General features: G+C 38.8%; 5 protein-coding genes across 10 annotated transcripts; 2 read left to right on the forward strand and 3 right to left on the reverse strand.

The window, feature by feature from the left end:
• Positions 1 to 292: 292 nt before the first annotated feature.
• On the reverse strand, positions 293 to 69,595 carry ACTN2 (actinin alpha 2). Its single transcript, XM_032681958.1, has 21 exons — positions 69,184 to 69,595; positions 45,085 to 45,199; positions 43,709 to 43,828; positions 38,258 to 38,344; positions 37,481 to 37,568; positions 35,358 to 35,436; positions 32,405 to 32,486; positions 29,006 to 29,091; positions 27,481 to 27,573; positions 26,304 to 26,534; positions 25,071 to 25,218; positions 23,352 to 23,502; positions 15,497 to 15,605; positions 14,541 to 14,681; positions 13,994 to 14,176; positions 12,725 to 12,859; positions 12,059 to 12,238; positions 11,545 to 11,691; positions 4,007 to 4,072; positions 2,962 to 3,120; positions 293 to 1,612 (listed from the first exon to the last, which is right to left on the reverse strand). The coding sequence occupies exons 1-21, from the start codon at positions 69,316 to 69,318 to the stop codon at positions 1,454 to 1,456; spliced, it is 2,694 nt and encodes an 897-aa protein (XP_032537849.1). The 5' UTR covers positions 69,319 to 69,595; the 3' UTR covers positions 293 to 1,453.
• Positions 69,596 to 85,892: 16,297 nt separating this feature from the next.
• HEATR1 (HEAT repeat containing 1) lies at positions 85,893 to 122,286 on the forward strand. The gene is given in 53 exon segments (XM_032683241.1): positions 85,893 to 85,935; positions 86,152 to 86,330; positions 88,325 to 88,541; positions 89,110 to 89,251; positions 89,784 to 89,885; positions 90,799 to 90,939; positions 91,505 to 91,716; positions 92,946 to 93,079; positions 93,904 to 94,012; positions 94,363 to 94,473; positions 94,909 to 95,026; positions 96,272 to 96,379; positions 96,801 to 96,896; positions 97,934 to 98,022; positions 98,320 to 98,531; positions 98,804 to 98,925; positions 99,424 to 99,621; positions 100,277 to 100,460; positions 100,721 to 100,869; positions 102,388 to 102,580; positions 103,094 to 103,266; positions 103,590 to 103,757; positions 104,615 to 104,857; positions 105,582 to 105,713; positions 106,126 to 106,232; positions 107,343 to 107,486; positions 108,180 to 108,298; positions 108,531 to 108,652; positions 110,070 to 110,099; positions 110,101 to 110,199; positions 111,821 to 111,835; positions 111,837 to 111,887; positions 111,889 to 112,030; positions 112,033 to 112,052; positions 112,722 to 112,848; positions 113,149 to 113,289; positions 113,912 to 114,002; positions 114,815 to 114,938; positions 115,756 to 115,896; positions 116,109 to 116,398; positions 117,136 to 117,251; positions 117,254 to 117,289; positions 117,815 to 117,969; positions 118,658 to 118,792; positions 119,052 to 119,156; positions 119,250 to 119,328; positions 119,331 to 119,417; positions 120,142 to 120,158; positions 120,160 to 120,297; positions 120,640 to 120,664; positions 120,667 to 120,797; positions 121,492 to 121,600; positions 121,998 to 122,286. Coding segments are annotated over 52 exon segments (6,480 nt in total). The 5' UTR covers positions 85,893 to 85,935; positions 86,152 to 86,188; the 3' UTR covers positions 122,087 to 122,286.
• A 943-nt stretch (positions 122,287 to 123,229) lies between these two features.
• On the reverse strand, positions 123,230 to 138,698 carry LGALS8 (galectin 8). The gene is given in 11 exon segments (XM_032683536.1): positions 123,230 to 124,388; positions 124,391 to 124,508; positions 124,914 to 125,079; positions 127,420 to 127,508; positions 128,904 to 128,930; positions 129,009 to 129,065; positions 130,800 to 130,916; positions 131,572 to 131,782; positions 132,509 to 132,597; positions 136,362 to 136,535; positions 138,608 to 138,698. Coding segments are annotated over 10 exon segments (981 nt in total). The 5' UTR covers positions 136,440 to 136,535; positions 138,608 to 138,698; the 3' UTR covers positions 123,230 to 124,359.
• Positions 138,699 to 147,184: 8,486 nt separating this feature from the next.
• Positions 147,185 to 170,294, reverse strand: EDARADD (EDAR associated death domain). 5 transcript variants are annotated; one of them, XM_032683338.1, is made up of 6 exons: positions 170,276 to 170,294; positions 160,188 to 160,246; positions 158,390 to 158,429; positions 155,384 to 155,472; positions 152,621 to 152,666; positions 147,185 to 150,096 (listed from the first exon to the last, which is right to left on the reverse strand). In XM_032683338.1, exons 2-6 carry the CDS (start codon positions 160,188 to 160,190, stop codon positions 149,720 to 149,722), a joined length of 555 nt encoding a protein of 184 aa, XP_032539229.1. In that variant the 5' UTR covers positions 160,191 to 160,246; positions 170,276 to 170,294; the 3' UTR covers positions 147,185 to 149,719. The 5 variants fall into 5 exon arrangements, with proteins under 5 accessions (XP_032539229.1, XP_032539227.1, XP_032539228.1 ...); XM_032683336.1 differs by lacking the exon at positions 170,276 to 170,294 and adding an exon at positions 164,416 to 164,503; XM_032683337.1 differs by lacking the exon at positions 170,276 to 170,294 and adding an exon at positions 164,416 to 164,486 and having other exon boundaries at positions 155,384 to 155,454; positions 160,188 to 160,249.
• Positions 170,295 to 172,242: 1,948 nt separating this feature from the next.
• On the forward strand, positions 172,243 to 201,397 carry ERO1B (endoplasmic reticulum oxidoreductase 1 beta). Of its 2 annotated transcripts, XM_032681932.1 has the most exons (16): positions 172,243 to 172,353; positions 176,679 to 176,798; positions 179,701 to 179,784; positions 180,168 to 180,209; positions 184,354 to 184,436; positions 186,300 to 186,373; positions 188,975 to 189,095; positions 189,185 to 189,231; positions 190,314 to 190,325; positions 191,127 to 191,153; positions 192,541 to 192,633; positions 192,805 to 193,051; positions 193,885 to 193,954; positions 194,576 to 194,662; positions 196,036 to 196,169; positions 196,885 to 201,397. In XM_032681932.1, exons 1-16 carry the CDS (start codon positions 172,258 to 172,260, stop codon positions 196,943 to 196,945), a joined length of 1,398 nt encoding a protein of 465 aa, XP_032537823.1. In that variant the 5' UTR covers positions 172,243 to 172,257; the 3' UTR covers positions 196,946 to 201,397. The 2 variants fall into 2 exon arrangements, with proteins under 2 accessions (XP_032537823.1, XP_032537824.1); XM_032681933.1 differs by lacking the exon at positions 190,314 to 190,325.
• Positions 201,398 to 202,105: the final 708 nt, after the last annotated feature.

Raw genomic sequence — 202,105 nt, forward strand, 5'->3', positions numbered from 1 at the left:
TAGTGCCTAAGTCTCATGGAAATCAATCTAAGCTTGGAGTCTAACAAGCTATGGACATTTGTGCTCAGGTGACCTAAATGGAAACTCTCCCACTCATTCTGAGATCCACCTTTCTTCGTGAAACCATACCTGTCCCTGCAGCACATAGCGATTGTTGTTCGTGGAAACACAATGTATTGAAATGCACAACATACTTTTTTGAACTTTCAGCATGTGAAAACTCCTTTGATGTTCAGAAATGTTTCCAGTTCTTAGAGGGAACCACTAGATAATTGACAATGACAGAGTCTCATAAGGTTTTGAAAAGCAGACTTTATTTAATAGGCACATCATTGCTTTAATAGCACTGGGCTGCACAGCTCGCTTCACCATTTGTAAATGGTTTTTTTTGATTACATTGCATTTCCTCAGTGTCAGTAGGATTCAAGTAAAAAAGTTACTGCTTTTACTTCTCTATGACTTCTCAAGATGGAAAAAGAACAGTAAACAACTAGCACACAGGAGCAGAATGCAGACAGAACAGCCTGTGACTCAGTAGAAGACAAACTGAATTTTTTGCACTGAACAGTTAAAGCTGCAAGACAACCACACTACATTTGCTCAGATGGGAGTTTGCAATATGCAGGATAGAGATGAATGTTGCCCACTAATACATATAATAATGCATTCTTATACTGAGAAACAAATACTGTCCAACACAGACAAGAATGAGGGTTTCAAAACAGAACAGATCACATGAAATTAGCTTCCTTCTTATTTCTGATTATAAAAGTTGTACTCCCTCAGCTGTAAAAGTTAAAGGCCTAAAAGAAAAGTACTGCTTACAGAACTCTAAATCTGCAATTTAATCAGCTTTTCCCCCCTATATTACAATCCGTTGTGACAAAAGCATAGCATTCTGGATTATTTTTGTAATTAAGTAGTTTACTTGGTTGTTATATTTCTTCCCTGAAATACTGCATTTTAATATTTTATTAAATTCCACCGGTAGAAGCATACAAAATCAGAAATCATGAGAGGAAAATAGTATTGCTCTACAAAAGAAAAAAGCGTGACTTCTAACATACTTGTAGGAACATTGTAAAAGAAGCGCATATGGCATTGAAACATTTTGAAAATGGATAAATATTTTGTGAGTTTCAATGTTCTTATGTTTTACATTCTATTTTCTGAATGGATATTTTCAAAGTTATTATCTTGAGATTTTTTTAAATATATTTTAATATATTTTCTAGCATCATATAGGACAGACAACCTAAAACGAACAAGGCAGATATCTAGCGTGCTGCACACTTCAGTATACACCAGTTAGTTACTAGCACTTTACACTGATGGTACCCTACTGTGTTTGTAAAACTTGTTTTTAAATCAGCTTGTCAAAGCTTTTGAGAAGCAATCTGGGCAATAAGGTGGGTATTTTTAATGTCTACCATGAATGAGGCCAATTACAGAATCAGAGGTCGCTCTCTCCATACAGTGCTGATGAAAAAGAGGTGTAATCCAGAGCCCCAGGAACAGAGCCTGGGCCGGTGTACGGAGGCATTCTCTTGATGCAGTACTGAGCCTGCTCAGGAGGCAGTTCTCGGCGCAGCTCATCTGCCAGGATATAAGGCTGGGAAGGGGAAAAGCATTGACAAATTCAGTATGTATTCTTCAAAGACACAATATATTTTTTTTTCTGTAGCTGTGACTAATAAATTTGGACATCCTGCCTATTTTTCTGAGACCAGATATTTTCCCTGGTAAATTCCATCCCTAATTATGAGTTGAAGTGGACAAGTCTACCAACAAACTGATTAGGTCAAAATGCAGTCTCGGGGTATGTGACTGTGCACATTAGCTACCAAGCACTGTGCAGCCACGGGTAGGCTGCTATTGATACAGCTCATCCCGACATAGTCAGGATCTCAGAAGTGCACTACTGCCCCTTCTGCAGTGACAGGACAGACACAGATGGTTCCTGTTAGTTTCAAGATTCTAATATATGGTAGTGAAAGATGCATTATTGTTCTTAATGGTTTGCATTTATGATATGAGGGATACCCTCTGTTAACAGACTTGATGTTGCTTAAAATAGCAATGTAATGAAAACCATTTTTTCCTGAGACCTTTCCTGAGACCATCTTCCACATGAATTGCTGCTGAGTACATGTCTGGAATTCAAAATGTGGTCCACATTAACTGAGATCACAAAATCAATACAAACAGGCAGAATGAGAAAATCAATAGAGCGAGCTTGGGCAAATAGACCTGTGCTGCTGTGATCTCTCCTTTCTGCACAGCACAGGATTGGTTTCCTGGCAGCACTGTTTATGGCCCTGACTCCTCCAGAAGCTCTTGTGTTGCCATTATACACCCTCTCATCTTCATACACCACTCACCAGTGGATCTGGCAGTGGGCAGGAAAGTATACCAAATTCAGGAGCTTCCCCCACAAACCCTGTAACTAGGGCCTCCTCCTTCTGGCTCCTCCTGGGATAGGGGTACACCACATTGCATCGCCCTATTGAATGAGCTGTTTGGTCACAACATCGCATTAAAAAGTCACATTAGGTAAAGTCTTGTGCAACTGACTCAGGCTATGTTCCAGACGCCCAAACTTCACATTGAAACATCCAGACAACAGCATGAAAGGCAGAATGGGTTCCCCTCTAATCAAGGATGTTGTGTGGAAATAGCCTGATGTACAGTATATCCATTATACAGACCAACTGTCCAAGTCTTGTCTAAGATGTCTGATTTCGTGTTTGCTCTCTGGGATATGAGAATATATGGACCAAGCCTTGTATTCTGCACTCGTTTCAGGTAAGAATCTTGGTTCCAAGCAAGACAAAAAGGCAAGTGCTTTCTCTGAAGTTTTACAAACTGCAAACAAAGCTTCACTATTACTAAAAGGCTTGTATAAGAAGGGCTAGAGAGGAAAGCTGTTGAATCCTTACAGCCAGCAGCATGGTGACTGACCTTATCTGAAGCCAGGATTCTGAAGGAAGCTATCACTTGCTCAGCTGTGTCTGTGTCTGCCGTTTCTCTGGTCATGAAGTCAATGAAGGACTGGAAAGTGACGGTTCCTTGCCCATTAGGGTCAACCAGAGACATGATTCGGGCAAACTCAGCTTCACCCTTTCACAGAATTCAAAACAAAAAATGGTCACCGTAATATCAATCTCCAGCAGCCCAAACTTCTCACGAACCAGTCGGAACCACTGGTTCCTGACCCTTTAAAGCATTTTCCTGACTTAGGAACATAAACGTCAGAGTTGATGAAATTTGGGATCTTAAATGCCCACCCCTCTTTTGTAAAAAGGACTGTGCTTTTGAAAAATGTATCCTTTGTCCTAACTACCAAGTATGTACCTTTCAATTAACTGTCTCCAGTTTCTCTCCCTCCTACCCTCCCTCAATGCCTGTTTAATTTGTTTTAACTTAACACCTCATTTTCCACCTCTTCCTAAAACCATTGTAAATTTAGGTACCACATAGGAAGGTGAAACAATAGCCCAAGAAGCAGTGTACTTGCAGACCCACTGAACTAAGAGAGGGAACAATTCTGAAAATTTCGTGCCAAATACATGTCAATTTAACTAAGGATGATCATTTTGTTTGGGTGAATTTGGGAGGAAATTTTTAGAATAAGTAATTGAAGCAAAGAAAATGCAACTCCCAAAGCAAGTTTATGAAAATTAAACAGTAACAAACTCATTCTTCATCATGCAGATAGAAAAGTATAAGTTTTAAAAAAAATAATTTAGTAACTCCTAATTTCAACTTTTAAAGTTTCCTTAATTCAAAGAGCAATGCATTGGACCACAGAATATGGTTTTCAAGTGTCTAGTTTTAACTTCCCTTTTAACCACTTGAAGTTAGAGAAAAAACAAAGAAACAAGAAAATAATATCTCTTGTGTAATTATATTAGTATTCTGTCTATTTAAACAAGCTTTAGTGTTGCTGTGGTTAACATTATAGCTATAAGCAGAATCAGTTGACATTGTTTCTTAAAACTCATACCAAATCATAACCCATTGAAATTAAGCAAGCTCTGAAATCATCATGGTCCATCAATCCATTCTTCCTCTATTGACCAAAACAATGTAAGGAATATAGAAGGGAAGGTTTGAAGAATCCCAGGCAATTTCCAGAGAGATGACGAGTTTAGACCATTGGCATATTGGATCCAGTGCATGAACAGTATTCATTGATGTTGCCCAATCAGGTCACCAGAATCATCATCAGTTTTAGAGGAGGAAGAAGTAACTAACATATTACACACAGGAAACAGACATTTTCACCACAAAAAGTAACATCAGGAAAGGTCAGGGGAGAGACAAGGGAGAAGAGGAGATGAATGGGACAAGAATACAGAGAACACAACCATGGAAGACAAAGAGAAGAGCAAGGAGAAAAGTTTGTTACTAAACTAGTCAAACTCAGGAGATGCTCAAGCTGCCTCCCTGATATGAAATGTCTTTGAAAGGTTCTGCATGGAATCTGTAGTGGCTATAAGTATAGTAAAAAACAGTCATGTAATTCACTCCAAGGCCAGGGTAGGTGCATTATGAGAGCTGTTTGCTGACATATGGGAAATAAGTACAGGGATTTTCTTTCCGACTGCTGGCTGTCAAGACCTGGACTACAGCAGAGATGTGCATACTGGCTTAAAGGATGAGATTTACAAGACTTAGAAGGAGGTCAGTTGAAGTCCTTGTATAAAATGAGGTTGCTTATTTTCCAGGCAATAACATATCTTTGACATTCTGGACTGAAAGCTGAGTAAACATTAAATGGCATGATAGTAAGAAGGTAGCTGTTTCCTCTGTGCTGTGATATAATGCAGTGGTTTGGAGAGAATTGTATCATCCTCAATCTGGATAAAGCATAAGAGAACTTGTACTGAGTCCTAGGAAAGAAAAATTGGGAGAAGTCTGAGTGCAAGAAGCATAGGAGCTCCCCTGGGTATCTATCCAAATAAAACATCTCAAGCCAAGTAAAAGAAACAAACTGCATATAAACCACATAGAAAAATACAGCTCCAAGGGATGCTGACAGTCCATCTAATCCAGTTGTCTTCCCAGATATAGGATCTTTTCAAAGCATTATGACCAATAGACTGGAGTTTAAACACACAATCTCTCTGGCTATTATATTGGTCTGTTTGAAAACAGAATTAAATCAGTTTCCTCTACCTGCAGGTCATTTCCAACCTGTCCTAGACTGATGAGGCAGGCTTTAAATTCATCAGACTGTAGATTGTGAGATTCGTCCTAGCATCCCATCACAGGTCATGCATTTGGGAAGGTGAAAGGAAAGAAAGAAAAGTCACAGATCAGGTTAGTTGGTTAGTAGAGAACATTCTACTTTTCTATTAATAATCACATTTTTACAGAATTTCATGGAAATGTATGTCAGCATATTGCAATGAATTACCTGAAAAGTGTACATGTTTTGCAGTTGCATGCTTTAGTGTTTTTCTTAGTGAAAGAGGGTCCTCACTTCAACTAAAGAGTCAAAACTCTGCTTCCTCTACAGGGTTTGTTTTGGGTTTTATAAACATTTTTGCTGACAAGGCAGTTTTAGTTCTATTGAACTGCCATTTGCTTCCTTCATTTTCTATTGTCATGCAGGGTATGTGAGATGCAATAAAAATATCACTGAACCTGGGCAAAACATATTTTCCCACTCAATTACTATTCCTTCACTCTTGATTTGATAATATTACTTAACATAATATACATATCTCAAAAGAGAGAAGTACAAAATAAATTTTTAATTGGCAACTTATTTTCAGATATCTGTCTTCTTTAATAATCTATACATTCAGGTTTTGCTTTGAAAACTGATTTTAAAAAAGCCACATTGAATTCCAGGTTAAGTGGCTTCTAGTAACACCACATCAAACTGAACCAATTTTTTTTTTTTTGAACCAATACTTTTTTCTATTTTGCAGGTTAAAAAACTGCCACTAAATTCTTAAAAACAGACTGGCTTGTCTTTTTGTTCCTGTTCATACACAGTGCGTACTATCAGAGAGGTACTTTAGACTGAGTTAGCATAAATACAATTAAAAAGATGTTCTAAGATGAAAAATTATTACCCCTATTGATTTTACAGTCATTTTGGAAAAGATCCAAGTTTTTCTGTCTGCTACATATTTGCCTGCTAGATGAATAATTTATTTTTTAAAAATTTCTATATAGCTATGCATAAGTAAAATTATAGAAGTTTTAACAAATGCACTGGGCTTATTTAATATACTAATAGGATGAAGTGGTACTTTATTAAGTTAATAACACCATGCATTTTTTGAAATATCATGCTGTTATTGACTCCCTCTGTGTCAACATCCACCAGATCCATAAAGGGAAGATGAAAAATAACAGTGGGAAGTCAATGAAGAGAAAAAAAGCAAAGTTACAAATCTGGAGCAGCATTTAGTTAAAAGCCATAATCACCGTAAACTTTTTGTCCTTTAATATTTCCATTTTATAGGATAATTCCTGCTATAAAGCATTCAAAATGGCTTATTTTATCACTCTGAAAATGTTAATCTAGACTGGCTTAAAACTTTCAAAAACCATCCTGGAGACAGGCTATGGAAGGTCACAGCAGGGGTGAAGTTATTTCTAATTTACCTTATTTCTAAAGCTGAAGATACTATTTTGTGATTGCAAATAAAATGATCTAAAAATGGGAGCTAAGAGCCAAACACTGTCATCCATCTCTAGCAGCTGTTGGTAGAGGACTATGAGCTACTTGACTCCTCTGGGGAGTTGGTGGTCAGTGTGTGCATGAGCTCCCCATCCAGGCACACAGGGCAGTGAGAGTCATGCAAGAAGCAGCGAAGGGCAGATGGGAGTGAGAGGACAGCACATCTACCAAGAAACCATTTTCTTTAGGAGAGAAGTGCAGTGGTTGTGCTGGAGCTCAGAGCTGTCATCTGGTTAAGTGGGACTCCCTAGTGAGTGTCCAAGTAGTTGTGCCAAGTGCTATAGCAGATTCTCACATTCTTGTAGTGAAATTTTCTTTTCTAATCTCCATTGTATGTGACCTAAAAAGGCATATTTGCCTTAGCAGTATATCAGAGTTTCAAGGGATTCAGTAGCATTTTGTAATTAAGGCATAGAACAAGTCCATACAAAGGCTTTCTCATTTGGAAATAGCTCATGCTATTTATTTTTATTGTTTGTAGACCAACATTAGGCACTGAAATTCATTTTTTAAAGCATATAAATAACTTTGACTTGTTCATCTTTTCCTGCCAATACAAAGTAAAACAGTGAAAACTTACTTCATGTTTCATTATTAGTCCCCAGAAATCTTTTCCCTCCTCCTTGTGATTTATATTTGGCTTTATAAAACAAGTGAGCTTCTGAGTCAAACTAATCCATTCTTAAATACATCCTTCATTTTCCTGAATGCTAATTGACCTGCATAAGCCTGAATATATGGTTCCTTTAGTAGGGAGCTGTTGTTTTTCTTTTAGTAAAATATAGGGTGGTATGATGCTATTGTTCATCATGCAGACCTCCTACTTGAAATCTGTAGTTTGCACAAAAATCAATAGTAGAATATGTTAGCAGCCATTAGGATATTGCAGGCAGAGCAGCTGCAGATATTTTCTCACATACTTCACAATCTTATTTAGAATTTACTAAATATACTGAATATGAAAAAGGAATCCCTCCATAAAAAGACTTCAAAACCAGTGACTGACAATGTGTCTCTGTGGTGTCCCAATTTGGCTGCATACCATTATTCAGCATCATTTTGAACACTTCTAAGCTGCTTCTGTGATTCAGACATTGTGTCCCACTTTCTCTTTTTCAGTCTGTGCAGTCACATTAAGGAAGGAAATAGCAGCACTGCTAAAGATTTATATTTATACCTACAACTAGACTGTGCCCTCAGGCACAGCCTCCAGCAAGGAGTAATGGGAAAGCAGCGGCATCCTCAGGAATAACCTCTGGGGTACCAGCGTGTGTACCTGCCTGTTGGAAACACAAGAGGGCTGCCCCCTTGACCCAAGGGAGAGAGCATATTTACCACTTGCCTTTACAAAGGTGACAGAAACAGGACTCTTCCTGCCCTTGTAATTCTTAGAAGCATGGTGCCCACTTAAGCCATTTTGAGAATCTGGGACATACAGCCCCGCCCCAAAAAAAAGTTTTAAAATGCTGAAGAGCTTTCTTTCAAATATTTGAGATGTAGAAGACATTTAAAACTATTCACCCAATTTTTTAGCTCTCTGTCAAAGGATTAAAAAGTCCAGAATTAAGCTACATAATGGATTATGAACTGTAAGATTTTTATTTTTTTAATACAGTCTTCCTGGGGAGGAAGACAGAGGTTCCTTCCACAGATTTATAAGCAAAGGATGTTGTTCCTAGAAGCAATCTATAAAACGTTAGATTTATGTATACCCAAAAAACGTTCTTTAAAATGAGGAAGGGAGTACTCTGCCTATTAGTACTTTGCTGACATCCTCAACACAGACTGAGAGTCAGACATTAAGAAATGTTTTAAATTGGAGAAATGCCACAGAAGTCAGAGCTATAGCATGCATAAATGATTCTATTGTGCTTAGATATTTAAAGCCTCCTTGTCAGAGATAGTATTAATTTTCAGGATCCTCTCTGTCTATTCATCCTTGTGAACGGCAGTCCAATTCTTTCAGAGTATTTTTTAAACTGCATCAGGCATTCAGATATGCTGCTAAGTGCAACAAAATTTTTACATATAGTGTTAAGTCCATCTGACATGGAAAAGACAGTATTTTTCATGTTAGTGCTTACTTTCAGATAATCCAGTTTAATCTTCATTTCTATTTAAGGAAATCAAGACCATAAAAGAATCCATTACTGCCTTCTCTGTCTAAATTCCAAGTTTAAAGTCTTCATTATTTTGTGTAAGCTGACATAACTCTGAAGCACCCTAAGTTTCCTTTATTCACCAAGACCAAAGATTCATGCGTGCAAGGACATAGGAAAGACAGAAAAATGAAAATTGAGCCTGCCTTTCTCAAACATGTTTGTTCAATATCTCCTTCTAGCCTGTGTAGATTGAGTTGCATCTGTCCATTAAGTAACACTGTAATTTAATCCGTATAAGCTTCTCTTTTATCAGTGTTTCTACTATCTGTCCCCTGCAGAAAGCCTGGCTTGATGGCTGAGTGGTTTTAGAGCTTACCTTCTTCCTTTCTTTAACTTGCATTATGCTACAGAGAATATAATTGTTACACTGTCAGAAGTCCTCCTAGACTAGTTTCCCATGTCTGATGCTGACAGAAGGGGTCCACTAAAGAGGGCATTTGCAAAAGGGTCTTTCCCTTTACGTAATCCTTCCAGACCTCTCTTGTAAGGCCGTTGGATTATATCTGAAATGAGGGAAGGCAAGGTCTACAGCTAAACTTGCAGTCCAGGCCCAGGTTATTGAGGCCATAGAAACAAATGAGTATGAATCATGAATGATAGATGAATTATCTGTCTCCTTACACCTCTGACCCAGCCACTCAGGCTTCCTGCAACAGAAGCCAGGGCAGAAGGAGCACAGCCTGAAGCCATGAATCATTATAGCCTGAGGAAAGGAGACAGTCGGGAATAGGTAAGAATCTAGGAGATGGGAAGCAATTTTTGTGTTACACATTATTGTTGTAGCCCATCTCCAGTGTGCTGCCAGCTGTGTGACATGACCACCCTCTTCTGGGTCACGCAGACTTTCTTAAGGCCTTGTTCTATTGTATCCTTTGATATCTCAGTCTTATTGTATCTGCAAAGCCTAAAAATCCATAACAATAGGGACGGTTGGTGTATGATTTAGCTTTGCCCTTCAAGACATTGTGAGGCACCAAGAGATGGCCATAGTATCTCCTCAGCCACTAAACCAGCCTTGCTGCAAGTGTGCCAGAGAACTCATCTGTGAACTACAGAGGTACAGGGATCCTACAAATAGCCATCCAGTGTAAGATATACCAGGATTCAGTCACCCTGCTTCCTTGTTTTTAGGGAGCTGTCAAGTGTTTGTGCAAAGTCCCTGTTTTCCTTTAATGAGGTCTCTCAAATACTGGCGTGTAATTTATCCAGGCCTGGTACTCTGTCTGCTTTTAATAGCTCTAATTGCTCAGTTATCTGCTCCAGTGCATTGGGAAAGCCATTTAGTATGCTACATCCTTCCACCCCAGAAAACTTATCTCTGTTTCTGTGATGTTATCTTCTGCTTCCTTAGAAAATACAAAAAAAAAAAAAGAATTAGGCTGCACTAGGATCACATTAAGATTTTTCCATAAAATCCATTCCTGGTTCCTGTGTAGCTAAACTTCCTTATGCTTGCATGTTTCTTCAGAAAGCAGAGGTTTGGCAATTCTGTTCTTCTTTCTAAACAGTTAAGGGTATTCTAAACAATTTTTAGCAAACTAAGACTGTCAGTACCCAATGGATATCAAATGCAAGTGCAGGTATGGGTAACCAGTTGGAGTAGAGCTGGACAAACAGGATGTAAGGGAAAAGAAAGTGGCATTTTGCTATAGCCTGAAATGATTTGAAGAAGCTGACTCACATGATAACAGAATATAAGTCAAAAGTTATGCACAGACTGCTAAGTACAGCAATCCGTACCGGTAAAAAGATAACAGCTCGATGCTGCATTATGGTAACTTTTTTCAGTACGTGAACTGCGAACTTGGTTTTGAAGGTGGGTTCAAGCGAGCACAGAGCCATCAAAGCTCTATGTACAGATAGTTCTCCAGGTGGGAATGTCAGATCCCTATCTGCATTGTGCCTGCTATTGTGTCTATTAGTGGTTTATCTTTTTAACCCTCTGACCATGAATACCACATAACTTACAGAGGTAAGTTTCTTCACAGTAGTGTTTTCCTTCCTACTTTTTTATTCATCAATATTTAGATAAGTGAAAAAAATAACAGCCTGTTATTTCCCATACGCAGCCAGAAAAATAAAGGATATTCCTGGACAGCTATCAGTGCCCCAGTTATATTTCCTACAAATATATTTCTAGGGACGTAACTTGTGATTCAAAAAAACCAAACCTGTAATCCAGATTACAGCTTAATTTAATGAGATGTAAGCAAACAGCAAGTACATAGAACATGCTGTACTATCTTAAAATAAAGGGCATGTTACTAGCCAAAACACACAGATTTATTCAGCTCTAGTTGTTATTTGAACAAATACTAAACCATATTAGCAGAACTATAATTCTGCATTACATTTAAAGAGTAAAAATTAATCTTTAATTTATCTGTACAATGCTATTAGGTCGTGTGGGTCCCTGAGCAACCTGACCTAGCGAGTGTCATCCCTGCCCAAGGTGGGGGGTGGAAATAGATGATCCTTAAGGTCCCTTCCAACCCAAGCCATTCTATGACTTTATAAGGCTATAAATTCTTTCTTAACTGATCTTTTTGTTCTCCTTTAAAAAGAGCCCATTGCTACTGCATTTGCAGTTTTTTAAAAAGGCTTACATTTGGAATGAAAAGAAACTCACTTTAAGGAAGAATAAAGATTGCAAGTTGAGAAAAAGCAGGAGTACTGTACCCTGTCAAAATGATTGAATGATGCTCTGAAGTCATTCATTTGTTCCTGGGTGATACCCTTGGCATCTCTTGTGAGGATCTGAGTCTCAACCTCGTTGATAGTTCGAGCAATGGTGGTAAGTAGAAGCTCCCATCCAACACGGATGTGCTATGAGAGAGAAAATACTTATTTATTACAGAATCAAATATATTCTTCTAAGGGTATAAAAAGTACAATAAGAAAAAAATCAACTCCAAGTATTTATGTGATACATTTTCCATACCACTAACTCTGTATTATGACCAAGGATCCTTAAAAATAAAAATGGCCTTCAGAAAAATACAGAACTCATTTCTAAAATGGGTACTTCTTCACTAAAAGTGAAAATAAATGAAAATAAAACAAGTCTTATGAGATTATCATAAAACCTGCCAAATTTCATCATTTGTGGCAGTACCTTCGTATCAGGGACGGTAGTTACACAGCAGAAGAGGGCAGAATAAACTAACAAGTACAAAAGGGAGTAAATGTCTACCTCCATAGTATAGTTGGTGTGCTTGTTGTCAAACACCAAGGCTTCTTGTATAAGCTGATGATCTCCTTCCAGTTTGTCAATGTTGTGTTTATAATTAATGATATTGTGCTCATATTGCTTCAGCTGATTCATCTGGTCCTCCAAAGGCCCTGTCATTTCAATAGAACTGCGGGCGATTTCCTGTCAGAAGAAACAAAGACACCCCCAGGTCCCACAAAATTTGAGCTTCATATTTGCTAATTTGACCAACTTTAACATAAATGCATTGTATTTTCATACTAAGAAGCAATAGTAATAAAACATTCATATAGTGGAGATGAGAAATTTTGCCATAGAAAACACATTTCAAAAGAAATGTGGCACATTTATATCTGGAGTCAACACTGAGACCCCAGTGATCTTAGTATCTTTTCTACAAAAAGCAGAAGCTAAACAGTAATTGTTTAGTGATTGATTTTTCAGAGCTGAATCTCCTGCTCACCATTAAGGTACCACTTGTACAAGCTTCCACAGTTTTAAAAATCAGCTTAACAGGTGCTAAATATTTCAGGATCAAACACCTGGTAAACTATCATGGACTTTGCTGTTGCCCTGTATATAAAGTAGAGATAAAAAAATTATAAACCGCTTTGTTCATCAGCTTCTGCATGAGAGTCTGACACGCACTTCCATCTTGGTCTGGATCCATGGCCCGATGACATTGGCCTGAGCGGCAAACTGGCGACGCAAGCGCTCGTTGGCGTGTTGGCGGGCTAATTCCTCCTGCAAGGATTGATCCCTCTGGGGCACCAGCTGCTTCACCTGTTACAGTGGGAAAGTACTAAATGTGAGTAGGCACAATCGAACAGTTTAAAAATAAATGGAACAAATAAGTCTGCAGTGACTTCAGACTATTGGTCTGAAGGTCGATATCAGAAGAACAAGCCAGAATCATGATTACTCTTTTATTAACAAATTCTTTGCTAACATACGAAATTGATAACATGGTCTTGGGCAGCCTGACGAGACAGACTGAAACGGAGAGGGAAGAAATTCTCACCTCTGGCTGGATTCAAGTTCAAGACAATTATTTCACTTGAACTGCTGTTGAGCAGTTACTTTGTTTTTCTTTTGAAATATGGGTGATTTTACAATCTCTAAGTAATTGTTCTAAGAACAGCTGGTGCAAATCATTTTATTTGAGCACAGCCATTATGATAGTATGAGACATGTTCTGTCCATCATGTGTATCTGAAGGTCTCTAATTCATTGCAAATGCTTTTGTTTGGCTTACCCTTCTGAATTGCCCAGGGAGATTCTGGCCTTAGTCCTTACTGCTTGGTTTTTATAACCCATTGAGGGTGTGTTCTTGTCCATGTAAGTTTATGTAATTCTACACTCTACACAATAATGTACCTTCAGCACATTATCTGTCTTGGTTCCTAATTAAATAAAGTTTGTGGGAATGCTCTAGGTGCCTCTCTTTAATCCCTCTCCAGGAATTTTCAATTGCCAATACCAATTTCAGTCTAATTGGATGGAACATTAATGGTCCCAAAAATGCTAATTTTATATAACATTTGTGAAAAGCAGCATCTGGGTAGAAGAGACACACATGCTACTGTTTATACTAAGAGAAAAAATATAATAATTTTATGTCCTTTTAACAGCACACCTTGGCCAGCCACCAGCTCTGCATTAGCCTGAACACATGTTTCTCTTGCCCCACTAAAAGCCAAGGAGGACATAGGTAATACTGAGTGACGGGAGCAAGGGATATTGTGAAGCGAGCCTGGCAAACATAAAGGATTGCATAAGGTACCGTAGAAAGTTCATTCTGGCATCTGATGATCTAGAATAATTTAGAGACTTATTTTAAAGTTCTCTGAATATTCTCAGTATTCCTAAACTAGAACACTGTGTTACAATGTCCTTTATGTATTTAGCATACATTACCTTTTCCCACTTGCTGCGAATCTCATCAACAGTAACAGTGCTGTAAGGATTGGTTGCACTTATTCTCATGCTATAACTCTGGATAACTTTTTCAACTTCATTCTGGATCGACAGTATGGCCTGTCTTTCACCATCTGCCTCTGGCAAAGTTGCTTTAAATTGATCGTGTGCAGAGATCAAACTCTAAAATCAGAAACAGAGGGGGAAACCATGAAAACTTTAACATTTCTTCCAACATCTGAAACATCTGCTGTAAATAAGCACAGCTCCTCTCTCAGCCTCTCAAACATCCTGTCTACATGTATCTGTAGATACAGGAAATAACACATTTAGGTACATTCACAAAACAGCCCTCAAGGACTTTATCAGGACCATTGTTTCATACCAGCAAAGACCTCTATTTATAATAGAGCGGACATGGCCCATCACAAAGAAAATGTCAAGACAGATATGGGTATTTTTCTTACAAGTGTTCTACTCTCCCAGAAGGAAAATCTTCCTTTCTTGTTTTCCCTATGACTCTAAGCAAAAAAAAAACACCATTTACCTGAATTTCCTCTATACTATGAACAATAAACATGTCCTGTAGGTCTTCCATAGCACCTTCCATCCAGTTGTTGAAAGGAGCAGCTCTTTTGGCAAACTCCAGGTGAAGCTGATCGATTGTTTCGAGCAATTTCTCCGTCCTCTGTACAGGTTGGGCAAAGTACATTCCTTTGTTACTAGGGCAAGATCTAGCTCCACATAACACATACCCACCCATGCACAAAGTCATGCCTTGTCTTTTCAAAAGCATTTGATTGCATTGACTGATTTCACCACCTGCTTTGAGGATTCCCACTCAAGGCAATAGGACTAATTGCAGTAAAGATACTCTCATATCTAACACATTAAAAGGGGTGAATGTATGCCTTTGAAGTATAACTACTGATATTTTAAGTATTTTTGTTGGGATCTATCTGCAAATGAATTAAAATCTGCTAATCTTGATTTAGTAAATTTAGTAATTTCTTGTAAGTACAAAAAGGAAGAGTTAGACATATGTTTTCCACTTTGGCATACGTGTATGTGACTTCCTCTTTTCCTAAGAAACAAGGTTTTGGAAAGTAACTCAGTGCTTTGGAATACTTACTACGAAAAAATTAACCCACTGCTGGCCAGATAAGTATGCAAGACTGCAAATTCAGACAAGGATGAAAAGGTATGTAACCAATGGCTTTTGTTAGCCGTGCTGGACATCAAATTCCCACAGAGTGGTGCTACAAACTACATGCCACTTATTGCTGCTTTAGAAGTATCCCTGGCAGCTGAGTACTCTCAAGTCTGCTCTGAGCAATCCTATCTGTTTGCAAATGAAATCACACAAAGATGAAATGGAGATCTGAGGAAAGGGTTTGGATTCCAAAGTGGATGCTCAATGGCACCATTTCCAGATCTGAAATAAATGGTTCATTTCCCCCTCCCTGCCTCAGCTGAGCTGCTGATTGTTGTTATACGGTTTACCTCCAGTGCCTCTCTCCTTTTCTGAGTGAGTGTTCCCAGGCTGTCCCATTGGTCGCATATCTTTTGGCATCTATCATTGACACTTGCAGCATCGTGGTAGTCTAGTTCACTAAGAAAGAGTGAAGACAAAAATCTGTGTGACTTTCTGAAAGACAGGAGCAGTTGCCTGTTCACATTTCCACTGGCCCTCAGTAATTCTTCCCCTCTTTTTTTGCAATATTTCTCCTCAAGGCAAGCAAGTGTTGCAGTATAGGAATGTGTGATCTAGACATTCAGCATTTCAAGAAGCACAGCACAGGATCAAGATCAATCTCCTCTGTTGTGAGAAAAATCAAGTATCCATCTGTGACATCCAGGTATTAAAGACAATTAAGGTGTCTAAGCATCTTTATCTTACCTATTCCTGTGGCACAAGCAATTTGATCTCCCAAAGACCATCATGCTCTAGTCTGAGTGTTTATCAAGTTTCTGAAGATTGGTACAGTTTTAAATGAATTGGCCTGAAATATATATTTTGTTCTAAATAATCCAATGATCCTTTCAATCCTTTTATGCTCTGAAAATATTTAATTGAGAAATATACCTCAGGTTCATTCAAAGCATAATCTATCTCACAGGCCTGGCAATACTAATAGGGGCTGCCCAGATCTGGGACACAGAGAGCAATTTTCATCTTCCTTTTCAGGAACTCCCCACAGAGCTACACCACAGAACTGGCTAGTTCAGAGACCAGGGATCTTCAGACCCACATATGCCACCAGCATGAATCAGCAGTTACCATTCCTTTTTCACCTACTTAATAGGCTTATATTATCCTGATAGAAAGAACTTACTATTGTGCCTGAGACTGGAATAAATTTTTAAGGTTCTGTACTGAGATTCTGCACTGAGTCTGCCTCAAACTGAATTTTTGATTTTGGTGGCAGATAATACCTATCCATAACACAATACATGTGTTTGACACTTTGAAAAGTCATTTTTATCAGTGTATCACCATCCACTGAATTCAGCTCTTGGCTGATCCTTGAGGACACTTTGCCCAGTACTAAGCATTGCAGAGATTGTGATTATGTGACACATGGCAATATGAATCTAAGATTTACTTTGAGGCTTGAGTAAGTCAGTAAATGTAGATAGAATTTTTTCCCTTTTTTTGAGTATTCTTCCCTACGCAATTTGCAAGAAGATTGTACAGATCACACTGCCAGTAACATAGAGAATCACAGAGGACAAAAGAGAATAGAGGCAGTTTTCCTCTGTGAAGCCACAGGCCAGAAGCCAGAAGCTCTGTAGGTCAGAGGCAGTGCTCATGCTTCCTCCACAGAACAAATTGATTTGGGATAAAGCTGAGAAGTATGTGAAACATTCTGTTTAAAAGAGGCTTCAGATGTTCTGCAATCAATTTACTGTTGAAAGTGAAGAATGGTAAAACAGGTAAAAATAAAATGCCATAACAGAATCACAGAAATACAGAATGGGTGAGGTTAGAAGGGACCACAGGGGGTCATCTGGTCCAACCTCCCTGCTGAAGCAGGGTAATCCAAGAGCACATTGCACAGAATTGCATCCTGCTGGTTCTTGAATATCTGCAGTAAAGAAGACTCAACCTCTCTGGACAATATATTCCAGTGCTCAGTTACCCTCACAGTAAAGAAATTCTTCCTCATACTCAGACGGAATTTCCTGTGACTCGGTTTCTGCCCTTTGCCTCTTGTCCTGTTGCTTGGCACCACTCAGGAGAACCTGGCTCCATCCTCTTGACACCCTCCCTTGCGATACTTAGAGACATTGATGAGGTCCCATCTCAGTTGTTTCTTCTCGAGGCTGAACTGGCTCAGCTCCCTCAGCCTTTCCTCACAAGAGAGATGCTCCAGTCCCCTAATCATCTTTGTAGCTGTCCGCTGGACCTGCTCCAGGAGCTCCACATCTCCCTTGTACTAAGGAGCCCAGAAAACTGGACACGGCACTCCAGATGTGGCCTTGCCAGGGCTGAGTAGAGGGGCAGGATCACCTTTCTCAACCTGCTGGGAATGCTCTTCCTAATGCACCCCCAGATACCATTGGCCTTCTTGGCCACCAGGGCACACTGCTGGCTCATGGACAGCTTATTGTCCACCAAGACTTCCAGATCCTTCTCTGCAGAGCTAGTTCCCAGCAGGTCAGCCCCCAGACTGTGCTGGTGCAGGGGATTATTCCTTCCCAGTTGCAGGACCCTGCATTTACCCTTGTTGAACTTCAGACAGTTCTGCTCTGCCTAATTCTCCAACCTGTCGAGGTCCTGCTGAAGGGCTGCACAGCCCTCTGGGATATTTACCCACTCCTCCCAACTTTGTGCCATCAGTGAACTTGCTAAGGAGGCATCTGCCCCTCTATCCAAGTCACTGATGAACAAGGTAAACAACTCTGGACCCAGTATTGACCCATGTGGGACACCACTAGTGACAGGAATCCAACTAGACGCTCTGCCACTGATTACAACCCCCTGGGATCTGCCATTCAGGCAGTTCTCAATCTACCTCACTGTCCACTCATCCAGTCCACACTTCCTGAGTTTGCCCATGAGGATGTTGTGAGAGAGTCTTGAAAGCCTTGCTGAAGTCAAGGCAGACAATATCCACTGCTCTCTCCTCATCCATCCAGGTAGTTGCCTCTTCATAGAAGGCAATCGGATTGGTCAAGCATGATTTACCTTACTTCTCTTGATCACCTTCTTATCTTCCATGTGGGTGGGCATGGTCTTCAGAATAAGACGCTCCATCACCTTTCCAAGGACTGAGGCAAGGCTGAGTGAGTGGTAGTTCCCCGAGTCCTCCTTCTTGCTCTTTTTGAAGACTGGGGTGACATTTGCTTTCTTCCAGTCCTCAGGCACCTCTCCTGATTACCATGGACTTTCAAAGACTATTGTGAGCGGCCTTGCTATGGTGTCCATCAGCTCCTTCAGCACTGATAAACTTGTAGGTGTCAAGTTTGCCTAGGTGTTCTATAACCCAATCCTCCTAACAATTTAGAAAAATAACAAAACCAACCCAAAATTGTGAAACTAAACTGTTATATGTACAGAGAAAGCTGCCAGCAAGTCATACTATAAAAAGGCTCCTCAATACAAAAATTTGCTTCCTCCTTTGGAGCAAGCCTTTTCATTAGCCTTCAAGGGATGCAACAAAAGCCATCTATCTGCTAAGAAATTTTAAGTCAGGAGCATGGAGTTTTGGATGAAAGAGGCTAAGATTTATTTTCCTGCTCTGAATTTTTGGCTGGAAGTTGGGTTTTTTTCATTATAGCATATTGAGATTATTAGATGATGTTCCTGAGAGAGCAAGTTTTATTTTTGCTTCAATGGATCGCTTATTTCCTTTTGTCGATTAGGGTAAGGGCAGGTCCTTCCATGAAAGTGAGGGACTGCTTTCCCTCACTAATTGGAGTTTAGCCAGCTCCAATCAAAGTCCTGGAAGGTAATGTGCCACATTCCTCCACCAGCTCTGCCAGGGAGGTTCAGTCATTGCCCATAAGATCTCTGCTATCCTATTTCTTCCAGGGATATGTTATGTGGACATCACAATAGGTAAGAGAATAACATCAAAACAACTTTTAAAAAGGGCACCAGTGGATCAAAAATTGTAAGTTAGATTACCAAGTGGCATTAGTGTAGCTCCACTACCCCTCTGGGCCTGCTGTTGTTTACTTCAAATAAGTGTATTATATGTGTCACAGAACATTTTTCTGTTCAAAGAACAGAAAGTTCAAAGTTCTGTTCAAAGAAAGAAATAACTCATAAGAGACTAATTGCTTGGAAATAAAACACGGGCTTACATTCCTTGCCCTACTAATTTTTATATCTCTCTCAACATTAAAGAGACTAGATTTCAGATTTTGTAAAAAGTTTTGCTTTGCAGTACATGAAGTACTGCTGCATATGTGTTTCAGACCTTCTAAGAGAACATTAATTTCTATTTGTTTGGTCATTTGAAATCTACAGCCTTGGGAATTATTAAGTTATTCCTATTGTTCTTACTAGTAATTCAAACTTACCAGTCAAAAATTAAAAATTTAGTCAAATTTTGACCTGATCCAGAGAAGCATTTAAGTATGAGTTTGCTTTAGGAACAGTGATAGTGTCACAAAAATTCACCACTGAGCAATATGCTTTAGCACTGCTTCAGAACAAGGCTGTTAACCATGCATGTAAGCACAATTTGAGCCCAGGTCTCCAGAATTAAAAAGACTCTCCAAATCAGTGTTACAGACAGTGGTCTGCTTAGCTGAAATTAAGTTGCTATACTAGAAATTATGGGTATACAAGAAAATGCATACAATACAAGAAAATTTTTACCTTGATGATTGAAAATATTAAAATAAGCACAAAAGATCATAAATTAACATGGCTCTTCATAGTACAGCTCATTCAAGTGAGCATTTGCTATGTCATAAATGGTAAATCTCATTTTAGAAATGCCTGGCTTCTTTCAGCTTTATGTATAGCCCTATCCAAGCCCTGTCATGCCTCTTTGCCAAGGAATATCTAAGTCTGTACAGGCTGGGAATCTTATAGCAGCATCCTGGCTGGAATCACCTGTTTGCATACACGCATAAATCCTTTATCTAAACAGCACCAAACAACAAGCTTGTGGCAACTTCACCTTTAAGCACACAGTGGACTGAGCTGCTGCAGCAGAAAATACCAGAACAGACAGGAAACTGTAACAAGTAGAGTACAAGGCCATACAGCCATTGTTCTCCTTTGAAATAGGAATAGTAGGCATCCAAAAGATTGACTAATCAAAACATGGAGGTGTACTGACTTGGAATTTAGACACAGATGCTGATGATTTCTGTAAGAGCCTGATTCAGTGATGAGGAAAAAAAATATACACACAGTTTGTGTGCGTAGTGCAAATGCACATTTCTCAGCATTCAGATATTAATCCTTCTTTAAAAATATGAATGAAGAAAGAAATCATCATTTTCCTCCATAATCTTACTGTGAGAGGAATGATGTATAAATAATTAAAATCAATATTTAAATAGAAGCTGCCTATCTGCTTGAAGCCAATGATAAAACCTGACCTTTATGACCTTTCATTCAGTGTTCTCCAAGGGCATTAAGCCTAACTGGGCTACTGAGTCACGGTGAAAATCAGGCACTGATAGCCCCATTGTATGGAGAAGCAGAGAAGTCAAATTAGAGCATCTCTAAATGCAATCAGCTTTCAGCACCTTTGCTGCCCAGGCCACAAATAACTTGTTTAACTTCACACAGCAAATTACTGAAACAACTGAGAAGAGACAATCCCAAAATAGATAGGATACAGTGTTCACTGGCGTCACCAGAGGTAAAGGACACAGGGTTCTAAACACTGGTAAGCAGATGCTCCACTACGTATACTACATTCCCCAAGTTTCTCATAACTCATGAAGTTGAATTAACAATGATTAGGTGTTACAGAAACTTTCTTTAGTATAAAGAGAAACAAATCTTGGGGCAATCCCATGCACAAATACAGGCTGGGCAGAGGATGGCTTGAGAGCAGCCCTGGGGAGAAGGACTTGGGGATGTTGGTTGACAAGAAGCTCAGTGTGACCCAGCAATATGCATGTGCAGCCCAGAAAGCCAACCGTGTCCTGGGCTGCATCAAAAGCAGTGTGGCCAGCAGGTCAACGGAGAGGATTCTGTCGTTCTACTCTGGTCTTGTGAGACCCACCTGGAGTGCTGCATCCAGCTCTGGGGACCCAAACATAAAAAACATGGAGCTGTTGGAGCTGGTCTACAGGAAGACCACGAAGACGATCAGAGAGGTGGAGCATCTCTCCTAAGAAAACATGCTGATAGAGTTGGGGCTGTCCAGCCTGTAGAAAAGAATGTTCTGAGGAGACTTTATTGCAGCCTCTCAGTACCTAAAAGGGGCCCACAAGAGAGCTGGAAAGGGACTTTTAAAAGGACAAAGGGGAATGGCTTTAAATGGAAAGAAGATAGGTTTAGACTGTATATTAGGCATAGATTCCTTACTGTGAGGGTGATGAGGTACTGGAACAGGTTGCCTGGAGAAGCTGCGGCTGCCCCATCCCTGGACATGTTTAAGGCCAATTTGGATGGAGCTCTGAGTAACCAGGTCTAGTGGAATGTGTCCCTGCCCATTGCAGGGGAATTGGAACTAGGTGATCTTTAAGACCCTTCCAATCCAAGCCATTCTATGATTCTATGAAATAACTCCACAACAGAGATCAAGGCATGCCAGAAGGTGTTTCATAAGCTCACATACTCGGTGCAATCTCCATTCTCTGCATTATTCAGATTTCTTTCACATATTAACTAAAAACAAGTACTTACTCTGCACACTGTGCTTTCTTTTCATCCTTTAAATAATCTTGAAGGTAGGATTTTTCTTCTAAATCCCATTGAATTACACAATTACTGTAAGTGCTGTTGCTATCAGGTATGAACTACATTTTTAGACAAGTCTCTGATTTTTAAATTGTTAATGAATATGGCGCTGTTTATGAGTCATGATCCTTGGCAAAGTGAAAAGAGAGCATGTTTTTAACACTTGGTTTCTAAGCAGTAACTGTTTTGCCTGTTCAAGGTGAGAAACTGGAACCTGGAGAGCTGAAGCCAAGGGCAGGAATCTGAGAATTTTGATCTTGGCTCCTGTTTCGACCACTACTGCACATTTGTTCCTGCTGGCTTTACAGATTTATACTGCGGGTGAGGAAGGAATTTAAGTAAGTGCCAAATTGCTAAGACCAGTAGTGGCACCACTGATTTACAGTACAAAACTAGTGCAATTAACTGCATAAGGGGATAAAATTGAATGTGCTTATCTTGATGTATACACCAAGATGACTTGACCAGAAAAGGAACATCAGTATGTAATACTACTACAGTCCTGTCAGTGTGGGCAGAGCTTTGCTGACAAAGCTGTGCTTCATGCAGGTGAATTAACAACCTTCCCACAAACAAAAGCAAGCTCCACCAGCAAGCAGAGTTTAGCCAGACCAACCTGAACAGCACTCAGGACTTTGTTGCCATAAGGAGTCAGTCAGGAGCCTTGACTTTTCACATCCCCGACCTATATAGCTGATGTCAACAATACAGATGTAGCCTAAATGTGTTGCAGAGTTGTTCTCAGCTCTGGTTGTGTTTTCTCTGGGCATAGTATGCTGGATGAGCAAGAGTTGGTCCTCTGGCTAAGTTGACAGAACTGTGGGTGAAAACTCTAGCTCTGCTATGAAGAGCCTTGTGTGTACTTGATTTTTTGTGTGACAATGAGCAATTTATTTAGTTTCCATATGCCCCACTGTCCTTTCTGTAAAATGGAGACAATGGCACTTGCAATATAATATGAAGTGTTTGTGAAAATAAACATACTAGAGTCAAATCTTCAAGAAAGTCAGTGCATTACCCACTGCTATAGCGATAATTTACGGATGTGAAACCCTTTGAAAAGACCAATATACTTGTGAAGATACTCGATCTGTAATTTGTGTAAGTGGAATTATTCTCTAAGTTAAATAACTCAAAGCCAGTACCTCTCAGCAGACCATATGAACTGTGAAATAAACACCTCCAGGATTCCCATCAACACACAATGGACTCATCAGCAGAACTAATGCTAGAAGATTACTGTTAAGCCAAGTTGAAAATGTTTGTTTCCAAATAATTTTGGTCAGTTGAATATCTATATTTGGTTGGGGGCAAGGGGGAGATGAGGGAAAGGTCTTAGTGACCAGCTCAGATAATATACTTATGAAGCTATCTCTGGAATTCTTAGGTTGGTACCTATGACACTATCAAATTCATTGGAAAGAGTTTATCGCAAAGTTAAATGTCAGCAGCTGCAAGCCTTTAAATGGAACATACTTCAGCTCCTGGGCAATGGCAGCGATCTGTTCCACCCTATCCTGGTGAGCAGCCAAATCGCTCTCAAAAGCTTCATGTTTCCTTAACATGGCACGGACTTCTGTCAGAGAAGCAGATTCATAATCCTTCTGAAGTAAGGTCTGCTCTTTGCCTGAAAGAGGAAATTAAAATATTACTCATTTTTCACTAATTTATTTGTTAGAAAAATTGCAAATTTAATCAACTTTTTAAACTCAGGCATGGTGAAAAATCGTATGTATGAGATGAAATCCCAACCCCACTGAAATTCAGCAGCAAATTATCAGCCCAACAGTGTTAATTAGAAACATATAGTTTTAAAGATCTCAGAGTATTTTCTGGATTTTTTTATAGGCTGTTTATACTGGTTTAAAATAGTGAGTATTACTGGAGAAATTGCTGGAGAATCTGGCATAAAAATGGTATATTAGCAAAAACTGGATCTCTAAACCATTGTGCTAAGTCTTTTGTAGAATAGACTTACGAATAGACTTATGAAACCAGAAATCTCACTGCTACGCTCAGCTTCACTCTTACTAACGATGTTATTCTTTTTTATGTTCTGCCTTCAATTCATTATTCATTTCAGCATGTAAAAAAAAACAAAACCAAAAAAATGTGAGATGTGCGACTGCCTTTTGTATCCAATTTGAATTTGAAGTGGAAAATGCCAACCTATTTACAAAAGGCTAGAGAAGCAAAGAGTAAGTAGAAACTGAAATACTACTCCTGAGTAGCTCCTGTGTTGGACAACTGAATCCACACAGACAGGCCCTACGGCTGCAGCTCACCACATAGCATTACACAGCTCCATGAATTCTAGAGCCAGACACAACTATTGTTTCACTTACTATGTACCAGCTTAAGTGAAGTTTTCCCTGCACAGCGGCTATAATTTGTCACCATGAGTAGTTTATGCTCAGAAAATAGGCTCTCAGGGCTAACAAACACTGTAGTTTCCCTTCTAGTATCGGCTTGGCAGCCATTTCTAGCCTTGTGCGCTTCCAGCAACTGCATTACAGGATGGACTCTGGTTTATTCTCACAGTGTGAAAAGGATCTAGCTGGAAAAAGTACGGCAGAAGCAGGAAGACAGTTGTCAGGGCAAACAATAGGATGATTGAGCAGATCCATGTTTACTAGTCCCCAACAAAACTAAATGCCACTGTATGGTCTTATAGCTGTTACAACCACACGTAAGGTTAGGTTACCATTAAAAACCAGAACTATAAATGGGGTGTAATCCGGGGTTTGGAGCAAAGCAGAAATGAGTCCATTGTCATATAGTTTATGTGGACTATTCAAAACATCATGATGGCCGAATAAGAATCAACTCAGAATACCTCTGTTAATAATTTCACACTTAACAAGTGCTGTCACTGCATTTCTGGTTGGATTGCTGTGTACAAATTCATAGGAATACATGAGCAGTAGTGGTAATATTCAAATGCCAAATATTCCATTTAAGTTTGAATCACTACCTCAAGTATGATTTTTACAGTTACATTTCATTAGCAACAGGCCAACAACATAGGATCACGACTACAGCCAACAAAACTGGACATTTTATCTGTTATTATTTTAGGTTTCTAAAATCGTCCAAACTACTTATGAGTGAGTTCCTGGCTGTCAAATACTCAGCATTGGCTGTTCGACTTTGAACATTAAAACACTAAAAATGTTAAAAGCCATCTCTGCTCACCATATGCCCACTGTTCATGAGTGGAAGCCTTCTGCCTAAATTTCTCAGCCAAGTGTTCAAGTCTTTCCAGTCGTCGTATTTCATTCAGCAGCCACTCTTCATAGCCTTTCTCAGCTTGTTCAAGTCTCTGCCAAGCACCGGCAATATCCTGTGAAGAGAATACATGGAAGAGAGGGGATGAAACTATAATCTCTATCTAAATTTACAGATTTCTGATTCATTCATGATTTGGCTTCAAAAAGAGAAGGTTTTATGTCCAGATTTTGTAAACTCATGGAATCATAGAAAATGTTGTTGGGCAGCTCAGGAAGTCTTTCAGTCCAGACACCTGCTTCAAAAAGTGGCTTGTATTCAGTTGGGTTCATGAAAGGAGCCCCTGCACAAATTCCAAGCACATTTTGGAATGTCTTCATGATATATTGTTTTTATCTCCCATTTTACAATGTGTGTGTTCTTTTATTACATACCTATCTGTTATCAAAATAAAAGTGCTTTGCTTTCACAAGTTGACAATAGCAAAACAATTAGTATCAAGAAGATTTGGTGCTTATCTTACCAGTTTCTGTGGTGCACAAAGTTTTGTGAGCTTTCTCAGAAACTCAAAGGTGTAAGTGGGAAGCTGAAGTAACAGGGCCCTTATTTTCTGCATTTGGGGGTTGGACAATGGCTCTTTTCAGATAGTGCAATCATTTGTTTATGAACAACCAAAACACAATGATAGAACAGAGTACAGAAACAGGTTTGCTATATTCCACTGGAAATGTTTTGACCCACAATCAAATTACAGCACTTATCAGCAGATGAAGATTCTTGGTACTGACTATACTTATCTTCACAGACATAAGAAAAGAAGACAATAGAATTTTTAAAAGGAGAAAAAAGCAGAAACATACATTGAGCAATCTCAGTTTCTGTAGGTCTGGTGACTAAAATGTCAGTGAAACCACTGTGAGTTTTGCTTACATAAACAATATTTGTCCTCACTGACAGAGAAGTATTGATAACATTCCCATCTTGCATCTCAAGACAATTTGTTCTTGGGAAAGCCTTCAAAGAGGCAGGAGCATGCTTAATAGAAAGGAAGATTCTAGAATGAAAGGAAGTATGTAAAAAGGGTGGTTTGGTGTTGCAAAAGTGCAACAGACTGATGTTTCTGAACATCAAACCTTCACGTTGACATTTTGGGGGGATCATTGATAAAGTGAACAGAATATTGAGGCCTCCTTTACTTACTGAAACCATCTTCCCCTCCGATGGCATGAAAGCTGGACGATTGCTGATTCTCAGTTTTGTCTGCAGGGTGTTGAAATTGATCTCCAGTTGACATTTCTCTTGGACTTTGGGAGGTTTGTGTTTGCGGCGGTAGTCCCGGAAATCCTCTAATTTCTTCTGCATAGCCTGCATTGTTTTTTCTGGAGTCCTGTTTTCCAGCCAAGGAATTGTCCGGCGAATCCATTCTAAAAGCTTTCAAACCAACACAAACAACTCATACAAAGGCAATGGAAAAGCAACCAAAAAAAGATTATATCGAACACACAAATCTTAATTACTTTGTTCCATTTTAACATTATTGGCTTCTGTTGGAATTGATGCCTTAATGGTGAGTAACCACAAGATTTTCAAAGCTGAACAATACTTTTCTAACTAACTTGCCCAGATATTCTATGTATTTCTAGAAATAGCCCAATTTTCAGAAAGATGAACACACTCAAAATCTGAATTACCCAAAATCACTTGCCACTTTCAAAAGTGATGGGATCAGGACAGAAACCAGCCAAGTAACTCAGGTCAAATAAAAATCTTGACTCTCATGTCCTTTAGTGCCAATGTAGACACAGAGAGTAGTGCTGTGATCTCAGTATGTTTTTGCAGGTTATGCATAAAAGACAAGAGAGCTCTCACTTGTTCACTATAAATCTGTAATTCTGACTCAGATTTGCCATTTCCCAAGAAAGGACAGGAGGAGCACACTGTGCCTCCCTCTTCATTCATCTGCTGTCTGTGCTCACAGGTGAATTGTGAACACCCTGACAGACCCCCCCAGGTGTGCTTTGCAGTACACAAAGCCAATGGGCTTGCTTGGAGTGACAGGATATGATATGTTCCACATGTGGCCAAGGATGGCTATCTTTGAAGATTACAGAGACAAGAAGCTTGGTCTTGGGGCAGACAGATGACAGTCCTCAAAACACCTTTTGGGTATGTTAACAAAACTGACTGACTTGCTGGAGGTCACACAGGAAGTCTGTGGCAAAGGAGTCACCTAAACCTTAACATCTTGGGCAGCTGGGCTTTGTACCCTGCCACTGTGAGATTTACACTCATAGGGTCTCCACTCTTCCAGAGCGTGCATGTATCTTTCAGCTTTCAGTAGTTCATTGTCATCACATCACAGATACAGCATCTTTACCTCACTTGCTAGTCTCTCATACTCTTCCATCAACCTCTCATTTTCCTGATTCACAGCAAGCACCTTACAGATCCGGTTAGCTGCAGTCTCAGCCTGTAAAACACAGCGAATAAACAGGACATAGTCATAAACACATTCTGAGAAAGGTCTAGCCTTGGAGAAAGAGAGAGGACATGGCTGCTGCAAATGAAAAAATCACATTCTTTTATGTTGATTCATGCTCCTAGGTTACTTAGATATTCATTTCCCCTTCTTCTGCAGTCACAGATTTCAATGGCCTGAATAAGGCACAGGTCAGCACAGAAGTCCATCCCCTTGTTGTACAACAAAGTCTTATTGCACAAGGGGAAATTTTGCACTGTCATTACAGTTGTCTAATAAATCTTTTCTTTTCAAAGACAACTTAGGCCATTCTTAGAGATATATTATTAGGTTATTTTTTTAAAATCACACCAAAAAAGTATTAGATTTGTTAGCCACACTAGGAAGATACCACATGGAATTCAGGAGTCTCAAACCACTTTATATCTGCACATCATATGTAGATATATCCTTGAGAATAAATGCAGCTCAACCACTGACAGCAAATCTTTTCATGCCTCATGACAAACTTATATGTGAAGGCACGGTGCAGTTCTGCCATATTTAAAATTTACATTAGTAGTTTGAGTTCACAGAGCTATACTTTCATACAAATGTGACCCTGGAGTACATTTAAGCAAACAAATATCTGTGTAGACTCCTGTATTACAGAGTCTTTGGAATTCCCCTTTTGCTTGAATAGCAAAACCTTCATAATGAGAAGCGAGAGGGTGCAACAGTAGAGCTGTGCTGTGGTAAGGTGTAGGTGACCTACCAGACAGGACAGGAAATTAAATCCTGAGGATCTAGGAAAAATATCAACTACTTTTTTAAGGGTTTGTTGGGTTTTTTTCACAGTTGGGTTATGTCCATTTGTAGGCTAGAAAAGTAAGAAGCTGAACAGTGGGAAATGCCACATTTATAAGTGAGAATCCCATCCTGTATGACAGGTCTGCTGCTGATGTTCATGCCTTTTATGCAGTACTTTGATCCACCAATAATTCTGTTGGCTTCTGTGGGAACCAGAAACAAATACTGTGTTGGATGTCTTCTGTGCCTTTCTGCACCTTTAGGCATCTTTGAAAATCTAGCCCTAAATTACTACTCAGCACGAGTAAGTCTAGAATCGTCTCAATCTCCAAATATCAAACATTCCTCTATGCAGCAAATGCATAAGATGTTGTTGTAGCAACAAGCAACAACTCCATTTTACAGTATCTTCAAATACAGTTTTTCTGAAGTAGTCTTTATAAGTTAACTTGCTACACGACATATAACTAAGGTTAGAGAGCTGGTTAAAATCAAGTATTAGTGCTCAAGTAGTACTTGCAATTGTTAATTAAAACCATATAGTACTAAATTAGGATTTTTTTTAATAAACAAGTGGAAATGTGAAACAAACCAATCAAAAACACAGCAACCTGAAGGGACAATTGATTAATACCTGCTCTGCTCCAGCAAAAGCATGGTAGAAGCAGGACACATATGTCATGATAGCTCTCTCATCAGGTTTGGGAGTGTTCACAATATCTACAAGATGGGGGAGAAATTGAAACAAAGCAAAAAAAGAATCGAGGAGCAGAAAACAGGATGAATAAATAAATGTACAACTCTATGTCATTCTGACTGTTTTCTTGTCCATAGCTCTGAATTCTAGAAACTCCAAGAAGCTGTAATAAATTTAGTGTTAGATTGACAGGTGCTGACAGAATAAAATGTATACTAAAAATTCAATGTAAGCTCTTATGAAGAGGAGGATTTTTTTTTTTAATAAGCTTGATCCTGCAGTATTGTCAGAGGGAGAGCGACCACAATTTTACCAGGACTGTCTGCTTATGGCTGATATGCATATGTCTAATGACTTAGAATGTGGGGGGGGGGGGTTGACTTAGACACAGGAACAACAGACTACATTTTGATCTGAGGAGACGTTCTCTGGAAGTTGCATGTGGATTAGTAATAACTTCAGCATTATATATCAGTATTCTTTACACTGCCAATACCTGATGTATGCCCGACTCCGAAGTGCCTTGCTTTTTAAAATTTTCCTTCTTTTCTTTAGGACACAATTCCAGAGCTCATCTGAGATGTCTGTGTATGTTTCTGTGTCTGTTTTGCATAGTAGCATCATTTTATATTGCTGTTTGTACTTACCATTAAGCATTTAACATTTTAAAAACAATCCTGAAAGCATAAGAGAAGGATTTATTTTCTGAGCATCTATTATGATGATTTGGACATCTATAGCAGAAATAATATCCAGCAGAGAGAAGGATAGCATTCTGCTATTGAAATTGTTCTTTCACTATGAGCTTATTTTCATTTTGCATTTTTAATGGTGCTTCAAATGAATGCACACAATATTTAAAGAGGGTATCGTCCTCTATCCCATTCAGTAACCAGCTGTCAAAAACCTACTGGATATTATTAGTAAATATACAGAAAGATGAGACAAGAAGGTTTGTTTCTATGGAACAAATGGATAGACTACTACTGGTTCTACTAAGACAGTGGCTCACAGTGAAAATCAGGCAACAGGATACAAGCTCAGCTCTAAGATGCTGTTCTAGTAACTAGCGAGGAAAAGACCAGAAAAGGAAAAATTGCTGAAAGAAACAAGACAGAAGGTGAAGGATGAGATCTGATCCATCTACAATCTCACCTTCTGAGCACCAGCAAATGCATGGTAGTAACAGGAAACATAAGTCATAATGGTTCTTTCATCAGGTCTGGCAGTGTTTACTACATCTGTGTAGAGAGAAGAGGGTTAACTGCTCAGAAATTCTCACAAGGTACTTTCATCTGATTATGCTAATGGTGCCACCTCAGTGCTGTAAGGATTCCAAATAAATACACCATTATTCAGGTTACATCTGTTTGCTGTTATCAGTGCAAAGCCACTTGAGCTTTAGGAGTCAGTAAATGCAAAAGATACAACTCTCTCTGAAATGGCAAAACATCTGAAGGCTGAGACTGTACAGAAGGGTATTGCTACCTTCTGGTTTGTGGAAACTTCCAAGCAGATGGCATGGCTGGCAGATCTACTGGGTTCAGCTTCACTGCCACTTCAAAGCAACTTCATCTAAATCACTAGAATTATTCCAGAGTTAAACACAGCCACTGACAGTCACAAAACAGAAATGCATACAGTGTGTATCAGCACAGGGACCCTGTAGCTGATGAGGTACTGAAATATATTGGAAACCCATAGAAGTCCTGCAGTCCAGAAATACATTTTGTGCTAAGAAAAGCTTGGATAGTAACAGTTTTGTAATCCCTGTGCCAGCCCATCTTTTTAGTTAATAGCATAAATCACAGGAGAGTTTGGCTTGGCTGGCTGATATCTTTGCTCCCATCATGGCAGGAAAGAATGAAAATATACAGTGGGTGCAATCAAGGTAAGGGTACATGGGTAAAAATTGACCTTTTCAATGAGTAACAGAGAAAGGCAGAAAAAGGTAGGTTTACACCAATTATGGCTGAGTAATGAATGATTCTAGTGCAAGCTGCAAGGATTCCTGTCAATGTAAGGAGTGGGAAGATATGGACATGAAAAGATCCAGGAATGAGGTGACAATTTCTAATATTAACAGTGAGATTTCTAAGTTCAGGACCAATATATTTACTGATTTTACATCTACTTTACATAGCTGTGAACAAAACTTTGCAAAGCTTCCACTGATAACAAACTGGAAGTAAAGAGAATAAAAAGTGACCATTAATACTTAGAGGGTATTAGAAGAAATATAATTTCATTTCCTCTGCCCCTTCCAAAAGGAAAATAGTAAGATAAGGGCTAGAATGTGCAGAAAATCTGGTGAGGAAAATAAAGGGTTTCTTATATAGACTATGAAGAGGGGAAAAAAATGAGGAAAGTAGGAACTGCTCAATGGTGAGAAGGCAGCACTTCTCTGTTTATTCCTTGCACAGTGCTTCAGAGAAAAATAATTGATGGTGCTTGAAAGGGGAATTGCAATTCAAAATATGGAAACAATTTGTTTTGAAGCATGAAGTGAAACCACTCTTCAACAAAGAGGTTACAATCTCGATTTTCCAAATCATCCTACCTAACTTTCCTACCGAAGACTTCAAGAGGAACAGACATAGCCAGTTTGAGTGCTCTGGATAATTCCTGTGTTATCATTGCTCTACTGACAAGCCGGCAGAACAGAGTCTCCATTCTTGGAGATGAATGCTTTGAACTACTGTAGGCAAATTCCAGTATTTTAGCAGCATTTTTTGCCCAGAGTACAAAAGTTCGGTTATCTTGAAAAAATTCAGGAAACTAAAAATTATTGGAGATACACAAACTATTTGTTAAAACTATCACTGCAAAAAGTTTACAACAAAAGTAAACCAAAAAAATGCTTCCCTCAACCTACCTCTCTTTCAGACACAGTATGTGTTTCAGGTATTCTGAAAGTTTTGTACTTCTATTTGTATTTCTGGTCCTCTCAGTTAAACATTTTACGAAGTGAATATGCTTTGAGCTGCTAACAGTTATATTTGCCTTTATTAAACTTAGATTTTAATTACTTAAAGGGAAGGATTAACTTGATCCTGCATTTTACCTCAATTATCACAGTGGGGCCATGTGCTGAGGTTAGGGTTCAAAGTAGTATAATAAATGCAAACGATAACAAACAACCAGTAACAAAGAAAAAAGTGAGGGAAATTATCCAATGCATGGGGAAAAAGAAGGAAAATATTGCTTGAAAACAAAGCAGATTGCTACATTATGATTTATGTAGAAGAAATGTTGAAAATTTGGTAGATTAAAAAAAAAAAATTCACTGTGTCCTGCTTATAAGCAACATAAACTTAAGTAAGATATAACCCTCACCTTCTGCATCCAGCATCTTTGGAATATCCAAATGCTTTTCAGCAATTTCCATGGCAAGGTTGATATTTCCTATGGGGTCATCCTGCATTAAAGAAAAAAGTTTGAGTCAAAGATAGAAGTTTTTCTTTGAAGCAAAACTACAGTAGATGCACTAAAACATATTCTGGTTTTCCAAACTGTAAACTGCATTCACAACTACTGTTCTTCAAAAAGCAGAGTCTAGGTATATGAACTTTTGGTCTATCTGCTGCTATACTTTTCAAAGAAAACTTTAGTAGGCTATTATCTACCACTAGGACTCTGCTGCAAACATATTCTGGAGAGGAACGTAGATATTGTGTGCAGTGTACACTCATAATTCTCAGCTAATTTTGAATTAAGTACGGCAGCAATACATACAGTAAAGGCCACTGGTCCAGCAGGCTAAACTAGATCATTCAAAACAAAGTTAGTCCTGCCTATTTTTTACCCAACTCTACAGTATATTACAGGGATATGACTTCTGAGTTCTCTATTGGTCAGGTGAATGCATGAGAAGCAGCAAGCACAGACAGAACAGTTCTCCAGGAGGAACAAAACTTGCTAGTTTGGGCTTGGACATAAAAATCTGCAATGCCTCTATAAACTGAATTTTAGAGCCATGGAAATTCAAGCACTTCCTCTGATTTTGAGACTTTGGTTTTCGAAGGAAAGAAAAAAGGAAACAGTGAGCACAGTTCAGACAGACAGCAGACATTTCATGTCTTACACTACAGACAGGTGTTGCTGACAATGCAAGAGTGTGTCAGATTGGGCCTACCACTAAGGGAGCCTTCCCATATCAGCTTGGAGGGAAAACACCCTATGAGAAATGGCAGTTCATGCCATAAATGCTATTATTATTTTCACATATTTGCAAACTGGTGAAGTATTGACCAGTCTGAACAATGCCCATGTCTACAGAGAGAGGCTGGGAAAATAGGACACAGAAAAGCAAAGTAAAAAATACAGTAAATCTAAGTGAGACCTATTGACCAGGTTAAAATACTTTGCTTATGAATGAGTGATGAGCACCTCATATTTGTGTACTTGGTACTAAGTCCATCAGTAAATAGCACTCCACTGCTAAAGCACTCCTTTAAAATCACAGCAGCTTCTGAATAATTGGAGATCTCCATCACCCATCCTTTTTTAAAAAACTACAAGCCACAGTAACTAAAAATCTCTGCTACAGCTAAAGAAATACCTCATCTAACTTGTCATAGTCAAGAAGATCAGGCCTGTGTCTATGGATAAGGGCGTTGAAAGCAAGGCCATCTTTCCAGCTACAAGTTCACACAAAAAGCATTGGTGTGAAAAGGAAAGGACAGCATGCAGGAGATAAGAAATCAAGAAACAAGACACCAAGACAGCTGTTAATGTAACCAAAATGAGCAGTCAATCAAACACAGCCAGGTCAGGAAAGCAAGATCTATTTTAGGATTTTTTCTGCATGTGCTTTACGTGCCACAGCTCAGCCTCAATTTGAAACCTGACCTGTTCTTATTTTAGAAATCTCTAAGAGGGAAATAGTAATGTTGAGGCAGACCTGCTTGTGTTCTGTTCCCTCTTCTCAGCACTTGTCTACAGGATTATTATACTGTGAAGGTCTTTAGGACTGTGTACCACTTTTCAAAGCACAAATTCAATCAAAGTAACTTCTCTTTGTGCCATGCATAATAAGCACAGAGACAGGTAGCTTAGTCATTCCATTAATCTGTTTGTAGGAAAGGTTGTATATGGAATTAGAGAACAAGCTGGTATTGATGGCTAATATTTTGCCGTTTGGTTCAGATCTGCAGTTATCCTAACAGCTACCTAAGTTAAAATCTAATGTGTTCAGTACTAAGTTAATTTAATTTTCATCACTGCACACCTTGGGGACTCTGGCATAAATTGAACATATATACAAAGCAAACTAAGTTTTAAAATAATTTCACTTTATTCATTCATCTTTTGTTTCATCAAAGACTTTCTAATAACAGTTGATTCCTGTCATGGTTTGAGTAAAATCAATTTGTAATGACATGGAATGGAAAATACAGTTGATGTTTTACCAGTCTCATCAATGTGAAGTTGCACTCAACAGATTAAAATCAATGATTAAGTTTTCTGTTGTACTGGTGTTTACGTGAGACCTGAAGATGCATTCATTCCAGAGAGCAGAAAATGGTATGTATATATTGAAACCTAATGTAAAACAACAACATTTCACTTTCTTTTTATGTTTTATTCTTCATTAATGATGATTCTGAAGAAGAAGAAATTCTGACATTATTGTTTGTTCCTCATTCCTCCCTCTCAAACGAAAGTGGCTGGTATCTTTTAGAAAATACGCACTTTGCCATGAGTAGCACACTGTAATAAAATAGTTTTGCAATCCCCATGAGGTACTACCTAAGGAAGTTAGGATATCAGTTTTGTTTCCACTTGTCTGGAACTATAGGTAGAAGTTAATCTGAGAATTGGTGAATATTTTCTATGTAAGACTAATAACTCGGCGTGTACTCCTAATTATCGAGGGTAGTGTTTGTTCTAAGGAATTTAATCATCATGTCACTGTTTACTGATCTGTAATCTACAGTAATTTACACTAGATACTAAAGAGGATGGACTGTACAATACTATCAGTAGTAAATGGATAATTCCATATGTTTTACTTAACATCGGTATTGGGTAGTGTAAAGGACTTCATCAACTGCCCAACAGCTCAGGACAAGATTATTTGCAATTAGATGCTGAAGTTGTTGTAATGGGAAGGAAAGAAGGACAAGGTCCTTTCCCCCATGTCAGTGGGGTTTTTTTGGAAGGACCTTGGAAAGTCAGTTAGAATTAGTATGCATTCATCAGCCTGTCTTCTAGAAAACATGCTAAGCAAACCAGAAGCAAGCCAAATCACTGCAGGACAGCATGCTGTACCACCCAGACTGATGACCTTATTTAGCTTGGAGTAGTCAATAAGATCAGGTCGGTGTCTGTGGATAAGTGCACATAATCCAAGGCCATCTTTCCAGCTTTACAACAAAAAAATAAAATGGAAAAAAATAAAAAATTAGTTAATAAAGTCATGGCATTTTACAGTTTGATCCTTGCTCAAGACTTAAAATCAAGCAGGAATTCTCCTGTCTAATCCTGACACTTATGTTCTGTCAAGTCTCATCCCTCTGAGCTGTTCTGTTACTGTGCTCCTTTTGTTGTAATACATACCTTAATCTACAGTCCATATACTCTTAAGAACTCCATATACTTTCTAAGGCAGTGTACATTTTGTGCAACTGTACCTGCTTTCAATTGCTTAATTCATGCAGTGTTCTAGGATAGCTCAAGTACATGTTCATCAATGATAGAACATAATCTCCCATTACACTTAGAGCATATTTGTGAAAAAATAAAAAGAAGAGCAAACCTGCAATTACTTGAATTTGCTGAAGCAATTGGCTTTTTTTGTGTCAGTTATTTCAGAGAATTTTAGTGGCACAACCATGTGCTTTGAGAAGTAAGAAATCATAAATCAGCTCAGTTTATTTAAAACACTTCTCACTTATCACAGCTTTGATCTGAGTTCTTACACTTCATCATTACTTCAGACTCGCTATCTTTTGAGGCAAGAACAGACAATGAATGGAGATACAAGTAATATTTATTTGGAAAGATTATGAGAGGTTTCTTTCAGCCATAAGCAATTATTCTGAAAGATACTTTATATAAACACTTTAAGCAATCACAGGGTCTGTAATTTGAGGTCTTGTCCTTGTGTGAGCCTAAGCATGTTAAGGCTGTCAAAATCCCTGTCACTGAGATGTCTGGGTAGGTCCTTCAAATAACATGTAATACAATAAGCAGAATATACCTATATTGTATAATATGACATAATCCAGAAGGTAAAACTTAATCAAACTGAGAACCAAACTAACAAATTTTTCTTTCTCCAAAAGGTGTAAACTAAAACGATCTGGACAGCCTGCCGTAAGGTAGTCCTGTAAGAGCTGATCCACCCAAGCGTTAATCAAGGTACTTCTATTCAATGTGTTTTCCCCATATCATGTATCAGACCAGACTAGGTACATATACAGAACAAGATTCTGGTACTGTAACGTACAGTATACCCTGGATCCATATAAAGCTCTATGAAATATACCTTTGTATATTCTGGGAAAGTAACACATAACAAATTTCAGATCTTTGAAAGGCCATGCAGGAACTGTAAATGAAATATTTTTTATCTTGGAATGCATATATGAACTGTATCTTCTCTGTCACTACGTGTGTTTTAGGTACTGCACGTTAAGAAATAATTAAAAACATCAGAACACTATTACAGAGTTTTTTTAAGTACCAGAAGGGTTTCAGGGAAGGGAAGATCACATGGTTAAACAGTGCAAATGGCAAGCCATGTAGTTTAGTGAAGTAGGTCACTGGTAGAGCTTCAGGAACTAGCCCAAGGAAATCCCCAAACCAGGCAGCCTATATATGGCCTGGAACTCCCATTCTAACTCTTAATGAGAACCACAAGTCTGGAGCGTTACTAAGTTTTCCAACTTAGGTCATGATCCTGATTCTGAAAATAAACATGTTTAAAGTATTGCTGCTGCTGTGTATGATCTAAGTGCATTTTTTGCTCTTTGCTTATAGTTACATTACAAAATGATAAAGACTGATTCTCCATGAGATATTTGCATGCTCAATACACTGGTATTTTTGCCAGAACAGTCTCTCTGTGGCTCTCTGCAGTGGCTCTCATTTGAAAGCAGTCATTTGCCACTATGCTGTAGTACTCAAAAATTCCCATATACCAAGGATTTCTTATAATGTAGTATGGTAATTCAGTATGTAGGAGGAGTTTTTTCTTTTAAATAGTAACTATGGAAGTCATAGCAGATAATGCCAAAGGCTAACCAAAATAAGGCTCTGAAGATAGAGCACCAGAATCTGAAAAACAGTCTAGCTGACAGTGAAGAGCCAAATTCTCCTATCAAATATATACCTACACAACTGTGGGAAAAATTTGATGTAAAATTTTTTAGATCATGTCAATGTCTTGAAATAATGAAAGATTACCTAAGATGGAAGTTTTGAATGTTCACATTTCTGTAAGGAGCAGTTTTCCTTTGACACCACAGCAGCAGCCCTTCTTTGGCAGAGGTCTCTGTAAAAGACACAAGGGAGTAAAAAAGAGGAAAGATGTGAAAAGTGCCCAAGTAATTAATTTCTAGTGGTCAGCCACCATAAACTGGCATAAACCAACATTTAATCCTAAAAGGTACTCATATAAATGGACAACTGGGGCTCCATTAGAACACAGAGTTCAGTTAAGAGTAGAGTCAGCCTGCACAAAAATTCTGGGATGTTAGAAATTTATGGAATTATATTGGTTGGACAGCAGACTGTATATTTGGAGAAAAATACCCAATACAAATATAATACAACTAGACATAAAAGATTGTTGGTGCCTACATTAAACATGCTTGTAGTTTCAGTTCAGGACTAAAAAAAGTATGTTGGAAATAGGACCAAACACAAAGGATACAGCAATTAGTTTCAGGACACTGAAGCTCAGAAACATAGTCATGTTTCTGTCTCTTCAACTGAGAGACATGACCAGAACTTCTGCATTTAGAAAGCTGGCTCAAAGTCTCTGTCAGGATAAGGAGAGTAATTACTTTTTCCCTCCCGAAGTTAATTTTGTCACCAGGTAGCAAATGATGATACCAGATGCGGTATCATCTTCTGTGAAAAAATTTATTTTTAAAACACTCCTCTCCCTTACGCACAATTCATATAAAAATGCTTTTAAACAGATTTCCTAATTATTTAACATAACTGTATTACTATTACCTTCCACTGAAATATCTTGAATAGCAAAGCGAAGGATGATAGTCCAGATCATACCCAGCGTCATCTTCACATTGCCATCCACAATTTCTAAGGTAAAAAAAACATATTGCAGTAGTATTTAGAGTGGTTTTTTTCCAGTTTTATCTTATTTTAATCATAGATTTCTACCAGTAATACATTGCATCTAATAAATTATTTATATTTCTACGATAATTTTTTATTCACATAGAGTTCACCTGGATTCATTTTTCAACAAACTACTGGTTGTGCTACTCTGGACTGAAGACTACTGAGGTTAAGACCACTTCAGCCCTTCCATGTTAAAAGCCTTCTCCCCAGGTAGTTGTAACTGTTTCAAATCTTTAGGTTTTAGGGTGACTTTTTAGAGAGAGCATGAGGGGAAATGCTGAAAGTTTGAACAATATCAGCCTTATTGTTTTCAAATACAAAGGAACTGAAAAAATATGATCTTAACCCAAATTTTAAGAAACTACTGGACACTAACAGCACTCAGAAACTCCCCTATACTATTTAGATATGTTTGAGAATTTACCTATAATGCCAGCACAGACTAGATATGAAGAACAGCTCTTGAGACACAGCACCTCCTGAGACAAAGCTACATAGCTTCCTGCCTGTTCATTAACGTGGCCATGAGGTTGTAATGTCTTACAGCTCTAATGCATATGCACATTTACATGTCTTTAATATAAATGAGATTTTTTTACCTCTGCGGTTTCAATTTGTTTCAAGACTGCTTGAGACTACCTGTAAAGCCAGGTCAAAATCCAGTGCTCCTACATTGTAATTAAGTGATACCACTTAAATTTCTCAACACCAAAAAATGTACTGCCAGACCATTTAAATGTGTTGGTAATGTTAAATCAATCTGAAAAGCACGTCAAGAGACTCAGAAAAACATAGTGAGACTATAATGAAGGTCCACCACTGGAAAGGGAGGAGGTGGGACAATGAGAGATGGGAACTGCAGACTGACTTTCCAGTCACCTCATACCAAAGGAGCAGTGGAGGGGGGAAGGCACCAGCTGCTCCCCTACTTGAAAGTCACCTCCAGCCTTTCTCAAAAAGTGGAGCAGCTGTGGCTGCCTGGGGGCCCACTGGTGTTCTGGGGAAGGAGCAGGAGGAGCTTGCATCAGGAGGAATTTCCTCAATTTAACATCAAATGCCAATAGAGATGCCAGCAGAAAATGCAGTCACTCTGCTACTTAGAAGTTGCCTGAATCCGGGAGCAACTTTTACAGAACAAAGCAGCTGCTGTCTCCGAGACTTGAGATTCATGTTGAATTGCAGTAGGACGTGACACAAGCTGTCATTTGAACCTATGGAATTAACAAATGTGATAGGAAATATGTCACCCATCGCTAGTCTATACTTAGTAAGTGTGATAATTCAAGTTTATATATGAACGGCTATTTTTCTGCTTTCCCCTTTGGATCGTGCACTAATTTTCCAGAATTCTCACCTCACTCTGCCTGCCTTCCATGTATCCTATCTTATTGGCCCTAAAAGATCTCAAGTCATTTCACATCTCAAAACTAAACCCTTTCAGCCAAAAAAAGACCAAATGGCAATTAGAGCATGTAGCTCTTTCTTCTCTCCTCCTTGGTCAAGTACTTCATTGTATTTTAATGTCCGATAAGTATTTATAGAAAAGACAAATTTCTTCAAATTTAAAATAAATTAATTTAAATACTCAGGAGGCATTGCTGATTGTCAGGCAATCAACTCATGAATTTACATAATCACTACATCTTTTTTTTTATTTACATATCCATATGTACACACAGACTGAATGAAAGAGCAAGAGAGGGAATTTTCTATGTTGTGCCTCGGGAGAATTTTCAAGTGATTTGTCAGCTTTGGCTTCTCATTATCTGCTGCAGGCATAAAACACAAAAAAGACTCATATGAAAGACAGTGAAGAAAAACAAATTGCTAAAATGTTGAAAAGTATCAATGACAAAAAAAATACTGATTCATTCCTATCATTTTCCTCTACAGTTCAGTAGAAGACTTCATTAGTTTCTTAATACTGCCTGTTTCCTCTCGAAGGAATATAGTTCCTACACCTCACATACGCAAAGATACAGCTTTCTGGGTTTGAGGGCAGGAAAGGAGAGAAAGGAAAGTGAAGGGAAAACAATAAAAACTGTCTAGGGAAAAAGCTAAGCAAAACAGAGTGGTAAGTTCTCAAAGGTTTTAGTTCCATTTTTTTATTCTACTTTTTGGTTTTTTTATTCCAACCTTCTTGCAGCAGACTCATTCAGTCTTTAACATTTTTTCTGCTCCCCAGAAAAACAATACAGAAATGTTTCCAATTAACAGGACACAGATCTTTTGTGGTTCTCCATATTTACTTGATTTCATTCAGGATGCGATCACCTTACAAATAATGTTTCTGCATTTTTATTAAACCTTAAGGGAAAACTTCTTATTCCCAGACTGTGAATGGCTCATAAGGACTACTTTCCACCGTTTTACTTTAGCTTCTTGACTCTCTAGTCTCATATCATGACCAATGGAGAGAAAGACCCATACACAAGACAGATCAGAGTAGCTAAATTTGGCTTCATCTCAGCATCATAGTTAAAGGTGATCAGCTCTCTCCACTCCACAGATAGCCCAAAGAAGTCAGGCTCAGAACAATAATGATGACTTTAAAGAATGTCCCTGGCCCCTTAAAAATACTAAATTGGTCTTTGTATTGATGTCGCACAGGAATCACAGTTTAATCATTGTTTTGAGGCCACATTTTAAATGACAGTCATTCCCGTTGGGCCTACAAGCTCCTCACCATTCAGCATATCAGATAGTAGAAAATGATCCTTAGCAGATTTAGATACAAAACTTTTATGCTTTGGAAATTAAAAAGTATTCCAAGCATCCATGTAACTCAGAGAATGCCAGAACAGATGGGTGTGGGCCAGCCCACATGCCCTGTGCTCACACACAGAGGCAGTGAGTTAAGTGGTTATGGACTTTGATAAAAACACAATCTTAAGGACACTGTGTTCTGCCTCCTTGCTGGCATTCACTCCAACCTACTACAATGACAACCCAGTTAACAATGCTGAAAAATGCAACAAAAGAAAAAAAGGATGTGAAGTGTGTTATAAAACCTGATCAGATTGCTGATCCAGTCTCCAGCAGAGCTACAGCAACAGTTGTCAGCCCAAGTGATAGGGTAGGGCTGTGAAGTGTGGGAGCAAGTATGCAGGACCAGGGAGCACAGGGGCTCTTTAAACACATACTGGTGCCAGAGGTCCCACACTGTGAAACCATACCCAGTCAGACATGACACTGTATTGCTGCATCAGCACCACACTGTGCCTTAGATAACAAATTTAGTAGAGGGGATGTAGTAAACTTAACAGGACACTATGCACGCCTGTGCCAGATCTGGCTTTGTATTCAGCCTCTTTAGAGTAGGAGTAGGAGGCACACAAATCTATCTGCTCCTGCCCACATGGATATAATCTAATGTGGGCATCAAGCCATACTTGACATAGTGTAATGTCTTACAATGACAGGTTCCCCTCTTCATCTAAGCTATTAAAGTAGCAGTGGATTTTTCTCCCATGCTTCCATCCAAGAATTTAACTATTTTAATTTTTCTTAATGCTAATGAATTAATTTTGCATCTAATCCCTCCATTTTACAGATTGAGAATTCCAGAAATAAAGAAAACCTAAAAACATCACTGTAATCTCTTGGGTTACTAGCTATAGCCTGCTGTTACATTCAGGAATAAATACTGAGCGCATGGATGGTAACCTTGCAGCAACTGGCTGAAAAGCTGCAGAGGTTACTGCCCCTTCCACCTTTCCAAAGGGAATCATAACAGAACACCTAAATCACAGAACATCTGAATTCATGCCAGTTGCTGCCAAGGAGAACAGCAGGGTTATTTTAAATGTTTTCAGTGTCTGATGTGAGCTATCCCAGATGCTGTGCCTTCAGGCGATACAGGAAGTGCTCAAGCACTGTTCCCTAACCTTGAGCACCTTGAGCAGCAATGAGCACCTTGGGCAGCAATAAGCAGCAATAAGCAGAGCAAAATAAGGGAGATGGGAGTGCAGAGGGCTGGACTGCTCCTTTCAGAAGCAGATATGAACTGATGTATCTTGGTTTAAATATTCCAGCCTTGTGCAAACTGTGATCAGAGACAATGACCACTCTGTCCCACAAGATACTCCCTTTGCTACACTCTTTGGTCAGGAAGCCTCAGAGCCACCTGCATGTCAAGACAGAAACTACTGTTCATTTGCTCCATGCTCTGTACTCTCAGCATTTCTTCACCAGATATCAAACAGGCTTCTGTATTCTTAATTTTCATTTCCACCCACAAATTGTCTCTTCAGTACCCTCTGCTGTCCGTTCAATGCCTTGTCACTCTCAGAAGAACCTTAACTGCAGAGGTTTAAGGTAACAGCATATTTTTTCATCCCACTTTAATTGAACAAAGGGCCCAAGTGCCCCTGACTGCCGGTACAACTGATGGAGGGAGCCAGGCTCCTCTGAAATGCAGTAGAGCTCTTCTGAGATCTGAAGTGCCTTTGGAAATTGCCCGTTTCTCCCTACTGGTGACATATTCCCCAAAAATGGTCTCTGTTACATGCCTATGGATAGATGGCATGGATGTGGACTCAGATGGCCCACCCAGTTCGGTCTCAAATAAATAAAGAGTGAGTTCAAAAAAACACTTTGTCCAGAAAATCCAATTCTTGAGATTTTGAGTTCTAGATCTAGAAAGTGAACACATTCGGTGAACAATACTCATGGAATGAAGTGGGCTAGGTCTGTATTTAGCTACAACAGAACAATAAAAAAGTAATTACTTTAGTAAATAGCATCTCACTCCACTTTCTTCATAAGTTCAGTCTCTCCCTAGATACCATAGTTTCTTTCAATCACTCCCTTAGCCCTGCATTTGAATTTTAGAAACACAGCTGCAGTCAGCCTCACAAAAAAATGGGAGTGGGTCCCAGCCACTTGGTAGTGATGTCAGCCTCTGTCTTGTCTTAATAATATCTCCTTAAGATAAAAAAGATCCCATATTGGATAAAGCACACCCTTAAATCCAACCTGGTTTCTAAAGGAGTTCCTTATTTTCAATAATGTAGGAAAAACAATGTTCTGAAAGAAAAAAATCATTATCTCAATACCCACTCAAACACAGACAATTCAACTTAATCTTGGAGATAAAGTAATCTTAGAGCTCATTTGTACCCCTATCCCTCTCCAGGTGTCCACAAATTTCCATGTCTTGTCCTTTCACAGTTATAGGTCAGCAATCAGTATTGAGGGATTTTTGAGTCACCCATATATAGAAAACAGTCCACATAATGTGACCAAGGGTCTCATCAGACTTCTTTGCCATGGGAATGCTCAGGACCTAAGTAAAGTGCACTGTCAAGCTCTGTCACATACCTTCTGCACCAATTGACACAAGTTTTACTCCTTTGCTGGCGATATAATCCAGAGCTTTGTTGACATTAGCAATTTTATGGAAGCGCATCTTCCCTCTGTCTGGTTTTGGTAGCCTTTCCCCTGCAGAAGAACAAATTTAATTTGTTTATTGTTACATACACCTTGCTACAGACGCACAAGTGATTAGAAATCAAGAGTGGATGTGGTCTGAACACTGCCTAAATTTAGCAGTAATTTTAACAGGTATTTTTTTGAAAGAATGCCAAAGGGGTTTGAACAAAACCCTAAAGAGAAAATTCAAATGTTGAAGCATCTCACTTAGGTCTTTCTGATATAGCAGTAAAACCAGAGTAAAATTTTTGTTTGCCCTAAACATCTGGAAGATATATGCATGCTTCCTGCTACTCAACATATGGTTCATTGCTATTGTCTGTTAGAGTAGCTGAATACTGAGAAGGCAGGATGTTCTCAGAGCTCATCATTCATACCTGCCCAGCTGCAAAGAGAGGCTGGATTCTATCCAGCAGATCAGCTGTAGCATCCTTCCATATCTGACCAAAAACAAAGGCTGTTAACAACTTCATCCAGCACAGCAGAGCAGCTCATTTCAGAGCATTGGCTGATGTGTTTGAACAAACTTTTCTTTTCAAATGATCCCAAAACAGAATAATTTCTAAAAAGACCAATGAGCCTTTGAAGATCTTCTTTCCCCACTGAAATTTCCAGCAAAAATGTAAACTGTATTTTCCATAAAGATGTGTTAAAAATCTTTTTGCCCCTTTTCACCTTTATTGTCTGTCTGTGACTTGAGCTGTTCCCTTCCCATTCAGGGGCATTCTGAGTGCACCTTGGGGACTGCCTCTCTGAATAACACGTAACAAAGGTGACATAGTGAATTTCCATCAGTTAGTCAAAAGTTCTTGGATATTCCACTCTTTTGAAAAATGAGACCTTTTACTTATGACTAAATATTGATCTAGTTCTGCTTTAGCTACTCACTTTTGAAAGCATTGGTCCATCCAATGAAGTCATTAAAAGCAAAGCAAAACTTTTATAATAAAAGCAGAATAAAATGAATTTGTAACCTAAGTGTAATGGCTTTTTAATTGTTAGGGGCTAAGGCAAGGTCCTCATTGTTTTTGGTTTGTCCAACAACATCAATGATACCTTGATACACAAGCACCAAGCAGTAAATTTTGGAGACAAGGAGAAAGCAGAGCTTTTTTTCCCCCCCCCTTTTGCTTTACAGTGTGTTTCATCTCTCACTTTTCAGTTTACTTTGTGTTTACTGTTTTATATTGTTAACAATTTTTGTTCTTCTAAGAGTGTTCCAGTTAGTGTGCTGTAAATACATAGAAAACTTTATTTTAGCTAACCTGAGATAACTTCCAAGAGGAGCATCAGTTTGAGGCCATTTCTGAAGTCCTCTTCAATGTTCTCAATCTGTGTGCCTGCTTTCCTGAGATGGGAATTGCACCAGGCTGTAAATGTCTGTAATAGTAATTAAAAATTAGTAATTAAAAAAAATACTAATCAACACGGCATTTTCCAAAACAACTGCTAAGCCATCTGAGTAAACTCTGCATCTGAGATTTGGATGTCCACCTCCCATTCATTCTATACATGTTGACAAGTTCAAAATTCTTATCCCAGATGTTGATGAAGATGCAAAGGATTTCTTGAATAGAAGCAATTTTGTGCTAGATTCTGCTTGTCAATGCATCTCCTGACAAAAGATCTACACATAAAAACAAAACTCACACACAAATGCAGATACTTAGGTTTGCAGGGAAAAAACAATCACAAAAGCAACCATGAGCAGTTTTCTCTATTCCATGAAAAATAACTAAGTCTGCTTTTAGTTGCAGAGATGAAAAGCAGAACTAATTCCATTGATCTGCAGAGGTCATATACACGTTACTTTTTGTATGAATGAAATCAAAACACAGGCTACTATGAAATTTCTGACAAATTCTCTTTGCTTTTCAGTGTCTGTTAAGATATATAAAGCAAGTTTGTATTTACTAGGTGTTTTACCTGGGTATTTAGGTTAGACTTCAGCTACTTGAAATTGTCAGATATGTGGAATTCCTCTTCTTTTGCTATTTCAAATTGCCATAGTTTTAAAAATATTTAATTCAAATAGTTTAAAACAATAAAATATATCCCAATTTTCAATAAGAAATTCCCTTTGGCCTTCTTTACTCTTACGTAGCTTTTTAGACTATTTAATTTCTGATCTTTCAGAAACAGAATAATGAAGGACAGTAGATGATGACAAAAATTTTCCCTGGAACTGAATTTTGTAAGTTCTAGACATACCTTAAGAAGACATGGACTGAATTTTCCCAAATGTTTTTTTTTCTTAAAAATGCAACCTTTTGTTAAAAATAACATTTTTACTATTGTTGGGTTTGACCCAATTTATGTGAACAATTGATCTGCAGCTTGCTGGGCTCTTTTCTCAGTGCTTGTAGAGTGACAAGGAACAGCTTGCTAAACTTTAGTTTTATCAAATTCTCCTACTGAATTGAAAGCAAGTAAGAAGTGCTACAGATATGGCAAAGCTGTGGAGTGAAATCCTTAATTCTAGGCACGAGGAAAAGGAGGAGAGAGAAGAAAGTATTGGAAGTGGTTCTGGGCAGGGATCCTGTTGACCTGCAGAGGATGGATTGCAGGTAAAGGCATAAGTTGCTCTGTGTGCAGATGGGGATAAGTATGGGTACAGCTGAAGCATCTCTGCAAATTCATCTATTTTAATAAAGGGATGTTAGCTTGAAAAGCAGTCATTCAGGAAGGTAAAACGCTCCTCATGTTAAGGTAACTAGCTTTACTGAGTTCATGAGAGACCTGAAACCAGAGTGTACCAATCATCACAACAGAGATACTAGGCACCCCTACCCTCAGGGCATGATATGATGGAATGTTAGGATGGCATTTGGTTTGGATCATTATAGAGTTAGGATCTAGTTTATAAGACTAATTTGTCTGCCTCAAGCAGTATCTTACTCTAGTGATATGTATCTGAAAAGGCTTAGCACCACATTAAGTCATTGGCAAACACTAAAAATTATTACAAGCATCTTGGAAGGAATAATATTATGGTAATACAGAAAAAACAGCTGAAAGCACTAAAGGGTAAATGCACATGAACCTTGCATGGCAATTTGGCAATAAATATTAGAAACTTGAACCAGTAAATAAATGAGCCTTTCATGAATTCAGTGATGGACATGTGCTTATCTGCAGATGCTACTGCAGTTTGTAGAACTGTTCCAAGCACACCACACTAAAGTCAAAGAGGAACGTGGAGAATAACTTCAGCCAATTCCATCTCTTCTTTTAGACATTTATTGTAAGTGTTCTGACCTTGTACCACTCAAGTAAATGAGTTTTCCTCGTTTTTCATTTAATTAAGGGTTTAATGGCAACAACCCCACCGGTTGAGCAGCCTAAAAATACAAATCTGATTCCTACTGTGAAAAAAGCTACTTCTCAGTTTGTTAAGAAGAAATGGAACCTGGTACTTCTTAGTACTCATGTGTATATATACATATATAGGGGTACACTGGGAAACAGCCCTTGAAAACAAAGGGGTCCAGGAGGGATGGACATGCTTCAAGAAGGAAGTCTTGAACACACAGGAGCAGGCTGTCCCAGTGCGCCGAAAGGTGAGCCAGTGGGGAAGACAACCAGTCTGGCTGGAGTTGTTTAGCCTGGAGAAGAGGAGGCTCAGGGGAGACCTCATCACTCTCTACAACTCCCTGAAAGGAGGTTGTAGCCAGGTGGGCGTCGGTCTCTTCTCCCAGGCAAACAGCAGTAGGACAAGAGGGCACAGTCTTAAACTCTGCCAGGGGAGGTTTAGGTTGGATATTAGGAAGGAATTTTTTACAGACAGAGTAATCAGACACTGGAATGGGCTGCCCAGGGAGGTAGATTCACTGTCCCTGGAGGTTTTTAAGATGAGACTGGATGTGGCACTTAGTGCCATGGTCTAGTAACCACTGCAGTGTTGGATCAAGGGTTGGACTTGATGATCTCAGAGGTCTTTTCCAACCCGGTTGATTCTATGATTCTATGATTATATATATATATAAAACAAATTAGAATTTTATCCACCTCTAATCTCACTGTGGTCATCTACTTTGCCTCTACAACAGCTGATTCAACTTACTGAATGCTGCAATGATAGACACAAAACATAAGTTTTATACAAAGATCATGAAGTTTTCAAGTAATTTAAATAGTTTCTCTTGAAAATGGACATTTTTATGGCGCTGAATTTACTGAGATACAAATAGTTTTCTCAATATTGTTCATTTTATGGAAACACTAAGCAGCCAATGTCACTATGATATAAACAAGGAAAAGGTGCTGCTACTGCTGAGTCAAGCTGTTTTCAATAAACAGTTTGATGACAGACACTGGTTTTATGATCTGCTTTTTTATATCTGTAGGTTGTTTAAGATTCTTTCCAGCAGTAAGGGCATTTGTAGCATTCTGGAGGATAAACTTGGAATTACCTACAAGGCCTCCATTCATGGGATAATAAGTTCTACTGAAGCACTCTGCTGTGCACGGATTCTTTATTTAGACTATCTGTATATACATAGTTTAGATTGTCTCCCATATCTAGAATAAGAGAATTAGATCTTTTATTTAAAGTACAGTTTCTCAGAGCTTTCTGGTCTATCAGTGCACCAGCTCATGGAATGGTACCATCTATCCCCTTATGAGAATTGTCCTGTGCCTCATGGAAGTGCTGCAGCAGTACATCACAGCAGACTCTCAGCGTGTGGCTTCATCGTGTGGTGCCTTCCAAACTAGCTTATTTTTCCTAGGACTAAACATGGTTATAGGAATGATATTTGGGGAAGTGCTTACTGTGTTTCAGTGATGCAAGCCATTAGTGACTGCATCAAGGCTACTGCAAAACTTAACTTGCAAATTTTAAGAGTTTCCACAATCCACATTTTATTTAACCCTCATCCCTCTATTCCTATTGCAATACCACTTGTTCATATGGCTTTGGCTTTAACTAACAATTCTATTCATAGTTATTGAGTAACAATTCAAAGCACATTTAAGCCCTGGAGATCAAGATACAGCCAGCATATAGCACGCTGCAAATTTGTAATCCATTGGGATTTAAAAGCTATTAAATGACTTAGACAAAGCAAATTCCTTTTTCTACTGAGCTGTACAGAACATTTTAGAGTATCAGATTGCCCAGAGAAAGAAGGCAGGACTGAAGGCACTGAGCTGAATACCAGGAAGAATACAAATAAGTGTCTAAAAAGCTAGATATTTCTTTCAGAATTTATTTACCATACATGGCTCTACAAAGTTAAAATATAAATAAATAAAAATTCCTCCTTTTCAAAGTTACTACAAAAGAAATTTTGCTGACATTCTTAGATGAGAGACCCCAGAAGAGGGGATACAGGGCAGGAACCCAAACAATTTGCAGTCCCACAGGTAAATGTTCTCTTGTTCTCTTAATGCTCTTATTAATTGTCTACTTCTGTCACAGGTCTTCTATTTTGGAAACACTAAATCCAGAAAAGGGAATGTGGTTTATGTTCTATGCCCACTTAGCCTCCTTGTGAAGACTGCCAATAGCATATTCTCCATAATTCAGATTCATAATCTGTGATGGCAAAGTGTACACCTAAGGAAAAAAAACCCTTACCTGGTAATTTAATCGGGACACCACTTAATTTTGCAAGCCCCTGACAAGTAGAATTGCAATCGAGCGACAGAAAAGGGAAATATCTCTAATTAATTATCAGTCAACTGCAGCTAATGCCAAAAAGGAATAGGGTATGCCCACTTTGTGCAAATACTTTTACACATGCACACTGAAGGATGTGCTTTGCTTGAAAAAGTGGTACCTCTGAGGTCTGAATTGTCCTACACTTCTGGGAAAGCCCACATGTCTTTTTATGTGAGTTTAATGATAACTTACTTTCAATAGTGGTTCAAAGCCAGAAAACAAGATGCTTTAATAAAAAGTTTCACATGTGCATGTGATAATATGAATAGAGATGAGAAAGTACCAGCTACCACACTCTCCAATATTGTTACCCACTGTGAGTCACAAGACAACTTGTTCTGCCTCCTGAAGATGCAGAGTAAATTTCTAGTTTGGCACTGACAGTGAGTCCATAACGAACATCACTAAAACAGCAGCATAACTTGGATGCAGATGGGATACACTCCACAAGTTCAGAAAGATTTATTTGCTTGTACTCAGAATTGAAATTTAGAAGTGGATCCAGCCTAATGATGGACTGGGGACCCGTATGCTATTAGTGCATATATTTCATATCAGAGGTTAACTCTAGCTTCACTCTCTCCATCTCAAATCAATTTCTGTCTGCTATAGTTTTTGTAAGTGTTCAAAACTAATATTTATTTTTAAAAAGCATGTGTCTGCTTGAGTGTACCTCCACCAGTAGCCCAAGAAAGGCTACTTGCTCACAGGAGTCATTTGGTTTTTGAATTTCTAGCCTTTCTATAGCATTTAGAAATGAAAATATAGACAAAATCCAATTTTAACCTATGTGTTATGAAAAATGTGCCTGTTAAGCAAAACAGAAGCACAACTGATTTTCAGTGGACCTTAAATTCTAATAACCAGAGCAGAAGAACACACCTGACTAAAATTAACTTCAAATACAAACATTCAAAAAACCACATTTGTTTATATACATATGTATTATCCTGAATTATCTCAGTCTGATAAAGTTGTTTCTTAAAACTGCTTTACAGCCCTTCTTCTAAGGAGTTTTCCCCCTCTCTTTATGTTAGCTGAGGGTCTTCATTACCTCTAAGCTAAATGGGATGCAGTGATTCACTCTGTAATTATACAGAACATTACTGGGCTCTGAGTGCACAGCAAGGGTGTTACAGAAGGAGCTCTGCCAGAACATTCCCACTAGGCCAGCCTGAGGTTTCCCCTTGAAGAATTTCCCATCTGTCTGTTATCCATGTTTTAAAATATAAGTTGTGAACCTGCAACATGATCTCCTAGCTCCTGTGTCCACACAGTGTTCTGATGACTGCAGAATCAGGGGTTTTCTCTGGGATTAGGATATCCCAGTCCATGTTGGCCCTCATTCTCTTAACTGTTTAATTCTGCTCCCAAAACAAGAGGCATGAAGGTGAAACACAGCAGAAAATTGCATGGCCTTTATAAGCTAGCTTGATGTGAACCAATGACTACACATGGCACCTTTCAGCTGTTCCTAGAATATCTAGATAAGCTATACTTGCAGTATAATTAGGTGCATGAGGATATTTTTATGAATTGAAAATAAATAACATCTTACATCTTAGTTGTTGGTTTGAACTATTATTACCTGTCCCCTTGCTCTTCTTTCCCCTTGCAGTGGAAGCCTAAATGCATTGGCACATACTAGAATAACTGTAACAGGGGAGGTGGTTCACCAGTACAACTCAATCATGTCAAAACACCAGTGGGCAAAGTGGGATTTTAACACAAAACACACCTGAGCACAGCAACAATGCAAGTGAAGCTGAGTGAGGGATACCATGAAGGCTAAGGGAGGGAAAATGTTTAGCGTGTTGCAAAAGGTCACTAAATGGAAACCGTCAAATCACAGGCACTATGTCAAAACCAAATTCCTGGGAACAACAGAAATGATAAGCATAGAACCATCTCACAATGTAAGTTAGTAGAAGCTCCATCGCAAGGGCCCCAAATCCAATGTTGGGGAAAGCCCTTCCTGCTCCAGCACATCCATCCATACAGCTGAACAGATGGTGTCAGATGATATGCCAGCATACTCCGCACTGTCAGCAGATCTGCTCTACTAACTAAGGGAACTTCCCCTCAGTCCCTTAGTTTTATCATTCATAGGAGAAGTCACCAAAGGGATGCATTCATCACACAGGACATTGCACGTCTTACTGGCACTCTGCATTTTGCTTGCCTGGAAGAGCCTGGGGAAACCTCAGTCCTTGCGAAGCAGGTGGCCTAATCCTGTGTGAGTCTAGAGTTTCTTGTAAAACATGCAACTCTGTCCAGTACTGAATGACTGAACGTCTGTTTTACAGCGCTCGCTATTACCAAAAAAAACAGATCATGTAAATATCCCTTCAAGAATCATTTGGCAAAAATGAAACCCAAGAAATGCCAAGTGTGTGACATTAGCTCTTTCTTTCAGAGGAGATCGATGTTGTTCTATTGATCTAAACTGGAAGAAAACTCAGGAGGTAGCAAGATGCATGGGAAATTCAGTATGGGTCACTGCCTGCACTATCCTCACTTTTTTTCTTAAGAAAAGAATAAGAAGGAAACAAAGGAAGCTAAGAGGCTTTACAAAGTCTTTGAAGGGACTAAACCAGTTAAAATATTGCTAGGTTGATTAGGAGCAGGTGGATATCTTTATTGGATCACCTGAGATAGCTGGGAAAGAGAGAGAAGTTTTCAGGCACATAAGCCCATCCTTACAAGTGAGGGAGAAGCATCAGTCTTGAGCAGGAAAATTTAGGTAAAACTTGAGGTAATGCAGGGTTCTGATGAATCATCAATATAATGCTCTAACAGCTCTACTCCCTGTTGGAAGCTCCTTCCTTTTTCAGTACTATTGATGACACTCATTTATGAAAGTTTTACAGATGCAAACATCTGTAAGATCCAAACATGTGACTTCTCAGAATACATGCAGTATCATAGGGTAGTCTGCTTGAGTATTTTCTTAGTTTAAAATAATTCTGCCTACTTAAATGTATTTTTGAACAAAAACATTGATATTTTAGAAGTAGGAGAACATGCAATGTTTAAAACCCCATTTGAAACTAAAAGGTATTCAGGATCTGTAGGACAGTTCTGGTCTAGATCTACTTTTCATTTTTTGAATTTCAGGAATCATGCAAATAAGAGAACCTTGCTCAGAAAAATAACACAGAAATAAATAAGGAGGGATCCAACGAAAATCTTCCGCAAAAGTATGGGGGTGGTTTTATCTTGCATTATAAAAACTGTTGGCGAATCAGAGCTCACCATTGGTGAATCAGAGCTCAAATCAGTCCAGCAGTTTAATTACCTAGGTAGCCTCATCTCCTCGGACAGTAAGATTGACGGAGAGATAGACAACAGGTTAGCAAAGGCATACAGTGCCTTCAAAAAGCTTCATAAGAGAGTTTGGCGAAATAAACACTTGAAGAAAAGTACAAAGATCAGTGTTTACAGAGCCATTGTACTGTCTACTCTTTTATATGGATCCAAATCATGGGTCGTCTACCGCCACCACTTGCAACTCTTAGAACGCTTCCAGTAATGCTGTCTTTGTACAATCCTAAACATCCACTGGTCAGATTATGTGACTAACATGTCTGTTCTAGAACAGCAGTCACAAGTATTGAGGCCATGTTGCTGAGAACACAGCTGCACTGGGCAGGGCACGTCTCCAGGATGAAGGACCACCACCTCCCTAAGATCTTGCTTTATGGTGAACTTGCCACCAGCTGCCGCAAGAGAGGAGCCCCAAAGAGAAGATACAAGGACTCCCTGAAACAACATCTCAGCCTTGGCCATATCGATCACCATAACTGGTCTACTCTGGCCTCCAGTCGGGAGAAGCCTGGAGACACAGCATCTATAACACTACTGCTTCCTTTGAGAACGCACCCAGGATCACTCTTGAGGAGAAAAGACAAGGCAGAAAGAATCGTGTCTTGCAGAATATACCTCCTAAGGAGTCTTTCTGCTGTGCCTTTTGCAACCGGACTTGTCTGTCTCGTATTGGCCTTTTCAGCCACCAGCGCGCTTGTAACAAGTGTGGGGTAGAGCCCTCCCCAAATGTTTGTTCGAGAAGCCCAGCCATGATGACGATGATGATGATGACAATGACGATGATGATGATGATGATGATGATGATGATGATAAAAACTGTAGGATACCTTTACCCATTCTTATCTTTACAACATAACTGCAATGTACCCAATTTGTAGGCAGGAATTAGAAAGACAAAGGAGCTGACAGGAAAAAAAAAAAGACTGCTGTCTACTTCTGATGTGTTCTCTGAATTCTGAGTATTCTGAGTATTTTTTTACAGATTCTTATCACTAAGCAGACCAGAGTAGTCCCTGGCATATTCACACATGTCAATTTTAATAAAAAACGGAGAAACAGAGTCTTGTAGGTGACAAAAGGTCTGGCATACTTTGTTTACACAAAAGTGGGAAACTTTGCTAGGCAAGTGAGCATCAATTTTTGCTAAATCCAATCTTATATTTCAAAATTAAACTTCCAAGGACAAGCAAGCAAAAACTTACATTGTACTACATTTCTAAACCTGCAGTTAGGTACATGCATGTCCTCTGATCATGATTTTGTCTACCTAAACTCTAGCCATTTGTCCTAGTTCCACTGGCTAAGGTAGAGTATTTTAAAGGTCCCCACACTGGGACTCTACAGAAGCAGATTTCTTGTGTTATCTACCTATGGCAACCATCTCTTTATCAAAGAGGAAAATTAAACACAAAAATAAATGAGAAGTTTGAAAAGAGAGCAATACTTATCTCAAACATTAAAGAAGTCAGAAGAGAGAAGATAATAAATCAGATCTCTGTGTTCGCTGAAGACAGAATTTTAGACAGACGGTCAAGAGGAAGCTTTAAATTAATCTTTAATTCTAGAAGCAGTGAAGCACTGGAAGAGACTGGCTGGGTAAATGTGGAACCTCTCTTCTTGGACATGATTAAGAACAAGTTGGATAAATAATGTCAAAAAGAGCATGAGCATACTTGCTTCTGCCTAAAAGTATGGAAATGGACTAAATGCTTTCCTTGATTCTCCCAGTAATACTTTCCATGCTGTTCATGGAAGATTCTCATCCTAACTGACATCTCCACCGCAGCCTTGAAAAGGGAGAATAGCAAGAAGACTGTTTTTCCTTCCAGATTCTGTGTCTGAGAAGCCCTAAAACTTAGGTACATAAGTTATCCAAAGACTACAAAATAAGAAGTCACTCAGCAGAAAACAACTCCCTTATAGAAATCCAAATGCTTGGCATGCAACAGATAGCTGTAAATTTTGTTTCTGTCAGGGTGTTCTTTCCGTGGTGATCCCCATTTCCCTCTTCTACTTTCATATGACCCTTTAATTTCCCTTAGCAAAAAGAAATCTAATACTGGAGATTTGTCAGGGATATTGGAGAAAAAGAAAGTAGAGAGTGATGACAGAGAATAATAATGAAACAAAGCTGAAGAAATGTAACAGGATAGAGGGAAAGGAGATTCAAAGTCAATAGGCAGAAGAGTGTTCACAGAAAATTAAACATAAACCAAATTAAAATGAAAGCGGATTCCATGATCTGTTCTATTGGTATGTACACTTCTTGAGGTCTGTATTATGATCCCTGAGAAGAGACCCTGACGTGTGTTTTCTCCCCAACTTTTCAACAGCCTTTTAGGCTCTTAAGACAGGAATTTAAAAAATGTTTTTACTGTCCTAAATGCTGAGCAAATTATGACCCATGATTCCTCATATGGGACTATAATCCTTTTAACAACGATGGGAGCAGATGTTAGGCATAGCTGAGTACTTTTAAGCGTTCCACTTCTGTATTCAAGGATAATGAGAAAAATAAAGCCTCCATATTCCACCACACTATTGCAGTAGAAAATTAACTGTTGCTTATGAAATGCTCAAACACTACCCTGAAAAAAACCCCAATAAAGAAATAGTAGCAAGAAAGATTAGAAAGTTAACGAAACTGTAAATACCTTGTAAATAAAGAACTGTAAAAAAATGAATCAAAACCTGAACCTACTGTGAACAGATGGAAAACAACAAAAACTATCAACATCTTCACCATCTGTTCTATATCACCCAAAGTCTTGAAAACCAAATCTAGCTATTTAGTATAAACCAGTTACCTACTACTGTAAATATAGTTACATGATAGTTACCCTTCCCTCTTTAAGTACTTAGCAAATTTTGAAATGTGCCAACCTCTCCAGTATGGAGAAAGAAGTGGCTCAGGGAACTGTTAAGAATAGAAATGACTGTGAGTAACCCCACAGATGCAATCTGAGAAAGCATTTTCACATACAGGAATTTTTTTAGCTTTCACCCCTACGATGAAAAGTCACTGTCCCTACCTCTCACTAATAAGGTCAGTTTTGGGCACCACCAATGAAGCTTCCATTTCTGGTGGTTTAAGTGATGGGGACACCTGTCCTCCCGAGAGCTAAACTGAGTGTACAACTCACCTCATAGATATTACCAAACAGTCTGCATGTGTTAGCAACCTTGTCACTTATTCACCTGGCCTGGGTTCAAAATACTGACCTAAAAGTGAAAGGTTCCCATCAGCCACACATTCCCAATCAATAAATTAAAAGTCCATCTTCAGTACAAGGTTATCTTTCATCATGAGCTGGGGTGTAGGGACTATTAGAATATTCCACTCAGAAGGCTTTGCAACACTGAGACTTTTAATTAATAATGTCACCACCTTGCTAAGCAGTGACAAAGGTCAGGGGTTTGCAAGTCAGCTTTCTCTTGGGTGTGAATGACTATTTTTGCAGTTTGTTCATTCACATCATATGCATGAATCCTTGAAAAAAGATGGTCACAAACAGCATTCAGGCAATACACTATGAGAATCCTTTGCCTAAATGTGCATGTCCAGCTGTATTACGGCAGCCCTGGATAATTCATTCTAGCTAGATCAAGTAATGAGGAGCAGGGTCTTGCTCTTTGCAATGATCTTACCTCTTTGTTTTCCCTCCTACTTCAGTAACAGTATGCATGACATCACTTACAGTTATACCTTTTGATGACACTACTCTCTTTGCCTTTTCTGTAAAACAACAGGTATGTTAATACCTTGTCATAACCGAATTAATACCTCTGGATTTTCTGGCTTACACACCTTTACTCGATGCACATTCTCAATGTACAAAATTAACACTAGAGAATGGTAAATAATGGTATAATCTGTGAAGTAAACAAAGTTCTCAAATTACTTACAAATTTCTGAGTTACAATAGCCTCCATATTAAATTGCATTCTCTAATGAAAGTGAAAAGACAGACAGTGAGTAATGGCTCAGTATCTGAGTTTTTGCTCTTCCACAGCTTTTTGTATTCCTTCTTTCAAATTATTAAACTGCTTTGTATTTTCCAAATCATTATCCCACAGTAGAGGTGAAATATAAATATGTCCCATGGACTGAGAGCTCTAAATGCAATATTAGAAGGGCTCTGTTAATCTTTACAATGGAGTGTATTTTACAGTCTCATACATTTTGCCAAGTTAATATACTGTAGCAAGCAAAAGAACTTTTATTTCATAATCCTCAAAAAACAAATATTGGTGAAAAAATTATCTATGAATTAAGCATATTCAGAACACAGTGCTTAAATGGGAGTAAAGCTTTGAAAACAAAACAAAATCCAAACAAAAAAGGAATTAAAGGAACAACACAAATGTAAAGTTTTGAATAATCTGGTTTTGGTCAATGGCTTTTGCTTTCTTTTTTTCTCAGATGTTCATTTTGTATTTCCCTCAAAGGAAAAGTTTATGAACATATTGATCTCTTTCAATAGGCCATATGGTTTCTAGCATTTAATAGTTCAACAATTAACAGATCATGGTTTGTTGGTTTTTTTTATACATGCAACACTGCCAATTTTGCTCTTCAAAATGCCTCCTACTGAAATCTGCAGAAACAGAGAAGCATCACCCACAAGGACCTGTGCCTGTCTGACAGAACCACAGTACTCCTACGCAGCATGACTGGGAGCATTACAGCATCCAGCCTGGACCTCTGAGGACTGCCAGCTATTTGCATGGCACAACAGTATTTTCCTCTAATAGGGTAAGCTAACTTTAGAGCATACTAACCAAATATTCTCTGCTCCAATACACTGCACTTTGCAGAGCTTGCATGTACCCTATAAAAACAAGTAAGCCTGACATTACAACCTGAGGTAGCGTGGCTACAGCAACTAATATCTTACACAGCATTCCCGGTCACTTTACACCACAGAACCTTACAGTGCATATCTGCAAATAAATTAGTTCACACCCAGTTGTCAGGGCATTAAAATAGATTTGCCACTTAATAGATCTGCACTGAAATAGGTTTGCACGAAGTTGAGTGCAGCAAAGAAATGTTGTACACATTCTTATAAAAGTTTTAATGGACTCTGTCACCCATGTAATAAAGACTGCATCTTTGCATTTATACAGAGGTATATATTCATATCTCAAAGTGCTGTCCAAATACCTCTCCTCAACCTATCAAGTATGACACTAGGAACCTGAGCAGAGAGCTTGAAGAGCATAAAGTGTGTAGGTTCTGCTAGAAAGTCCAATGTACTGAAGCATGCTCCCAAATATCTCTTTTTCATGCACCCTCTGTCTTGCTCTCCAGAAGATTTTTAGACACAGATCTTCGGTGGACAAAATTAGACATCTCCCAATACTTTTGCAGTAGTGGAACTGAGACCTATTTGCATTCTGGTGCTTTCTGGATCACTTTTGAGCAAAGTGATATTTGGGAGGTCTCACTGTAAGCGCTATTTAGACAAAGAGCAATATTTAAGGAGCTCTTTTTGGATCTAAGTTCTGAAAAACCAAGAAGCACAAGGATAGAAAAAGGTATTTCATATGTCATGGGACTAAAATATCCAACCAAAAGTTGAAATGTGATAGGGTCAAAAGAAATTCACCCATTTCTACATGGCTCAGAATGAGTTAATTATGGAGCACCACCTTTCATGCTCAGCATTTCTACTTCACAAGAGTATCAGCAAACTAGAAAGCCTCTTCAGAAAAAGATTTGCAGTAAATACACCAACAGGTTTGGAGGGAATCGTTTCAGCAGTGATAAAATATTTGAGACCAGTCATTCTATTGTTTTCTCTCTCCACCCGTATTATTTTCCAACTGGCCACTCCTTCACCATTAGAGAAGAAAAGAATAATCTCTTCTACATTTGCCTCTCCGTGTGGAAAGTTAAAAATGAAGTACAGGTAATCCAAAAAGGTGGTAATCTGCAAGGGACAAATCTGCAGGTGTGCTTTAAAGGTGAAGTCAATGCCCCTTATACTGCCTGGGGCTTTTTCTCCAGTATATTAAACAAAGAACATGCATTGCCACTACCCTATCAGTGTCAAATAAGCTTTCTTAATAAAGAGACGGGATCTTCTATTATTTCCAATCTCAGGTCCTTCTTCTACCAACTGTACCCTACGGTGCTCCTCCTGGTTTCCCAAAAGCTTATAAACTATCACAGATAGTGTTGGCTAACAGTTTTGTTTCAGAGATACATATTTTAATAACCAAATACTATTGGGGTGAAATGGAAGAGACATTTACACATTACAGTATGGAAGGAACTAAAGGTATGCCCTCTGGAAATAGAAGGATTAATTAAAGTAGGCTAATCCAGGATTTAGTTGACTGGATTTCCAAATGTCTTTCCCTTGCTTTCTCTGTTGATTTTCTTCACCATGCTATCTTTATCCAGTAATGATATACTACATTGTCAGGTGAGTAAGTAAATCCATTATAAATTGGTCAATATAGTGAATCAGAGTGGGATAAAACTATGTTCCTATCCAACTTGGCAACATTCTCTGAAGCACTTCTATAATCAGAAAATTAGGTCTTCTGACAGATACTGAAAGTTTTTTTCAATTCTACACTCACCAACACACATATCTTTAAGTCTCTGACACCAATAAATGATGGGAAAATTATGTCAATAGTCAGACTCCAAGATATTTACACAGTCAATGCTATCTTTGCACTCTGTTATGTAGTACCTTTGAAGATAACCAAATCTGGTTTCACTTGTTATCTGAACTGCAGTTTCAGATTAGACTCTTATAGGGAAAGGAAAACCTCATACATTAATTCCCTATTGTGCAACAAAAGCTCCTCTGTGGCATATATGCCGGTTTACTCAATGCAATATTTCTCAATACACAAAGCACATAATCTGCCCCTGTGAATTTCTTTACTATTGTAACTGACGACTAAAAAAAATTTCAATTTTTATTTCATGCTTGTTTTAAGAATCTGTTTTTTAAAGAATTTGCTAATTTCTGCAATAAAAGATATTACTGAAACATATTAGATTGATTTTTTTATGAGGCATTAGCTATAGATTTAGCTATAGGATTTAGAAGCAGTAAGAAGAGGGAGAGTTGCTTCAAATTCCTTCAGTGATCTGGTATATAGCAGAAGATCATTGTACCAGCATATGAAGGGGACTGGAAGTCTACGGATAGCAGTAGAATCAAAGGCGGTCAATTAGTCTGCCAAAGAAAATGTGTGGTGGAACTACTCTCCAGAGTACAGCTGGAGATGAGCTTAGACTATAGAGGGTTATTATAGCCCAAAGAAACTCCTCTAGGTTAAATAATACCCCAGAGCTACACAATTATTTATGGCTGGGTGTTTGGGGTTTTTTGCTTTTTTTTAAAATTTGTATTTAATGCAGCTGGGTACTAGTTCTCTTCACATTCAAAAGTGCAATGTCTTAAGTCTTGCAGCAGTGAAAAGCTACACCAGTGTCAAGATTAAATATGAAACGGAGTTAAAAAATCATTTAATGCTAGATGGTTAAGCCTTTCTGGGAGCGCCAAAAGAGCAGGCAGGTTTTCAAAGGTGCAAAATAGACAGAAGTTCCTCCTGACGTCAGTGGAAATGCCTGAGTGTTCAACACCTATAAAAAATATGAGTGTTTCCTTAGATGCTTAAGGAATAACCACAGGTGCTAATTTTAGACGAAGGCAGTCACTTTCCACGGACTCCTGGTATGGTAGTGGGGGTGAGCAAAGCTCTTCTGGGGGGGCAGTTAAGATTAGAAGCCATCTGCTCTAAATTAGGTTCTGCAAGTTATCAAAGTAATGGATGGTTGGACTTCTTTAACTTACAAGTTTTTGAAGAGAAATAAGAACAAACAGATTTCAAGTTGAAGGAATTCTGGCAGTTAAGAGCAGCTGGGAGGAAGCATTTGAAATAAACGGAACATCTTATTCATATCAAGTGCAATAAACATTTTGCACTTCCATCTGTAAAGCCATCAACATAGGTATTACAATCACTGTTTTGGAGATAGACAGTGATATAGATAGACAGATATAAAGCGATGTGCCATTATAACTCAAAGCAGGGAAAACCGGGACCAGACATAGGAGCAATAGTGTCCCTTCTTTCACCTGGGACAAATTTAGGATTGATTTTCTCACCTGTGTGCACACACAGAAATTTTAGGTCCAAATATACAAACTAACTAAAAATCAGCCAAACAACTGTCACCTGCTTCCCTCTGGACAAGCCTTCAAAAGCATGAAACATATTTCTACAAGCTACCATTTCAAGCAGGATACTTTCATAAACTTTCATTGCACTTCGAAGTCTTTTGCCTCTGTCTCTGTCTCTGCAGATGCTCTGCTCCTGCAAAGCAGCAACACCCACTCTGTAAGCCTTTCATACCAGTAGTTTGAGGATTACTAGGACCATGCTGTCTTGATCTGTACTGAAGTGTTCCTTGTACTGCCAGCAGGAAGAGCTGCTACAGACTTTGTACAGAAACAGACACAGAGGGTGATCATAACATTGTGTTTGCTGGTTAAATGATGTGGAAAGAGGTAACTTCTATCTTTAAATACATGCCCAGTTTCATGTAGAAATAGAGCATTGTATAGGACCTGTTTAGTTATGATAATGTTTATGCATCAAGTCTCTCAACCTGAGGCATATTTAAAATCAACAAATCCAGTGATATAAGAACAAATGCCACACATCTTTATCACAGAATTTCATGAAATGATGTTCTTCAAACACTGAAGATGTGAAAATCACCCCAAACTAGGAATGAAATTTAATTTAGGAAAAAATGGAGTGCTTGATGTGAATACATTCTCCTTGTGGTATCAGCTGATAGTAAAGAACGCATAGCCATAAAAGTCATATTGACTCAAGAGTCAGCAACTTTTCACTGCTCACAGTAAAGGAATACCACATCAGTTACAAATTTTTTATTCCAACAATTACAGCTCAGAAGAAATTATGCTTGGCAGTAAAGCCATCCAAACTAACTCAACTTTGCCAACTGTGTAAGAATTTTTATATTTGTTTGCTTGCAAGGATATAAAATAACACACAGGAGGGACTTTTTTTTACTTGGGACAAAGCTAAGCAGTACAAATTCCCATCTAATTCTATTTCATTGACATGTTTCTTCCTGCATCATGTCCACCTGCATTCCAGCTACAAATCCAATGCATTTTTCTGTAAGCAGGGCCTGCAGTACAACTTCTAAAATACTACCAATATCTATACAGATAGCTATTCACAACTAAAGAAAACCCTGATGTTCAGTCTCACTGAAGTTAATTCAGTAGAACTGTATAGTGCAATACAGAAATTACTACCTAAACTAAAAATCATTAAATAGATCAGAAGTTATGCAACAGTGATAAATTTATGTTAGGCTTTTGATATCCAATTCTTCCATCATAGTGATGAAACTCCTTTTGTCTTACTTGTAAGAGGACAGAAGAGCTTTGATGAAACATTTTGAATTGTGTTACCCCATTGGCAAAAAGCACTCGAAATTCATCTTGCAGAGATGTTTTCTTTTGATTTGGATATTGATGGTGTGACCATGATATTTTCTAATTGAGATTCATTAGTTTATAGAATATACCCCAGTCCTGCTTTTGCTTGCACAGGACAACCAATTGTATGAGCATGGATTCCCTATTTACTGCAGCCTCAGCGCTGGAAACCCTCAGAGGTCTTCCAAGCACACACCTTCCATGCCTCTCTCTTCAGCACTCCAGTGACCCAGAGATTCAAGCAAGATGCAGACATCCCACCCACAAGAGATTATAGCAAAGTCCACTGCTTAACACACAGCTTTTCTTTAGCTCTTAATCACCTTGGTTGCAGCTTATGGAAACCCACTCAGATCCATACTTTCTTCCAATCCTTATTGTCTTACTAATTGGATCAGCATATCTGCAGACAAACATTTTACTATACAAATTTATGGGGAGGCTGTGGTGTGTATCTATGCATGAAGGTAGGAGGTAGCCTTTGCTTCCCATTACAAAATAGTCCTTATAATTTATTTCCATGATCATACAGTTCTGTTCCTGGCAGATATCTGAGGGTTAATTAACAGCTGAATTGAGACTGTAGGAGTTATCAATTTGACAACACGTAATAAAAACATACAGAGCCTGGAACAGGTCAGCACTGAGAGGTTCATTTGTGTTTAAATAGAAAACATAATATTGAGTAATATATTTATTTCTCGCACTTAGTATTGGTAAAGAAAACCTTCCCGTTCAAACAAACTACGTACTTAATAATTTCAAGTAAAGTCAATTTCGTAATACTTTTCTTTGAATTTTTTCATATACCAGCATCACAGTATTCAGGCCTGCACACAAAATCGACAGGCTTCAAGACAAAATATGAAGCACACTGACAAAATATGATTGTTTCACTATCCTTTCAGCATGCTTCTCTCAAACACCCTTCCATGCAAGTAACATCAGCAAGAGGAATTTAACATGTTACTATTTTAACAAGCACTAATCTCAAAGAGGCCAATTGTACAGAACAAGCCATAAACACATCCCATATTTCTACAGAGACTCCTTCTGCCCTCATGGCAACTCTTCATAGGATAAGAGAAACTGCAACTCTATGGCCTTCTGTTGTATCAGTGTCTAATACTCGGGACAGTTACAGTAGATCCTGAAAAATCAAGACATGCTGTTGCAGAAAAAAAAATTAAGTTCATCCATTGACTACCAAGTTCTGAGCTGGATCTCATATGGGGCCATTTACCACTGAGATCATCACTTGAAGAGCACTCAGGATTTAAAAGAAAACAAGAGATGTTCTATGTCTGTTCTTAATACTAGAGTTTTTGGCATCCACTGTTTGAAAAGAAAATTCTTTATGCCCCTGGAGGAGCATTTGGTTTTGGAGTGCTGAAACTTCATGTTTCATAAAGGTGCATCTATAGGCCATCTATAGTGGCCTTTATCATTTGGCAAGACATTGTTATTCTATAGAAGACAGCCAAGTACTTGCTGAATACTAGAAAAAAAAAAGTCTAAAAAAGCTGAAATTGTTTGCTCTTTTAATTATTAGTACTAATAGAAACTCCTGCATTTCAACTAACAGAACTTCCAAGACACCTACACTATCCTGATTATCTGCATAAAAGGTAAGAGAGGGAGAGAATTGCAGTGTAGGACTCATCATATGGCATATGTTATCATAACACATGGTTTTCCCATTATCATTCCATTTTTGAGTCTGGATGATTTTCCTCCTGGCATAATAAATCCCCTCCTGAAACTAGTCCTAAAGCTGCTCAACTTAGTACCCTCATCTTTATAAGAAATATCCATAGTTAACAGGTAAGTACTAGGAATAAGTAATTTGAAGGTTCATACTCTCTTAGAAAGGAGTGTACCTTTTCCTTCCCCCACACCTTCTGCATTCACATCCAGACCCTGTTCACGCTGCTCACTCGCACAGGAGAATCCGTGTGCCTTCTCAACAATCCCACTGGTATTCCAAGTGGGTAAAAAGTGTCACCTCATTAAAAACCCTCTAGCAGTGGATGGTTTCTGTGTGTGCAATGGAGCCTAATGTCAAGGCTCATTATTAAAGGATAGAATTTTGCATGGTTTAAAAAAAAAAATCAAGCTAATTTTATTTCCAGATAATCTCAGTAAAAGAGGAAGACCTAGGCTGGAATTCCCTCTACACATTGCAGATATTGTTATAGTATGTACAACAATTATTTCAATCTGGAGAAGTGAGAAGTGGTTTACAGGACTGAATTCTGCTGGTGGCATCCAGCCTCTCCTGCCAACCTCTTTCTGCCTTACATTTCTTTTTCATTCATTGAGGTTCTGTTATTTCTCTCCTCCATTGAAGAATGAAGCTGTTTCCTTCCACTATATCTGCCTTCTCACACACCAGTAGAATTCTTACAGGAAGAGGTTTCTGATAAGAAATCAATTTAGATTCCATCCACAAGAAGACCAGGCAAACTTCAGAGTAAATCCAGGACACTGAGTCTAACTCTATTTATAGACACTGAAGTCAGACTGAACACAAGGTCAATTTCTCTTTCAGGCTGCAACGAACCTCTCAAATCTGCTGAACTTAATGAAGTTGCAGCAGGACTACAACAATAAGGATGTTGCCCATCATTCACAGTCCTGATAGCTTCTTCCAAATAATTTGCCATACATGTGTCTTCCAGAAGCATTTTTTTTTAACTTGCAAGGACAACAGGAGTTGTATTACCAGCCAAAGGAGGTAATGCAGATAAATCCTTATAGGTCACACTGAAAATGTAATCTGATATGTACTTCTGAAGGCTGGAAAGATACAGCTTCTTTCCTTGAGAATCTTTTCCTCACTCATGCACAAGGTTCAGCGTTATCAAGATTTGCTTTCACGAAGAGGGAAATATCAAGGTAAATAAATATTCTAAATCTTCTTCTTTATTCTATACCAGTGTAAAAAACCATCAAAATTGTCAGAAATTACATTGACACCTACATTAAAACCCTTCTGCGTTAACAAAACGGTGGTACCAGGGCCATACAGCAAGCTAGAATAAGATCATCCACATATAATAATATCAGTAAGGCAAGGAACATGTTCCCAGTTCTTTCTTTACATGTGTTGATTCAATAGTGTCAGACACATTTGAATGACTGCAGAAGGCACCTATTACATAGGTGAAGCCAATTTAGTGTGTTACAATATAACTATCCTGAAGAAGGGATCACACTAGTTTCACAGTCTTCCCTAGAAAGCTAACAAAACACATTTCATGTCAAAGTTTAAAAAAGCACACTTACTCCTATAATTATTTATAGCAAAAGTTACAAACAAGAAAGTGCTGTCAAACACCTGGCTGACTAAGCAGTGTTGGCAGATCAAACATTGCAAAAATACAGTATGTGCACATTTTGAGTAACACTGCTGTGCTTGGTTTCCTAAGCTAAGGGACACTGCATTTCCCTATGTCCCCTTTAGTTATACTGAGATATAGGTAGTGAAAACCAAAAGCTCTGTGGAATTTGTTGAGCCTTTTTTTGGAAGCTTAAGAAATATAAGAAATACATTTATTACGGAGAAATATATTTATTATGCAGAAATATATTTATTATGGAGAAAAGAGAAATCATGTTTTAAGTCTTCCACTATAAGCTAGTATGACTTTTGTTCGCACTCCAGTCCAGCAGGGTAGGGGCTGAAAGACAAGTGATCTCTAGTCTGACAGACCATAGAACAAACCACTTGTACCAGTTCTTACAATTATCACTGCTGGCCTCTTTCTACCAGTGGGAAAAACGAGGTGACTTGACCTTGTCTAGGGTTATGGGGCAGAATGAAGAAGAGAATCCCACCCTCTCTGGACAGACTTTTCCAAAAGTGCTTCCAATATTTTTTTATTTCTGTGTAGTACTGAAGAAACAAGGGGCCACTCCCATAGATCTTTCAGCCACTGCTTAGGCGCACGTGGGCAGTGGAAGTGTACTGGGTTAAGGAGCAGACTGTAGAAGTTTCCAATCTCATGGTACCCATCTACAGGTTCAAAAGACACCAAGGCCATAATTCTTTAATTAGTTTCTACTATTGGATATTTACTGTGTCTGTTCTACTATTGGACATCTACTGTCCATCTCTACTAATGGACACCTACAGGATGTCCATTCAAAATACAATTTTTTTATTTTTTTTTTTTTGTTATTTAGTCTTTCTTTAAAGTTGTTGCTGGAAATGCCCAATCATATGATCCCGTTTAAGTTTTTGCCAATAGCATCTATTGCAGCAAATGGTTGAATTGTATTCTCTTGATTTCCTGAGTTGACACAAGCTAAATGTTACCTCAATTAAAGCATTTGAATTGTTGCTCACATTCAGACAGAGCTAAACCACAACTCATCTTTCTTTCCTATAGTGTACTTCATATTTTTTGGGCATCTGTGACCACCAAGGAGCCTGGATTACAGCAGACCATAATACTCCACGAACCATGGTTATAATTAGGCGTCACATCCATTGTAATCCTATGGACGTCATCATGTGTTACCAGCATCTGTTGACAGATTTCATACCAGGCATATCACTGAAATGGCAAGTCTGGAGAGGGCAGCCCACAATAGAAACAATGGCATTTATTTTTGGTTTGATCCAAGACTGTCTAATAGAAAATATATGCTGCCAACTGCCAGGGCTCCACTGAGATCATTTTTCAATATTATATTACCAGTTAGAACAAAGATCTGTGCCCATGTACCTGCAACCTTCTCCTAATAAATAAGGAATTAAGAAAGTGCTTTCTGCCACTGTCTTAGCATGAATTAGGAAAGATAGAAGCCTTAAAATTTTACAAGGTTTAACCAACCCTTTATCATGCAAGTACTTTTCATGTAATAATAATTCAGACTCCTTTCCAAGAAAAGGAGTAAGGATCCCCACTCCTAAATTTCATTTACATATGTAATCATGTTAATATTAAAACTAAACCCAGGGAACTGGCAACATAAAGTTGGAAGTAAAGCAGAGTCTGCTTTAATTTATCAATGTTGAAATCTGACTTTCTGCTGAAGTGCTGTCTGTTCAGAGAATGGAAACATAAAATTTTCAATGTAGTATAGCTACTCCCTGATTTTCTGTAAAAGTCAAGAGACTTACTGTAAACACAAAAACGTCTTCCTAATCCAAGTCCTCTTTACTTTTGATCGTTTGTCTGCATTGAAGGAAAACTTCATTAGAGTGCTGACTATCTAGTAATCTGTCCAATTTTTTTTGAAAACAGCATTCTCTGAAATACTGGACAATTGAATCCTAATAAGATGTAGCCACAACCTCTTACAGCTGCACAGTTTCAAATCACTAAAGCACTTAAGCACTAAGATAATTTCCATTCTCTTTATAAAACAGAAAAACATAGTTGACCATCTGAAGAGTGTCAAATTAAAACTAATGTCAGTGTTGATGAGTACAATTTATTGGTTAGGAGTTGCAGCAGCTGGTAGATCAAGAAAAGTGAACTTCAACTTAGAGAACTTCTCCCACTATATTCATACAGCAGGATCCAAACAGGTGTGAATGTAGGAAAATTAATAAAACCAGCTAAAACTCACAGAAGGAGGGAGACTCCAAGATGAATTTGAGCAGAAAATACCAGCTCTACAAACTTTAATGGAAAAGCAACCCCCCTGGCCCCAACAATTCTAGCAGCCCTTACTTTTATAGCTATACATTTATAGCATAGCTTTTACAGAAGCTGTGACTGCAACAGTGGGCCAGACTCTCTCATAAGATCTTAACTGGCACCTTCTACTTAGATTTTGAAGTGAGCTGCTCAGCTATGCAGAATATATATTCAACCTTATTGTCCAGAGCACTGTCTTTCTCTCCCTCCCTTTTTTTTCCATTCTTGTAACCAGCAGATAACCTTTTAATCCCAGATCTGTCAGCTGTGACTTCAGCATCACCTTTCAAATTAGAAAGTAACAAATCCTCTACAATATTTCATCTCTCTTTTCCATGTGCTGTTTAAAACTTAGTGTTCTGAAATTAGAAGTGCAAATATTACTAAAGTATCAAACCATTGACAAGACTGATGTGGGATCATAATTTCTGCCTATGTTCAGAAAAAGAGCATGGGCAGTACTCGGTGGCTCAATAGTTTTCTTACACCTAAAAGGCAAGAAGCATTTCCTACACAACAGTATATTCCAATATATTTACAGATCTGTTTTTTTTTCCCAGACAGTGAACTGGCATGTGGGAACATAATTGTGAAATACAGTTTTCCAAATATAGCCTGGATGTATTTCTAGGCAATACTTTCCTTGTCAGATCATTCAATTGGAATGAAGAGTATATTCTACTAAGAGCTGACTTGCAAGATCGCAACTTCAAAAGTGATTTCTCAGTCTGCTCTCAGAAATATTGCAAAGTTCTGTTGCACACCAATTTTGAACCATCTCATTCATCTCCCTGTTTATATTTGCAATTTACTCTTTTTCAAAATCCACCAGATGTACACATCAATTCAGAGTCTGCTTTCTGAAAGGAGGACCTAGGAAGTGAAGTTAAAAATTACTGAAACATTAATACATAAATCTAGTGATACTGACAGGATATTTCCAGTGCAATATAAAAAAACCCTCCTGACTCTCATAAATCATTTTCATCTGACATAGGTTTCACTTAAGAATCAAAACAGCAAATGCTTTATCCTCAAAATATGGCATAGCAACTATACATTATATACATGTTTTATACAATGTAAAATATGTTTTATTAGAACCCCTTGCTGTACGGCCCTGACAATTCCAGATACAGCATGGAAATAAGAGAGGACATCATTCCGTACAGAACCACACAGACAAACACAATATTTTCAGACCTTCCTTTGCTGTTTCTCCCATGCTGGGTCCAGGAGCAGGTCCCTGTCCCATTCTTCTTCTTGGGTCATGTACTCATCTTCTTCATAGTTATAGGTGTACTGCATGTTTGTTTCTATCTGGTTCATGCTGTTCATGCTACCGGGGGATCAGCTTCAGCTGCTGAGGCTTCTACTACAGTTTGAGTTTACTTGCTGATGGGTTGTAGGTAGCAGTGTCTGTTTTCTTTTCTTTCTTTCTTTTTTTTTTTTTTTCCTTTTTTCCAAGGTGACAGGGAGTGAATATGGACGAATTTTGCTGAGAGCAGAGGCTGAAACTGTCAGGTAGGTGCTGACGTGTGGTGACCTTGCTTCCCTCTCTCCCTTGCCCTCCTTCACTCTCTCTCCCTCTCTCTCCCTCTGTGGCTGCTGCTGTCGGTCCCTGCGGCTGACCCCTCGGAGAAGCCCAGGGCGGCTCATTGCTGCGGCTTATTATCCCCGCCGGGCTGTCACGTGGCGCTCCGGGCGGCGGCCCCGGTCCCAGCCCCGCTGCGGGCGGCGGGAGGCGGTGGGCGCTGATCCCGCACGGGGCAGCCTGGGATGGGCTGCGGGAGAGCAAGGATGGGCAGGGGGCTCGTCTCCCGCCAGCGCTGCGGGAGCTCGTCTGCCTGTCTGTCGTGCCTTACGATTTGACACAGACTTGTCCTTTTTTTTCCCCTCCTACTGACATGTATTTCTACTTCTCAAGACCCGTCTATGATTTGCTAATGTAGTTTGGCATAGTTTATCATTAGTCTGAAGTCGGTATCTGTCCTTGAGCCACTTCACACTTTCGGATTAAGGATCACACGAGCCAGCACACACAAGGACACTCAAGAGATGAAACAATTTCCATTGGAGATCAGGTCTGGAGTTAACCAGAAAGCATGGAAGCACAACTTTAAAAAGCAATGCATATATTTTTGTCTAGGAAACAGTCTCAGTAAATCCAAAAGCAGGCACCAAGAAGCACATACAAAGGCCGGTAGAACCAGTAACTTCACATACGTGTGACAGGAAGCATTTACCCGTGCTTTCCATAGAGCAAAATCCAAAAGGATAGCACTGAGACCAAGCACCCTGGCAAGCTTGTCTCGTATCTCCTGTGCCGTATCATTTCAGTTGTCCCAGCAACAGGGTTTCTTCTGGGAATTGGCAAGTTTACTATGTTCTTCATGTAGCTTGTCATTAATACCTGCACCTATCATCAGCCAAGGTCATCCTCGCTAGCAGTGGCCACACAAGATACAATTCCATCCTCACTTAGGAAAAGAAAATGCTCACCAAAGCTGAGCTTTTAAAAGCCATAAATACTCATATACAAGGGGAAAATGTTCAGTAAAGACAACAGTAGGTCTCTAAGCCAATAACCAGAATAATTTACAGCTTATGTCCTCCATTTCATATTGCTAACTGAAGCTCTGCTTTCTGCCATCTTCTAGCCCATAAGAATATAGAAGAACAATGCAATATAGAAGAACATGCATACATGCACAGAAAATATCTACTCACTAGCTCAAAAAAACTTCATAAATATAGCACTAAGGTTGCAAATTGGAATTGCAGTACTAAGGTTGCAAATCGGAATTCAGAAAAGGATTGAAACACTTCATGCAATAAAAGCAAGCTGAACTTCTGAAGACTGATGCACATACTGTAAGACAAACAGTCCAGAAATGAAATTCCAAATCTAAGTAGCAAAGTCAGAACCACATGCTTTTTGCCTGCTCAGTGCAAACACTCTCAAAGTTGCTACACTTCCATCTATATAATGAACTAATGTTGGCGAATGCTGCCTAGACTTTTTTGTTCAAGTGCAGATGAGCATTCTCTTAGGATACTCTCAGACAATATCAAATTGCAATTACAAAACAAATTAGTTCACATAGATATGCATTAAGTGTATGCTGGTGTAATTTGTGTGGGTTTTATAGCTCGGTAGTCACCTGTGGTTTGAAATAGTCCAATTGCAATCACCTAAATGATAATTTAAGCCTTTGAAGTCAGTAAAACCATTTCTTCTTTTTCACCATACAAAGCACAGAAGAATTTCTAAAGGAAATGCAGAAGTCAGAGAAGCTCTAGAAGTATACACATAAATCTGTAATGCTCTGACTCAGAGCTGTCCCCCATGCAAAGAGCTCTACTGCACTAATGAAACCTGTGACCTTTCATGTACTCCCTCATTAGAGGTGAGCCACTGCAACCAGCTTTGTGCCTTTCCTCAGCACTGCCTTGTCTGGGGATCTATACGGATGAAGTCACACGGTACCGCACCCTTCCCCACTGTGCAGTACAGGTGAGCCTTACAGGTACTGACGGCTTCATGCAGGGAGGTATTAGCTAAAATCCATGTTTTATATGTTGGCCTTTACCCTCTAACACAGGCCAGGGTGCCTGTGTCATGAAATAAAAACTGAGGTGGGATGGTGACAAAGAATATCCAATCACACTGTGGATTAGGACTAGAGTCAGACTCATGCCTAGATTTCTAGGAATCAAAAGTAAATCTAGCCAAATTTTCCAGAATTCTAAAAGAAGTTTGCCAAGTTTTTTCATAAAATAACTGGATTTACTCAAAGCATTACCTAGCCACTGCTGCAAAGGTACTGTTCATTTTTTCATGTTTACTTGGTACATATGCAAACAGTACTTTGATAACAAAGAAAATGAAACAAAAATGTTTAATTGTTCCAAGCAAACTAGAACCAAATTGTTCCAAGCTAGAACCATAGTCCCACTCAGCTAGTCTGAGAGATTTAAAAAAGTAAGTATTTCAAGATCCACTTTGGCTAGGTAATATTAGTCCATTTTGGATCAAAAAATATAGGGGACTTCAACTTTTTCAGTGTGCATTTTCAGAAAGTTGGGCTTTTTGTCTATAAAACAGAAAACTAAATGGAATAGCCCCATTAAAAAAAAAATCAAACCAAAACCACCTGCCTATCTTGATGGAATCTGACATGTTTTAGGTTCTCTGAATAACTGCTTACTGCCTCTTAATCAGAGAGCATGAGTAGGCAGAAGAGATATTTATAGATGGAGCTTTAGGAGGAGTATCTGGTATTTTGTTTACTACTTTAATTTAATTTTATAAACTAACTGTGCAGATGGTAATGAGAAGCATATGAATGGAGGTCCGTAGTGGAAGAAGAGCCAAAATGGAACTCTGACGCCAAACTTGAAGTGGAAAGGGAGATGCCTCTTTCAGCTCAACAAGAGAAAAGCAAAGCTGTGCCTAGCACAGTAGTATGAATAAAGCACTTTGCTTCAACCAGCTTATTTCCACATCAGGAGTAGGTTAGAACTATCTCCACTAAAGCTGTCAGAGTTGCACTGCTACAAACTATGTGTGCCTAAGAAGAAAGGAAATAAAATCAAAACAGAGATTAGCAGCCTGAGCAGGAAAGAAAGAACAAAAGTCAGAAACAGAGAAAAAGAAAGAAACACATTGAACTACACGGATAGGTAGTTTTAAGTTAACATGGCAAGATACTGGAGAGTCAGCAAGTACAGTTGAGGTAGAAATGGCAGAGTTTGTTTACAATGTGGCAAGACAAAAAGAATATTCATGATTGCCAAATGAATTAGAAGAAATAAGGTTGCACAGGGAGACAAGAAATGGAGATAGCAGAGCTGAATTGTCAACCATTTTTATCTTTTATTTGGCAAAAGGTGTGCAGTTGTAGTTCATGCTAATATAAATGTTAGCAAGGGCCTAACCAGAAGAATGATGCCTTTAACTCAGGAGAACACTGTGGCAACCAGATATCACTTCCCATGTATGAGGAGTACCAAACAGGCTTTCCTAACAGGAGCAGCAGGTCTGTGAGGTCACACAAGTGCCTCCCGGGTGCTTTGCATTAAGCTACTTGAGAATCAACGGCCTTTTCTAACTAAAGAAAATCTATCATTTGTTTTAATGAAATGGAAAGTGTTTCACACATTTTTTATTTAACATTCATTTACTTGTCAAAAGCCATCATACCATTCTCTCAAGAACTCACTCTGCATTTTTTACTGTTCCTCAGACTTTCAATCCTTCAACACGCTTCTTATTCTTCCCTCTCACAAAATCTTAGAATGAGAATAAAACCACAACTTGTTAATAAAACAAAATTACTGACCACCACATTTCACCAGATCATTCCTCTATTCGAACTTAGTTAGATATAGACTAAGAAATAAGCCAGATTTCTCTACTTAAATAATTGCCCGTGAAACAGTCAACTGATGTAGAAATAATCACCATTAGTTTTCAGTTTTAACACTTCTGTATAGGAATGCAATAGTTCATATCCGCCAAAACTGTCTCAGAAAGGCCACAGAAAGATAAAGAACCTCATGAGAGCTCAGTCAGTCATTGAGTCTTTAAGTAATCATAGTCTTTTTGTTTGTCTGTTTCTTTGTGAAAAAGAACAATAGAATGGTTTCTCAATAAAGAAGTCAATGAAAGGTAATAGAAAAGAAATTCAAACTAATTATTCTCTTGTGTAAACTGTTAACAGGATCTTAAAAAAGAGATCAAAAAGCCCTTTAACTTTCACAGCATGTCATAACTGTCACTTGTACATAAAATGTATTTCTGCTTGTAGCAAATATCCACTAGTTTAAAGCTTAACCAACAAGAATATGAATTATTTAAATAAGATTATGATAATTTAAATTGGTTCAAAATGTTGGATTCTGTTAAAAATTATGCATATATTTCCTGAACAAAACTAAGGAGAAAGATGAGATGTGTTAAAAAATGTATTTATCATTTATCATTTATTGGATTTCAAGAGACATCGCCTTTTTTTTAATGCAATAAATATAACCTGCCTTCTTCAATTTAAGAAACACACTATATTGTAAGTTCATAAAAATAAAAAAGGCAATTAAATTCATTAGGTAAGGGCAGTATGAATAAACTTTAAACTTGCTTCATAATCCTGAAATGAACACATACAGAGAAAACAGAAAGAGAGCAGAGAAGAGAAGCATAGATCTAGGAACCAAATTTCTTTGTCTGAGCTAAGGAAAAGCACTGTGGGCATTAAGCATATTAGCCCTCCCATATTTATGCACCAAGAGGCACAAACTTTGACTCTGAAAATTCTTCACGCTACTCATACATGGTTATATTAACTATACAGTAGCTAATTACTTTTTTAAAGTATATTATTTCAAATTACAGGTTTGGAAATAAAAATTAAGAAAGAGCTGAAAAAATGTAGTGCTGGCTTCATAGTAGCAACTGTCATTGTCAGGAGATCCCGAAGTGTTTCATCAGCTATATATAGACACGACTTACTCTGTCCCTGAAATTCAGCCATGGATGAAGTGTAGCAAGAAACATTTATGAGACAGACAAATACTACCAAAGCGTAGCTTGGGCTTCAGGGGTATGGAGAAAACGCTGACTGCACTGACATCATTGGCTTTTGCCAACCCTTCGTGCGGAAGGAACATCACGGGGCTGAGATATGGGGTGATCATGCCAGCTTAAGATGCCCTTGTGTGACCTTGAGCAAGTCAATCTAGCTAAAATTTTCCCCAAAAGCTAAGTGTTGGCTTGTTAGACTACTCTCATGGAGAGAAACAAGCTTGGCGTGCTGCACTGTCCCATCTCTAAAACAGTGTGAGCAATGCTTCCTTTGGTTCTTAATGTCCACCTAGAACATAAATTCTCTGGAGCAGATGCTTCGTCTGACTAAAAGCCCTGAGGAGCCTACACAACAACTATGATTATAGTGTGCTTTACCTACCAAACAGCCTTCACCTCCATCTTTGTCTCTCCAGTCTGTGTGAAGCCTGCACCCAAAAATATCTAGCATTATTCTAGTATGTCAGGCTTGCTCAGGCATTCAGGGTCCCTTATACCCTTGAAGGGGTGTTCCTACTCTTTGTAGGCCACGCTTGGAGCTTTGCATCCTGCACTGCAGATGGTCCCTGCTCTCAGAGAGGGTTCAAGGCAGAGAGCCGCAGGAAACATTCAACATCTGGTCTCTGCCACAGTATCACCAGGCAGTACTGTGATACATAATAACAATCAGACTGCAATGTGAGTGCTGAAAGATGTAATGTAGCAGGGCAAACCCTCAAGCCATGGTGACCGCCAGGCAGCACCACGCAAGGTCATACCTTCCATGGATAAGAAAAGCCCTCAAACCTCACATTCTGACATCTTTCTATTCATTTTTTTTAGAAGGAACCACTACCCTGAACTGCCTTATCCCTTGAGCTAGCCTCTCGAGGGTGCCTTTTTGGTTTAATGGTTCTTGTCTGGGTAAGTGCAACTCACAAAGACAGATCATGGACTAAATAATATTAGAAGTTTTGATAGATGCTTTGCACAGATTAGAAATGTGCGAATGAAAAACTGGGAAATGTATATTGTAATTTATATACAGAACTTTAGTCAGTCTGTTGGCACACTGAAGTTGTAGAGCAATATGCAGTGAGCTACAACGCAATACATCCAGTAACAGGTGGGGAAACTACAAATAGTGCTGGCATAAGGTCGGAAAAAATGGTGAGACAGATCCAGGATTTTAAAAATGGTTCAGTGACGAGAATGCAAGGGGCAGGACTAGGGGTATAGCACGGCCTATTACAAATCTTCTGAAGAAACATTCACAAATCATGTGTTCTCAGAATCTTGGCTGTGTTCCTATTTTATGCTGGCTTAGATTTATCCCACAGAGATACTAAGCAAGGAAGAAACTGTGTGAGTAGGGCAATGTGAAAGCTGTAACTGATTATACAACTTATACTTCATGAGTGCAACTAGTTAAGAAAATCCCCTAGTAGGCCAGCCTGTGATTTTTTTGTCTAAAAAAACACCACAGTGTTCAGTAACAGTTTTGGTCACAATGAGAAAAGGGGGGGTGGGGGAAGGGGTGAGATAAGGAATGCAAAGACAACATGCCTTTATTTATCTAGAAACAAATATCGTCAACTAAGTCAGAGTTTCCAGACAACAATTATCCAAAGAGGCACAGATGAGACATGGCAGGTTTGAAATCACTGAGGTATCAGGTTGAGATTATGGGCACAGGATATGGGCACTGGATATCCAACACTGCTGTGTTCTAAACTCAGCATTTGTATAGGTTGACTGAACGACCTTTGACAGTTGCAGTCTCGATGCCCTCATTTCTCTTTCCAGATACACCAATGTAATACCACTAATATCTATAAGATTAAAGTTACTCAGGAAGGCAACCTGGTTGAACAAATTACCAGTGTGTAAAAATGAACACCAGCTACTTAATATTAATTTCACAGGAGTGATACAAAGATTAGTAAAAGCAGCAAATTCATCCCTGTATACGGCAGCATTAGGCACAACCTGAATTACTGCCAAACAGGGATAACATGTTCTTTATATATGTATTGCACAAGTTTTTCTTCTCCAGAACTCTTGTCTTTACATCCTGCCCAACAAAGCTTTACTCTGACACTTGGCTGTATTAAGAACCAGCACTGAGAAAATGAGCAATGTTCCTGCCATGCCTAACATGAAAGCAGCAAGGCCTGTATTTTCCTGTTCTGAAGACAATGTTCCCTTCAACTGTGATCCTTCTCACTAACATCAAGCATATTCTTATATCAGGAGAAATGAGTATCAGTTTTACACAACACACTTTCCAGTATGAGACTAGTTGCTCTTGAGATCTACCATCAATAACCTACTCATGGAGAAGGCTCTTGTTTATTTTCAGTCCCTCTGAATGTGGACAAGTCCTTTGTTTCTTAACTGGCTCACCTCTCTTCCTGCCTAAGTTCAGCTTAGCATAAGCAAAGTAGGACAGAAGGGCATTTAAACATTTCTTCACTTTGAAACTAGTTATTCCATAGGATAAATGCAGTAGACCTATGCTAATGGGCCATCCAGACCTCTGTTGTGTTCCACAGTTAAATCTGGAATAGCGGTAATCTTCCAGATTTTCATAACTGAACCAAAATCAAGAGGTTACAAGTTTTTTTTAAGCCAGAAGCTGATCTAGGTAATTTTCCAGTTCATATGGACAACAGTTGCTGGAGGTGGAGACAGCAACAAAGGTGAACCTACCTCTATAGTCTGTAAGGCTCCACATGTATTTATATAAACTCCTAAATTCATTTTTCAGTAGATACAATCTGAACACATCTTCCCCTGATAAAAGCGTTCAGCAGAAAGCTTATTTGGCAGTTCCCATGGATGGATTCAAATATATCTTCGACTTCTCTATGGCAGATCAGATTGTTATGAGTGTGCTTCTAGAATACCACGGCACTTTTTCATTTGCTCCCCATAGCTCAGCAATTCCCCTTATACCACTTCCATAGGTAAACCTGGCACACAGATGATATATGGAAATCAGGCCCTAAATTTGTAGGGCTTGATTTTTTTACTGTTAAAGTAACAGTGGTGGGGGTCAGGAGGGTCATAGAATGCACTTTCAATTGCAGGAGAGAGTGTTTAAAACAATGCATGATGGAAATACCAGACAAAAATAGGATTCTGCTGGGTCTAAAGGTTCAAAACATCAGCTTTACACAGTGGGGAAAAACGCAGTATGTAATTGTACTCTGTAAAGCACTTAAGGGAAAAGATACTTCCTTAGTACCAGCATTTATTATCCTAAAACTATCCACTGGATGGGGAAACAGAACTATGTACAGTTTGGAGAATGTGCCTCAGTTTTCTTTCTATAGATCAGAAATAATACTAATACTGTGAAGTATAAGGAAGAGTGTGAAAATCAAATACCAGATAGATTTGGAATACTTGAAGACAAGTACAAACACTGTGATGACCAGAGCTGAAAATCTTAAATTATGTAGCTGGGAACATGCTTAAACTTAGTGCAGCAGATCTTCATTGAATAAAGAAGAGAAAGCATAATGCTGTTGAGCACTGTTTGTGCAGTACACTGAACAAAGCACAATTTCTGGAAAAAAAGTAGTTTGTGACTATACAATTAAATTCTGCATTGTGATACATGCAAAACAGCTGGGAAAACTTAACTCTACCATAGTCCACCATTAATTAACTTGTGATTGTGATGTTCTTTTAAGATAACTGCACTACAACTAATCATAAATAAAGTATAAATTAAGTAATTATAAATGGGGTCTGAATTGGGAGACAGTTCATATGCAATGTTAAGGAAAGCACTAAAGGTTTCCAGAGCAGCCTAGCAGTTCCCAAACCACTACAGCTTCTGCTCAAGAAAGAATATCGTGTTTTGCATCTCAGATCTGTCTGTTGCAGTTCACACACACGATTCCTTAAACGTGTTACAGTGATACAGACAGACTAGACACATTTTTTAGATTAGTCATAAATTGTTTAAAATGTTTTGTTGCCCCTCTACAAATAAAACCAGGCACATATGTCACCATACTGGTGAGAACTGGCAGGAAATACAAACCCAAGGGATCCTACCATAAGTAAAGTGAGAAAGATTTTGAAGTGTAACCTCTCCCGTGCAGTACTTAAGAGCACTGCAGCAGCAAGTGTTTTGTCTCTGGCCACCAGGATTATTGAAAAGAAGTGTATCAGCATCAGTGGCAGAAGCACCTGATTCTTAGTGCTACACACTCCCCTCTACTACATGCTCAAGTCCAGGCTGCCTTCCTACCCACTATACCAAGTGCCTGTTGAGCATTCTGTGGAAATATAGAAATAGCACCCTCCTTTCTGTGTGTCCGAGGAATTGCCTCTGGTGTCACTGGATCTCTAAGTCTCGCTCAAGTTCTTTCTCTACAGAGAACTCCCTTAAGTCACTAACATGCACAATGTAAGAGTTATTACCTGTTATCTAGAAACATTGCCAATTGTCAAGACTATTTTATGCAAGGGTGCAAGGCACAGAGACAGCAGGGCCACTATTTGAAGTCTAAAAACATGACGCCTCCAGTAAATCAGAAAATCTGGAGATCTAGGCTTATTAGTAAAACTCAGAGGCATGCCCTCACCATCGAAATCAAACATGCTATTTCTTCTAATACCAGGGGGTTTCCCCCCAAGAATTCCCACAATACATAACTGCACAAAGAGTTTCCAATCCACAGTGAAAGCAAATACAAAAGCAAAACACTTTTTAAAATACCACTGAAATGCAGGGAAAAAATTAGGGGATTTTTGTGACTGCAGATACTCTGTATGATTCAGTATCACTGAAAAGCGCTCTCTGACTCTTTAATACTTTTAAAATATTATAATATTAATATCTCATATATATTCATATATATTTATACACATGCATTAAAAAAATGTTCTGTTGTTCACAGTGTTCACAGCGGCACTGCGCTAGGCATTACATGAATGTTTAACTCATTACTACACAAAAAAATATGGAAAATAAATAAACTTTATAAAGTGAATAAATAAAAATACATAACTGAATATAATTGCACAGCAAAACTGGGAGATAAATATTTCCTCTCTGCTACTGTCTGTGATCATACTGTTTTCAGGCATTATCATATAAAGTTGTGAGCCTATTCCAGTTCAAACCACATATTCACCAGCTGCAGAAAAGGCCCATGGATGGGCAGTGACAGGGGCAAATGAAGAAATGACAGCAGCACTGGCTTCAAGGGCCAGCCTGGGGAAAGACTGAAATTTGTATTCAGTGCATCTGGACAGGAATGACACTATTTCTTCTTCAGGGAAAGAGCTGTGATTCATCTTAGCATTTCAAAAAAGACCCAGCAAATGGCTGGCTGACAAGCAAATAGAGGTTTGAACAGTTGCAGGTCAGGAATGGGTAGTTGTACCATGTGAGATCTGCTGCTTCTCCAATGCCTGTCAGTGGTTTGAGTAACAGGCAATTGAGGGAAGTGACAGCAAGACAGAGTACGCTGCAGTAAGGAAAGTATGCTGTGTTAAGCATGTTCCCCATTGATCACTTCTTCCTTCTTCCCACCCTTCAGTTTATCATCTCTTTTACTGTTTACAGCCCTGTTAAGAACGATGAGACATGTCTGGTACACAACACTCTCCTTACTGCACATTACATCCCAGCTCCCAATGGCCTCGTTGCTACACTCTGATTACAAAGTTCTCCCAATGCATTAAACAATGTGACTCACAACTACCACACAGTAGATCTATGACACCTACTCTCTCAGTAGATTGCCTGGCACAGGTACTCTTTCGTAATAACAAACAGCTAACTTATACACACAGTATCGTGTTCCCCAGCCTAAGAAATACTAAAGCTTGACAAAAGACTATCACACTCACATCACATTCACATGAGAGAAATTTTCCTATTTTTCATTGCAACTATTGTGCAGTTGTTAAAATCCAACTTCCTAGCTAAGTTTTTACACAATAAATTAAAAAAACACAGTTCATCAAGTAGCTCAGCACTGAAAGGATTGCTTTTTTTCTTCTGTTTTTCACCATCTCCTTCCTCTTTCTGATGCTTCTGGGATAAACTAGACCTGCCTCAAGTGGATACAAATGGATTTACAAGGATGACTATTGTATACCCTTTTCAGGATGATGCTTTCTTTGCATGTATGTAGCTGAAGCTAGTTTGTTTATTTGGGGTTTATCTCTCCTTACCTAGAACATATATTTAAAAGCTTCCTTTACAACAATTTTGATTCAAAAGCCCCTAGTCTATGTTACCATATCAGAAAGCCTTTAATATAGTAAATTTCCCAAAATAGCTTTCCATTAGCCCATCCAGAGGGTTTCTGTTTATTATTAGATCTGGAATGCAGCTACACACCAGAACTTATGTCTGGGGGAAGCTGCAAAATATTTTCCAAGACAAGCCAGGAAAACACGGCACTGCCTGCCATAGTGGTCAGTAAGTGAATGATGTGCTGGATACACTGCCTAGCAAGGAAGGTTCTTCCAGCCCTTCAGTTCAACTGAAGAGTGATTCTCTCTTCAGTCCTGTTCCAGCAGCAAATACTGCAATTCTCTGTAGCCTCAACCACCACTGAATGGTGATTGTTGACAAAAAATTCAACATGAGCTGGCTATGTGCACTGGCAGCCCAGAAAGCCAAATGTGTCCTGGGCCGCATCAAAAGGAGTGTGTCCAGCAGATTGAAGGAGGTGATTCTCCCTCTCTACACTGCTCTCATGAGACACCGCCTGGAGTACTGCATACAGTTCTGGTGTCCCCAACATAAGAAGGACATGGAACTGTTGAAGCAAGTCCAGAGGAGGGCCACGAAGTTGATAAGGGGACTGGAGCACCATCCCAATGAAAACAGGTTGAGAAGGTTGGGGCGGTTCAGCCTGGAGAAGAGAAGGTTGCGTGGAGACCTCATAGCAACCTTCCAGTATCTGATGGGGGTCTACAAGAAAGTTAGAGAGGGACTTTCCATCAGGAACTGTAATGATAGGACAAGGGGGAATGGCTTCAAACTGAAAAAAGATTAGGTTTAGATTAGATTTGAGGAAGAAATTCTTTACTGTGAGGGTGGTGAGGCACCAGAACAGGTTCCCCAGAGAAGTGGTGGATGTCCCAACCTTGGCAGTATTCAAGGCCATGCTGGATGGGGTTGTGGGCAGCCTGGTCTAGTGGGAGGTGTCCCAGCCCAGTGGGATATTAGAATGGGGGATTGGAACTGGATGATCTTTAAGGTCCCTTTCAAGCCAAATACTTTTGTGATTCTATGGATTATGCTTGATTGTGTCTGCCTCCAGTTACATCCCTCCAGTTACATCAGCTGTGCACTCTTACAGCTTCACAGACCTCATCAGAATTACTCCTGAGTTTCACTGATGCAAGCATAAAGAGACTGAGCCCTTAGGGGAGAAAGGGCATACAGGGACAAAAAACCCTTAACTTTCTCATTTTACATATTTGCACTGCTATATGACAAAGTGGCTCCTATCTCTTTGCTTCTAACAAAAGCTTAGCCAAGGGAATAGTGGTCTCAAGGCCTTATCAATGTTTACTCCACAGAAGGGTACTGCCTCATCATTTCACAATGTCCAGGGGTGAAGGGTGACTGCTGCATTGTCACAGAGTGCAGAAAGAACTGAAAACGGAGAAAAATACATTAATGCAGCCTTAAAGTACAGAATAAAGCACCGTTCTTCATTATTATTACAGTAATTCTATAAATTCAGAGATCACAGATGTGTTCTGAATTAAGAACAAAGGACACAGATTAGCTCAGAGTAGCAGGTTTAACTACACAGCCCCCACAACTACAGAATTTTGGAATGCCTCCTACAACCAACAGCAAAACACAATATATTCCTTGACAATACGATTACCTTGGGTGAACAAAATGTTCAAGCCACCGCTCTGGAACACAGACTGGCTTACAGTTCAGTTCACATACATAGACCCACATTAAAAACACATATCTGCTAACACCTACTTTTGCTTAAAAAGTTAGAGAACTTGATACACTCTAAGAAAATGATGATCTCCCTTGCATACCCTAGAAAGGTTGTAATATTACTTCGGTATGCTGCAATCAGATCATATTTTGGATGCCAAGCACTGTCACATTTCCAGTTAGAAATGGCATGGAGAAATGTCAGGGTACTTACCAAGATTATTAACAAGTGGTGGTGAAGCACAGGGAAGGCGACTCTCTTCTGTCGCCTTCAGAACTGTTAATCATAACTAGATTACAGAAGGTGGTGCAAGAAGGAAAGAGAAGTATCATATTAGTAAATTAATTAATAATCATTTAAGAGTACTTAATAAAGCACTCTCTAACTTTGTATGAAAACAGTAAATTGCACAGATAGTACTCAACCCCTTACCTTCATTCTGATATATTACAATTGAATGCTACTGAACATTATATTTTTGGTATCAGAAGTGATTTCCTTTTCCTCTTTAAATAAAATTCCTCCCCACCTGTTGCCTACAAATGAAACCAAACCAGAAAGATTCACTCTGGGAGCACAGCTAATGGGAACTTGGCCTACATGGCAGAACAAGATCTGGTCTGCATAAAATCTCTGAAATGCTCATTGTGATGGGGGCTCCTCATCACCACTTCATTCTACAAATCTTCTCCTACTGGGTTGCATTACTTACCAAGGTAGATGTAGCTCTATATATACACACCTGGTGAGTTGACTTGGAAGAAAAGGAGTATAAAGACTAGACCTTTAACTATTTAAAGACATGAATTTGCACCAGCAGTATCACAAATTTACTCAGATGTAAAGAAGATTAAAAGTTTAATAGTGTTTGCCTTTCTCAATTAAATCTTTTCAAGCACACCAATGCTTACAAGTGAATAGACTTACAGAAAGTGCTTGAAACTGAACACTTTTTCCCAAATAAAAGTTAGCATATGACAATTTATATTCTAAGACTGTAAGATTTTTGAACAGACAATATATGTCAAACACAGTTTAGTAGCAGCCATCAGCACAGGTGATCTCAGCTGTAGTGTGGCTACAAGAATTCCACCTATACAGATCACCTATGTGATGACAAGCTAAAGGAACTGGTTGAAACAGGTTTGAATTTCAGTTCAGAGAAGCATTTCTTTGTAGTCCAGCATGGAGCAAATCTCCCTGATATTCAGCTTCAACACTGGATAATACAGTATCAACTAAGCATATTTCCTAATAGAATCTCTGGTTTTACATTTTTCCCAGGAAACACTTTTTTATAATTAAATCCAGAACAAATATTTTTCCATATGAAGAAGGTATCTCTGTTCCTCCAGTTAACCTCCAAAGGGAATCCTGGCTTTACTCTGAAACCAAACAAGCATGAAACAGAAAGCACAAAGGTATAAAACCTCTTTTTTGCAATGCTCCACTGGAGAGAATAGAGTGGGATAGGAGTACCGGAAAACCTGAACACATTTACAACTTCTAGTTTATCATTCTGGCTAGAGTACTTAAATAATGAATCACATTGCTAAAAAACAGTTGCTAGTTTTCCTTTTTTTAGAAACAGATTTCTGCACTTTGCATATTTTCTACATATTTTAATGTTTGGTATTTTTAGGCATGGAAACTTGCATATTTAGGCAGGTTTAAACTATGCTAAAAATAAGGTCACACGAAGGCTTCATGAAGGAAAAAGATGCACAGAAACCATAGTGAATGTGGAAAAGAGCTGGGGTTTTTTGCTACCTTGTTTGTTTGTTTGTTTGTTTTTTCACTATTTTTTTACTATCTTACTGGAATTTTGATTTGTACCATCCCTAGTAATCTCATTTGATAGATGGTCTGTATCTCAAGTATTAGAACAATCAAAAAAATAACAGGTTTTTAATATTAGAAATTTCTTTTTAATCTGAGGGTAATCAATCCTTGGATGAGAGGCGCAGTGAAGCTGTAGAATTTCCATCCTTGGAGATACTCCAAACACAATGAGAACTAAGGTCTAAGCAACCTGCTGTAAGCTGGCCCTGCTCTGGGGCTAGATCAGATGACTTTCAGAGGCTTCTTCCAACCTACACCATTCTGTGGTTCTGCAGTTGGGATCTAGCCCATACACACTACTATAGCTTTCAAGACCTTTGGCTCATAGGAGTCCTGCACTTCCTGTAGCATCACTCACTCCAGACATGGAAAAATCCCAGAACTCTAGTTGTTCTAGTTGTTGCATCTCTTCTCTATGAATAGATGCTGATCCTGTTTAGTGGCTCCCCATGCACAGCCCGGGCTGTTGCCTTGCAGAGCTCAGCACAAAGTCAGCTACAAGCCTTGCAACAGAGACATCACTGAGGCGCCTCCATCGATCCATAGTTGCTGCGTATCCTCACACCTTGACTCGTGCCTGGACTGGTTGCTTCCTCAATGCAGGCAGTCTGGCCCCTGCCCCACACCTGCATGATGATTCCACAGGGACGCTGCACTCCGAGGCATCTGCCTGGATGCGTGAAACCATCCACAATTGCCACAACAGCCACTCCCCTCATGAAGACCAGCCACATGCCAACATGGCCATCCATGGAGGTGGCACATGCTCAGTGGAACTATAGAATCCTTTAGGTTGGAAAAGACCTCTAAGATCATCGAGTCCAACCACTTGCACTGCCAAGTCTACCATTAAACAGTGTCCCTAAGTTCCACATCTGTATGTCTTTTAAATACCTCCAGGGATGGTGACTCCACCACTTCCCTGGGCAGCCCATTCCAATGCCTGATCGCCCTTCCAGTAAAACAATTTTTCCTAATATCCAATCTAAACCGCTCCTGGCATAACTTGAGGCCATTACCTTTCACCCTGTCGGTTGTTGCATGGGAGAAGAGGCCGACACCCACCTGAGTACAATCTCCTTTCAGGTAAGGTCTCCTCTGAGCCTCCTTTTCTCCAGCCTAAACACCCCGAGCTCCCTCAGCTGCTCCTCTTACACTTGTGCTCCAGACCCTTCCCCATATCCACTGTCCTTCTCTGGACAAGCTTCAGCACCTCAATGTCTTTCTTGAACTGAGGGGTCCAGAACTGGACACAGGTCTGCAGGTGTGTACTCACACCAGTGCAGAATAGAGGGGAAGAATCCCTTCCCTTGTGCTGCTGGCCACAATATTCCTGCTAAGGCCAGGATGCCATTGGCCTTCTGGCCCCCCCGGGCACACTGCTGGCTCATGTCCAGTTGCTCTCCACCAGCACCAACTGAGCCTTTCCCTCCGAGTCGCTTTCAGCCGCTCCCGGAGAGCTGCGCGGCCGGGGCTGGGGGCGGATCCCGCTCTCCGCCGGCGGGGCGGGAACTTCCCGATGCTCGGGAGGAGCCGCTTCCGGGTGAGCGGCGCGCGCAGCCCACGTGTGGCCGGCCGGGAGCGGCGCGCGGCCAGGTGAGTGTGGCGGGGACCGGGACCGGGACACGTGTCCCCGCGGGACGTGTCCCTCTGGACAGCCGAGCCCCGGCTTCCCTGGGTCCGGCCCGGCCCCACATGTGCGCGCCCCGAGGGGCGGCGGGGCCTGCGCCGAGAGCGGGAATGGGCGGCAGAGGCAGCATGTCTGCGTGCGGCTGCCTCATCGGCCGGCCTGCTGTGGTTTCCTTTCCCCAGTTTTCTGTGGAGGCTCCTTTCCCCAAAGCGCGAAGCCATGACGTCCCTCGCGGAGCAGCTGAAGCGGCTGGCGCTTCCCGAGACCGATCCCAGTCTCCTGGACCGCAGCGAGGTGGCATCGCTGCTCTTCACCGGCAAGGAAGCCGCTACCATTGACAGGGACACGTTTTTTGCAATCGGTGAGTTTGGCTGCTTAGATGCCAATGGTTTTAAAAATAATCTATCCGAAAAAACAACTAGAGAAACATAAATAGGAAACATAAATAGGAAAGGCAGACCCGTAGTCAAAAGGGCCCAAAAGGACAATTCAAGAAACTGCAGGCTAGCCAGCATCACTCCAGTCCATTGAAGAATCGCAGAGCATGCCCTCTTAGAGCACATTTCTAGGCATGTGAAGGGTAAGGTGATGGGGAAGAGTCAGGGACCCCCAAGGTGCTCAGGGGCTGGAGAATTTGCCTGATAAGGGAAGGTTGCTGGGAGGAATGTCTCTGATCTCATTCAGTCTGGAAAAGAGAAGGCTTTGGTGGGTCTCATAGCAGCCTGACAATACCTATGAGGAGGGTCCAAGAAGATGGGCCAGACTGTCCAGGGAATGTATGGCTGGAGGACAGGAGACAATAGGCACAAGTTGAAAGAATAGGAAAGTTCCAACTGGATAGAAGGAAAAGCCTTTCACTGTTAGGGCAGTCAGGCAGTTTACCAGATTGTCCAGGGAGATTGTGCTCTCCGTCCTTTTGAAAACTGTAACTGGATAATGCCCAGAGCAGCCTGGTCTGCTTTCCAGGCTAACCCTGTTTTGAGCACTGCCTTGGTCTAGCGATCTTCCCAAGGTCCCTTCCAACCCACATTCTGTGATCTCATGAAAACGTGCTGATGCGCTGCTCTTGGATAACATCATGGCCACAAATAATGTAAAGTGGCAAAAGCCATTGCTGTATTGGCACACCTCAAATCCTTTGTGCTTGTCTCTTTCCATTTTTGTATAAAATTTTGCCCAAGAATGTGATGCTTCTTAAATAAGCAAGCTGTTTTCTGAAACCTGGCAGATTGATACCATGTATCGCTTTTAAGTAACAAGGTGTAGAGAGAGAGATATAGCCCTTTGATGCAACACAGAGTGGGTTTTTTAGTTTCTTAAGAAACTATAGAACTATTGCATATAATGATTTATTTCTTCCATGTTTCAACCAGCTGCCTGGGTTTTTTTATTTCAGCTCAAGTTGCCTGCTTTATGAAAGGCATTAATATTTACAAGCTTGTGTAAAATAGAGAAATAGTTCCACTGGTTCTTCAGTGGTGTACATGGAATATTGTATTTCAGTTTATTCACAGGCGTACCTTTGCTTTCTTCACCCATATAAAATCATAGAATAATCTTGTCTGGAAAGGACCTTTGAAGGTCACTCAGTAGCCCAACTGAGCACAGAGCTAGTTAGCACAGTTTACTCAACTCTGTGCTTGGCTGAGTTGGAAGATGGTGGTTTTATGGTCTCTGATCCAGTGTTGGACCTCCAATCCAGTGTTTGATCACTCCAGTGTTAAAAGAAAAAAAAATCTCTACATTGGCTTTGAACTTCTTATGTTCCAGCTTGCAGCTGCTGCCTCCCATCCTTCCATTGTGTACCTGTGAAAAGTCTGTCTCCATCTTGATAACCTGTACTATATCCCATTAAGTAGTTGCAGAGAGCAGGAAGATTTCCTTTGGATTGTCTTCTCCAGGCTGAAAAAACCCAGTTCATCATTTTCCTTGTATGTTGTTTTCCAGTCCCCTGACCACTCAGTGTTCCTCTGCTGAACTTGCATCCATAGGGGAATGTTTTACTTCTACTGATAAGCTCAAAATTGAACACAATACTCCAGATGCAATCCCACAAATGGAAGGGACAGTTCCCCCCACCTTCAGCCTGCTGGCTGTGCTCTTTCCAGCACAGCCCAGGATGCTGCTGGCCTTCACTACTGCAAGAGCACTTTTCTTTGTCAGTTAAGGAATACTTTCAAGTACCTAAAAAGTTTTGGTCTTAGACCTGTTTACTGTTTGTTTTGGTTTGCTTAGTGAGAATGACATATATCCATATAGCAAAAAAGCTGGATATGCCAGTGAGGAGATAGGTGGGTAGGACTGGTGCATAAAACTGTTGCATTTAAGGCATTCCTCCATATTTTTTTTCTACAGGATGCACTGGCTTAGAAGAGCTGATGGGGATTGATCCTTCTTTTGAAGAGTTCCAGTCAAGTTTGTTTAGTTCCACATCCAAAGGCCTTGAACGCAGTGTTCAGACTAAAGCAGTAAATCAGCAGCTGAATAAGAATATTTCATTGTTCCTGATTCACCTGTCCCCTTACTTTATGCTTAAGCCAGCCCAGAAGTGCCTTGAATGGCTGATTCACAGGTAATCCACTGAATATCCTGCATGTCAATATTAACTGTGAACCATGAACCCTGTTATCATTTCAAGGTTATGTAGGAAGGTGTGAAGAAGAAACAAACTACGTATTTTGTGATGTTGTATAAATTAACCTCTCCAGATACAGAAAGTATAATACTTCTTGTCATGAAAGGGTGGGTGATTTTGTTGATACAGCCTTTGGATCAGAGTTTTTTTGTACATGTATTATACTGAAATTCATACTTGATTATGGTAACATCTGGTTTGATATTGAAATCTATGCAGAAGAAACTAGAGTAATCTTAAGTCCTATAAGGACCTAAAATTGGTGAGAGTGAGGAAAAAAAAAAAAAGGTAGCATTGTTTCTTTTCTCTAGCACATACAGGCCACTGGCCACCTTAGGATTCTGGACTGTAGGTGGACCATAGGTCTGAGTCAGTGTAACAATCCTGTCAGGTCTTGCTTAAAAGCTAGTAAACAAGGTGTTCTAAGAAGAATGTGGATGGGTCTTTTTTTTTTTTTTTGACTTCCAGATACTCTTTAACTGTATATGTATGTTTTTTTCCTTAGATTTCATATTCATCTCTACAATGAAGACAGTTTGATTGGTTGTGTTCTGCCATATCATGAGACTAATCTATTTGTGAGAGTTATTCAGCTTTTAAATATAAAAAGCCCAACTCATAAGTGGCATTGGATGGATCCAATAAGGGTAAAGTATTTAACAGATGCAAGTTGGGAGAAGCCTGAGGGACTTTATTAATAATGTCTTGACTTTTTTGCTAGGCTTGTGAATATGGTCCACCTGTTTATGTGGTTAGTTGTAAAACTGTACTAAAAGATTTAATTATAGGGATGGAGCCTGGATGCCCATGTGTTTTTTCTGCTATCTTTCTTTAAAGCTAAAGTTCATATTAAAAAGTTTTAATTGTAATTATTCTTTGTTTTGGCTAAGTTAAAGTATACTTTTAAGGTGCAGGTATTTACTACTGCTAGGAAGATATGTCAATTACTAAAATTGATGTTTATTTGGATATAGGTTATATGTAATGCTCTTCATGGTCTGTCTTAATGTAGATACAAAGAATTCCAGAGCAGTGTGTGGATTTCCCTTACTTATTTCAATTTAAATGATGTTAACCAATCAATAGGATTAATGTAATAGTAATTTTTACTTCGTGTGCTTCGCTTTATGTTTCACTTCACTCTGAGTGTTCTAATTTTACTTTTTTTGACATGTAAAGAAACCTGGAGTCCCACTGGCAAGGGGTACACTCATTACACACTGCTACAAAGACTTGAATTTCATGGATTTCATCTGCAGGCTGGTGGCAAAATCTGTTAAGGTTGTTCATTTATTCTAGAATGTTGTTTGTTTGTTGTCACTTGTTTTTCCCCATATTTTTATAGTAATATGTTGTTTATTAATATTTGGAATTACATATCAAATAGTAAAAGGAATCAGTTATTAGTAAACAATATGAAGATTTCTTATTATTTGTGTAGATGACGATCTATCAAAAGTTCTTGTAAGGAAGTGGCTGAGAACCAATGAGCCACGACAAAACAATTTGGCAATACTTTATGACTTAAAGATACTGTATTGCCTCAAAGTACTTCATTGTCTTAATGTCTTTTATAAACTCGTTCCTGCTGTTAGTTTGTAACTGTGCTTTAAATTTCCATATCTCTTATGGAGGTTGTCATGGGTGTTTTAAACATAAGTCTTCAAATATTTAATGAGAACTTAAAATTGAGAATGTTAGAAGGTGAGCAAATTTATTTGTTTTTTTCAGTAAATGTCAAATGGAGGACTAGTTCTATAGTTTCAGAAGGGTAAGATGTACAATAGTTCCAATTATTTAGAGAATGCGTGTGCCATCAAACTAAGCAAAGCACACACAATAAGAGGGTTTGTTCACAGATGTAGTAGGAGGTGTTAAACATATGCAATTTAGCTTCTTGACTGTCCAGTTCTGAGCCTTGAGTGTTACACCAAAATCGCAAGTGATTTAGGTTACTTATTCTGATTAAGTGCATTAGGAATTGCACCCATTTCCTTCTGCCTTGTCTGCGAGGAGGAGCAGTAACCTCAGGTGGGGGCTGCTTCTGGCAGGAGGTGATGACTTAAGTTGTGCCAGTGTGCCAGTGTAGAGCTTACAGGCTGGAGTTCTGAGGTTTTGGTGGTTTTGGGGGAAGCCATATGTGCATTTGCACTTTCCATGATGTCTGAATGACCAGTTTTTTTCTGTGATCCAGGTCTTTTCAGAGTGTCCTGGCAGCTCAGCTCAATTGAGAGTTCTTCTTGTGTTTTATGCTTCCACCATTGTATCAGCTCTTGGAGCTGCAGAGAAGATAACAGACACTATAGTCTCTATGCTGCTCCCTTACATCCAAAAGGTACGTGAAGCTTTGTTTTCCTTCCTGTGTGATGAAGTGTACTGTGAGCTGCAGACATGCATCTGCAGATGACATTGAAGAGGGACATTCTGTGTGGTATGCATTGTACTACTCTTAGACTGCTTTGAAACATCAGGCAGGTGAGGGTCTATGAGAAATAATGGTGTTTTACACCTCAAATGAGCACTTTAAGAACTCTGTTTCCCACTCTGCATGAGGAATGGAGCTGTGAGAAGTGGATACACAGTTTGGATGAACATCTTTTTCTTTGAAATTTATTTTGCTAAACCATGAGGAAGTGGAGTAAGGGTGGACAGCTGGCTTTAATATCCTCTTTCCTCCAGGAACTTTGTTAATGAATAGAGCAGCAGTTAATAAATGTGTCTTCTTTATCTGTACACCCTGCATGATAACTTGAAAGTCGAGTTTATAAATCCTTTAGATGTTAATGCATGGAGATGAAGACAGTGCAATTCCATGCATGTCGGAATAAAAATTATTTTTATGTTAATGTACTCTTTTGTGTTATTCTGTGTTAAAAATTCACCTTTATCTCTTTGTATAGGGATTGAAATCCTCCATACAGGATTACAGAGCTGCAACATACATGATAATCTGCCAGATGACAGTAAAAGTGACAGTGGAGACTTCATTGGTGCATTCCCTGATGTTACAGATAAGCAAGACATTATCTAAAGTACCCTCATTAGTCAGGGATGGGCTGGCTTGCTTGAACCTACTTCTACAAACTCAGAAAGGAGATAAACTTGGGAAAAAGTAAGTCTACATGAATTCAGTTTTCTCACTTCTTAAATTCCCAGACTGCGCTTTGATGATTTGAATTTTATATATGCTCATCATTAAAGGAATACTTCCCTGTGAGAAATTCTGGTAGTTTACATTTCAAAGGGTTTGAAAGTTCCTTTGGCTTACTTTAAAAATTTGTATGCCCTCTACAGCTAAGGAGTCTCAGTGGTGTGAGTCTGTCATCTTTTGGTCTTTCTGCTGCCACTTCCCATAGTAAAATATTGCTGTCAACATACAAAACTAAACCCTGTCAAGTAAGAGGTTTTCTGGAAAGTGAGAATCCCAGAAGAGAAGCCAGCATAATAATGGTAGTGCAAATTGGAGCTTATTTGAATAGCTTGGAAAAAAGTTCTGTCCCTTCAATGGAAGGGCTTTGAGTTTGTGTAGTTGAACACCTTGAAGCATAAGTGCTTCTACACCACCACTTCTTTGGTCTCACAGGTCAGGTACATGTGTAGTAGGTACATTCCCATCAATCTGTCTGCACTGCCCTGACACAGCTAGCTAGTGCTGTTAACATGCAGTTGCACACAGTCCTGGAAGTCCTACATGTTACAGGGAGTTTGCTTGCTTGAGCAGAGAGGTTAGCCTGGATATTCCAGTAGAAAAAATCTTGTTAGGGATATGTGAAGTGATTACCTTCAAGATACTTAAACATTGTCATAGTAGAGGAAAACAGGTTAAAAGCTAAGGTGTGGGGAACTAAGGAGAGGCATGTTAGATAGATTATGCAGCATTCAGTCAGGTGGGTGCAAAAGGAGACAAGGTGACTTTGTATTAGCAGGAGGGGAAATTGCTTCTACTCTGAGGATTTGTCATTGAGCTAGTACTTCTCATCCCTTTCTTTTGCTGCTGCTGGGTGATAGATATGCTCCTTGCAGTGTGAGGGTCTCTCTTCCTGCAGTCCATACAAGTATTTTTTTCTCATACCAGCAACTTTCCAGAAAACATAGGTACCATCGTAGCAGCTTCGCTCAAGATGACTGGCAGTACCCTGTTTTCTTCTTGGATATTAAATATGCCAATAAACCTTTGGCAGTAAGTAAGTGGAACCCTTTGAATCTTTTCAGCACTTTTTTATGATGAGGCTGTTACCTGATGCTGAAAATCGAATCCTCAGGAAGTCTGTATGGTTTTGAAAGTGTTTGTAACCCAGATGAGGATACGTACTTTTTTCCCCCCTTTGTTCCATTGTGCAGGCCATTTAATTATCTGTGCAAGATCCCAGAACTGGTAGTGCTTTTGCAAGGCCTGTCAGCAGGATATGATATATCTCCTCTTCTGTGTTACCTGTTGCCTCACCTTGTTCATGCTGTCGTGAAAAGTGATACAGGTAAGTTAGCACATGTTCTTTTTAAAACTTTGTTTAGTCTTAAGGACAGAAAGCTGTGGTAAATGTCACAGCTGTGTAATTTTAGTTGCTTCTTCCACTGTGCCAATACATGTGAAGACCTGATTGAGCTTTTGTGTGTTTTTTGCTTTTTGTTTATCTAGGCCCTAGAGAGGAGGCTGTTTTAGGCATTATTTTACCTATATCTCTTTGACCTAGATGTTGATTTGCAGTATTTCAGCAGTAACTTCATTTTGATGTATGAAGTTTCTGACTCTTAGAGAGATGTATTGTAGTACTGCCGAATCTTTCTTAGGTAGATTACATGTACTCCATATGTAGTTTAATTAGTCAAGATCTATTTTTATCTGATGAATTCAATGTGCCTGGGAACAGTCTGGGACAGCAAGGCAGACTGGCATGCAGTAGTAGCCTGTGTCTGCACTAGTGAGTCTGCACTGTTTGCACTGTGGCCTTGTAACTGCTGAATCAATTGGGAAAGCTATTTTGTTAAAAAGATCCAGATTGACACAAGAGAATGTTGTAGAGAGTTGCTGGCACAGATTGTAGTAGGAGATCTGGAATCTTCCAAAGCATACTTGAATTTATTGGTAGCAATCCAACCTCTGGCATTTTAATGGCATTGATATAAAGCATTTCTAGCAGCTCATGGAGAGTTACTGCTAGTAATCAGTGAACTTTGTGGTCTTCGGGTTGTGTGCTTGGTTCACCAGATGTGATGCCTGTACAAGCTGTTAGCTTTAAGCAGTACGAAGGGGTTATTCTCAAACTGTTGTTCATCTTTTATGGTTGTGCTTTGTCCTTAGAGGAGCAAGAAGAATCTGAAGAGACAGAAAATGACATTTACATCGGGCACCTCCAAGCTATTCTTGAGAGTGTACCACTGGAAAAGGATTTAGATTGCCTGCTAGCTTCGTGAGTTAACTTCAGTTATTTTTTTACGCAGTACTGCAGTCATTTCTGGTTTAATAACAACTAATTCCTGACAATGGCGTTAGCATTATATGAGCATGTTTTTCTGAGTTCATAAGTTAGCTCCAAACCTGAATTTTGCAATCTTAACATTTGGTAACCCAGAAGAACTATGCTTTTAGCACTTGTGGGAGTACTTGTGGGACAGAGTGAAACTTCAGGCCAGGAGCAAATCTGCACTTGCAATAAGTATTGCATATTAATCCTAACCTGTTCAGCACTGTGCTTTATAACAGTAATGAAAACTGTACTATGCAAAATGTGGTGACTTTTCCTTTTGTCTGTAATTTTAGAAAGTTTCTTGAAGAGTTTATCTCCTGTGGTACAGAGGTTGGATCTAATCCCACCAAAATGGCTGCACTCAATCAAAAGATTCTTCCTCTTATCAGACTTCTTGAGAGAAAGTAAGTTCCATTTGTCTATTACAGACCCACAATCTGTAGAGTGGTTATGTCAGCTTACTGGGGATCATAAGCCCAGTATTCTTGACAAAATAGATATAGAATTAATAAATTACTCCTAATCTTTGTCCAAATTTTATTTTACTTATCTGTCCCCACATATTTTGTTATCACTGTAATACATGGACACAGACCTACTGGCTTTGTAAAGCTGTTCGCTGTGTAGCATGACCTGTTCTGCTCGTTATTTGTCCTAGTGATGTGCAATTCATCTGTGTTACAACATAATGGTTGATTTTCTTTGCAAAGCTACTTAAAATATCTGGTTTAGATGAGAGTGGGTGCATTGTTTCCTTGTATTCCCCTATATTTCTGCTGTAAATATATGTTCTTCTGTCATCCTCCATGGCAAATGTTGGTGGTTTTGTCTGTTTGCAGGTATCCTAAAGCCTTAGACTCTGTATTGGAGAAGCACCTGGAAGATTGCACAGATGAGGCTGAACAAAATCTTTTTCACCAATTTATTTCTCTTTCATTAAGCTGTGGAAAATATAAGGTAGGTAGAAGCTCAGATCCCAGCTTTTATCTGGTTATACAGTCAGAAGGCAGAAGGCTGATTTTTGGCAATGTTCTGCTCTCTATTCTTCTATATGAACAAAACCTCTACCATTCCCACAAGAAAAAAAAATGGAAAAAAACCAAAACAACCCCAAAAAACCAAAACCGAAAACAAAACAGAAACAACTAACTTGCTTAAAGGTGATTTTGGGAATGAGGGAATCAGTCAAAACTGTGGTAAAATCAAAAGCTAAGTTTGTGTTTATCGTGAGCAGTCATGAGCATGAGCTTTTTTTCAGTGGTTAAAATTTATATATTTCCACCTGCTCTAATTGCTATCAATAATTTTTTTTCCTTAGGAACATGACCACTACATCTATTGAAATGGTCATTAGTGTCAACACAGTAGTGCCCAGCGAGGCCTCATCTTAAAGATGTTGTCAGTGTTAGAGGTGTCTGTTTTGGGAAAGCTGATGACTTTGTCACTGTTGAGAGAAGGTGGCTTGGTCTTTTCCTTGCGTTGATTTTATGAATGTTTAGAGTCAGTAACATGGAAGAATAGAGTGACTACATAGTTCTTCCATTTCTGAAGAGCAACTGAAACTCAGCCTAACACAGAATAGCCATGACTGCAACAGATCTGTCCAAGAAATTCATTAAGAGATGATTAGTATTATGGCTGTTGTTTGCAGTGATTGAAAGACTGAAAGCACTTAGGAAAATATGAGAAACTACCTAAAGAAGTGCTTCATGTATTTTTATACTGATTTAACAAAGGCACAGATTCTGTGGCTGAATAACAAGTGGATTAACAGAAAACCAAGGCATGCAGAACATAGGCATATGACTCTCTTCCAGCTTTTAAGGTTCCTGAGATAAGTGCACACAATTGTATTGGCAGGGATGCCTTTTTAACAGTTTCTGTCTGTGCTCTGTCACACTGACATTGTCACTAGAGCTTTCTCAGAATCCTTAGATAAGGGTAATGCTTTTCTGGGACATAACAGCATCTGTGGCTTACTGTACTTCTCAAGTATCTTCCAAAAACTGTCTGCAAACATGAAGACGACCAAATTTGAAATAGTTATACAACATTATTGTTCTGTAATTTAACTATTTAGGTCTTGATTATACAGGTTTTCTTCTGGTACAAAAAATTGCTTTAAGAATGTCTCCCATTATCCTTGTGTATATGTAAAGTATTTTTAACATGCAATGAGTCACTGTGAAATCTGTATTTCAGTTTCTGGAAGACTCTGATACCTCCCTTCTACTTAGTTTGAATCATCCTCAGCCTGCTGTGCGGGTCCTCGCTCTTCAGCATTTGAAAGATGTTATTGAAACATCAAAGGTTTGTGTCCTGAATCTCTCACAGAACTGACTTAACATAGAATGTCTTCAAAAAGCTGTTTGCCAGACTTAACAGTTGAAGATGAGTGGTGTGTTAAACTTGCATATGTCATCTGTACGGTTTTTTCATGGTGTTTTTAGTAAGTTTCTGTCACCATTTTCCCATATTCTGGAGTCTGGATGTAGTTCTTGTTTATTAAACTGCTTGCGTTCTAAGATAAAATCTAAGTAAATGAATATTTATAGTTTTCTTTTTTTTGTTATTGAAAGTTAGTCTGCCTGTAAGGTTTAATGTAGATGATATTACCACTTCTCTTACACTAGAATTCAGATATTTCATTAAAAACCAGTAACTTTTGCTACCGACAAATGCTTTTTTTTTTTTTTTTTTCCTTTGACTCTGTTTTTCCTTATTTTTTCAGGAGGGCTTTGATCAGGCTTTCATAGAAGAAGCAATTTTTGGTCGGCTCAAGGATGACAACAGAGATGTTGTAATGTCTGCTCTCAGTTCTTTGGAGGTAAGTGAGTATCTTTCAATATGCAAGATTTTAGTTGATCTTGCATATGTGTGTCTGGGCTGTATTCTTTGTAGTTGTCCATCTTGTACTTGTGTCCTTAGTGTGTGACTTCTATCCTTTAGCAGGATGAAGCAGCATAAATTTAGGAGGCTTGTCCTGTTTACCATCTCACAATTCCCCTGCAGGTCTGCTACCTGATCCTTCCACAAGTGTTTGCAGTTAACATGAATTTATTGGGGTTTTTGTTGGGTTTTTTTGTTTGTTTTTTTTAGTGTAGTTACTAGAGCATGTTTAAATCTTTGATTATTATTTGAGGTGTGCTTCTTGCTTATTCTGCTCATTTTTCTATAAAAAACACAAGGCATACTGTTTGCCTTTTGGATGGCAAATGGTGCAGTCACAAGTCATTACGCGATTGAGAAGTGCTCAGTTGAATTTTTCCATATGGAAGTCATTTGGTCAGTTGATAGTGGCAAAGTCCTGAACTCCAGCTCAGGTTTACTGGATAGGCCTCTGGTATGCATTGTACTGATTGTTTCCAGCTAGAGTAACAGTCTGTCTTTATTGCTTCTGCTAGTAGTAGTGGACAATATTATTAGCAGTAGTATAATTGGTCTTGTGTTTTCATTCATTCTCAATCACTAAAAAATAAGAATAGAAGCACGTGAGTGCTCCTTTAACCTTTAGTATCCTTTGTTTTAAGGTGCCTTATGTTTTAGTCATCCATGTGCAATGTAAAATAAAAGCAATTCTTATTTAATTAAGTGTTTTGCATATTGTTTATTATCAATTTTACCAAACATTTCTGCATTTGATAAATTCTCCATACTTCAGCCTATCTAGAGGGCATACTGGTCAGCCTTATAACTTCTGCTTACCCTGGTAATATTTTAATTGCATGAACATCAGTAGGAATACAGTTAGTGATGTTTGATCTCTGTTTCCACTTGGTATAGCAGATGCATTTTCCATTATGATGTTGTAAATTATTTTGAATATTATTGTACTTTCATTCATTTTTCTTGATTACTTTTCAGATTTTCAGGGAACAAGTCAATCCAGAAGTCGTGGTATCAAGTCTTTTGAACATCTTCCAGAGAGCAGATCTTTCAAAGGAGGGAAAGTGGTATGTTTGTACCTTTTTTCAGACTACATTCTTTCTGTATAAATAATTTTTTTAAAATGTAACTCTAAAGAATACTTTAAAAATGTTTTTCTCTGCAAATGCTTTTTGTTATGCTATCTCTATGCTGAATTACAGGAGAAATGTTCAATTATTTGCATACCATTTCCCATTAACTCCTTATTTGTTCTCCGTGCTATTTTGATTCAGAAAATCACCATGGAAAATAGAGAACAAATCAAAGAAGTGTTGCTGGTATGATTTAACAGTGTATTTTCAACATGATTTGTTCTCTTTTAGGTGCAAGGTTTTGGAGCGAGCAGTAAAAATTTTAGTCAAAGAGGAGATTTTGAAAGAGAAGAAGGAACTACTGGATGAAGCAGTAATGCAGTTGTTACCTTTTATGGTAATCACTAATGCAAATTCAAAATCTTCAGATTGGAAAATGACTGTTTGTCTGTCAGAGTCTGGGCTCTGCTCCTTACACCCTTTACTGAAAGGCTGGCCAGAAGGTAAAGCATTAATTGTAACTAATTTTGTAAGAGAAAAATTTTGACGAGTTAGGACAGCATCCTTAATGAACCTAAACACGTATTGAAGGAGGCTGGCTGTCATTAGCAGGCTGTCATATTGTGACTGTGAATAGACTTCTCCAAAAATCTTTTTGAAAAGATGTAGAAATTGTCTAGTATGTTTCTGACTGATTCTAAATATTGAACCACCAGTGTGTTAATATGCGATTTGTGTACCTAGATTATCTGATTTTTTTTATCCCCTGGAGTAGCTCTTGAAGAGGCAATTAAATCTGCCAAGTCTGCAGAGTTGATTGGAGTGGCCAACGAGAAAATGATTCTACTGCTTTCTAAAAATTTGACCTCAGGGGACCCTTCCTTACTATTGCAAATGGTATGTGTGCCATGTTACCCTGACCTTAAGAAATTTTACTTTTCAGGTGGTCACTGTAGTAGAACAAGTGTGATATGGAAGAACTTTGTGTGGTCTTCTTAGCACTAGTGTACTATCATCAAGCTGCTAAGCAAATATAAATAGATATATTAACAAACCACAATACGATCTAGATAAAACAGATTTCTTCCTTAACACGAAGAAAAGAAGTGGTGAAGCTGTTACCTGTTTGGAAAAATGACTGATGTAACTAAATTCAAGGAATTTTTAGTTTCCTGAAAAAAAATGAGAATAAACAAGTATACCATAGAAACAGATGTTTGTGCATTCCCAGGTTCCAAAGAGTACCATGACAGCAGATAGTAACTTGTTACCTCTGATAGAAGATAAAAAGGATTTAACTGAACATGCAAAAGAAAAATGGTGTAAAGTCATACTGAAGTCCCACTTGTCTTACAGACTTTTTGTTGTTTTTTTTTCTCCACTCCTTTTTCTAAGGTTGATGACCTGATACTCGTTGCTGAAACAGAATCTGACAGTGTGAGACAGAAAGTAATTACTCATATAATTGGTTCATTGCTTGTTCAGTGCTGCTGCAATACACAGATGAAGGAAAATTATTTTTCAGTGGCTATCAGAGTCTTCTGCTTCCTGGATAAAAAAATAAAAAATCTCAGAGCCTGTGATCCTGCAGAGGTAAGATGCAAACAGTGTAGAGAGGGCATTTTCTTTATATTGGAGAAATCTGTAGGAACAATGTTCAGAAAGAGTATTTCTGTATCTTGCTGCCCTCCTTTTTTACTTAATTTTTATGCATTTTTCCTCTTGGGGTTTTCTTGATTTATTTTGTTGTGAAACAGTTTTGGGGTTTACTTTTGTGTGTAAGAAACCCATGTGAGCAGAGCTGTGTTTCTATGTGTGCATCCCCTCTCACACGTAGCGGTAAATGGCAATTAGTTAATCTGACCTCAGATTATTCCATTAATGAGTTTTTGTATATGCAAGTATTTGAAAGATATAGATTATGTCACTGGAACAGCTAAATGAAAGTATTAAGCTGAATGTCCACAAAATGCTGTAACTCCTATTCCCTTTGAAGAGACATTCTAGAGGGATTGATATTTTACTCTTCTGTTACCTCACGTACGCTGTTAACTATGGTAGAAAAAGCTGGTGTAGGTTTCAAAACTACAGATGCATGTTTCAATGTAAAATCAGAAACATAAATCACTTCATAAGGATACCTCTTTGGAGGTTGGAAATTAAATGTTGCTGAATTTTAATGCTAAATTTCTGTTTTCTGTTGCATGAAATTGTGACAGAATACATTAAAATCAATTTTCATTCACAGGAAACTCCCCTAAATTGGTCTGTTGAAACAGTAGAGGAAACTGTGGTGCCTAAGGACTTATTAAGTGCATATATAGAAAAGCTCAATAGTGATGAGACTGCTTATGCAGAAGAGTCAGCTATGTTCCTGTTCTTATTGAAAAACTTCATAAATGGCCTAAAACCTCCTCTGTCCTTTCCAAAAGGTAAGTCTTAAGATTTTGACTGTCGCTTACATCAGTGAAGAAGGAAAGTTAGGTTTTTTTTTTTGGAAGTTGTTGGAAACAAGGAAATTTTGCTTCCCTAGCCTTCTCCCTTTGTTGTGATTGAGATCTGAAAAGATTACTTACTTGTAAACATGAAATCAACTAAAGGTATTGTCTCCTTTTAACTAGAGATGTCTGTTTTCTCTTGGTTCCTGAAGGTGTTTGTATGCGTCCAATTATTTATAACCTGTATTTTTTAGAGGAAACTTGGTGGAATCCCGAATCTCTGAATCAAGATAGCCAAGACTTCCTGCACCTCCTTTTGGGGCTGTTTGACCTGCTTGTCAGTGGAGCTAGTGAAGGCAGCAATGTTATTCAGTACAGAGCACTGATGAATCTCTTACTCAAGGTACTATTTTTGTATTTGTTGCTCTGAATTATTAGTCATCAACTATTATGCAATTACATTAATTTTAAGAAAACTGAGAAAAATGGTAAACAGATCATGCAACACTGCTGGTGGCATACAAGTATTGTGAGAAGATGAAAGTCGAAGGTTCAGCTGGTTACTTTAATTAAATGTAATAATGGAAAACAAAAGTTAAAAAAACCCAAACAAACCACAAATGGATCAGTTGAAGCAAAGGTAAAAACATAACGCTGATTTCTAGGATAAGATCAAGAGCTTAAAGTTTGAGCTGAAAGTTTTGGTTCTATCTGGTAGCAAAAGGAGGGGTTGCTCTATAAAATTTGTTAGTATTTAAATACGGAAATTGAAAGGAAAACTTTTAGAAGAAATTGTATGTTTCCTTATTGCATCATCTCGTGGTTTTCACATGCATCAAGTGATACATTTTTTGGAAGAGAATAAGGAATTTTGTCAGTCTTGATTTTAGATGGCAGGGAGTAATATCTGTTCATTCTGAGGAAAATGAAATCAAGTAATTGACACAAAGCTGCTGTTATTGGAATTCGATGCTGTTTCAGCAAGAACAGCACATAACAAACACAAACCGAAGAAGGAAAGAATAGCAATGATTTCATAACAAAACTTGCTTCTGATGTTAATTCATGTATATAACTGTCTCATTTTCATTCACTCCAAGATCTAGTGAAATTATACTGACACTGGGCTGATGAAGAGATTTGATTCAGTGCCAGGCTAGTAAAGGCTGTCAGCAGGAAAGGAAGGAGGTTATTTTGGTGGGAGGTTTTGACTGAGGAAGCTGGATCGTATTGCACAGAAGAAGAGAAGAAATTTGGAGGAGAGACTACAGAAAGTTTGTGGAATGGGGTTAATAATGTCCTAGGACCTTGTGAAGACAACAGCTGCAATAATAATTTGCTTCTTTCACTTCTGCAGTACTGTTGGCCTCCAGTTTTGAGGGTTTTTAATTTGAAAGGGACAAGACAGTTATTTTTGCCAGCTCTAGAACAGTTAATGTAGCTGGAACTTTGATCTTAGTGGACTTGTGGAAAAGAGAATAGGCAAGAGTATGTCAGGAGTGTATCAGTGATTCTGTCAAGCTGTGTTCAGTTTGTGGGATGTTGAGTGGGTACTCTGCTTGATGAATGAAGAGCTGTTAGGATTCCAGAGAGCAATTTACAGACAGAAAGCATGCTAGCTGTTGCCAGACTATGTACTAAGTGAGAACTTTAAATTGATTTGGGATACTGTTAGGCAATGATGTAACTGCTTCAGTTAAACTCATTAAATTTGACAGAGAGGTTCTAAAGCGAGACTTGAATATACACACAAACATCTACTCAATAATTTTTTGTCCCTAAAGACACTATTTCTAACTCTTTAGTTCCCTTTTAGTGTACTCCTTTGATGTGAGTGGTTTATCAGATGTTTTGAATAGTAGTTTACCAAATAAATTTTAAAAGTTTCTTTCCTCTTTTTTAAAATTTTGTTAAATTTAAGGTACATCTAAAAGATTCAGAGGTTCTCTTCAAGTTCCTTTCCATTTTATGGACTTACAGTTATAACCTTTCAAATCACCTGAACTATGAGGTCAGTGCAATGCTGCAGACTCAGGCTCTATATATCGGCTATGCACTGCTTGAATCACAAACAAACCAGAAAAAAAAACAGCTGCTATTGCCATCATCTCCAGGTAAAGTAAAACAGTATTTATCTCTCATGTTAAGACTTAATCACAATATTTTTTAATTTTTTCCAGTTTTACTATGTTTTATACCATGAAGGGTATCCATAGTTATGTTTAGCTGCACTAGGCTGAGACAGCTCTTTCTGCTGCAGTTACCAGTCCAAGCTTGGAAGTGAAGCCACTTTTTTTTTGAATTATAAAAGTGTTAAAGGAATACAGAGCTGTCCTGAAGAAGTCAATTACAGCACCTTGCTTTCTGTGCAGTACAAGGATGTGACTGACAGTCAGTAGCAATATATGAACTCTGAGCTTAAACACGAATATAAGGACTGTGATGAAGTTCAGAGACATGGATCTTTTAAGATTCAGGTTGGTTTTGTGCACTCTAGAGGTTTACAGTGAAAAGACAGGACTTTTTAATTCCAAAGTGATGTCGATGCCTCTTCAGGGACAGCTACAGTAAAATTCTGACTGCTCACTTTATTCTCTTCCTCCTTCCTTCCCTGATTCTTTTGGCAGTGGTGATATCTTTGCTAATTAACTTGGGTAGTCCTGTGAGTGAAGTTCGAAGGGCTGCTCTGAACTGCCTTCATTCTTTGAGAGGGATAAAGGAGTCTCTATTTTATCCTGTTCTTCAGCATTTGGAGCAAAAGACAGAAGAGATTGTATCTGACCCTACATACATAACACAGGTATTTTTCTTATTAAGGTGTACATTAATACAAGTTTTATCTGCTGCTGTGAGCTCCCGTCTTTTAGAAAAGAAATGAAGTTAACCAGGAAAGTTAATAGCAGACTGATTTGTAATTTTTTTTGTAAGTTCTATAAAAATATTCAAGTGATTTATTACATAAAGAGAGCTGAGAATCTAAGAGGCATTAACTGTGGTTTATTTACAAATTAAGAACTCTGTTTGTATCTAGATTGCATTATTGTGAAAGTATTGAATAAATGTTGTTTTAAGGCATTTTTATTGCAGGGAAAGAACTTAATTTTCACTTTGTTAATGAATTAGACTATGGGAACTCTATTTGAGGAACTTGAGACACAACCAAAACAGAAATCCCAGAAGAAAAAATTCTTGGAAGCTTTGGAAAACATACTTGATTGTGTACAGAGCCCTATTTTCCCATCATATATTGCAAGAAACTTAATGAAAATTCTTCATGAAGTCCATGGTGAGGTAAGTGCCACCCTTTTGTTTTATGGGTTCTGCACTTGACTGGAAAGCTGAAATCAAATTTCTTTTAGTAATAATGTTGTTAAATAACTTAATAATGTGTTAGATAATTAGGCATTCAGTTGACACCTCTAATAATATGTGGTTATGCTGCAAAGTATGGTTTAATGAAACACAGAATATTTGTATGGTCCATCCAGGAATGCAATGGCTGCAGCATTTTGCTCTGGAATTTTTAAGGAAACTCCCTTGACATTATTAAAGAAGACTGTTTCAGAAGGAGATTCTTCCAGAAGAAATTTTTTACCTTGGTTAGATATCAGTGAATATATAGAGTTTTCTGTACAGAATTGCAAGGTATTAAGTAGTACTGTCAATTTTATTTATACATATTAACCTACTCTTACCTAGCGTATTCAGAATTCTCTTAAGTGCTGGTAAATACATGAGTTCAAAGTTAAAAAAATTAATTAAATCAGAATGTTTATGCTCTGTTCAGTTGTATGTATCTTGAAAGGATTGCAAACTGCATAGAGGGTGAGTGTTCTTGCCTCACATTTGGACTTTGTTGAAGACAGCAGTCATAAATCCATGAAAATATTGCCTTATTTCTGTACTTTAAAAATATGAAATACTACTCTGCAAAGCAGAATAGCAAAGTAACAGATGAGTATGTACTCCTGGTAATCTCACATTAAGTCTTGTATTTTTCCTCTTGAACAGCTGTTGATTAAAATACTGTATGCAGTGTGTTACTAAAGAGGGGATGGAGATGTTGCAGTAAAATGAAACTGTGCTACTGAAGTTTGTTAAATCGAGAATGTATAAAAACTTACATTAGAAATTTCCCCTGTTCGCAGATGATTCTTTCTCACCTCTTGCCTGTACTAGACCAGTTGCTAGAAAAGGTCTTTAAGAAACCTGAGGCAGTTTTGAAAGATGAAGTTATTCTCCTGCATCTAATCCTTGGAAAGTTTAATGAATATTCAGCACCCCTCTTGTGCAAGAATCAGCAGAGTCTGGATTTATTTATCAGAAGTCTGCATGCTGCCAAGAAAATATATGAAGAAATTCCACCATTTCAGATCACAGCACTTGGGCAGGTATGGATTTATGAAAGGTCTATAATTTATTTTTATCCTTGAAGAAACTAGCAGTGTTCTTTCTGTGTGAAGGAGTCCATAGCTTTTGACCTGTCTTTCTTTTAGTACAAGTTTTTGAGGTCTCTGTAGTGTCTTTGGAACATCTAAACAGCTGCAAAACTTTCTCCCTTAAAATTACCAGAAAAATTTCTGCTTGCTCTATTTTTTGCATTATGACAAGCACAAAATAAAAATACTGTATTTGCATGCAGATGAATATGTGTATCATTACAGATACTACTGTTCCACAGTTCTTAGTTTTTTGTCAGTCAGGCAAGAGCTTTACTTAATATTTTCCTTCTGAGGAAAAATTGTTAACAAAATACAGTGGGTGATAAATAGTCTCATTTGAAGGAGGATACAAATTCAGGCCTTCTACTAGCCAGGTGTTGGCTTATACTTCCCAAAGGCTGGCAATAGCAAGTTTGTTCCCCCCATTAGGCAAGTTGTGTGAAAAATTTCAGGAATCAGTATATGTCAGTTGGATATTTCACAGGTATATGATTGGTATCTAAGAATTCCTGGATATGTACCAAATACATAGTAAATATGCAAATGATTGCTATACTAACCTGTGTGATTGTGCGTGTCATATATAATCGGGCATATCTAATTCTATACCTTGTGATTTTGTTATCTTCTTACAGTAAACCTCTCTGCATCCTTTCTTTTGTCCCTTTTGTAGATTACTAAACCATTCTTTGCAGCTGTGTCAGATGGGATGGTGCAACAGAAGCTACTCAAAGTATTGTTTGACTTACTCTTAAACTGTAAGAACCCTCTTTGTGCCCAGGCAATTAGCAGTGTGTTTAAAGGGGTAAGTGGCAAACTCCAGAACACAGAAATATGTTCAAACCTGTTGCAGTGAGATTTGGTGCTGCTACATTCAGTAACACTTGTTATTTATATCATTTGTAGCACAAAAGGAATCAGAAACTATTTGTCAAATAATAGAATAGTGTTAATGGCATGGAAAGTTTGTTAAATGACTGCTTTTAGAAGCTATTTCTTTAAAAACCATGTATCAGTCATTTACTACACTAAGTGAAAGAATTCTGCAGAGTTCACTTCTTTCTGCTGCACTGATTTTCATTTTCTGGGATATGACTTGAATATGTGGATTATATATCTGTATGTGCATGAAAGGCATGTGTTTTTAGAAAAAGGATGGAACAGATATATGATGTGACACATAGTTCATTGGTGCTTGCATTATTGTTTTGTTTCAGATTACAGTGTGTGCTGAGCAGATTGTCAGAGAACTGGAGCCTCCTGAGAAAACAAAAAGTCTGGCCACTGTTCAACAAACTAGAAGGCAGAAAATGCAGCAACAGAGGTAAAATAACTAGAAACCCACAAATATTATCTGTACAGTTTGAAAATGCCACTTGTCTTAATACATTGCATAGTCTGTATCGAAAGCATAAACATCTATTTCTTCTTTTCCCCTGCACAGTAAAATCACTGAGCTACTTTTGGCAGGAGAAAACCAACTCATGTTGCTGTTTGAGAACAGATGGAAGAACAGTTAAAATTAAAAAAAAAAAATAGCATTTTTAATCTTGACATTTGCTTTTATAGAATCTGGCTTGACACAGTTGAACAAGATTCGTTTTTGTTGATAGTAAAGTTGGTTTGTAATATCGATGCATGGACAGATTACATACACATGGCTGAAACCTACAGATGCTCATCAAAATGTTCCTGTTAGTTGACTGAAAAACAGTATTTTGTTTCTGTTAAAACAGTAATATAGCCAGTAATTTTTAGATCTTTGTCTTGTTTCTTCTCTCCATTCTCATAAGAAAAGAGCTGCTTTGTCCGCTGTATTTATTCTCTTCTTTAAACATTGTCTTTCAGCCATTGTTGAAGCAGGATATTGACCTACTTTGACCTAGAATAGCTGGCCTAGAATAATTGGTTTGACTTAGAATAGCCGTTCTTATTTTCCTTTCCTTGACCTTTTTTAACAATCATCACCTGTTAGATCGATCCATCTGTAAATTGTATCTGTCAGTTTATAAACACACAAGCTCGCACACACCCCGATTGCCTACTTAGTCAGTGTGTTAACCACTAGTAGTTCCAAAGATGCAAGTTTCCTGGATGGCAAGCAGATCACCTATTGGATATTTATTTGGTAATAGATTTTATTTTTTTCCCCACAGAAGTCTTCATTTTGTACAACCTTTGTATACACAGAAGGCATGCTGTACTTATTTGTTTTTTCAAGTTTGGTCTGAATTGTTTGTTGATGATTTAAAATGTTACTGCTTCAATCCAAAGCCCACACATTGCCACTTCTCCCAGGAGCAGCAGTTAAAGACATTACTATGTGAAAGAAAACTTGCCTTTTTTTAGTTAATTACTTGTGTGTGTGTTCTCTGAAACACTGTACTATTTCTTTTGCAAATGTATATCCTCATTGTTTGTCTTATCTTTTTAGAAAGCCTCAAGATGCAGAATTGGCACCAGAAACAAACCACTTCAGCTGGCAGAGGGTTATGCTTATTCTGGAATTACTGCAGCATAAGAAGAAGCTTCGACGTCCGCAGGCATTGGTACCTGCTCTTTTTAACCTGCTGAGCAGGTAATGGTTCTCCCATTACCCAGGAGTCCTTGAGTCCTCTCTTCTGCATCAAACACTCTAAAGCATTAAAATATGGGCTACTTTGTCTCTGAATCAGAGAAGGGGAATGGGAAGTTATTATGATTTTTTTCCCTTTAAACAGTGCGATGGACTTTCTTAAGATTTTTACCTGATGCATATCTTTTTATTTGAAAACTTTGTCTGTCTGGCAAAGGGGTTGGGATTGCCAAGAAGGATTAAAACTGGCACAATTGACAAGAGTCGTGTCTTTGACAGAACTAGTATAATACTCTAAGCTTTAAAATTCCTCCTAACACATGGTGGAACAATCTTTGTCCAGTGCAACCTAGGAAAACTATTGCTTTTCCTGCCAGCCCTATCTCCAGGCACTTAGGAAAGTTTACATATAGATTGGGTATTTGTCTTTCTTTCCTTATGACTTGCCTTTACACAGACTGGCAATCACAGTTCAGGTTAGACTTATACTTTTGACAGTGCTTTGATAAATGTGTTTTGTAAGACCAGTTGATGCAACTGAAAACAAAAAAAAGAAGAGACACTTTTTGGTGAAGGCTTTTTAGAAGCTTCTATTTAGAACTTAAGTAGAATTAAGATTGCAGTTTCTTATTTTTGTCTTAATATGAAGTTTGGTCGCTTATTTTTCTATCTCTATGTTTTTTCCTAAATGTATAGGTGTCTGGAACCTATGGCATCAGAAGAAGAAAATATGGAATATACAAAGCAGCTTATCCTCAGCTGCCTGCTAAGTATCTGTCAGAAATTGTCATCCAATGGTAGCAAGGTCCCAGCAGGTAAAAGCCATCACTCATTTCTTAGTACTTCTTTTACCAGTACAGCATTAAAACAATGGCCTCTACCTTTTTTTTTTTTTAGTTTACACTGTATTGTTGAGGAGAGAGAGATTCCTCCATAAGAGTATACAAGTTTGCCTTCCTAATCATTTTTTGTAGATGTTGAGTGTACAGTTCATTCCTATGTGGTTGACCTTTAAAGTGTTAATCAATTGATGTTTTTTACTTGCAGATATCCTTGACAAAGAAAAATTCAACGTGGAACTGATAGTTCAGTGCATCAGGATATCTAAAATGCCCCAGACACACCACCATGCACTGCTGCTCCTTGGTGCTGTCGCTGGAATGTTTCCTGTAAGTAGCACCTGAAATTTATGCGTCAGCTCTTCTCTTTGGGTTCCAAGTGTTGGGTAGAGTGATGAACATACAGAGCTGTTCTATGGGGAGAAACTTTCTGAAAAGAGCAAAAGGCAATGTACATGTTGCCTGTGCTTTTATGGCTTTTCATTCCATATACTTGAAAAGAAACTTCTGACTTGATGCTTTGGTCACCATTTGTGGCTTGCAGTGGAGCACATTAGAAATGGAAGAAGCTTTCTGTCAACAGCCCTGCCTCACCTTCCCACTGTGGTCACCATTCTCATGCCTTGTTTCTTCCTCCTTCTGCTTTTTTATATAAAGAGAGAAAACACCTGGCGTGATAGCACGTGCATTCTTACAGTTTCTGTCTTGTACAACACTGGAAAATGTAGTTGTAGTTGATGATAAAACCAGGTTGGTCTGATTTTAATTGACTGGGAAACAGGCCTTTTCTTTTATAGATTGAAATTTGACTGTACACTCTTCTAAGTAAGTTTTTTTGCTTTGAAACAATAGAAGCAGCAAAATGAATCCAGTGTATCAAACTCAGTTTGCATCTTTATATTTACCTCAGTATTTCACACACTTCAAAAGAACATATTTCCCAAAAGGCAAAACTGTTATGTTTTTGACAAATTTTTGGAGGATTTTGTGGTTTTATTGTTTGTTTTTTGTCTTCATCTTACTACCATAACCTGCTATAAAATTGAGCATTTGTTTACAAGATTTTCATGGTCAGAATACAAGGAAACATATTGTATCAGTCTCATCTCTCTCTTAATATATAAAACACTTCTTCCATTCACTGAATGAAAATGTTCCCATACTTTCTTGCTCTAAGTTTCATAATTTCTGGCAAAATCTAGGAACTAACTTTGAGCTAGTGACACTTCTAATCCTGCCCTCTTAAAATTAATTACTTTGATTACATTTAGGCCCCTGAAAAGACAAAATTTAAATGAGTATGGTTGGTTTTCATTGTATGATTGTAGATGTTTTATAGATATAAAAAGGGTGGGTGGGAAAGGTATGAAAATTACTGGAATCTGTGCCACAATCACATTTGTGCTTCTACAAATCTCGTCATAGCTGGTTTTGCTTGTTATATTACGATATCTCTGAGTGGAAGGATACAAGGTTTTTCATCAGACTAAACTCTCAATTTCCACTCTTTAAGTACTTGCTTAGAAGTGTCTTGGTTTCTAAATAATATTTAGAACTCTACCAATCACATAGGAAATAGTATTAAGGGACAACATACATTTAAAATTAGTTTAGGGAGATTTTTGGAACATACTCATGATTCTCCTTTTTTTTATTATAGGAATCTAGTGGCATTGTGAGAATGAGAAATGCCTTAAGGCATAATATGCATAGCAGGATAAACTAATTTCATCTGTTCTTTTTCCAGGATAAAGTTCTTCATAACATTATGCCCATTTTTTACATTCATGGGAGCAAATGTCTTGCGTCTGGATGATACTTACACTTTCCAAGTGATTAACAAGACAGTGCAGATGGTTATTCCTGCTCTTATTCAGGTAAATTTGTCTACTTAATGGAAATATTATTAATTAAGTAGAGTAAATGATTTAGAATATAGATAGTAGAATAAGTTTTTACCTATTCTAGATTTATTTTTAGATAGATACTAAATTATATGTAGTAACTATATTAACAGACTTCTCTGTGTCTTACCAACTGAGTTCATCAGACTAGTGCTTCTTTTCTGGCTTTTGGATTCCTGGCACTTTATAAATGGTTTAGCCAAAATTATTAGAACGTACATGAAGAGGACTTGAAACATACTTTAAATTCGAGTTTTTCATCATAAAAATAACGGCAAGTTCAGTAGAGGAACCATTGGAAGTAAAACTGGTTATTAGTCCTATAATAATATAGTCATATGAATAATAGACATGGTCTGAAAGAAGTGGAAGGGTATAATATTTGACAAATGCTTTTATTCTTCCTGCTGGTGTTTGTGGGGCTTTTCTTGGTTTTGTCTGGACCACTTACGTAAATACATCATTGTTTTCAAAGGGCTTTTTTCATTCAGATTTCACTTGCACCTAATAAATCTTAATTCTAGATCATTAATAGGTCAAACAAAAAATGCTATATAAATTTCTTATGTAAAATGAAATTGGGGGAAAAAAGGTCGTCTTCTAACAATGGGCTGGGAATTTCCCAGTGTTTTAATATGTATACTGTTTTTCATCCTCTTGCAGTTCTCTATTTAAGAATCAAGTTGTTGTCTCTCTTTTTATGTATTTTTTATCTAGAAACCTTTCATAGCAGCTACAACAAGTTTATGTGACAAATTATTCACGACACACACAATTATTACATGTGGCAAGACCGTATGTTACTTGCCTGAGAACATGTAGACTGGGTATGTTATTTTACTAGGCCCTTGAATCCAGACCCTAAATACCAGGCTTACAGGCAAAATTTTCAGAAGGATGTGGCATCACTTTTCTCTTGGAAAATTCCTGTTTGTTTCAGCTGATGCCAAGTTGCAGATTTCTCTTTTTTCCTTTTTAATCTTTTTTTTCCTTTTTTAATCTTTCTTTTTTCTGATTTTTTCCTTTTTTTCCTTTTTTCCTTTTTTCTTCTCCTTCCTTTTCTTCCTTTTCTTCTTTTCTTTTCTTCCTTTTCGTCCTTTTCTTCCTCATTTTCTTCCTCCTTTTCTTCCTCCTTTTTTCCTCCTTTTCTTCCTCTTCTTCCTCATTTTCTTCCTCCTTTTCTTCCTCCTTTTTTCCTCTTCTTCCTCATTTTCTTCCTCCTTTTCTTCCTCCTTTTTTCCTCCTTTTCTTCCTTTTCTTCCTTTTCTTCCTTTTCTTCCTTTTCTTCCTTTTTTTATTTTTATTCCTTTTCTTCATTTTTTTTTCCTTTTTATTCCTTTTTTGCCTTGTTGTCTTTTTTTCTATTTTTCTTTTTTTTTCCTTTTATTTGAAGCATCTTCCTTAACACTGAAAAGGAACTGTGTGGATTGAAAGCTTTATTGTGGAGCACTTACATTTCCCTTGAGATTATGCATTTAGCAGTGCTGTTACCTGGCGCGTGATGCTTTCTTCTCCCATGTTATGAAATTAGTAAGGAAGAACTTACACCCATCTGCAATAACCTGTTTGAGCTGCTGTACCTGTTTGTACCCAGGCTGAAGACAGTGAGTTTGTCAGAGTCCTCGGGAAGTGTGGAAGAGGTGGTGATAAAGATCATCCGTGGTGTTTGTGGATGCCCCTGCCCATGTGCCGGAGCACCGGCGCCTGCCGATCCTGTCCCAGCTGATCACTACGGTGGGGGGAGACAAGTTCCTCTGGGTTCTCCTGGTGCTGCTGTTCGAGCAGTACGTGACCAAAACTGTGACGCAACATCCAGCACAGACAAGGTTAGCAGAATGATGGAGTCAACTTTTCCCTGAGAGACTTATCTCCGTCTTTCTGTTCATGGTTTTGCCTTTAAGAAGGTTCACAATAAGCCCCTGGGTATGCTGAAAAAAGTAATGAGCTCTGAGCTTGTGCTCTTGCAGAACCTGATGGTGGTGTTGGCTGTGATTTGTAGTGCCAAACAATATTATTTTGTCCTGGAGCCTGAACAATAAATCAGGTCATATGTACAGCAGGACCTTGGCCTGAAGAGCTGATAGGTAATTAGGAAGTGCTTCAATATTATTGAAGTTGAGGTTTTTTCTTTAATTGCTTGTGAAACATGATACTGGTCTCCTGTACAGACCAAGAATAAAAAACCTGTTATGTTTTGTGTAGGCAGGCCCTCAGATTAGATGAAATCACAGTTTATGGGCAAAACTAGAAGAAACTATTATAGGAACGATGTATCTGAGAAGATACAGTCTTGGCTGCAGCAGTTTAATCTCTCTCTACACCCTCTGAAACTATGTTCTCTCCGAGAGCTTGCTGCTGTATCCTTGGTGTTAATCCTGGCAGTGTCCAGCTCAGCATGGCATTTCAGAACTCACTGAGGAGTTTTTGAGTCTTTTTATCATTATTATGTTTTTTAAATCTTCAAATGTTTCTTTTTATTTCTAAACCATTAACAGGATGCTGTTCTGGAAGCAGACACTGAATTTTGGATTTCATCTGTTGTGAATTTAATGTACATTCGCAGGTTCCAGAGCATGATGAAAATAATCCAGTACTTGACAGAGCTGCCAGAGAACAAAGAAGGTAACCACAAAGCAAAGCCAACAAATGCATGTAACCTTCCATTACGAGGGACAAAAAGTAATGATTTTAAACTAAAGTGGGTTGATTCAGACTAGATATAAGGAAGAAATTTACTATGAGAGTGGAGAAACACTGGAACAAGGTTGCCCAGAGGAGGTGGTGGAATGCCCCATCTCTGGAAATGTTCAAGGCTAGGCTGGATGGTGCTTTGAGCAACTGTAATTTTACTTCATTTCTGTGATCAGAAATTAAGTATCTTTTCTCTTGGATGCAAATTTATTTGTGAATGTTTTTCATCAGATGATCCTGGGCCAAAAAAGTCAAGAACATGCAAGACAAAACCAAAAAATCAGGATGGGCAGCTCTTTAATGTGGAGTCTCACTCCGACAAACAACTTCGGCATTTCAAATTCTTGTCAGTCTCCTTCATGTCACAACTTTGTCCTCTCAGAGCTTTGTAAAAAGGTAAAAATAGCAGATTACTTTTAAACTGACCACATTAAGTAATTGTGCTGTACTGTTAATAGATGAGGTTTAATTTACTTTTTAGTATGACTTTATGTTCAAAGGGGTGAAAGAATACACTGTCCAGTGTATCTTGCTGGCACCTTTATTGATACAATTTTAAACTTCTCAGTAATGTTAATTATTTTTTAATAAGGCTTTTCTAGATAGACTCCATTTGTGTGATCAATGAAGAGGTAATCAAGTGAAATTCTGGTCCCAGTGGATTCCCACTGGCTCTATGGAGTCTGGGATTTCACTCACAGCCTGTATAATTCCAATTGCTTTAGGATTCGTGATTCGTGCTACTACCTGAAAAGACAAAATGTTACAAATTTTAGGCTCTGACTCTAGCTGGCTGTCATCCCAGTTTTTCAGCTGCATGTAATCCACCAGCATGAAATGTATTTGTTACTGTGACTGCCCAAGGTTCTCAGATTTTCTTATAGAATGATGGCTCAAGTACCAATGTGGGGACTCAGAATTACCATTTTAGAGGACATTTAATTCAAAACAAACAAATTTGTGTATTCTGGAATATTAGCTTAACGAGGGGAAGTAAGTTTCACATTAACATTTTCATTCCTGCTTTTTAACTAGATAGTTGAATGCGAAGAAACAGAAGAGCTGCAGAAGTTGAACAGAGGTATGTTTAAATCTGCTCCATTCCTCATATTTCTAGCTTTTATTGCAACCTGGGAATATTTTTAAGTGTAGTCCTATTAGACTATCTTTTCCCCAAGGCTACTTTTTTAATGTCCTCTGCAACAAGCAGTATTTATTATGTGCAAGTTTACTTGGGTTTTGTTTTGGTTTGTGTTCTTCTCTAATAGAATGTGGGGGATTTTGTTTCTGAAAGATTACTGTACCCAATATCTACTCTTTCTGTATTTTTGATAGTGCTTATTTACGTACTTGGTGATAAGTATCATGCTATTTATGTTGAGGTCGCTAAGAGAATTCCAGATTTTTAGCAAAATGTATTGCTTCATTAGTAGGAAAAAAAATCATTGTTCACAGGTGCCCCTATACTGGTGTAAAGAAAATACCAGTGATCACAGATCACAGTTGTAGCCATTGTGCTGTAAAATCCAATGATACAAATCTGAGGGGTTTTTTTGCAGAGGCCTAACTTTTATATTTGTTCTAGGAGAAAAAGGGTGTAGGATTTAGTTTAAATGCTGTGTTTCTAGAATGCTCATCTTTAAACGGCTGTATCTTCCCAGACTGTTTTTGTTTTAAAACTGAGTTCTTAAGCAGAACTACTGTTGTGTGTAGTTGTTCATTTTAGGGGTACCAGGTAGATGACTTTGAGGACATAGTAGACATGATCTGCTAGTCTCCTCCATTAGCTGTTCCATTTCCTTTTATTTTTTGTCTTGTGAAATTTTATGCTTTCTAGTAATAGAAGTGATCTTTAGTCTCCTTGTTACTTATTAAAATACTCTTCTTTTCTATCTAGGCTATTAGAAGAAGTTCTTCACTATATAAACACTGTGGCATCTTCAGTGGAAGGAAATGTGGACAAGCCAACAGCCAAATTTTGGAGGGTTCTGCTTAGCAAGTGCTATGATATGCTGGATAAAGTATGTCTCATTAGCTCTCATGTTAGCAGTGGCACATTTCTGCTTTTGCTTATTAATATGATTATAAACTTTGTAGGATTTCGTGTTGGATAGTACTAACCTGACTGGATGATCTGCAATCTGGTGCATCATGAGTTTAACCTCATCTAACAACTTTAATAACTACAGCTAACAGCCTCTTAGAAAAAACAGGGGGAAAAATCAGGAATGCTTATTTCCTTCATTAGTATTCTACTGGCTGTAAGCAGTGATTTCACTATCTATCTGGTGGAGAAGAATGGCTTTTGGCAGCATCTCTCACTGTAACTCATAAATTAATAAACTACTGCTATGGACTGTTTCAAATTCCATTAAGAAATACGCATCCCTATGCTTTTCTTTCTAGTATTTCTTTGATTAGAGTATATTTGTAGAATTGGACTGGCTGTTTGTTGCCAGGCTTTGGAGCATACATGTTTTTACAGCTTGAATTTTTTTTTTTACCTGTGAAGCATATTCCAGTCTTCATGACGTACATGCAGAGGGCATTAGCAGAACTATTTTATGGTAAGGAGGGGTAGCTCAGCAGTGTAGACAAAAGGAATTGCTGAGGAAATCTCGGAGCTAGTAGATCATAACTGATTAGCAGCCAGTGAGCACAGACTGACTGGAACCTGCTTTGTTGCTTTTCTTGCCTCAGATACAGCCTGTCTCTCCTCTTTGATCCTCAAACCCATGAAGGAAGTTGAAGAGAGTCTGCCTGTCGTACTTGGAGGCTACTATGTCTCAGTGCATGGAAAAGCTTTTATTATATTGTTTTGTTTGTGTTTTCTTGTAGGTCAATGCCTTATTGCCAACAGAAACCTTCATCCCTGTGATTGGGGGACTAATGATGAATCAGCTGCCATCTGTGAGACGCAAGGCAATGGACCTTCTGAACAATAAGGTGCAGCAGCGCACGAAGTGGCAGAAGAGCCAGGTGAGACAAAGTCATTAAACCTAGTTCCTATAGCAAAAGTACCCAGAGATTGATTTAGAAATGCTTGGCTCTGTGTAAAGCTGTCAAGTACCAGTGCCAAGCCTGGTAGGCAGCTCTTGAGTAGTAAGAAGTAGGATACCTGCCAACAGTTACCTTGCAGGTCCTGAGTTCCTAATTGTATGCCTAATGCGTGTGTGCTCTTGTCCCCTCAGATCCTGCAGCTCTTAGAGCTAGTTCCTGAGCTCATTGCTATTGTGAAGTGTAAAAGAAAGGAGGAAGAGGAGGAGCAAGCCATCAACAGGCAGACTGCTTTGTTCAGTCTCAAACTACTCTGCAAAGGTTTTGGCACAGAAAATCCAGCACCATTTGTGCCTGTTCTGAAAACTGCCATTGATCTTATTTCTTCAGAGAAGGAGGAGAAAAATGTGATGGGAAGTGCTTTGCTCTGTATAGCTGAGGTCACCTGTACACTGAAAGCCCAAGCAATACCTGAGCTTCCAAGGTACTTTTGGGTTCTTTTTAACAGAACCAATTGCAGTGGGAATTAGTTACACTAAAATGCATGACTAAGGAATGCTGATGAAGGCCAGGTGCAGTCTGCTCACATGCGTGTTTTGGTAGATAAGAATAAAAGTATCACAGTGCTTCAAGGTGCTACAGTAGAGTTCCTTATGGAGTCTGCTCCTGTGACCAGAGAGGTAATTTTTTATGGCTTTAGAAAAGTCAGAACCATATTCTGTGTTTTTACTGGAGAACAGATTGCATTTAAAAAACATGAAAATTAGTACAGTTGGAAACCCTGCACAGTACATTTTTTATTCTCCTATTCAAGAAGAATTCAAAGCATCTAACTTGTTCCTTGTAAGACTGTTTTATCTCTTTACAAATATACGTTTATTATTGTCATTAAATCTTTAAACTAAAGACAGAACTTTGAGCAACCTGATCTTGTGAAAGGTGTCCCTGTCTATGTCAGGGAAGTTGGACTAGATGATCCTTAAGATTCCTTCTGACCCAAACAATTCTATGATTCCGTGTTTCTAAACCTAATATCCTTCATTAGCTCAAAAAAAAGAAATATGGTAGAAAAGCCCAGCATATACTGAGTTTTCTGAATATACATGTAAAAATTATGTGAAAATTGTCCCTACACGCCTAACAGATGGATTTATGTGATTGAACATACCTCCAAATGGTCAGTTATTTCACTTTTCTCTGTTTATGCTTGGATATTCACAGGCTGATGCCAGCAGTGTTAAAGACTTTAAAAAGTAAGAAGGAGCTTGTCTCCAATGAGATTTACTTGCTGAGTGCTGTCACTGCTCTGCTTAAGGTTGCGGAAACACTGCCACATTTCCTAGTCCTTACCTTCTGGATTGCTTGTTGCAGGTAAGCTATGTATCTCCTACAGATATGTAAAGGGGGGACAGGATCTGCCCAGATCCCAGAAGAAGCTATAGAGATTACTTTTTATCTCTCTGAAACTGTAGTAGGAGTGTGTTTCAGTTATGTGAAAGGTCATAACATACTAGTCTTCTACTCATTTTCTTATGCAGATAACTCAGATACAGAATATAAGAGCATCTTCTACTCTTCCCTCTGATAGGTTGTAGTTGCCTCTTAGAAAAGGGACATGAATCCCAAAAGGTCATTCTGTAATAACCACAATCTTCTCAAATGTGTATCTAACCAGCTCTTGTTAGAGTAATTCTGACCCTCTGACGCTGACAAACACATTTTTTTCAGTCTTTGTCTTCTGAAGACAGCAAAGCTCTGTACACAGACAAACTTAACGTAAGGTGCTCCAAGTGGTGCAAACAGCAAAATTCCCATCTGACATTTGCAGAAGACAACTACTGTAAATAAGTTCTTTAGTTGCTTTGAGTGGGCCTAACTTTTGTTGAATTCCTGATAGGTTTCCGCTTGGAAAAGATTGTGGCCGAGTTTGGTCCCTTCTTCCAGATAAGCTTACGTGTAGCATCACTGAAAACTATCCTAGCTACAAGGCTTGCTCCCCGAATATTCTTGCCTGCAGTTACCAAGTGTTACAGTGAAGTGGCACATACCCGCAAGGTAAGGATGTTTTTTTCATCCTTTTGCACTGTGATAAAGAAGAAAGAAAAAAAAAATGGAAACAAGCAGTGCAAAATCTGGTTCAGCTGTCTTGGCTGTGTCCCCTCCCAGCATCTTGCCCACATCAGACTGCTCACTGGGGCAGCAGAGTGAGAAACAAAGGAAGTCTTAATACTGTGCAAGCACTGTTTCAGCAATAGCTAAAACAACCGCTGTGTAATCCGCGTTGTTTTGGTCACAGATCTGAAAAGCAGCACCGTTCTTCATAGCACAGCTGCTGTGAAGAAAATTAACTCCATCCCAGCCAAACCTAGCACAGTCTTTATATTGTCTCTCTTTTGTTTTGTACTGCAATGCTGATTTGGGAAAGGTAGACCTGGGAGAAATCCACCAGTTTAATGTCCTTCGCATGTTAGATGAGATCATCCCACTCATAAAGGCCTTGATTTATATTCTGAGAACATGAATTGACTCAGAATTATTTCCATTATTGGAGAGGGGAGATCAAACTCTTTTCAGGAATCCTACTAACTTAAGCCCCCCCAAAATACAGGAAAAGGTTATCTATTTACTGACAGTATTTAATGAGTAAATGCGCTAAGTGCAAAAATCCAGTTCCCTAGTTATGGTTCTCAGTTACTGTCAATATCACAGTTGCCTTTGCATTGCTTTGCTTTTGTTTTGGCAGAACTGCCTGGGTCCCCTTATGAACATTTTGAGGGAGCACATTGTTGGTATGGAGAAGGAGCACCTGATCTCCCATCAGCCTGAACTTACAGCATTTTTCATGAAAGTCCTGGACTTCCGTGCAGACCATGCCCAGGTAGCTTGGTTGTGGGGATAAGCAGCAGCAGCAGCTACACCTCTACATGCTAATTCTATCTGTTGTTTAAAAAATATTAGTAGATTCCATTGCAAATGTGCTCTGAAATTCTAGGTGTCAAATATTCTGTTCCAGAATTGTTCTTGCGGTAGCAAACATGTTAGTTAGGTATTCAGTCTGAAACAGACAAAATTAAAACGTGCTTTGAAAGCTGAAATTCTTGCATTTCAAACTTAGAATTGTTTTCTGATTTTTCTAGGATGATTTAGAGGAAGTTGGTAAGACAGAGGCTTACATTATTGATTGTCTAATAAGTATGGTTATGAAACTTTCCGAGGCTTCTTTCAGGCCCCTCTTTTTCAAGGTAAGAAATCTAAATGTAATTCACCTGCATGAGCATATTTGTATTTTCCAGTGCACAGACACAGGAAAGAGCTAATCTGCCTTTCCCTTGCAGCTCTTTGATTGGTCCAAAACAGAATCTACCCGAAAAGACAGGCTGCTGACATTCCACAGAATAGCAGATTGCATTGCAGACAGCTCAAGGGTCTCTTCACCCTGTTTGCTGGTCATTTAGTGAAGCCATTTGCTGAGACACTGAACCAGGTCAACATTTCTAAAACTGGTAAGTTGTCCATTACTGGCTACAGAGAGACATTGACAGGCTCAGTCTGAATTGCTGAGAAATTAATTATAATTGCTGAAAGTTTAGTCTTACAGGATTTACTTCACAGCACATACCTCTCATTTCTCTCTTCTGTCTTTCTCTGGTAAATGAGAACATCTTTCTCTGGTGGAACCAAAGGACATTTTTCAGCCATGGGTTCTGGGCTGCCATTACAAAGCTGAGACCACATGAAAATTTTCAGTGTCAGTCCCAGTGAGTTCCCTGTGTGAATTGTGTGGAAAGAGGGAGATTGTTTCTGTTTGGGTTTTTATTTTTCATTCATTGACTTCTCTTATATGCTACCTGGTGTACTCAGAGAGCTCTGCTTTCTAGGCAAAAATAAGTCTTACTATTCTGTATGGGAAACTATTTGCCCATTCCAGTTGTAGTGATCTCAAGTTCTTCGTATCACAGGTATGGTCAGCGCTTTTTCTGTAGCCTGTGGTTAATCTCTTTTATCCCCATCAGTCTGTGAAGGGCAGTGGCAGACCTGCTGGGGCAGTAGCTAAAAGACAGATAACATATTGCATCCACTTTATTGTTCTGAGTGATGAGTACACAACTGCTATGTAGTACATCTTTTAGCTACATTCACAAGCTAGCAATGTTTCTATATTGTGGGCAGGTTTTGTGTTTTCATTTTGTTGATGTTTTTCTTCTCTTCTCCTTGATTGGTGTGTAGATGAAGCTTTCTTTGACCTCTGACAATAACATAGAAAAGAGCTGTCTACTGTTGCAGTTCACCTTGGACTGTCTGCACAAGCTCTTCCTGTTTGACACCCAGAAGTTCCTGAGTAAGGAAAGAGCAGAAACTTTGATGCAGCCTCTGGTTGATCAGGTATTGACAAACTCTTAAAACAATTCACAGGTGGGGGTTTTTTTCCTTCCACCTGATAGTTAAAAATATCAGCTGTCCTCTTAACAAAAAGAGGGGAATTAGTTCATTGTCTTTGGGCTGCAGACAGTATTAACTGCTTTGCCTAAGGCTCTAAATTACTGATTATTTTTTTACCCTCTTTCTAAATGTCTTCAGTTTGTAAGGTTCATGCATGTCGTTGAGCTCTTGCAGACCAGTGCGCTCACATTGATGCTCTTTGACCTTACTCTTGAGTACCTGAAAGCCAAAGCTAGAAGTGCCTTGGCTGGGTTTATCTGAGCCTGGATCTGTTTACTTCCACAGCTAGAAAATGTGCTTGGAGGAGATGAGAGTTCCAGGAAAGAGTGACAGAACACCTGATACCCTGCATAGCTCAGTTTTCAGTGGCAATGGCAGATGATTCTCTTTGGAAACCACTGAACTACCACATCCTACTGAAAACGAGGCACAATTCTCCTAAGGTTGGGACCTATCAGAATTTGAACTGGTTTTCTTTGTTGTGTTAGAAAATGGGAACAGGGCCCCCAAAACCAGAAGTGCATTAAGTCATTACTAAAATACCAACCTAAATGCAAATACTGGTGCTGTAATATGGTACTCCCAAGTTGTAGAGATGTATACAACATGCTCTTCTGCTCTTATTGTAAGCCATCAATATTCCACATCTTTCATACTGTGTGGTTTGAGTTTTTTAAAGATTGGTAGCTGCTGGAATAAGCACTAATCTATTTGTGTATAAAGACAGGGGCACTTTAGAGGGAGAACTGGAAGACAGTTATTTATCAGCTTTCAGACCTTTTTATTATATAAGAGGGTTTTGTCTCCTATTTGATAGGTTATACATATTCAGGGAGAGTTACTTGGTTTTTCTTAGTGCTGAGCTAAGCCCTGATGCCAGTGGAAGTGGCATTGTACCAGAAGGTTAAAGACCATCACATCAAATAACTTGCAGCAACATATCTGCTTCTGCAACCTGTTTTTCGTTTGACATTATCTTAACCCAGATGTTAATATTTAAATTAGCTTAAAACTAGTTTCCTTTGGTAATGAAAGTGAGATTACAACCTTATAATGGAAAGAAGGCAGGGGTGGGGGGGAAACAGGGAACTGTAGTGTAATGTCTGTTTCCTTACTTAGATTATTGTTTTGGTTTAGGTCCGATTTGCTTCCCTGCTTGCTTTGATAGAAGTTGCACAAAAACTGAAGGAGAACTACCTCGTCCTGCTACCAGAATCTATTCCATTCTTAGCTGAGCTTATGGAAGGTAATGTTCTAAACTGGCATTAGTGAAGGGTGACCTATTTCAAAGATTCAGACAGGCTGATTGCTATAACTGCTATAAATCTTTCTAATTGGTCTACAGTGGCTTAAAATCAGCAAGATGCAAACTTAAATGGATTATATCCAATACACTCATAAAGTTCAGTTAAATTACAGCAGTTTCTTCAGTGTTGTTGCCTGTGCACATCTCCCCAGTTGTATGTTTTAGATCAGTGTTACAGTAGAAATAATTTGCTTAACTCAGTCACAAAATATTTCTGAAAAATTATTTCATACCTGATGTTTGAAGATGGTTCTAGCTTTGATGAGTGATGAAGCCTTCCTAGGGTAGCTGTGTAATCACTGTTCTACTTAATTCCTGCTCTTTTTTTTTTTTCTAGATGAATGTGAAGAAGTTGAACAGCAATGTCAGAAGACAATTCAACAACTGGAAGTAATTTTGGGAGAACCACTCCAAAGCTACTTCTGAGTTTATGCCCTTTGTTTTCAAATTTTGTCTGAATTGTGTTAGCTTCACACATTCAAGTGTTACAGGCAAACTCTCATAATAATTTTTATCAGAGCCAAGATTTTAACTTTTTAATAAAATATTTTAAGAATGTGGTTTTGTCATTTCTGGATGGACTGGGGACTTATGACTTCCTCAACTGCTCTTTTATTAAAAGTGGAAAACTGGAGCAGGCTCTAAGCAAATTCTGATAGCTGGGCACGGAGTGAAAACGTGAGACTCGCTGAACTCCACTGTGCTGGGGGCATACATTTACTGTCCCAGTGGAGGAGCTGTTGTTTTCCAAGCATGGTACTCACTGGACCCATGCACTATAACCCTGAAAATCTGCTCTTTCTGTCATTTATAGCAAAGTAAAAACTAGATACTGAAGATACTGAAAAGGAAGTTTCCAAGAAACTGATTCATACAGAAACTAAATCTGTTTTTCTGTCTTTGAAGACTGCTACTGCTTAGTTGAAGTTCAAGAATAAATTGCTTGCTATGATAATGAATTTACCAAAAAACTCACCACCTGTTTTGCACCAGGAGGTACTGGTTCATTACACTGGTGGTAAGAAAGGCACTCAGACTCTGTAAAGTATGGTTGAAAATGCAACTGGTTAGAACCTGCTCTATGAAGAGATGATCTTACACCCCATTGGGTGCTGGGAACAGGTCTCTGTCCAGGGTGCAGCTCCCATACACAGAAAGGTTACCCCATTCAAGCTTTTACAGGATTTTCTTAAAACAACTGTTAATTGTGTCTGCTGTCAGACAAAAAGGACAGTCACACAAGAACTTCCCGATGAACTCTTATAGGAAGGCAAGGTGTGTTATTGTCATTAGGAGCTGCCTACCAGCTCCTCTGTTAAAATCAGCCAGCTAAGTTTATCCTGCAGCCCAGGGGGACATACAGCACACCACTGTCCTGAAGGCCACACCAGCACAGCCAAGGCCCAGCACTACGCCTGCTCAGGTTAACTGGTCTGTGGATCACTAATTCCACTAAGTGGAAATGGTGTTCCAGTCAGGGTCACTACGCCAACCTGGAGATACTGGTAGTACAATAAGCAAAACAAGACAAGATATAACCAAAAAGGGATCATAGCTACTTAGCCACACTTGGAGAAAAGCAGAGTTCACAGATGTTTTTATTTATGCTTTTTATACATTAAATCTGGTAATTAACAGTCTTTTAGTGTACATCTTATTCTTGAAATTGCTTCACTTCTGGCAGCTTTTAAGATAAATAGGGACATCCTTCAGGCATGTATTGACAGTCAATAGCAACTTATTTTTAAAAATAATTTAAAAATTAAGACTGACATTTGTACAGAATAGGAACATTGTTTCACACCGATAGTATTTTAATACAAGACTGAAAAAGGATTCATTCTCTAGTGACTACTTGAGTAGTCACTCAAGTGCCCTCTCAGCTGAAACCCTACCTGGAGTACCTGGGTTCACACATTTTTCAAAAACGAAACCCACGAACATCATCTTCAGGCTCTAAGCAATCTTAACTCAGTTAGGAGCCACTTCAGATCAAATAAGCTTTCCAAAGTTCATGAAATTAGAACCAGCTAAATCATTTTCCTTTGTTTCACTTTAGAAAACTGAAAGGTAGAAATGTTAGGCCCCTTAGAAGCAGGAAGTGATATAACCATGAGTGTCAGAGAAGGTACTGCTGCAGCAGCAGGCTAAGAATTAACATCAAACTCCTCCTTGCCTTTTGCTAGAACTAATGGGTCAACTGTTTGCTTAATCTATCCTCAGTAAAAATGTTATAATTGCTAATATAAACTAAGAAGTAGGAAAGTATATTTCATAGTTCTATTTTAAATAAATTACAAACATCCCTTTTGAGGTGGATAACTGTATCTTTGGATCCTATTCCAGTCTCATTTCTACATCACAATATGAATGTATGCTATGGAGAAATGATGAACAGTAGTTTAACTTAAACATAACAAGTGCAATTGTTAGACACAGTAGGTTGCAGCATTTTGATATTGCTAGGTTCAGTAATACAGGAGATTTATCTGAGCAAACACTTAGCTTGCCAGGAAACTGTAAACTGGAGGAGGATTTAATCTTGCAGTTAGCAATTCTGGTACTTGCCTAACTCAGGCAGATGCAGAAGCCTAGACAGATTAAAGGCAGGCTCAGCATGAGTCAGCACCTGTTTGTACTTGACAAGGAGGCACTGTCATTAGAAGAGGCTTAATTCTTTTAGTACTGATTGAAAAGAACTACCAGCTCCTCACATCTAACAAGTGACATCTCCTGTGACTTCCACTACGTTGATCTTTTCAAGTTGTTTAAAACGATGCTTGTACTCCAGAGTGTGAACACCATTAATAGCAACTTTGAACTGGTAGGCATCACAGAAAATAATCAGCTGAAAAGCAAGAAGAGAAACAGTAAAGTTTTAAACTCAGGTAAGACATGAAAAACAACCTGATGACCTAGCCCAGACTTAGGCAAGACCTGCTTCTGTTACAGAGAATGTTTCATGCATAAGCAACTTTTAAAAATAAAAGTGGAACATCGATAAAATTCACAGAATCATCGAATAACTTAAATTGCAAGGGACTCATAAGGATTACCAAGTCCAACTCAATTAGATTAAAATTCATCCTAAGCACAGGCCAATTCTTGCTTCTGTTTAAAACCAAGTCAAAGCTCTGCTTATCCTAAATCTTCTCAAGACACTGACGTGCAGGAATAGCAGTTTTATTTAAATCTGTATGTTAATCCTTTTGGCAGAATTTCTTGTTTGATGCTTTGTTTCAGTTAATCTTACCTCAAAGTACATCCCTGGACTGAAAGGGAAGTTAGCAACTTCCTTTTCCTCTTCTCCCCAGCTGTCATGAAGGTAGGAGTTTCTTACAAAAATTTTATTTTTCACTCGAGGATTCAGATGTAATGCAATGTCCTTTGAGTCACTTGGTCTCAGGTTTATAGCAAAGCTGGAAGATATTTTTTAAAAGGGTTTATAAACATGTTGCAGTAGTCCCTGCCATTTACCAAGTCCTTAGCCAATACTCAGGACTGTTTGGGAGCCAGTGCCATGATTCACCTGAAGAATCAAGCAGGCAGCTAACATGCATTTGTCTCCCTTGCACAGAAACCTTTGCTGGAGGCAGCAAATGTAGGACGTGACCTGTCTAGATCAGCTTCACACTCACAGCTCTGCTCATGTCTCAGCAGGAAGGTACTGAGCCAAGAGGGCCAAGAGCTGCCCCCCCCCACTGCACTAGGAAGCAGCATTCTCACAGGAACACACCGTGCTGCCTGCTCCCCCTTCTCTTTCTCTCTCACTCAGACAATGGAAAGGAGGAGGCTTTGTTTTACCTAAAGACACTATTCTTTCTGCCAACAAACTGGTTAGACTCTGAGGAAAAGTTTTGAGGGTTCTCTCCATACACTCAAGACTAGTGGGACACCATGCATACAAAATATTATTCTGTAGGCAGCATAGGTCTGCCCAGGCTAAATGAACACTCCACAGTCACAGACATGTCCACAAAACAAGGTTCCTAAAGCAGAGCTCTGGAGAACAGTGATCAGAGGGAAGAGTCATCCAAAATTCAAACAAATGCTCAATCCGTGGCAAAGACCTTACTGCATTTGAAGAACAAATATTACCCCCTCCCCCCAAATTAGCTCCAGCTGTCAGATTATTACCCTCTTTTGGGAATTGCTCAGTCCAGAAAGGAAATACTGCAGTACTTCCAAGCTGTGAAGTTTTCTTTTTCACCACGAAAAAGGAACATCAAGAACTGTGTGAAATGAGTGGAAGTCATGAAATAACTAATAAACTCCACATAAATAGACATATTTAAAAGCTCAAACCCAAAGAGCAGACAACCTGCAATGCTTTGACTAACAGCCAAAAGCCTCTAAGGAGCACATTCAGCACTTGAAATGTGCTAATAAACTTTTCAAGCCAAAAGAAGGAATACAAATGCTACTCTCCAATTACTATTTATCCTGTTCAATCTGAAGTCCATCCAAACTTTGTTGATGAGATTTCTAGACTTAGGTTCCAGTATGAATGTGAACTTTGAATGCTGTTCAGCTGCAGGGAAGAAACATGCCCTGAGAAAGCAGGAGTGCAATGCACACACACACACTATGAAAAGGATGCTTTTCATCATTTGCCCTAATTGCTTCATTTTTAGGCATGTTTCTGCAGAGCCAAACCACTCTTTAAATAAAAAGCATGCTGAAGCACAGACATTTCCTCAGCTACATTTTGACTATGTTGTGCTCCCCTCCTCTCCCACCTTTTTTTCATGTTGGGAAAATGTCTTCTTTGCAACCTGTTGTTCCTAATTGGCTATCAAGCTTATAGCTCATACTTCTCTAACAGCTTTCATAAAATCACAGAATAGCCTGGACTGGAAGGGATCTTAAAGATCATCTAGTTTCAATGACCCTGCTGTGGGGAGGGACACCTTCCACTAGACCAGGTTGCTCCAAGCCCCATCCAACATGGCCTTGAACACTGCCAGGGATGGGACATTCACAACTTCCCTGGGCAACCTGTTCCAGTGCCTCACCACGCTCACAGTAACAAATTTCTTCCCAGTATCTAATATAAACCTACTCCCTTTCAGTTGGAAGCCCTTTTCCCTTGTCCTGTCACTACATGCCCTTGTAAATTGTCTCCATCTTTCTTCTAGGCTCCCTTCAGGTACCAGAAAGGTGCAATTAGGTCTCCCTCAAGCATTCTTTTTTTTCCAGGCTGAACAATCCCAATTCTCTTAGCCTTTTCTTACAGGAGAGGAGTTCCATCCCTCTAATCACTCAGTTCATCACTCAGCTCTTGTCAGTTAGTACCTTCATGCATATACCGAGGAGGTTGTCAGAGAGGTATTCAGAGAAATGTTGTAACATGCAGCATTTGAGCACACCAGCAACTCGTCTAACTCACTCATTTTCCACCTATTTCTGCCTATTTCCCTACTCTTGAATCTCTTTAGAATAGAAGCTGTCACTGTACAGTACATTTGCTCACACACCTTGCACAATGGAAAGCCCTAAACAGATACACAAACATGTGAATGATGCAGATTTAGTAGGTAAGTCATTCAGGTTTTACCTTCACTTTTCACAATGGAGCTGCTCTTTAAGTCCTCTTTAAAGTAGTATCCTGCAAGTTCCTCAGAAAACTGCACTGTAGTTTCAGATGATTCCAGATGCAAAGTTGCAAGTCAATACGGATATACAGAGGCAACAGAAAAGCCTACTCATTCTCAAGAGTACTTTAGTTAAATATCAGAAAAACAATCCATAACACATACCTCTTTGGGTTTTTATGCACTTCTCCTTTAATGGCAATTGTGCATCCTGGATGAAGTGCAGTGTCAAGTTTCCCAACGTAAGGAACACCCTGGAAGAATACCACCAGTAAAAGTTTTGACTGTGACTTACTTTTTCCAATATACAAGCTGAGCTTTACTATGGCAGGAAGAAATTTGGCCTACAATTGCAAATATGCACCTACAGCTAAAGTTATTCCCATCAACATGTTCTGGAATGCTAATACTATAAGTGGAAAACTTAACACTGAGATAAGCACAACTCAGTGTTGGCTTTTTTCTTTAGACAACCACCTTGGGTTCAAAATTAGCATTATTTACAACTATTTCTGCGAACACTAATGGTGGAAGGAGAGGAAAATGGCAAAAACAAAACAAGAAAAATGTAAGCATGAAACTCCCTGCGATAATTTAATTTCAAAACATTTAATTTAATTATATAGATACAGACATCCTGACCTTTCCTGTCTGAAAGCATCAGGTTTGCTTTGAAGGGTAAGACTCATGCTAGGTGTGGTGGTGTTCCACAGTTGCATAAGTACCAGAAGTAGGGTCAATGAGTATTCTGTCCTCCTGCATCAGTTCATAATGACAGACAGAGCAAATATTTTATTCATCTTATTTTTTCATTGTGTTAGAAGTTATTTTTATCAGGGAAAAGGAGCAAATGGAGAAGTATTTCCTCTTTATGTTTTTTTGCTGGAGTCCACCACTTGCAAATTACAATACTGCATGTTATCTGGTTTTGAAATAAGACTGAAGAAGGCAGGCTGTTAAGTGGCAAAACATCTAAAATCATGTCACTCACTGCAACTTCACCTTCTCCACAAATTCTATTTGTATATATTCCTGGCTTTCAACCCCTTTTCAGTTTGAGCATGGTCCTTACTGCAGACTGGATACAGTCCACCTGTACAGCTTCTTGCAAAAAGATGAGGACTCACTCTGTGTACGCTCCACGTTAGCTGGGTGCAAGTTCCAACCCTAAGGTGCAATGCCTGCATCCAGCTACCTGAAGTGTACACAGGGATGGCATGGATCTGTCAGCAAGAGGAAGATGTACCAGACAGGTTTCCAGGACACACACGTTAACATGGTGTGACTGCAGAATACTTTTGCTTTGCAGGTATTCCCTAAGGTAGAGAAAACAAAGTATGCTTATTTGGAAAAAAAACCGTTTTGAATGTGATTTGGTCCTTTAAAACTTCAGGTACCTAACTTTTTATTTCTCTGTTTATGGTTGTGGAAACTGTGTTTATCTTTTGGGTTTTCTAAACAATTTGACAAATAGCCTCCCTTTTACTAGTAGCAGAGGATTACTCTCTACAAAACATCACTGATAATCATCTTGCAGTAGACTCTCAATTCCCTTGTTCTGTGCATGTTTTTTCCCCAAATAACTGAGATATTTTTATTTTGATTTTTTTACTCTTCACATTTGCCACAAATCTACACAAGACACTTACCAGTTGTGAACCACTCGGCATTACCCCCTACAAGAGAAAAAAAGAACATTATCTAGCTTATCAGACAACAGGGAGATGCATTCGACCTTCTACAAACATACGTACATTTTCTGTGCTTATCTTTGTTACTCCTAGAGACGATGGCTGAGAGCCTTGTAAAGACTGCAGAAAGAGAGATATTTAGGTGTCATTGCTAACATCACAGAACTTTTAACATAAAGTTGGTTTAGAAGCATATAAGGATCTGTGCTGCTTTGAAGGGTGAACTGTTAACATGGAAATCTAGGGCTCTGGTAATGAAAAAGATAGCCAAACCTCTACAAACCACAGAAAAGTCCTGAAGTGCAATAGTTGAAACCAAATTGAGATTTCTGAAGACCACCTCATTACATTTTGAATCTTTATTTAACAGTAAGAGCACTATTAAGCCCTCAGCATTGGAGGGTACCCACAGTTTTCCTCACTGGGGTAGAAACGCCAGCACAGCAGGTCCATTCAGGGGGGTCCTTGGGATTCTAAGGAATGCCCTGCATCCCTGTCCCTTCCCATGGGAAAGACAGATGAGCAACGTGGCCATGCAGAGACACAGCTCCTGCTCAGTCCTAGCAGATTGTCTTCAGCTTGTTCATTTCAACACAAGCCTCCACCTTCCTCCTCGGGAAAGAGTCTTAGAAGCAAAGACTAAAATGAAACAATCACCCTTTCTCCATTCTTTTCTTCTGCAAAGGTTACAGCAACCATGGACTAAACCAAGTGTACACTTTTGTGCTTGGGACACCAACCTACAGCACCTGCTTGACCCCAAGCACTTCTCAGAGTCAGTCCTCCAAGACCAAGATTCACACAGCTCTGCAGGAACACATTTCTGGCAACATGCCCAAGGCCAAGTGATGGGGCCCATGGAAGTCTGTTTACAGGCTTTGCAAATTATCAGTGGGTAAGACCTACGTTTAAAGCATAGACCTCATTATGTTCAGGTCCTTCACCTTTTACCAACACAATTATTAGTCTGATGACCTGAGTTAGACCTGATATTTGGCAGCAAGAGACCCAAGCTTTGCCCACAATGTAATGAGGATGGAGCAGAAAAGACACAGAACATTATACACAGGAGTAGGTAGGCTGCCTCAGTGAGTGACAGAAAAGGGAGAAGGCATTCACCTTCTGTATCTCCCTGGAATTTATCACCTTCAGTTTCTGCTCTAAAAGACTCATCCTCCCAGAACAGAAGGATCTCTCCTTCTGCACAGGGGAAAACATTGTCCAACTCCTCCCTGTTGGTGTACTTTCTCCAGCAGAGCTGGCAGTTGAGAGGAAGAACAGCACTGTCTTCACTTCAAATTCACTGCAGTTTGGTCCAAGTATAACTCAAGCTACAAAGTCTTTCAGAAAGGATATCTCTTCTCATCCCCCACAAATAAGTGTACACTCCTACTTATGGTTTCATTCGACAATTTGGTTGTTTTAGCAGGAAAAATAGGGTTATGTGCACAAGGAGTTCCAGATGTGGCTGACCCCGGTGTTCAAAGCCAAGCGACAAGTGACAGTCATGACTAAACTTGTCACTCAGAAGCACTGAATACTCAAGAGTTCCTTCTGGAGCCCCTGCAACACTTGAAAAGTCTAATCCACTTCTAGATTCAGTATCCAATCAATTCTTATACCATCTGTCCTACTAGCTTTGTCACCCTTCTGCCCCTAACTGCAAGACTAAAATGGCAGGACAGAAATCCTCACAAGACTCACATGTCGAAATCTGGGGAAACTAAAAATCTTGTTACTAACATTAGATTGTGTAGCTGCTTTTCTTCACTTCCTTTTTACCATAAATCCTACTATGCAGTTTAGCAAGAGAAAGAAAAGGAATCAAACAAATCAGGTATCTATATAACTTACATTAGAAACAAAATCTATAGTTTTGATCTGCACTTTGCCATATATTCCAAGAGTATCTATTTTTTCAAGGCTAATTCTGTGGTTGTAGAGCAGCAAGTGTTTCTTGTTTACAGTCACCTAAAGAGACAGGAAACAAAATCAGAAAAACTGTATTAAACATACATTACACCAGCCATGTATCAAATTGTATGCATGTATCTCTGTTTTACACTGGTTTGGTACAGAAGCAGGGAGTGTCCTAGAAAACATCAGATCAACTAGTTCAGCTCATCCACGATTCAGTCTGTCTTTCCATCACTATGAAGAAGATTTATTTGCCTACACTAAAATTTGCATTTCACACCTTTGTTTCTAGCACCTAATCATTCACCAATGTGGTATTACCAATCTAATAGAATCTATTATTGCAGTCTAACATAGCAAGATAAATACACCTCACATGTTCCCTCCAAGAGGACTGTCCCTACATAAGTCACAGAACAGGTTTATCCCAAGGTTAGCCTTTTGCACATAAGAAGGGAAGGATGGAGTAGTCATTAGCCACGGTAGGAAGTTACTTGCCTACTCATCCAACTTAGATGGAAGCCATACAAAATTAAAAGTCTGTTTTAATTAGCACCTCTTTAAAGAAAAACTCTAAACTTTTCTGTATTTAGACTATACCTAGGTAATACAGACACCAAGACTTCCAAAACTTATTTTAATTATACAAAATACCTTTCTTCTATTGGGCTGACAACCAGCTGCAGATGAAGAATCAGCCCAGACTCACCTGAAATTTATCCTTCAAAATCATGACGACAATCTCAAATGACTTCCCTTTCTCAAAGGGCATCTCATAAGTGATTTCCTCCCGGCCCCATTTTTCCCTCTCCAGTGTGTTGCAAACAATGCAGCCAGACCTTTTGAAGCGGGGGTTGAAATGAAACGCCACATCAGCCCGAGGCTTTATGCTGCTGCCACACTGTAAATCCACCTGGAATCTAATCATAAAAATAAGACAAACCACATTCAGCTCAGTCTGTCAAGAAATCACCTAAAAGTTAGCTACATTTGAGTTTTACTGTGGAGCCTCAGAACAGGCAGACAAAATGAACGTTGCTGGATAAGGAAAAAGACCCAAACATATATTTGTCCGACTCCTACATATTTGTGAAAGGTTCTCCCAAGATTTATTGCAAGGAATTGAAGTATTTAAGTATCTATCTAATGCTTATCATTCATATCATGTAAACCCCTCACCCCTCACTTATAGTGTTCACCACCTTCCCTCCCATGATCTTCAGCAGAATATATCAAATGAACTTTGGGTCAAGTCAGGGAACATAACACCCATACTGGGCCCATGCACTACACCATACCTCCTTATCCCAGTTTAAGGTAATCCATACACACAACACATTCAGTTATCATTTTGGTTAGTCTCAGGTAATCCCTTTAGAGAAGCAGACATCTGCTATGACTGGGAAAAAAACCTGCCAAAGCAGGCAAGGCAAAAAGAGAGAAGAGAGGATCAGCAAAAAATCAGTACTCCACTTCTCATCCCAAAGCTTTCATTATCCACTGAAGTTTGCATTTAATCCAACACTATCACAAGGATTTAGATTGAGCCTTTGTGTGCCATCATAAGTAAGACCCCTGGAAACATTTTTTCCATTCCATTCTTGTTCACATGGTGACACTGCAAAATGTGACACCATAGCCACTACCTGTCTGCATCATCAGGAACAGTCCCATGTATCACGATCAGCTCTCCAGGAGCAAGGCCACCAAGTATTGTCCCAACATATGGAATGACCTAGAAGAGGGAAGGAAAAAAAATACGAAAAAGAGAAAATATTCCAATAACATTTTGTGATGGAGGCAAAAGAATCCACAAGAGTTTAAAAATTAGTATTCTAATACTTAATTATGTGGTGCTCTAGCATGTTAAAAGAAACACAACTAGCTTTTAATTTAAAAGAAACCACAACAGGAAGGAAAAACCTGGCATATTTTCTCCTATGAAATGCAAGCATCCCAGATAAAACTAAAACTAAAATTTCCATCCTCCATTCCTAGCTCTTAAACGAAGAGTGGTAATATTTTATTGCTTCACTTTTCGTAGAGGATAAAGAGGATTCATTTAAAATTAGGTCATTCCCAAGGGCTGACTATGATCAGCTCTTTGCTGGTACCAGGAGGCAACTTCCACAACACTTCTGACCCCAGACACTAGAGCAGGTGCCTTTTTGCTTATTCTTGCTCCATTTCGGAAAACAGTGAATGGAAAAGAAGACAGTATGTCACAGAGCGTCTTCTTAGTAAAAACTATACAAACAAACACAACAAAATACCTCACCCTAATGAGCTAAGAACTGCAAAGTGCACTGAAATAGCCCTGCTCAGGAGTCTTGGACTGTATAGTATCTACAGTACGCTGTTAAGCCATATGAAGGGACACGTCAGTTAAGACGAAAGCCCCAGTTCATCCCAGCACAGCTCACTGGCAAGGTTCAGACATGCTGACAGAAGCCCCACTGTGATCATCAGCTGGTGCACCCAGCATTTCAGGAAGGGAAGTTAATAATATTAAACTGTGGAAGTTCCTGGGAGACTGATCTGAAAGCAAAGCTGTAACTCTGCATTCACCACATGTGCTTTAGATTGAAAAAGGAAGTAAATGGTAGCAAATGTTGCATTTGCTTTAGTTAAACAGACAAAAAATTTTGCCAAGGTTGCTTTTGGGTTTTTTTTCACACAAAATCCATGATCTATGGAATAGTGTGTAAGATTTTAGGATATCTTTGGAATGAAACATAATTGCAAACGAGTTCCAGTAATTTAACAACAAAAATAATGAATGCGCTGGAAATACTACTCTTGAATGGAGTATTGGACCATAAAAGGACAAGCTGAGATTTTATATATATATATATATATATAAAATCATGTGGAAGAGGAAGATATGAAAAGGATATGTGTTTGCTGACACATACTCTTGTTAATCTGTGAGGAAGAAAGGGGGAATGACAGTAAAAAATTGTCTAAAGCCACTGCTGATTATTTCTGCCAGTAGATACACATCCTTTTCTGCCCATTCTCCACTTCCCTCCTCATTCCCACACATTGCATAACACCTAGTTTGCAATCATCTTCTACATGAAGAAAAAAACCAAACCAAAACTTGCTTCTCAAGCATAAACTCACAAATGATCAGGTTGTTTTAAGTCTCATCATTTTTATAGGCTTAAGCAGGTGCAGTAGAGGAGGACCAAAATGTGAAATTAAGTGTTAAATTGAAAGAATAAATAGGCTGAAATCCCTTTGCTTACTGGCATTGGCTTGGTTCCTTAATACACAAGCTGCACACAAGAAGCTCATTTTTATTCAAAAAATAACAACAATAATAATAGAAAAGAAAAAAAACTTATCTTGACTGTTTTAGCTTTAGCACACTGCTCCTGAGGGAGCAGCAGAGTGGTAAGTTACTGGTTCAGTCTACAAAGACAAACCAGAGAAGCACACAGACAAAGGCCAGGGATACTGGGACTTAACTGCTCTAGTGAAGCAAAGTCATTTACTCCTGAAAGAGGAATTGTGGCATAACCACTTCTTTACTTAAAAGGATGCATTTAATTAGGAGAAAATAAGATGGCCCATCAACTCTTCAGAAGCTCAGACATGGAATCTGCAAGACCATAATATAGCATTTTCTGGGTGCAACAGTGCAATTTTAATGAGACTTTGTCATCACAGAATGTGCCTGTAATTTCCTTATGTCCCAAGACACTCTTCTACTAATTTTTCCTCGTTTATTAAGAATAATGCTTATGACATGACACGACCCACCATTATCCCATCTCTCAGACCTCCGAAAATTACCTCTAAAGCCAACTGCTCATGTCAACTGAGTTTGAGAGGTCTTGAAGATGAGGTTCTTTCTAAAATGTGCCAGTTTTCATAAAACAGAGGAAAGGACTGTGATAACACAGCTTTCATCCAGGTTGCTGAGTACTGCCCTATCAGATTGGACATGTAAACAATTCTTACCAGATGGGTGGGGTAAAGGGGATAAAGAGGAAAGCAGAATTTTCTAGATGCCTGAGAATAGTACAGTGATGAAGAAATACATCTCAGACTCAAACTTGTAATAAAGCTCTTAAGTTTTGCTGCTAATGGAACGATTCACTGAAATAATGGCATTTTCATGGCCTGCCTTACTACAGAAGGGCTGAGATTGGAAGACACCTCTGGTGCCCAGTGCCTTCATCAAAGCAAGGTCAGATAGAGCAGGTTGTTCATGGCCTTGTCTGGAGGCTGTCCTGAGGTCATCAGCTCTGCCTCCATATTTCAATCCCAAATACTCATTCTTTTTCTCACCTTAGGCTCTTGACCCCTAAGCTCTAATTTACCCCTTTGATTCTCCAGCTAAGTCTTCTCACCCATCATACTCATCAGTCCCCTTGCAATCACTGAATTTTCTGAAGTCTTACTCTCTCTCTTAGATTGCTCATTTGTCCTAAACACCTCCTAATCCTCCTCTTCACGCCTCCTCTCCTACCAAAACCTCCATTTACCAACTTTCATGCTCCCTTTCCCTTTGCAGTTCAGTCCTTCCATCTTCTAGGTAATCCTAGAGCTTTCATTTCTCTTCCAGCTGGGTTCTTGTGAGGGAGGTTGAACCCATTCCCCCATCATCCCTAACTCTATCCATTTCCCAAATACAGTGAGCATGTAGAGGGAATGAACAATCACTGAGGGCACAAGAGTGTGACAGTGCAAAGCTGTAATAGATAAGGAAGTCCTGTGTAGATCTATGTTAGTGTACACTCCACATAGATACTCTATAGACTTTAATATTTTAAACTGTTCTAGCACAGAATGTTAAAAATACTATTTCCCGTGGACTCAAAGAAACTACCTTTTTTAAGACACAACAAAAAACCCACAATTTCAGCTCAGCCCTTAGGGTGAGCCAGTGTCAGGTTGCTGTCACAGATTATAAGAATGCTAGAGTTTTTCAGAGAAAGTCTCCAGACTCTAAGCTAGGCAAACAACATTCAGTCAAATCTACTCTCTGCAATTCCTGAACAGTGTTAGCTCAAATCTTCCCTACAAAACAGGAATTTTGTAAATTAAGATGCGAACTATGAAAAATGATTCCAAGTTTAATTGTTCAGACTGAAGTTACAGGCACCACAAAACAAACATTTCATGACAGATGCCAGGCACTACCTATATTTACAGAGAATTAGGAGTGAAAACATTGCTTATCATATTTTCACTCTCCAGCACACTCTGCAAAAATGGTCAAACACCTACATAAGCTGTGCATGAAAAAGGACTACCCTCCAAGGCTGAATGTCTGCCCTGTTTTGGAAGTCCGGTGCATTAAGTGTCCATTTGTTCACAGCACAATTTGTAAACACCACCAGCTAGTGTCACCTGTGACATTCTCCCTAAAATACCCGAGCGGTGCAGAGTTCTCAGTAACACTCCTCACTACGCAAAACAGCACAACACAAAACAGCAAAGTCTCATTTCCCAAGGCAAACACTGTTGACATGACAGAGGAGTTACCGGGTTACTGATTGTCTTCTCTGGTGTATCCAAGGTCAGGTTTCTCATTGCCTTCTGTGCTACATCCAAGGAAGTCATCTTCCCTCCTCCAGTTTAAGTTTGTCAGCTTTGTGTGACCACAGCTGGAGCGTATTTCAAGGACTTACTGGTCAGGCAGTATCAAAGGAGAGATCCCTTAGAAAATAACCCAAAACTTTTAATTAGAAAGAAACAAAGTGACAAAATATGAAGTGAAATCCTCCAAGGTATAACTTTAAATAGCACAAGAAATGTGCAAACATCTATCCAGCAAATTTGCTGGAGTTCTGAAATACAAAAATAAGAGGCTTGCTTAAAGAAAGAAGGTGCCGCTCTAATGAGGGACAGTGCACACAAGTACACACTGTCATCGGCAGCTTCCTAAGATTCAGTATAGGGAGACAGAATCACATGTAAAAATCATCCTTATCTACTGACAACTCAATGCTCCTCAACAGGGCCCCAATAGCTCTCCATTTGCAGCTGACCCCTGCCTGCAGACCGGGAAAAGATACACAGGACAAAAGCAGTTTCTCCAAAACAAACAAACATATATGTTTCTTTTACTCTTTCTGTACTAACTCCTGATTTCCCAGAGCAGACAAGTCTTAGGGGGTGACCTTGTCTTTTCCATCTTTATCTTACATAAAATTAAGAGATTCTAGGCAAAGACACAGCAGGGAAGCAAAGGGTGTTTTATATTTCTTCTTCCAACACACACAATCCCTCAACTCCACAATTAATTACAGGAGTTTGTAAAACTTGAATTAAATGCACAACATTAATAAGAAATAAAACAACAGCTTGTGAGTATATTCAGCTACACTGCAACTTCTTTAGCAAATCTTCTAACAAAGTGACCAAAATTCAGGGCCCAACCGAGACTCTTAAGTAATTATTACTTGCATATTCTGGAGAAACAACTTAAGGTAGCATGCAAACTATGTGGTGATGACAGGTAAACAGAGAAAAAGTCAAAGGTGAGGGCTCTAGCATCCTTACTGTTTGAAAAGCAACATTAGAAATAAAAATTAAAAAAAACACAACCAAACAAAAAACCCCAAGGTCTGTGACCTGTTCCACAGGACACAGGGGTTAATCTCTGCAATGATTAAACAATACTGTCTCCATTTTGCAGTATCTGACTTACCTTGTTAGAGATTTGGGCCAGAAGGGTTTTAATTCACCTGCTTAAGACCAGCGTATAGAACACAATTCAGAGAACATAAGGTGCCAACACTGCATAACATTCTGCCTTTTGATCTTCCCATGGGATACTACCATCAATTCACTTTTGCCTGTGCAGGCAAATTTCATTGTTTTCATTTTTAAAAGGAGAAAATCAAGACCAAAGCAAACAATAATTTTGCCTTTACCGTTGTAAAGTCCAATAGCAGACCACACAAAAATGAAACCTGCAACCCAACAAGCTGTTATCTGAACTTCCCGGGGTGTGCAACAGCAATCTAGATCCTGCTGGGAGAGGATCCTGGCACAGAACTAGCTTATCAGTCGTAACAGACCTGGCAGCACTATGACAAAGTGTTGAGGGGCTTTTTTGTTTGTTTATCAGTATTTTATTGACAAGGCCACAGTAATCAGGGAAAGCTGCAATTAAGGCTCTGTTTGTGAAAACCAGGAGACGGGTATGCAACTGCAAGGCTCTCCTGTACCCTCCTGTCAGAGGAACCGCTGTCAGTACATGGAACACCATATCTGCAACACTGCAAGTTGAGGTTCCCTGAACGGACTTTCAGAACTTGAAAACATATATATGCTTTCCTTTTCTCACACATTGCAAAATCTCTTCAACAGAAAAACAGGAACCCATAGAGGCCAATAACCAGTTATTATGCTGTCCCACTGTGACACGCAGAAAATGTCCTTCATGAAGGTAACTCCAGTCAGACCTTATAATCAAAACTGGATTTTACACCAGTGCCAACAAGGCTTCTGCAAAGAGAATAACCGAGATACTTTATGGATATTTGCAGGCAATCGAAGTACAAAAGACCGTCGGTATCCCCGCCCCCAGCTACAAACCCAACACTCCAGCACACTGGAAGGACACAGGACCAGTTTCACCAGGCAACCTCGGCCACTTCAACCTCTCGGTGACCCGAGGCAGCCCCGGCCCCGCCCAGAGCCCGCCGAGAGCAGCCCCTCTCCCCGACCCGCACACGCGCGGGAAGGGGGAACGTTACTGCTCTCTCCGTTCCCTCTCTTACCTGCACGACGACCCTCCGCGCCTACCAGTGCCGGCACACCCGCGGGCTGACACCGCCCCGCGCCGCCATCACCGCCACCCCGCTCCGCCCCCGCGCTGCCGCTTCCGGCCGCTGCTACGTCACCGCGGGGCCGGCCCTCGGCAACTTGCCCGCCTCCTGTGGAACTGGCCCGGGTGCCGCCCGGTCCCGGCCGAGGGCAGACGGACTTTTCCTGGAAGTGCAGTGCCTGACTGGCACTGAGAGTGTGTTGGAAGTGACTGGGAGGGTCCGAGAGCCACATGCCCTGCGGGGCTGGATTTACACCTTGTGAAGTTAATTCAGCTCCTTCCCCTGCAAACCCTTTGCTTCCTCTATGTATTGTTTCCTGGCAAGACACATCTCACACAGAATCACAGAATTGTTAGGGTTGGAAGGGACCTCTGGAGATCATCCAGTCCAACCCACCTGCCCAGGCAGGATCACCTGGAGCAGGTTACACAGGAACACATCCAGGTGGGGTTTGAATGTGTCTAGAGAGGGAGACTCTGTGACCTCCCTGGGCAGCCTGTTCAGTGCTCTGCCACTCTCAGTATAAAGAAGGTCTTCCTCATACTGAAGTGGAACTTCTTGTCGTTTAGTTTATGGACATCCTGTTGCTGGACACCACTAAAAAGAGTCTGGCACCACTCTCTTGGCACCCAGCTTTGAGATATTTATATGTGTTAATGAGATCCCCTCTCAGGCTTCTCTTCTGTAGAGTAAATGGGCCCAGCTCCTGCAGTTTCTCCTCATGAGAGAGATGCTCCAGCCCCTAATCACCTTTGTGGCCCTCCACCGGGCCCTCTTCAGCAGCTCCTCATCTTTCTTGTACTGAGGAGCCCAGAACTGGACACAGTACTCCGGATGGGGCCTCACTATGGCCAAGTAGAAGGGAAGGATTACCTCCCTCAGCCTACTGTCCACACTATTCTCGATGCACCCCAGGGTACCTTTGGCCCTCCTGGTCATGAGGGCATACTGCTGGTTCATGGTCATCTTGTCCACCACCAATACTCCCACGTCCTTCTCAGCAGAGCTGCTCTCTAGTAGGTCAGCCCCCAACCTGAACTGGTACTTGGGGTTTTTCCTCCTCAGACGCAGGACCCTACACTTGCCCTTATAGAACCTCATTACATTTCTCTCTGCCCAACTCTCCAGCCTCTCTAGTGACCCGTGATGACTGTGGTCATCTCTTGTGACCAGATCCAAATGCAGTTTCAAAGCTCATAGTGGGTCATTTGCTGCCCCAGGACCTTTGTGTTTCTGAAACCTGGAAATCTTACACCCACACTCGATCTTATACCCACTGCCCCAAGGCTGTGCTTACATCCTCCTCTTCCCTCACAGGCATCACTATGAGCAGTTTTGGTCTAGTAAGCAGAAAGGTCAGTGAAACCCCATATAGTTTTACAGCTCATGATGCGTAGCAACAAGCTGCTCAGAGAAGCACAACTTAAAGTTCCCCCTCTTCACATGCTGGATGGAAGAAAGATGAGCACAAAAATAAAGGTTGCAATACAAAAGGCCCACAAAATTAAATTATCTTATCCTATTCAATTACAGGCATTCGGTATTTCTTTGCCTTGCAAAAATTTGGCTCTAGCAAAGTTAGAATACTATTAAACTTTTTTGTCTCAAAGACCATTACCCTATCTTAGCTAGATAATATCCAGTCTTCTATTCTACAATTAACCAGCACAAACCCCCTCCATCCCAAACCATATCTACTTGCTAGAATTCTGCTGATAGTTGTAGGATTACTGCTTTAAAGGGTATATCAGCTCAGTTATATCAGATTTGAAGGATTTGTTCACAGAAGGGTGTGATAAGACGTCTTTTGAGAAGAACTGCAGAAATGAGCTATTCAGATTAAAAAGTAGCAAAGCAGATCACTTGGGAAAAGAGAGCTTAGAATCATGCGTGGCTTTGAGAGAGGACTGAGAACCAGTCAGGTGATAACAAAAAGTTCACTATTCAACTGTTCTACATAATTCCAAGGCACTATTTAAAAAGAGAATAAATAAAAGGTCTTAGAGCCTAAACTATCACTTAGTTTCTCTTTGAAGCTATTTTTTCCAGGTATTCTAGTTTGAAGAGTAAAAAACTTTGATAAAACCAGACAGACAGAAGTACATGAAATACATTCAATTCTCAGTATTAGAAAGTAACCTCAAAGCAGGTTTGAAAGTTCAGGTCAAACAACAGGGACGGAAAAGATGCTGAAAGGCTGGAATAAAAAGATACGATAATGAAAGGAGGAGCAATAAGCGGAAGTGTTTCTAGAACCATAGAAAATAAAGTTTTACTGCTTTACTACTTCTTACTCAGGGCTCTTCTACATTTGGGAAGAAACAATCCAAAGGAAATACAGTGATTTAAACTATGTACCAGTTCTTTACTGAAGCAGAACAGCTGTTTGATTAACATGCTGAATTTAGGCTGAGTCATAGGCAGCTTATGAAATTTGCAGGAAAATCCCTATTTCAGCTCCCAAACCTGATGCACCATTGGCAATGAGTCAGTTGGATTACAGCTTCACCAGCCTTGTGCTACACTCCTGTTGCTTCGTTCACAGACTGCCATTTTCCTGCTGATTTCTTGCAACAAATAACAAAGTCTTTCCCTATTTCCACTGCCCGAGTCCAAATTTGGGCTTTAGCTTTTAAAGTTACAATTTGACATTACTGGGACTGTGTATTATCCTGTCAGCATAGTCTGACTTCGCATGTTCCAGCAGAATTTTGCTTGCTGGAGAAATAGAAATGCTCTGTCAGGACAGATGCAGACAATTTCAGCTGAAGCAAATTTAGCAGCTGTTCTTGGCCAAAAGGTAGCATTTGAAGGAGGACACTGTTACCCTTCGGAAATTTTACCTGCCTTTCCTGCCCCAACTACAAGTACTGGCAGAGGAATATAATCACAAAACACTGGCAGTGCAGGAGTTGCTACTGCCTATCAGCTGCTGCCATACACACAGCCTTTATGAACTCCCTGATAATTTTCAGTGATAATAAGTGACCTCCAAATCTTGCATATTCCCTTTTGGATGCCAAAAACTGTTTTGATTCATCTCATTGAAAACTGAAATGTGATCTTTTACAGATTCAGCTTTTCATTCTGTTTTCCCTCACAGGCATCACTATGAGCAGTTTTGGTCTAGTAAGCAGAAAGGTCAGTGAAACCCCATATAGTTTTACAGCTCATGATGCGTAGCAACAAGCTGCTCAGAGAAGCACAACTTAAAGTTCCCCCTCTTCACATGCTGGATGGAAGAAAGATGAGCACAAAAATAAAGGTTGCAATACAAAAGGCCCACAAAATTAAATTATCTTATCCTTAAATTATCTTGTCTTTCCATTTTGGAGAAAAGATAGACTTATCATTTGAGCATCAGTATCAGACCACAATCCACTAATTAGAACAGACTGAAGGTGTCTAGCACAATTTTACACAGAGCTGCTGGATCTATGTTACTGAGTCTAATAGTGACAATCAATTTAGTTTAGATAAATATAGTGCTCACTGAATCTGTTGTCAGCAAACTGGATTTGATACAGTTTGTTATATCACCTGTATAATTGTACCATGCTTCAGCGTAAGCTTCTAACAGCAACATAGGCCATGCTAATAACATGCTTACTCAGAAAGCTGGGAAAATTAAGCTAAGCTGATGCCTGGGCTCTTTTTTTAACTACTTTTCACATAGTCAGCTGGCTTAACAAACATCACTTTGTTGGATAGAAAAGAGTACAATCACAGACTCTTTTGAGCCCTCCTGTAATTTAGCAGTAAAGGAGCCGCTATATTTGCTCCTTTCTTCCTGCCATAAACACCTCATCTTACATCTGCACTTCTCACCAAAGCAGAGGCTGGTGCCTTCCCTGCTGGGCAGCTAGGCTGCATCCAACCTGCACCAGACTCAGCAGCATTACAAGCTGCCCTGTCCTTCATGAGTCACTCACCCCAGCAGTGCTCTTGGCTCTGCTAGCTGCCTTAGCTATTTGCTGCCAATCAGCTACCTGCTCCTGCTCTCCAGTCCCTCTCACTTTTCAGCACAGTGTCATAAAGTACATCATTACATGCTATCCTACTTCCTCAAAGGAGACTTCTCAAGCAGACCTCCTGTCCTTGCTGCCAAGCCTGTATCTCTCAGGGCAGCAAGCCATTGTCCAAAGTCAGGGGAACAGCATATGTAGTAGCTCTTACTTGGCCCAATATTTTATGAACAGTTCCAATTATAAAATTTCCACCAGTAATGGAATTCCCTAGACTTGACACAAGATGCATACAGTACCATTACAGCTTCTTACGTTCAGCTGTTGAGGTTAGTATAAGACATCTGTGGTCCAGTAGAGATGAAACTGGTTGTACCACATCAAGTCAAAGGGTCACAAACCCAGACCATTACAGAGAGGGGCCATCATGAGCTGCCTGGAGGAGCAGAGAGAAAGCCAAAGGAAGCACAAAGCACACACACAGCTTCTGACCACCAGCCATTTAGGACTTTCTGATCCAGAGGTTACAATTGCACCATCTTACTGAATAAGCAGACCATGCATTTGCCCACTTCATTTTTAAGTCAAGGACACCACTTTTGGGCCTCCACAACACTCTCCACAGCAGCATATAATATGTTTTAATGACTCATTGTCTGAATAACCTGCAAGATAAATACTGTCCTGAACCAGAACTCTACGAATATCACTTACATGGTAATCTGCGACTATGACTATTTAATACTAATAACTTCAATGGCTCTCTGCAGGTCCCATCAAGAGTTCTTAACAGGCTAGTAACAGATCTAAAATATGCATTATGACAAGTTTGTTTATCCTTGGCCCAAGGCTGATGGATACACACATTATCTAGCTTTGCAGTGGGGCAACCGAAGTAGGCTACTAGTCTCCATTAAGGAACCTCCCCACCAAAAGTTACTCTCGGCTAATCTCTTTTATATTGTTGTGTGGTACCAGAATAACTGTAATTTCTTCCCCTAGTTAATACAGTACTACAGGCCACAGGGATAAAGCATCCAACACAATGTATTGTTCAGTAGAAACTTTATGTGTAAGGACTTCATACGATCTCAGAAGATTGACGCTGTTGTGTCTTTCACAGTTTTAGTGGAGCTGTTTGTACGTTACAGCATTTTCTGAAGGAAATTATTCCTCTAGCTTCTTTGAAAGGCTTTAGATGCCAACAGGACATGAATCACCACTTCTTGGTACACCAACATTAAAATTTCAGTTGACAGTCCAGCTGGCTCAGCTTTTATTTAGCTATAAGTTAATTGGTGGCCTTCTATAACTCTTCCTTGATATGTCAATACTTAGCTCCAATGTTCATTCAGAGCTTCTAGTTTTCAGCTTAAAGCTTACAAATCACAGGGAACAAAATAAAAAGTTGTGGGTTTTTTAATGGGCTTACACATTCAAAAGCTTAAAATGCTACTGCCACTTCAGAAACTAATAAGTAATCTATTTTTTTGTTGCAATGCCTGCTTTTTAAGGCAAAATGTTGAAGAGAATCGTAAGAGCAAACAAGATATAGAAGAGATACAAGGCCCAAAGGACAAACAAGTTACAGAGAAGTAAACAGTCCTTTTTAAAACCCATTCTAAGCCATATAACCCTTAAAACATTCACTCCTTCCTTTTTAAATCAGTCACACAACATTAGGATTCTTCCAGTAGTCAGGATTACTCCTTCCTTTGCATTGCAATAGATACTAGAGCAAAGCTGTCCCTGTCTGCATCTCAACCACCTATATCCCCCTTCAGGTAGTTGTGCCACGATCTGCACATAGTGCTTCAGTCCCTACCTACCTAGGGAGATAAGAAAGAAGTAACATCACGTATTTGTGCAAAAGGGAAAACTGTCTGATGAGACTTTGACCAAACGCAAGATCCCTAGGACATGACCTTCACACCTTCATCATCAGCATTGCAATTGCCCTTAGATCTCCCTGGTGGGTCTCTGCAGTTACAGATGAGCTCCCCTGCACTTCACACTCCTGCATTTTCAAAGAAAAAGTGAGAAGGCTGTAGTAGCACTTCTCACCACAAGATGGTAGGTGTTTTCTGATCGTTAGAGAAGAACAGGCTTTCAATAGACCTTTGAGTTGGTGAACTCCTCCGCTTCAGAGAAAGCAGAGGCAAAAGTAAATTAGGACCAAAAAAAAAATGTGTTTATTGTGAATGAACTGAAGTAGGGGAAGCTGACATATATTGGATGCAAAGACAAAAATAAATCCTCAGCTTAGATTCAAGATATTATTACTACTGTAAGGATTTGGGTGCCCCTTTCTCATCCTGGCTCTTTCTGTTAAGGAATTTTATAGTTGGGTAAATGTCTTTTACCAACAACATGAAACTCTGGTTATTTTTGAAGACAAAAAACCATTCCCAAACTAAACACTGGGTAATTTTGAAGCAAACTCATAATGAAAAAAAAAAAAAGCCCATTAATGTGGCTATGTAAAATTGTGTATCTATCTCATGCTGTACACAGATACACAGACACACATTTATTATCCAAGTTACTAAAACATTTGGCCTTGTTTCCGGAATTCCTCAATAAAAGTTGAAAGAGATAATTAACTAAGATTTTCAGTCAAGGGACCTATTTCTGTATATACATCAGAAGAAAGAGTAAACTAACACCATAGACATTATTTCTCACCAATCATTTATAATAGAAGCTACTTCTTTCTCATCTCTTCTACAGTTTCAATCCTCATCTTCATAGCACTGTGAAGGCCAGTAAACAAAGCCTGAAAAAAGTTCAACACAGCAATACTTTCATGTTGAAGTTCCAAAAGGCTAAAGCCAACCTTGCTGATTCCATCCTAAAAAGACTTGCACAGCTCTCTCTGACATTTAAGAATCCCACATGACTCTCATTACCACAATAGCAAATACATATTTATCCAAAAGACTTGCCTTTGAAATCAAAATTCACCATTTTACAAACATAAAATGCAGAGATCGAACAAGCTAGTAAGTCTGTCCAGTAGTTTAGCTGCCCCTCTGCCCCTAATAAAAAGTACAGCAAGCCTTTCCCAAAGCTGCAAACTTCTCTTTGTGATCAGTTTCTTCTAAGACGGAATCAGTCCCAGTCCTTGACAAAAATAGAGACAACCAAATACTACTGACTCCACCTTTCCAAATAAGTTCTTCTTAATGCTGCTTATATTCAGCCTGCCTGACCAGTAGATCCATACATTCCCTATCTACTTAAGGCCAACTGACCATAGCCATGCAATCAAGACTAGCTGAACTCAGGGACCAGACAAAGCACTTTGCTGTCAAAACAGGCAACAAGCCCAAGTCCTCATTTAATGGTGCTCTGCCCCTCTGCCCAAAACTGACCCAAAACTTAAAGTTTACAAAATATATTGAAATTAGTTATGAATAACAAATTGCTTTGCCTTCATGGACAGAAGAACATGATATGCTGCAAAAATTACACAAGCAGACTGCTCTGTAAGTTATTATAAATGTCGTGCACTTTCTTTGACCTTGTTTAAACAATTCTGCTGTCTGACAAATAATTTCCAACCATGGCTGGCCATAAGTCAGCCTAACTTAAACAACCATATATCAGAATTAACATTTTTTTTTTCTCTTGCTAACAGCTTCACTTGGAATTGTGGGAGGCAGTTTGAGACAGTGAAAAACACGCAGTCTCTTGCACAAAGCGCTGCCCAGGCAGAGCTGCAGATCTCCATCATTCAGTAGTGGTTTGAGAAGAAGTCTGGTTTACAGTTGCTGTACAACTTATTTTGAAGCAAGCATCTTGGGCCATGCTGACTACCCTATCCTTTACAGTAGGCTTCCAAAGGACAGTCCCAAATTCATCCTGCATTCCTCCTCACAGATCAAAAGGAAGCACATGCAGTGAATGAGGCAACTGAACACTGTCACCGTTTTACTGGGAATGCCCCACAGCAAAACTTGGTGCTCCTGGAGCACAACACTGGAAGTTTGCCCTGGAAGAACAGTTATTAAGCTCATTAGGTCTTAGACAAAGCTGCAGGAATGAGAGAATACAGGGGCTTGGGCAGTTTCATAGAAGCTAAAGTGGGTGGGAGAGGCCATTGGTAATCCTGCAGGCACAGAGATAGCAGCTAAAAAGCTGGAAATCCCTGAAGGGAGAGCAGGTCTCATGTGGGAATACGAGAAAGATATAAAAGAATAAAACTGATAGCCTATTAGAGCCTTTGTAGTGCCCATTACTGGTTATTAATTTAGGGAAAGTTCATCCACTATAGGTTTCATACCTCTCTATAGTTAGTAACTCCACTGCAAATGTCTAGATAAACCTCTCTTTTTATCATCTTACCAAAATTAACTTATTTTTCATATGGAATAGATTAAAAAATGCATCTTCCTTTCTTGAACAGCAGTACCTGTTGCAAACATAAGTGCTTTAAGGAGTCATGAATTTCATATATAAGATGCTTTTTACACCCCACAACTAGTTGATAGTTCAGTGGTTCCAAGGTGACTGGTGAGAAAGAAAACAGCTGTGTTCCTAGCTGTAATAAAAACAAAAACAATAAAGTAAAACATTGACAATCTATATTTCTTTAAAAATAGTATACATTATAACAGAAGATATAAGAATAAACTGAACACTCAGACCCAATATCTTGTAAAAAGATATAAAACTAAAAAAAAAAGTGTGTACATCTCCATTTACGACATACAAAGAGGAAGAAAAGTATTTCAAGTATACTAACAAATAATCCAGTGTGTGGTGAAGTTTAAAGCTAATATTTTCAACCTTCAGAGCTGAATTTACGCAGAATCCACAAATGTACTCTCAGAAGCAGCTTTATTTCTATTAGACATGAATCCTTGCAGCTGACATTGAGTTTTCAAGAGCTTTGAGGGGTCAGAACTCATCTCCAGAAGACATCACCGTTTCTTAAAAATTTTACAAGTTTTAGCCAGGAAATGGGAAGAGGGGTAGATTTCAGTTGAACACATTGATTCAGGAATGCTGCTGCATCATTTTGTATTCCCATTCTGAGTCTTAGGTGAGGGTTCCAGCTCCTTGCTGGACTGGATCTACCAAAGCAAAGCATATTATAATACCACGCACATATAGCTGTGGTAAGTTATGGGAGGGAAGAACCTTTGGCATACATGCCAGCACTCATCACTAAGAAGAAAAACTTAACACACAGACATACAATCCTAAATCATGCATGCAGTTGGCCCAGGGTATGGGGATTTTGTTGGACAAGCTGCATTATGAGCTGTTTGCACGTAGGCAGTAGATACCTCTGTAGGAACTAAAAATAGCAAAGAGCCCACCCACAACAATAGTCCTCAAAGCTGAATCTGGAGCATTAACTTAGGATAGAAGATTATTTGCAAAAGTTAGAGTTGACAGACATCTATCAGGAAACCCCAGTACCTGGAAGAGGAATGCAAAATATCTGAACTGCAGCCCCAACAAGATACAGCAGTACAACTTCCTCCTTAAAATACAGATAGAAAACTAAAGAGTTCTAAACAGTTGCAGCTTTTTTGAGGAATCATTAAAAAAAGTTATTAAAAATTGCAGTCTTTTCTAAAAAAATAAAAAATTCAGACCTCAAATTTAGGTCACTCTTTTCACCTTGAAACAAGATTTTCAGCTTCTTGAAGTCACTAAAATAAACTTAATTTATGCCACCCCAGAACTAGTGCCTGACACTGAAAATGTTCATCTTTACTTCCAGCCCCTCTGTAACCATATCACTCAGCATCTATAGTAAAGTATTACTAGAGGTTCTTTTTCATTCTCTTACAATAAGAAAGTCAGTATACAGCATTAGACTTCCCTCAGCTTTGCTACTAATTCTTATTATTTCTACTAGAGAAAAGTAAACAGCGTATCAACCTGCAACCCATTCTAGTTTTACCCCATGTCTTGACATACTATTCACCAGTGCTTTGGTATATACACCTATGTACATACTAGTATTGTCTGAGATGTCAGAAGAATGGTAGGAAAAAGACCAATTTCTGAAATACTTACATTGTAAACAGTGTAATTCAGAGTATCAAAATCCTTTGAAAAACATCAGTCTAAACCACTTGTGCTTCAATAACCATCCACCTGGACTGTAGGTGAATTCACCTGGTAATTTTCCATTAGAGCGGCTCTAATCAATACACAGTGCTAGTTTCACACAGGTGTGCAACTACCTTGGTGTGGGGCAGAAAGCAGGTCAACCCACAGGACTGTGAAGAAAACCACAGCCTGTGAAAAGGGAAGTTATAGTCAATACTAACGATACCCTGTGAGTGATAAGGCTTACACAGCCTCTCACACTGGAAAGTGAGAGGCATTTGATACCTGCACTCAGAGTATACACTGTCTTCAAAACTTTGGAAAATAATTTTAAGTACAGAGCATTTTAATTAGTTTTTTTTGACCCCCTAGAGATTATGGGTTGGAAAGTCTCTCTGAATTGCATGATTTCTTCATAAGGCAAATATATTCTTGTTTATAAAAGAGACTTAAAGCTTAACTTGCTCGAATGTGATGTTGAAACATTGAATTAATTGTAACATGCAAATCCAAATTGCTGCTTGGAACGCTGAGGTGTTCCTGTGCCAAAAACAGCGTCACAAAGCTTAAAAAAACAAAAAATGAAAAAAAATACACCTCATCTTCTACTAGGTAGAAGAGACAAAACTGTGGAAGGGTTGCCAGTAAGGCCAAGAGACTTGCCTTCTAATTGTGGCTTTCCCAATAGCAACAGAACACAGCTGACATGGTTCACAACTGCTGTAGTAAAACCAGCAGTCTGGCTTTTTCATTCCTCTTCTGCTTAGGAAGCCTACCAACAGCAGCAAAGAAGCTGAAGGAATCTGTAGGCTCAAGAACATAACCTGGATGATTCCACCCCCTTTTGGAAGATTATCTTTGCAACCCTGAGGGTACAGATCATTCATATGTGTATACAGCAGAAAAGGCTTACACAGTATACAAACTGTCAGTACAGGCTTTCTCTCTCTTGCAAGGGAAACTTCCAATGTATTAGTGGCAGCTAGTCCCAGCATTTAACATGTACAGACTAACAACTTTCTTTGACCTAGAAGTCATTCTGGTAAGTTCTGTTCCCTCTCTTGGGCCATTCCTCCTCCACCCATTTCAGCAGCACTTTCACAACATCAATTCTCTTATAAAATTTACAGAGATCAATCAGCTGCTCCACAGTCCGGTCACTATTCCGTAGCAAGAACTCCAAGGTGGGACTCTGGGGCTTTTGTTCAAGGAAACACAATTCATCATAAGTCATTCCCCATTTGCTTGCTAAATTTCTCCAGTTTTTCACTGTTGGGTGGCAAGGATCCAGCTTTAGCCTCACTGTGTACAACAAGTCCTCATCATTGAGCATGTCACTGATGGTTGGTGCACGGAATAAGCACAAGGAGCAGGTGACATTTTCCTTGCAGGTTTTCTTGAGATCTGCAGTGAAAACCATTACATGGGGAGAAGTTAGGATCTATTGCTGTGGTTTCACCGGGAGCTAAAAGTTAAAAGCATAAACGGTTGAAGAGTTTTATGTTCCTGTGAATCACTTCTGAAGAAGTCAGAACAGTGACATGCAATGCCTTTCCTTTAGAAGAACTCATGACATTAACTTTCTAAAACTTCTCTCTTCGCTATGCTCAGTGGCTTTAATCAAAAGGACAGTAATTTTGAAAGCACCATATTTATACTTTCATAGAAAAGACATGGGATTCAATGCAGTGTGTGGGCTAGGATATTCCACTTTTGTGTTTTTGGAACTATGTTGCTTCCTTGAATTTGCCATAACCCCTGCCTACATCACCAACAGCATTATGCATGCATTTCATGCATCATGCATTTCATGCATCATGCATTTCATGCATCATGCATACATGTGTTGTAGGATAAAGGAAAAGGTTTTGCATTTCTGATCTGCTGCCTTCACAGCAACATGAAATACGTGCCCCACAAGAATCTCTGCTGACAGTTTCAAACACCTAGTACTTTAGCACAATGAAAAAGTGCTAAACATTCCTTTGCTTTGTAAGGGCTCTTACAATAAAAGCTGTCCCTATTCTACCAAGGAAGCCCATTTGAAATGTGCATTATGGAGAGGAATAAAGTGCATACTCTTCAATGTGTGATAAAAATAAAAATATCAAGTTGCTGGAAGGAGGTGGTGATATGTTCTAAAATCTGCATCAAATACCAAAAATCATCATTTAGAGGTCTCCTACGCACAACATTCAGTATCTCTGCAGCGCTGTGAACAATGTGGTGTTGTCAGACCAAATATGTATATATTTATAGCCCATAAAAGCATGTGGAAACCAGTGCTAGTCATACTTCTAGTTAAACACTAATACCAAAACCTTTAACACTGCAGTGATGTAGGAGATGGAATCAGCATTTTGGCTGTAGATATGACATTAATTCTCCCTGCTCCTTTTTGAAAGCAGGGAGAATTTGATCTCTCCAAATGGACACATTCTAGAAGCATTTTCTAAAGCTTCTGTACTCCAGCCTCACTGTACAGCTTTAAACAGGGAAGTAACTAGTCCTACTTGGGATGAGACTTTTTCAAAAAGGGGCTGCAATTAATCAAAACATTGATTAAGAACAACAGAAAACAGTGACACACAATTTACAAGTACTGGATCAGAAGCCTGAACTGTATCTCTGGCAAAGGACAAATCTGGTACTTAGTGTCACCTACTCATACAGACAACAGCATCTGCTAAGGTGGTTTGTTTGTGGGGTTTTGTGGCTTTTTTTTTAAAAATTATTATTAATTTATTTGCAGTAATTTTTGTCAGATGGCGTGAAAAGCCCAGAAAGACCATCAAATAGTGAGCTGAATGCAGTGTCTGCATGCACTTTGTATTTTGTTTTTAAGGAAAGAACAGGCTATTGTTATTTTTGTAAGACTGCTCATCAGGTTGCTTTTTTAGCAGGCCAAAGACAACTTCTGAAGTTTTCAACAAGTTAGGACACGCAGCAACAACAGTGCTGCAGACACATAACTTCATACAAATGCTCAGATTCCCTGTTAAGGGTAAACATGTTCTGGTGACACGTTTGCTCACAGGTATTCCACAGGCCTTACAGCTGTTCTCTAGAGAAATATGTATGTTAATTCTTCTGTTCTTCTTGTGCACCCTAAGCTCTTGCTGAAGTGAGACAAAATTTTCTTGCCTCATACCAACATTTACTTATGCAAACAAGGCAAAATGAGTATAATCCAATCAAAGTTCTAGCTGAGCAAAAAGGGCAGGAGAGCACCCTATCTGAACGTCATCTTATTTACTCTGGCAGGGATTCCAGACTAAATTTTATCCTCCAATAAAAGCAGGGAAGAAGAGGTAAAGAAAACACCCCTGTAAAAGGGCACAGTTATAAGTAAACAAAACTAAACCAACCTGCTTCTTGTGCTATACCATCTGCAAGACTAACAAAAGCATCATAAAGAATCCTGCTTTTCTGAGATGCCCCATGTTAGACACTGACAAGCAAATGACTGACCTACCCAACTAATTGCATGATCCTGATGCTACATGATAGGACAAGCTTCTTTTACTAATAGAAAACTCTCAGTTTCTCACTGTTAGACTGAGAGAACTGTATGTCATACACATACACACCCCTCCCACAGCACAGCTCATACAGTAATGGGATAAGCTCCCACAGCCTACTGCCAGCTCTTGCTCTCTCCCAACAGCTATTTACAGATCACTTCTAAAAGCATATGTACTACATACATTTGAAAAGCCCAAGTTACACATTTTGTATGGTCTGCATTGTTGATCACCAACCTCTCAGAACACAGGGGAAGCCGTAAATGACACAGGTCATGAAATGAGGTCCACTAATACTGGTTACCCAGGCAGTTCTTGGTTATGACAAAGGGCAGTTTTTAATAAAGTACTTTCAAAGAAAATCTATGAATAAAATACGTAGAGCAAGAAAGCTGACACGTTACCTGAAAGTGATTCGTCGGTATGGTTTTGCTTGTCTTTGTCTTCTGGCTACAAAGCAGAAAACAAATATAAATCAAAATAAAACAATGTACTTGATACCAGAATAGCTATTTGGCTAATTTGCAACTGGCAAGAGATTACTTACAAGTAGCTCGGGATTCTTTTAAAGTCAGACAGGGAATATATAATGTTTTGAGGAATTCCTGACAATCTGCAGTCTTCTCAGACAGGATTTCCATGCTTTGGCTCACAGAACTACCCTGTTGGTTGTATTCACTGAACAGTGTCATCTTAATTAATGATATGCTATAGCATTATATCTTTTGAATAATTTGTTCTTAATCCTCAACAGCTGTTCAACAATTTATATGGTCTGACTAAATTTTTAAATGTTTTGTAATGAGAAAAAAACAAGGATTTTGCCTGTTGAATGCAGTAGTGAGGGATTGTTTCATTGATCCAGGAAAAGCGGGGGAGCTTTTTTTACAAACTTTTTTACATACATAGGAAGCTTTTTTAGGCAACATGTTGATTTGAACATTTCTGCTGGCTCAGATCTAACCCTCCCCCTGTTAGAAGTAAACATTCCCCCAGTGGTTTTTCACTTGCTAATTAAACATAATGAAATTTCTTAGCAACTTAAGACTGTAACACACGTTGTAACGTTAAAATTCAACTACTTAGCAACATCTAAAAACTGGAAGACAGCCCTTGATCGTAGAACTGCGGGAAACTGCAGCTCCCCTTATTTTAACTATGCGGGTGTGGAGCCAGGTGAAATAGCTTTCCTCTGGTGAGGATTTAAAGATGAAAGCAGAAGGGGATTTCCCCCTTAGATAGCTGCAGCAAAGTATTGTTGATTTTTTTGTATTGCGTCATTCTTCCACAACTATCACAGCAGGCTTCTTAACATTTTGCAAGTTGTGCATGCAAACACAAGTCATTGTATGGGTAAAAATACAGTGTAATAAGATACTCTATTCCTACCTGCTACACCCTCTTTACTAAGAAATCCATTAAAAATAGAATATAGGCACTTCCATTTGTTTTGGTGAACTTGCATATGTTCACAAAGGAAAAATTTGCATACTATTTTCAGCATTTCTTTATTCCTTGAAAACGGCAAGATCACACATGCAACATCAAAATGTCTGCTCTCTGCCGAAGAGAGATCTAACACTGCACTTGCCAATTGCAACAGGATAAGCATTGCCATTATCTTCTACTAGTTTACTTTTCCACTGGCTCCATGACAGCTTTACCTGGACAATGCTTTTTAACTTAAAGTTGGCCTTCATGGCAACAAGTGAGCACTCAAAGTTTAAGAAAAACTAAATATAAAGATCCTGATTATAGTCATTGTCTCCACCCCCACAAATTCCTTTAAAAAGCAGAATATTATTACTGAGTCCTGAGGAGCAAACTCCCAGAAGGATAGCCCACTGGGAGAAAGATGAACTTCCCAGAACAGCTCAGCCTCCCCAGAGATCTACTTCAAAAGACACAAATAAGCAAATTATAAAAAAAAAAAAAAAGCAGATGCTGTTCACTTTGTTGCTATCCTGACCTTCAGTAACATTTCCTGGACTTTATGAACTCATGAAAGTTCAAACTGTATTGTGAAAGCTGATGCCTAAATGCCTTTATGTCATTCTACACGTCTTGTGATAAAAAAATTAACAAGAGTGGGCAGTATGGCAAAATGTACAATGTAAAGCAGGGATACTTACCTGTGCCATACATCTGTTTTCAAAATTCATATTTTTACCAATCAGTCATTATCCACTTTTATCAAGTCAGATGCACTCGGGTTTATTCAAGATAATTTTCTTGTAATGTAATTGCAATAAGACAATGTAGTGTTACTGCCCATGTGGGCATTTTTAAGCCCACAGTGAAGATCCTCAATCTCTATGGACCTAATCAAAGCCATAAACTTAAGCACAGTCTGAAGGTAAGCAGAAAGTTTTCCAGCTCTGTGGAATCATTAACACCCTGATACACTGAATTATCTTTATAGTGATTCTAAGCTGTCAATAAATGCTGTCTTCTTGATGATGGGAATGAACCGTTACCTCCATCATCTGTGAAATGCATACCAAACCAATGTTTGTTTCTGATGAAATTCAGCTGGGACTCTGGCATAAGGAACTCCTTTTAATTCTTCGTCTCGCTGGAAAATGCTCATTCATTTCTCTTCTCCAAGTTTTCTGCTCAACCCAAAGAGAATCAATTTGAAATTCAGCAAATAACATTCACTTGAAATATGATAACCATGGAGCATGGGAGTCACTCAGTATTGTCCATTCTATGGCAATGTAAGATGTCACAAATAATGGAGAGTGTTTCAACTATGGGAAGAGCAGTGTCCCAAAATCAAAGCAAAATGGTCAAATGCCTCCCTAAGGGCAAAACCTAGGATTCCTTACTTCTTCACTTATTCTCTGCCCTGGCTCTATTTTCAACAGGAAAGAGGGACAGCATGCATGACAAAGCCTTAACTATTTGCTGTCTCTTCTTCAGAGCATCTACACACTAATCAAAACCTATTTAAACTAAAAAGGATATGTTAATGATAAAATAACCTTTCTGCTTTTCTCCACAAAAACTCACTTCATTGAACTCTTGGAAAGAGAGCCTATTTCTGGTCTCTTTTACTGAGTAATTCTGTGCTCTCCAGATATAATCTGAAAATATATTTATTTGTCAAAATACTTAATCTAAGAGCAATAACTTATTTCACAGTCAAGTATCATTTTTCTTACCTGTTGGATTAGGCCAGAATCTGGTGTAAGGGTCTTGATGTTCACAGATGCAATTTCCAACGTAACTTGATCTGTAAGGTATTCTTCATCTAAAACAAAGAGTGTGAAACACTGGTCTTCCGCTCAAATACAAATTTAAATAGTAAGACTATCAAACATAAATTATAGGTGTCTAACACACAAAATTTAACTCCATATCATGATCAAGCACTGGAAATTGCTAGATTAAAAGACGAAAATATTAAATCAGCAGAGATTGTAACAATAATGCAGAGCATGACTGTGCAAAGAAATATAATCCTTGCAGAGACTAGCTATTAGAGTAGCAGTTGTTTTCTAAACAAACACCACACTACTTTTAAAGCAAGAGTCACGTTCTTCTTTCAGAAAGCTGACTACAGGATCAATACATCAACGTAGGCTGAGGATGATTATCACAAGACACTGTAGTTTTTGTTTTGCTTTTCTCATCACACAATGATAGTTGTTGAAATATATACCGTATAAATAATTACTTTTTATTCTGCCCCTTTGTGAACTGGGCTCGTCCTACTTATTTCTGAAGCACTGAAATAATCCATTTCAAAGCGTGTTTATCAACTGCCCTGGGACTCCACTGAAAAGCACGGCATTCCCCATTACAGCACAATCTCTATTAACCTTTCACGCATCACTTCAGCCCTCAAAATGGGATAGAAGGGATACATAAACCCTTTGTGAATCTTGTGCAAACAGACAAATTCCACTCAGCATGATTAATAAGGTCCTCCTTATCAAACCATTTCCATCATTCCCCTGGGTCAGATGCTGACCAACCATTAACACAAGTTTAAAAGAAGTTATATTCCACATGTTTTTACACAAAGGAATGCTCCATGGTGCTGACTACCTTTGTAGTGCTGGTACATTTCCATTTGCTGTTTGCCTAGTGGTAAGATCTCATTAAAGAACATCTATTAGCTTTATGAATCATCAGATAACAGAAAGAAGACATATTTCCTTATCTCGATAAATTTATCTGAATCAAAGAACTCATCCTTACACTTGCAAGAAAAAACCCCAAAATCATTATTTTCCTCTTTTTCTGGATTTATAAGACTGTTGAAATTTAAAGCCAAATAGTATTTCACCCCTAGCAGGGTCAATGTTTAGTAAGGATTATTGTTATTCTTTATTACTGTAGGCCCAGAAACAATGACAAAAAACCAAAATGAAAAAAAAAAAGTCTGAATATGAAGAGCATGGGCATCAAATTTGTGGAAACAGTACATGTGAAATTTGCTCTATATTTGAGTGAAGGTAGAATTATAATCAAATCATGATAAGCATTAAGACTATCCCTGCAAGATAAAAAGTTCTCATATCTCCCCTTTATTTCATAATCAGTAGAGGGTGCCAAGAACTTTAATAAATTATGGACTCAAAATGGCCCATTAATTAATTGAGCTCTAAAAGCAACAGACAGCCACTCTCCCAATGTACTGTCTGATCAAACATTACATCTGAAGAAAACATAATGTGTGTTACTCAGAATCAGACCTACACATCTGTTATACCTTTTATCTCACAGGTTCATATTTCTAAGTCTGTATTTTTATAGAAATAGTTATGAAAAGTCATTCTCAGAAAAAAAAAATTGAAATCATGGAAATGAATGGAATATTAAGAGGAATTTGTAGCACTTTCAACTACAAAGGGGGAATGTCAAGCTATATTTTTATATTAGTATTTCCATCTTCTTACACGTAGCAAGAGGAAGCCGAAACTAAAACTAAACATAAACTGTGTTCACTTCCTTTCATGATGACATTTCTACTTATGTCTTAACTTTCTTTTTTAAATTAAATGCATTTAAAACATGCAATTTCAGATTTCAAACAGCTTTGACAAATTTAAAATTTAGGAATTATCTAATTAATTTTGAGGAGAACCTAATGTCCTGGGTGAAATAAAAAACAGGACATGGAAAAGAATGCTACAGTGTAATTGCTTTAGTGCTAAAAACAATTTTGAATGACCAAACCACCTGTTGCAAATAAGGAGAAAGTAGTTTATGATTTCAAAGTCTTCATCCTGTGTTATATTTCCCTACTGAGCAGCACTTCTGAAAAGATGCTCATTTCCTCTAGCTGGCTTCCTTAAGTCCCCAAAATAACCTCCGACCTTTCTCTAAACCCAGTCGTATGCTGCTCACACTCCTCAACAAAAGTTTCCATTGTGACTAGCTCCTGTCTAGTTTTCTGTGTCTGTCCCGTTGCAGACCTGCTGTGCAACACAGGACAGAGACACACTGTCTGCAGAGGGCTTCTCAACTGAGCCCCTGCCCGTGCATTCCCTGGACAAAGCCCAGTGGTGAAGCCTGGAATGACAAAAAAAACACCCCACATGTCAAGGAAACCATAAAGGGGATATTCACACTGTGTAATCCATGTTATTTACTTCAGTGCAATACAGAACCTGCACTCCCTCTCTGCATTTTCAGTGAGGAGAGGCAACAACCTGTGAAGAGCTGACCTAATAGTAGGGTCCCAAGTAGATGGTATTAACATCTGCTGAAGGTAAAGGACAGCACAAAGAGTTGATTGGTTATAAAGCTGAGAATGCAATCAGAAGCAAAAGACCTGAAGGGTATTTCTTGATTTATTATTTCTGCCAACCTGAAAGCACTGGTAACCTCTTCAAAGCCACCTTCTAACATAATGATGTCTCTACCATCTGTTGTCTGAACACTGTTCTTCGATGTATTTTCCTTCCAGACTGAGAACCCAGATCTTCTGACGGTAGTTTTAGACTGACTTTTAGATCAAAACTAAACTTTGGAAGGATATTTCAGAAGTTAAGATATACACACCAAACTGACCTTAAAAATACAGAAGAGAACATTACATTTAAAACACACATCTAGGAAAAAGTATGTGTTTCGTTTTTTGGATAGCACCACCGGTTTTATTGCATGTAACAACACATATCTATGACACCTGAATAGACAGAATTCACAATACTTACCTTTAGGTACTCCTGTGTCTTGGACAGGATATTTTTCAGTCTGTCCCAAAAAGGCAAGAAACACAGACACTTGTTATTTCGAATGTAATTGTGCTGGAGAAAGACTATATAAAATTGTGTAATTATAGTTGCATCACTTAAGTTGCTACTAGTTGATCTGTTCACCATCAGATACAGTAACACTTCTTAGGTGGTAACTGAGATGCTACTAGCAATTTTGATTAGCACATGCAAAAGTAATAGAGATTGCTGTCTTGCTACAGTATTTTTAAATGTATTACTTTCTAGTGAAATAGCAGAGATTGTAAAAGAAATTTTGCACTTAAGTAGCAAGGTAATCTTGAAAAGGTAATGCATGCCAGGAGGAACAGAGATGATTTAAAACGCTTTTTTAGGAGATAGGAGCTTTTGATAAATTATTGTATTGGGAAAAAAAAAGAAAGAAATATTTGCCCCTTCTTTTCTAAACTTAAATAGTCAATTAAGATGCAATAGAAAATTATTATTACTGAGTCTAAGGAGATAGCTACTGATTTCTGGGCATGTTATAACTTACTATTATGCCTGAAATCTACCTCCTTCCCTATGATCCTCACCCTTATGCAAAAGTAGGTGAGGCTTTTAAAGAAGCTCATAACCAAGCAAACGGATTAAAAGATCTTTTATGGTGGGGTTGTGTGTTAAAGAAATTTCATGTCTCAGACATAGCAACTTTCCCTCACCTTTAAAAAAAAAAAATCCCCTTAGCAAAATACAGTATCTAATTTAATCAGTCCACAAAAACAAAGAGAAGTCTATAGTTTTTATTAAAACCTGCAAGCAAAAATGCAAATAAACATACTGCAATAATGGATAGCAGTGCAGCCTCAGCATTAAAGTACTAGTGAAATTTTCAGAGTTTCCTGCAGAGTCCCTGTTGCAAAGCTTCAAAATGGGAAGAAAACACCAAGACAAAGCAATAATTTGCTCACTTGCCATTCATAAAATAAATTAACGCATTTCAATCTGTTTACATAACTGCATTTGACAATAGTCTTCCCTGGGGTACATGGCACTGTAAATTTTCCCCCAGAATAAATAATCCATAGCAACACTAAAAAAAACCACCAAACAAACAAAGAAAAAAATCCCCAAAAAACCCAAACAAAAAACCCCCAACCAAAACCAAAATAAATTCCCACATTTAAAAGACTTCATAGGATTTCATATTACTTCTACCCCAGCAGATATACTCCTACCTCAGCATAAGACTGGCATGCTCGATATCCTAAGACACTTGTCCTAAGCGATGTTCCTCTGCCAGTAAGCACTAGAGGGCTCTGTTTGGTCCCTCCCTAGGTTCACCCGTGCCTGCCAAAGGCACTGCTCTTTGGTACTACCTTTCCACGACTTCAACTCATCTGGCACAGGAAGGAATAACAGCTTAGTACAATTGACATTATAGGTCCTAGACGGGTTTTCTTATCCCTCCAAACTATATAGACAGAAGAACGTCAGCACCAGTTTTTCTCTGTTCTTGGGGTTTTTTTAAATTATAAAGATGGCACTATCGTAGCCTCGAGGCTATCCCATGGACAGCTCTGCTGACACCATCCAATTCAGCTGATGCACTGATTGGTATTTTTATTTACACTTTAACTGCACAAAGTTAGTAAATTAAAATTTGTTTATGCAATCATACAGATAAGCAAAATCCTTATTTAGAGTTAGCATCCTTGAACGTTTTTACCTCACTTCTGCATTACATAACCATAGAGAGCTATAATGATTTGAACGGTATTAGACCAGGAACACATACCATTGTTAAGGAAAGAGTGCTTGGATCTGTATCCTCCACTGGTTCTTTTGCTGCATGATCTGCTGGAATAAGAAAGCTTTATCACTATATAATCATCAAAGTATTTCTCTCTGCCAATTCATATTTTGCTTCTTTGTCTGACCAAGATAAAGCACAACTATGCAGCCATTACATGCATTATGTCATTACATTTCCACGAGAAAACATGACAAACTGGAAAATGTCAGAGCACATAGATGAGAAACTACAGGCAACAACAAAACCCAACTCTAAGCTAACAAAAAAAAGACTTACATGAAAACTATTTTTAGTTTAAAAAAAAAATCACAAAACAATTCAGTAATGAAGAATAAAATCTAGTAAATTTTCTAAAAGCTGAGTTCTGTTCTTCCAGTGACAGCACTCCATTTTTTCCTCAAAGAAATAATTCAAACAGGAAACACACCCACTACAACAAAAATTAATACTATTACAAACAGCGGAATGTAGTAACCTAATTAAAAAACATATTTGAGGAAAATATTATTTGTATACAATAGAATAATAAACTTCAACTATATGAACATCAAAAGAATACAAAAAATAAATCTTCAAAGTACCTGCATGTGAATCATGAAATGTCAACCCCTCTGCATCAGTGGCTAAACTGACAAATAATAGGGAGGTACTGGCCACAAGTGCACAGAGAATCTAAAACAAATCTCATACAGAAGTCAGGATTCAGAAAACCACTCCTGTAATTTAACATTATCCTGCCATATTTTCGAGAAATGTCTTCTGATTATAAGTATCAATGTTCTCAAAAACTGAAAAGCATTTTAAATTATGTAGTAAGATCTTCATTCCATTTTTGTCACTCTCACTCGAAGTCCTCATACTTACTACAAGTACACATTAAAAGTTTTCAGCTGCAACCAGTAAGAGGTGACTGGAATCAATATTTGGTGATTACCTCCTCCCAAATATAAAAAAATAATACATTTAGAACACAGTCCAAGAAATTAACTATAAAATGCACAATAGAAACACTGAACCCCAAAATAGCACAGAAGTTACACAGACATTATTCTAACCAACTCAAATTTAGCATAATTGTTTATTTTGGGACCCACTGCTACAAATCTACTCAACGCAACAGAACAAGCTAAAGTGTAAAAAATGCAAGACAGTCCAATATATTGAAAATAAAAAAGGTGGCAACAGTGGGACAGAGCTGTTCTCCCTCCTGCTTCTGTGAGGCAGCCTCACCAGCAGCAGTTCCTGGGTGTCCAGTGTGGTGCCAGCTCCCCTCTGTGATGCCAGGCAGAGCCTTTCTCAGCACTGGAGCCCACAGGAAATCCACAGGCAATGTCCAGGCAGGTGGCACGTGATCAAAGGGGTCAGATGACAAGGCTTGAGCACAGTCTTTACACAGAGACACACCGAATGTTTTGAAAAGGCAGGGGATTATGAAATTTCAGATGAGCATTGTTCACACTGCACTTTAGGAAGCCATATGCAAAAGAGGAAAAAAAAAACCTACCAAAACCCTATATTCTTGTCACACATGCCCCTTTTGGTAAATATGAAATCCCTGCTCCAGAAACATGATATTAACAGAATGATCTGGATAAAGCCTTCCCTGATAGCAAGAGTCAGCACAAACTGAACCACATAAACTTCCCAACTCAAATGCAGAGAGGATGATAGTCAGCGGGATAAATGAAAATACAATAAGCTGTCATAAGACATTGCACAAAAGTAGGGCCAAAAATGGAGGTTCCTTGTGGGAACTGTAGTTGAAAGCCGCAGAGGAACTGAAAAGGAAGCTGGGGAAAAGAGAAGCCCACATTGTAAAGGAAAGCTGAAAACAATGAGGCACTGGCAACCAAAGGCTCTAGGCAAGAAGGCCAGCCCAGGCATCCCTAGTCTTCCGGTTTTTCCATTCAAACCCAATGGCAAAGCATGCAACCAATGTAAGAGGAGCCTTGAGGTAGATGAAAGCAGACCCCATAGAATGCCCATGAACCTTGCTGGCTATGTAGCTATGGTAAGGGCTTCATCCCCTATCCTCTGTTACACCTCCAAGATACGACCAAGGCACATTATGGCACTAGTAACTCACTTTCTATGATCCAGAGGGAAGCACTGAAAAAATGAGAGAAGCTCCGAGAATATGGGCATTTGAAACAAGGACTGGACAAACTCCAGGATGTCTCTACAAGAGGTGATGGGGTCCCATGTGGTATCTTTGACTCCTGCTTTCTAGGTTCAGTCAGAAACACACTCACGTGAATCTATGGCTCTGCATCTTTCTGGCTTAGTATCCATCCTGAAAAATATTTTAAAACTCTGTTTCTTTTCCTATACCTTAATTTCTTCCCTTTTTTTACAGTTCTTCATGATGAACAATGACTTCCATGTTTTTTAGGTTGCAGAGTAAACCAAGTCCCAACATTTTCTATAAGTAGTATGTATATTTATGAATATTTATACCTAAGATTAAAGACTCAACGTACTGGGCTGCAGATGATTCACTGTGGTCTTGTTGGCCACTGATAGTAAGTAGATAATCTGAAAACCAGACTTAATATTTAATTGTGAGTAACACAGTTAAAATGCCATGTCCCCTCTCTCTTTCCCACATATATCTCGCACAACATTCTGCAGCTCATGTCATATAGCTGGGCACAGGTGCACAAAGCAGCAGGGAGGAAAGTTCTCTGTTTATCTCAAATGTAAACCATCCACAGTTTTGCATGCTGAAAGGCCAACAGGAAATGAAGGTATCATCTGACTGACTATTCAGTGCATATTGTCTGATTTCACAGTTACTTTCACAGACAGCTTCATAACAACATTGCCTGGAATCCCTCAAAAAAATCACTATCACCATACTCCCCACTGACAGCACACAGCCACTGGCCTACATTTACTTCTACAGGGAACCAGAAGTGAGTTGACTCAGATGGACGTAAATCAGCACATGCAAATTGTCTCGGACAGTCATAAGCCAGGTTTGATGGTTGCTTCCAAGGTTCATTTCTGCTTGCACACTGTTGCACCTGCACACTGCCCAGCGGCTGCTACGGCTCTGCCTGGGCCCATCCAGTATAACCAGTCTGCACGAAGAGCAGCCGACTTGTACCAATGCCCACCGTTGCTCTCTGTTCAACACTGCTACTACAATGGGGATGCAGTGCTGTGCACTTACCAGCACGAACAGTTTGTCAATTCTGTATCTGCTTTTCGTCTTCGCATTGGAAGGAAGCCTGAAGGTGAGCTTTATTGACCTCAGCATTTTGACCTTTAAGCAGAGGGGATTCACAAAGCACTATGTCGCACAGATGGAATTCCCCCCCGTTACAGTTTTTTCCTTGTAACACAGCCTTGACGCTATCAGCAGTGAGTGAAACATATAAGGTGGACCATAGCTGGGTAGTTCAACCACGCACATAAAGAGACCCCTTTCACACCAAGGCTGGGCACGCACATTAATAGTTCAACTTCATACAACTTAAACAAAGTTATCACCCTAATACTAATGTTGTTAATAAAGATGAACCCTGTAACTCAAATCGATAATGGTTCTTTGACTAGAAGCACCTGAATTTCAGATTTTACTAAGAGGAGGAAATATGGCAAATTGTATCAGAATAATCAGCTCTCTGAAAAATCTAAGTCCATCAGCACTTGTGCAGTTTTGTTTACTGTTTACTACTCAATATTTTGTCCCTGTCTGAGCAGATAAGTAGGGAAAAACTGTGATGCTGGCACACCTCAGATGAGGTACTCAAGTCATTTGCTCCATTAGCTGTGTAAGTTAAAACGTGTGGACTTCCTAACCACCCAAACTCTGGGATTCTAAGAAAATGTCTTTTTACAAATGTCTTTTTAACGTGCTGTTAACTAGCGCAGACTAACTTACACGCTAAACACTGTAGCAGGCTTGACAAGACAGGTTGTACTAAATCACATCAGCAGAGCACATGATAAATTATTACCACGCTTAATTAGCGTGTGCGGAGGGGGAAGGGAGCAACCAGCAAACTCTTTTTATCCCAGCCGGGCCTGCGCTCCTCACCTGGCCCCCCTGAGCCGCGGCCCCGGGTCACCCTAGCCCGCAGGTGGTCGCGGCGGGCCGCGCCCCGCACAGCGCCTGTCCCGGACCCGTGGGGGCCCCGGGAGCCGCCGCCGCCGCCCCTCGGTGCACTCCCCGCCCGCCCGGCTCCCCGCGGCGGGTCCTCACCTGGGGGCAGCGGGTCCTGCGGAGCGGCCATGGGGCGGCGGCGGCGGGTCCCGGGGCGAGGAACGCGCAGCGCCCGCCGACGTGCCCGGAACCGCCGCCCCACCGCGCCGCCCCCTTCCTGCACCGCCCCGCCGCAGGTAGGGCGCTCCCGCGAACGAGAGGTGGAGGGAGGAAAGGAAGGGAGGTCTCACACCTCGACGCCCGCAGGGATAGAGAGCGCGTCCGTCGGGAGCCCGCATTTCCCGGGGGGAACACCGCGCTCCCGCGGATACGTCGAATTAACCGCTCCGGGCTCCACTGTGTGAAAACGCCGTGTTTCCATAACACCACACACACAGGGTGCATGTACGACTCCTCAAGTAATGCTAGTTTGGACCTAAAGTCACTTCAACAATATAAAATCAAGTGCTCTCTCTCCTGCTCTTACGGGTATTAACGCGCTCAAATCGCTGCCTTCAGACAGAGAAAGGCGGTCTCTATTAGGGTTCAAGGTGCTCCTGCAGATGGCTCAACGTGCACGAAGAGAGTTTACCAACGCCGAGTACGGCAAAGCGACAATCATAAACTGCACTGGTTTCTCACAGATATTTAAAATTCGTCCTCTTTTGCTACAGTCACTTCCAATACCACGACGATGTTAAACTTTTGGATGTAATTGCTTTGGGACTCCACTGTCATCTCTGGCAAATTCTCTCATTTAAGGTTTCAGTATAAAAGTAATGCAGGTTTCTTAAATGGGGTCTGTGCATGACATCGCTTTCCAAATGAGAAATATTATGTATTGCTATTTATTGTACCATATAAGCAAAAGAAGCCAGCATAACTGAATATGCCATTAGAAAGATCACATTTGACAGTAAGCCACCTGGCTCCTTTACTAACAAGGTAACTTTATAGACAGATTCTATTCTGTTACACTGGGAGAGCTCCAATTCAGCCAAATGGCTTACACTGGCATAACCAAAAGTCCATAAAGCATTAAAAAATGTTTTTCAATGGTTCTGTTGTTGAATTTGAGAATTCTTGTAAAAGAATAAGGAGTTTGGAAGAGAGCTCTTACCTCTCAATCATCCTACCAGTGAAAGTACAGACATGGTATTTAGGAGATTCAGAGCATTACCCTTATTTCATCTGAAATAAATGGGGCCTTCACCATTGGGTTATACACACAAACATGTACATATATATATTTATACATCTTAGTCTCCAAGGTACAGATAACAAATCACTAAGATTTCTGCAATTCATGGTGTGTAAAAAATGAAGGATTTTTTTAGGCATGTCTTTGGAGTCTGGCTGTTCAAGGTATCGGTTGACAATGCATACATGTAGGTCTTCAGGGCAGATACAGCATTCATTTTATTGAGGCATAAATTTGTTAGGTTTAAAATCTAGACAATTTTTAGCTGTACTGTGGCTTTGTCATTCCTCACAGTGTGTTATTAAATAAGTGTCGGTTAGCTAACTGACCAGTCCAGAAAGCCAGGAATTATTTTGGCAAAACTAAATACAACTGTATCATAAAAGCTGAGTCCAGAATAAGATAACTTTAGGCAACAGCATTCTCTAAAATGCTGAATTAACTTTCTCATCAAATTTCTATAGCTTATTACAGTCTATCTCTTACCTGGCTGTAACCCTGTAAGCTACTAAACCCAGCATAACTAATCATAATGAGAAGAGTTCAGGATTTTGTAAATTTTCAGTCAAGTACAGAATTAATAATTTCAAATAGTTTTTACAAATCAAGCTTACACAGATCTCTTCTCACTCCTTTCCTGGCCCCATCAAAAAAAACCCTAGCCATCTTTGATGAGGACAGAGGCTTTTCTCAAAGATCTACAAACTATCTGGTAATATATAGCTGGATAGTTTATTGTTTGAAATAGCAATTAGTGCACAGTCTCAAGGGGTTTCCCACATTCTGAGCACAAGACTGCAGACAAAACCATGGACAATATATTTCTCTCCTGAAAAATATTATTGCTATCTCCCCCCACCCCAAAAAACCAAACCAACCAAAAAACAAAACAAAACAAAAAAACCAACAAAATAAAAAAACCCAACCACAAACCACCACAAACAAACCAAAAACCCAAAACTTTTTTCCCAACTGTGGCTCTTCCCCATGGAAATAAAGAGCTTTTGCTCCAGATCACAAATGCCACTATAACTCAGTGGAACAGTAATCTTCCTATCACCCCTGACAGGGGTTGCCAATAGACACAGTAACCGCAGGTCTGCCAGAACTGCATGGCAACCTGGTTTATTCATTCTCATCTGTTTGCTTTCTACGTTTCAAATATCTTCATTTAAGGAAGTTCATACTGAGTAAAATACTTCTATGTCAACATAAACTCCTCACCCTTGATGTGTTTCAGTAGATTTAGGAAAAACCTCCCTGCATTTTCTCTCCCAGGTGTCCTAGAGATAGCTTTCAGTTGCCAGCAGCTTCAGAGAGTTGCTAGAACAGTTCTTGAAAATTTTGAGACTGTTTTGGAGTAGGAATAATAAATCAGCAGCTAAAAAGTTAAAGCTACTTTCTTTGCCAATAATTATATTGGTCTGTTCTCTTACAGTTCTTTTACAGGAATGTCACGATTTTGACATTTATTTGACAGAAGCAGCATTATATGGAGAAAATATAAGAAATGACGTACACCTAGACCATCTTATGTAAGCCTGTGGATAATCTGTTTGCCCGACAGGACTGCACGATATGGGAATGTTCCCACCGCTCCAGGAGCTGTGCTGTGTCCAAGTCAAACAGACGCCACAGAAACGGTAAAACCTTGCTTTCTCTGGATTGACATTTTGAAACTGAGCCTCATACGATCGATTTCAGGCTGCAGCTTATCTCTCTGCAGGGACTCTAGCACAGTCCCCCTGCCTGGCTGCTTGTTTCCATCAATCTACAATTTAGCTGAGATCTATACCTGATGGTCAGATTTGTTGACAGATAAGCACATGTACAGAAAGTGCAAGTGCACAAATCTTAGGGGGTTTTTTAAACAAGATTATGTATGTTCATCTGCTACCACTATATTCAGAAGTTTGACAGAGCTAGTAGACTTATTTCTTTGTTAGCATTCCTTCTTTAAAAATTATAGGTACAGGAATGACACTAAGACTCCATACATTACTTCTACCCTTCATTCAGATCGTGCTATTATACACTACACAATGCAGTTTGTTAGCATCCAGCTCTAAGACACACACATAAAACATGGAAATGACAGTACAGGTTTACAGCTAAGATTTGTAGTTAGTTTTTCACCACCTACAAAAACTTTTTCGGTTGTAGAAGGCCTGACAGACCACTGAACTCAAGTGCCCTGCTACTTGTCTGCTTTCTGTACTTACATCAGGTGGTTTACCAAAAGTTCTTCCCCACAGCTGTGCCTTGCTGTATCATTAAATCTAGACTACTACAAGGTGTTCCATTGCTCAACAGGCACTGCCCTCCCACCGCTGCTGTTTGCCACACTTAAACAGAAGTTTGTGACATATTGATTCTTCTGGTTTACTCTTGTAAGTTTAGGAAGGACTCACTCAAATGTTAATTTGGAAAAATAAATAAAGGCAAAAGTTTCAAGGGCAAAAAAATTCAAAAGAAAAATCCACGTTTCATATTACTGAAACCTAGTTCATGAACTTGACAAAGCAGCTGGGATTTACCAAGCTTCTCCTAACATGAAATGTGACACCATCCTCTTTTGCCTTGTATGTGCACTTAAATTAGTCCATAATAATCTCTAATATCCATTTTTACACAGTTGATGACTGTAGGTTATCATTTCTATCCACAAGCAGAGTGCATAAACTTAATTCTGGCAAATAAGACCTGGCTAAAAAGCACCAGTGGAGCTGATAGTAGCAAGACTTGAGCAGTTTCAAGTCCCCCTGTGTCCTCTCTGCGGGTCAGAGGCAAGTTTGGTAATTACAGATTTGCTACATCCTCTAAAAGACTGTCTGTCACTCTCTGGTGCACCCAGATCTCTGCCCACTCAAGAGAACAACGTTGTGATGAGGAAGAGATGACTCTGATGTGCATTATTTAATCCTTATTTGTGAATACAGAATAAAGTTTTTAGTTCCCGTGTTCAAGGCTTTCTTTGCTTGCACGTAGAAAGAACTTGCAAATAGAACTGTCAACATTTTTAACAGCAATGCATATTATGAAATCAGAGGAAATATTTGTTCTTATGCCAACCACATTAAAAAATTAAATATATAGGCCATACTCTTCATGACCCCAGTAATCTGTAAACTACGATTATCTCTCTCCCCAGTAAAGGTTTGTTCTCGGCCCCTGCTAAAATATCATAACATTGTGGCAAATTTCTTTAAATGAAAGATGCTAAGTAGATACTTAGAGCTTTGTAATATGCTATTAGGTTTTGACTGCAATTCAAAGACTGTTTCTTCTATTTCCTGAAACTGATTTCACAAAGAAATCTTATATTAGGATTTTTATTTTTGGGGTGGCTTTTTACACATTTTTATACCACTACCAAAGTAGCATTCATAGGTTTAAATCAACACTAAAACATAAAATAAGATTGAAAATACCCTAGAGTTAAGAAAACTGTGTTCAGCTACATTCAGTTCTGGTATAGCAGATAATACTTATGTAAACAAGAAATAATTTTTTGTCCTCTTAAAACAAGTCATTATACATTTTTACAGTGAGTTCCTTATCCTTCTAATATGGCAGTAAAAAACTAAACCACTGCTAACTTCTAATACAAGCACTTCAGAGGTGAAGAAATAAAGTACCTTCTATAATTAACATAAAGTGTTCTGAACTGACAACTAAGTGAACAGTATGACTTAAAAAATATGATAGTTTATATCTAACTTGTATAGTCCTTTATGCAGCCCAAGTGTGAGACAGTGCATGTGCTTGATTCTTCCAATGTTTTGGGGCTTTTTTAAATACTCATCATAGAAACTTTGTTCCAGAATCAAAGGTACAAAATGTAAACTAATACAATGCATTCACCTTAATCTGCTGAACAGAAACAGTTCCTTTGTGAGAAGAAAAAGCCACTTGCGATAAAGTATGGAGTACAGATATTGAGAGCAAACTATGGCAATGTAAACATTAACATCAGCTGTTCTGCCATTTCTTCTCAAATATCTAGCAAATTTATTGGTCCACTGATGCTGAAAGTAGGAATAGGTTCTCATTTAGTCGTTTCCAAATAATAGGTATACTGTCTGTACTCCAGAGAGGAAAGGAGCAATTACATCATCTCTCTGGAACCAGAGAATCAAACTACTGCCTACTTTATTTCGTGGTCTCAGGCCATTTTCAGCAATGCAAAAATCTGTGACATACTGGCACTTAAGGACAAATATAATGCAAAATTAATCTGAATTAATTTATAAGTAAATAAAAATGGTCAATCTAAAAACTTTTAAGTGCGCTCTGATATAGTTACTCCAGCCTTAAAGCTTAAAGCTCGTCTCCATATTCCAGTAAAGCAGTATTCTCTTAGTGAAAGAGTGTAAGAAGAACCTGAGTTGGCATCTGAACTGAAAACAAAATCCTAATTCCAGCAATCCTGCACATTACCTCAGTGCAACACTCATGTTTTTCCACAGGAATATCACTTTTTGCAATTCTGGAAATAATTTACATATAAACTTTGAACTGTCAGGAGCAACAGATTGGTTCTGAACTGTTTGGGCTTTAAAAAAAAATATTTTGAAAGGAACTGGAAAGAAGCCACAGTAAGTCTTAGATCAGATCCAATAGCTATTGGTGAAGCACAGGTAGACAAATTCAATTGATGTCATAATCAGATGTAGCTAAAGTGACCTTGCAAGTAGCCACTGCAAGGGAGGGTCCTACCTTATCTTCTTCCTACCAGGATATGTACCCTGGTCTTTTCCCCTGAATCAAGTTGAGCAATGAAGTAGACATACAGTGAGTCAATTTAGTTGGCTGTTCTGGCAGAAAATTATCCGAAGCAGGGAAAAACCCCAAACATTTGCTTAAGGAGCTGAATGGATTCAACGTACAACTTCAGGACTGCTAGCTCAGACACATGTGATAGGGAAAGAGAGGGAAACAGGAGTGCCTCTTTCCAAACAACTCAGTATTTCATTATGTTAGCTCTACTGAAACAACGCCTGAAAGCATCTCCTTCCTCTCTGGTAGGCTTCAATTTGCTACACAGCAGCCTGTGTAGCCTGCCTCCACTGGAAAAAAAAAAAAATAAAATAGCGCGCGGGGTAGAGGGTGCCAAACAAACAAACAAAACAAAACAAAAAAAAGGAAACAGTGGAGGGACTCTGGAGCTTCTTCATTAGTTTCCAGCCTTGCTCTCAAAGGAAATAGGTGAGAGAACCAGACAAAGCAGAGCTCTTTCCCTATCTTGCTTCATGCTTCTAAAAAAAATAATTAGGTGTGCCCATCTCCGTGTAAATAGCTTCTCATTAATGCAGCCATGCCGAGGGAAACAGGCAGTTTAACATAAAAGAAAAAAAGCCTTTGAGCGCCCAATACAGCCACCTCAAGGACACTTCCCAGCAGCAGGGAGGTGGGAAGCCTGTGGAAATGGTTTGAGTCTCTGTTGGACACCCAGCTGAAGGCTGGATGTGGACACCACTAACACCATAAACCCAACAGTGGGGCGGGGGAACTGCAGCCTTGCTCAACTCACCCCTGTAGTGCTGGGACAGCACAGCCGCAGCCTGCTGGGTTAGACTGGGATGGACTGGGATATACTGGGCCAAACTGGTTTATACAGGTCTGGACTGGGTTGTTCTGGGTTTAGATTGTGACTAACTGGGTTTAGGGGGATTGGCTAGATTACACTTAGTTAGTTCAGCCTGGAGGAGACTGAGGGGAGACCTCATTGTGGTCTTCAACACACTCACGAGGGGAAACCAAGGGGCAGGTACTGATCTCTCCACTCTCGTGACCAGCAGCAGGACTCAAAATAAGGCTGACTTGGGGGAGGTTTAGCTTAGATATCAGGAAAAGGTTTTTAACCCAGAGGATGTTTGGGCACTGGAACAAGCTCCCCAGGGAAGTGATCACAGCACCAAACCTGACAGAGTTCAAGAACCATTTGGACAATGCTCTCAGACGCATGATGCAACTCTTGGGACTCTCCTGTGCAGGGCCAGGAGTTGGACTCCAATGACCCTTCTGGGTCCCTTCCCACTCAGAATATTTTGTGATTTTATGATACTGGGCCAAAGTCGTTGATACTGGTCTGGACTCCGTTATATTGGAATGGACTGGGATGTACTGTCCCGCACTGGGATATACTGGCCTGGACTCAGTTTATACTGGGTTAGACTAGAATGAACTGGGAAATAGCGGGATGCACTGGGATTCACGGGGACAAATTGGTTTCCACAGCCCTCCTCCACTGCCCCGCTCGTGCCTCCCCTCACGCGGCCCTTCCCGCCGCCGCGCGCACGCGCTCAATCACCCCCACCCGCGCGCCGCCGCCGTTTGTTTTGGAGGCGCGCGTGGTCCTCTCCGATTGGGCGGCGCCGCCGCCGCGCGCCGTGTCCCGCCCCGCCCCGGCCCGGGATCGGAACTACAGCTCCCGAGATGCCGCGCGGCGCGGCCGGGGGAGCGGCGGGCGCTGGGGGCAGCGGGCGGCCGTGCCGGTGCTGCGCGAGAGGAGCCCGGGCGGGTCGCGGTGAGCGCGGCGCCCCCGCCCGACGGGTCCCGCCGCCCGCAGGAGCGGCCGCGCCGGCAGGAGGAGACGCTGCTGCCACTGCCGCCGACCCGCCCCGCGTCCCTCTCCTTCCTGTGCCGGCGGCGGCGGGGCGGGGGTTGCCCCCTCCTCCGGCAGCCGCGGCGGCAGCAACATGAACGGCGGCGCCGGGCGGAGTGCGGCGGCGGGGGCACGGCTGGCGGTGCGGCTGCTGGCGCTGCTCGGCTGCGTCCTGACAGCGGAGGCCCAGGTGGGGACGGGCGGCGGGCGGGACGGGAAGGAGCGCGGGGAGAGCGTGGCCGGGCAGGGGTGCACGCTGGCCGTAGGCAGCGCTGCGGACCCCCTTGAGGGGCAGGAGAGCACAGGCTGGAGATGAGGTCACTCCGGGGGGTCGTGGGGGTAGCTCCGGGCCGTCTCTTGTGCAGCCTCCCCGTGGAGAAGTCGGGTATCTCTCTCTGAAGTCTGTAGCCCACGTCCTTCCCTTTCCATCCCCTGCGGCCGGCATCCAGCCTGGGGCCGGTGCCTCCTGTCTCCGGGGAGAAGTTGGTTGACCTGGGAAGCACAGAAAGCACCAGTCAGTGGGATGTTGTGCCGAGGAGCTCTAGGTGGGATCGTGCCGTTGGCTTCAGGCAGAAACTTGGGTGTCCTGGTGAAGTCCATGAGAAACCATATGTTCGAATGGTGATGCCAGTGCCCGGACTTGGCTTGTGCTTAGGTCGTGTCTGTCTGCCCACATTACAGAGAAGGATGAGAACGCTCCTTCTTTTTATAAGTGCCTTCACAGCTTCAGGAGGGCAAGCGTCTGTAGTTGGGAGTTTGCTATTTATCAGCTGCATGACTGTGGCTGAAAAGCTGGTGTCAAGTGAGAAAGGCTTTTAGCTTGGCCAAAGACATCAGAGTGAGTTTATAGAGGAATACAACGTCCACGTGGAACAAAGTTTGTCCTCTGAATTGCCCTTTTTTTATTGTAAGTTGAGGTTGTTTCAGGTTTGAAAACCCATTACTTTAGATGCTATTTTAGTGTGACTAAATGTTAAGGAATTGGAATTCTCAAAGAAGCCATTCATAAACTGGCACGGTTTTCCTGTGATGTTTGGCAGAGAGATTGGTTGTTGCTATTTCATCAAATTGTTAGCATATTGTATTCGAAGTTTTACTTGCACAGGAAAAAGATAAGCTAGCCATTAGTTCTTGAAGTGACGTTACCTAAAGCTTTTCTCACATTCTGCAGCTATGGCAAGTAAAACATTTAAGAAACAAAACAAGATGTCCCAGGTGGTCTTCTAATTGTTGAAGCAATTAAAGGACAACAACCTGTTAACACTAATATGGTTGTTTGTGTGAATAGACTGCTTCTTAATATATGAATTTATTCAGGTTTTTCTTAATGTTGAAGTGCTGAATGCATTTCTCTTTCCAGATTTCATAGGGAGAAATTGATATGGGTTGGACATTGGCTTTTTCTTCTGAAAGGTTGATTTATCTTGGAGAGAATAAGAAGTTTTATATCTCCAGTATAGCTCTGATACTTGTTCAAGAACTAAACTAGGTTTGACAATGTCTGGCAATACTTTGATAAGCATATTGGAAATGTAAAAAAAAATAAAATAGCAGCTACTCAATGTCAGGTGACTTCTTGAATACAAATTATAACAGGCTAATGATTTTAGAGTTTATTGTAGAGTTCAAAGTAATTAAAGGATGAAAAGAAATCTTGATAATTGTCCATTGTAATAAAAGATGTGATAGCTCACAGTACAGTTGGGTCTATGTTTGTGGACCAAGTTAACTAGTGCAGTTCAGTTTAAAAAAGGCAACATACCAATTGTGTGAATAACAAAGTAGGTCTTGCAATATGTGATTTTAACTGTGTAGTACACTGTTCTTATTTTGATGTCTCCAGTTGGAAAAAAAAATTCACTGGAAGATCCAGGTGTTGACAAAACCAAAACAATTTTCTGCATGTTCTTAGAATGTTCCATCTCACACGAGTGAGAACACTGACGACAATACCTGGACTAATAAGGAAACCCTCTGACTGGAGTACTTGAAGGCTGTGTTGCCGTTTTATTACTGTGTTATGAACTGATTCTACTGCTGTGCAGTATTGGTGCTTCATATGTACTGTCAAACTATTTAATAAATTGTGGTTTGGTACAGATATAGCATAGTTTAATTTTAGAGTATGCTTTTCAAGGAAACATTGATTTTGCTATTTTATGTATACAAGGAGCTAACTGTTCCAGTTCTAAAAAAGTTGTGTGGAAAAAAATGGAGAATTTAGTTTGCTTGCACTTGTTACTCTGAATTAATTTTTCTCTTCATAATTTCTTAGACCAGTTCTAGTTTTTGGGGAGGGTTCCTTTCTTAAACTTCGTTGATCTGAGTAAGCTGTACCGCATTTTTAGAGACATTTTTTGGATTGAGATCTTAGTTGAATAAAAAGGCTGCAGCTTTTTATTTTTTCCATGGGTATTTGACACTGAGTGTAACTACTACATGTTTATCTGCGATGTTTTCCTCCTGAAAAAGCATTTGCTGTTTTGCATAGATGGTAAAATTATTTTTGTAAGCTGGTCATGAGCTGGTCGTCAAAATAGCTTCATACTCTTTATCTTCTGAGTCCAAAGAAAATTTCTCGTATTGTCCTATCTGTGCAGTTTAGTATTATTTGAGCAAAATGTTGAGAGTTATCTTTTTGCCTTTATATATTGTAATAAAATGTTCTGCTGTTTGTTTTGTGGTATGGTGTTATGTGTAAAGGCCATAGCTTTACAGGTTTCTGCCTGTGTACGATCAATAAGAAAATTTGAAATTTTTAATGAAAAATTATTTCTGTGAGTGTCAATAATAACATGTTTTGTCTCCTGACTTTGAAGTTGGCAGTCATGTGGGCTGTGAGCATTCTTGGCTTTGTGAAAAACCTGTAATTGCACATTGGCTCTTTCATAGTTGTTTGCCCAGGTTTGAAGTTAGATAACACTAACAAGGCAAGCATAACAGCATGGAAACTTTTGGGTAAAGTAACTTTCCTTAAATTAGTTTTACTTCATTACCATATCACTGTACAGAATTGTGACAGCCTATTTAGCGCCTCAGGAAAAGTAGGATCTACATAAGGTGAATTTTCCACTTATGTGCTTTATTGTCATACCCTTGCCTCTTTATTCTCACAGGGGGTTAGGGGAAATCCATTTTCCAGGCCTTCTTTAGGCTTCATAAAAGAGCAGAAGCCTACAGTTTGCTTTCTAGTGGCTCCTTTACATCAAGCTTGATTATATAAGGGTGTCTGTTCTGTAAAGTACTGGAGTGATTTATCATGCATAAAACAGATTAGATGATTTCATAATCTCATCTATGTGAAATCTGTGGAGGAAAAAAAAAGCTACAAAATATTTCTCTCCTTTTACACATAACCTTTTAATAGTCAAAAGTTCTTCTCATCCCATGCAAGATATAAGATGTGTGGGCGTTCCTATATTAAAAGCTTTCTAGGCCATCATAGATGTCAGCGAATTTCCTGCGTGGCTGAAGAATAGTAGCAGTAAACAGCAGTGTTTGGTTTCGTTTCATTAGAAGTGAAAGGCCTTTCAAACATGTATGTAGTAGTTTAAGAAGCTGTGCTTGGGAGCAGTTAGTTTAGATTTATTGAAATTTATCATACAAGTGTTCATAGAATCACACTTGCAGTGTTTCCACCTTTCAGTAAGACACTTTCAGGGTCTTGGCAAAAGTGCTGCTGTAGCCTAGTCTTCAAAGTTAGTTGGGCCTGTCCTCTGCCACATCCACAGTTCTGCCTTGCCCTTGTGTGTTGGCAGTAGCACTTCTACACTTTTGGGTGCTGCTTTTCATAGAGTTGGTCTTAACCTAGCGCAGTACCTTGAACCGGCTTGCTGTCCTGGCACAAGAAGGGGGGTGAGACCTGGAAAGTTCAGACTAAGTTTCACGATAGATTTACAGCATTACGACATAGATCCCTGCACCTGGTTTTCCTAGGATTTTTTTGTAGAATTTAACTATGAAGTTACAAATTTCTTGGGCACAGAAGTACCTATACCCCTTTTCCTCATGCCTCTAAAGAAACTAGATGGGGTGTTCTTACACTTTGAGAAGTACAGAAATGACAGTGTGTGACTGTAGGGGTTTTTTTAGGCAATTCAACTCATGAGCATTTTGTAGGAGAATACTTGGTATGCAACTCTGCTAATATACCACATGTTCATAGTTTGGAAAGTCTCGTTGCTCATTCTACAGAAAGTACAGAAACTGTCAACAAATTTCAGGGCTGCAGTTATTAATCTGGCTAACATTGATTCAGCATTGCATTTGGAGGTGGACTTAAGCTCAAAAAAGCGTTAAGGTCTTATTTTCTGAGTGTGTAAGGTATGTTATAGAGCATTTTAATGATAAGAAATAAAATATTTGCCATGGAACTATATTTCACTAGTATTTCTTTCAACTGCTGTATTTTTTCTCTTTAGAGGGTTTACAGCTGTATTTTTTCTCTTTAGAGGGTTTTTCTGTAGTTAATATTCTATTTCTATATTAAAAAATTTTCATGTATTGTTTCAACAGCTCACGGGAGTCCTAGATGATTGTTTATGTGACATAGAAAGCATTGATGACTTCAATACTTTCAAGATCTTCCCCAAAATACAGAAACTACAAGAACGTGATTACTTCAGATATTACAAGGTACAATTATAATGGTATTTTCCTGAATATTTTAAATAAAGTGCAGAAAATATAGGAAGGATTATATATCAAATCAACTTGCTTATGTTAAGCTGTCTGTAAGAAACCCACAGCTCTTTAATTTGGTTGTAACAGGTACATGACATAGTAGTGGTAATTAGATTGTCCAGAGGCAACAGCAAGATACAAAACAAATGTTGATAATATGTCTTGTTTGCTGTGTTAATCCTGGAGTCAGTGACAGTAAATCATGACTGCTATCATTCAACCGATAAATGGTAATTTTAAAGATAGTGCCTTTGTACTGCTGCATCTAGAAAAGGATCATATATTAGCAACTTTCTGACAGTATGCAGTACTTGTCTTCTAAGAAATGTGTGTAATTTGAAATGGAAATATTGCTATGATTTCCTTTTAAATTACTGTCTTAGTTCTGATTTTAGTGTTTGCTATCTAGAGAACTGTTATTCTTTTGAAAAGTAGGTAGAACTATTCCATTTTCAATTAGTATGTAATATCACTTTTTTATTACTGTAAACATTTTTTTTTCCTCTGTATTAGAACATGATGTGCAAAAGAAGATTGGAAGCCTGATATTTTTCTTTTCAGATATGCTTAACTTGAGAGTGAGATTGTATTTTGACTGAGCTAATGAGATGGTTGCCTGTCCCTGGAAAAAGAAGGTTACACTCCTCTAGGGCAGATCATCCTGCCCCGTCCCTACTTTTATCTTTTGGTTAGGCCAATGCATCTCTTTAACCTGGTAGATTTTTAGTTTGGATTTGTCATTTGATAGGGGTTTTTGTTGGGGTTTTTTTGTTGGTTTTGTTGGTTTGGGGTTTTTTTTCTTCTCAGGGTGTAGGAAGTTATCTAGCTGGTCTGGAATCACACAAGTATTAACGTCATGCAAGATGGGGTTAGGAATTTGAGGAAGGAGAAAAAAGTACTAGACTCTTCCCTTTCTATTCTGAGTAAGCAGTAATGTGTATCTGCGCGCTGAATCTCTTGCTACATGATATAGTTCTAAATTTGCTTTCTGGGAGAAACAAGATATGTGCAACTTCAGTACTAATATATGACATAGTAGTGGTAATTAGATTGTCCAGAGGCAACAGCAAGATAGAAAACAAAGTACTTGAAGAGGATCAACAAGTATGCAAGGTTTCATACAAAGTAATTTCATCCTGCAAATTTAGAGCTAATCTTTATTTCAAACAGCAGTTCTGCAGTTCATACTTTAATGATGTATTACAATCCTGCCTCATCTTTTATACTGATCTTCCTAATAGCTTGGCAGTTACAAGTATGCAGTCCACCCATCACCACACTTCCCTTAGTCCTTCCAGTTGTGACAGGGAAGAGTTTGTGTTTTACAAGCCAACTGAGTAATTAAGTCAGAATATTCTTCACTCCTTCCTGTCTGAATAAGCAACGTTTTTTTTAATATCCCTGCACAGAATGGATGTGGAAATTGTGGAGGTAGGCAATGACCATCTAGGTCAACTACAGCATAGGGGAAATATACTTGTTCTGGAGTGAAAACACTCCTACCCTGAAGTAATTGAATTTGTAGTAGGAACTTGGATTGTGAACTTTTGTAACTACAGTCACAACAGTATTCCTATGGTGTTACTAGTTCAATAGCCATAAAAGATCTCAGATCTTAATGTATAATACTGAATGGATGAAGTAGTTTATATTTAAAGGCCAGGTAAAACTTCCTTTATAAACTCTTGCAGAAATGGTGCTAGGTGGTTTCTAGATAGTAGAATACTTCTCAATGAAAGAAATAAAGGAATAAAATTTTTTGTCTTTTTAGTTTCTACATTAAAACACACAAACTGTGGGAGGCTCATGATAAAGAATCTGTCTTTTAATCTGTGAAAACTACTGAGTAATACTCTAAATTATAATAATGAAACTCAATGCTTCAGACCTTGAAGAAAGTGGAAGGATGTTCTACGTAGTCAGTGCATGATTGGTATTGATTAAAGTACAAGTGCTATAGAAGCTCAGTTTGTGGGTCTGCTGGTTTTTAGTGCTCTTCAGTCATTCTGGGACTAGTGTATCTTGATTTGCATGTGTTCTTTCTGAATTAATCTGCAGCTTATACAGCAGTGTTCTTCTATTTACAATATTCCTCTGTGTAAAAGCAGTGACTGCCTACTTACTTGTCTCTTTCTCAGTATGTAAGCATTTTTTATTGCAAGAGTTTACTTTGAAGATAGTTGTAATTTAGCTGGTCGTCTTTTTTCTGGTAGAAATAGGTGGGAGGGAAAAGTTTTATATAATAGGTCTTACTGTAGAATGCAAAATTATTTTGCACTTTATTTATAAAATAGATGAGTGAACAAATACCAAAAAATTTTTATATTTTTTTTTTCCTAGGGATGGTGGTTTTGGATTGAATAGAGGAAATGAGGGGAAGCAACCTAAAATCTCTGCTTTTATTGTATCTGTGCTAGCATGGTTTGAATTGTAACTAGAAGATATTTGTCATCACTCCTAAGAAGTCGTACCATCTGCTAAATGTCTTGTTAGGGTTTTTTAACTGAGGAATCTGTTTAACATTTTAAAATAATAACCTGTTTTCATTGCTTGAAATCCAAAATATCTGAATTAGTAAACTTCAGTGGTTAGAGATTTAGTTTGTAGTTTAATATACCATGTGTTTTTGTTCATTCACTGAAGGCCATTATCATTAACAATTGCACTGCAGCAAGCTTCAGCTTATGTACTCAGAGAGAGACTGACCAAACCCCCACAAACTTAAAGTATTACATATAGTTCCTTTACCTTGTATCTTCTCCTTTAATTTAAAGGATTTCCTGATACTGAGACCCTTCTTCTGCAGTTGCCTTATGGAAGTGTTGGTTATAAACTTTTGGTTTTGTGTTTTTAGGTCAACCTGAAGAGACCATGCCCATTTTGGGCTGATGATGGCCATTGTTCTATCAAAGATTGTCATGTAGAGCCTTGTCCTGAGGTATGGATCAAATAATATATAATAGAAAAAGGTTTTTTGGCTACAAGTTTGCTAATTTCTGGTGACTAGTACTGTACTAACAATATGTACTGATGAGAACTTAAATTTAAGTAAAAATGACAAAATCCTTTGCCGTTCCAAAAGTAGAAATACAACCAAAGTATTTTAAGGTCATAGTCCTCTTATGAATAAAGTGGCTAACTTCAAGAATAAGTCTCTTCTAGCATTGTTTGGGATATAACATGTTGAGAAGGTAAAGTTTAATTATTTTTTAAAAAATTTACTTTGACCTCTATAGGGATGACGTTTAATTTGTCGGTTTTAATCAAGCATAAACATTTCTATGAACAGCGTAAAACCTGTGATTTATTTTTTGGTTTTAGAGCAAAATACCTGTTGGAATTAAGGCTGGGAGCTCTAATAAAGTAAGTACTCATTTATTTTCTAAGTTCTTTCTGTTTTTGTTGTTTTTTTTTTTTTTTTTTAATCTTAACATTACAAGAGCTGAGTGACTTTTTAGTACAAACCTTCAGTGTTGGCATACTGATGAAATACTTAAGATAACTGATCAGTTCCTATATGTGGCTTTACCTTTTTACCTTTATGTAGTTTCTGACCTTAGTGTAGTTTTTACCTTAGTGTTTCTGACGTAGCTGGCACTGTCATGTCATTTTGAGTCTATCATTGCTTGAGAGCTGGTGCAGACTGAATCAAAGAATGGCCAGGGAGAGCAGTACATGTCCACAGAATGCCTGTTGCAAAATTGTTTATTCATTTCTGAGTACAGGCCATGTTCTATAAAGCTATAGGCTAAGATGCACAGATGCTGTAGCAGTGCAGTCTTTTTTAAGAATTGTGTATAATCACAACCTCTAATATTAAAAGAACCCAAACAATTACATGCAGGTTTTCTATGTCTAATTTTCAGGAGGTCATTACTTCAGAGATTATTTGGTCATTAGTTTAAAGACAGTTTAGGCCAAAGTGGTCAGTTCAAGCTCAAATAGTCAGTTTGTGCTGTTGGCTTTTGCTTGCTTTTCTCCAAGCCATCCTTCCTAGATCACCAAATGATCTTAGCAAAGCCAAAAAAGTAAAGAGGGTATATATGCCTAGGAAGAGAGGTCAGAGCAGAAAGACCAATAACCCTTCCCCACCCCCAAATCCCAAACACAGTGCCCAAGAATAGGATTTTAGCAGTTGATGGGATAATGGTGCCCAAATGAGAGATCTTCTTGTTGGGTGCCTCAGCTGTCTTGTAGACTCATGTCCTGATTAACTATCCTACCTCCACCCTCCCCAGTGCTTTCTGCCTCACTGGGCAGCCTGAGTGTAGTTCACTGTATCATAAATGACCATTGGCATTAGGTTTAGACTTCGTGCAAGGAAACATTATCAAAGATAGCTGAGAGGAATACTGCATCATGAATTGGTGACTTGTGTGTCCTGCTGTCTTGAGCAGTGCGGGCAAGTCAGCTCAAGCTTTAGCTCAGGAGAAGTCTTGTCTCCTATACTTATATTAACTAACTCTGATGTAAATGCTGCCTCTTCATTTAAAGATTCCCAATAATCAGAGAAGAAACATCTTTCTCACTGATATGACTTAAATGTCAGTCATTCACCATTTCGGCACAAGCAGCAGTAGTTATTCTGGAAAGTTGACACTGTTTTGGAGAGGAAGATCATGTGTTTCAGCTGGATAATCTGTTGCCAGTTCTCTTTTTTCATTGATTCTTTTCTCTCCCGAGCTTGATTGTAGAGAAACTGACTCCTGGAATACCGTAATGCCTCCTAAAGAGGCATTGTGAAACTTTAAAGACTTTTAGAAAGGATTCTTCTAGTAGGCATTTGAGCTGCATGATGGATTAATCTTGAGAGCCATAAGTAAGTTGTTAATTAGTAGCCAAGGATTATGCTGTTCTTTAGATACTTCATATGAGCATATCAAATTGGACTTAGGAAGTGAAAAATCAGCAGGCTTTGCTTTCACCACAATAAAGAAACTGGGATAGCTTCTTTGGGAAGCTGTCATTTCCTGGTTTGTTTGCTACAGTGGTTTCCTTTGAGTTGCTTTGCAGGTTGTTGCAACAAGCTACAGTACTGAACGTTGTGTGATTCTGCACCTTCAATCTGCAGTAGAAGTCACTAATACATGCTGATTTTCTGTCAGAGAAGCAAGTATTTCTGCAGGAAAATAGTCATCAGGACTGACATAAGTCTGATCTACACCACTTTCTCACTTTTTTGGTTCAGTTAAAAAATCTTTATTTGAGCCAATTAGAAATCGACAACCTGATTTAATATCCTTTTTAAGGAAATGTCAAATTCATCTTAGTACGAGTGTTTTGTTTCAAGGACTATGCGAGTACTGTGCTACTAGCCTGTGCTAATTTCCCATTTTGGAAACTTTTGTGTCTTGTTGCTTATCCATAAGGTATTGGGTTAAAAAAAAAGGGTCTTTTTTCTCTGGGGACATACATGTCCACTTTTCCTCTTTCATCCTGATAATGTCTGCCTGGGAAAGATGAAAACAACCAAAGACATCTTTTTAATACTGAGAGCTATAATCTCTTGAGTAGAAATACTTGGGATAGAATCCTGTGGGGTGGTTTTCTGTGGCTTCTGTGCAGTTTCCCATTGCCTTTCTCTTCTAATGTAGAGGAGCTTGTTAACTTCTGTCTTTATTTAGGCTTTGTGGGGGATTTTTTTTGTTTGTTTGCTGAGCAATAAAGAGAACAGTTCTTTTGAAAGCTCATCTAGCAGCAAAGACCAAAGTTACACTTGCACAGCTTCTCCATAGGAGTGCAGTTAGCAGTAAAGGATCTCTTTTTAATTCTGCACACCAACATTAGCTTTTTGAAATAGTGTTGGAGGGGCACACAGTAATTTCCCCTTCTATAGTCCTGTTTCATTTGAGGGGTAAACACATATTTTGGGGCTACAGGTTAAAGAACTATCATGACAGCTGCTGTATAAATCTTTGAAGCAAGGCGCAGGATGCAGTAACTCGAGGTTACAGCATTTAACTTAGTAATTTGCTTCCTACCCTTCTCTTTTCTGTTTTTTTTCCAGAAACTACTCTTAAGAGATCCTGCTTGGCAGGAACAGATTCTTTGTCCTGATCTTGTCAGGGGTCACAGAGCACTAATAGCTATTGCTGTTAAACCCAGTAGAATAGGAAAGGCTGGAAACATGTTTTGAGACTTGAATGTTCATTGTATTTGAAACCTTAAATTTAGGAGTATAATCTTGGCAGTAACCTTTTTTCACTTCAGGGTAGGGATTGGTTTGCAGCTCTAGACATGCAGAATGTTTACTTCAGCATCTCAGTACATTATTTCATCAGCAGTATCTGTTTCAGTCTAGGTCAGATCCATTCCTGGTTCAGATTTTTCCATTTAACGTCCATATGATGCTAAAGAATGAGGTCCCATATATGTCAAAACCAGGAAAATTGAGTGAGAAGTTCCTTCTAGAATAAATATTCATTATGGTCAAGGGCCCTGACAAGGTTTGAATTATTTGGTGGTTTTTAAACTCCTTCACTTCTTTGGTCTTCAGTAGATTCTGCTGTTATCTCTTGTATTAGTTCTGGCAAATGCATTTTTTAAAGGAAGTCATCTTGCTCGCTCATATGAACAGTTTTAATTAAATCCTTTCTTTTTTTGAGAAGCATTGGGGCGGTGCTTTGCCGCTGGCACCTTGACCAGAAGTCTGTCCTCAGAAATGGATTATTCTTTCTTTTAAAAATCATCATTTATTATCCAAAAACACCAAAAAAGGGGAAATTGAGTTTATCTCTTAAGAGAGCACTGTTGCTACCTTTTAAGTTTCAGAACTTTTTGAGCTTTAAACTGACAGACTGAAATTCCCTGCTAAAATAACCATATTATTGTAGAGTAATGAAATTTAATATTTAATTCTTGAAGTGTTCTCCTTAGAAGTGTTCCAGAAGTAAGTCTATTTTAGTGGATTACGTTTTAAAAAATACTTTAGAATCAAAGTTCAGCTTAAATACTTAAGTTGTCTCTTTAAAATACACAACATTTGAGTTCAGCAGGAAAAACCTCTCTTCCAATCCTATGCACATCGAAAGCAAGCCAATGAGTTGGATTAAATGAAACATGAGAGTAAAATAGCCAAAACTGATAAATATACTTACTGAAATGATAAATAAAATGAGGTATGGTTATACTTGCAATATACAAGGTGTGACATTGCTTGTCTTTCAAGGTCCTTTTATGAGACTGAATAACTATCTGAAACATTCCATTTAGGGTGTTTCATAACATAAAAGAATTCAATTAAAAAAAAAAAGCAAAACAAAATTTTGACATCTTTAGCTGAACTTTCTGTAGTAGTTAAATAATGAGTGAAATCAGCCTGATGAAATTAAGTGAAGAAAAAAATAGAATTAAGAAGTGTTTCAGAATTACTTGCTGCTTCTAGAATCTGAAGATTTTCTCTGATACCAGGCAATTCACTGCTAAACTTAGAAATAATTTTCACAACACCTGTTCTTAGAGTATTTTAAGTAATTAACTTACATATTAAATATGACCTTTCTTACAGTATTCGAAAGTGGCAAATAATTCCAAAGAATTGGAAGACTGTGAGCAAGCTAACAAACTGGGGGCAGTTAACAGTACCTTAAGGTATGTTGTGATTTACATCAACAGTACAAAATTAGTAAGGAACATTTTATTTTGTCTGTCTGGTTTGGGCAATGTGCTGGTTTTTGTTCTTCATTCTTTCCATAACCCATTAGAAAGGAAATATGAAACGATGCATGAACATCTAAAGGTAAAAGTGTTAAGTAGACTTTTTTTTTTTTTGGTTAAAGTACATTTTGATATTATTTAAAAGAGCATCAAGAGTCAGAAGAAACTTGCAAATAACCCCACCTTTTTTCTACTCTTTGTTCTTGACTACTGTGATGGATTAAGAGGTTTTGTCCTGCTGTGTCCCACTGTTACACTGATGTGCCTGTTTGTGGTCATTCAGTGAACCAGATCAGGGAGCTTGTGAGTTACTTTTGTTGTTGGCAAAGTTATTTGTAGGTTGGATCAATTCCCTGATCTTGCTTATTGCATGGCACTGTCAAGATTGGGTGGGAGGAATTCTGCAGGATGGTGTTACCCCTGAGTACAAAAGTGTGAGGAACAGCATTTAGGAAACCTAGCATTCTATTAGGTTACTTACCTTTGAAAAATAAAAATAGAAAAATGAATTCTTCACTGTTGATGGAGACATGTGGTGTCTTTGGCCAGAAATTGCAGCAGTTCTACCTGATAGAGATGTTAAAACTTTCTTATTCCATGAAAAACCAACTGCTTCTGCCTGGTGTGTGGTGTTTTAAACCAAACTGGGAAGAGCATTTATCCAAGGTTTTTTAGGGGAAATAAGAAACTATTAACTCTGTTCCACTTCTGTAGGGAAAAAGAACATGAGATTGAATATACAAATGGAGACCTAAAGAGAATGCCTTTGTGAGGGTAGGATAGACGATTAAAGTTGGGAGAGGGCAGATAATGGATTCTGCAAGTACAGGAAGACTTTGTGCTTTGTAGGCAAACCTCCATGTTCTCTGCCTAGGAGTGTATCATCCTCATGGTTTTGAATTATTTTCCTGTATCAGTTGTGTTTCTTGTAATAATCAAATCTTGCCTGCTAGTAATTACCAGAGAATTTCCTCACTTAACGCCGAGTATAAAGTCTCCTATTGTGATTTGGCAGGTGGTTAGAAATTTATCTTGTTGTAGAATTGCCTCTGTTTGTAAAATTGAGCTATTACTGATTCAATCAAATGGAATAGGTAGTTTTCATTATTTCAAGGTGCTTCACTTCAGCCTGGAGCAGAGTTCTGAACCTTAACTTTGCTTACATTTTGCTGTCAGTAGTGTAGCATCAGTAGTTCTGTGCTGCACATAGACATAGAAGTAAGCTTTTGGCAGTATTTGTGTTTCACAGTATGGGAACTTCAACACTTGTCTCTCTGGTACACTTGTCTGTCTAGCACTTCTGAAAATGTTAGAGTGAGTGGAATACCATTATTATTTAAATGGCTTATGACAAATCATGTTCATAGAGTAATTTAGCTTGGAAGGGGGATTTAGACACCCAGTCTCCCAGTAAAAAGCAAGGCTAACTATTGTAGGTTTCATTGAAAGTATAGGTTATGAAAATTAGTACTTTGAAAAGTGTTAAAAATGAATGCTATGAACGTCCTTTACCAAGCTCTAACTGAAGGAAGAGGACCCACTGCTCAGTTCATTCAAATAATGATGGTGAAATCTGTGTGCCAACAATAAGGTGACTTTTGAAAGTATTGCAGTTGATGCCTGCTTGACTCTCTAGGCAATTAACAAGCCAAAACTCCATATATTCTCGAGTTTCAAATACAGTAACTCAGAATTCAGTTCTGAGTTAACTGCTATATGTGGAATGTATTTCTTTCAGTAGCTCATTGATGTTGTTAATTTAAAAGTTTAAAATGAGATGTATTTTTCTCCCCTCAGTAACCAAAGTAAGGAGGCTTTCATTGACTGGGCAAGATACGATGATTCACAGGATCATTTTTGTGAACTTGATGGTAAAATGTTTAAGCTTTTTCAGTGTTTGTTTTATTTACTGTATCTTAAAAAAACCCACAAAAGATCATAGTTTCTCTGCAAATTTTTAAAAGGTTTTAATTTTGTCCTAAGTGGAAATGTGACAATTCATATCGGTTTTGTAATTTTACAAGAAGAATTTTGTAGCCTACACAGTGCACATTCACTGTTATCTCTTGTTAGTATAGTGAACAGGAAATTTTTATGGAAGTAAAAAAGGAGGTAAATTGGGGGGGGACAGCATATATATTTTTTTAAAAGCTTCTTTCAAGAAATTACATTTAGCACAAATATAGGACAAAGTACTTGCAGCTGATTCAGTTTCTTACTACTGCATTATTTTTTGTTGCTATTCTACTGTCTATGCTTGGACTGAGTTTTTTCTTCTTCCAGCCTTGCTGTTTCCAAATGATCTCTGCACACTTATTTGTAAGGACTTTCTTGTTGTTAAAACATTAGGATACTAGATTGTCTTCCCTCTGCTCCGCGTATGTGAGTCTTTTTATTTGCTTGTAATGTTCAAAGCTCAAAGGAATGTTTTTCAGATAAGCATGAGAATTGCCAAGTTCAGAAATGACTGCTTAAGTCCTTTTTAATAACCACCTTAGAAAGCTTTCTATGCTAGGAATATTTAGAGCATAATGCTAGATGTTTTCATTTACCTTTCGGCTTATGTTTGGTGTCACCTGAGAAAGTAGCAGCTGCAGTGGACTTATCAATTGCAGTTCTCTTTCAGCGCTTCTGCTGTGTCTGATCTGTAAACCTTTTCTGTTTAGGCTGTTTCTGTAGGAGCTGGTGAGCATTACTGCAGATATGACCTGTTATATGCAATAAGCTGCTATTGTCTCTACTATCTGCAAGTTGTCTAAGTACATTTTTTAAGAGTACTCAGCTGGGAAAGGTGTAGTTCAGGAGCATTTTTTTAGAAGTAATGCTAACTTAAGTAGTTCCTGATTTTAACTCCATCTCTCATACCCTGCTGAAGAAGGATGTACTTTCTCCAGCTATGTTCTTCTGGTGCCTTTTTTTTTTTTTTTTTTTTTTGCACTGGCTCTGGTGTGTATCTTTCTGCATGGTAAACTGGTTCAGCTTACTTAAACAGCGGGACAGTAAGTTGACATCTCTCTGCCGTCTCCCACATTGTTGTGATCAACTGGCTTATTGTGTGCATTTGTGAGCTGAAGCAGGGAGAGTGAGAGAAAATAACCACTGGGAGTGATGGGGAGGAAGGAGAAACCTTTGCTCTCTTCCTCTCCTCTCTTCCAGGTGGTGAAAGAGCTCTTAATTAACTCAGCTGTAGCACAGAACCACATAATCAGGTTTACTTTTTACTATCTTTTTTGGGGGGCTTAATGATAAACTAGATAAGGGAATCGATCTAGCTGAAAAATACCTAGTAACCCAGGTCAGCTTTCCATCTTTCTGTTGCATGGCTCCCTAGTGCATGTATACTCAGTTGTATGTGGATAATAAGAAGAAAAAGTGGAGACCTGAAGTGACCAGGAAGCATAGTAACTGCTTGGATTAGCCACACTGCCAAATAAATAAATAAAGCTGTAATTTGACTTTCTTTCACCTGGCACTCATTGTGTTGCTGTGTGTCTCTTCCCTTTGTTTTTGCTACTGCTGCCGAAGTGATGCTTAAGTGCTCATGCAGAATCATCCCCTTTTGTTTAGAGCAGTTTTGCTCTCTGTTTCTGTGGCTTCTTTTTTAATGTCTGAAGAAATACTACATGGCACTTCTTGGCCTATTCCTGTGAATAAGACTATTGGCTTGTATTGTATGTGGGGTCTGTTTAAGCATGAATTGCTTTTGACCTAGAATTTCAAAGAGGGTAGAATTCTTCCTGCTTTTTACTGGTTATAGCTCAAAACTTAAGTTCCTATTTCTTCAGAGTTTTTAAGCAGTTTGACAATTTTCTTTGGATAAATTGCCTGAATTTATAGTGAACTTCAGAGATGAGGGTATAATTTGTTGAAATGCTGCTTAAATAATGTGCTTCTTGCTGTAACCAACAGACTATTGTTAGTTAAGCAATGTGATTCAGACTTTTCTGCCAGTATACAAGGGTATTTGAAGAAATAATGGATTTAGCTAATAAATGTACAGTATGTACCAACTACAAGATGTACTACTTTGACCCTGTCTTTATTAAGAATCCCCTGTATGCAGTGTACCCGTTTCAAAAAAGCAACCCTCTCAACTGAATACTGCCAGACAAATAAACCCTGAATTTGAAGCCCATTTAAAACAAAACACTGTTTGTATCTTAGCATAGGGTGAGAGAACACATTGCATGTCAAGTGTTTATGGTGGACTTGGAGAAGCCACATAGATGATGATCAGACACTGTACAAAATAGGGACACACAGGAGACTTTGGAATAAATAATATACTTTTGAGCTTTGTATTTAGCCTATCTATTGCTGTATTCTTATGTACAAGGCATTTATAATCCAACTGGAAGATTGAATAGTATTATATGAGACCTCTTATTTGTATCTAGTTCTGTGTGACTGTTTAAATTAAATCTTTTTTTAATTGATCAGTTAGCATACGTAACAAAAGTTTTCCTATTTAGATGAGAGATCTCCAGATGCACAGTATGTGGATTTGCTGCTGAACCCAGAACGTTACACTGGATACAAGGGGCCTTCTGCTTGGAGAGTATGGAACAGCATCTATGAAGAAAACTGCTTTAAGTAATTGGGGGAAGAGGAAGTCTGTTTCTTATAATTGCACCTCAGTTTAGCTTAAAACTGATCTTTGTGTTTTCTAACTTATTTTCTAGGCCTCGATCTGTCTATCGTCCTTTAAATCCACTGGCGCCTAGTAGGGGTGGGTCTTGCCTGTTTTATTTTCCAATACATTTCTTTTAACATAGTGACTATTGCAGTGATGACAATAGCAATCTTCAGTCTGTAGGTGTGCTTTCTGCTTTTTTAATTTCCTCTGTAGAAGTAGCTGTACATTTTCAATATTTAGACTAAGGCTTGTGGTACTTGATTACATACATGCCTAATCTTCTGCATATGAATGGGCTTATTAATGTCAGGGGAGCTGATGTGGAAACTGTAGTGTAAGTCTCAAAGCTATTTAGCGTCACACTGATTTTCCAATTTGGATGCACTCTTGTGTTCTTACCTTGTTTCTTTTTTCCTAAAGCATTTAATTTAATCACTTTAGCTCATACTTACTTTAGTGTAATGGAACTGTAAATTTTTGATCCATAATGTGATGTGTTACAAGTGTACAAATAATTGCATTATTTGAAGGAGGAGTGAACACTTAGGCTTAATTATCTGCAAGAATGTTTAAGAAAATTATGCCAATGACTTGGGGTTTAGGTTTTTAAATTTAAATTGAAAGCTGTAACCTGGTGTTCCAAATGAATCAGCTTTCCCCTGTCAGTGTGTCTCATTTCCCTTAAAAGTTAACTATTAGCCAATAGACTGAGTTAAAAAATGCACCATCCATTATAAAATCAAGATTTCTCAGTATTTATAACTACTAAAAGCTGATATATTGCTGGTATACACAAATAAAAAAGAATTGTAAGAACAGTTTAATGCAGAGATCAGAATTTCAGAAAGAAACACTGGTCAGATTGTTGAACAATGCAGACTGAAGAAAATTACTTCCTAACCATCTTTCTGAACCTAAAACATAGCTTTCAAGAATATGTAAATCAGCTGCTACTAAGATTTCAATTTCTTAGTGACTTTCATTATTATAATGTGTTAAGTCTCATGTGGTCTTGAGGAGGAAGAATGGAAATATGGAAAGTAGCCTATTTTTTGTAGATTAAATAAGATTTCTTGTACTTTTTCAGTGTTTTTAGTAAAGCCTGTAGTTCATTTCTGCTTTGCTGTGGAAATTATCCTTTTAATACTTACGGATTTTTTTTTTTCCCCCTGAAGGAGGAGATGATGGTAAGTCACCTTATTTTGCTTGACCTGCAGAAATGAAGTAAGCGTTAGGGAGTTTTGGACTTGTGATTTGTTCACTTTATGGTTATTAAATTAGAGAGCAGGAAAGTTATGTTTTTATGCAGATTATTGATCAGAAAATATTTTTATTTGAATCATTCTTGCATTTGGAGTAGTGGGAAGGAGTGGATAAGGGCAAAACACAGTTCCCTTGATGATTCTTATCCTTGTAACAGAATATGTGTTTGTAATAATGTTATTAGCTTCTCCAGAACCCCATTGATACTGATGTCAGATCCCTTAAAAGAAAAGGGACAGGTTTTTTTGTGTACTTTCTTGAATGTCCATGATTTTGGGAAGATGGGAAGAGAGTGGGAGGAAAGCATTTGGTCTGTCTACAGTGACAGACTAAGATTTTTCAGTCAACTGAAACCTCTTGGGCAAAAAGATCTAAGTGAAGCCTTCTGACAGTATCAGTCAAGGTAAAGGCTGTCACATATAATTCCACTCTGCTGTCACATCTTTCACCACTAGTGCATATCATCAGACTTATGCTTCCATACATTGCTGAATGCCCTCATCAGTAGCTTAGTCATGCTCATTCTTGTATTTCTCCTATTCTGACCCCAATAGATTTAAACTACTCTCAAAGTTCAACCATTTCAGTGCCTATTCTCATTTAACAGCTAAATTATTTAGCTTTATGTCCAGGTGGCAGCTAATGTTAGTATGCATAGTAATCTAAAGATACTGTAATGTTGAAAATGAATACTCTTCATTTAACTGTGTGCTTTGTATTTACAGGAGAATCTTTCTACACATGGCTAGAAGGTAAAGGCTCTTGGATGGGTTAATATAATGTTAAATTCACTAGAAGAAACGCTGTAGCATTTTTCATAGTGTAGGCTTCTTAGTAAATTATAACTTTAGTATCTTCTGTCATTCAAAGAATATTTCTTTACTTGAGGGTCTTTGGAAATCTTCTGATTCACTTAGATGGTATACTCCTTGAACCTTTAAGTGTTTTGTCTTTTATAATGGGGGAGTTCACTTCCAGTTACTTTGAATTTTCTGATTATTTTAGACATTTAAGCAGGGACATTATTAGTAGTAATTATGGGTAAGCATTATTATTTGGAAACAGCTTTAAAGAACATTAAAGATTTTGATGGTTCTTTTCCCACTATAGAATCTAACATAAGTATACTGTGTGTATCTAACATAAGTATAACGTGTGTTCAGAAGGCAAAGCAATTTTCTCTTTATTATGGCAGTAGTAGCAATCAAAATCTCATTTGGATGTGTGCAGAAAATTAAGTGGGTTAAATGTACTTAATTTTAAAATTAGTTCATTCTACATTTCATAAGCCTTTACTTGTCTAGTTGGAAATCTCTTAGCTGATACTATTGTAGGAAAGAATATAAATTTACACACCTTTAAAAATGTGACGTCTGTAAATGAGGACACATTTCAGCCTTGCAGATAGGCTTCCCTTTTTGGAGATTGGAGTGACAGGGAAGTCACCCAAATGTATCTTTGAGAAAGGAACAAACTCTTAAATTTCAGTTCTAAGTGGAATTATAAGTAGTTTCTACATATAAATTATATTTTGACCACTCAATGCCACTGTATTTCTGTGTACATTCTTGAAGTCTATATTTATCAAAGTCATATTTTCCAAGGTTTTGTTCTGTGCATTTAAGTCTTCAGTGAATTTACAGTAGAGCTGCGAAGAAGTACTTTTGCTGTTTTCCAATGCTGTGAGGTTTTCTGGGGCTTTTGATACTTTTATGTAAGGCCACTCCTCTAACTCAGTGGTAGCTCTAGTTGTAATTAAGATGAGTCACAGTATATTTCTGGCATCCATACTATCAAAATTCATTATTTCAAATTTACTGCTTAAACGATATAAGCATCTTATTTTTGCATGGCAATTTATCTGTACCACAATTGACCTGATACTTATTTGACTGTGTTTAAGAACACTGAAATACTAAGCAAGAAATATCAAACTTCATTCTCAGTATTGCTTTATATAAAAAATAGGAGATAAAGTTTTCCTATGATGGGATATAAGGGCTTATTAACAATGCTGTAATTGTGACTCTTGGAAGTTAACAATGCAGACTTGCATCACTAAAATGGCAAGGTATATTCATTTTAATAAATTATTTCCAGTATTTAGTTTGGGATCTGTTTGTCTTTTTTCCTGGACAGGTCTTTGTCTTGAGAAAAGAGTGTTTTATAAACTCATTTCTGGGCTTCATGCTAGCATCAACTTGCATCTGTGTGCAAATTACCTTCTTGAAGGTAAGTCTAGGTAAAATTACTGAATTTACTATAGAATGGGATTCTGCAGTATCTGTAATATGTATTTTGGGTTTTTTTGAAAGTTTTTGGTGTATACTTAGTTACTTTCTTTTTCTAAATACATATGTTTTAATCCCCCTGCCCTTTTTTTTTTTTTTTCCCTCTGTGTAGAAACCTGGGGGAAGCCTCGCTGGGGACCAAATGTGAAAGAGTTCACTCGCCGCTTTGACCCTGTCGAAACGAAAGGAGAAGGACCAAGGAGGCTCAAAAACTTGTATTTCTTATATTTGATAGAGCTGCGTGCTTTGTCAAAGGTTGCCCCATACTTTGAGCGCTCAGTTGTTGACCTTTACACCGGAAATGGCCATGAGGATGCTGAATCTAAAGCTCTCTTACTCGATATCTTCCGAGATACAAAGTAAGGCATAGAATTATTTTTGGTTTTCAGTAGTTTGAAATTCTCAGTTATATTCGGAAGTGAGCATAGGCAACCTCTTGATAGGATAGGACAAGAATCAGAGTGGAGTGAAGACATAAAATTAAGTAATGGGAGAGATCAACATGAATTTGTACGTTTGACAGGAGAAATTAATATTTTCGAGGTTTGAATATAACAATCTTTAAAAACTGGAAAAAGAAAAAAAAATACAAAAAAAACCAAACCACATGACACCCTGGGCTACTCCCTGTATGTTGCTCTTTCTGATTTTTTCAATATAAGATGCACATGATTGACCAGGACATGATTTATTCTGAAAAGGAAAGTAGTACATGCAGTCTTTTAATGATCCACTGAGTAATCCAGTTCTTATCATAGACTTAACCTGTGGTGATTTATCCATCCCTTCTTTCTTCTGTTTGCTCTGGAAAATTCTTAAGTTCAGTTCTTTTGCTCTCCTTTTTGCTAGTTTTTGTGGTTGTTAACATGTCGTGTGGCTTTATTACTGTCCCTAATCATAGTCTTGCTACGTATTTGACAGATGGTTAGATAACAATCAATTGGAAGGAGAAAATTAAGCCAATTTCAGTGTATATTAGAATAAAACTGTGAATAGCAGATTTCAAGTTACAGTGATTAAATAGTGAAACTGATACCATCGAGTAATTTTTTTAGGCTAATCTGCAAAGACTAGGAACTCTGAAATGTGTTTTACACTTACGGCATCAGCTGCTCACCAAGCTTGATTGCACATTGTAGTTTATGCCAGTTGTAGTTATGCATTTGTTTTGATCGCATTTTGTCTTTATTAGGTCCTTCCATATGCACTTTGATGAAAAGTCCATGTTTGCTGGAGATAAAAAAGGAGCCAAGTCATTAAAGGTAAAGCTAGTTTTCTGAATTACACCCAAAATACCCATTTTGGAATTAAGTTGTCTTATTTTAGAAAACCCTTCTACCTACCAGAATGATACTGCTGACAGTAGAAAAGGCAGGGATAAAAACTTAGAGTTGTATCTGTGGCCTTTTAATCCACTGTATGTAATCAGCTGCTGTCCTGATCCAAGCAGACTGAAATCTCTGGCTTTGTGCCTTGAGTCTGCCGTCAGGACTGTGGTGGGGCAAATGAGTTGAATTAGTATTACCAGTAGATGCAGTGGTGTTTATTTTTAAATAGGATATCTGTTTCACATAGGTATCTCCAAAAAACCCCCCCAGCGCAGTCACGTTTGTTTTAAAAACTGATGCCTTATAATACACAGTATATTATCATGTAATGTAATGTTATACTTAACGTTAGAAAAGCATAGCTCCTAGACATGGGAACCTAATGTGAGCGCTGTAACTGGGTTTATGTGGACCTTTGTTATGGCCTGACTACAAAAGGCAATGGTTTTATTCAGTTTTGGTAAGAGAGAGTTGATATTCTAATGGTACTAAATTTGTTAACCTTCTAGTTCTGTACATTAACTTAACATTTTTTATTTTGCTTTTAACTGATAGGAAGAATTCAGATTGCATTTCAAGAACATATCCCGCATAATGGACTGTGTTGGATGTGACAAATGCAGGCTGTGGGGCAAGCTGCAGGTACAGTTTATTTTGTGTGTGTGTGCATGGCAAGGGCAGATTCCAAGATAAGCATCCATTTCATTTTGACAGGATACCTCTTACCTTAGCATTCAGACTTTCTGCACAGAGTTGGTCCTTGATATCCTTACCTATGTATTAAAAATAAACATGTCTAATTCACTGTTAAACAATTTAAAAAAAAAAAGTTAAAAATATTTTATTTAGTCAAAGGCTGTTTAGTTTACTAGAAGGTAGAGTTTTTCTCCTGAAAGAGATGCATTTAAAACAGACGTTTTATGATGAATTACTACTGATAGTTAATATCTGTATTCATTGATCAGATGAGCCTTGTAGAATCACCTATGGGAAACCTTCCTGTAAATACACCATTTACTTGTTAGAAAATCCAGTGTGATATTTAACACCACAAATTGAGGCATAAGAAAAAGTAATTCAGATTTTCACAGTTTACGCAGAAGGCAGCAAATGAACAGAAACATGCACAGTAAAGCTGAATGTTGAAGAAATTTCATTCTCTGGACACTTACTGTTTTTATTTTACTGAGAACAATATTTTAAGCCTCAAGACTAATATTAAGTCCAGACTGAGAATGGTTATTTTGTAGTGCCTGCTATACTATACTGCTATCAGTACAGTTTACAAAGAAGTTCCTAACATCAAAATTTCAGTGGTCTCTGCTGAACTTCCAGAGTTCTACTTATCCTGTCCTATGCTTCTGATCTATTGTTGTTTTTTCCTTCTCACTCAAAATGAAACAGGGCCAGACTTCCTGACCTATAAAGTTCCCTTGCAGCTAGCTCCAACCACGTTTTGTCAAAATCCAGTGGTTGTCTTTGTAACCAGATTAAATGCAAAAATAAGAAAAGCTGCTTCTGTTCTATTTCTGCATAGCAAATAGGGGTTGAAAGTGAAACTGCAGTGTGTGCCACTGGGTTTGGAGGTGGAAAAAGCAGTCATGTTGTGATACCTTATAAGAAAACTTAGTTTGACTATAAGAGAGAGGGGAGAGGAGAAGGGGAGATGTGCTCCATCAGCAGTGGGACATCTGTAAAGTAAGGGGCAGGAGGGAGATGGAAGTGTTGCAATGGGCATATTTTCATATATGTGGCCAAGAAGAAAAGAGATAGGGAAAGAAGATATTAAAAATAGAAGGATGAAGAGCAAGTTACATGAGGAAACAAATGTTCTTAAATAACTGACTGAACCTGGTACACAACTGCATTTCCATTAGTGCCCTGATTTGTGTGCAGTTGTTTGGGTTGAGATATTGGGAAATAAGAATTGCTACTACAGTTTGCCTGGATTAGTAATTTTGAAAGTTTTTATAGTTTTCCAAGTGTTTGAAGGAGTGATCTAACTTTTTTTGTAGACTCAAGGCTTAGGAACTGCTCTGAAGATCTTGTTTTCTGAGAAAGAAATACAGAGCCTTCCTGAGAATAGCCCATCAAAAGGTTTTCAACTCACGCGACAAGAAATAGTTGCTCTTGTAAATGCCTTTGGAAGGTAAGGTGTTATTATTTGTGTAGTAGAGAAACATAAAACTTCAGTGTCAGTGCTCAGGCTTTGTGGAAAGATGGTGTTGTACATGTAGCTATACCTTTTTAAAGGCTGAATTATCATTAGTGATATCGATAAACTTAATGCCCTCAAACTGAGCTTGTGGAGTGCTTATTATTAGCCTTGGTCATCATTCTGTGTTTGAATCTAATTCATCTCTCTATCTCAAATCTCATAAATTTCATCTTGTGGAAGGTGGATTTTAGTCTCCTAAATAGAGTTTATGATTAATTTTTTTTAAATTTACTGCATTCAGATGATGAACATTTTAACAGCTGTAAATGATTCTTGCTTTGTTCATCATGTTAGTTCTTCAGATCTTGATTATAACAATCTGTTCCTGTTTAAACAATCTAATTAAACAAAAAGAAAGTAATAAACTTTATCTCTGCTTATGGATTTTTATATGTTTAATGAAGCTGGGACATTTAAACATATAAACTTTAATTACTGTAGTATGTTAAATAAATATATATGTAAATGGGGAGTCAGATAGGAGATCTTTTGAGAGGAAGTGTATCTTAAGTGTGCTAATCTTTGGAACAGAATTGTGTTGGGGGAAAAAAAAACAAAGAAAGAAAAAGTCCCCATGAATGTGATGATTTGTACTTCTCTTTCACATCTGATTTAATAACATTTAGGTGCTTTTTTTGTTTTACAGGCTTTCCACAAGTATAAAAGAGTTGCAGAATTTTAAAGTTCTATTACAAAAAACTAGGTAATGAAGGCCTTTGCACAACCCATTAGTGAAGATCATTTACATGACTGCATTGAGCAGAAGGAACTGATCCTTACAGGACTCACATGAACTGATAAAAAATAAAATCAAATACCAACTTGAATATTTATGTTTAAACTAGAAAAGGTTATTAATTAGAAAATATATTTATGAATGAAATATATAGTTTTTAAATGTGTAAATTATGCTGATCTGTTTATTTTTTAAGTTCTCTGCTCACAGTTCTCTTGTACTGAAACGTCATAAATTTTCTCATTTCCTTGTCTTTCTGAGACAGCTTCTTTATATGAAAACATATGTACCTTCACCCTGCCTTGACCTGTCCTGAGAGAGGGGGGTCACTTCTTGTCTCTCCCTGGTTATTGAGCTTCAGTATATTCTGAGGATTTAGTGAAGTTCTGACTGTCAAAAAGAAGGGGGGGGGAAGGACCTAAACCAGCACAACAACAACCACCGAACTACAAATAGGAAATAAGGCTCTTGCTGAGTTCTGGCTTCTTACCGTAATAATGAAACTTACCTAAAAGTAGCAAATTTACTGAACAGAAAATTTGATTTCATACTGAGCTCCTTTGCATCATGCTGAGATCAACATTTTTTTTCCCTTGAGTTGTGTTTTTCAGAATTTCTTTTCTTTAAAATTACTCCCTTGTCTTTGCAGCACAGTTGGAAGTGACTTTTCTGCAGCTCCTTAGCTACCTGCATTTGCTTGGGGGTGGAGGTCAGGGCAGGGGGAGATGGTTAGTGGAGTGCTGCTATCTGAAAAGCCTCCGTCAATCAAATTTGCTCCATATTATTTTCTGGATTGTAATCACAAGTTCAGTTTCCAGAAATTGTCTTTTTAATGTCTAAAATGTTAAAATAGCACACTTCGGTCTTTGAGCCATGGAAATAAATTTGCTCTATGTGAGTTATGTCTGAGTGCTATGTTAAAAGATCAGTGTAAAAAGAACTTGGTTTTGTAGTCACTTTTAAAAAAAAGATGCTTTTTAAAATTCATAATCATAGTGACGTTTAATACCACATACTCTATCTATGCAAACTCTTCCTGTATCTTCTTTAAAAGGATATTCAGTGTAAAAAAACGGGTATGTTAATAGCATTACTGTCATAGAATAAGAAATTATTCATGTGTCATTGTCCACAAATGTAAGTGATAACTTACCAGTGTCAGAACAGAATTCAGAAACAGATTGCCAGTAGCAACCAAATATTGGTTTAAATTAAAAATGAAGTAGGCATTTCTTTTAAACCAGCATGTTTAAAAATGAAGTTAGGAGTTACGAATGTAGAAAGTGCTGGTACAGTGTAGATACATCTCTTGTTTTTAAAAACAAGTCTTCACAAAATTAAGTGCTCTTAATCATTTTTCACCCTACCAGATACTGAGTGACCTGTTTATAGAATTGATTGTAACTGTATTGGCTTCCATAATGTGTTCCTTTACCGCTGAGATTTTCCGAAGGCTGGAATATACTCTGTCCTTTGTTTCCAGACTGGCCTCAAATGTCTACCTGACTGGAAATGAAATAGACTATCCTGCTGACACTTACTTTCTGGAGGAACAGTACTTTTTATAAAAGCAAGTCCCCTTGAATCAACCTGCGATAAGCTAAATAAAAGGGGGGGGGAAGACAAAAGGGGAAAAAAAACAACCAAAACCTAAACCACCCTCACAGAGTTTTAGTGATAGTTGCATGAATTGGCAATGAACTGGTATCCAGTCAGAAGTTCCTGTTTAAGCCAATAGGTAATTGAATGCAGTGTTAGGGAAAGCTGAGGCCAGTCTGGGAATGTTATGTTCTTACCTAGTAGACTCTCTAGCCTGTGGGCAACTGTATCTGAGCAAGTCACCACAGGTTTTCTCTTTCTAGTTAATGCAGAAGAGCAGAATGTGTCTAGGTGGATTCACCTGGCCTCTTCCAAGCTCTCTATTTGCCCCCTAGAGTTTATTTTTCTCCATTAAATTGAGGTGGGAATCTAAGTAACTAGCTCAGATGTGAACAGCTGTGTTTAGTAATGAGTTACACACTGAGTATCCAAATCTTCTGAGTAACTGTATATACTGAAAGAGTGTAGTTTTCAGTTGGCCATTAATTCCTTGCCTTTTAGATAGACCTGCAAGGGCTAGAACCTGTAGACTCACTTGTGTGAGGAATGCTGTACACCTGGGATTTATCTGTATTGTTATATATTACAGTGCCTAAAGCTTTAGGCAGGATTTTCTAATGGAAAAAAAAAAAGTTGTATTGTCTGTGCCACCCCAGGAAGGACCCAAGTCTCAGAAATGTTTCTTCCTTTTTTCCCCTCACTTTGTGGGGAAAGTGAATTGCTTCCAACCTCCTTCTGGGGATGCAACTTGCTATTTTGGGTTTTTTTCCACCTGTGCCTGGCTAAAATTTACAGACACTGAAGCAGCATCATGCACTTGCTCATGAGACAAGAGAGAGATTTGGGTATGCAAATCCTGGATACCTGCTCCTTGCAGCCCTCTTTGGCATAATGCAGGCAAGGTTAATACTTTTGGGTAAGGACATAAAGAGATGGGAAGCTTTTCTTCTCCTTTGTGTCATGGAAACACAGGAATGCAACTGAACAGCAAATTCTGCTTTTGGGGAAGTTCTGTTGCACTTGAAGGTGCATCTTGCTTAGTGATCAGATATGGAAGGTGTTTCGTTTCACTATCATTGTAGAAATGGGACATAACATTTTTCATGTAACGAATCTGGTTGAAACAATTTTCCTGTCACCATATTTTTTTTACTGTATTTAATGTACATTCTGTGACTGTGCTGCCTATAAAGTTTTGCTGTGTGGGTTGGATGACTTAGTTCTTTATATGTTCAATTAAATTTTAGAAATTTACAGCTGTTTTTATACTAAAGAATAAGGTTAGTTACACTGTCCACAACCTGTAAACTATTTTAAATTCCAGCTCCCTGTTGGAGATCAGCTTGTCAACATTGTCATTCATTTCAGAGTAACAGTACATTTCCTTGTACAAATGACACAATGATTGTAATCCCAGAGGTAGCAAGAAGACGAAGACAAAAATGTCTAATTATTCCTAAGTCAAGAAGACTTGTGTGAAATGGTAAAAAAAGACTTGGTGCAAACTGCTTAGGTAAAAAGTAGAGCACTGTTGTGAACAAATTGCTCTTCAATTGAGGAGAAAGGTCAGAATATAGATTTAAAACAATGAAATACAGAGACTTGTGTAAGCTGGAATAATAAGTGTTTTCCTACTTTTCAGCTGATGAGCTGTGCTGTCTGTCATTATATGTGCATGAAATACACTGTGCCACACTTTCTTGAGTTGTGTTTTGATGGTTGGGTTGCCTTTCTCTGACCTTGCTTTGTGCTTTTCTGGGAAATGACCTGTAATGTGTTGTAAATAATCTTGATACTCATGTTTATAAAGTAGCAATCAGCAATTCATCACTTTCCAATTTCTCCATATAGCTACCCTATTAAAATGTAATATTTATTAAAATCAAAACCAATGTTGAAACTGCTTACAGAGATCTAAACACTTCTGAATCTTTGCTATGTTTGAATCTACAAGATGCAAATTAAAGTATTTTCTGCTACAACTTGTTTTTGTGAATGTAATTTGTGGGGTTTCATTTGAAAATACATTTTTTGCTTTTCATTTACCCTTCAACTACACTTGGTAGATATTGTATAAATTACATTATTTTTATGACATTCATTTAAGCTTAAAATGATGAGCAGATTTTCATCTCACTTCACTTTCATTCAAAAGATGAAGATAACCTGTGTATCTGTTGCTGTTTACAGTGCACTGTAGTGTGTCTGCACATCAGAAATCCATTAGCCCCTCTTTAAGACCAATTGTTTTAAGAGACAAAAAGGCTTATTTTTGAAATGAAGCTTGTTCTGTCCCTTTTTTAGAATAGCTTATAAAATGAGATCTGTAAATAACATTTTTTGGTTGGTTCACCCAAAGGGATTCTTCGTGTTGAAATTATTTCCCTGAAGGGTTTCTGCAGCTTTCTGTTTCTTTCCGTGTATGCATTTTTAACAAATTATCTTACTAAAAATTTGATACACATATTTCATCCCCAGTTTAGGTGGGTAAGTACCTGTTACACAGGTGATGATAATTATAGTGATTTAATTTAAAGATCTTACCTGTCAGTGTTGTTTAAATCTCTTGTGTTTGAGAGTATTTAACTCATTACTATGGTTGGTTATAGTCACTTGTCATTCCACTTTTTTGCATGCATACTGTGGTATAGGGCCTAAGCTTGTTTTTAAGTACAAGATTCTCTTAAGTTTTTGCTGTGCAGTTGTATATACTGTGAGGGAAATGTAATTCCTGCAGACTTCTCTTGCACTAGGTCTTCGGGAAGTTTTGTACGAACATGATTGTAGAACTTCAAAGGGTTTAATAAAATTTCTGTTCTCTCAACCCCGTGGCACCTTTTTTAATCTCTTACTGATAGTTTAATTGGCTTTTTTTCTTCAATGCACATACGTGAAGAAGGCAGTGGAAGCTTTGAGAGGGCAAACAGTTTACTTCTGCTGGAGGCAAGGTTCATGCTTTGACTTGAAGACCCTAAAGCCCAAAGAACCTGTGGAAGATTCAATGTGTGAGTGTGGCACTACTATGCTTTTGGCTTTCAAGCAGATCTGATCAGATCTATTCCCCATCCCTTCTTTTTTTTCCCCTGTAGATACTTGGTGAAATGTACATAAGAATTCTTGATTACTTGGGCTTCCTGAAGTTGAGCATGAGGAAAACATGAAGCCTGTCCACCATTTGGGGCTACTGTAGTACACCTCAAAATGAAGGAACTACTTTTATTCTAGTAATCTAGTAAAGATTGCTAGAAGTACTACATTTTTCTCAAGCAATGTGTGGATTGAGTTACAGTATTTGTTTTACACAGGGAAGGAGAAAGACAGTAGGGATGCAGAGTTCTTCACCATCAAGCACTGGGCACAATAAAAAGACCTGAAGTAAAGTCAGGGTTTCTGTTTGCCTTGGATTAATAACAATTACTTCTACGTTTGCTCTGTGCAAATTTTGGAATGGTATTTATCCAGCATTTCCACCACAACCCACTACATTACCCCTGAAGATAAAAGGCTGAAGCACAGCTTTGCTGACCTTCTG

The sequence above is a fragment of the Chiroxiphia lanceolata genome, chromosome 3 (assembly GCF_009829145.1).
Source record: "Chiroxiphia lanceolata isolate bChiLan1 chromosome 3, bChiLan1.pri, whole genome shotgun sequence".
NCBI classification, from domain to species: domain Eukaryota; kingdom Metazoa; phylum Chordata; class Aves; order Passeriformes; family Pipridae; genus Chiroxiphia; species Chiroxiphia lanceolata.

What these genes read in the sequence shown, in the direction of transcription:
- ACTN2 (XM_032681958.1), bottom strand. Translation starts at nt 69,318, where the DNA reads ATGAACAGCATGAACCAGATAGAAACAAACATGCAGTACACCTATAAC. An exon ending in ACTACTCCAAGCTAAATAAG is followed by an intron (nt 32,487 to 35,357) that starts GTCATCAGTCTG and finishes TCTTTAATGCAG; the next exon opens with GATGACCCCATAGGAAATAT. An exon ending in CGGAGGGGAAGATGGTTTCA is followed by an intron (nt 25,219 to 26,303) that starts GTAAGTAAAGGA and finishes TTCTCTTCACAG; the next exon opens with GATATTGCCGGTGCTTGGCA.
- EDARADD (XM_032683335.1), bottom strand. Translation starts at nt 164,446, where the DNA reads ATGGCCGCTCCGCAGGACCCGCTGCCCCCAG. An exon ending in GCAGGACCCGCTGCCCCCAG is followed by an intron (nt 160,250 to 164,415) that starts GTGAGGACCCGC and finishes TTCTTATTCCAG; the next exon opens with CAGATCATGCAGCAAAAGAA. An exon ending in AGACACAGGAGTACCTAAAG is followed by an intron (nt 155,473 to 158,389) that starts GTAAGTATTGTG and finishes TCTTTGTTTTAG; the next exon opens with ATGAAGAATACCTTACAGAT.
- ERO1B (XM_032681932.1), top strand. Translation starts at nt 172,258, where the DNA reads ATGAACGGCGGCGCCGGGCGGAGTGCGGCGGCGGGGGCACGGCTGGCG. An exon ending in ATGTAGAGCCTTGTCCTGAG is followed by an intron (nt 179,785 to 180,167) that starts GTATGGATCAAA and finishes TTTTGGTTTTAG; the next exon opens with AGCAAAATACCTGTTGGAAT. An exon ending in GATATCTTCCGAGATACAAA is followed by an intron (nt 193,052 to 193,884) that starts GTAAGGCATAGA and finishes TGTCTTTATTAG; the next exon opens with GTCCTTCCATATGCACTTTG.